Source organism: Dendrobates tinctorius, unplaced genomic scaffold, assembly GCF_039654945.1.
Source record: "Dendrobates tinctorius isolate UK_male_01 unplaced genomic scaffold, ASM3965494v1 ptg000022l, whole genome shotgun sequence".
NCBI classification, from domain to species: Eukaryota; Metazoa; Chordata; class Amphibia; order Anura; family Dendrobatidae; genus Dendrobates; species Dendrobates tinctorius.
This window is the reverse complement of record NW_027361690.1, coordinates 5913193-6201550: the sequence shown is the minus strand read 5'-3', so window position 1 is coordinate 6201550 and position 288358 is coordinate 5913193.

The following is a 288358-nucleotide window of genomic DNA, read 5'->3' as shown; positions in this document are numbered from 1 at the left end:
ATCTCCCTTATCCTGTAGTCACTTTTTTCACACCTGTGCCATCGAGCCTGTGACATAGCGCTCTGATATTCAGTGGGCCTCACACAATCCAAAAGTGTCCAGTGTCCACTAGTGTCTGCAGAAATTCAAAATCTCCCTTATCCTGTAGTCACTTTTTTCACACCTGTGCCATCGAGCCTGTGACATAGCGCTCTGATATTCAGTGGGCCTCACACAATCCAAAAGTGTCCAGTGTCCACTAGTGTGTGCAGAAATTCAAAATCTCCCTTATCCTCTAGTGACATTTTTCACACCTGCGACATCGAGCCAGTGACATAGCGCTATGATATTCAGTGGGCCTCACACAATCCAAAAGTGTCCAGTGTCCACAAGTGTCTGCAGAAATTCAAAATCTCCCCTGTCCTATAGACACCTTGTACCTTGTTTTACATTACTATATAGTTTGTTGGATTTTGTCTACATTTCTACCAAAAATGAGGAAGGCTGGTGGAAGAGGCCGTGGAATTGGGCGGGGGTTGGCAGCTGGTAATGATGGTGTTGGTGGTGGATCTGATGGTAGTGGCAAAAGCAAAATAGGACCGAATGCAGGAGGTGTTGAGCCTGCGTCATCGTCTGGCTCCACAAGGCCTCAAAGGTTTAGTTTTCTCGGAGTTGGCAAACCGCTTTTAAAGCCAGAGCTTCAGGAAAAAGTTTTGTCTTACATTGCTGACTCAGCCTCCAGCTCTATCGCCTCCTCTTCTGAAGTTGTAAAAAATAAAAGCACTGAGTCGTCATTGGAGGCTCATGTTCATGAACCACACCTTTCCTTGTGTCCTTCACCCCAACCAAGATTGAAGGATGACGCAGGCCATACTACTGATTACTCCATGGAGCTGTTTTCACATACCATGCCTGGATTATCAAGTGAAATGGTGAATTACCCAGGCCAAGATGAATCTGACATGGAGTGCACTGATGCACAGCTGCTGATAGATTATTCTGCTGGTACATTCACTCAGAGCACTACATTGTCCTCGCAGTGTACAGAGCCAGATTCTGACACTGATGAGACTCAGGTGCCCCTTCCTGCACACTATACCACCATACACGGTGACACAGAGGAAGGTGCACATGACATTGAAGAGGAGGTGATGGATGACCCAGTTGTTGACCCAGATTGGCATCCATAGGGGGAAGAGGGTGCTGCTTCCAATAGCTCAGATGAGGAGGAGGAGCATCCACAGCAGACATCGACATCGCAACAGCTGTTATCTGGCAGGCCCGGAGCACTCCAAAGACAGGTTCCAAAAATCAAAAGAGTTGCTGGACAGCTTGTCCAGAGGGTCAAAAGATCACAGCGTGCTAGGCCGCAAAATGTCTGCCAAAGTAGGAAGAGTGCAGTGTGGCACTTTTTTGAAAAAAATCCTCATGATCAGGCCAAGGTTATCTGTAAGAAGTGCGCAAAGACCTTTAGCCGAGGGAAAAATCTGAAAAATTTGAATACCAGTTGCATGCTTAGACATTTAACCAGCATGCACTTGCAAGCGTGGACACAACACCAAACCTCAAGTGCCACATGTGCAACTGATCACAAAGAAGGTAGTCAACAACGCTACATTGTTTCCCCCACTGTAAGCCCACCGGTTAGCACAGCAGCAAATGTTGAGGTGTCGTTGCAAGGCCACAGCAGTCAGGGAATCCCACTGTTATATCAACGAAATACTGAATCTAGGCCATCAGAAAGAACACCAACTCCATCACCATCATCAACCCTCTCTCAGTCCGCCCTGTCCACCGCTACTTCCACCATATGCAGCTCTCAAGTCCAGCTCACCCTCCCAGACACTATGAGTAGGTCAAGAAAGTACTCAGTCTCTCATCCGCGTACACTGGGTTTGAACGCCCACATTGCCAAACTAATCTCGTTTGAGATGATGCCCTATCGGTTGGTGGAAAGCGCAGCTTTCCGCGAACTGATGGCCTATGCAGTACCACGCTATGACCTACCCAGTCGCCACTTCTTCTCTCGCAAAGCCATCCCAGCCCTCCACCATCATGTAAAAGACCGCATTGTCCATGCACTCAAGCAGTCAGTGAGTGGAAAGGTGCACCTCACAACTGATGCATGGTCCAGTCGGCATGGCCAGGGCCGTTACGTGTCCATCACTGCACACTGGGTTAATGTGGTGGATGCAGGGTCCACAGGGGACAGCGGTGGTGGGACAGTGCTGCCTAGCCCACGGTATAGGAAACAGTTGGCTGTAGGCGTTCGACCCTCCTCCTCCTCCTCCTCCTCCTCCAGAAGCGAAAACTCGTCCACAGAGCGCAGTCGTACGAGCACTCCATCTGCAGCTGCCACTGTTGCACACGAGGTGTCCCCCTATCGAGCAGCTAGTGGAAAGCATCAGCAGGCTGTGTTGCAGATGATGTGTTTGGGTGACAGACACACCACCGAGGTGCTGGCCGAGTACTTGAAGCGACAAACTGAGTCATGGCTGGGCAGTGTACATCTTGAGGCAGGCAAGGTAGTTAGTGATAACGGCCGTAATTTTGTGGCAGCCATAGCCCTTTCAAAACTCAGCCACATACCTTACTTGGCTCACACCTTGAACCTGGTGGTGCAGTGCTTCCTCAAAAATTATCCGGAGTTAACAGCCCTGCTCCAGAAGGTGCGAAGACTGTGCGTGCACATCCGCCGGTCGCCTGTACACTCCGTTCGTATGCAGAAGCTGCAGCGATTGCTCCACCTTCCCAACCACCGCCTCATTATCGACATTGCAACAAGGTGGAACTCCACCCTGCACATGGTGGAGTGGCTGTGCGAGCAGAGGCAGGCCATAATGCATTTGTGGGAGGATACACGGCCAGGCACTTTGAGAGCAGACATGGAGTTGACAGGTGTGCAGTGGTCGAAGCTGAAAGACCTCTGTAAAGTCCTTCAGTGTTTTGAGGAATGCACACGGCTGGTAAGCGCAGACGACGCCATCCTAAGCATGAGCATCCCACTTATGCGTCTGCTCATGCAAACTTTGACGCACCTTAAGGAGCAGGCGTCTGCAGCCAATGTTGATGAGGAGGAAGAGGAGGAGGGAATCCTTGATGACATTCAGCCATTGTCTGCTCAGGGACCTCTCCTGGACGAGGTGGAGGAAGAAGAGGAGGAGGAGGATGATGATGGGGATGATTACTTAGGGGAGGAGGATGCATCTCGTGGGGCAAGTGAAAATGTTGGCGTGGCAAGGTCTGGTACAGGGTTTGTGCATGACTGGAGGGATGTGGATTTGCCAGAAAGTGCTCCTCCACCCAGCACTCACAGTGCATCATTGACACCGGGAACATTGGCCCACATGTCAGATTATGCCTTGCAGATCCTAAAAAGGGACCCCCACATTGCCAAAATGATGAACGATGACGACTACTGGTTGGCCAGCATCCTGGATCCACGCTATAAAGGCAAATTACAAAACATCATGCCACAGGAGAACCTTAACCTAATATTGGCTAATAAACAAGCAACTCTGGTAAATCGGTTGCTTGAGGCATTCCCAGCACACAGCAGCGGTGATGGTTCTCACACGAGCCGTACGGGCCGGGGGCAGCTTGGCAGAGGTGTTCATGGTGCACACAGCAGAAGTGGCGTTGGAGACAGGGGTTTCATGACAATGTTGTGGACTGATTTTTCACGGACCGCTCACACAACTGGTAATACTGCATCGATGGAAAGTGACAGGAGACAGCAGTTGTCAACTATGGTTACAAACTACTTTTCCTCCCATATCGATGTTCTCCCACACAGGTCATTCCCCTTTGACTATTGGGCCGCTAAACTGGACACCTGGCCTGAATTGGCACAATATGCCTTACAGGAGCTCGCTTGCCCAGCTGCAAGTGTGCTATCGGAAAGAGTCTTCAGTGCAGCTGGATCAATCCTGACAGAAAAAAGGACCCGTCTGTAGTGTTGAGCATTCCGATACCACAAGTATCGGGTATCGGCCGATACTTGCTGTATCGGAATTCCGATACCGACTTCCGATATTTTTTCAATATCGGAATTCGGCATCGGAATCGGAAGTTCAGTTGATTGACAGCCTGATGTCATCATGATGCGCGGTGTGTGCGCATCATGATGCGCCGTCATTTCTGGCCTTCCGGGGGTCTCTGCCGGCCTGCCGGGGGGCTGTGCCGGCCTGCCGGGGGGCTGTGTGGACTGCCCGGGGTCTGTACCGGTCTGCCGGGGGGCTGTGCCGGCCTGCCGGTGGTCTGTGCACCCTGTGGGGGTCTGTACCGGCCTGCCGGGGGGCTGTGCCGGCCTGCCGGTGGTCTGTGCACCCTGTGGGGGTCTGTACCGGCCTGCCGGGGGGCTGTGCCGGCCTGCCGGTGGTCTGTGCACCCTGTGGGGGTCTGTACCGGCCTGCCGGGGGGCTGTGCTGATGTCCGGGGGTCTGTGCAAGCATCGTCCGATGGGACTACAAGTCCCATCTGGCGATGCCTGCTACCATGACAGTGATTGACACATTAGCCAATGATGGGACAGTAGTAGTCCCATCATCCGGCTAATGTGTTAAATGTAAAAAAAAAAAAATACTACATACATACTACATGCTACATACATACTACATGCTACATACATACTACATATATACTACATACATACTACATACATGCTACATACATGCTACATACATGCTGCATGCTACATACATACTACATACATACTACATACATACTACATGCATGCTACATGCATGCTACATACATACATGCATGCTACATACATACTACATGCATGCTACATACATACTACATGCATGCTACATACATACTACATGCTACATACATACCACATACATACTACATACATACTACATACTACATATATACTACATGCATGCTACATACATACTACATGCTACATACATACCACATACATGCTACATACATACTACATATATACTACATACATACTACATACATACTACATACATACTACATGCATACTACATGCATACTACATGCATGCTACATACATACTACATGCATGCTACATACATACTACATGCTACATACATACCACATACATACTACATACATACTACATACTACATATATACTACATGCATGCTACATACATACTACATGCTACATACATACTACATGCTACATACATACCACATACATACTACATACATACTACATACATACTACATGCTACATACATACTACATATATACTACATGCATGCTACATACATACTACATGCTACATACATACCACATACATACCACATACATGCTACATACATACTACATGCATACTACATGCATACTACATACATACTACATGCATGCTAAATACATACTACATGCTACATACATACCACATACATACTACATACATACTACATACATACTACATGCTACATACATACTACATATATACTACATGCATGCTACATACATACTACATGCTACATACATACCACATACATACTACATACATGCTACATACATACTACATATATACTACATGCATGCTACATACATACTACATATATACTACATGCATGCTACATACATACTGCATGCTACATGCATGCTACATACATACTACATACATACTACATGCTACATACATACCACATATATACTACATACATACAATACATTCATACAATACATACATACATACAGTACATATAACATAGAGTAACATACTTACCAATACTTGTCACATTGTTCCCCGAAGCCATTGTCTTTTCCGGAATAAATATTAACATAACAAACCACAAAAATACTCACCCATGATCCGAAGCAGTCCATGAGTGTGTCCCATGACGATCTTGGGTAGAGAACTGCAGCATCAGATGATGCTGCCGTTCTCTACGGGCTGCAGGAATCCAATGACGGAAGGTAGGTATCCTTCCGCACTGTATTCCTCCGCCACTTAAAAAAAAAAGTCCCTAGTCTCACTTTATGCCATTGCTGCGTGGGAATTTCCCACACAGCAATGGCATAAAGTGAGACTAGGGACTTTTTTTTTCACTGTATTCCTCCGCCACTTAAAAAAAAAAAAAAGTCCCTAGTCTCACTTTATGCCATTGCTGTGTGGGAATTTCCCACACAGCAATGGCATAAAGTGAGACTAGGGACTTTTTTTTTTTTATGTGGCGGAGGAATACAGTGCAGAAGGATACCTACCTTCCGTCATTGGATTCCTGCAGCCCGTAGAGAACGGCAGCATCAGCTGATGCTGCAGTTCTCTACCCAAGATCATCGTGGGACACACTCGTGGACTGCTTCGGATCGTGGGTGAGTATTTTTGTGGTTTGTTATGTTAATATTTATTCCGGAAAAGACAATGGCTTCGGGGAACAATGTGACAAGTATTGGTAAGTATGTTACTCTATGTTATATGTACTGTATGTCTATGTATGTATTGTATGAATGTATTGTATGTATGTAGTATATATGTGGTATGTATGTAGCATGTAGTATGTATGTAGTATGTATGTAGCATGCATGTAGCATGCAGTATGTATGTAGCATGCATGTAGTATATATGTAGTATGTATGTAGCATGCATGTAGTATATATGTATGAATGTATGTAGCATGTAGTATGTATGTAGTATGTATGTGGTATGTATGTAGCATGTAGTATGTATGTAGTATGTATGTAGCATGCATGTAGTATGTATGTAGTATGTATGTAGTATATATGTAGTATGTATGTAGCATGTAGTATGTATGTAGCATGCATGTAGTATATATGTAGTATATATGTAGCATGTAGCATGTATGTAGTATGTATGTGGTATGTATGTAGCATGTAGTATGTATGTAGCATGCATGTAGTATATACGTAGTATGTATGTAGCATGTAGTATGTATGTAGCATGCATGTAGTATATATGTAGTATGTATGTAGCATGTAGTATGTATGTAGCATGCATGTAGTATATATGTAGTATGTATGTAGCATGTAGTATGTATGTAGCATGCATGTAGTATATATGTAGTATGTAGCATGTAGTATGTATGTAGCATGCATGTAGTATGTAGCATGTAGTATGTATGTAGCATGCATGTAGCATGTACTATGTATGTAGCATGCATGTAGTATATATGTGTTATGTATGTAGCATGTAGCATGCATGTAGCATGCATGTAGTATGTATGTAGTATGTATGTAGTATATATGTGGTATGTATGTAGCATGTAGTATGTATGTAGCATGTAGTATGTATGTAGCATGCAGTATGTATGTAGCATGCATGTAGTATATATGTAGTATGTATGTAGTATATATGTAGTATGTATGTTGCATGTAGTATTTATGTAGTATGAATGTAGCATGTATGTAGCATGTATGTAGTATGTAGTATGAATGTAGCATGTATGTAGTATGCATGTTGTATGTATGTAGCATGTAATTTTTTTTTTTTTTTTTTACATTCAACACATTAGCCGGATGATAGGACTATTACTGTCCCATCATTGGCTAATGTGTCAATCACTGTCATGGTAGCAGGCATCGCCCGATGGGACTTGTAGTCCCATCGGACGATGCCTGCACAGACCCCCGAAGCCTGCACAGCCCCCCGGCAGGCCGGCACAGCCCCCCGGCAGGCCGGCACAGCCCCCCGGCAGGCCGGCACAGCCCCCCGGAGCCTGCACAGACCACCGGCAGGCCGGCACAGCCCCCCGGCAGGCCGGCACAGCCCCCCGGAGCCTGCACAGCCCCCCGGCAGGCCGGCACAGCCCCCCGGCAGGCCGGCACAGCCCACCGGAGCCTGCACAGACCACCGGCAGGCCGGCACAGCCCCCCGGCAGGCCGGCACAGACCACCAGAGCCTGCACAGACCCCCTGGCAGGCCGGCACAGCCCCCCGAAAGGCCCGTACAGACCCCAGAGAGGCTGTACAAGGGCAGGAAAGGGTTTTTCTTATTCCGATACCGGAAGTCCCATAGACTTGAATGGGACTTCCGGTATCGGAATCGGCGATACCGATACTTTTTTTAAAGATCGGCCGATACCATCCGATACGATACTTTGAAGTATCGGACGGTATCGCACAACTCTACCCGTCTGTCAACCCAAAATGTGGATGATCTAACCTTCATTAAAATGAACCATGCATGGGTTCCCAAGGATTTTGTCCCACCTTCCCCTGATGACACATAGGGTGACAGAAAAATGGCTTGCTTTGGTCCACCTCTTCCTGGGACTTGACCTATTTCGCCTTTTGCATCAGCTGAATGTCCAACATCAACATATGCCACTTTCTAAAACTCCCTAACTGTGCTGCCTCCCCCCCCATGGCCGGGGTCACCACCTAGCGCACGACACCGTGCGAGTGCCGTTGCCCTGGACAGGTGGGTAGGCCGACTCTTGGGCGCGGGCACTGGCACAGGGTCCCTCATAGTGCAATCAAGTGTCTCTGACGGTGGTGGTGCACACCCGCCGTCAGACACACCGCCGTACTATGAGGGGCCCAGTGCCAGTACCGACGCCCACGAGTGGGCCCCCCTTGCTTGGGCAGGGCCCCAGCATTTGCAATCTTTACCTCTCCCTGCTCCTCCGCTGTGTAGTCTGGGCCGTCAAATCCATACTGTGCCTGACACCGTCTGAGCCTGCCTCCTGATGTATAGACATATATTTTGAATGTGTACGCTATCCATACATGTTATCCTGGGATACGGTACCCTTTCTCACCTTTGTGCAATCACTTGCAATCCATACTGGGCCTAACACCGTCTGAGCCTGCCTCCTGATGTATAGACATATATTTTGAATGTGTACACTATGCTATCCATACATGTTATCCGGGGATACGGTACCCTTTCTCACCTTTGTGCAATCACGTGTAATCCATACTGGGCGTGAGAACGGCTGGCGAGCTGTTAAGCAAGCTACAGCACCTGTGGTTTGCACACGTAAGTTTTTCATTTTTTCAGGAATGACGGTTAGGCCTAATTCCGGAACTGCGGTTGACCTGCACTTACTGGGAAATCATCGTTCGCGGGTAATAATTGTAATCAGTGATCCCCATCACTAACGTTGTTCAGCGGGTTATCTGCACCTGTAAGCGCCTGTAAGCGACAAACGCTGGCCTTTTCAGTGTAGCGCACATGCAGCCACGGACATGTAAGGGCATGACACACCAGTTATTGGCCAATCTCATGTGCCAGAGCCTCACATGTCCCTCTAGTAAGCCGGACTCGGACCGCGGGGCATGACGGAGTCTCGTTCGTTAACGGAATTAAGCTTGCAATGTGTGCATCTGTTCTGTAGCTGGCATGGTTGAGGTTTCCCAGATGGAGTCGAATTTAACCGTAGGCTCCACTCCTGGTGGTGCCCTTCTGGACATTCCTTTAAAGTTCAGCTTTGCAACCATACTGCCCACGTAAAACAAACACTTTGCCTTCATGAACGCTGTTTGGAGGGTCATGACTTGCGGGAATAATGCCGCCCAATCAGTTAACCTGCTAGAGAGATCCTTCGTTGCTCCCAAGCATGACATCACACTCCCTAGGAGGAAGGTAATGCCACTGTGGTGACCGTACTCCTGGGGGCGACACAAGTGCACTGATGCCCAGCCACTGCTCGATGAATCTGCTGGTACATTGACCCAGACCACTACATTCCCCTCGCACGCTACATGGCCTGAATCTGACCCTGATGAAACTCAGGTTACCCTTCCCATATACAGTTCCATCTTACACGGTGACAAAGAGGAAGCTGCAGATGAAAGTGCAGGTTCGGCCCACCCGCCATCAGACACACCACCGTACTATTAGGGGCCCTGTGCCAGTGCCATCGCCAACGAGTGGGCCCCCCCCTGCTTGCTCAGGATCACAGCACTTGCAAGGTTGAAATACTGTGCAGTGAGATGGAAGATGGGGACGACGAGGAGTCCAGACTAGTACAGGGATTCCCTAGCGAGGAGACTTATTTGATTGTTTTCAATGTTGGGACAGCAATTTTTGGGGAGCACTATACTCTGGAGAATGATAGATGGGGCCCACCATACACTGGAACATTCCAAAGGTGAACATCAGACACTGGAGCTGCATTTACAGGGCCCATTATACACTAGAGCATTAGAAATGGGGCCCATTATGTTTGGAGCATTATTTGGGCCCATAAGACAGTGGAGCTTCATCCATGGGGACCAACATATACTGTAGCATTATGTGGAGCTCATCATATACTGTTTCAAACATTATATGGGACCAATGATTCTGTATGGAGAAATAGATGGGCCTCGTCATGAGATGTAAAAAGTGAAGTATTTTTCATTGTACTATACCACTATTTCTCTGCCGTATCGGAGCATGATGAGTTGTGGTATGTGTTAAAGGGGCGCTCTTTGGCCCAGGGCACATGAAAACCTGGAGCCAGCCCTACCCCCCCACAACTTTAGCCAAATAACCCCCATTTTTCAGTGCGTAACTTGTATTATGAAGTTAATTAAGGTTGACAAGCTTAAGTAAGAAGAATTGATGCTTTTGGCATTCAAATGGGCACTGTAGGTGTGTTTCCTGTCCTCCTCTCACTGCCGACTTTTATTCCCCATTGACTTACATTGGGTTTCGTGTTTCGGGACGACCCCGACTTTTCCCTATAATCGGCCGATCTTGCTCGACCCGACCTTTGGAAAAGTCGGGTTTCACGAAACGAAACTCGACCCTAAAAAACCAAAAGTCGCTCAACTCTACTGACAATGCTTGTGCAAACATGATAATTGAGACAGTTGTTTGAGTAGTGGACAACTCCTTTAATGTTTATTACAATAAAGTGTATCTTTTATAGGGGTATTTCTATGTATGTAAGGCTGGTTTCACATTTGCGTTTTTTAGCGCTGGAAAAAAACGCATACGTGCGCATGCGATTTTTCCCCTATATTTAACATGGGTGCGCATACCTGCGCGCTTGTAAGCGCATGTATGCGATTTTCATGCGCTGCGTTTTTTTGGGGTGTGCGTTGGTATTTTCCAGACGCTGCATGTTGCATTTTTTGGTCCTTGAAAAAATCGCATGCGCACGTATGCGCACGTTTTGCGCTAAAAATGGCCATTATAGCCTATGGATGCGCATACGTGCGCACTGGCATGCGCAGGTATGCGATTTTTTAGCGCTGCGTTTTTTGGGTGGTGTCCACTTTTTATCCTAGTTAGAATCTTCTAAAGTCAAAAAAAAAAGTCTATATAAAGGAGGTGCCTGCCAAAACTCTGCCAATACTACACTAGACAGATTGAAGAGCAGACATTCAACCAAGAACCCATTATATCAGCGAAGAATGTGAGTATATTACATTATATGCCTGTCCTTTTAAATTATGTATGTACTAATGATTTTTATTATTTTTACATGCAGTATGTCTTCAGAATCTGAGTATTCCCCATCGCGGCAGGAATTGGCGCAAGCAGACCGTGAGGTGATTATTTTTGTGCATCTGGTAAGTATATCTGCTGCTTCTCCAAATCTCTTACGTTTTTTTCAACTTTTTTAAGACATCGTCATCATCCTCTTCTGTGGACGGGACTAGTGAGGGCGAAGAGCAGGAGCAGCGAAGCCAAGTCCCGGTGGTGATACGGAATGTAAGTATCAAATGATTTGTAATGTTCTTTATTTTTTATCTTCTATTTTTACTCTTTTTTATGTTTCTTTTTTTGTAACTTTTTATTCAATTTAAATTGGATTATTCTAATGAATGTGTTTTGTCTAGGTTCCACAACGAGATGAAGACGTGTACCTGGATAATGAGCAGCTCATCAGCCTGGTCCAGGAGCGTTCGCCGTTGTGGGACAGCCGTGAACGGCTGTACAAGGACAATGTGGTGACCCGGCGGCTATGGAATGAGGTGGCCGCAGCGTTAATGGATGGCTGGGACAGCGCCACAGCATCCGCCAAAAAGGCGTTTAGTGAGTATTTCCCTGCTCTGTATTGTGCCGCAGTGACTGTTGTCCTTGACGGCACTGTTGGGTTTCGTGCTAGGTGTATTCCAGCAGGAAACCCAACAGTGTCATCGGGGTCTACAGTGACTGCTTTGAGTATTGTATTGCTACATTGTGCCGCAGTGACTGTTGTCCTTGACGGCACTGTTGGGTTTCGTGCTAGGCGTATTCTAGCAGGAAACCCAACAGTGTCATCGGGGTCTACAGTGACTGCTTTGAGTATTGTATTGCTACATTGTGCCGCAGTGACTGTTGTCCTTGACGGCACTGTTGGGTTTCGTGCTAGGCGTATTCTAGCAGGAAACCCAACAGTGTCATCGTGGTCTACAGTGACTGCTTTGAGTATTGTATTGCTACATTGTGACGCAGTGACTGTTGTCCTTGACGGCACTGTTGGGTTTCGTGCTAGGTGTATTCTAGCAGGAAACCCAACAGTGTCATCGGGGTCTACAGTGACTGCTTTGAGTATTGTATTGCTACATTGTGCCGCAGTGACTGTTGTCCTTGACGGCACTGTTGGGTTTCGTGCTAGGTGTATTCTAGCAGGAAACCCAACAGTGTCATCGGGGTCTACAGTGACTGCTTTGAGTATTGTATTGCTACATTGTGCCGCAGTGACTGTTGTCCTTGACGGCACTGTTGGGTTTCGTGCTAGGTGTATTCTAGCAGGAAACCCAACAGTGTCATCGGGGTCTACAGTGACTGCTTTGAGTATTGTATTGCTACATTGTGCCGCAGTGACTGTTGTCCTTGACGGCACTGTTGGGTTTCGTGCTAGGTGTATTCTAGCAGGAAACCCAACAGTGTCATCGGGGTCTACAGTGACTGCTTTGAGTATTGTATTGCTACATTGTGACGCAGTGACTGTTGTCCTTGACGGCACTGTTTTTTTTTATCAACAGTGGACAAAGTCCGAACACGTTGGCGTTCGATCAAGGACCGCTTCAACAGTGATGTTCGTGCTGAGGGCCAGGTTCGCAGTGGATCTGCGTCAAGGACCAGAACTAGATACCGTCACTATCACGCGTTGCAGTTCCTAAGACCGGTCCTTGCCACAAGATCGTAAGTATTATACATTTTGGGTTTTTATTTTTATTAATCTGTGTTTTTCTAATCCACAGCTGATGCTTCTTGTAAAGGCATGGTAGTAATGATTTTCCTTTCTTCCACAGCACCTGGAGCAGCACCCTGCAACCTGGCCCTGGAGCGGTCCTTCCTCGGACGTCCTCTGACCCGTCCCAGCCATCCGACAGCCAGGAAGCACCTTGCAGGTCCCACACACACACAGCTGGTGACCAGGAAGCTGGGCCATCAGGTGTTCCCCTGTCCCAGGTCTCTGCCACTGGTTATGCGGGCACTACCCGCCAGCGGCAGAGGGCCTTGGACAGGAATGTCTTGCCCGAGTTTATGCATTTGAGCGAGACATTTAATTCCAGCCTCAAGTCACTGTCCGACAGAGTTGAAAGCGGTTTTGCACTGATGGAACGAGGTTTTAACCACTTTGAACACCGCTTCAATTCTGTAGAACAGCGCCTTGACCGTCTGGAGGCCGACCTCAACAGACCAGCACACCATTTTTTTAGTAAGATTGAAAAGGGCATGGCGGAACACCTTAGTCCTGATCAACAGCTGAATGTGCTGCAGGCCTGCAACAATGCTTTCTTGCAGGCTATGCAGCATAATCGGTACGGTCAGCAGTCAGTGGTGTCCTTTCCACCTGTGCCACCATTGACTCGCTTCACCTCACTACCGACTTGTGCTGCATACCACTGCACGGACACCTCTCTTCAAAGCCAGGACACCCACCGTTACACCACCACAAGTCTGAGTGCAGCTGGTCACTTCACCGACACCACCATGGCAAGCGCTGCTCCTGTCTGGAGCACCACCGCCAATCCCATGCATGCGTGGAGCTCAGCCACCACTAGGCAAACATGGAACAGCCCTGCCGCTACAACAACATGTAGTAGCCCTGCCACCACCACTCTGCAAACCTGGACCATCACTGCCGCCACCAGTCCTCCTGCAAGGACGAGCACTGACAACGAAGAGCAGCAGCAGCCACCTCAGCAGCAGCAGCCACCTCAGCAGCAGCCGCCACCTCAGCAGCAGCCGCCACCTCAGCAGCAGCAGCAACCACCTCAGCAGCAGCAGCCACCTCAGCAGCAGCCGCCACCTCAGCAGCAGCAGCCACCTCAGCAGCAGCCGCCACCTCAGCAGCAGCAGCCACCTCAGCAGCAGCCGCCACCTCAGCAGCAGCCGCCACCTCAGCAGCAGCAGCCATACCAGCAGACGGGGGACCTGCATTCCATATTTGCCCCTAGTTCAAGGCGAAATCAATCAAGGCGGGCATTGGGCCAAAGTCGGTCCAGGCACACAAGCCTACGGCGACATGCCATTACAACTAATGTACCTGAACAGATTTCCTCTCCTACAAGTGTTCCTACTTTAATTCCCTTAACTGGACTACCTTCCCCCACAAGTTTTGTTGCCCCTTCCCCTCAAACACCGTCTTCAACTGCAAGTGTTGCATATTCCCTGCACACCCCCAAATTGAAACCATCTGCCCCCAAACGCCGTAAAAAATAATTTTTAGTTTTATTTTTGTGATAAAAAATAAATTTACATTTGTGGTTCACCATTAATAAGTTTCATTAATGTTGTTTGCGCCGCTCACACACACTGATGGGTAAATACATGTTAAAAACAAACCCAAGGGCTAGTATAGTCATATGTGAAATAACATGGACTAGTATAGTCATTCCAAGGCCTAGTGTAATAACTCTATTTTTACCAAATAGAATCTGGTTTCATGAAAAACAAACTGTGGAAACTTGTCTAAAAAATAAGTTTCTTTCTAGTTTCACCAGTTTGTTTTTTGTGAAACAAGATGCTAGTTGTTAAAAATCGAGTTATTACAGTAGGCCTTGGTATGACTATACTAGGCCGTGGTATTTCACATATTACTATACTACTAGCCCCAAGGCCTACTATACTCATATTTGAAATACCACGGCCTAGTATAGTCATTACAAGGCCTAGTGTAATAACTCTAGTTTTACCAAATATAATCTGGTTTCATGAAAAACAAACTGTTGAAACTTGTCTAAAAAATAAGTTTATTTCTAGTTTCACCAGTTTGTTTTTTGTGAAACAAGATGCTAGTTGTTTAAAATCGAGTTATTACAGTAGGCCTTGGTATGACTATACTAGGCCGTGGTATTTCACATATTACTATACTACTAGCACCAAGGCCTACTATACTCATATTTGAAATACCACGGCCTAGTATAGTCATTCCAAGGCCTAGTGTAATAACTCTATTTTTACCAAATAGAATCTGGTTTCATGAAAAACAAACTGTTGAAACTTGTCTAAAAAATAAGTTTCTTTCTAGTTTCACCAGTTTGTTTTTTGTGAAACAAGATGCTAGTTGTTAAAAATCGAGTTATTACAGTAGGCCTTGGTATGACTATACTAGGCCGTGGTATTTCACATATTACTATACTACTAGCCCCAAGGCCTACTATACTCATATTTGAAATACCACGGCCTAGTATAGTCATTACAAGGCCTAGTGTAATAACTCTAGTTTTACCAACTAGAATCTATTTTCAAACTGTTGAAACTTGTCAAGTTTTGTGAAACAAGATACTAGTTTGCCAAAATCGAGTAGGCCTTGTGGCCTTGTTATGACTATACTAGGCCGTGGTATTTCACATATGAATATACTAGTAGGCACAAGGCCTAATATACTCATATTTGAAATACCACGGCCTAGTATAGTCATTCCAAGGCCTAGTGTAACTTACTTGTATTCCCCATGGACTTTCATTGGGGTTGGGTTTTGAGGGTTGTGTTTTGAGAAAATCACATACTTTGTTTTAAACTAGTTGCACAATTTTCTATTGAAAAAAAAATGGTTTCATGATTCATGGCCTGCAGCTTTGCTCATTCCAATATATTTCACGCAGACTAGCAATGCTGAATTTTAACTCATATGTGTATTTACCTGCCCAGGTGTGTGAACATAAAAAAATTCAGTTATACATGGGAAGTTTTTTAATTAATTGGAGTTTAAAAAATATAGTGCACTCAGTAATGGTATCAAATAAGGATTTTTATTACCATAAACAACAACATTACACCATTTCATCTTGCCAGTGCACCCGTCCTACATCAGAAATAAAGTAGGCCGCAAATTTGTCCCTCATTTGGCCAACTTCAACGGATGACCTGAGAGTGTGCTGAGTGAATTCAGGCAATGGGTTAGGAGCATCATCGTCCAGTTCAAAGGTCGGGTGCTCTTTAGCCATCACAAAGTTATGTAGAACCACACAGGCCTTCACCACCTCATCGACTGTTTCAAGTTTAAGATTAATGGCCGTGCCCAGAATTCGCCATCTGGAAACAAGAATCCCAAAAGCACACTCGACAGTTCTTCTGGCCCTGGTCAGCCTGTAATTAAATATTTTTTTGGTGTGGTCCAAGTCCCGGCTGGAGTAGGGTTTCAGTAAGTTTCCGCACATTTGAAAAGCCTCATCGCCAACCATTACAAAGGGCAGTGGCGGAGCTTCGGTGTGAGGAAGAGGCCGTGGCATAGGGAAATTAAATTGGTTGCCATACAACCTCCGGCCCATGTCTGAGTTTTTAAAAGCCTGCGAGTCATTACCACGGCCAAATGCTCCAATGTCCACTGCTACAAACATACATCCGGCATCCGCAATTGCAATGAGTACTATTGAAAAGTACTTTTTGTAATTATAGTACTCAGATCCCGTTCTTTGGGGTTTGATGATCCGTATGTGTTTCCCATCAACAGCTCCCAAACAGTTGGGAAAATTGCATACTGTCCAGAATTTGTCAGCAATTTCCATCCACTTTTCAGCGGTGGGCAGGGGCATAAATTCTGGGCAAAGAACATTCCAGAGAGCCCGGCAGGTGTCAGCAACAATTCCAGACAAGGTAGAGATTCCAATACGGTACTGGAAGTGTAGTGAGGATAGGGTTTCTCCAGTCGCCAGGAATCTGTGAACAGACAAAGAAGTAAAATTAATATTTATGTATATTATTTTTAAAAACTATAAAATAAGATATTAGTACATTCACGAAAACTAATTACCCAAGGTTTTGAATACTAAATTTCCAAAAAAAAACATCAGACCACACCCCTTTGTTTTTAAAACATACCGTAATGTCACCAGTAGCCGTTCCTCAGGAGGAATCGCACGACGGAGCTGTGTGTCCTGTCTCCGGATGGATTGTTGGACACGAGCAAGCAAATCCATGAAACTTTCGTGGGACATCCGGATATAATCATTAAATTTCTCCGGGTTTGCACGTAGCTCGCTGTAGAGGGTGTGGTATGCCCCACGGCTCTCCCGGAGTTCAACAATCGGATGTATCCACATACGCCGCCGTCTTCGCTGCCTCTCTCTCTTCCTTTGTTCATGGCAAGCAACTGCATATGCCTGAGCCATCGCGATGTCCAAATCCAAGTTGAAGTGAAAACTCTTCCAGCGCAGATCCATGGTCACGAGAAGAATCAAGCAAATGTGAAGAATACTGTAGACAAGGTCTATATATATTAACATACCACACCCACAATGAAGTCCCATTGGTCTTGTGTGTTGTTGAATGGTTGTATTTTCTTTTTTGTGGGGTTTTTCCAAAATCTGTAAAAAAACGCAAACGCACAAAAAACGCATACAAACGCGCAAAAACGCTGCGTTTTTTTCCTGCATGCGCATTAAAATGCTGGAAAAAAACGCAGCGTTTGTATGCATTTGTATGCGTTTTTTTAATGCGTTTTTTTGCGGGAAAAACGCGCTGCAAAAAAAAGCAAGTGTGAAACTAGCCTTAGACAGGTTTTCTTTAAATCTTCAGCTAATATCGTTATTTGCTAGCCAAATATTGACTGCACCAATACACAATTAGACCTGGTGTCCACTAATAACTACAAAGTGCTAGTTTTACCCTGCCAAATAAATATTAATTAATTACTCACTTGAATTGAAAACAACTGGCACTAACACAATATGCCTACCTTGATGAATCGATGGCACACTGGCAACGTTTTGGCTTTACGGATACAGGTGCAGCACTCAAGACATACAGCGTCATCAGGAATCCAAGAGAAGAAGTGAAGGTGTGGCACTCTGTTCCATTTGGCGTCTCTATGTAAAAGTAACTTATTTACCCCTTCAAGACCTTGCCCTTTTTAGTTTTTGCATTTCTGTTTTTCGCTCCCCTTCTTCGCAGAGCCATAACTTTTTTATTTCTCCATCAATATGGCCATGTTAGGGTTTGTTTTTTGCAGAACAAGCTGTACTTTTGAACAACACCATTGGTTTTACCATATCATGTACTCAAAAATGGGAAAAAAAATTTCAAGTGCGGTGAAATTGCAAAAAAAAGTGCAATTCAACAACTGTTTTTTGGATTTTTATTTTTTGGATTTTTTTACCATGTTCACCAAATGCTAAAACTGACCTGTCATTAAGATTTTGCAGGTTATAATGAGTTCCTAGACACCAAACATGTCTAGGTTCTTTTTCATTTAAGTGGTGAAAAAAAATCCAAAGTTTGTTGAAAAAAAAAAAATTGCGCCATTTTTCCGACACCTGTAGCGTCACTATTTTTAGTGATCTGGGGTTGGGTGAGGGCATATTTTTGTGTGCCCAGCTGACATTTTTTGATGCAGATATGATCCTTTGATCGCCCGTTATTGCATTTTTATATTGATATATCAGGCGAATCTAAATGCAGCGATATATATATATATATATATATATATGCGTATATTTGATTTTTTGTTTTATTTTGAATGGGGTGTGATTTGAACTTTTTAAAATTTTTTTTATATTTTTAAAACTTTTATTTTTTACTTTTTTCATGGTTCAGCAGTCTCCATGGGAGACTAGAAGCTGCAATACTTCGATCGCCTCTGCTACACACAGGTAATGATCAGATCGTCTGTGTGTAGCAGAAATATTTTCTGTATTGTCCTCTCTCCCACATTAATTACTGTACAAGAACCTGTACTGTCCTCTTTCACCCACTAATTCATTAGAAGACATTGCATTGTCCTCTCTCACCCTCACCTTAATTCATTATAAGACTCTGTAGTATTATAGTATACTCTGTAGTATACTTTGAATATTAATTATTAATGTCAGGCTACAAGACCATGCATTGTCCTCTCTCACTCTCACTGTAAAGACACACTGATTGTGTGTCTTAAATGTACGGACCAGAGGGAGAGTTGTAGAGGGGGCAGCAATCTCATGAATTAGCGTGCAGCCACCGCTGTGTGCAAATCCACACCAGAGCAGGACCTAGTGAGACATGAGACCACCGGGGGAGTGGCCTGAGATGAAGCCAACCCCCATACAAGAGAGAGAGTGAGAGTGAAAGCCAGCAGCGCCTGGAGAATAGGCAGAACAGCCAAGGTCAGTAACACAGGAGCCTAGGAACGAGACAGGAGAATAGTGCAATATGAGCAGAAGTCAGACAAGAACGCAGTAACCAGGGACACAGACGAGGGGAAGCCAGGAAACAAGCCAACAGTCAAGACCGGAGAGATATCAGTAGTACAGAATCATGATACAGTCACAAACAAGGGACAGGCCAAATCATACATGGTACAAGCACACAGAGGAACAAACAGTATACACAAGTATAACTTGGGTAAGCTGCTCAGCCAAAGAACGGAAGTATCCCTGACAAAGAGCCTGGCTCAAAGTAGGTTAAAATAGCCCTCCCCAAACCAAAGAGAGGCTATACAAAGTTAACCCCAACAAATCCAGGACGAGGAAGGAAATCCCATCCTGAACCATGACACTTACTAATTCATTATAAAACAGTATTATATTCTTTCATCCCCCAATTCATTGCAAGTCCCCGCAGAGCCCTGTGCCATGGATGATAGGCTAGATTGTTCTCAATATAATCTACTCCTGCATGGTATTTCCTCCACCTCTGGGCCCATATGCAGCGGAAGTTACTGCATCTGAGGTTTCTCACACTTGGCCACTCATATAGAATTTTATTACACACAATAATGCCAGAGTATCAGGAATAAAAAACTTTGCTACTTAAACTAAGAGAATTCAGTTGAAAGCAATACAATTTATACCCTGATTCAATGTACTGTATTTGCCTTTGCAGAACACAGGCACCACAAGTATACTGTCCTGTAAATCCATTGTTATCACATTTTAGTAAGTAGATTTATATTCATCCTAAGTTTTATCATTTGAAATATTGTGAACTATGAGGTGAACTCGGTATAGATCAGCGTTTTTGCATGTTGCCACAAGCTCTATCAAACAGGCAAAGGCGCAGACTTGAAATGTCAAACTGCAATGCCATTTATAGATTAAATCTTTACTTCTTTCAGCTTTACACTGTTCAAAAGGGGCAACACATCTCCCAACTCTAAGATCCTCCCCAGTAAACTTCACAATTGGCAAACATATCTATAAAAACACACTTGGTGCTGTTCTGCAGTGTTTGCCCTCGATAAAATGCAAGAGTCATTCAAAAAAGGGCATCATTTCCAATGAATCCAGAAAGTGTCACACTGAGTATTGATCGATCAGCCTTGCCGTCAGCATGACCAGGACCTGCACAGAGCTAACCCTGTGATCCTATTTTCATAGCTCAGACACCTTCTCTTCCAGGCAAATGGTGTCAGGGAATAGCTTCTTGGTTTGCAAAAAGGAGACGAATAGAAAAAGGAAACAGCAGAAGATGTGGGAGTCTGGGAATCGAGAGCCAGACACGTCCATCTTAAATATCCACTTTAATCTATTTAGTTTACGTTCTTTTTACTCAAGGCATTGTTGTGCTCTTACCGCTCATGAGATGGCTATACGGTAATTATAACATGAGAAAAGCCAAAGTTTAGCACTAATATCTATCTATCTATCTATCTATCTATCTATCTATCTATCTAATTGTGTTCTGCTATTTCTGCTGCAAAATCATTCATAGTTTTTCCAATATTAAATCTTTTATATGAGATTATAATCAGTAGCTCTAAAAAAAAAATACATACTTCTAGCAAAATAAGGTTACCCTGTAAGGAAACCATTGGCTTGAACAAGTGGTAAGAGCAATATATCTATGAGGGTCTGATCTCTATTTTACTGCAGCAGTCCGATGTACTCGTATGGATTCTGGTTCATACATTTGTGAACATTTTCTTTTATAGATTGTATTTTGAACTTCAAAATAAATAGTATAAAGGCAGAACAGAGAGGATAAAATACACAATTTTGATCTATTAAGAAAGAACAAGGGAATCCATCTTGCCTTAAGATGCACACCACTTTTCAAATGATTTGATATACTTTAAGGAATCAGACATGATTCCTTTTTTTGTGCTTTAGTTTTTTCTTCTGCTTGATCCAAAAGCCGTAACATTTTTTATTATTCTAGCAACATAGCTTCATGAGGGCTTATTTTTCATAGAATCATAGAATCGTAGAGTTGGAAGGGACCTCCTGGGCCATCTGGTCCAACCCCCTGCTCAAAGCAGGATTCACTAAATCATCCCAGTCAGATGTCTGTCCAGCCTCTGTTTGAAGACTTCCATTGAAGGAGAACTCACCACTTCTCGTGGCAGCTTGTTCCACTCATTGATCACTCTAACTGTCAAAAAGTTTTTTCTAATATCTAATCTGTGTCTCCTCCCATTCAGTTTCATCCCATTGCTTCTAGTCTTTCCTTGTGCAAATGAGAAGAAAGTTGATCCTTCTACAATTTGACAGCCCTTTAGATATTTGTAGACAGCTATTAAGTCTCCTCTCAGTCTTCTCTTTTGCAAACTAAATAATCCCAAATCCTGCAACCTTTCCTCATAAGACAGGGTTTGCAGACCGGTCACCATTCTGGTTGCTCTTTTCTGAACTTGCTCCAGTTTGTTGATGTCTTTTTTAAAATGTGGTGCCCAAAACTGGACACAGTATTCCAGATGAGGTCTGACCAAAGAGGAGTAGAGGGAAATAATGACTTTACGTGATCTAGACTGTATGCTTCTGTTAATACATCCTAGAATTGCATTTGCCTTTTTGCTGCTGCATCACACTGTTGACTCATATTCAGTCTGTGATCTATTAGTATACCCAAATCTTTTTCACATGTGCTGTTGCTTAGTCCTATTCCTCCCATTCTGTATATGCTTTTTTCATTTTTATAGCCCAGATGTAGTACTTTGCATTTTTCCCTGTTAAAAACCATTCTGTTAGTTGCTGCCCACTTCTCCAGTTTATTTATATCTTTTTGAATCCTCTCTCTCTTCTCTAGTATTAGGGTACCGTTACACCTAGCGATGCACCAGCGATCCCGACCAGCAATATGACGCAGTCAGGATCGCTGGTGCATCGCTAGGTGGTCGCTAGTGAGCTGCCACACAGGCAGATCTCATCAGCGACATCGCTGGGGACAGGGGATCGCTACTTACCTGTCAGACACGGCGATCCTGCGTCCTCCCGCCCGCGTCCACGCGTCGCTCGTCGGTGCCACAGGAAGCGCCGCAGGAAGTGACCGACGAGGAATGGTCCAGGAGCTTCTCGCGCGATCAGCGATAACCAGCGGGGGAGCCGGTCGGAGGTAAGTATCATATGCAGCGATATCGCTAGCAATATCGCTGCAACGTCACAAAATCGGTGACTTTACAGCAATATTGGTAGCGATATCGCAGTGTGTAACGGGGGCCTTAGGTATCCCTCCTAACTTTGTGTCATCAGCAAATTTAATCAGTTTACCCTCAATTCCTTCATCTAAATCATTGATAAAGATGTTGAACAATACAGGGCCCAGGACAGAGCCCTGTGGTACCTCACTTGAGACATTCTTCCAACTGGATATGCAGCCATTTACGACCACTCTTAGGGTCCGATCACTAAGCCAGTTATGAATCCACCTAACAGTTGCCTTGTCTATTCCATACTTAGTCATTTTTTCAATAAGGATTGTATGAGAGACTTTGTCAAATGCTTTGCTGAAGTCAAGATATACTATATCTACAGCATTTCCTTGATCCACCCAATCAGTGATTCCATCATAGAAGGAAATTAAGTTAGTCAGACATGACTTATTAGTTACAAACCCATGCTGACTCTGTTTAATCACTTCATTCTTATCCAGGTACTGACATACATGTTGTTTAATAATTTGTTCAAAGATCTTTCCTGGTATAGAAGTCAGACTCACCGGCCTATAGTTGCTTGGGTCCACCTTCTTCCCCTTTTTGAAGATAGGAACAACATTTGCTCTTCTCCAGTCTTCTGGGACTTCTCCTGTTCTCCAAGAATTTTCAAAGATTATGGAGAGGGGTTCAAAAATTTCTTCCTCTATCTCCTTCAGTACTCTGGGGTGTATTTCATCTGGACCTGGAGACTTGAATTCATTTGGGTTAGTTAAGTGTTTCCTCACTATCTTTCTGTTTATAGATATCCTGGATTCTTCTATTCCCTTAATAGGACAGTGAAGAACAGTTGATGTTACATTTCTTTTCTGAGAGAAAACAGATGCAAAATAGGAATTTAAAAGTTCAGCCTTCTCAACATCCTGTCTTACCATTTCATCATTTTCATCCTGTAAAAATCCTATAGCATCTTTGACTTTTCTTTTACTTTTGACATATCCCCAAAATCCTTTATTATTGCATTTGACATCTCTTGCAAGCCTCAATTCATTGTCAGCTTTAGATAATCTGATTTGTGCCCTGCAGGTTCAGCAAACAGCATTATATTCTTCTTTAGATATGCCTCCCTCTTTCCATTTTATAAACATTTTTTTCTTCCTTTTTAGCATGTGCTTAAGTTCTGTGTTCATCCATCCTTGCTTCCTTAAATGCTTCCTATTCTTCCCTCTTTTCGGAATTGTTAACAATTGTGCTTTGAGAATTTCATTTTTCAAGATTTCCCATCCTTCCTGGACATTTTTGTCTTTAAGGATATCCAGCCATTGGATCCCTCCAATTCTCTTCCTGAATCCCTTAAAATCTGCCTTTCTGAAATCTAACCTTGACGTCAGAGTCTTCACAGGTCTTCCTCCTCTAGTTATCCAAAATTCTAGAATAGCATGGTCGCTACCTCCTAGGGTCCCAGCCACTTTTACCTCCTCATCCATTTCCTCCCTGTTTATAAGGATTAGATCCAAGGTAGCAGTTCCCCTTGTTTTCTCCCCTACCTTTTGGAAGATAAAGTTGTCAGCAAGAGAGGATAAGAATTTCCTTGACCTGTTATTTTTGCCTGAGAGAGATTCCCCACAAATGTCTGGATAGTTGAAATCTCCCATGACAACTATGTCATATTTTTTGGAGAACTTGGCCATTTGATGCATAAAGAGTTCATCCATATCTTCAGCTTGCACAGGTGGCCTGTAGTAAATGCCTACAATGGTGTCCTTTCCATTGTTCTGTCCTTGTATTCTTACCCAAACAGTTTCCACAGAACTCCCAGTCTCTGAAGCTTCAATCTCTGTGCAGATATACGCATTTCTAACATACAATGCGACACCTCCTCCTTGTTTATCAAGTCTGTTTCTTGCAAATAAGTTGTATCCTTCTAGTCTTGTATTCCAATCATGTGTATCGTCCCACCAAGTTTCAGTGATTCCAATGACATCATATTTTTTCTCCTGCGTTAGTAGTTCCAATTCTCCTTGTTTGTTACCCATGCTTTGTGCATTAGTAAAGAAACATTTTAGTTTGTGAGTGGTTTCTCTTTCTCCAATATTTTTATTAATTAGATTCTTTTGTCTTTGTTCTTCCTTTCCACTTCTAATAGCAGAGTTCTCAATAGCATTTGTCAGGTGTATGGCTTTTTCTGGTCTTTTGCTTCCCTTCCCATGTTGTTCTAGTTTAAAGCTCTCCTTACAAGTGTTGCAAGGCGACTTCCAAATACATGTTTTCCAGTCTTCGTAAGGTGCACCCCCATCTCTAGCAAGTAGTCCATCATAAAGGTAATTCACTCCGTGATCCATAAATCCAAATCGTTGCTGACGGCACCATCGACGTAGCCAGTTGTTCACCTGCAGAATCTTATTCCACCTCCTTGTTCCATGGCCATCTACTGGGAGAATGGAAGAGAAGACCACCTGCGCTCCCAGTTTTGATGGACAGTTTTTAGTTTTGGATGACTCCATTTATTTACCATATACAGTAGTGAAAAAGGTAAAAGAAATTCCAAGTGGCATGAAATGGTGAAGAAATAAAAAAGCACAATTCTGCCATAGTTGTTTGGGTTTTGTTTTCGTTCATTGTGTGGTTAAAATGGCAAAGCAATATGATTCTCCAGGTCAGTCACAATGTTTGTGATAGCAAACTTATAAGATTTTTTTTCTATTTTAAGTGGTTTAGAAAATGTACAACTTTATAAACAAAAAACACAAAAATTGAGCTTGGTTTGAGTTGGTACACATGCAGAACATAAACGCATGTTCACATTGGCCATAAAACATATAAATCCTACAAGAGAAAAAGTGAACAAAAGCCCTGCTGTAACTAAGTAAATAAAAAGCAAAAAGTGCATTATAATAACTGAGAGTTTTTAATAATACTTTTTTTGGATCCAAAAACAGCATAAAAGCCATCCCACCACGACAAGGTAACGCTGATCGGGGTGGTCCTACACTGTCTAATATTAAATCCTTACCATGTGTCAATGTTGACGTCAGTGTGTGAACAAGGGCAGACAAAAGGACTGGGCCCATCCAGTGGAACACCAGTCTGATGAAGCCTTATATACAATTTTCAGCTCATGAGTGGAAGGCCACACCCCGGCTTGCACAGAATGCAATAATACAAAGAGAAAAAATACACAAAAAATGAACTTGGTTTGAGCTGGTAGACATGCAGAACATAACTTCATATTCACATTGGCCATAAAACATATAAAACCAACAAGAGAAAAAGTGAACAAAAACCTTGCTGTAACTAAGTAAATAAAAAGCAAAAAGTGCATTTAAATAACACAGAGTTTTTAGTAATACTTTTAATACTTTTTTTTTATCAAAAAATAGCATAAAAGCCATCCCATCACAACAAGGTAACTAATCGGGGCCATCCTACACTGTCTAATATTAAAATCTTACCATGTGTCAAAGTTGACGTCAGCATGTGAATAAGGGCAGACAAAAGGACTATGCCCAACCAGTGAAACACCAGTCTAGTGAAGCCTTATATACAATTTTTCTTTTGTAGGTTTTATATACTTTATAAATAAATAAAAATTTGTTGAATCGCCAGTCCCGGAGTTTCCTCATGGGCTGTATGAGAGCTTGTTTTCATCTTGCTAAGCTGTACTTTTTATAGATACCACTTTGGGGTACATATGACATTTAAATAGTTTTTTTATAAAAATTTTTAGGTAAGTGTCATGACCAGAAACGGCATTACTAGCTTTTTGATCTTTTTCAGCACTTAATGTATGGTTTAAATAATTTTGTATTCTATGTTTCAGAGGGAGTAACAAATAATTCAACTGATACCTGTCATGACAGCAATGTGTGTTTTCTCAGCACAACTCCATCACCATGTGGTTTCTCCTGGCAGCAGGACGTTCTGCTAAGTTTGCTTCATCTTGCACTCATTAGCACTGCTAAGCTCCCATGTGGTATCTGTCTACCCTTAGGTGGGGTTGGCTGGTCTCTGCAGGAATTTAACTCTCCTGTGTCCTGCCTGACTTCTCCACTTTTGAACTCAGCTATATCTTCTGATCCTGTGCTGTCTGCCCTGACTCACACTGTCTTACCATGCTTTTGTCTGTGCTCTCCTGTACCACGTCCCCATGCCTCTGCCCTGGAGTAATACTTGGGGACTTCATGTGGCCAAACCTATCCTCACCAACTTTCATGTGGCTCTGGCAAAAAACAGATAGTCACTTAGTCACACCCCTCCAGGGTAATCCCAGCCTGTGGCGCAGTGGGTCCACACCCACCAGCGTTACATTACCAAGAGGAGTAAGGGCCATGCTCACAAGCTTGCAATCTCTGAGGAAATAAGGGGAGACTCGAAATGTAAATGGTAAAAAGTGCTTGTATTTTATGGTACAACTATCAATATAGGGTATTCAACTAATGATGCATGAACCTTTCATCAGCCTGTATCTGTACAGGTGCAGATACAGAATACTATTAAGTGCATGGAGGCAGTATAAGCAAATGATGTAAGGGACCTGATTTAGAAAACAATTTTGTAAGGGCAAAGCTGGAATAGTTACATAAGTGAACTGAGGCAATAGGCCAATCTAAAGAAGTGCATTTTTAGAAGACTCTTAAAACTGTGGGTATTGGGAATTAATAATATTGACCTGGGTAGTGCATTCCAGAGAACTGGTGCAGCTCATGAGAAATCTTGGAGATGGGAGTGGGAGGGTTGGATTACTGATGATAGAGGACATCATGCCGGGATCCAAAGAAATTCTGGAACAAATGAGAAACAAAGTAATTGAGATATATCAGTCAGCAAAAAAGGTTATAAAGACATTTCTCAAGCTTTGAGACTCCAGCGAGCCACAGTGACAGCCTTTATCCACAAATAGCAAAAACATAGAAACTTCCCAGGAGTGGCTGGCCGACCAAAATTAGCCCAGAAGCGCAGCGACGACTCATCCAAGAGCTCACAAAAGACTCCACAACAACTTCCACAGAACTGCAGGCCTCACTTGCCATAAGAAACAGACTGGGCAAATATGGCCTGCATGGCAGAGTTCCAAGATTAAAACTACTGTTGAGCAATAAAAACATAAAAACTTGTCTCAGCTTTTCAAGAAAACATCTTAATGATCCCCAAGACATTTGGGAGAATATGCTGTGAACTGATGAGACAAAAGTTGAACTTTTTGGAAGGTGTATGTCCCATTACATTTGGCATAACAAGGCATTTCAGAAAGAGAACATCATACCAACAGTAAAATATGGTGGTGGTAGTGTGATGGTCTGGGGATGATTAGCTGCTTCAGGACCTGGAAGACATGATGTGGTAAATAGAACCATAAATTCTGCTGTCTAACAAAAAATCCTGAAGGAGAATGTCCGGCCATCTATTCGTGACCTCAAGCTGTAGCCTCACCTCTGAGTAGCTTAAGAATAACAAAATTAAGACTTTACAGTGGCCAAATCAAAGTTCTGACCTTAAGTCTTAGTCCAGACCTTAACCATTCAATGTGGCTGAATTACAACAATTCTGCAAAGACGAGTGTGCCAAAATTCTCTCAGAGTGTTGTAAAATACTCATTGCCAGTTATCGCAAATGCTTGATTGCAGTTGTTGCTGCTAAGGGTTTCCCAACCAGTTATTAGATTTGGGAGCAATCACTTTTTCTTTTAAATACTGAATTATGTTCTTACTTGTGCTATCTTCTTCTAATATTTAAATTTGTTTGATGATCTGAAACATTTAAGTGTGACAAACATGAAAAAGAATAAGTAATCAGGAAGGGTGCAAACACTTTTTCACACAACTTTATTATATCAATAAAAGAATACGGACAGCAAAGTCATCAGCATCTTCTTACCTCAGCATCCTTGGTATCTACATTATTTAAACAGGAAGACCGGGTGCCCAGCAAAGTGACCAGCTTTTTCTTACCTCAGCATCCCTGATATCTTCACTATTAGATCAGAAAGGCAGGATGGACAGCAGTGTGAGCAGTTTCTTCTTACCTCAGCAGCCCTAGTATTTTCAGTATTATATTAGAAAGAGGCTAAATAATATAATTATTTCATTATATTAGAAAGATACTGTGGACAGCAGTGTGAACATTGTCTTATTAGTCCATCATCTCTGGTATTTGTGGTATTAGATTAGGAAGACATGGTGGACAGCGGTGTGAACAGCTTCTTATTACTTCAGTTTTCCTGATATCTCCTGCATTAGATTAGAAAGAAAGGGTGGACAGCAAATTGAGCAACCTCCTCTTGCCTCAATATTTCTGATATTTTCAGTATTAGATTAGAACGGTAACATGGACAGCTGTGTGAGCTGCTTTTTCTTACCCCAGCACCCCAGGTATCTGTAGTATAAGATCAGAAAGACAGATACCTTTTCGTACCCCAGTGCCCAACTGGTCTCTCTAGTATTAGATCAGAAAGAAATGGTGGACAGTAGTGTGAGCAGCATTTTCTTACCTCAGTATCCATGATATTTCCAGTATTACTGTCAGGAACACCGCACAGCACTTGCTCACTGAGCCAGTGCGCATGTCCTGTGTAAGACACCTGTACTCTAAGATACCTGTGGAGCGGGCAGCAGCAGAGAAGATGCGTGCTTCAGACCAGCAGGACCTGAAGCACGTGACTGCTATGGGCGTGGCCTAAACTCCATAGAGCTAGGAGCTGCAGGAAAACTCCTAGAAAGGTAACTATGGGACAAAGTTACCAAGGGGCATAGACAGGGACGTAAACAGATCAGGCCGGGGTCAAAGCACGAGATAGCACGACAATACCAAAGAGCTAGACAGAACAGATAGTCAGGACATAGCCAAGAAGTCAGAAACCAGAGAAACAGATATACAGTACAGAATCAACAGGCAAACTTTCATCAGGGGACAGAACCAGGTCAGAACCATAGAAGCAAGCTAGAAGGCAGGCAAAAGGCACAGGCACACAGGGGTCACCACACTCGGCTAATGGCAAAAGTTTAACTGACAGGGATTAGAGCTTCCCAGGGCTATAAGAAGCTTTCCCCGAACCAAAGAGAGGCCACAATAATTAACCCCAGGTGTGCAGGTCAGAACCTGCACTGGGATCAAGACATTAACTCATGGTGTGCAGGTCAAAACCTGCACTGGGATCATGACAATTACATCCAAATATCCCCTTGGAAGACATCTTTTCCAACGTGCTGGATCCATTTTTGGTCAGTTTTCATAATCATTGTTTCATCTGTGTTTCTCACATGAAGAAAGTTTCTTAATGGGAACCTGTCGAGTAAAAAAAATGCTATTAACCTGCAGATATGGGGTTAATAAGCAGGTTATTTGCATTCTGAGCCTGCCCAGCATCCACAATGAGAGCCTTGCTGTCAGGAGAAAATAAATTTTATTCCTCCCGAGCCATCCGGATGTCAGTCAGTGCTGAGGGTTCAGCTCCAGCTGCCGCACTCTATGTACTCAACAGTGGCTGAAGCTGTGCCAGCCCGCCCCTATGACTGAAAGCCTATGACTGACGAAGGAATAAAGTTAACTTCCTCCAGTTGGGCTCTCAGTGCGGGTGCCAGGCAGGTTCAGAACCTGAAGATTAACCTCATATCTGCAGGCTAATAGCATTTTTACATGACAGGTTCCATTTACTTTCTTACACTCATTAAATAGCAAAACAAGGACAACATATATTTGACATCTGTGTGCTGTTTTTTTATGAGGCCATTTACTTGCATTGGTGAGTTGGATATGCAACAAGAATCAAAGTAGAACATGTCTGCATGTTTATTTGTGGACCTGTAGTCCCCAAAACAAGCGAAAAGGCTAATTGGGTCTGTGAACCTTCTGTAAAATGGAATAATAAAAAATAATGAAAAAATTTTGCAAATGTACAAAAACCTCCCAAAAAACTGATGTGCGAAAGAGCCCTTACTCAGTGAGATCGCAATGATCTTATTTATGCAGTACTAGACAGGTGTCAGATAGATAACTAAAGATTATTAAAATATTAAATCTGCCTGAATTTTTGTGTTGCCTGTTTACTGAACAAACGCAACAGTTATTACATTAAAGAGTTATTGCAATCTATGACATTTACGGCATATCCACAGACTGCACCTTTCACTCTTTTTTTGTAGATACACTTTTACCTAATCTTACCGTTTCACATGTGCCAACATTATATGTTTTATCAATTATTTTAGTTTTGTTTTTAACTGAAATGAAAAGAAATCAAGTAAAAAAAGACAGTGAAATCCAAATTTGGATTAATTTTAGAAACGTTTTACAAAAGAAACTACTTCTATTGTTTAGGGTTCTTTTACACTTGCCGTGGTTTTGTGGGCCATTTTTGTGTCCCCAATAGATTTCAACGGGGCCGCAAAAATGGGCCACAAAAAATTGTAGGAGCGCTGTTCGCCTTATGGCCATGAGGGTCATATTTATGACCATGAAAAAATATCGAGCTTGCTCAATATTTTTCACGGCTTACGGACACGGCCCCCATTGAAAATAAATGGGGCTGCAAAAACAATGGAAGCTTGCCCAGTGTGTTGATTTCACAGTACACCATGAAGATCGTAATTGTGGAATGCCATATTTTTACTAGGATACTCCCAAGTACTTCCTGTTTATCACTTTGAAGATTATCACTCCATGCCTGCAGAGACACAAGATGGACTTGGAGAGAATCGTCATTCTCATTCAGGTATGTAGGGTTGCTGAAAAGCCCCCTGGCCCCCCTTTGGTGTAGAGGAGTGTAGGGGAGGATGCAGGTTATTATGGGGGGGACCATGGGTACTGTTGTTTTTTGCTGTGATGGGGGCCATACAGAGATGGGAGGGGGCTGTTAAAAGATAGAAAAATAGCAGTGGCAGAGAGCGCAAAAGAGGGGTGGCAGAGTGCAAAAGAGGTGTTGCATAGAGTGCAAAAGAAGGGTGGCAGAGTGCAAAAGAGGGGTTGCATAGAGTGCAAAAGAAAGGTGGCAGAGTATACAAAAGAGGGGTGGCAGAGTGCAAAAGAGGGGTTACATAGAGTGCAAAAGAAGGGTTTGGCAGAGAGTGCAAAAGAGAGGTGGCAGAGTGCAAAAGAGGGGTGGTGGATTAGTCATTTAATTTCAGTGCTGTTTGTTTTTCCAAAATATGCTATTGCTGATCACCCCCCTTTTTTTGCTTCAGTATCATCCCTGCCTTTGGGATTCCAGGTGTGAGAGCTATCATGACCGTGACATGAAAGAGCGGGCATAGGAGGATGTGGCCCAATTCCTCATCCCAAACTGCTGGCAGCTCACAGATATCAAGGAGCAAGACCTGATATGGAAGTCCTCAGCACATGACATGATATACTTGTTGTTTACAATTTAAAAAGTGCAAAATTGAGTTATGTTTTTTAATACACTACAATAAGACCAAGTGGGGATCTGCAAGGGACCAATTAAAGTGTGAACTATAGGCCAAATCTGAGAGAGAGAGAGGTCTGGAGAGGCTGGTGGAAAAGAAAAGAAGCCCTACAGATTCACAAAACAGCTTCAATTTCTGCTTCCTGTCCTTGGCATGCACGAGTAAATATACATACATATACAGTATATGTATCCTCCATGTTGATGTTTGTTGTCTAGCTACTTAAATTGTCTGTTCTCATTTGCAGAACTGAAGAAAGTCTACCTGCAGAGTACACACAATCACAGCAGCAGCAGTCAAGCAGCAGTGGTGCAAGTACTTCTTTTGATTCAAGCGAAACAAGCACCATTGTGAAAGAGAGCTCCGAATGTACTCCAGAAAGGGTGGTCACTGTAGACATTACGTCACAGCCAAGCACAATTGGAGGTAGTCGTGGGAAGTGGAGAGCTGATGCTGCCCTTGAAATGATACCTTCATCGGAGACATCAGATGAAATCCTTAAGTTTTTAAGGAAAAAAATAACAGAAGGCCAGAGGAAGAGCTATTAAGGAGCTTTAGCCCATATTTTCGCAATGTGCTCCTGGGAAAGCAAGCAGAGTTGCATTAGTATGATCAATATTGTTACAGTTGTGGCCAAAAGTATTGGCACCCCTGCAATTTTGTCAGATAATACTCAGTTTCTTCCTGAAAATGATTGCAAACACAAATTCTTTGTTATTATTATCTTCATTTAATTTGTCTTAAATGAAAAAACACAAAAAGAATTGTCCTAAAGCCAAATTGGATATAATTCCACACCAAACATAAAAAAGAGGGTGGACAAAAGTATTGGCACTGTTCGAAAAATCATGTGATGCTTCTCTAATTTGTGTAATTAACAGCACCTGTAACTTACCTGTGGCACCTAACAGGTGTTGGCAATAACTAAATCACACTTGCAGCCAGTTGACATGGATTAAAGTTGACTCAACCTCTGTCCTGTGTCCTTGTGTTTACCACATTGAGCATGGAGAAAAGAAAGAAGACCAAAGAACTGTCTGAGGACTTGAGAAACCAAATTGTGAGGAAACATGAGCAATCTCAAGGCTACAAGTCAATCTCCAAAGACCTGAATGTTCCTGTGTCTACCGTGCGCAGTGTCATCAAGAAGTTTAAAACCCATGGCACTGTGGCTAACCTCCCTAGATGTGGATGGAAAAGAAAAATTGACAAGAGATGTCAACGCAAGATTGTGCGATGTTGGATAAAGAACCTCAACTAACATCCAAACAAGTTCAAGCTGCCCTGCAGTCAGAGGGTACAACAGTGTCAACCCGTACTATCCGTCGGCGTCTGAATGTAAAGGGACTGTATGGTAGGAGACCCAGGAAGACCCTACTTCTTACCCCGAGACATAAAAAAGCCAGGCTGGAGTTTGCCAAAACTTACCTGAAAAAGCCTAAAACGTTTTGGAAGAATGTTCTCTGGTCAGATGAGACAAAAGTAGAGCTTTTTGGGCAAAGGCATCAACATAGAGTTTACAGGAGAAAAAAAGAGGCATTCAAAGAAAAAAACACGGTCCCTACAGTCAAACATGGCGGAGGTTCCCTGATGTTTTGGGGTTGCTTTGCTGCCTCTGGCACTGTACTGCTTGACCGTGTGCATGGCATTATGAAGTCTGAATACTACCAACAAATTTTGCAGCATAATGTAGGGCACAGTATGAGAAAGCTGGGTCTCCCTCAGAGGTCATGGGTCTTCCAGCAGGACAATGACTCAAAACACACTTCAAAAAGCACTAGAAAATGGTTTGAGAGAAAGCACTGGAGACTTCTAAGGTGGCCAGCAATGAGTCCAGACCTGAATCCCATATAACACCTGTGGAGAGATCTAAAAATGGCAGTTTGGAGAAGGCACCCTTCTAATATCAGGGAACTTGAGCAGTTTGCCAAAGAAGAATGGTCTAAAATTCCAGCAGAGCATTGTAAGAAACTCATTGATGGTTACAGGAAGCAGTTGGTCGCAGTTATTTTGGCTAAAGGTTGTGCAACCAAGTATTAGGCTGAGGGTGCCAATACTTTTGTCTGGCCCATTTTTGAGTTTTGTGTGAAATGATCAATGTTTTGCTTTTTGATTCATTCTCTTTTCTGTTTTTTCATTTAAGACAAATTAAATGAAGATAATAATACCAAAGAATTTTTGTTTGCAATCATTTCCAGGAAGAAACTGAGTATTATCTGACAAAATTGCCGGGGTGTCAATACTTTTGGCCACAACTGTATTTATATATGTTCTTACGAACCCCATCCGATTGATTTGGAGGAGGCTATTGATGGGTTTAAGCTGTCAATGAGGCGTAGAGAACGCGATTCTTTTTTGAAGCGTCAGGCTAGTGCAAATCTGCCACAGTCTGTCATGTGCCCCGTCCTGTGTGACACGGCCAGCAGGCCAGTAACTGATGCAACAGGACGCGGCACGTGTAGCTGTCCTAATACAATAAGACAAAGGAATAGGGAAATCCTGGGTAACAATAACAATGGTGGCCCTGCAATAGGGAACGGGGAAGTGGAGACCTCCTGCACTCCCCTGAGTCAGTGTCTCTACACTCCTAACGTTCCCTAGGCCGCTTTCCGCACTGGGTGCCGATCAGGATACCTAATATCCCCAGCTCGTCCTGCACCTAAACCCTCACTAGGGAAATGGTCGGTGCGGAAACTAATCCCACCACTAAACACACATAAGGAAAATTGACAAAGCAGGGGAATACCACTTAGCTTTGCTCTGCTGCTTACGCTCCCAGAAACAGAGCCCACCACCTGCGTGCATCTTTTCCTCCACCATGTTCGACATCTGGGTGCACTGTCCAGAAATGGATCTTCTCAGCACCATAGTGCAGATTTGGAGCAAGTCCACACCTGCGTGCATCTGTCCCAAAACAGAGTCCAGCAAATGAGTCCAGCTTTTCTGACAAAGACTCCAACATTTTGAGTCCAGCTTTCAGCAACCGAGTCTAGCATCCTGAGTGCAGCTCTACACCATAGCTGCCACTCCACCAAGCAATGCCAGCCCTCCTTGCAGACACCATAGCTGACACTCCACCAATCCATGCCAGCCCTCCTTGCAGACACCATAGCTGCTACTCCAGCACTCTGACTGGGCTGCCCGTGACTCTCCTTCAGCTCCATTCTTTACCCAGGCTTGCTTGCAAATGAGGAACTTATCACCAACAGTGATTAACACACCTGATACTCTCTTATAGAGCAATCACACCTGTTACATAATTGCATGCACAAACTAAGGTAACCAGTGCGCAATGACCCTAATGGCCACCGGGGGGAAAACTACAACTGAAATCACCACAGTGCAATGACCCTAATGGCCACCGGGGGCAAAACCACCTTTGGCACACAGCCAAAGGAAAAAAAAAGGTTACTTTGTGCATTTAATCTGTCAGATCCAACCTGGATCGTGACACAGTCTTCCAGGGGCACATTGCAGTTTCAGGGCTCATCTAGTCTTTTTAGCACTCCTCAATCTTCTGAACATTCCCAGACGGGGATGCTTCACCACAACATCCCCAACTGTCTTAACATGAATTTGGAACATGGACCTGTTTTTATTACAAATGCCAAATTCATTTTTTTTTCTTTTTTTTAAGGCCATGTAGGAGATGTTTGTTGTTTGGTATTTCCAAAATGTTTCAGTACAATATGTTTTTTAAAAAAATATATATATTGTTAAATTTAATTTTGCAAACAAACTTTGTGAGGTTTTTGATTGGGATCAGTAAGTCTAGCTGTTAGTTCAGAACTTGTGTAGCAGATTGAGACTTGATTAGTACTCTAGTTTCAGTGTGCCACACATGATCAGAGTTAATGATAATTGTATAGTAGGTCAAATTGGATTAGACTAGTTTCACACTAGCATATGGAGCAGCTGCAGATGGCTGAGGGCTTCCTCCGTGAAGCTACGCCCAAGGCTGCACCTACTCCGGTCAGCTCCGCCTCTGTAGGCATGTGGCCTGCGTACCCTATCTTTAGCATTAGGTACGCAGGCCGTGCCGATGAATGCAGATGCCGCCACATGCGTCTTTTTGACAGTGCGGTGAGCGCACCAAAATGCAACATGCTGCATTTGGCGCAGGTCGCCCACACCATCAAAAAGATGCATGCGTGTTGTGAATTCTCTTGATCGGACTTCTGAGTCGGGGCTCCCTCTGGTGGTTATTGTGGGTAGTGGAGCTGGCCGGGTTGATAGAAGTCTGTCACCTGACGATGACGATTGGAAATCAGGGGTTACTGATTGGGAGGATATAAGTGGGCAGGCTTCCCTCAGTTGTTGCTTGTGATTAGTTTCTTCCTGTGCATTATGAGGTCTGCTGTCTCCTGCCTGATCCTGCATTTTTCAGTTAAGTTGTTCATTTGCTAATCCTTTGCATCTGATCTGGTTTTGCCTCTTTCTGCTTTGCTGTGAGGGTTCAGCATGCTCCCTGCTGGGGCAGTGCTGGACTCCACTCCATATGTTGCAGCTTGTGTCAGTTTGTTCAGTCCCCTATATTAGTCTCTTTTGCTTTGCTGCCAGTTCACACCAAGAATGCTGATATAGTGGGGAAGAGGTCGTGAGACCTCAGTGTTTTTTGTACATCAGACGTTTTGGACCTTTTAGGGCTTTTGCGTGATTGCAGACAGTGTCTTTCCTTTCCTATGCTATCTAGACAGTTTGGGCCCCCTTATTTGCTCAGTCTATTTTCTGTCTGTGTTTGTCACTCATCTTCTCTCACCAACAATACATGCTTGGGGGCTATTTCTTTGGGGTTCTACTCCGGGGCAGTTTAGATTTCACTTTTCTTGCTTTAGGCTTAGTTAGTTCTCTGCCTGTGCAGAGACGTCTAGGGCATCGTAGGTATGCTCCACGGCTAATGCTAGTTGTGTTGTTAGGATTAGGGATCTGCAATCTGCTAAGTTACCAACCTTTCTGGCTTCCTGGTGGCCTAGCCTATTCCTGCCATCCTCCTCGGTGACCTTTTCATAACACATGCCGAGGCATCTGCATTCATCGGCACGACCTGCATACCTAATGCTAAAGATAGGGTACACAGGCCGCATGCCGACAGAGGCCGAGCTGACCGGAGGAGGTGCGGCCAGGGCGGCGCTTCATGGAGGAAGCCCGCAGCCATCTGCAGCTCCTCCATACACTAGTGTGAAACTAGCCTTAGTGATGTGAACTGAGTGACATCAGTTTCCAAGTCTGTATGCACGTAGCTGTGTACAGGCTGGAAGCAAAAATGTCTGCAGCAAAAAACCCCACCAAATTTGCATATGGTAAAAGCACTGATTTGCTTTGTGTGTTATTCAAAACGTGCAGGGAAATCAGCCGCCATAATCCACTCTTTGGGTCTTATTAATCATTTGATGAAATGGCAGCCTGCTGCCAGGAGACGGCTCCCTGGGAAGACACAAAATAATCTGGAAAAAACTCTCGAATTGCAATTGCAGCTGCAGCAGGGTGACCAAAATTAGCTTGCTGATCTGAGATGTTGATGGTGTTGTCCGATGGAGTTTCCACAGAAAGAAAATGTTCTTAGTCAACTTCATGTTGTCGAACAAAATTGTGTAACACCACACACTCCTTAACAATATTTGCTGCACTCTCTGGTCCTACGTCCATGCAGCTCATGAGTATACGCCACTTTCCCGACAGGATCCCAAAGGCACACTCAACGTACCTGCGTGCTCTAGTAAGTCTATAATTAAAGATCCTCTTCTGTGAATCTAAAGATGGTCGGGGAAATGGCCGCATTACATTTGGGGAGAGTCCAAGACCATCATAAACAACCAGGACATATGGTGGTTGGTGTAGTCCGGTAATGCAGTAGGTTTTGGACATTTAATTGGTTGTTCTTCAAATGGTACTCAATTCGAGAGCTACTCCAGATCCTTGCATCAGATGTGCTCCCATAAGCCCCAATGCTGACCATTACAAAATTTAAATTGCTGTCAGCAAAAGCCATTAGTACAATAGAAAAATAATGTTTATAATTGAAAAATTTGGAGCCAGAGAAGGCTGTTTTTTTTACCTGGATATGCTTCCCATCCAGCGCACCAATACAGTGTGGAAACAGCATTTTTTTGGAAGTTCGCTGCTACAGCTGGCCCGTCTTCCTGCTTTGGTGGAGCTAAAACAATTTCCTTTAGGTGCTCTCACAATACCAAACAGGTATGTGCCACTATCTTGGACACTGCAGTAATCCCTAACAAGAACTCAAAATGAAGTGCTGAAAAAGTGTTGCCTGTTGCAAGGAAACTGGGGAGGTAGACATTTGTAATCTATTATAAAATATTAAAAGCCTAAATTAGTTATTTAAAATAAGGTTGTCATTACCTCAATGTCACAATGAGCCGCTGTTCCGGAGAAACACAGTGACGCATTCTGGTATCCTTGAATGTAATCCAGGGCCGCACCTCTGACAACAGCAAATCAAAAGTTGCCACGAACATACAGCAGTATGTAAAGAATTTCTTTGGGTGCTGACGCAAGTCACTGTACATCGTATAGAAATGTACCTTCCACGAATGCTGCCACAGAATTGGGTGCACCCACAGCCTCCTTGGTGCAAGTGCAGCAACTGCTGCTGCTGCTCTCTGCTCATGCTCTAAATGCTGGTTAAGCAACCAACACAGATTCACATCATCTTCAAAAAGCCTTGACATGTTCAGAAAACTGAAATCCAAAGTTTGCGACAAAGGAAAACAGAGCTCTGCACACTGTGAACACCAGAAGAAAATGGCACTGGAGAAAGGGCAGATTCTTTTTTTGAGTTTTTTTCTTTTTCTTTATTGTTCCTTGACAATTTCCTGGGTTTTTTTTCAATTTTATTGACAACTTTTTTTCTTTTTTTTCCTACTGTTCAAAAGCTATTCCAAACCAGAAAAACAGTAATCTGAGAAAATTTTTGTGGCCCGTTTTTGCGGAATACCGTGAAAATTACGGCAATACTGCTCGCAAAAACCCCCCGCAAAAATGGGCCGCAAAAACCACGGCAAGTGTAAAAGAAGCCTTAAAAACTGATAAAGCATCTGTTAAACAAGCATTATTTGTCAAGCATATTTTTGATTGTGATAATGATCTACTATGACGAGGTGTGGATTGGAGCACTGGTAGAACCGGTTGGTTTTTGCAGATATTTCAGCTATCTTTGAGGACAATTTCTTGGTACCATTTTCAGATGAATCTGGGAATAAAACTGGATCGGAAAGATTGTAAATAAATGCAAGGTTATCAACTTGGTATCCTGCATCAGACTTATTAAACTGCATGCCTAGGGAGTGGCCGGGTCCAAAAGCAATGACCAAAAGTGGTAATGTGCCATTCTTGCCACATAAACTTGTGTGATCAGCTGCTGCAGTGTCTGGTAGTGCAAACTCTGATTTTCCCTGTTTTTCTCCACGCTTATAATCAACGGCAAAGTTAATGGACAGGTCAGCCAATATACAGCTTTTCTTAGTGCTGTCATCCTTTACATCAAAGTATACACAGCTTCCAAATTGGAAAATACCGAACATGAGCGCGATCTGCAGAGCGGCCTCCCTGAGCCTCCTCATCCTGCTGCTCGTCATGGCGTCTGCACAGTCACAGCTCCTTGTCTGCCTTCTGGATTCAGCATGAGCTTCTCTGGTGGCCTGGGCTTCATGGGATTCAGCAAGCGCCGCACAGTCCGGTACGAAGAAGCGCTCATGACTGTGGTCATATGAAGTGACGTCATCACTAAGGATTTTACTTGGGAATTGAGAATGAAGGGTGAGTATGTGAAGATATAGTAGTAGATTTCTCTGATAAGATACATTACAAAGATTCTTATCTGGATTGTAAAGTGCTACAGAATATGTTGACTCTATAGAAATAAAAATTAATACTATTATTATCTTGACTTCTATTGATTTATGAAAAACAATAAATATCGGTTACTTTTACATCTCTTGTCAATTTAGTTTTTGGAATATTTTTCTGTAAAAAAATATTTAAATAGAATCTATCATGTTAAAAATGGTATCTGATCTGTGGGTAGAATGTTATGGAACAGGAGAACCTGATCAGATTGATGATATACATTTTTGTGGGAAAATTTTCAATAAACATTGCATTTTAATCACTTAAATCCCTAGTGTTTATATGAGTTCAGTGGGCAGTTCTATTCAGTGATTTACAGTTATCCAGTATGTCTATGCATGTAGAGATAGCTGTCAATCATTAGTAGGACCACCCACTGGACTCAAGCAGACAAAGGCCAGGGATTTCTGTGTATAAAATATAATTATAGTTATATTGAATCTTTTTCAACAAACAGAGATATCATTCTGCTCAGCTTCTCCTGTATATTATGCTTTCCACAGATTGGGCTGCATGTATAATGTGAAGTGATCTCTTTAAGGGGTTAATCCTTTTCACTAACCTGCAAACTTTATTAGCGCAATATCATATAAATATAATCATTTTTTGAATTTGCCAGGGATTCACGTAAAACAATTTTAGACATGTAAGACTTACAACTAATGTTTTGCCACTTTCACATATCAGTAATATTAAATTTGGCAAATTTTTGGTTTAGGTAGGTTAAACATGAGAACAATTGCTCCTTTTGTACAATGCAAAAATTCCAGTTAATATTAGCAGATGTTTGGACATGAAACTACTTCATTTTTAAATGTTATTTGCAGACAGATGGCAAAGTGTGAAAGTCATGATATCATAGCTGTTAATTATGGCTGTCACTGGACACGCTATCAATTGATAATCTATCTTGGGATTTGCCTGGATGATGCTTTCCACGGCACTTCACCTGCGGTAAAATCACTTTGAGCCTCAGATATGTGGAAATCCCAGAAGTAACAAGCTCATTGTACAGGCTGGTGGGATATAGACAATGGGCATCTTATTCAAGAAAGAAAACTGTTGTAACTTCACATAAAAGCTGTCAGCCTGTCTGGTCCCCTGAGTGTCTTCTGACATAGCATCACTGACATAAGAGATGAAAGGGTAAAAATGTTGCTAGAAACATGGTGTTATATTTCAAACATCTACCATATCATGGTCAGATCATTTGTGAGCTATTATTGTGTCCTGTAAAGATTTTCTGCTTAGCATCTTACATAAGTCCACTTCATGGTCAAGGCAAGATCAAGACATAAATCTGTAAACTTAGAACAATGTTATCTACCTTGGTGGAAATGAGAGAAACACCAAAAACATGTTCAGAAAAGTCAACTAAGTAAAAGGGTCTGGGTTCAGGTAAACTATTTTTATGAAGTAAGCACTTTATTGGTTTATCATCTGGCAATTTTATTGGCAATTTTATATTTTGGTAAGAACATTAGTATTGCTACAGCATCTTTGCGCTCAAAGCTTGCACGTTTAATATTTATGGTTAGCCTATAAAGGTATCTTTCCTAGAAAACCTTTTGTCTTTCTTTGGTATATATATATTTACTAGAGGCGAGCGAACTTGTTCGGAAAACGTTTGCCAATCTCAAATTCGGCATGAACGTAGCACAGCGGTCGGCAAAATTCGGTTACAGTTCGGTAAATCATTGCATGTCCACTAATGCTTTTGTTATTACTTTGGATATGATAGTGGTGCTGTATGATGAGCAGGGGGATGGTGGGGCATGTTTGATGAGTGTTGAGGAGAGGTTAGAGGAGCTGCGCTCTCTTCTTTTTTTTCCCTTAACTTTATGTGTGTTGATTCCAGAAGCCTATCAGGGCGCAGAATCCATCCACAACATCATGATACAAGGTCTTCTGTGACTGGTTACCAAAGTCACATGTCCTTGGCCATTTAAAAAGCGGACATCTTGTTTTGCTGGCGCCATTTTCTCAGTGTCACAGTGTAGGCAAGCCACTCCTGATAGTGCTGCAAGTGAACTTGTCAGTTAGCTAGATAGGATCCGGTCCTGTGTGAAACCAATCTTCCAGTATCGAACTAGATTGTGCATAAATAGTGTGGCAGTCTTCGGAGCCCCAATTTGCTACTCCAAATCATTTGTCATAAACCTGTGTTTCAGTGGCAAATCAGAAGGCCAGATTTCCACTTAAAAATCATTATGCTTAATATTGGGGTGCAGCTTGGTGGACCAATTAGCTAATCCAAATCGTTTGTGATAAAATTGTCTTTCAGTGGCAAATCAGAAGATCAGATTTCCACTTAAAAATTGCTAGGCATAATATTGAGGTGCAGCTATGATCCCAAATTAGCTAATCCAAATCATTTGTGATAAAACTGTGTTTCAGTGACAAATAAGAAGGCCAGATTTTCACGTAAGAATTTAGGCCTAATATTGGGGGGGCAGCTACAAGACCCAATTAGCCACTCCAAATCATTTGTGATTAAACTGTGTTTCAGTGGCAAATCAGAAGATCAGATTTCCACTTAAAAATAGTTAGGCCTAATATTGGGGTATAGCCTGGAGGGCCAATTAGGTACTCCAAATCGTTTGTCATAAAACTGTGTTTCATTGGCAAATCAGAAAGCAAGATTTCCACTTAAAAATTGTAGGTACAACAGTTATGTTCAGGCACACTATCTAAGAAAATAAATAGTGATTGTTCATTTACTGACTGGTGACTGACAGCTGTGGGCCTAAGGCTGTGAATCAGCGGGTTACAAAAGGGGAAGGCTACTTGCAACAAAAGTGGAAAAAAGCGTGGTTGTGGTGGAAGGGGGAATAGGCTTGGTTTTTGACATGTATCTGGGTTAGGTTTAAATGTTAATGAAAACTCAACTGAAAAAACAGTGTTTTGTGCTATCTAAATGCCAATGACATGTTACCGGACGGGCTACCCGACTCCCTTTCTTTAGCAGCCGCACATTGGTACGCCTTGTAGATGAGGCTCAGAAATAGCAGGTGCTACAGTGGATGGCAAGCACTGCATCAAGTGGCCTCTCCTCCTTTTCCTCCACCTTAATATCGCAAACAATACAATCCTCAGAGGTGGCACCCCACTCACCCTTGTTTCCCCATGTCAAAAATTCCCAAACGCTTAACTGACTGTGGGGATCCACAGATGGGTCATTCTGCAGAGCTGTTCACACATTCTATTCCATGGGCATCAGAGGTCTGCTGCCAAGAATCCCAGAATCCAGAGGAGAAAAGCATCTGCATCGATGCCAAAAATTTTTTTATGTTGGATCCGGGGCCGGACGAAGTAGGGTCCAAGCAGAATCCAGACCCTTGCCACCAGACTTTAACCACCAAGGGTGGAGATGATCCTGATGAGACTCATATACCAGAGGTGCATGCAATCTGTACTGTGGGATCAGGGCAGAAAGAAGAGGAGGGTGACTCTCAGGACGAGGAGTGTGAGAACAGAGAGGTTGACAATGTGGTTGTAGATCCACTTGGTGTGAACCCAAAGGTATGCAACTGAATGGCTAATCAGAGGAGTTGGATGAGGATGAAGATGAGAAGGTTACGTTGTGTCTTCACACACAGACACAAAGTGATGCAACCATGAAAAGCACTGCATCCTGAACCCCAACTCTGGCTGTGAACCTGCAGTTCGCAATGAGTGTGCAGTTTGCAGTTTGCAGGGGCGGCAAGGGTTGTTTAGCCTGGGCATTTTTTGAGACTGCAAAGGATGTCCCCAACACATGTTATCTTTCAAATTTACAAAAAAAAACCTCAGTAGAGGCAAAAATTGCTAAAATGAGGACTAGAGGGCATCGCTAACCACTGGCCATCCCATCAACATTATTTGCTGCTTCTTCCTCCTCTGTCACCATGCCAAGTCTTCTCACAAAAGTCTACAGCCGCAGTAACTCCACTTGATTACCCCCTACAGTCGGAATGAGTGAGAGCCTGTTAGCTGTTATGGAAGTGGACATCACTGCTGCTTTTGTGTCACCTAGCACAACATATGTTTCTCAATCCACCATTAGAGTTTAATCACTGCACATTCTTGCTTGATGATTTAGAAAGGTTTATTAAAGTATTTTCTGGATGCAGCAGTATCACAAATTATTAACATGGAAAAATTGCAGGAAAAAATAACAGTGGTGAAGCGGCAAGAGCATAACATTTCGACCCTCATCGGGTCTTGTTCATACTCGTATATTTGCTGTAATAGAAAAGGCAAGGTGTAAGAAACAATTCCATAATATAGAAAAGATATATAAAACTAGGATAAGGAAAATACTGTACAATAGAATACAAATAATAAATGCAAAATAATAAATGCAAATAAATAATAAAAGGATCGTATCCATAACAATTTGTAAGACACTAGAAACATTTTTGAATAAGGATAAGCGAAAGCACAAATGAAAGAATATACAAATTAATGAATATAATAGGATATATAGTTTGGGAAATTATGGCAAACCCTCAAGGAAAAGAGGCCAAGATGAATGCTAGCAGATATGCAGAGGTCAGGATGAGGTACCAAGAGTATTGGTTCAGCTACAGACCACTAACTCAATGTGTATATGCATAGGGGAAGGGAGTATAAGCTGTAACAGAGCCAAGAGAAGCTTCTGGTATTGTTGTATATGCATCTTATACCTTTCAGCAGGAGTTCACATTATCTTTGAGTAAGTAGCATGCGGACTGTACTGTGGTGTCAGGGCAGGAAGAGGAGGGTGACTCTCAGGGTGAGGAGTGTGAGAACAGAGTAGCTGACAATGAGGTTGTTGATCCCACTTGGTGTGAACCCAAAGGTATGCAGCTGAATAGCTCGTCAGAGGAAGTGAAGAAGGAGGAAAATGAGAAGGTTACGTTGCGTCTTCACACACAGACACAAAGTAATGCTACCATGACAAGCACTGCATCATCAGCCCCAACTCTGGCTGTGTACCTGCTGTTTGCAAGGAGTGTGCACTTTGCAGAGGTGGCAAGGGTTGTTTAGCCTGGGTGTTTTTTGAGACTGCAAAGGAAGACCCATGTCACGCCGTGCTCACCTGGGGGCGGGACCTCAGTCCCGACGTCATCTCTTCCGGAGCTGCGGTCACTCCGGGGGTCCCGTAGGGTGCGCACGCGCAGCTCTCGTTCCCGGGCCTCCTCCTACATGTCACGTTTGCGCTTGCGCGCTCCTGTCAGTGCTGTATAGGGCTCGGTCCTCTCTATGGTAATGGAGGACCTGACCCGGAACCTGTAGTGGTCATGTGCTTTCTGGCTAGGTCCTGACCCGGAACCAGTAGTAGTCATGTGCTATATCAGACGACCTCCCCCTAGGGGAGGTGCCTGATTATTGTTGTGCTTCCTGGCTTGGTCTGCCGTGTCCCTGCCTGGCTGTGCGCTGTACTCAGGTCCTCTGCCTTGCACTCTGTTGTGCCTCTTGGCACACGCTCTGAATCTGCACTCTGCTTTGTACTTGGTTGTGCCTCCTGGCACACGCTCTGACCCTGTGTTCTGTCTCATACTCGGTTGTGCCTCCTGGCACATGCTCTGACACTGTACTCTGTCTCATACTCGGTCGTGCCTCCTGGCACACACTCTGATTCCGTGCTCTGTCTTATACTCAGTTGTGCCTCCGGGCACACACTCTGATCCTGTACTCAGTCTCTTACTCTGTTACACCTCCTGGCACACCTGCTGCCTGACTCAGTGCTCTGACGTGCTCCTTGCACGTTTCCTGCTTCACTCACACCCGGACGAACGAAGTCTCTGTATACCACGTGTTCCCGTGTCCACACTTTACACGTTCCTGCAGACACTCTCACCCACTCGTGTCTCCTGTGAGCCGGCCGCCTGGTGCCAGCAGTCGTGGTGCCTCACCCCCTGGGGCTTGCCCCTGACACTCCCTGTATAGGGGGTGGTCTTCACTAGGTCAGCTCGCCCTGGGAGGGTTGGTGTCACGACCCAGAGGGTCCACTCCAGGAGTCGTCACAGTATAATCAGGCCATGGACCCCGCTGGTGCCACCACCTCCATCCAAAAGGAACTGGTGTTCCTACGGGAGAGTCAGACCAGGATTATGGTCTTTTTGAAATCCATGGAGTCTCGTTTGTCGGCCATACAATCCGTTTCTGCCCAGTCCTCGGCCCCGCACCCGATGCCGCGCCTCGGCAAGCCACCCCGATATAGCGGGGACCCTAAGTTTTGTCGAGGATTTCTGAACCAATGCCGGTTACATTTTGAGCTTTTGCCGCAGCACTATCCCACTGAGCGCGCCCAAATTGCCTTTATTGTTTCACACTTAGAGGGGGAGGCATTAGCATGGGTGAACCCCCTCTGGGAGCGCAATGACCCACTCGTCTCTCGGCTTTCCACCTTTTTGGACACCTTCCGCAAGGTGTTCGACGAGCCGGGTCGGCTGGCCTCTATCACCGAGTCCCTCTTTAACCTCCATCAGGGTACGCTACCGGTAGGACAGTATGCCATCCGTTTTCGTACCTTGGCCTCCGAACTCGGTTGGAACAACGAGGCTCTCGTAGGGATCTTTTGGCGTGGCCTGTCCAGTCGGATCAAAGACGTACTGGCAGGTCGGGATACTCCCACCTCTTTAGAGGATCTGATCTCACTGGCGACACGCATCGACCTGCGGTTTCAGGAACGTGCCCGTGAATTAGCCAGAGAGAGGAGCTCCTCTCACCTCCTCCGTTCCTGCTCCAAGAAGCCGGGAAACTTCTCCGCCTAGGGTTGATAGGAGAGGCCTCCCTAGGTGTACGTGATTCCTCTCCTCCCCTGCTCGTGTCCGTATTATTGAATCTCGGTGCCAAGCGTTATTCTGAGGAGGCTTTCCTGGATTCTGGCGCGGAGGGGAATTTTATCACACTCGAGGCGGTTAAAAAATACCAGATTCCTGTCAGATCCCTGGAGACTCCTCGGTCGATTGTTTCGGTCAATGGTACGTCCGTGCTGGAGTCCGTTACCCAGGCCACCGAAGAGATTGAGCTGCAGATCGGAGCCCTGCACCTGGAGAAGATCTCCTTCCTCATCTTGTCCACCATGTCTCACGCACTTCTTCTAGGCCTCCCTTGGCTACGGACTCATGAGCCAACCCTGGACTGGCGGTCGGGCGAGATACTCCGGTGGGGACCGTTCTGTCAGGAGAAGTGCCTGTTGCCCGTCCGTCTGATGAACTCTGCCGGTCCATCCCCGGCACCTACAGGTCTGCCGTCAGCTTACTGGTCCTTTGCAGATGTTTTCGACAAGAAGGAGGCCGAGACTCTGCCCCCCATCGGCCATATGACTGTCCGATTGACCTCATTCCTGGTTCTACGCCACCCAGGGGTAGGATATACCCGCTATCCCCTGCTGAGACCCAAGCTATGTCTGACTATATCCAGGAGAACCTTGCTAGAGGTTTCATCCGTAAGTCCTCCTCGCCCGCGGGAGCGGGATTTTTCTTTGTAAAAAAGAAGGACGGCTCCCTCCGTCCTTGCATAGACTACCGAGGCCTGAACAATATCACGGTCAAGAACAAGTACCCATTGCCATTGATCCCGGAGCTCTTTGACCGACTTAGAGGAGCTCGAATTTTCACCAAACTGGATCTTCGTGGGGCCTACAACTTGATCCGCATTCGTTCCGGGGATGAGTGGAAGACCGCCTTTAACACCAGAGACGGTCACTATGAGTACTTGGTCATGCCCTTCGGCCTCTGCAATGCCCCAGCGGTTTTCCAGGAGTTCGTGAATGACGTCTTCCGGGATATGCTGTACTCCTGCGTGGTAGTCTATCTGGATGACATCCTCGTTTTTTCTCCAGACCTCTCCGCCCACAGAAAGAACGTGCGTCAAGTCCTCCAGCGCCTGAGGGAGAACCGCCTTTATGCCAAGCTCGAGAAATGTGCCTTCGAGCAAACGTCCCTGCCATTCTTGGGGTACATTATCTCAGAATCAGGTCTATGCATGGATCCGGCAAAAGTGTCCGCCGTCCTCGATTGGCCACAGCCCCATGGGGTGAAGGCAATCCAACGCTTCCTTGGTTTTGCGAACTACTACCGACAGTTCGTTCCTCATTTTTCCTCGTTGATTCGCCCCATCTCGTCCCTTATCTGCAAGGGAGCTAACCCAAAGGCTTGGCCCTCTGAGGCTGAAGAGGCCTTCCAGTCGTTGAAACAAGCCTTCGCCGCTGCTCCGGCGCTTCACCGACCTGAGGTTAGTAGACCTTTCACTCTCGAGGTAGACGCATCCTCTACTGGGGCTGGCGCAGTCCTTCTGCAGAAATCCTCTTCTGGACGTTTTGTCACCTGTGGCTTCTTTTCTAAAGTATTTTCCTCCACTGAGCAGAACTACTCCATTGGCGACAAAGAGCTATTGGCCATTAAGTTGGCCTTGGAGGAGTGGAGGTACTTACTGGAGGGTGCCATACATCCATTCAAGATCTTCACAGACCATAAGAACCTGGCGTACATCCAGTCCGCACAGAGGCTCAATCCTCGGCAAGCCAGGTGGTCCCTATTCTTCGCCCGCTTTGACTTTGAGCTACATTTTCGGCCCAGCGATAAGAACGTTAGAGCGGATGCGTTGTCAAGATCATTCCTGTCGTCTGATGCAGAGGAAGAACCCTCTCATATCATTGATTTATCCAAAGTAATTACTGTGGCTCCTGTCAAGTTAACCACGTTACCTCCGGGAAGAACCTTTGTGGCTGAGAATAACCGAAAACGAGTGCTAAATTGGGGACATTCGTCCAAGATTGCCGGCCACGTTGGTGTCAAAAAGACTTTGGACTTAATCTCTCGCCATTATTGGTGGCCTTCACTCTCCCAGGATGTTAAAGACTTTGTAGCATCTTGCCCGTCCTGTGCCCAGAACAAGATACCCAGACAACCACCCTCCGGTCTTCTGTTCCCGCTTCCCATTCCGTCGGCTCCATGGCAGCACATAGCCATGGATTTCATTACTGATCTGCCTTGTTCTTCTGGTTGTACTGTGGTCTTGGTGGTTGTAGACCGATTTTCAAAGATGGCTCACTTCATTCCTCTTCCCGGACTACCCTCTGCTCCTGACTTGGCGAAGATCTTCATTTCCCATATCTTCAGGATTCACGGCTTCCCCCAGCACATTGTGTCGGATAGAGGGGTCCAATTCACCTCCCGGTTCTGGAGAGCTCTATGCGGACTCATGAAAGTGTCATTGGATTTCTCTTCCGCCTATCACCCCCAAACCAATGGGCAGGTGGAACGTACCAACCAGATCCTTACATCCTATCTCCGGCATTTTTCTAATGCTCATCAGAATGACTGGGTTGGTCTACTTCCTTGGGCTGAGTTCGCCTACAATAATCACTCCAGTGAATCGTCTACCAAGTCTCCTTTCTTCATCGTCTTTGGACAGCATCTCAATGTGCCTCTACCGGTACTTCCTGTCTCGGGGGTACCTGCTGCCGATTCTCAGTCTGTGGAGTTCTCCAGGGTATGGCAGGAGACCAAAACCGCTCTCGAGAAAGCACGGGACAGAATGAAATTACACGCTGACAAGAGGCGCCTGGACGTTCCTCCATTTCTCCCTGGTGACAAGGTGTGGCTCTCCACCAAATACGTCCGCCTTAAGGTACCATCTTACAAACTGGGTCACCGTTACATTGGTCCTTTTGAGGTCCTCAGGCGGATTAATGATGTTGCTTACAAATTGAAGCTGCCTCCTTCACTCCGTATTCCCAATTCCTTCCATGTGTCTCTCCTAAAACCTGTGGTTCTTAACCGATTTCATCCTTCTCCAGGCCACACACCCCAGCCTGTTGGCTTGGGGGATGAGTTTGAGGTGAATGACATTTTGGCCATGAAGAAGGTAAGAGGGAGAACCATGTTCCTGGTCGATTGGAAGGGTTTTGGCCCCGAGGAGAGGTCATGGGAACCCAGGGAGAATATCCACGCACCCCAGATTTTGTCTAAGTTCCTCTCCAGTTTTAGAAAGAGGGGGCGTAAAGGGGGGGGTACTGTCACGCCGTGCTCACCTGGGGGCGGGACCTCAGTCCCGACGTCATCTCTTCCGGAGCTGCGGTCACTCCGGGGGTCCCGTAGGGTGCGCACGCGCAGCTCTCGTTCCCGGGCCTCCTCCTACATGTCACGTTTGCGCTTGCGCGCTCCTGTCAGTGCTGTATAGGGCTCGGTCCTCTCTATGGTAATGGAGGACCTGACCCGGAACCTGTAGTGGTCATGTGCTTTCTGGCTAGGTCCTGACCCGGAACCAGTAGTAGTCATGTGCTATATCAGACGACCTCCCCCTAGGGGAGGTGCCTGATTATTGTTGTGCTTCCTGGCTTGGTCTGCCGTGTCCCTGCCTGGCTGTGCGCTGTACTCAGGTCCTCTGCCTTGCACTCTGTTGTGCCTCTTGGCACACGCTCTGAATCTGCACTCTGCTTTGTACTTGGTTGTGCCTCCTGGCACACGCTCTGACCCTGTGTTCTGTCTCATACTCGGTTGTGCCTCCTGGCACATGCTCTGACACTGTACTCTGTCTCATACTCGGTCGTGCCTCCTGGCACACACTCTGATTCCGTGCTCTGTCTTATACTCAGTTGTGCCTCCGGGCACACACTCTGATCCTGTACTCAGTCTCTTACTCTGTTACACCTCCTGGCACACCTGCTGCCTGACTCAGTGCTCTGACGTGCTCCTTGCACGTTTCCTGCTTCACTCACACCCGGACGAACGAAGTCTCTGTATACCACGTGTTCCCGTGTCCACACTTTACACGTTCCTGCAGACACTCTCACCCACTCGTGTCTCCTGTGAGCCGGCCGCCTGGTGCCAGCAGTCGTGGTGCCTCACCCCCTGGGGCTTGCCCCTGACACTCCCTGTATAGGGGGTGGTCTTCACTAGGTCAGCTCGCCCTGGGAGGGTTGGTGTCACGACCCAGAGGGTCCACTCCAGGAGTCGTCACAACCCAACACACGTTATCTGTCAAATTTACAAAAAAAAACTCAGTAAAGGCATAAATTGCCAAAATGAGAACTAGCAGGCATCGCTAACCACTGGCCGTCCCATCAGCAGCATCTGCTGCTTCTTCCTCCTCTGTCACCATGCCAAGTCTTCTCACTACGGCCGCAGAAACTCCACTTGAATACCATCTACAGTCGGGGTGAGTGAGAGCCAGTCAACTGTTATGAAAGTGGAGATGACTGCTGCTTTTGTGTCACCTAGCACAACACATGTTTCTCAATCCACCCTAACATCCCTGCCTGCACCTCACTCACAGTCCAGCAGTTTGTCATGTTCTCCATACTCTGCCCTCTCTCAGCACAGCAGTAAGCCCTTGGTCCCGCAGTTGTGGTCATGTAATAGAAAGTTTTCTCCTACACATGCCAAAGCTATGAGCTTAAACTAGACCAGTTCCAATCTGATGGTGCCGGCGCTACACCAGCATGTTGCAGACAACATCGCCCATTCTCTAAAAAAATATATGTCTACCAGGGTGTATTTCACCACTACTGACAACTGGAAGAGCAAACATGGGCAGGAGCATTAGGGTATGTTCCCATGGTCAGTAATTGCTCAGCTCATCACGAGAACTGCAGTGGATGCGAACTTCCGGCTGTGTCACAAGGTACACCTTTATTTAAATTAGTACACATACATAGTAAGCTGCGTTCGCGCACTTAGTACGCAAGTGACTAGGAAGATAATGCAGTTTTACTGCATCTAATGAAAATGTATGAGTAATTTACACAGTGGAGACGGAGTGTCTCCACTACATAAAATGACATGCTGCAGCCTGAAAAGATGCGCCGCATGTTCATCTCTGCGGGTGAGCCGCGGGCATCAGTGCACAAATAGTGGGCATAGGATTTCTTGAAATCCCATCCACTATGCTGTAACATCTGACAGCTGCATGTTTGACGCTGCGAATGTACGCACTGTGGGAACATACCCCAATATATCTGCAAACAGGAAATCACTTTTTTTCTTCCCAGAAGCCAACTTTCAATTAGCTTTATTTCAAGTGACAAAAAAAATCGCATGCAATGAAATAATGCATTAAAAACGCATGTGGAAAAAACGCATCAAAAGTGCATGTAAAAAAAGCATCAAAAACGCAGGTGACCTTCCAGTGACCTCAGATGCAGATTTGGTGCAGATTTCACCTGCGTCAAATCCTGAGCAAACACTGAGCCAATCTTGATCATGTGCACATACCCTTACATCACACTGGTTACAGGATGACTCTGGTGGCTGTGAGGGCAGGCAGTCATGTCTTCGAATCCCCATGGCTTGCGGGACAAACCTCTATATCTAACACTTCGTCCACTGCTTCTGGCTCTTTCACCTCCTCTAGGGCCTCCTTCTGTGCCCTCAACCTTTCCCTTAGTCCGACACACATTTCAACAGTGCAGAATCTCCTACAACTCAGTACTACGCAGCCTTGGCTCACTGCAATCAGGAAGTATTCAAATTAATATGTCTTGGAGATCGCTGTCACACAGTTCAAGAGTTGTGGACAGCTATCCAGGCTGAGTTGGAGCAATAGCAGTCTCCACTAAACCTAGAGCCATGGAAGGCCGTGTGCGATGACGGTTCAAACCTGGTGGCGGATCTACACCGGGGCAACCTCACACATGTGCACTGCATGGCTAATGTCCTCAACCTGGTGGTACTGCATTTTCTCCTCCACTATCCTGGCCTGGATGAGCTTCTGTAGAAAGCATGGTCACTGTGTGCTCACTTCCGATGATCGCACCTCACAGGTCATCGACTTGCATCAGTACAGAGATCTTCAACATGATGCCTGTATTCTTTGGGATAGAAATAGTGATGACTACTGGGTTGCCACTCTGTTAGACCCACAGTACAAGAGTAAATTTAGCCAGATGCTTCGCCCCATGGAAAGGGATGTGCGCATGCTGGAGTATCTAAACACGCTTGTAGACAATCTTAAGAGTGGCTTTCCCCAAGACAGCAGGGAGGCACATAGTATACATCCCAGTTTTAGATGTCCAACCGCAGGAACATCAAAGTGTCATCGCAATAACATTAGCAGCAGCAACAGTGTACGTGGCATAAGTAATTTCTGTAAGTCGTTTCACACTTTTTTTAGACCAGCCAGTGCACCAGCAGAAAAAAGTACAAGTCTGAATGACTGGAGAGGATGGTGCAGGAGTCTCTGAAGCTCAATATCAATGCCATCAGGGAGGTTTGGACCCTTTTGCATTTTGGTCTTCAAAAACTCGCCTGTCATGCCTTGGAGGTTTTGTCATGCCCTGCAGCCAGCATTTTCTGATGAAAACGCGTCTTCAGCGCTGAAGGTGGTGTCCTGATGGATAAACACATCTGGATGTCCCCTGAAAGTTTAGACCGCTTAACTTTCATCAAAATGAGCAAATCATGGGTCTCGGATGACTTCTGCACCCCAGTCCCAGTCGTGCATTGATCTCTCATTATTGCAGTCTGTGCCCTCTTTGTAGTGTCTTCTGTGCCTGCTGTTGCTACTGTCGTGGACATTACAATTTCATTTGGTGTGTTCCCTGTGGTGGAAGGTGTGTCAGAGGCCTATGATAATATTTCTACTCTGTAGAAATTGATGCCACTTTAGTGGTGTGTGACAATTATTTTAGAAAATGTGGAGACTCCAAGTTGGTTCTCCATCTGGTGGGTTGCCTGTAGTAGAAAGTGTGTCAGAGGCGTATTATACTGTTTCTCCTGCCTAAGAAGCATGTTTTTGCTAACTCATCTGAGAGTAGCCTGATGTAGGCAAAGAGAAGCTGAATCCAACAATGTATCAAATAGATTACTGGGTGTGGAAGTTCTGACACAATCAGAGCTTTTAGATTTAGCATTGAAGCAAAGCTAAGAAAGCTAACCCCACCCACACCAGGCTTTATATGTACAAAGTCCATAGATAGTGAGCTGCTTAAAATGGGAGGGGTGTGGGACCAGGGCTCACATGACCAGCTAGTCACAGGAATGATAAGCTACTGGTGCCACCAGCGAAAGCTGAAACATTAGAAGCAAATTAGTAGTGACTAGCATACTAGTATACTAGTTAATATCTAGTATATATCACTTTTAAGACCATGAATTTAAGTCTGATATAAAGTTTTTTGGCAGAAGAGATTTCACGTAACTGTTTACTGTTCTCTGCTAAGAACTTAATGATACAGGAATCAGCACTTGTCATCAAAACAAAGGATACAATTGATTGAATGTCAAGAATGACATGTGCATTGTCATGTCACAGACAACATTAGATTTTAAAGTTGTTATTCAGGACAAAAGTCAGCAGCTAAAGCCTGAAATTTCCTTTATAGTAGAATGATGGTTTTTGTTTTATTTTCATGGTTTGGAATGATTTGTTTTTAAGATTTTACAAAGTTTTGTGCCAGAAAACAATAACATAAAAGTAGATTATTTGTCAAGAGTGAGATTTATTCTTGTTTCAATGAAATACATTTTCATGCTGCATGTGTGCTTTGGAAACAACATTTTGTTATCATTGTTCATTATATTTTAGTAATTACAGCTGTTGATTTTGGTTGGTGTCAGTCAATTTCTATTGCTACCAAATTGGCCATTTTTACATAAGGATTTATTAAAAGCTGGCGTAAGTAATGTATCAGTGATGAATTGACTTTACTTGAAGAGCTGCACAACTAGAACAGAAATGCAGCAAAAAGTAGTAGAAAAAACCCTAATAGAGTGATTTGTTTAAAATTTACCAAAGATATGTTAATTACTGACAACTCTAAAAAATGGACCGTAGAGCTTTTGCTTTTAGTTTCAATGGGAACAGGTAAAGAGACCATAGCTTTACATTATAATCTACTACTAAATAAAGCCAAATATGCAAAGGACTTGCAATAATGGATATAAGGGTAGCAGTTGCTCCCAGTCCCTTATATCTGAGGATAGTGATGCTGAGAAGCCCCTCTCAGACATAAGAAGAGACAATCATTAGTAATAATGAAGCATAGTAAGTGGAAACCTTGTTAAATTTTCACTGGGGAGCAAACAATGAGTTTCAGTTTTGGCTATGAGTTAATAGTTATACACAAACATGCCCAAAATTGTTGGTACTCTTCTGTTACAGTGAGAGAAGCCCACAATGGTCAGTGAAATAACTTAATTTTCAGCTTAAATTTCCTGAATATCAACTGATGAAGAAAGCGTCACAGGAGTCTACGTATTTGTAATCAACCAGCCTGCCTATTTGATGGGTGAAAAGTATTCACTGTGCTGTTTGGTATTAGAGTGTGTACCACAGTGAACATGGACAAAAGAAAACAAAGGAGACAGTTGTCTCAGCAGATTAGAAAGAAAATTATAGACATGTTAAGGGTAAAGACTAAAAGACATTTCCAAACAGCTGGATGTTCTTGTTATTACAGTTGCATATCTTATTCAGAAGTTTTAGGTCTATGGGGCTGTAGCCAACCTCCCTGGATATGTGCCTTAGAGAAAAATTGATAACAAATTGAAGAGACAGAAAATACAAATAACCATAGAGCCCAGAACAACTTCTAAAGAGATTAGAGGTGAACTCCAATTCCAAGGTACATCTGTGTCAGATCGCATCGTCCTTCATTGTCTTGCCCAAAAGGGACTTCAGGGGAGTCGACCGAGGAAGAAACACCATTGAAAGCAAATCATAAAAAAGCGAGACTGAAACTTTTCCAAATGCATTTCGACAAGCCACAAAGCTTCTGGGAGAAAGTAGTTTGGACAGATGAGTCAAAACTGGAGCTTTGTGGCAAGCCACATCAGCTCTATGTTTACAGATACGGAAATGAAGAATACAAAGAAAAGAACATTGTACCTACTGTGAAACATGATGGAGGCTTGGTTACATTTAGGGACTGCTGGTTCAGGGTGCCTTAAATCTGTGCAGTGTACAATGATCTCACTACTATCAAGGAATAGTGATGAGTGAGTATACTCGTTACTCGAGTTTTCCCGAGTGATCTCTGAGTATATGGATTTGCTCAAAGAATTAGTTTCTGTTGCCGTAGCTGCATGATTTGCGGCTGTTAGACAGCCTGAATACATGTTAGGATTTTAAAAAGAAAGTATGTAGAGGGCACCACACCAAAGGGATACACACAAAGTCTGTAAAACAGCAAACTGAAATATAGAGAGAAAAAGCTACAGACTATAGCCAGGATCACCAGAATACAAAAATAATTTTATTAGATACAAGATATAATCAATTAAAAACATTTAAAAAGTCATACACATGACAATAATCAGACCCTATAAGCCCATAATAGGGCTAGAAAAACTCCCCCAAACAACAGCAAGACAAATCACATAGGCGATATAAGTATAGCTTGTATCTCATAGCACAGTGCAACCTACACAACAACAGATGTACATGTCAAAGTAGATAATGCCAAAAGGATATAAAGTGGATACGAACTAAATCAATGATATGTATTGAGAAATAGAAAAACACCTGAGGGTTGGATACCTGCTAACAGATGCAAATGTAAAAATAAGCGTTTTCTATACCTTAAATCGCCATAAATAGAGATGTGTGCAATCCACAAGGAGGGAAAGGAGCAATTCCAGAAAAATACCTAATATAAATATCTCAAATGGTAAAAATACAAAGAACCACTCCAATAAAACCAATACTTATCCCACCAAGAGAAAGCTAAATAGGATCAAATGGAGGTGTCTATTGCTGAGGAAGCTCATGGAGATGCCCTTTGACATGTACATCTGTTGTGTAGGTCTGATTATTGTCATGTGTATGACTTTTTAAATGTTTTTAATTGATTATGTCTTGTTGTATCTAATAAAATTATTTTTGTATTCTGGTGATCCTGGCTATAGTCTGTAGCTTTTTCTCTCTATATTTCACATGTGGGGATTTTCTAACAAACAGGCAATCCCCACATGTATTAAACCGCTGAGCACAGGAAGGAGCAGCCTGCGCTGGGACAGAGATGCAGGGATGAAGAAACAGCGACGGAGGGTGAGTATTAATGTCTTCTGGAAGCCCCCTCCCCCGCCGGCTTTCTGGGACAATGACTTGTGTATAAGCCGAGGGGGGGCGTTTTCAGCACAAAAAATGTGCTGAAAATCTCGGCTTATACACGAATATATACGGTAACTTTTCTAGCTTGATTTCCTGTTTACATTTCTTATTTAGATCTTTATACTCCTGAATTGCTATTTCTGTTTTCTCAGCCTTCGGGATTTTGAATGCCCTTTATTTTTGTCTATTAAACTTTGTACTGCCTTAATTATCCATAATGGTTTTTTTATTCTGTAAAAAATTATGGCATGTAAATGTCATTGAAAAAAATGAAAAATTGCTGCTAAACTTTTAACCCTTCTAACAACCTAGAAAAAAAACATTTAAAAATAATGCTAGCAGCACAATGTAGACATTTATTAGATATTATTTATGAACTAGATGTGTATTTCCTGAAGGAAATACAGATAGTGCTTTGAAATGGTGCCCGGGCTGCCCCTTTAAGAGAGATTTGCCTGCTGCCCCTGCAAGACTTTCAACTCAGGATCCGTTTTAACTGTGGGTGCCTCTCAGGGGCCACTTTGGCCTGTGGGGCCCCTTAGGGTCTGATTTGGTGGGTGGGGCCGCTCAGGATCCGATTCGGTGGCCTGGGCTCCTCAGGGCTTGAATTGGTGGATGGGATCCCTCAGGGTCTGATTTTTGTGGCCGGGGCCCCTCAGGGTCCGATTTTGTGGCCGGGGCTCCTCAGGGTCCGATTTTGTGGCCGGGGCCCCTCTGGGTCTGCTTTGGTGGGCTGGGCCACTCTGGGTCCAATTTGGTGGACTGGGCCACTGTGGGTCCGATTTGGTGGGCGAGGCCCCTCATGGCCCGATTTTGTGGCCGGGGCCCCTCAGGGTATGATTTTGTGGCCGGGGCCCCTCAGGGTCTGATTTTGTGGCCGGGGCCCCTCAGGGTACGATTTTGTGGCCAGGACCCCTCAGGGTCCGATTTTGTGGTCGGGGCCCCTCATGGTCTGATTTTGTGGCCGGGGACACTCTGTGTCTGATTTGGTGGGCGGGGCCACTCTGGGTCTGAATTGGCGAGCGGGGCCACTCTGGGTCTGATTTGGTGGGGAGGGCCAATCTGAATCCGATTTGGTGGGCGGTGCCACTCTGGGTCCAATTTGGCTGCCGGGGACCCTCAGGGTCTGATTTTGTGGGTGGGGCCCCTCAGGGTCTGATTTTGTGGGCAGGGCCACTCTGGGTCCGATCTGGTGTGTGGGGCCCCTCAGGGTCCGATTTGGTGGGCGGGGCCACTCTGGGTCTGATATGGTGAGCGGGGCCCCTCAGAGTCCGATTTGGTGGGCGGGGTCCCCTCAGGGTGTGATTTTTTTCCCCCTCCCAGTTGATAAGTCATTGCTGTTTCAATTTCAAAACATCACAGCTGTTTCTGCTCCATAAATAAAGGTGTAGTTTTTGGACGGCTTGTGAAAATTATATTAGTTTTCTATTTAAAAGAGAGCAGTGCTCTGATACTTTCCAATCAAGGATATTTTGCACAGCACCTCTTGTGAAAAAGCCAAGACTTCTTCTCTTTGCAATACCTGTGTTTATACTCACTAGCAATCCAGGCATCTGTCCTCAAAAAAGGAATAATTTTTGAACCATTTCTGAACCTAAAATGTTTTTTTTAAATAGGCTGTTGTTAACCACCAGTTATTGTACCATGTATTTTCTCCTACCCAGATATGTTGAGGTCACTTGGACATAACTATGGCTGTGTTTGCATTAAGAAGCTCAAATGAGGTTCAGTACAGTCCCAGGAGACCTCCAACTGTCATGCATGTCTTTTATGGGCAATTAGTGGTCTTTAAGTATTGAACTTCACAGTGATTTACTTTGAAAAATTAGTTCAAGATAGCGAATTTGAAATTGAAAAGATTCGCTTATCTTTACTTTAGATACATTTAATTTCTTAAAGCTATGCAGAGAGAAAGGTAAGGAAACATCAAATTTTAGATATGTCTTTAATGTGCAGATGACATGAGTGAATGAGTGATTCAATATAGGAAATAAATTAAAGATCTGAATCAAATATAACTCCAATACAAGCAAGCATGTTGCTTGAGAGCTATGGTAAAACCATGCACGGAATTAGCAATTTCAGGTGTAGTAAGGTTAGTTGAGGGGGAAACACAAATAGTTCAGTTTTCGTCAGATTCAGTTTCAGCTAGAGGGAGGACATGATGTTAAAGACAGTGGATAGATATTCACTGCTATTTTGTAGTAATGTGAGGGTGATGTCAGGACAAGAAATGTCAATTTGGGTGTCATCAGTATAGAGATGGTACCGAAAAACAAATCGTCACACAGTGCATTAGAACTGTTGGCGTTAACCTGGTCCCTCAAACTAGGGGCACCCTATTCTATCCCTGTCCTCGATGTTACTCCTGAGTGTGACGATACCGGGTTCACATGCCTTGCTATAATCCTATATTAACCCAAATTTGTTTCCTCCCCCACCCAGGGAGGTGGCAAGCCGAAGTGTATAGGATAACATTAACCAGAACAGCAAGGGTAGATGGACAGGGATAAAAAAAATAACAATCATGCAAAATACTATTACCATTCAACAGAGTGGAATACAGGAGTTAAAGCAAGGAGAAACCAAATAAGATAGGATGAGAATGAGCATGAAAACAAAACTCCAAGCAACAATCGCCTGAACAAATCTCCAAACGCCAACTCGAACCACAAACTACACCTCAAACTCCAAACCAGGCAGTAAGAACTAACAGTGGCAATTTCTACATCCCAAAGGCGAGCATAAATAGCGGAAGGGAATGGCCAACATGGAACAGCTGAGACAATCCAGATAGGAAAGCACCAGGAGCTTCAACTGAACAGATTAACCCTTGCATTGCTAGCAAGAAAAAAACTGCACTGTTTAATAGGATGGTGAAGTTTTCCTAACCAGCGCAGGAGTTCGTGAAACCAGATGTTGCACTTTTCTCGCCACTCTTTTTCGAGGTATCCCCATGACACAAATCTGCAGATGGTTTCTCCAATAGGGGCAGTGTACAGAGAAAAGAGGAAGGGACCAAAGACTGAACCCTGATGAACAACAACAGTAAGGGGAAAAGGATGGGAAGACAAACCAGCAATTAATACACTGAAGGAGCAATCAGAGAGATTGGAGGAGAACCGAGAGAGAACAGTATCCTTGAGACCAATATAGCATAGCATAGTGAAGCGTAGCTGGTGGTCCACAGCGTCAAATGTTGCAGAGAGATCATGGAGAATCAGCACGGAGTAGAAGCCATTAGAGATGAACAAACTTGTTCAGAATAAATTCGCCAGTCTCAAATTTTGCATGAACATAGCACATTCAGATTCGTGTTTGTACACCTGAGCATTTTTCCTCAAAGTCGGCAAAATTTGTTCAAAGATCGGTAAATGGTTGCATTTCCACTAATGCTTTTGCTTTGACTTTGTCCAAACGGTGGTATGCCTTGTAGATGAGGCTCAGAAAGAGCATATGCTCCAGTGGATGGCAAGCGCTCCTTTAAGTGGCCTCGCCTCCTCTTCCTTCACTTTAGCATCACACATAGTACAATCCTCAGAGGTGGCACCCCAATCACCCTTGTTTCCCCTGCATCACAAATTTCCAAATTCCCAACTGACTGCGGGGAACCACAGATGGGCCTTTCTGCACAGCTATTCACACATTCTATTCCATGGGCATCAGAGGTCTGCTCCAGAGATTCACAGAATCCAGAGAAGGAAAGCATCCGCACTGATGCCCCAAATTTTTTCATTTTGGATCCGGGGCCTGACGAAGTACGGTCCGAACAGAATCCAGACCCTCATCACCAGACGTTAAACCCATGGGGTGGAGGTGATCCTGATGACACTCAGATACCTGAGGCACACACGGACTGTACTGTGGTGTCAGGGCAGGATGAGGAGGAAGGTGTTAACACCACGCTGGGTCCCTGCTTTGATAGGCAGGGTCTCCGACATGTCAGTTCACTCACCTCCACTGCAGTTGGTTCCTCTCTTCCTCATGCTCTGCATGCTCCCAGCAGCACTTCCAGCTGGGTCTCTAGCCATGTCCTAAGGGCACGCGCGCGCACGCTCCTGCCCTCTTAAAGGGCCAGCACGTGCACTTACTATTTCCTCCCCAGCCAGTGGTTATGAGGCATTATGTATATATTGCTTCCTCTCCACTGGGGCGGTGCCTGAGCAACCTTCCTGTTTGCAGTCTATGTTGTGAAAGGTCGCATACCAGTGCAATTCCTGTTTGCTGTGCTCTAAGTACAAATCCTGCTTGCTGCACTCAGATGCAAACCTGCCTGCTGTACTGTAAGTACAAATTCTGCTTGCTGCACACAGATGCAAATCCTGCTTGCTGCATTCAGATGCAATCCTGCCTGCTGTACTCTAAGTATAAATCCTGCTTGCTGCACTCTAAGTACTAATCCTGCTAGTTGCACTCAGATACAAATCCTACTTACTTCACTAAGATGCAAGTCATGTTTGCTGCACTCTAGTGTAATTCCTGCCTGCTGCACTCAGATACGAACTTGGTCAGCTGGACTCTGATACAAGCTCTACCTGCTGCTCTGTCCAGTCTGTCCTTCTGTGTCCAGCTGCTGCGTGATCGTTGGTCTGTCCTGGAGTGGCACCTGGCGTTCATCGGGAGCCAAGTCTAACCTCACTATCAGAGGCTCTAGTGAACAGTCCGGTGCTCACCTATTCACACCCCTCCAGGCTCTCGGCACAGTGGTTCCACAAACCACATCTATGACAGAAGGTGACTCTCAGGGCGAGGAGTGGGACAACAGAGACGATGACAATGAGGTTGTAGATCCCACTTGGTGTGATGCAGCTAAATAGCTCAGCAAAGGAGGTGGAGGAGGAGGAAGACAAGGAGATTACATTGTGCATTGCCACACAGACACAGAGTGATTCAACCATGGAAAGCAGTGCATCCTCAGCCTCAACTGTGACTTTGGCAAGCACCGGTCAAGAGTGTGCAGTTTACAGGGGCGGCAAGGATTGCTTTCCCTGGGCCTTTTTTGAGACCACAAAGGATGACCCAACTCATGTTATCTGCCAAATTTGCAAATAAAGACTCAGTAGAGGCAAAAATTGCAGTAATTTGATTTCATGCAACTACATGCATGAACAGGCAAATTTGCGATCAACCTGCTTTAGTCTGGGAATCTCACTGCGCTAAAATGTGGACTAGCGGGCCTCGCCAACCAAAGGCCATCACATACACCACATCTGCTGCTTCTTCCTCCTCCGTCACTGTGCCGAGTCTTCTCACACAGGTCTCTGGCCACAAAAACTCCCTTTGTTTGCCCCCTACAGTCAGTGGTGAGTTAAAGCCCATCAGAAGTGGAGATGCTTGCTGTTTTTTTTTCACTGAGCACAATACATATTTCTCAACCCACCATAACATTTCCACCTGCACCTCACGCACAGTCCAGCATTTATCCTGTTCACCCAACTCCACCTTCTTCCAGCACAGCACCCAGCCCTCGGTCCTGCAGTTGTGGTCATGTAAAAGAATGTTTCCTCCTGCACATGCCACAGCTAAGAGATTAAACTCCACCATTTAAAATCTGTTATCCACGGAAATGATGCCTTTCCGACAGGTGAATACAGATGGTTTCTGAAAGTTAATAGCCATTGCACTCCCCCAGTACCAATAGCCCAGTCACCATTACTTCTCTAAGAAAGCTGTACCTGCGCTACACCAGCATGTCGCAGGCAACATCACCCGTTCCCTGAAAAAATCTGTCTGCCTTGGTGCATTTCACCACTGACTATTGGACGATCAAATGATCGAGGGGTGGCGAGGGGTGTTACATCTTGATGACGGGGCACTGGGTGACTCTGCTGACTGTGGGGGCAGGCTTTCAAGGGGCTGCTCCACAAGTCCTGGAATCCCCAAGGCTTGTGTCACGGTCACGTGTGTCTGGACACAGCGAGTACCGCAAGGTGAACCCATGACACACGTGACCCTGGATACACCGCCTCCAGTAGGGTGAATTTAAATAATAAAATGTGCAGCTGGATACATCGCCTCCAACTGGTGAATTTAGGTAATACACGTTATACATACAGTAGTCTGGAAACCCGGCCCCAGTAAGGCGAATTTAAATAATAAAGGGGAAACCTGGGTAACAATAACAATGGAGGGCCCTGCGATAGGGAAAGATAGGGAAACGGGGAAGTGGAGACCTCTTGCACTCCCCTGAGCCAGAGTCCCTGCACTCCTAACGTTCCCTATGCCGGTTCCGCACCGGGCGACGCACGCGTACCTTAAAACCCTGACTCGCCCTGCACTTAAACCCTCACTAGGGAATTGGTCGGTGTGGAAACTAATCCCACCACTGCACTAAACACACATAAGGGAAAATGACAAAACAGGGGGACACCACTTAGCTTTGCTCTGTTGCGAACACTCCTAGCAACAGAGCCCACCACCTGCGTGCATCTTCTCCTCCAACCGGATCCATCACCATAACCGGATCCATCACCCTAGTGCAGCCTTGGAGCAGAGTCCACCACCAGTTGCAGCTGCCCAGTAAACAGAGTCCCAAAGATGAGTCCAGCTTCTGCCAAAAAGTCCAGCATGCTCGAGTCCAACTTTTCTGCCAAGAAGTCAAGCATGCTTGAGTCCAGCTTTCAGCAACCAAGTCCAGCATGCTGAGTGAAACTCTCACCATAGTCGCCACTCCACCAAGCCATGCAAGCACTTCCTGCTGACACCATAAACTGCGACTCCACCATGCCATGCCAGCCCTTCTTGCAGACCACATCATTGAACTCCACCAATCCATGCCAGCACTCCCTACAGACTCCATAGCTGACTCAACCACTCTGGCTGGGCTGCCCAGGACTCTCATTCAGCTCCTTCATCACCCAGGCTTGCTTCCCAAATGACGAACTATCAATATCACCAATGATCATCAAACATACCTGAAATTCTTTTATAGAGCCTCACACCTGATTTGTAATATGTTCACATTAAAACTAAAGTGTAAAACCACTCACCACCATGGGGGCAACTTAGAACAAATGACACCATGTGTAATAATTCTAATGGCCTGGGGCAATCAACCCACTTTGGCACCAAGCCAAAGGAAAAAAAGTTCACTTTGTCCATTTACTTGTCAGATCCACCTTGGATCATGACAGCTTGCAGGGCAAACATTTGTATCTAACACTTCCTCCTATGCTTCTGGCTCTTCCACCTCCTCTAGGGCCTCTACCTGTGCCCTCAACATCTACCATTATGAGACACATGATACAATAGTGCAGAGTTAATTCCCCCACTTCCGTATTGTGCAACCAGGGCTCACCGCAATCAGGCAGTGTTAAATTTAATGTGATTTGTAGATCTCAGTCACATAGCTCAAGAGTTGTGGTCAGCTATCCAGACCAAATTTGAGCAATGGCTGTTTCCACTGAGGCGGGAGCAAGGTAATCCCATGTGTGATAATGGTACGAGCCAGGTGGCATCCCTACACCGGGGCACCCTCACACACGTGCCTTGCATGGCTCACTTCCTCTGCCTGGTGGTCCAGCAATTTCTCCGCCACTATCCTGGCCTGGATGCACTGCTGCAGAAGGCATGATCACTGTGTGCTCACTTTGGAGGATCGCACCATTCGCTACAGAGGTCTTTCAGCCTACTGATTAACCATTTGATTTGTGATTTTCCAACATGGTGGAATCCACTACGTATGTGTTGCAGCAACAGTGGCAGCTATGAGCCCTGGTGCAGTATGTCTTTTTGCATAACCAGGGCCAATGCAGTATTGATGAGGTGCAAATCATGCTTGCAGAGTGGGCACAGATGAAGGACCACTGCCCCCTTTAGCACAGTTTCGAAATGATTACTAAGATGGTTAGCACTGACAATGCTGTCATCAGCATCACTATTCCAGTCATCTACATGCTGGAGCACACTTTAAATAGTCTGCTTAAGGAGGTGGTGGTCCCAGAGGAAGAGAAGGAAGCAGAGGAGGATGTGGAAGGGATAACAATATCTTAAAATTCCAGACTGTTGTTGCACAGGCAGGTGCCATGGGAGGGTGTATTACGGCAACTGAGGGGTCTCATGGTACCAGACAAACTGTTAGTGAAGGTGCAGGAGTCGAGGCACAAATGGAGGAGGATGAGGAAGAGGTGATGGGCATGTAACAGTCAGGAGAAGAAGAGAATAATGATTCCTCTCTGTTGTCTGTGGTTGGCAGCAGGGGATGGAGGAAGCAATCTTGAGTATTACTCCACCAACAACACACCATGGACTTGGACCTGATGGAAGCACCCACCACATGAGTAGTAAAAGTAATTTGGTGAGTCATTTCACACATTTTTTAGACCAATTTCTGTGAGTCATTTCACATATTTTTTTATCCCAGCAGAAAAGAGTACAAGTCTGAACGTCTGGAAAGGATGGTGCAGGAGTGTCTCAAGCTCAATATCAATGACATAAGGGAGAATTTGGACCATTTTGTATTTTGATATTCAATAATGGAAGAGTGGACTGAGCTCGCCTGTCACTCCTTGGAGAATTTTTCATGCCCGGCAGCTAGTGTTCTCTCAGAATGTATTCAGCGCTGCTGGTAGTGTCCCAATGGATAAGAAAATCTGGCAGTCCCTTGAAGGTAGCGACCACCTAACTTTCATGAAAATGAACAAGTCATGGGTCTCCAATGATTTCTGCACCACAGTCACCAACTGGGCAGGCTAGGCTATGGGGTTATTTTTATTGTCATGCATTGATCTCACTTTATTGCAGTTTGTGACACCTTTCTCATGGCTTCTGTGCCTGCTGTTGCTACTGCTGCTGATGTTCCAAAATCTTTTTGAAATATGGAGACTCGAAGTTGGGTCTCCATCTGATGGGATGTCTGAAGTAGATGGTGTTTCAGAGGCCTATTATACTGCTTCTAGTTACTACACTATTAAAATTGATACCAGTTTACTGGTGTGTGACAATAATTTTTGAAATGTGAAGACTCCAAGTTGGTTCTTGAACTCGTAGTGGAAGATGTGTTAGAGGATCTATTATACTGTTTCTACTCTGTGAATATTGATGCCACTTTACTGGTGTGTGACAATAATGTATTGAATTGTGGAGACTCTAAATTGGTTTATCCATCTGGTGGGGTTCTTGTAGTGGAAGGTGTGTCAGAGGTCTATCATACCGTTTCTACTCTGTGGAAATTGATGCTACTTTACTGGTGTGTGACAGTATTTTTTTGAAATATGGAGAATCCAAGATGGGTCTCATTCATGTGTGTTGCCTGTAGCAGTAGGTCTCCCAGAGTGGCAGGCCTGCGCTTACTTTCACTCAGCTACCTGTGTTACTATCCCTACATTTTTCTTCCCAAAGTACTTTATGAAACTGATGTTTGTGCCACTGAGTGTGGCTGGAAAAAAAAATTGAGCTGTTCCCTTTAGTTATCAGGGCTCCCAACAAAGAAGGCTTACACAGCTCCCTTAACCACCAGGTCTTAATTGAAGCTTCAATTCAAAGCTTTGAATGCTGGCCCAGACCCTGATACCCCATGCATGGCAGACTTCTTTTGTGCCTGTATTAAATGTTCTACTGTGGCTGACTGCTGCTGTGTCACTATAAAATGTTCTACTGTGGGTCAATTGATCAGTCAGCTATCTGTGTTAATTTCCTTACATTTTTCTTTAATATTACGCTATGAAACTGATGTTTTGACCACTGAATGTGACTGGAAAAAAATATAATAAAGTTAAGCTGTTGTATGAGGTATCAGGGATCACAGCAAAGAAGGCTTACATTGCTCCCTTAACCACCAGATTTTATTTGTAACTTTAATTCAAAGCTCTAAATGCTGGTCAAAATCTTGATACCTCATGCATGGCTGATTTCTGTGCCTGTATTAAATGTTCTACTGTGGGTCAATTGATCAGTCAACTACCTGTATTACTTTCCTTACATTTTTCTACCAATAATACTCTATGAAACTGATGTTTGTGCCACTGAGTGTGGCTAAGAAAAAAAAAATTGAGCTGTTGCATGAGGTATCAGGGATCCCAGCAAAGAAGGCTTATACCGCTCCATTAATCACCAGATGTTAATTGAAACTTCAATTCAAAGCTCTCTAACCCAGACCCTGATACCTCATGCATGGCTGACTGCTTCTGTGCCATTATTAAATGTTCTACTGTGGGTCAAGTGATCAGTCAACTACCTGTGTTACTTTCCTTATATTTTGGAAACTTCAAATGAAAGCTCTAAATGCTGGCCCAGACCTTGATATTTCATGTATGGCCAGTGGCTGACTGCAAATTTCTGCTGTGGGTCAATTGATGCCACTTTTCATGGTGTTTGCCCCTAATTTGAGCTGACTGGGAAGCTTTATGTCACCCCTTAAGGTGTGTATACATTTGGTTTTGCCTCCCATTGAAGTTAATGGGGTTTGGGCACATTCATCAAAGTATTCGGTGACCATGTTCAGCAAACATCGAGACGTTTGGCAAACTGAACCAAACTGAGCCTAGGAAAGTTCACTTATCTCTAGTGGCCATTAGTTTTTTATTCTACCAGATGGTTTGAGACTTTAGTAAGGGCAGTTTTTGTAGAGTGTAAAGAATGGAAGCCGGATTGTAAAGGGTCATGAAGAAAGTCATCTGAAAGCTAGTAGATTAGACAAGAGTGGACCAAGCATTCCTGGACTTTAGAGATAAAGGGGTGATTAAAGACTGGTCTAGAGTTAGCAACACAGTTCTGTTCGAGGAATGATTTTTAGTAGTGGGTTTATGATGGTGTGTTTGAAGGAGGAGGGAAAATTACCGAAAGAAAGAGAGAGGCTAAATAATTTAGTTATTAGGTAGTAGCAGCCGGAGAGAGGGACTGAAAGAGGTGAGAGGGAATAAGGTCACTGTTGCAGGTAGTAGGGTGAGAAGATGTAAGGCTTTTTTTCCAGCCTTCAATTTTCTGTGTGCTTATCTTCATTGTAACCTCGGTTTTCTGGCCATAATTGGCAAGAGTGGGGCGTAGTATGGTCGCCCTTGGTCTACTTTGAAAAGTGTATTCATCCGCAGAGTTGAAACTCATTGAATGTTTGTCAATTTTCTCACAATTGTCTGCCAATTGTTGACAAATCCTGCCTGAAAAATAACCCACAAAATATTCAAAAGAATGAATATATGCATTTCTATACAGACAAACTGTGTTTATTGTTGGTCGTTTGAAGTGCTTTAGGTTTCCAAAGAAACCAATTAGTTGAAAGAAGTAACTTGACCACACTTTTGGCATTTTCTGCTATGAAGATTGCAATACAAGTCAAAAGAAGGAAAAAAAGACATTCGGAAAACTCCTGGGTATCTTTTTGAGCATTGTGCCATTGTTTTTGTTTTTGTTTGTGTTTCTTCATTGTAGAATGGTGGTAAAAAAAAGTCAAAAGAGGCCAATAGAAAAAAACCCTTCAAAATGTTGTAGAATGCTTGAAAAATGCTCAATGAAACCATCAGCAGTCATATATGTTAAAGAAGCACTCACTAAAAAGAAGGTTCTTGACACACTCGAGAGTTTTATTGAAAAAGTGAGTTGTGCGTGGCTGCACTCATCTACTCGTCATGTGTACGCATATATGAAAATTGCATACTTGCAGTCACGTGCCGTGGAGAATCCTCAAATCATGCAGTGCACTTGCTGATAGGATTCACAAATCTGCAGTCGCAGAGTGAGTCACTCATCCTTATGTTCATAGCCTTTCACTAGGCATTGCTCCTACTAGCCAGTTTCCTACTCCACACTGATGAGGGGCAATACCCCGAAACAGCTGTCTGTGGATGGATACCATGTTTTGGCATAGGTGGTTTCCTTTATTGGAGACTGCCCTTCCCGTGGTTGTTCCTTCCCGGGGAAAGACCTGGCTAGTCATTGCTTGCATTGAGAAACATGTGATGGTGTCTCCGCGGCTGTTGATTTACATGCTTTTGCATATTTCCCATAAGGGATGGGGGCATTGCTCTAGATCACTGCGTTGAGAAACATGTGATGGTGTCTCCGCAGTGTTGGATGTTGATCTCCATGAGGTCACTCATCCTTATGTTCATAGCCTTTCACTAGGCATTGCTCCTACTAGCCAGTTTCCTACTCCACACTGATGAGGGGCAATACCCCGAAACAGCTGTCTGTGGATGGATACCATGTTTTGGCATAGGTGGTTTCCTTTATTGGAGACTGCCCTTCCCGTGGTTGTTCCTTCCCGGGGAAAGACCTGGCTAGTCATTGCTTGCATTGAGAAACATGTGATGGTGTCTCCGCGGCTGTTGATTTACATGCTTTTGCATATTTCCCATAAGGGATGGGGGCATTGCTCTAGATCACTGCGTTGAGAAACATGTGATGGTGTCTCCGCAGTGTTGGATGTTGATCTCCATGAGGTCACTCATCCTTATGTTCATAGCCTTTCACTAGGCATTGCTCCTACTAGCCAGTTTCCTACTCCACACTGATGAGGGGCAATACCCCGAAACAGCTGTCTGTGGATGGATACCATGTTTTGGCATAGGTGGTTTCCTTTATTGGAGACTGCCCTTCCCGTGGTTGTTCCTTCCCGGGGAAAGACCTGGCTAGTCATTGCTTGCGTTGAGAAACATGTGATGGTGTCTCCGCGGCTGTTGATTTACATGCTTTTGCATATTTCCCATAAGGGATGGGGGCATTGCTCTAGATCACTGCGTTGAGAAACATGTGATGGTGTCTCCGCAGTGTTGGATGTTGATCTCCATGAGGTCACTCATCCTTATGTTCATAGCCTTTCACTAGGCATTGCTCCTACTAGCCAGTTTCCTACTCCACACTGATGAGGGGCAATACCCCGAAACAGCTGTCTGTGGATGGATACCATGTTTTGGCATAGGTGGTTTCCTTTATTGGAGACTGCCCTTCCCGTGGTTGTTCCTTCCCGGGGAAAGACCTGGCTAGTCATTGCTTGCGTTGAGAAACATGTGATGGTGTCTCCGCGGCTGTTGATTTACATGCTTTTGCATATTTCCCATAAGGGATGGGGGCATTGCTCTAGATCACTGCGTTGAGAAACATGTGATGGTGTCTCCGCAGTGTTGGATGTTGATCTCCATGAGGTGACTCATCCTTATGTTCATAGCCTTTCACTAGGCATTGCTCCTACTAGCCAGTTTCCTACTCCACACTTATGAGGGGCAATACCCCGAAACAGCTGTCTGTGGATGGATACCATGTTTTGGCATAGGTGGTTTCCTTTATTGGAGACTGCCCTTCCCGTGGTTGTTCCTTCCCGGGGAAAGACCTGGCTAGTCATTGCTTGCGTTGAGAAACATGTGATGGTGTCTCCGCGGCTGTTGATTTACATGCTTTTGCATATTTCCCATAAGGGAGGGGCATTGCTCTAGATCACTGCGTTGAGAAACATGTGATGGTGTCTCCGCAGTGTTGGATGTTGATCTCCATGAGGTGACTCATCCTTATGTTCATAGCCTTTCACTAGGCATTGCTCCTACTAGCCAGTTTCCTACTCCACACTGATGATGGGCAATACCCCGAAACAGCTGTCTGTGGATGGATACCATGTTTTGGCATAGGTGGTTTCCTTTATTGGAGACTGCCCTTCCCGTGGTTGTTCCTTCCCGGGGAAAGACCTGGCTAGTCATTGCTTGCGTTGAGAAACATGTGATGGTGTCTCCGCGGCTGTTGATTTACATGCTTTTGCATATTTCCCATAAGGGATGGGGGCATTGCTCTAGATCACTGCGTTGAGAAACATGTGATGGTGTCTCCGCAGTGTTGGATGTTGATCTCCATGAGGTCACTCATCCTTATGTTCATAGCAGAGTGACTGAAGACTTGTAGCCTAAGGCTTCTTTCACACATCCGGCTTTGTGTCTCTGGCACTGTGCGGCGAAAAGCCGTAGTGGCGAATCCGGGATGTGCTGGAGACACTGGATGCCTGTGTGGCCGGATACGGTGGCGCCCACATTTAAAAGAGCAGCGCGAGACTCAGAGTTCCTCTGGTCGACGATGGTGAGCAGAAGGTAAATATTCCACACACCATTTCTGTAGTACAAATGTTAACCAATTTTTTTTTCAGCAATGTAAAATGAAATATCAATATCTTAATATATATTTTTTTCTCTTTTTTTTTTAGCACCGTCTGCAGCACTCGGGAGCCTGCTTCTGAGTTGCCTCCCTCTGGAGAGATCCCTTTGGAGACCGCCACCGGTGACCACATCGAGGTATCCGACCCCTCTCTACCTTCCCTCTTGTCTCGTCCCTCTATCCCCTCCACCAGCACTAGAGCAGCAGGGCAGACTTCATCACATGAAGCTGCTGGTGACGACTTACAGCACCAACGCAATTTGGAAACTGGCAGATTTGTTCAAAGTTGTCGGCAATCTCCAGCCACCTCTTCTGTGTTGGCTGTGGGATGTATTCCTCCTGTAGACAATCCCACAATGCCCAGCAGGTCTGTTGTACAATTCCAGATATCGTTGAAATACCAAGCCCGAACTGGTAATGGAGGGTGGTGAAGGATTCTCCAGTTGCCAGGAAACTTGTAAAAAACAGGAAAAAAGTAAAATTAATACAAAATACAAGCCATAACATAACAATAAAAGTCTGCAGAATCTGAAACCTTTTTAAAAATAGATAACTTACCGAAGGGTCACCATCAAACGCTCCGCCGGTGAAATAGAAAACCGCATGTAGGTGTCCCTTCTCCGGATTTGTGCTCCAACACGCTCCACCAATATCTCGAACAAGTCCTGCCTCATGCGCACATAGTTGAAGAACTTGTCCGGGTTATCCCTCAATTCCAGGTATAGTGTAGAAAACACGCCAAGGGTAAACCTCTGCACATTTATCGGATGAATCCACTGCCATCGTCTCCTCTGACGCATGATTTGCAGTCTTCTTTTCTCACTCTGCAGAGCAATAATTGCCAACCGATTGCAGTGAAGATCAAAATTCCACACAGAAGCTGTCAATACTCGCAATAACTCCTTCCATTGCTGCCACTAGCTCTAAAACCTTTCAAAGATATTGTATTACAACACCCTAGATATAGCTTTCCCTAGTTTCCAGGATCCAATCACATTTGGGAGCATTTTCCAAGAGCCAATCATATTTGGGAGCATCCCATTTTGGAGGTGCGGAAAAACGGATCCGCAAGAAAACGGAGCCAACGGATAGAACGGATCCGCTTTTTGATGGCTCCGTACAAAAATCCGTATAGCGGATCCGTCAAAAAACGGATCCGTACCATCAGCTTGCATCCGTTTTTACACATTTTTAGCGGATCCGCCATTTTCACTTTTTGGCGGATTTTGACTGATTTGAAAAAACTGATGTGTGAAACAGGCCTAAGACTGAGCAAACACTTTAACATATAAAGATGAAGAAAAATGACAGTTTATCATGAATTGCTGAGTGATCTACTATCACTTGCACTAAATCCCCATTTTTGATGCAGGCTCAAGAGTTAAGACTTCATCTTTCCAGGCTGATGATGGTTGATCTCAGCTTGCTGATTTAGCCCCTTATATGCCACTGTCAACCTCTCACAGTTGCACTTAAAGCATGCAAGCCAGGTTGTGTGCCATTCCACACACACAACGTCCCTCTGCAAAGTGACTGCAGTGAGCCAATGGTTTGCCATGTCAGCAGAGAGTATTTCTGCCATATTTGTACTCCTGTACAGTCTTTGGCTTGCATTCATAGGAGAATATGATTTTTACTATAAGCTGCAATAAATCAATAAATGTAATAAAAACCTATCAAAATGTCATAGCTACCCCAAGATGGTATCTGTAAAAGGGACAGCTAACCACACAAAAAGACACTCCCTCACGGAACTCCATGGTCTCACATGTGAAAGCGTTTTAATAATCTCAAAAAATATGACACAGATATTTTTGATTATTATGAATTTCCAAATTTGTTTTCTCCACATGAATTAAAGAAAGGCTATACAATTTGTTATTGGTGTAGTCATATAGACCTGGAGAATCATGTTGACAAGTTATTTCTAGAATACATTGAATATTGTAAAAATAAAATCCAAAAATTGATTGCCGAATTGTTTTGTTTTTTCACAATTTCACCATTCTTGGATTTTTTTCCCATAGTCCAGTAGATTAAATGGTAAAATGAATAGTTCCCTTTAAATCTAAAGCTTGTTCCATAAAAAATTAGCCTCTATTAACAGAACAATAAAAAAGATTAAGGCTCCTGGAAGATAGGGAGTAAAAAAGCTGAAGCGTATACATGGAAAGTCAAATTGCTATGTCTTGAATGGTTCTATGTTCTATCCTTTCTTTTGAAAATATTGCCGCCATAACAATGCAGAAAAAGTATATGTTTGTGACCAAATTGTTATTTAATATTATATGCTCACTTTTTCATATTCAATTATTATTAGGTATTATCCCTCCAGCTACTCAATTTCAAAGGGAATTCAGCCATTTTCATTTTATTCTCTTTTTATTCAGATTTTCATAAATGTCTGTTTCTCATTGTTAAAGTATATCAGTAACATTTTAATAAGCTCTGCATGATGTTTAATGGGTGCTGTTTGTGTAGCAGTAATGAAATGGAAGCCTTGGTAGCAGGAGTGACGAGTATGTTTCAATTCATGGAGATGGGAGTATGAACAAACATGCCTCTCTTCCATCTGGAGCCTGGCACATTCACTGCCAACAAATTGGGCTCCCGCATGGTCTAATTTCTACTTCACCACAGACTGCAAGCACGGCTGGGATAAAAAGAAGAAATAAAAATCTATGCAAGAGCACATAGAGTCTGTTCTGAGCTCCTTCCACAGGCAGACAGAGATCAATAAATCAATAGAAAATGTTCATTGGCTGTAAAATGGGTAGAGAAGCCAATGTCAAGCTGCTTTAAGATGGATGGACAGTAGGCCTGCAGTCTGCAGAAAGGCCAGAGGTGACTATCACCTTGAGATGAGATCAGAGACCAATAGCCTTACAGTCTTTTGAACCTTGAGTTTATGAGTATGTTGAAGGTCACAGCTTAATAATCAGCACCCTTTTCTCCCTATTTTACAGACATATGTACTAACGTTGTGGTGCATTATTCCATCCTCTCCTTTTTCAGATTCACTGGTGGCTTGGACGCCAGGGCTAGGCAGCTGTCCTTCCTCTGCCTGCTGAGCTACTTCATTGAAGAGAAGGCTATAGGAGATCGAATCAAAAATGACTAGATGCCTTGTGGCAGCAAGCATCGATTGAAAGGAGTAGGGAGTTTCTGCCAGACGGTTGGAGTTTTTTATTAATACAAAAGGCTTTAACATAATACACTTAACATTTCCATTTATCAGATTTTTAGCCTTTTACTCTAGAACAGGAGGGAAGGAAACGAGTGCATCATAAGTTATGTGTAAATAAAAAAATATCTTGAAGATTACCTAATCTACTGCATTTCTATGTATGTGAGCCCTTTGTTTAGCTTCTCTGGTTCAATCACTCTTCTTCTTAATGATCTTCTGTGTAGTATAAATCCAGCAGCGAGGAGACAAGCACGGATATCTCTGTGCTTCCCTGTGGCTGTTTCCCATTGTTCATGACAAAGTTCTATCTCAGCAATAGCAAGCACATTTTATTCTTACCTTTACAATCACAGAACACTTATGTACAACTGGATCACTAGAGTCTTTGAGATAAGTAAGAATATTCTCCTTATTCTGTTACTCAAGCTATATGATTCAGTAAATTACATTCTATAGTGTTCTATAATTGGGGGGAAAAGTATAACAATCAATGTACCGTAACTGTCCACATGGTTCAGGTCTAAACACAGTCATATGTTTCCGAAATGGTCAGGGACAGACATGACATCCGTTTTTGTTAATTAATTTTTACAGAACGAATAGTTCACTCTCCTTGAAAGCTTTTAAACCTGATAACATCAACAGTATTTCAATCACAGGAGATGAATTGCTCAAAGCCAAATCATCTTTCATGAAAGAATCATATTGCAAAACACACTTAAATCATTTCATGGCCTACTTTTAGGAAATGGTGGTAATCTTTTTAATTCTGATGAAATCTGAACCAAACATGTAATGCTCACACCAAAGCTATTTTATAGTGGACATTCCAGAACATATCAAAGATGTATCAATCATTTTATGAAAGTAGATGAGAGAGATAAGATATATTAATAGATGTCTGCATGATTGCTACAATTGTATGAAGTGTAATTTGAAGCTCCAAGGCCCCAATGTAAAATCTGGAGCAGAGCTAAACCAACTGGAATGGGTTAAGCTGCTGAGGTAGATTCTATAAGCTGCAAGACATGGTGAAGAACACAGTCCGAAGGTGATGGCAAAGCGGGCCAGACTTGTCAGATAGTATATAGAACAGCAAGGACCAGAATGGCTGGATACCCTGGAGCACCCAAAGACACAGATTTCGGAGTGTAAACATGTACAGGATAGTGTTTGTAGTGCGAACAGCTCCAAACAAAAGTTTGTTTTGCTTACAGCATTAAAAGGATAAAAAGTAAGGATTAACAGATTGAGTTGCTGGAGTCTGGTCCAGCGTCCAGGTCAATGGCACGTGGCCGCTAAATAGGACTTCTGTGAATATCTTACCTTCTGGCTTCCTCAGCATGACTTTTGATCAGCCAAGACTGGAGAGATGTTATCTGTGCATGACCTCACACAGATGATGTCACACATTCCCTGATTAATCAAATGCTGCAAAAGGAACACTGGAAGGTAAAAGATTCATGGGTCTCCTACTATGCGGCCATGTACCACTGACCTGGATCCTCGACTGGAGTCCCGTGAATCGATCTGCTTTCTAGTTACAATTCTGACCCAAGAATTAAATGCACATTGTAGAGACAAACAGGAATTTACTGACATGGAGCACTGTAATTGAATTCTTAGATAACTGAACACTCAGACACACATGAGTGTCTGAGTTGGTCTTAAAAAGGTACTCTGGGGAGATAAAAAAAATACATTGTCCCTGCCTTCATAAAGATGAGATGCCCAGTGCATTTTTATTATCCTTAGAACACTTGTAATTCAGTATGACAGGAGCTGCTCCTCACTGGGCATCTCATCTTTATAGTTTATGAGGGCAGGAATAGTATAAACATTTTTATCTCTATGATATGGTCTACACTGTGACTCTAGACTCTACAGCACATGGAAGGGATGAAGGGAGCAGTGCCGAAACCTGGAGGTGGGTGATGCAGGTGAGTAAAATTTGCCATGTGTGGCTTATAAAACTGGTATATCTTTATCTGACAGTAGGATTTTTGGAACCCTTTGGACTGAGTCTTCATGACTTCGATCTAGTAATGTCATTGTGCTTTCTGTGCTGAGACTCAAATGCACAGATTAAATGGTGCAGAAATATATATATATATTTATATTTCATAGAGTTCTACATAGAAGAATAGCCGCTAAAACCCGACATGAAATGACACATGGTTTACATACAGTAAACCATTTAATTTATTTTTTTATATGTCTTTGACTAATAATTAGATTAGGGTATGTGTGTAAAAGTTAGGACATCTAGGTGTTAAATTAAAGGGTTAATTCATTTTAAAGAATGCGTGGGCTTCCCCAGTAAATTCTCAACCAGAGAGGGAAAGCCAGTGAGTGAGGGCAGATATTAATAGCCTTCAAAGGGACCATTGTTTTTGCCCCCCCTACAAAAATCTGCCCCCAGACACCCCAGAAAAGGCGCATCTACAAGATGCGCCTTTTCTGGCACTTAGCTTCTCTATTCCCATTGCCCTGTAGCTGTAGCTAATGGGTTAATAATAATGGGTTAATGTCACCTTGCTATTGGAAGGTGACATTAAGCCAGATTAATAATGGAAAGGTGTCAATAAGACACATATCCATTATTAACCCTAGAATAGTAAAGGGTTAAAAAAAGACACACAGACATTAATTAAAAATTCTTTTAATGAAATAAAGACAACAAGTCTTTGACCAAATTTATTCCTCTGCTAATCCATAAAAACCCATGGTCCTCTAACAAAAATAAAACAAAAATGCAACAATATACTTACCTCTCCGCTGGTCAGTCAGGTCCCCCGCTGCAATCCATCAGAATGGGTTAACTTTTTTACAATGGAACCAGTGCTAATGCGACCAGCCCGCTGTAAACCACTGCCAGAAAGAATTAGTTCATCTATGTGCAGCCTCCCCGGCTCACCGGAGATGAACTAATGAGCGTGGGAAAGTTTCTGAACTTTTTCCCATGCTCATCAGTTCACCTCAGGTCAGCCAGGGACACCAGTGAGGCTGCGTGGAGTCCCCTGGGTGACCTGAGCGTGGGAAAAAGTTCAGAAACTTTCCCACGCTCATTAGCTCATCTCCGGTCAGCCAGGGTGGCTGCGTAGAGATGAAATAATTCATTCTGGCAGTGGTTTACAGTATCACATTTTTCAAACCAAAACCCACTTTTCTTACCACTCTACAAAAAGTGGCAGAAGAAAAAAAAAAAAAATCACATTTCTTGCAAATATGGTGTGCATCAAAATTTTGTGATTATGACTTTTTTATTTAAGAAGCATGGCATAAATTAATCAATAAATAATTCCTTCTACTGCCAGATGTGGTATGTAAGGAGATGGTACCTATTGCAACAAATTAGTAAGTATTCCATCTGTCCTTCCAGAAGGTAAGGGTTCAAATACCTCAAAACGTGAAGTGTATTATCCCTAGCTTCATCTGCACAATGCGATTATGTAGAATGCCACAGTAGTAGACTCATCTCTATTGCCTAAAACACCTATCAATATAACTAGTTTTAAAAAACTAAACCACAACCACATAACAACATGCTGCTGTATAAGTAACCCCAAATTTGTGATTGTTCCCGGTAACTCAGTTCAGTTTACATTGATAGTAGTTACACGACTCCATAAATCAACAGAAGGAAAGGTATCAGTACATGAAGTTGTTCTGATGTATTTCATATATTCTCCTGATGGTTTATGGGTAAACAGTAAAGTTTCAGTTGTATAAGATATATAAAAAGTGTATAACGGTAATAAAAATCAGAAGAATTGTGCCTTAAGCCAGCAATGTCCTCACAAGAAGGGAATGTAGCCATTTTTAACATTTTATAGGGAAACTGATTTTCTTTACTAAAGTGAATAACCAAACTTCAAAGGCAACAACACAATCTTTCATATCTATTTTCCCTACTCTCTCTTTGCCAAATATTATACAATATAAAAAAAAGACAAAAACAACTTTAAAGCAGATTTGGCTGAAAATTTCATAATACAAACTGTATATACTATTAAAGGGGATGGCTAATGCTTTACAAATCACATTCGTGTAAACTAACAGCCATAGATAAGAATTCTACTAAATGCATATCTCCCTTCAGACTCAGCTCTCCCTTGTATTTCAATATATAGAGCAGGGTATATTTACAGTAAATGTACACACACTGCTTCATACCCTGTATAATGTACACTGACTAGCAAAAGCCTCAGCATTATCTCCTGTTATGGACACTTAACAGGAAATAGAAGTACAAATGCACAAAGCACCAGAACAGCAGCTCAGCAAAGAAAGATTATCCCCTCCTGCCCCCACTGAATGATGGATGAATGGATGAATGGGAAAAGAGATACAAATGTATTCATCATATTGAGGAAATATAGCAGTGTATTTATACACTGACGAGCACAAGAGTAGGAATGTTTGGAACTTTTGACTTTCAGGCTGCATATCTCATCATACAGCTCTGGCAAAAACTAAGAGACCACCACATCAAAACCCTGTCATGGGCAGCCCATTCTCCAGACCTGAACCCCATTAAAAACCTCTGAAATGTAATCAAGAGGATGATGGATAGTCACAAGCATCAAACAAAGAACTGCTTAAATTTTTGCGCCAGAAGCAGGGTGAAAGACTGGTGGCAAGCATGCCAAGACGCATGAAAGCTGTTTTTAAAAATCAAGGTCAAAATATTGATTTCTGAACTCTTCCTGAGTTATAACATTAGCATTGCTGTTTGTAAATGATTATGAACTTGTTTTCTTTGCATTATTTAAGGCCCGAAAGCCTCAATTTTGACCATTTCTCCTTTTCAGAAAAAAAAACCAACAAAATTTATTACTTAGAAATTCAGAGACATGTTGTCAGAAGTTTGTAGACTAAAAGAACAATTTACATTTTACTCAAAAATATACGGTACCTATAAAGAGAAAAAAATCAGACAAACTGAACATTTGGAAGTGGTCTCTTAATTTTTGCCAGAGCTGTTTACTACTGCTTCAACATGAGAATACAATCAATTTATAGACAATCATCTTGGCTTTCTTATGCATAACTGTGACTTGCAACTATTTAGCATATAATTAGTTGTGAAGATTCTTGTCATGGCTCTGCATCTTGTTGGTGGAAACATCACTTTCTTCTCGTATACTACAATTTACAACCCATTCTAACATTCCCCAATAGCTCAGTGTGTTATTAGGTTGATTCCCAAGCAAAAGGTCACTGGTTTGAATCAAGGAGCAGCCATGAAGAAGATTTCCCAAGAAAAGAGAAATAGCATCATCCAGCTCATCAATAGTGGTCTCTTGGCCAAGAAAATTGCCAAACTGAATCATATGAGTGCGTGACAGTTGGAAGAATCTGAAATGAAGTTTATTCATTGAAAAACCAAAAGACATATGCAAAATATCCAATTTAACAAGTTGGCTCATCACAATGGCTATCAGTTCTGGCATGACAAACACAGCAGTGGAGATGGCTTGCATGCTTCGTAATAGTGAGAACACAGACATCCACGCAAGCACCATGCAATGCATGTTACACAAACACGGAATGATGGACTACGGTATGATCATAAGAAGCGTAAGCTCAAGTTTGCAAAAAAGTACAAGAAGTGGACTGTAGAAGATAGGAAACGGGTGATTTGGAGCAATGAGACAAAAGTCAATACACTAGACTCTCATTGATTCAAAGGTGTCTGGAAGAAATAAAAGAAAAAGGTACTAATAGTAATGGGAGCTAATAGAGATTTATTAGCTATATAATAAATAATTTTAAAAAATGATGTGAGGATCCCTCTATTTTTGACAACCAGCCAAGCTAATGCAAACAGCCGGAGACTAATATTCTCAGACTGGTATGGGGCCAATGATATAGGCCCTCCAAGCCTAAATCTAGCAGCTCGCGGTCGCCCCAGAAAAGACTCTGTTAAATGTGTCAATTCTTGTGCTTTGCTCAGCTCTTCCCACTTGTCGTGGTGCAGTGGTAAGTGGGGTATTATTTGTGGGGTTGGTATCAGCTGTTTTAAGGCTGCTGATATCAAGCCTTCGGGTTAATAATGAAGATGTGTCTATATGATGTCCCATTAATAAACCCATATGTAGATTGTAAAAAAGACACAGCCAGAATAAATTCCTTTAATTGAAATAAATACACTGACACCTTTATTTGAAATAAAAAAGCAAAGTTATGCTCACTTTATGCCTAAACACCGATGCACATGTCCCCCGGAAATAAAAAAGTAATAAAAAACCTTATCCCTCACCTGTCCGACATGAAGATAATCCATGCTGTCCGATGATGATCCAGATGATTTGGATAGCATCCCTGATTGTAGGCTGGCTGTTTCATTAGGTATTATTGCACCTGTGCAGTTGCCATTTTACTTGGGTCCGCTGCACACTGATAGTGCATTTGTATTGAGGCCTGTCTATACAAGTAAGCATCTCTGCCTGTTTTTGTTTTTTTCTCAAATATTGGAGGATTTTTTCCTCTGTTGTGTGGTTTTCATGTTCTGGTGCTTTGTACATTACATCTGTTTCCTGTTACATTGTCCATAACATGAGATAATGCTGAGACTGTGTGTGAAGTTTGGGATATAGTTTTAGGCATAGTTTCAAAAAGTCTGATAGGAAATGTAGTCATAAAGGGAAGATAGGATTCTGAAGAGAAAACGAAGGCTGTGACAACAAAGCTTGTGCCAGGGAACAAGAAATGAAGCAAAAAGGTACAAGACAACATGAAATTGGCAGAAAAGTTATGTGGGGTTATTTAGGGGCATTATAATTAGGCATTTATGGTAATGTCAGTAACTGAGTTAGAGTATTAAACAACCTCTTTATATAGATTTTGTGAACCTGATGAGACTGGTGTATTTGCTTTTAAACTCCATGTCAGATAGGTTGTATAATCCTCATTAATCTGAGTATTTTATATGTCCAGCTATAGAAGCAATATTTCATGAGTCCAAGTGTGTTCAGTCGCCACCCACCCAGCCTGACTGATAGCTGCAGTTTGTATTGAACATTGTGAAATATCAGCTAGAGAGGAGCCATCAATCAGGCTAGGTGAGTGGAAATTGACGTAAACTTTTATAAAGGAAAAACTAAGCATATATGGCATGGCTTTACACATTACAATGAGAGGATTATACTGTGCTATGATTTTTTTGAAAAAGTACTTTTAGATATTACATTCTTTTCACATTTTTAATGTTTTTCCTAATATATAAAACAAAATATTAAAAAAAAATTTCCCTAAAAAATTATAAAAAAAAAAAATCACCTTAAGGCTATGGGCCCACGTAGCGTTTTAAAACGCACAATGAAAACCGGACTCCTTCCCAGAAATCACGCGTTTTTTTCCCCGTGATTTCACCGCGATTCTGTTCGCGATTTTGCCGCAATTTTCTCAAGCACTTTCCAAGCGATTTGAAGCATTGCTTGGAAAGTGATTGACAGGTTGGTCACACTCGTCAAACATAGTGTTTGACAAGTGTGACCAGCTTTTTACTATTGAGGCCGCCTATGCGGCCTCAATAGTAAAAGATAAAATGTTAAAAATGATAAAAAAATAAAATATCGGGGTATATTTACCTTCCGACGTCCCGCGCTGCCATCCCGGGCCTCAGCGTTCCCAGCGATGCCTTGCGAGACCTGTGATGACGTTGGTCTCGCATTACTATAGCGATCTTGCGAGACCACGTCATCACAGGACCTTGCCGCAAGGCATTACTGGGAACGTTGAGGCCCTGGAATGCAGCGCGGGACGTCGGAAGGTAAATATACCCCGATTTTTTATTTTTTATTCTTTTTTTTATAGGGATATGGTACCCAGGGCTTGGAGGATAGTCTCCTCTCCTCCACACCGTGGGTACCAACCGCACATGAGATGCTTAACTTCCCGCATGATGGGCATAGCCACATGCGGGAAGTAAGCGATTCTCATGCATTCCTATGGGTGCGGAATCGCGGCAATTCTTTGCGATTCCGCACAAAAGAATGATCATGCTGCATTTTTTTCTGCAATGCGATGCAGCCACGGAAATAAGCGCAGCATTAGCACAGCATGTGCGGAATGCCATAGGAATGCATGGGGTGCGTCATGTACAAGATTTTTAAACGTTTTCGCACCGAAAATCGAGGCAAGAACGCTTAAAAATCGCATCGTGGGCACACAGCCTTAGAATACATCATTTCAAAAGGTGTCATTTTTCTGTGAGTATACAGCCATATAACTGAGGGATATTAGATTTGTTTTTTTATACTGTTGAAGACTATATTGATGCAAAAAAAGAGGTTGACAGCGACACTTCACTAGTAAACAGCCACGGGCGGATGGTGATAACACCCGTGGCTGTTAGGGGCACATGTCAGCTGTTCAAAACAGCTGACGTGCTGGGAAAGATGTGGGCTCAGAACCAGAGCCCACATCAAAGGAGGAGACACGACATGCGCCGTACTTGTATGGTGCATGTCGTGAAGGAGTTAAAAAGTCACTTATTTTGTGAAAAGTAAATTCCCTCTGCTGACCTAGGCCTATTTATGTATCTATAAATTGAATTTATGTCTCAGCCCATTATTTGTAGATGATAAGCCGTTGTTGGTAGGACACTTTCTCCCCCTGTAAGGACTTGTTCACATGTTGCATTTTTGATGCTTTCCCCTGTGCATTCTTGCCACAAAAAGTGTTTTACAATACCAGCAAAGTGAATGAGATTACTGAAATCTCATGTACATGCCACTTATTTTTTGAAAACTGTTTCAAATTTGCAGTATGTCAATTCTTTCAGCACTTTTGCAGTGTTTTTCACCTAATTAAATGACTGGGGAAGAAAACGCATAGAAAACGTCTCCAAAACACATGCAAGACTGCAAAAAAGTGTGTATTTAAGCAGCATTTTTATTGTCAACCACATAGTATTTGCAGGAGAAAAATGTGCTGCAAATACCAAATGAGTGCTCATACCTTAAAAGTCTATTGTTTGTTTTGTCATGTTATTTATTGTATTTTTTTTATCGTACGCTATGTATTATGTTATAGTCTTATATCGGGTTCTAAAACTTTGTTTGTACTATATTTATATGTACAGTGCACTGAAGTGAATAGTGCTTTAAAATTAATATTATTAATAATAATAATAATAATAATAATAATAATACTTGGTCATATAACAATGTGGAAATCGGATGCAGTGTTGTATGGATGGATGCTAAGCGTAATAATTATCTTTTGCAAAGTAATTGATATGGTGAGTTTGTCCTGTTTATTTTATCATATACAAATGGTTAAATAGAATGAACACTGTAGCATTTATAGTGACTGTTTTCATGTCATATGGAAGTCAATATGAGACCATGTGTGGTTATATAGGGCATATATCAAAATATACATCAGTATTGATTTCAGCAGCTGGGATCAATAACGTTCTATGCTTTATGACTTATGTGTGATTTTCGCCACGTTTAGATTAGACATACCCATGCAAAATTTGCACTCAATTTCCCTCTCTAGAAGATATTACTGTTAATTACATCATATAATAGAAGACGTGGCAAATTTACATAATGCTGTTTTGTGCTTACAGACTTAGAAGTTGTAACTTTGGGTCCCTACTCCCTTGGTGATTAGGAACCATTACACTAAGCAGCATTTTGATTAGCTGTTTTTCCGTAACCAACATCATCAGAAAAATGACACTGCCCCTCAGTATATTGATGCTGGTAACAATGACTTGATTAATTGCCTTAGCTGCAATGATGACTGTGTGAAACTAAAACATTCAGACTGTCGGATCATTACAAGAGGTAGTTGAAGACCAGGGTTTATGCTTCTCTAAGAAACTCCATAGGAAAACCATATTAGAAGAGTATTAGGGAAACCGCAATTATTCTTTAAATTAAGGATTTCTAATTATTTATGATGACAGAGGAATAGCAATAATCTTTTCAACTCATTAATTTTCCATCTCAAAGGGAAGTGAAGGATAAGTTTCCTTTACCCAACTACAATAAATATGTATGTACCTAATTGATGTTAAGAAATATATTAACCTTTATCTTCATTTAGACTTCATTATTTGTCTCCCACTATTAAAAAGTTGGCCACTGTCTCTTGTTACTGCAGTTTTCCTCTCAAATTGTCAGCACTTCTTTCCACACAATGGTTGTTGATGGAGGAATTTATGATCAGACCAGTTCATCAGCTTCCTCCGATTGACATCTCACAGGGGAAAGCTGCTATTGGCTGATGATCTGGTCACATGCTCCTCCACCAACAACAACCATTGTATGGTCAGAAGTACTGGTTAGTTTGTGAGGAAAGCTGCATTAACAAGAGAAAGTGGCCAAACCTTTAACATACTAGTATCAGAGTTCTTTTGGTTGAAAAAAACAAACAAACGTCCATCAAGCTCCACTTATAGTTCTAACATATGGATCTAGAAGAAGACAAAATCCCAATGAGGTAGATACTAATTGCCTCATTTTAAGTAAAAAAAATCCTTCTCTGCCATTAGACTACTTCCCTGGATCAAAGTTCCATCACAGAATCTACTACCTGTAATATTATTTCAAGACAGGTCATCCATACATGATGTAGCATAAATCTCCATTCGATTGTACAGTAAATAATGTCCATCTGTGATGGTGATTAAACTTTCTTTCCGTTAGACACAGAATATCCCATTGTGACCATTTCAGGCCTAGGGGTAAAAAATATAATTAGAAAGATCTCTGTACGGCCCCTTCAGATATTTGAACATTATAATAAGATCACCCCTTAGACATTGTTTGCCAAAACAAAATAACCCCAAGTTTGATAAACTGTCTTGGAATTGGAGGCAGGTGGAAGTGCATTTATTATTTCCTTAAAAACCTTGTTCACTTTCCTCTGCACCCAATTAAATGCTTTTCTAATACAATGGAGCCCAAAATTGTTTACAGTATACTAAATTTGACATGACTAATGACTTGTGTAGAAACATTACATGGTTTTATTTGCCTTGGTAGAAACTGCCTGGCACTAGTCACTCAAGTTAAGATAACTGCACACCAATACAGTCTTTTAGGTGAAGACACAGAAAAACACACAGTATGACAACTGTGCATGAATACTCTGTTGTAAAACATATGTAACTGTAAGAAGCAAGTGCTAGTAAAAGATGATAACAAAAACAGGGTATTTAGTTAATACGTTTTTTGCAAAAAATGTATATGAAGCCACTCCACCACGTCACGGTATACCCTTCTTTTTGGTGAAGGTTTAATCAAGTGTTATACTATTCTTTACATAGTTCTACATTTCGTGTCCCTGGCCAAGTGCATGATATTACATTTATCTATATAAAAATTCATTTGCCCTTTCTCAGCCCAAGCGTTGCATCTCTGACCTCTTCACTGTAGGACTGGAGCCCTTGTTGTGACATTAAGAAGATAAGTTGTACATTGCTACCTTATGATGTACATCGTGACCTTACAACCCGCAGGGACAGTCTAGCTCTGATTGTGCCTGTAAATACCTCTCTAGTATGAAGAGATTCGTGATGCAGCATACGACAGTGGAAATAAGAAATGTGGAGGACCAAATGGTGGACATCAAACAGGGGGTCAAAAAATAGGTGTTGTTACAGCTTCTTATAAAAATCAATTTTATTTATCAAAATTAAAAAGGAAGATGATGACAGACATGATGTAACATGATAAATGGCTACGCGTTTCAAACATGAAGTGTCCTTTCTCAAGCTACACTGTACTAAAACCTCCATGGAATTTATACCATGGTTGACCAATTAGAAGGTATTCACTCATCACATGATGCTAAACATGATTGATTAAAATCACATGCATGTGTGAAAAAGAAAACAAAAAAGAAGACCAAAAAACCCAGCAATAATATAACCAAACCCGGGAAAACCACAATTGGCTTAATTACAGCAGACAGCTAGAAAAAAAAAAAAAATTGTAAAGAAAAAAAAAAAATAATAAGTTGCATAATAACAATGAATTCTCAATAGTGGAACACTAGTTCCTTTTGGGCATTTAGCCCTGTTGGATGGCACAATCCTTAATGAAAGATCCAGTAGGCTTCCCTGGTCATAAGCATTCGTTTGATGTCACCTCCTCTTGGTGGTTTCAACAATTGCTCAATACCGGTAACTTTAATTTTGTCAGTACTAGAGACGAGCGACTTTGCCTCTGGGAGGGTCGAGTCGGGTTTCGGACCACCCGACTTTACCAAAAGTCGAGTCGAACGAAATCGGCCGACTATCGTCAAAAGTCGGAGTTCTGACCGAAACCCAACCCCAATGCAAGTCAATTGGGAATAAAAGTCGGCAGTGAGTGGAGGACAGTAAACACACCTACAGTGTCCATTTCAATGGCAACGACATCAATTCTTATTACTTAAGCTTGTCAAACTTAATTTACTTTATAATAATAGTAATGCATTGAAAACTGGGGGTTATTTGGCTAAAGTTGTGGAGGGGGTACAGCCCAGTTAGGGAGGTGGAAAAACTGGCATATGTTGAGTTGTAGGCTGGACGTTCAGCAGCTGCAAATGGAGGAATTGGAGAAGTCGGAGGAAGAGGAGGACAAAGCGAGCCATTTTGCTGGCAACCTATGTGTCATCAGGGGAAGGTGGTACAAAATCCTTTGAAACCCAGGCGTGGTTCATTTTAATGAAGATGAGATCACCTACATTTTGGGTCGACAGATGGGTCCTTCTTTCTGTCAGGATTGATCCAGCAGCACTGAAGACTCTTTCACTACCAGCAGGGCAAGCGAGCTCCTGTAAGGCATATTGTACCAATTCAGGCCAGGTGTCCAGTTTACAGGCCCAGTAGTCAAAGAGGAATGAACTGTGAGGGAGAACATCGATAGGGGAGGAGAGGAAATTTTGAACCATAGTTGACAACTGGTGTCTCCTGTCTGTTGCAATCGATTCAGTATTAACAGTCGTGTGAGCCGTACTCGAGAAATCAGTCCACAACATGGTCATGAAACCCCTGTCTCCAACACCACTTTGGCTGTGTGCACCACGAACACCTCTTCCATGTTGCCCAGTACGGCTCGTGGTAGAACCTGCACCGCTGCTGTGTGCTGGGAATGCCTCTAACAAATGGTTTACCAGAGTTGCTTGTTTGTTCGCCAATATTAGCTCTAAGTTCTCCTGTGGCATGATGTTCTGTAATTTGCCTTTACAGCATGGATCTAGGATGCTGGCCAACCAGTAGTCGTCATCCTTCATTATTTTGGCAATGCGGGGGTCCCTTTTTAGGATCCGCAAGATATAATCACACATGTGGACCAATGTTCCAGGTGTCACTGATGCACTGCCAGTGGTGGGTCGAGGAGCATTTTCTGCCAACTCCACATCCCTCCAGTCACGCACAAACCCTGTACCTGACTTTGGCAAGCCAACATTTTCTCTTGCCCCCTGAGAAGCATTCTCCTCCCCAAAATAATCATCCCCTTCATCCTCCTCCTCCTCCTCTTCCTCTACCTTGTCCAGGACAGTTCCCTGAGCAGACAATGCCTGACTGTCATCAAGGCTTCCCTCCCTCTCCTCCTCCTCCGCTGCAGACGCCTAATCCTTAATGTGTGTCAAAATTTGCATGAGCAGAAGCATAAGTGGGATGCTCATGCTTATGATGGCGTCGTCTGCGCTTACCAGCCGTGTGCATTCCTCAAAACACTGAAGGACTTTACAGAGGTCTTTCAGCTTTGACCACTGCACACCCAACAACTCCATGTCTGCCCTCAAAGTGCCTGCCCGTGTATCCTCCCGCAAATGCATTACAGCCTGCTTCTTCCCACAGCCTCTCAACCATGTGCATGGTGGAGTTCCACCTTGTTGCAACGTCTATGATTAGGCGGTGCTTGGGGAGGTGGAGCGATCGCTGCAGCCTCTGTATACACCTGAAGCCTACGGGCGAGCGACGGATGTGCAAGCACAGTCCTTGCACCTTACGGAGCAGGGCTGGTAACTCCGGATAATTATTTATGAAGCACTGCGCCACCAGGTTCAAGGTGTGAGCCAAGCAAGGTATGTGTCTGAGTTTTGCCAGGGCTATGGCCGCTACAAAATTGCATCCATTATCACTGGCTACCTTGCCTGGCTCAAAATGTAGACTGCCCAGCCATGACTCAGTTTCTCGCTGCAAGTAGTCGGCCAGTACCTCCACGGTGTCTGTTGTCGCCCAAAGACATCATCTTTAAAACAGCCTGCTGATGCTTACCACAAGCTGGTCGACAGTGGGACACCTCGTGTGCAACACTGGCAGCTGTGGATGGAGTGCTCGTGCGACTGTGCTCTGTCGACGAGCTTTCGCTTCGGGAGGAGGAGGCGGAGGGTCGAACGCCTACAGCCAGCCGTTGCCTATATCATGGCCTAGCCAGCACTGTCCCACTGCCGCTGGACCCTGTGGAGCCTGCATCCACCACATTCACCCAGTGCACAATGATGGACACGTAACGGCCCTGGCCATGTCTACTGGCCCATGCATCTGTTGTGAGGTGCACCTTTCCACTCACTGATTGTTTGCGTGCATGGACAACGCGGTCTTTCACATGCAGGTGGAGGGCAGGGATGGCTTTTCTAGAAAAGAAGTGTCGACTGGGTAGGTCATAGCATGGGACAGCGTAGGCCATGAGCTCTCGGAATGCTGCGCTTTCAACCAAACGGTAGGGCATCATCTCTAATGAGATCAGTTTGGTAATGTAGGCGTTCAAAGCCAGTGTATGCGGATGAGAGGATGAGTACTTTCTTGTTCTACTCAGAGTCTCTGCTAGGGTGAGCTGGACTTGAGAGCTGCATATGGTGGAACTAGCGGAGGACAGGGCGGACTGAGAGGGGGTTGGTGGTGGTGGTGGTGATGGCCTAGATGCAGTCTTTCATTGGAAAAACATTGTGATTCCCTTGCGACAACACCTCAACATTTCTTGCTGGTGGTGTGCTACCCGGTGGGCTTACAGTGGGGGAGGCGATGTAGCGTTGCTGGCTACCTTCTGTCGGAGCAGGTGCACGTGTGCTACCTGAGGTTTTGTAGTCCGTCCACACTTGCAAGTGCATGGTGTTTACATGTCTAAGCATGCAACTGGTATTCAAATTTTGGAGATTTTTACCTCTGCTAAAGGTCCTTCCGCACTTCTTACAGATAACCTTTGCCTCATCAGTAGGATTTTGGTCCAAAAAGTGCCACACTGCACTCTTCCTACTATGGGAAAAACTTTCAAAGCTTGCACGCTGTGCTAATTTGACCGTCTGGCCAAGCTGTCCTGCAACTCTTTTTGTTTTTTTTAACACGTTTTTGGATTGCTACGGGCCTGCCAGATAACCACAGCTGCGATGTCGATGCGGATCCTCCTCCTCTTCTGAGCTATTGCCAGCGGCACCCTCTTCCCCCAATGGATGCCAATCTGGGGCAACAACTGGGTCATCCATCACCTCCTCTTCAATTTCATCTGTACCTTCCTCTGTGTCACCGTGTAAGGTGGTATAGTATGCAGGAAGGTGCACCTGAGTTTCATCAGGGTCAGAATCTGGCTCAGTAGACTGCGAGAGCAATGCAGTGCTCTGGGTGAATGTACCAACAGAATCATATACCACTGACTGTGCATCAGTGCACTCCATGTCATATTCATCTTGGACTAGGGAATTCAGGATTTCATTTGATAACTTAAGCATGGTATGTGAAAAGAGCTCCAGGGAGTAATCTGAAGTGTGGCCTGCTGCATCCTTCACTTTTGGTGGGGGTGAAGGACAAAAGGAAAGGTGTTGTTCATGACAAGGAAAGAGAAGAGAAGCCAGCGTTGCCAAGGTCAGAACGCATAACATAAAGTGCATATGCACATAACATCTAACTGTATTCAAAATGAGATATTTAGCAAAAAAATTGATCAATTCAATTGAGCCACCCCGCCGCGCCAAGGCAATCTCATGTGGGGGGTCCTACTCTACGTTTTTAATAAGCACTGTGCCATTACGGCCTCCTAGATACATTAAAAGCAAGACTACTTTAAGTGCAATCCGTACCCGAGCATTTCTGGATCGCTCCCATGATGCCAGAAAAGGCAAGTGTGGATGAAGGCCAACCAGGTCTGAATGCAGACGTGTCAGGTTTAGCCTCCACACATTGCCCGACCAGCAAGCATAGATGAAGGGCAATGCAGGTTCAGATACAGGTGCACAATTAAATAAAGCTTGGGGCAGGGTGGGGCTGCTGTGTATGTGTGCACAGCAGCCTAGATCCATCACAGTGAACACAGAAAAAATGGCGAACACAACCCAGCGCGCACGGCAACAGTGGTGGTCAGCCACATACCAATGTACAAAAAAAGAGAAGAGAAGCCAGCATTGCCAAGGTCAGAACGCATAACATAAAGTGCATATGCACATAACATCTAACTGTATTCAAAATGAGATATTTAGCAAAAAAATTGATCAATTCAATTGAGCCACCCCGCCGCGCCAAGGCAATCTCATGTGGGGGGTCCTACTCTACGTTTTTAATAAACACTGTGCCATTACAGCCTCCTAGATACATTAAAAGCAAGACTACTTTAAGTGCAATCCGTACCCGAGCATTTCTGGATCGCTCCCATGATGCCAGAAAAGGCAAGTGCGGATGAAGGCCAACCAGGTCTGAATGCAGACGTGTCAGGTTTAGCCTCCACACATTGCCCGACCAGCAAGCATAGATGAAGAGCAATGCAGGTTCAGATACAGGTGCACAATTAAATAAAGCTTGGGGCAGGGTGGGGCTGCTGTGTATGTGTGCACAGCAGTCTAGATCCATCACAGTGAACACAGAAAAAATGGCGAACACAACCCAGCGCGCACGGCAACAGTGGTGGTCAGACACATACCAATGTACAAAAAAAGAGAAGAGAAGCCAGCGTTGCCAAGGTCAGAACGCATAACATAAAGTGCATATGCACATAACATCTAACTGTATTCAAAATGAGATATTTAGCAAAAAAATTGATCAATTCAATTGAGCCACCCCGCCGCGCCAAGGCAATCTCATGTGGGGGGTCCTACTCTATGTTTTTAATAAACACTGTGCCATTACGGCCTCCTAGATACATTAAAAGCAAGACTACTTTAAGTGCAATCCGTACCCGAGCATTTCTGGATCGCTCCCATGATGCCAGAAAAGGCAAGTGCGGATGAAGGCCAACCAGGTCTGAATGCAGACGTGTCAGGTTTAGCCTCCACACATTGCCCGACCAGCAAGCATAGATGAAGGGCAATGCAGGTTCAGATACAGGTGCACAATTAAATAAAGCTTGGGGCAGGGTGGGGCTGCTGTGTATGTGTGCACAGCAGCCTAGATCCATCACAGTGAACACAGAAAAAATGGCGAACACAACCCAGCGCGCACGGCAACAGTGGTGGTCAGCCACATACCAATGTACAAAAAAAGAGAAGCGAAGCCAGCGTTGCCAAGGTCAGAACGCATAACATAAAGTGCATATGCACATAACATCTAACTGTATTCAAAATGAGATATTTAGCAAAAAAATTGATCAATTCAATTGAGCCACCCCGCCGAGCCAAGGCAATCTCATGTGGGGGGTCCTACTCTACGTTTTTAATAAACACTGTGCCATTACGGCCTCCTAGATACATTAAAAGCAAGACTACTTTAAGTGCAATCCGTACCCGAGCATTTCTGGATCGCTCCCATGATGCCAGAAAAGGCAAGTGCGGATGAAGGCCAACCAGGTCTGAATGCAGACGTGTCAGGTTTAGCCTCCACACATTGCCCGACCAGCAAGCATAGATGAAGGGCAATGCAGGTTCAGATACAGGTGCACAATTAAATAAAGCTTGGGGCAGGGTGGGGCTGCTGTGTATGTGTGCACAGCAGCCTAGATCCATCACAATGAACACAGAAAAAATGGCGAACACAACCCAGCACGCACGGCAACAGTGGTGGTCAGCCACATACCAATGTACAAAAAAAGAGAAGAGAAGCCAGCGTTGCCAAGGTCAGAACGCATAACATAAAGTGCATATGCACATAACATCTAACTGTATTCAAAATGAGATATTTAGCAAAAAAATTGATCAATTCAATTGAGCCACCCCGCCGCGCCAAGGCAATCTCATGTGGGGGGTCCTACTCTACGTTTTTAATAAACACTGTGCCATTACGGCCTCCTAGATACATTAAAAGCAAGACTACTTTAAGTGCAATCCGTAGCCGAGCATTTCTGGATCGCTCCCATGATGCCAGAAAAGGCAAGTGCGGATGAAGGCCAACCAGGTCTGAATGCAGACGTGTCAGGTTTAGCCTCCACACATTGCCCGACCAGCAAGCATAGATGAAGGGCAATGCAGGTTCAGATACAGGTGCACAATTAAATAAAGCTTGGGGCAGGGTGGGGCTGCTGTGTATGTGTGCACAGCAGCCTAGATCCATCACAGTGAACACAGAAAAAATGGCGAACACAACCCAGCGCGCACGGCAACAGTGGTGGTCAGCCACATACCAATGTACAAAAAAAGAGAAGAGAAGCCAGCGTTGCCAAGGTCAGAACGCATAACATAAAGTGCATAAGCACATAACATCTAACTGTATTCAAAATGAGATATTTAGCAAAAAAATTGATCAATTCAATTGAGCCACCCCGCCGCGCCAAGGCAATCTCATGTGGGGGGTCCTACCCTACGTTTTTAATAAACACTGTGCCATTACAGCCTCCTAGATACATTAAAAGCAAGACTACTTTAAGTGCAATCCGTACCCGAGCATTTCTGGATCGCTCCCATGATGCCAGAAAAGGCAAGTGCGGATGAAGGCCAACCAGGTCTGAATGCAGACGTGTCAGGTTTAGCCTCCACACATTGTCCGACCAGCAAGCATAGATGAAGGGCAATGCAGATTCAGATACAGGTGCACAATTAAATAAAGCTTAAGGCAGGGTGGGGCTGCTGTGTATGTGTGCACAGCAGCCTAGATCCATCACAGTGAACACAGAAAAAATGGCGAACACAACCCAGCGCGCACGGCAACAGTGGTGGTCAGCCACATACCAATGTACAAAAAAAGAGAAGAGAAGCCAGCGTTGCCACCGCAGCCTAGACCCATCACAGTGAACACAGAAAAAATGGCGAACACAACCCAGCACGCACGGCAACAGTGGTGGTCAGCCACATACCAATGTACAAAAAAAGAGAAGAGAAGCCAGCGTTGCCAAGGTCAGAACGCATAACATAAAGTGCATATGCACATAACATCTAACTGTATTCAAAATGAGATATTTAGCAAAAAAATTGATCAATTCAATTGAGCCACCCCGCCGCGCCAAGGCAATCTCATGTGGGGGGTCCTACTCTACGTTTTTAATAAACACTGTGCCATTACGGCCTCCTAGATACATTAAAAGCAAGACTACTTTAAGTGCAATCCATACCCGAGCATTTCTGGATCGCTCCCATGATGCCAGAAAAGGCAAGTGCGGATGAAGGCCAACCAGGTCTGAATGCAGACGTGTCAGGTTTAGCCTCCACACATTGCCCGACCAGCAAGCATAGATGAAGGAGTAGGACCCCCCACATGAGATTGCCTTGGTGCGGTGGGGTGGCTCAATTGAATTGATCAATTTTTTTGCTAAATATCTCATTTTGAATACAGTTAGATGTTATGTGCATATGCACTTTATGTTATGCGTTCTGACCTTGGCAACGCTGGCTTCTCTTCTCTTTTTTTGTTCATGACAAGGAGCCTGCACTGACGACTAGTGTTGAGCGATACCATCCGATATTGAGAAATATCGGATCGGATTGGATCGGCCGATATCCAAAAAGTATCGGGTATCGCCGATTCCGATCCCGGAAGTCCCATTCAAGTCAATGGGACAGAAATATCGGAATTAAAAAAAACCCCTTTCATTCCTTGTAGGTTAATTCTACATGAAGAAAAACAACTAATAATAATGTAGAATGTATTGTGGGAGGTGTAGGAGACATTAAAGCCATAGAGGTTTAGCCCAATCAAATGGAATAGCAGGATTTTTTTTTTTTTAAAGACATTCGGAGTTACAAAGATATTGACTATGTTAACCTCTTTTATATTTTGTCAGATATGTATGTTTCACTACTTCCATGCTCTTCACCTTCTTTTTTTACTTCTCCCACACTTTCTCCTTCATCATCCTCAGCAGCAGCATCTTTTTCATTAACTTCTTCACCTTATTCATCTTCTTCTTCTTCACCTTCTTCCTATTCTTTTTTTTTTACATTCTTCATATTCTTCTTATTCAACTATTATTCTTCTTCATATTCTACTTCATCATATTCTTATTTGTGACAGGCATTCCTGTAGTTGACATCTATAAAAGTTTGAAGATTACACCTTCCGTTCTGCCTGTCACAAAAGATTTACAACAGGATTTGTCCGCGTTCAGTTTGGCCTGCAGCAGCAGCCATTTTCCAGGGGCACCACGAGGAGGAACGGACTCACCCACATACACTGCTTAGTCTTCTGCTTATAATTTAGATAATATCATTTGCTCGGATTTTTAGTCTTATGCTTAATGTTCTTCTGCTTTTGGTTTTTCTGCTTCTTGGTCTTCTGTCTCTTGTTGTTCTGCATCTTGGTGGTTGTCTTCATGTTCTTTGTCCTCTTGGTCATCTTCTTCAGGGTCATCTTTTTGGTCTTCTTCGGCGTGGTCTTCAGGGTCGTTGTCAGGGAGTTCCAGAGTGAGAACCAAAAACCATTTCCACAAGCTCGAACTTGGAAAAGTAGCAGAAGGTACAAGAAGGCTGAGCAACTGCTGAGAACCAGCTGACGGTACTGGAACCCGGAGGGGCAGCATTAGGAACAAGATCCAATGGCACAACCGTGGACCAGCTGACGGTGCTGGAACACGGTTACTAAGCAGGAGGTACCAGTGCTACAAAGCACTACCAAGGACCAGCAGACGTTGCTGGAACTCGGATACTGAGAAGGAGGCACCTCGGCCAAAGGCACTGCCGAGAACCAGCTGACGGTGCTGGAACCCGGATGGGTAACAGAGGGTACCCATGATAAAGACAATGTTGCAAGGCCGCGAGCAGGCCGCAGTTAGTGAAACCCACAGTCCTACAGGGGGTGCTTGTCCTATTGGCATTACGGAACCAGCCTTTATTACCAGAACCCGCAACCCACATAGGAAGCACCTAAACTGCAGGCATCATAGACTCGGCTAACCCGACCGCAGCACGACAGGACAACGAGTCGTGGCAAAGTGACGTTGACACTGCCCGGAAACAGCAGGCATGCTGGAACCAGGCTGGGCAGGAGGGAGTACCCGCGCCAAAGACACTGCCGAGAACCAGCTGACGGTGCTGGAACCCGGATGGGTAGCAGAAGCTACAAGAGTCAAAGGAAATACCGAGAACCAGCTGACGGTGCTGGAACCCAGAGTGGCAGCTGAAGGAACAAGAGCCAATGGCACAACTGTGGACCAGCTGACGGTACTGGAACACGGTTTCTAAGCAGGAGGTACCCGTGCTACAAAGCACTACCAAGGACCAGCAGACATTGCTGAAACTCGGATACTGAGAAAGAGGCACCTCGGCCTAAGGCACTGCCGAGAACCAGCTGACGGTGCTGGAACCTGGATGGGCAGGAGGGAGTACCCGTGCCAAAAACACTTCTGAGCAGCAACTGGCGATGTTGGAGCCCAGGGTCAATCAGGGTGTAGGCTGAATCCTAATTTCATCAAGTTTAATATCTGTTGTAGACTACTACTGATTTTAAACGTGCTCCAACTAGGCCTCTGGCTCCACTCTGTCTCTAGTATTTCCCCTGGCCTCCAACCCCGCCAGTTGCTGCTCAGAAGTGGCGTCTGCACAATCAACACTTGTTCCTGTGTTACTGGGGTTCAGTAACGTCAGCTGTTCCCCTGATGTGTGTCCGGCAATGTCTCCTGCTCTGTCCACATTCCCACTACTAGTAATGGGAGTGTGGACAGAGCAGGAGACATTGCTGGACACACATTAGGGTATCAACTGATGTGTCTGAGCCCAAGTAACACAGGAACAAGTGTGGATTGTGCAGACGCCACTTCTGAGCAGAAACTGGCGGGGTTGGAGGCCAGGGGAAATACTAGAGACAGTGGAGCCAGAGGCCTAAGTGGAGCACGGTTAAAAATCAGTAGTAGTTTGAATGTGGAGGGAGCAGGATACTTTGCCATTCACACAGCAGGGGAGCAGCTGGCGTTACTAAACCCCACTAACACAGGAGCTAGTGTTTTTCTCTGTGTAGACGACACTTCTGAGCAACAACTGGCTGTGTTGAAGCCCAGGGATTACAGTTCAGGTGGTAGAAACTTGAACCCAACAGGAGACCTGGATACTGTTGCCAACCAATTATTTATTCTGGAAGAGGACTGGCAAATTCTGTCGAGATCCAGGCCTTGTTCATTTTCAGAGAAGTAAGCCGGTCAACGTTATAGGAGGATAGTCGCGTGCGACGGTCTGTTAGTACACCACCTGCGGCACTAAAGACGCTTTCCAATAATACACTGGCAGCAGGGCAAGCCAGCACCTCCAGTTCATACTGGCTAAGCTCTGGCCATGTATCCAGCTTAGAGACCCAAAACTTGAAGGGGTAAGAGCCACCTGGGAGTACACTGACAGGGCAAGACATGTAGTCTGTCACCATCTGACAGAAACGTTGCCTCCTGCCGTCTGTGATGGTGTAGACATTTGTGGCGGACACACAAAACTTTGCCACATTTGGGCCATACTGGTCTTGCCTTGTGCTGAGGCGCTGCCTCTGCTCCCTCTTTGTGCAGAGCTTCCTCCACTGCCTCGACGCACAGAGCTGCTTTGTAATGCACTAGCAGCACTGCTCTCGGGTGGAATGGAGAACACGATGGAATGCACCAGTGTGTCTTGATACTCCCGCATTTTACGCTCCCGGTTCAATGGTGTTACGAGGCTTTGTAAGTTGTCCCGGTAGCGAGGATCTAGGAGGATGTACACCCAATAATCAGCCGTGTTGAGAATGTGGGCGATGCGGCGGTCGCTTCTCAGGCACTGCAGCATGAAATCAACCATGTGCTGCAGACTCCCAACTGCCAAAGAAATGCTGTCCCCTGCTTGAGGTGTCATCTCTGCCTGCTCTGCATCACCCCACCCTCGCTGAACATACTGACTAGAGCATTGTGTACCTCCCTCCTCTGGAGAGATGTCTTCCTCCTCCATTGACTCCTCCTCATCCTCCTCTCAAAGTGTCCCCTGCCTAGGCCTTTGTTAGGAACCACGTAGTGCAGACTGTCCAGAAGCAGATGGCATTTGTGACTCCTCATCCTCCACCTCTTCCAAAACCACCTCCCTTAGTGCTTGCAGTGTTTTTTGAAGCAGGCAGATAAGGGGGACAGTCATGCTGACTAGTGCATCATCTGCACTCGCCATCCGCGTGGAATCATCGAAGGCACGCAAGCCGAGGCAGATGTCCTTCATAGAGGCCCACTCAGTGGTGCTGAAGTGTGACCGGCGCACAGTGCGACTTGTTTGCGTCTGATGCAGCTGGTACTCCAATACTGCTGATTGCTGCTCACACAACCGCTCCAACATATGTAACGTTGAATTCCACCTGGTGGGTAGGTCACATATGATGCGATGTTCCGGAAGGCGGAATCGGCGTTGCAGAGCTGCAAGGCGCAATCTTGCCGTGCTGGAACGCCGCAAGTGAGCGCACTCTATGCGGGCCTTGTGCAGCAGTGCATCAAGATCCGGATAGTCCCTCAGAAAGCTCTGCATGACCAAGTTCAGCACATGTGCCAGACATGAGATGTGAGTGAGGTTGCCTAGGCCCAGAGCTGCCACCAGATTTCGGCCATTGTCACACACTACCAAGCCTGGCTGGAGATTCGCTGGCAGAAACCACACGTCGCTCTCCTGCTTGATGGCATTCCAGAGCTCCTGCCCTGTGTTGCTTCAATTCCTCAAAGAAATTAATTTCAGTACGGCCTGTTGACGTTTGGCCACTGCTGTGCTCATATCGGTCGTAACAGGCTCCTGCAGCGTTGATTCTGAGGAACTTGAGTAGGAGGAGGAGTCAATGTGTAGAGACTGGATTCCTAAAATGCATGGAGTTGGCAGAACACGTACAGCGCCACTCTCCAGATCTGTACCCGGCTCCACAACATTGACCCAATGAGCAGTGAGGGAAAGGTATCGTCCCTGTCCATGGTTACTGGTCCACGCATCGGTGGTCAGGTGGACCTTACTACTGACGGCGTTTAGTAGTACATGTTTTATTTTTCCCTTTACATGCTTTTGCAGGGCAGGGACGGCTTGCCTGCTGAAATAAAAGCGGCTGGGCACGGTGTATTGTGGGACTGCCAATGCCATGAAGTTCCGGAAGGTGTCATTCTCCACCAGCCTGAATGAGAGCATTTCAAGGGCCAGTAGTTTGGCAATGCCAGCATTCAGAGCCTGTGCTCAGGGATGGTTTGCCGAGTATGGCCGCCTTTTATCCCATGCCTGTGCTACCGATGGCTGTAGAGTGGCCTGGGAGTGTGAGGATGACTGGGAACGTGGTGCTGTGGGTGGAATGTCACTGGGTCTCCAGACAACAGTGCCAGAGGTTCTTCCTTGGCGATCCTGTGATGAAGCCGAGCCAGCTGTGTGTGAGCTGGAGGAAGAGGCCCCAACATGAGCTGAAGAAGTGGTAGGTGGTGCTCTACGTTGGCCTACGTCTTCAGTGTGTCTGTGTAACTCTAGCTCGTGCTTGATCCGCACATGTTTCCACATATTTATGGTATTGAGGTTGCTGACAATTTTCCCTCTTTTGACTTTCTGATGACAGAGCTTGCATTTGACAAAGCAAATGTCATCTGCAGCTGTGTCAAAAAAGGACCACACACGGCAAGTCTTGGGAGCACCCGTTTTGGCTTTTGGAAGAGGAATGCTCCTAACGGGTGCCGAAGTGGAGGCTACAGGCAACCAAGTCTGCCCCCTCCCTCTCCCTCCTGTTTTAGCCGTTCGGGGAATCTCTTCCTCAGAGCTGCTCCCACCACCTTCCTGTTCCTCACGCCATGATGGGTCAAGGACCTCATCATCTACACTCCCCTCTTCAAACACCTGCTTCTCCTGGGTAGACTCGTCAGCACTGTACGCACCAGAAAGGGGCACCTGAGTCTCGTCATCATCTGATGCGTACTGAGGTGTGCTGACCATAGGCACAGGCCCACCCGCCTCTTCAGATTCAGAGGGACAAAGAAGTTGCGCATCACTGCATACTCCCTCTTCTTCACATTCTTGATTGCTGCTTGGCTGGCCCCCTCTTTCCAAGCCAACAGATTCAGAGAACAGAAGTAGAGACTGTGATGGCTCCTGTCCAGGGCTCTCTGACTGCCTGGGCTCTTTGGCAGGTGGTGAAGAGACAAATGGTTGCTCTTCAGTGCTCTGGCCCTGAGAGGACGTGGAAGTCATTGAAGTCGATGCGTTAGCTGCCATCCATCCGACAACGGCTTCAATTTGTTCCACCCACAGCAGTGAGGTACGGCGAGGTCCTACAAAGCTGCGCATAAAGGACTGTTGCCTGGTAAAACTGGGGGATGCTGACTCACTGATGCCCGCAGCAGGCACAGAATCTCCACGTCCTCTCCCTGCTGAATCCCCACGTCCTCTGCCTGCAGAATCCCCACATCCTCTCCCTGCTGAAACTCCACGCCCCCACACCCATGTGCCTTACTCCCTGCCTTCTTCATCTTGGTAGACTGATAAAGATAGGCAGAAAAGTACAAAGGGGGGGCTTAGTGTGCTTATTCCTGAACAGTTGCTAACAGGTATAAGAAACACTAATTTTATAAAGTGTGTGTGTGGACTACACTTTAATATGAGCTAATGTGGCCTGCACAACTGTCAAATGGAGTGTTTGGTGAACTTTATTTATTTATTTTTTTTCCAAAAAACTAAAAGGATGTGACCAAAGATTTGAAAGCGATAGTATCACAAACTTTTTGGAACTATTACAATGCAGGAAGGTAACCTACAATGCAAAAGATGAGGCTCCAAAAAATAGGGTAATACTAATCTGGCTGCAGCTGAAGGGCACAAGCCAGAAAAAAAGCTCCTGTATCTACTCCTGTATAGTGTTTGCAACCAACCAATGTAGATGGATACGGATGGATGCACACTAATAGGAGAATGAAAAATGAGCTGCAATAAAAGAAAAAAAAGTGTGAGGCAGTGACGCACGCTGAGCGGTCTACAACCAGACGTAGCTGTAGGACACACTACAGCGTGAGCTGCACTCACACACAGACCTCTCAGACAGCCGTGAACTGTGCAGATAAGTGGGCACTAGCACTGAGAGGCTGCAGAAAGGCTCCGCTGTCTACTCCTATAGTGTTTGCAACCAACGTATATGGATACGGATGGATGCACACTAATAGGAGTATAAAAAATGAGCTGCAATAAAAGAAAAATATGTGTGAGGCAGTGACGCACGCTGAGCGGCCTACAACCAGACGTAGCTGCAGGACACACTACTCAGCGTGAGCTGCACTCACACAGACCTTGCAGACAGCTGTGAACACTGCTGCAAGGCAAAAGAAAGCTACAGTGGTGGATTATGTAGCCTGGGTAAAGCACACTATGATTGTGAAAATCGCTATCTATAACTGTCCCTCACAGTCTTGAACAGCAGCCTGTCTGTAACTGAATTCACAGCAGAGTGAACCCGAAATGGCGGCGGCTTTTATAGTGCATCATGACATAATTTCAGCAGCCAATCACAGCCATGCCATTAGTTAACATGCCTACAAGCCTAACAGGATGTGCCCACACTTCTGAGGATTGTCATTGGCTGAATCAAATCAAACTGGCTCATAGCATTATGGGAACTTCCGATTCCGGTATTCGATATTTTAAAAGTATCGGAACTCGGTATCGGAATTCTGATACAGTGAATATTGGCCGATACCCGATACTTGCGGTATCGGAATGCTCAACACTACTGATGACTCAGTGCTTGCAGTTTTTGCAACTTCAGAAGAGGAGGCGATAAAGCTGGAGGCTGTTTCGGCATTGTGAGCCAAAACCTGTTCCTGATGCTCCGGCTTTAAAAGAGTTGTGGTATGTGTTAAAGGGGTGCTCTTTTGCCCAGGGCACATGAAAACCTGGAGCCAGCCCTACCCCCCCACAACTTTAGCCAAATAACCCCCATTTTTCAGTGCGTAACTAGTATTATGAAGTAAATAATGGGTGACAAGCTTCAGTAATAAGAATTTATGCTTTTTGGCATTCAAATGGGCACTGTAAGTGTGTTTCCTGTCCTCCTCTCACTGCCGACTTTTCTTCCCCATTGACTTACATTGGGTTTCGTGTTTCAGTCGGACCCCCGACTTTTCCCTATAGTCGGATGATTTCGTTCGACCCGACTTTTGCGAAAGTCGGGTTTTGCGAAACCCAACTCGACCTGAAAAAAGGCTAAGTCGCTCATCTCTAATTCTGGAGCCTCAGTCCAGATTTCACCCTACTGAGCATGTCAATGATATGGTGCCTTCCCATTGGTGCTCGGACGTCAGGTTCTCTGGTGATATGGCAGCTTCATATTGGTCCACAGGCACGGTGCTGTCTGTCTGGACTTAAGCAAGGTATGAAAAGATCTAATGGTGTAAGTCTGTGTGCTAGTATCATGTGTGTTTGGTGGCTACTTTACCACCCTGTGTGCACGTGTGCCGCTAATAGCAATGCGAGTGTGGGTGTACACAGGCAGTGTATGGTGGGAACTCCCGCTTGAACTTAGCATCTGCATCGGGGGTCCTCAGGCACACTGTGTCAGAGCAGGGTCAACCACCAGCATAATCTTCCCTTGGGGGTTAAGTTACAGGGACCCCAATTAGTATTATTCTATACACCTGTGCAGTCTAACAGGATATAGTCCTTTTTGCTTTGTTTCATAGTACCACTCTGTGGTGCAACAGAGCTTGTTACTTTGCACTCTGTGCACACTGAGTGATTTTTAACTCAGTGTGCTTTAAGTGTTTTCTCGCAGCCTTGTTCCGCCATTGTGCTAGCTGTGATTTCTCCATCACTGCACGGTGGACTCCGGGTTGGAAAGGCACCTTATTATAATTTCTTATTTGGTGCATTCTGCCAATCCTAACATATAGAAAACTATGTTCGGATCCGACAAGGCTCTTTCAGGGAAAAACATTTGAAATAATTCATGGAGGTTTTGCCTTGGGAGTTCTCACTGAAACTCAGGTGGAATTTCTCAAGATAAGCCATCCAGTTCTCCCAATAATGCACGCATTACCCAAAGTGCACAAAGGTGTTTTTCTGATACCTATGCACCCTATTATTTCTGGGATAGGATCAGTCACTGAGCAGCTCAGCCAGTGGCTAGACTATCTGCTTCAACCTTTGTGCACAAGATCACCAGGATTCCTTAGAGATACTGGTGATGTACTGGATGAATTTTCAGATGTTATATGGAAGGATAATTTCTCTTGGGTCAGTTGTAATGTGGTTGCTTTATACACATCCATTCCAATGTACAGTATGTGGCTGTGTCTGCACTGGAATTTCATATCAATAAATACAGCAACTACACAGCAGACCTACGTAATTTCATGATCCAGGTTACTCAGTTTTTCAATTATTTTTGTTTTGATCAAGGTGGTTACCTTCAGTATGTCATGTATTTTCTGGTATGGCAGATACATTGATGATACACTCATATGGGAGGGTGATGTATCTGCCATACCGGAATTTTTCTAATACCTCAATTCTAATCAATTTGACTTGTGTTTTACACATGCGGTTAATCCTTCTTCCATTTCATCTTTAGCTCTGCAATTAAAGGGAGTAGTGGGTCAGCCCATTAAGACTTCAACTTTTTGTAAACCCCTGTCAGGCAACAGCATTCTACATGCAAACAGCAGCCATCCCTTTCACACAATAAAATCGGTGCTGGTGGGTGCGTTGACACGCATAGCCAGAAATTGCAGTAATGAATTCAGATTGTTAGCGGTAAATGGGCACTGTACCTTTAAGTGGCGATCTTAAAGGTACAGTGCCCATTTACCGCTAACACACATTTTTCTTTTCTCCAGTCCTTACTTGCTGACTTTCTAGCTATCTGTATCTACTTTTGTGCATCACTGATTCATGCACAACCATTGCTAATGTTTATTGACTTGGATATGGGATCCCTTGGATGTAATACACATGACTTTTTCATATTTGGCCTAGAGATGCATTTTATTTTTTTTTGGAAGCTGTCATTCTGCTCCTTGTAAACAATGATACATTCATTTATTCATTGCACTTTGGTCTTACAGTAGTTGAACTGCCCAAGGTTTATTATGCACGTGTGTTGTGAGTTCATTTTCCCCTTCACCGTCAATGTCTGATGAACTCCCTCTTCTGGTGAAGGAAGGTAGTGAGGCTGATTACCAAACACCTGATCTGGTAGATGATGACTGGGTAACAGGAACTGCTGACTGGATATAAGGCAGCCAACGCCCTTCTGAGTCGCTGGTGATTTCTCTGCTGGATTCTTGGAGACCAGTCTGATTCCTGCTTCCCAAAGATAAGTTTTTGCTCTGCTATTGAACTTCTTAGTTTTGTTTTGTTTACCTTGTTTTTTGGAGTTCAGCCATCCCCGGTCGGGGGTGTGCTGAGTTCCATTTTTGTCTCTGATCAGTTTGTCTCGTTGCTCTGTCTTCAGAATTTACCTGAGTGCTGATATAGTCTTTTTGAAGTCCTAGCGACTTCAGGGCCTGTTTTTCCTATCAGACTGTTGGGACATTTTTTGGTAGGGTTTTTTGCGGATTGCAGACAGCAGCTTTTCAATCCTGTCCTTTTTAGTTAGCTTGGGCCCCATCATTTGCTCAACCTATCTTTCTATCTGTGTTAGTGTTTTCTTCTTGCTTCACCGTCATTATATGTTGGGGGCTGCCTATTGCTTTGGGGTCTGCTCTGGGGCAGTTTAGATTTCCCCTTTCTTTCTTTAGGCCTATTTAGTTCTCCGGCTGTGATCGAGGGGTCTAGGGCATCGTAGGAACCCTCCACGGCTACTGTTAGTTGTTGTGGATAGGATCAGGGGTCTGCAATCCGATAGCTACCAACCTCTCCGGTTTTCTGGACTTAGCTTGTATTTTTGTTTTTTCCTCCTTCGGTGACTCATTCATAACACACGTGGTATACCTTTTTGGCACAGTGTCATTTATTGTGGGTTTTTTTTTGCATTGTTGTCCCTATTGAACTATATTTTATCTTTTATCTTCATTATTTTAATTTGTATCAATAAAACTTTGAATTTTTATGGCATATAGCTTCCTGTTGTTTCCTTCTTTTTCGATACTTGAATTTTTGGAAGTGCCATTTATCTATGCAGTTCAATATTTTGATGCTTAAATAAGATAAAAAGTTTACACCAAGCGCTCACAAACTCACACAACTGAACAAAATTTGGAACACACACAAAACACTGCATTTGTGAAAAAATGTCATCCCAAACACGGTACTCAGCAAAGGAGGCATACACTTTCCTTGCCTAAAACACAGTGAGGGAGAAGTTGCCACCTTCCTTTGTTTTTCACCCTTCTGCTTCTCTTCCTCAAGTGATGCTGAATCGCCACACAGACGCACGAGGACAGAAAATGAACCAGCACCCATCATTACAGACCCTGTATGGACCTCATCCCATGAAGATTATGACCCATTGATTCCTGATTTTGTGGTGCAATCAGGAATCCAATTTGACACAAGCTGCTGCACAGAAATAAACTTTTTCAAAGTTTTTTTCTCTGAGAATTTTGTAAACCTCATGGTGGCTTAATCAAATTTGCATGCTCAGCAATTTTTGGCACAAAACCACCTTTCATCATTTTCTTACTGGACCCTGTAGACACAGTTGAAATGATGATGTTTTGGGGCCTGGTCATTCACAAGGGGATGGTGAAGAAGCAAGAAATTCAGTAAAATTGGAGTGTTGAAGTTTTGTATACCACTCGTGTTCCGCATGGCTGTAAGCCGTAAACATTTGAGGCAATCCACAAATGTTTGCGTTGCAATGACAGTGCATAATGTCTTCCCCGGAATTACCCCAACGTTGACTGACTTTTCTAAGTTTGGCCATTCATTGATCACTTTCTTTAACAAGTTTCCTATGGTGTGTGTGTCCCAAAGAGACATCTGCATGGATGAGTCCCTAATCCATTTCAAATTCATGCTCAAATTCCAGCAATACCTGCCAAGTAAGAGAGCCAGGTATGGAATTAAGCTCTACTAACTGTGTAGAGTGCCTCAGAGTACACCCACAGGTTTAGAGTTTATGAAGGAAAGGACACTTGGATTCAACCCCCTGAATCCCCCCTGTCGTGGGAGTCAGTGGGAAAATTGTGTGGGATTTGATGCACCCACCGATGTATCAAGGTTATCACCTTTATGTAGATAATGTAGATAAGTTTTATACCAGCATCCAACTCTTTAAGTCCCTCTCTGCGTGAGCTTCTGCAGTAACATCAGCAAAAATCAGAGAGGCTTCCCAAGGATACAAATTGGCTAGCTGCTCAGAAAAGGTGAGAGCAAAGCCTAATGTAGTGACAACATGATGGTTGTCAAGTACAAGGACAAGAGGGATGTCCTTTTCTTGACCACTATACATGGTGATGGCAGCACCCCCACCGATGTACGAGGTACCGCTACACAAGTCACCAAACCATACTGTGTACTAGGGTACAACAAGAACATGGGAGAGTTGATCTCTCTGACCAAGTCCTCTAGCCATACAGTGCCATGAGTAAAAAACAAGGAGTGGTACAAGAAGCTGGGCATGTACATTGTACTGATGGCTATATACAACGCTTTCATGCTATCATAATGTGCAGGCCAGACCAGTACGTACCTTCAGTTCCAAGATGCAGTAATCAAGGCCCTAATGTTTGGAGATCAGGAAGGAGCGGGACACAGTACTTCCAGAACTGAAAGTGCTGGTATTGTAACAGGTCACCACTTATCATTACAACACCTGACTTGACAAACCTGGCCCTTGTATAAAAGAATGATTCAAACTGTACCACACATCCATGGACTATTAAATTAATTTGTGACTTTCACAACTCACGTATGCCAATCTGATGTAAACTACACAACATATGCCAACCTGATACACAATACACAATTTACGTATGTCACCACATACCAGGACATATCCGATTAATTCCAAACTAGGGTCACTTGTTGGGGGTTTCCACTGGTTCTGCACATCACTGACTCTCTGATCACAATACGACTCATGCAGACCATTCAATCAAATTCTGCATTCCAAAATGTCAAATGGGGTATCAGCATTCTCAGGAAAAATTGCACAACAGATTTTGAGGTCTATTTTCTCCTGTTACCCTTGTAAAAAATAAAAAATTGGGGCTAAAATATATTTTTTGTTGAAGAAATGTAATTTTTTTATTTTTTAAACTCACATTATAATTTTTTGTAAAACATCTGTGGGTTCAAGGTGCTCACCACACATCTAGATAAATTCCTGGCGGGTACAGTTTCTAAGATAGGGTAACTTGTGGGCAATTTCCACTATTTAGGAACATCAGGGGCTCTCCAAATGCATCATGGTGTCCGCTCTCGATTCCAGCCAATTTTGTGTTCAAAAAATCAAACAATGCTGATTTCCTTCCAAGCCCTGCCATGAGCACAAACAGTTTTCCCCAAAATTTTGAATGTTGGTGTACTCAATAGAAATTGAACAACAATTGTTGAGGTCCATTTTCTCCTGTTACCCTTGTGATGATAAAAAATTTGGCCTGAAAGTTAATTTTTGTGGAAAAAAATAGATTTATTCTTTTCACAACTCTACATTATAAACTTCTGTAAAACACCTGGGGGTTCAAGGTGCTCACCATACATCTAGATAAGTTCCTTGAGGAATCTAGTTTCCAAAATGGAATAACTTGTGAGAGGTTTCCATTGTTTAGACACATCAGGGGCTCTCCTAATGTGACATGTCGTCCTCTCTCAATTACAGACAATTAAGCATTCAAAAAGTCAAACAGTGCTGCTTCCCTTCTGAGCCCTACCGTGCACCTAAATGGTGGTTTTCCCTCACATGTTGAGTACTAAGGAGAAATTACAAAAAAATTGTGTCCATTTTCTCTTGTTACTCTTGTGGAAATAAGAAAATTGGGTCTAACGTAAAATTTTTTGGTGAAAAAAAGTTAAATGTTCATTTTTCCACATTCCATTAATTCCTTTGCTGCACCTGGATTGTTACTAAACATATTGAATGTGGTTTTGAGCACATTGAGGGTTGCAATTTTTAGAATGGTGTCACTTTTGGGTATTTTCTGTCATATAGGCCTTCAAACTCACTTCAAATATGATGTGGTCCCTAAAACAAAATGTTTTGTAAATTTTGTTGGAAAAATAAGTTATAACCCTTATAACTTTCTAACCCCAAAAAATTATTTTTCAAAAAATTGTGCTGATGTAAAGTAGACATGTAGTAAATAGTATTTCTAACTATTTTGTGTGACATATTTTTTATGATTTAATGACATAAAATTAAAAGTTTAAAAATTGCATATTTTTCGAAATTTTAGGCAAATTTCCAATTTTTTCACAATTAATCACATGCCATTTTGAAGCAAATTTACCACTATTATGAAGGACAATATACTTTGAAAAAACAATCTCAGAAAAGTGCGATCCGTTGAAGCATTCCAGAGTTATTACCTCATAAAGTGACACTTGTCAGAATTGTAAAATTTGGCCTAGTCATGAAGGTGAAAACAGGCTTGGGGGCTGAAGGGGTTAAGATTCATCACAAGATTACTTTTTTGGGAAAATTGGGTGAAGATGGTGTATTTGAATGACAAAACATGCTCTAATCTCTAGTCACATAATCAAGTCACATAGTGGGAGTAAAAAGAATGTAAAGAAAATGTGGCTTTTTTGTAGCTCCTCTACTAACCATCATACTAAAAAATAAATTAAAATATTAATTGTTAGTCAGTAGTGTTGAGCATTTCGATACCGCAAGTATTGGTTATTGGCCGATATTCACTGTATCGGAATTCCGATACTGAGTTCCGATACTTTTTGCATATCGAATACCGGAATCGGAAGTTCCCATAATGCTATGAGCCAATTTGATTTGATTCAGCCAATGAGGAATCCTCAGAAGTGTGAGCACATCCTGTTAGGCATGTAGGCATGTTAACTAATGGCATGGCTGTGATTGGCTGCTGAAATGATGTCATGATGCACTATAAAAGCCGCCGCCGCCATTTAGGGTTCACTCTGCTGTGAATTCAGTTAGGGACAGGCTGCTGTTCAAGACAGTTAGAGATAGCGATTTGCTAAATAATATTGTGCGTTACCCAGGCTACATTATCAATCACTGTAGCTTTCTTTTGCCTTGCAGTGCTCTTCACAGCTGTCTGCAAGGTATGTGTGAGTGCAGCTCATGCTGTAGTGTGTCCTGCAGCCACCTCTGGTTGTAGGCCGCTCAGCGTGCGTCACTGCCTCATACATATTTTTGTTTTATTGCTGCTCATTTTTCATTAATTCTCCTATTAGTGTGCATCCATCCATATCCATATACATTGGTTCCAAACACTATAGGAGTAGACAGCAGAGACTTTCTGCAGCCTTTCAGTGCTAGTGCCCAGTTCTCTGCACTGTTCTCGGCTGTCTGTGAGGTCTGTGTGTGAGTGCAGCTCACGTTGTAGTGTGTTCTGCAGCCACCTCTGGTTGTAGTCCACTCAGCGTGCGTCACTGCCTCATACATAGTCCTTTTTTGTTTTATTGCAGCTCATTTTTCCTGATTTTTTTCTCCTATTAGTGTGCTTCCATCCGTATCCATCTACATTGATTGGTTGCAAACACTATATAGGAGTAGATAGAGGAGCCTTTATGCTGGCTTGTGCCCTGCAGATGCAGCCAGATTAGTATTAGCCTATTTTTTGGAGCCTGATCTATTGCATTGTAGGTTACATTCCTGCATTGTAATAGCTCCAAAAAGTTTTTGATGCTATCGCTTTCACATCTTTGGTCACATCCTTTTTGTTTTTTTGAAAAAAAAAAACCACGTAAATAAAGTTCACCAAACACTCCACTTGACAGTTGTGTAGGCCACATTAGCTCATATTAAAGTGTAGTCCACACACTTTATAAAATTAGTGTTTCTTATACTGTTAGCAGCTGTTCAGGAATAAGCACACTAAGCCCTCCCTTTGTACTTTTCTGCCTATCTTTATCAGTCTACCAAGATGAAGAAGGCAGGGAGTAAGGCACGTGGTCGTGGGCGTGGAGTTTCAGCAGGGAGAGGACGTGGGGATTCTGTCCCTGCTGCGGGCACCAGTGACTCAGCATCCCCCAGTTTTAACAGGCAACAGTCGTTTATGCGCAGCTTTGTAGGACCTCGCCGTACCCCACTGCTGCAGGATGAACAAATTGAAGCCGTTGTCGGATGGATGGCAGCTAACACATCGACTTCAATGACTTCCACATACTCTCAGAGCCAGAGCACTGAAGAGCAACCATGTGTCTCTTCACCACCTGCCAAATTGCCCAGGCAGTCAGAGAGCCCTGGACAGGAGCCATCTCATTCTCTACTTCTGCCAAGCAGCATTCTAGAATGTGAAGAAAAGGGAGTATGCAGTGATGCGCAACTGCTTTGTCCCTCTGAATCTGAAGAGGCGGGTGGGCCAGTGCCTATGGTCAGCACACCTCAGTATGCATCAGATGATGAGACTCAGGTGCCACTTTCTGGTGCGTACTGTGCTGGCGAGACTACCCAGGAGAAGCAGGTGTTTGAAGAGGGGAGTGTAGATGAGGTCCTTGACCCATCATTGCGTGAGGAACAGGAAGGTGGAGGGAGAAGCTCTGAAGAAGAGATTCCCTGAATGGCCAAAACAGGAGGGAGAGGGAGGGGGCAGACTTGGTTGCCTGTAGCCTCCACTTCGGCACCCGTTAGGAGCATTCCTCTTCCAAAACCCAAAACGGGTGCTCCCAGGACTTGCAGTGCGTGGTCCTTTTTTGACACAGTTGCAGATGACATTTGCTTTGTCAAATGTAAGCTGTGTAAACATAAAGTCAAAAGAGGGAAAAGTGTCAGCAACCTCAATATCACAAATATGTGGAAACATGTGCGGACCAAGCACGTGGTGGAGTTACAAAGACACACTGAAGATGTAGGTCAACCTACAGCACCACCTACCACCTCTTCATCTCGTAATGTAGCCTCTTCTTCCAGCTCACACACAGCTGGTTCAGCTTCCTCACAGGATCGCCATGGAAGAACCTCTGACACTGTTGTCCAGAGACCCAGTATCATTCCACCCACAGAACCACGTTCCCTGTCATCCTCACACTCCCAGGCCACTCTACAGCCATCGGTAGCACAGGCATGGGATAAAAGGTGGCCATACTCGGCAAACCATCCCCGAGCACAGGCTCTGAATGCTGGCATTGCCAAACTACTGGCCCTTGAAATGCTCTCATTCAGGCTGGTGGAGAATGACACCTTCCGGAACTTCATGGCATTGGCAGTCCCACAATACACCGTGCCCAGCTGCTTTTATTTCAGCAGGCAAGCCGTCCCTGCCCAGCAAAAGCATGTGGAGGGAAAAATTAAACATGCGCTACGCTACTAAACGCCGGCAGTAGCAAGGTCCACCTGACCCCCGATGCGTGGACCAGTAACCATGGACAGGGACGATACCATTCTCTTACTGCCCATTGGGTCAATGTTGTGGAGCCGGGTACAGATCTTGAGAGTTGTGCTGTATGTGTTCTGCCAACTCCAAGGATTGCAGGAATCCAGTCTGTACACATTGACTCCTCCTCATACTCCAGTTCCTCAGAATCAGCGCTGCAGGAGCCTGTTACGACCGATATGAGCACAGCCGTGGCCAAACATCAACAGGCCGAACTGAAATTAATTTATTTGGGGAATCGAAGCCACACAGCACAGGAGCTCTGGAATGCCATCAAGCAGGAGAGCGACATGTGGTTTGTGCAAGCAAATCTCCAGCCAGGCTTGGTAGTGTGTGACAATGGCCGAAATCTGGTGGCAGCTCTGGGCCTAGGCAACCTCACTCACATCTCATGTCTACCACATGTGCTCAACTTGGTCATGCAGAGCTTTCTGAGGGACTATCCGGATCTTGATGCACTGCTGCACAAGGTCCGCATAGAGTATGGACACTTGCGGCGTTCCAGCATGGCAAGATCGCGCATTGCAGCGCCGATTCCGCCTTCCGGAACATCGCATCATATGTGACCTACCCACCAGGTGGAATTCAACGTTACATATGTTGGAGCGGTTGTGGGAGCAGCAGGCAGCAGTAATGGAGTACCAGCTGCATCAGGCGCAAACAAGTTGCACTGTGCGCCGGTCACACTTCAGCACCACTGAGTGGGCCTCTATGAAGGACATCTGCCACGTTTTGCATGCCTTCGATGATTCCATGCGGATGGCGAGTGCAGATGATGCACTAGTCAGCATGACTGTCCCCCTATCTGCCTGCTTCAAAAAACACTGCAAGCACTAAGGGAGGAGGTTTTGGAAGAGGTGGAGGATGAGGAGTCACAAATGCCATCTGCTTCTGGACAGTCTGCGCAACGTGGTTCCTCACAAAGGCCTAGGCAGGGGACACTTTGTGAGGAGGATGAGGAGGAGTCAATGGAGGAGGAAGACATCTCTCCAGAGGAGGGAGGTACACAATGCTCTAGTAGTCAGTATGTACAGCGAGGTGGGGTGATGCAGAGCAGGCAGAGATGACGTCTCAAGCAGCGGACAGCGTTTCTTTGGCAGTTGGGAGTCTGCAGCACATGGTTGATTTCATGATGCAGTGCCTGAGAAACGACCACTGCATCGCCCACATTCTCAACACGGCTGATTATTGGGTGTACACCCTCCTAGATCCTCGCTACCGGGACAACTTTCAAAGCCTCGTAACACCATTGAACCGGGAGCGTAAAATGCGGGAGTATCAAGACACACTGGTGCATTCCATCATGTTCTCCATTCCACCCGAGAGCAGTGCTGCAAGTGCTTTACAAAGCAGCTCTGTGCGTCGAGGCAGTGGAGGAAGCTCTGCACAAAGAGGGAGCAGAGGCAGGGCCTCAGCACAAGGCAAGACCAGTATGGCCCAAATGTGGCAAAGTTTTGTGTGCCCGCCACAAATGTGTACACCATCACAGACGGCTCCAGTCAGCAGGAGGCAACATTTCCGTCAGATGGTGTCAGACTACATGTCTAGCCCTGTCAGTGTGCACCCAGACAGCTCTTCCCCCTTCAAGATTTGGGTCTCTAAGCTGGATACATGGCCAGAGCTTAGCCAGTATGCATTGGAGGTGCTGGCTTGCCCTGCTGCCAGTGTATTATCGGAACGCTTCTATCCTCCGATAACGTTGACCGGCTTACTTTTCTAAAAATGAACAAGGCCTAAATCTCGCCGGAATTTGCCAGTCCTCTTCCGCAATAAATAATTGGTTGGCAACAGTATCCAGGTCTCCTGTTGTGTACATGTTTCTACCACCTGAACTGTAATCCCTTGGCTCCAACACCGCCAGTTGTGGCTCAGAATTGCCGTCTGCACAGAGAAAAACACTAGCTCCTGTGTTAGTGGGGTTCAGTAACGCCAGCTGCTCCCCTGCAGTGTTTACGGCAATATCTCCTGCTCCCTCCACATTCACCCCGCATCAGGTATTAAACTTGCTCCAATTAGGCCTCAGCCTACTCCTTGATTGACCCTGGGCTCCAACACCGCCAGTTGTTGCTCAGAAATGCCGTCTGCACAGAAAAAAACACTAGCTCCTGTGTTAGTGGGGTTCAGTAACGTCAGCTGCTCCCCTGCTGTTTGTCCGGCAATGTCTCCTGCTCCCTCCACATTCAAACTACATCAGATATAAAACTTGTTCCAAGTAGGCCTCAACCTACACCATGATTGATCCTGGGCTCCAACACCACCAGTTGTTGCTCAGAATTGCTGTCTGCACAGAAAAAAACACTAGCTCCTGTGTTGGTGGGGTTCAGTAACGCCAGCTGCTCCCCTGCTGTGTGTCCGGCAAAGTCTCCTGCTGCCTCCACATTCAAACTACATCAGATATAAAACTTGGTCCAAGTAGGCCTCAGCCTACACCATGATTGACCCTGTGCTTCAACACTGCCAGGTGCTGCTCAGAAGTGCCAACTGCACAGAGAAAAACATATGCTCCAGTGTTAGTGGGGTTCAGTAACGCCAGCTGCTCCCTTGCTGTGTGTCCGGCAATGTCTACTGCTGCCTCCACATTCACACTACTACTGATTTCAAACTTGCTCCAATTAAGCCTCTGGCTCCACTCTGTCTCTAGTATTTACCCTGGCCTCCAACACCACCAGTTGCTGCTCAGAAGTGCCATCTGCACAGTCAACTAATGCTCCAGTGTTATTGGGGTTCAGAAATGTCATCTGATCCCCAGCTGTGTGTCCGGCAATTTATCCTGCTCTGTCCACATTCACACAACTACAGATTTTAAACTTGCTCCAAGTAGGCCTCTGTCTCCACTCTGTTTGTGGTATTTTCCCTGGGTTCCAGCACCGCCAGCTGTTTTCCGGCATTGTCTTTGGCACAGGTACTCCCTCCTGCCCAGCCTGGTTCCAGCACGCCTGTTTTTTCCAAGTAGTGTCAATGTCACTTTGCCACCAATACGTTGTCCTGTCGTGTTGCGGTCGGGTTAGCCGAGTCTATGGTGCCTGCAGTTTATGGGCTTCCTATGTGGGCTGTGGGATCTGGTAATAAAGGCTGGTTCCGTAGTGCCAATAGGACAAGCACCCCCTGTAGGACTGTGGGTTTCGGTAACTGCGACCGGCTTGCGGCCTTGCTACTTTGTTTTTCAAGGGTACCTTCTGCTACCCATCCAGGTTCCAGTACCATCAGCTGGCTCTCGGCAGTGCCTTTGGCTTAGGTGCCTCCTTCTCGGTATCCGAGTTCCAGCAACATCTGCTGGTCCTTGGTAGTGCTTTCTAGCACTGGTACCTCCTGCTCAGTAACCGGGTTCCAGCACCATCAGCTGGTCCTCGGTAGTGCCATTGGCTCTTGTTCCTTTTGCTGCCCCTCCGGGTTCCAGCACCGTCAGCTGGTCCTCGCTAGTTCCATTGGCTCTTGCAGCTTCTGCTACCCATCCAGGTTCCAGTACCATCAGCTGGCTCTCGGCAGTGCCTTTGGCTTAGGTGCCTCCTTCTCGGTATCCGAGTTCCAGCAACGTCTGCTGGTTCTTGGTAGTGCTTTCTAGCACAGGTACCTCCTGCTTAGTACCCGGGTTCCAGTAACGTCAGCTGGTCCTCGGTAGTGCCATTGGCTCTTGTTCCTTCTGCTGCCCCTCCGGGTTCCAGCACTGTCAGCTGTTTCAGGGAAGAGTCACCGTCACTTTGGCACCAATACATTGTCCTGTCGGGTTAGCCGACTCTATGGTGCCTGCAGTTTAGGTGCTTCCTATGTGGGCTGTGGGTTCTGGCAATAAAGGCTGGTTCCGTAGTGCCAATAAGACAAGCACCCCCTGTAGGACTGTGGGTTTCGGTATCTGCGGCCGGCTCCCGGCCTTGCAACGTTGTTTTTCATGGGTACCTTCTGCTACCCATCTGGGTTCCAGCACCGTCAGCTGGTTCTCGGCAGTGCCTTTGGCTTAGGTGCCTCCATCTCGGTATCCGAGTTCCAGCAACGTCTGCTGGTCCTTGGTAGTGCTTTCTAGCACAGGTACCTCCTGCTTAGTCACCGGGTTCCAGTACCATCAGCTGGTCCTCGGTAGTGCTATTGGCTCTTGTTCCTTCTGCTGCCCCTCCGGGTTCCAGCACCGTCAGCTGGTTCTCGGCAGTGCCTTTGGCTTAGGTGCCTCCATCTCGGTATCCGAGTTCCAGCAACGTCTGCTGGTCCTTGGTATAGCGTTCTAGCACAGGTACCCCCTGCTTAGTAACCGGGTTTCAGTAACGTCAGCTGGTCCTCAGTAGTGCCATTGGCTCTTGTTCCTTCTGCTGCCCCTCCGGGTTCCAGCACCATCAGCTGGTCCTCGCTAGTTCCATTGGCTCTTGCAGCTTCTGCCCCTCCGGGTTCCAGCACCGTCAGCTGGTTCTCGGCAGTGCCTTTGGCTTAGGTGCCTCCTTCTCTGTATCTGAGTTCCAGCAACATCTGCTGGTCCTTGGTAGTGCTTTCTAGCACTGGTACCTCCTGCTTAGTAACCAGGTTCCAGCACCGTCAGCTGGTCCTCGGTAGTGCCATTGGCTCTTGTTCCTTCTGCTGTCCCTCCGGGTTCCAGCACCGTCAGCCGGTTCTCAGCAGTGTCTTTGGCACGGGTACTCCCTCCTGCCCAGCCTGGTTCCAGCACGCCTGCTGTTTCCGGGTAGTGTCAACGTCACTTTGCCACCAATACGTTATCCTGTCATGTTGCGGTCGGGTTAGCTGAGTCTATGGTGCCTGCAGTTTATGGGCTTCCTATGTGGGCTGCGGGATCTGGCAACAAAGGCTGGTTCCGTAGTGCCAATAGGACAAGCACCCCCTGTAGGACTGTGGGTTTCGGTAACTGCGGCTGGCTCGCGGCCTTGCAACTTTGTTTTTCATGGGTACCTTCTGCTACCCATCCGGGTTCCAGCACCGTCAGCTGGTTCTCGGCAGTGCCTTTGGCTTAGGTGTCTCCTAAGTAGGAGGTACCTCCTGCTTAGTAACCAGGTTCCAGCACCGTCAGCTGGTCCTCGGTAGTGCCATTGGCTCTTGTTCCTTCTGCTGCCCCTCCGGGTTCCAGCACCGTCAGCTGGTCCTCGGTAGTGCCATTTGCTCTTGTTCCTTCTGCTACCCATCCGGGTTCCAGTACCGTCAGCTGGTTCTCGGCAGTTCCTCAGCCTTCTTGTACCTTTTGCTACATTTACAAGTTCAAGCTTTTGGAAATGGTTTTTGGTTATCACTCTGGATCTCCCTAATGAAGATCCCGAAGACGACGACCCTGAAGACCACCCCGAAGAAGACGACGACCACGAAAATGATGACCCTGAAGACGACGACCCGGGAAGACCACCCCGAAGTAGACCAAAAAGATGACCCTGAAGAAGATGACCAAGAGGCCAAAGAACATGAAGACAACCACCAAGATACAGAACAACAAGAGACAGAAGACCAGGAAGCAGAAGACCAGGAAGCAGAAGACCAGGAAGCAGAAGACCAAGAGGCAGAAGACCAAGAAGCATAAGACTAAAAATCAGAGCAAAAGATATTATCTAAATTATAAGCAGCAGAAGAAGACTAAGCAGTGTATGGGGGTGAGTCCGTTCCTCCTCGTGGTGCCCCTGGAAAATGCCTGCTGCTGCAGGCCAAACTGAACGCGGACAAATCCTGTTGTAAATCTTTTGTGACAGGCAGAACGGAAGGTGTAATCTTCAAACTTTCTATAGATAACCGCTACAGGAATGCCTGTCACAAATAAGAATATGATGAAGAAGAAGAATAGGAAGAAAATGAAGAAGTAGAATATGAAGAAGAATAATAGTTGAATAAGAAGAATAGGAAGAATGTAAAAAAAAGAATAGGAAGATGGTGAAGAAGAAGATGAATAAGGTGAAGACGAAGTTGATGAAAAAGATGCTGCTGCTGAGGATCATGAAGGAGAAAGTGTGGGAGAAGTAAAAAAGAAGGTGAAGAGCATGGAAGTAGTGAAACATACATATCTGACAACATATAAAAAAGGTTAACATAGTCAATATCTTTGTAACTCTGAACGTCTTTAAAAAAAAAAAATATTCCTGCTATTCCATTTGATTCGGCTAAACCTCTATGCCTTTAATGTCTCCTCCACCTCCCCCAATACATTCTACTTTATTATTAGTTGTTTTTCTTCATGTAGAATTAACCTACAAGGAAAGAAAGGGTTTTTTTTAATTCCGATATTTCTGTCCCATTGACTTGCATTGGTTTCCGGTATCAGAATCGGCGATACCCGATACTTTTTGGGTATCGATCCGATCCGATATTTCACGATATCGGATAGTATCGCTCAACACTATTAGTATTACCTAGGTGACCCCCAATCTGTAATCATAGTAACATATTGTGTAACTGTTAGGGCTGGCGGAATGCACCAAATTATAAAATAATAGTAGGTGTGTTCGCAGCCCGGGGTCCACCGTGCAGAGGTGGTACACTGCTGGTAGGTAATGGTGGAAGAATAGAGCAGCTTAAAAACAGCCACACGTGGGTTACGTCACCCAATGTGAACAGGAGCGGACTCTGTTAATTCACAGAGCCGCACTGTGTGAATGGAGTGGTGATCAATCAATCTTATTGGGGTGCTGAAATTCAGTCTAATGCTCTGCTCTGATATCTCTAGGAATCAATGGCGCATATGAATAAGGGATAACTTCTAAACTTGACAATACCCCTCTAAAAAGTTATTCACAAAATAACCAGCCATCCTATACACAATTAATTGAGCAGGTCTTTGGTTTAAACACCTCTGCTCTATTCATTTCCTAGCTCTTTCAGCCCCTTTCTCGAGATTCCTGAAGCTACAACTGATATCCTACGCATGTAGGATAACTTAAAGACGCACTCCCATCAAATTTGTATGCTCTTAATGTATTGCAATAATCATATTACATAGCCCCTTGTACTTACAATTGCTCATTTTGCCTTTCTACCCACATAATTCTCCTGTTTTCTCTGCTCGTTTTATAAGCAGGAAGCCTCTTTTCCCTGCATAAATCACCTTCCTCTTCAAGTCCTGACCCAGCTGCTCCATTGCTCTCCTCCACTATAGACTTGTACAATGTATCCTGATTTGTGCAAAGAAAATTTACCTCCTGTTTCTACATAGACCTTAGAAGGATTCAGCTAGTCAGTTTTTAATCATGTGATGTCATAGAAGATTTAACTGGGTAGAAAGGCAAAATGAGCAATTGTAAGTATACAATGCTATATAATATGATGATTACAATATTTTAGAGGATCCAAATTTTGATGGGAGTATTTCTTTAATATTTTGTGAATAACTATTTATTCAATGACTCAGGAGAAAAAGTTGATAGTTATTAGTACTTGTAACCCACCTCAGTAGAACCATAGTAAGGTTATAGTGCACCATGACTCAGAATTATTGACAGAGCATGCGCCTAATTGATGAATGTGGTTTGCGATAAAAAGAGACCTCTCGGTCTGATAAAATATTGATAAATAAGTCACATGAGGTTTATAAAACTCCACCTGAATATGGTAGAAAGCGTACTATAGGGAACTTATAGCTAAACCGCTTAACTGGAGCCCAACATTTATTTATTGTATATGTACCAAAAATCTAACAATAATACACTGATAAATATGCTCCACTTTCTAGTAAATCCAACTGCATGCTGTTACTCGGGAATAACTTATCTCAGGATTCCCCTAAAATAACATTTTGGATAGTCTACAAATAACTGCTTCATGGGCAAAATCTGAAGGAGAATTTCAGAGGTTTCTTTTCTTTTCCATTAATGTATTATTTATTCAGCAAAGAAAAAAGAAATAAAAGTAAATAAATGGTTTACACATTGGATCTTTTTCTTTCCAGGTAACATCTCTGCTACATTGCCTATCTTAGTAATGTGGAAGATGCTCTGTTTTATTATATTAGCGCATTGCTAGTAATAGCCTGTCACAAATCTCGGGTCATATATCTGGCTAGTTCAGGGAGCAGCAGATGTGTAAAATAATTAAGAAGCATTGATAGAAAATTAAAAAATAACGTATATTATGTAATTCTATAAACTCACTCCCATTTTATTTCCTCCAGTAAAGAATCTCCAGCAGACATGATTTGTGATCTAATAAAGCAAAATCCTAATTTTCTGCCTTTTATCTTTTTACCCTTCTTTCGTACACCTCTTTGGCCTTGTCAAAACATATCGTTTAGTTAGAGACTAAAAATATTTTTCTATCGATTGAAGCTATTGATTTTTTTTAATCTGTACTTTGGCTTAGAGAGTTTGGGTGAAAGGTGAAAGTTCGCCAGCTTAGTCCAACGTTTTATCTGGACAGCCACAGAATGTATTGGCAGAAGATTTGATTTACCTTCTCAGTCAGAGCAGCTCTGCTCCTCGCAGCCTTTGCAGCCTACGTACAAGTTAATTCCAATCATGGTTCTTGTTGACAACATCTAGATTGGTGTGTTGTCTCAATTTCCTCAATGTTTGTCTGACGACTGAATACATTTAAAACCATAAGCATGTGAAGGAAATACATACACTAAGTGAACCATGCCACCTAAATGAAATTCCTGCAGAGCTTTCATATTGTAAATGACTCCCCTGTTCAGCACTCCTATTCCTGATCTTACATAAATTAAGGACTCATCACATCACACAACCAATTCAGAGAGGATGACAGGACAGAATGTTGTAAGCTATTAGTAGGTGGTAATTTATAAAAAGAAATGCACACTATGTTGGATGAGAATAAGCTTATAAATGCACACCATATTTATAGTCAGTAATGACATAGACTTTTTTAATCTTGAAATGTAGCTTGCATTTTTCACACATAAAATTTCAGTTTATTTGAGGCATGTAATAAATATCAAGGGAATTTTCCATTGAATTGTCTATATTTGCATGCATTGTCAGGGCTGGTGGGCATGCATGGATTGACCAATTTGTGCTTTAAGTACCTCAGATTAATATGTATAGATTATATGGTAGTAACACAGTTTATTCCAAAAATTCACAAATTCATATATTTATTGTTAGCATATATCATGGCACACGCAATGTGCTTCTGTGCTCTTTGTAGATGTAAAAATAAAAAAACAAGAACTCAGCCTATTCAAACAAGAGTAGAGCTTGAACTCTATTGGATGTGTGGCGCCCCTGAGGCTCAGTCGCCACAGAGGTACTGCACCTCCTCCTGAGGTGTGGTGCCCCACCATCCAGGTAAGGTGGAAACACCTGACCACGCTCCAATACCTACACCCCACACCACAAGGTATTGTAGCAAAGCACCTTCGGCGGCTCCCTGCTTGGAGTATAGCAAAGCACCCCTTGGTGACTCCCTGCTTGGAACACAAAACGTGCTGGGAGGTGGGTGGAGTTTAGTTCGCATCAAAAGAGCGGGAAGAGTTGAGTCAGTCAGTCAGTCTTCCACTCAGTCTGTGAGTGAGGATGTAGAAGGACAGAGTGTGAGACAGGGAAGATCCCCAGGAGAGGGATGGAAGAGGGAAGTGCTGCAGCAGGCCACAGTGATCTGGGTCTGCTGGCACAGGAAAGAGACAGATAAAGGAAGCTTGACTCTCCATTGGGAAGAAGGATTCGTACGGAGCGTGAGGAGAATAAGAGAACAAGGACCAGGGTTAGAAGAGAACCCTTTTCAAGTTCTAAGCGCAAGGCCGGGGTCCAGTCCCCGACGTTGCACGGATACTAATGGTCCTGCAGCAGACACCGGAGGAATAGAAGTAGTGACCACTTTATTCCCACACAAGACTTGGGGGCACAACAGCAACATATTAGTGAGCCGGGACTTAATAGCAAGGAGTCCCCGAAGCAGGCTACAGCTGTCTGCCGTACAAGTAGAGTTCATAGGAACATCTGACAGGAGGAACTCCAGTGTAACTCAGTACTAGGAGTACTTCACTCAAAGGCGCTATAAGAGGAGATGTTCAGAAAAGGCACATATGTTGGCGGAATGTTGGAAAGGAGTATTCCATCTGGTCTGGAGGTTGACTGAGTCCCTAACCCGGAGGACACGGCACGGAAGCAGGCACCTGTTTGTACAACAGACTATGAGTAAAGCTTTGGAACTACATGCCCTGGTGTCGTCCACTTATTCCTGCGCCAATCTGCCCATCCCTGCTATATCCCTCGCGCCTGACACTACACCATCTAAGTGTCACTTCACCTACACTGCCCTGGGACTACAGCCCTGCCTGTGGAGGGCTATAACATCACTGCTGCACCACACCATCTGTCCCAGAGGATCTGTCTGCAGTGTCGGCTTACATCTCTATTGCCGAACACCACAGGTGGCGTCACGAATCACTTATAAACTTTCACTACCATAAGCACACTGAACATTCTCCTTTTACAATGGGCGCCCAGGGCCACAGGCCGGGTCCTAGCTGCCGTGACATCTCCCATTGAAGCTCATCGGGCCCGGTACTGAGTACCCCACAGCCCTGGGTGTGAGGGCGTCCCAGATGTAGCAATCCTAAAAGTCAATATTGACCCTTTAATGAGCGTTGGCACATGATTTAGGACAAGAACCCATTCCAGACACTCTATTGACAGACACTTGTTTCTGGGTTTTTACCCCTTTTCAGTGCAAATCAGGAAATCTGACTTGGCTAGAAAAAAGGCTCCTGATACAGGGGGAATATGTATCCTTGTGGAGAGTACCAATCAGGTGTAAGAAAACTTACAGGCCATTCAATGCTCCTCTGTGAATTTAAGGGAGTTTAACCCCTTAGTGAGCAAGTCAATTTTGCACTTAATTACCAGGCCAAACTTTTGAAATTTGACCAGTGTCACTTTATATGGTTATAACTTTGGAACGCTTCCACGCATACCACTGATTCTGAGATTGTTTTTTCGTGACATATTGTACTTCATATTAGTTGTAAAAATTGATTGATATGACGTGAGTTTATTTGTGAAAATATCGGAAATTTGGCAAAAGTTTAGAAAATTTCGCAATTTTCAAACTTTTAATTCTTATGCCCTTAAATCAGAAAGTTATGTTACCCAAAATCATTGATAAATAACATTTCTCACATGTTTACTTTACATCTGCATCTTTTTTTAAGCCTATGTTTGTTAGGAAGTCACATGGGTTAAAAGTTGATCAGTTATTTCTCATTTTTCAAAGAAAATTGCAAAACCATTTTTCTAAGGACCACATCACATTTCACATTTGAAGTGACTTGGAGGGGGGGCTATATGACGGAAAATACCCAAAAGTAACACCAATCTTTACAAGGGTAACAGGAAAAAATGGACCCTAACCCTAAAATTTGATGGGCAATTTCTCCTGAGTATGCCGATACCACATATTTGGGGGAAATCCAGTGTTTGGGCACATGGCAGGTCTCCAAACGGAAGTAAATCTATTTGACTTTTTAAACACAAATATCCCTGGAATCAAGAGTGAACCTCTTGTCACACTTGGAGAGCTGCTGATGTGCCTAAACAGTGAAACCCCCCCCCACAAATGACCCTAGTTTGGAAAATAGATCCCTTAAGGAACTTATCTAGATGTGTCATGAGAACCTGGAACCCCCAGGTGTTTCACGGAAGTTCATAACACTTTCTAAGTTTATCTCATCTCCTGAGATCTTGATGCTGAGATCTCTATCTGTGCATGCGCCGCCCCTGGCAGCCATTTTCCCGGAGTCCAACTGATGGGAAACAATGGAACTTCGGGGACTCTGGCCTTTCACAAAATGTTGGCAGAGCCCCCACTACCCGCCACACCAGACACCACCCGCAGCACCTGACACATGCAGCAGTGCGCCGCACATACAAACACTCCCTCATCCCAGCCTGCGGCCTGCAGCAACACCCCATTCTTGCCTCCTCCAACAGAGACCCTGGGACCCCGCTTTACTGCAGCCACCACCTCCGGTAAGCAATAAGACACATGGATTATAAGAATCACCACCTTTTTATTAAAAAAAAAAAAGTTTTTTTTCCTATTTTTCTCTTCAAAATTTGGGGTGCGTCTTATAATCTGTAGCATCTTATAATCCAAGAAATACAGTAATTTTTGTATTTGCTTCAAGTTTGTCAGGTACATAAGGGTGAATAGGTGAAACTAGACCCCTCAATTTATTGTGCAATTTCTCCAGAAAGCGGTGCTGCCCCTTATGTTGTCAGAAATTTCTGTTTGACCACACGTCAGGCCTGAGAAGGAAGAAGCGCTATTTGGCTTTTGGGGCACAGATTTTGCTACAATAATTTACGGCGACTAAGGTTCCAGAACAGCTGAAAAACAACAAAAATGACCCCGATGTAGAAATTGCACCTCTCAATGAATTCATCTACGGCTCCAATGACTGCCAGTCTAGTACCCATACAGTGTAGAGCCCTCAAATATTGTAGCACCCCAATACATTGTACCTAACTTGTGCTTCTGGCGATACACACCCATTATTGCCTTCTCTCTTTTACAATAATGCCAAACGTGTAGCCGCTTACTGTAGTTTAGGCACAGTGGGGTTCAGAAGGCAAGGGGTATTTGCTTTTGGAAGTACAGAATTCACTGGATTTTATTTGAGTGGGTGGGAGCTGAGTCATTTTTTCAGAGTCTTTGTTCTAGCAGTAATGTGCGAACCCCTTATAGTTTCAGTGACACATAGCGGACAAGAGCAGGGGCTGGTTTTGTGCGGGATAAATTGGGGGTTTTATTGGTTACATTTTGGGGTACATAATATTTTTGATCACTTCCAGAATAAGGCTGGATCATATTCTTGTGTTCTAAGCTGGGCATTTGCATGGGGGTTTCTGTGTAAATCACACAAAAATGAGATTCAGAAGCAGCCCCCAATGGAACCACCCACCATGAGGTGGTAGTTTACGTCATACTACGTTGGGCATCTGTTCAGGCTCATCCCCATCTGCGAGTAAAAAAAACAGTCCATTTTCTGGATTGAAAAAACGGATGAGTGTCATGTGAGTGTCATGCGATTTCCGTGTGATTTTTCCATATGACATGCGTATGCAATCCATATGCAATGCGATTTTAATATGAGGTTTTACATAGAGCAGTTTTCCATGTAAAAACTAATGTTAAGATAGCATTGTAAAAAAAAACTGTACACATCGTTTTAAAACAAACTAATCTTCAAAACATGCATATATATACATATATATATATATATATATATATATATATACTAGCTGAAGAGGCCGGTGTTGCCTGGGCATAGTAACCAACTGTGGTTAGTTATAAAGAATTATAATGATTATATTGCACATAAAAACCGTGCATCTAATCCTATCCTGTGTGATACTGCGGCTGAAGCGTGTATCTAATCCTATTCTGTGTGATACTGTCTGCTGAGCCGTGTATCTAATACTATTCTGTGTGATACTGTGTGCTGAGCTGCGTATCTAATCCTATCCTGTGTGATACTGCCTGCTGAACCGTGTATCTATTCCTATCCTTTGTGATACTGACTGCTGAGCTGTGAATCTAATCCTATCCTGTGTGATACTGACTGCTGAGCTTTGTATCTAATTCTCTCCTGTGTGATACTGTCTGATCAGCTGTGTATCTAACCCTATCCTTGGTGATACTGACTGCTGAACCGTATGTCTAATCCTCTCCTGTGTGATACTGTCTGCTGAGCCGTGTATCTAATCCTATCCTGTGTGATACTGACTGCTGAGCTGTGTATCTAATCCTATACTGTGTGATACTGACTGCTCAGCTGTGTATCTAATCCTATCCTGTGTGATACAGTCTGCTCAGCTGTGTATCTAATCCTATCCCGTGTGATACAGTCTGCTGAACCATTTATCTGATCCTATCCTGTGTGATACTGTCTGCTGAGCTATGTATCTAATCCTATCCTGTGTCATACTGCCTGAAGAGCCATGTGTCTAATCCTCTCCTGTGTGATACTGACTGCTGAGCTGCATATCTAATCCTATCCTGTGTGATACTGACTGCTGAGCCGTGTATCTAATCTTATCCTGTGTGATACTGGGCTCTCCTTGCAGTCTGTGTCAGAGGGTGGTCTGTGTTGGCACGGTAATAAATTGTGTTATTTCCAGCTTTACAGAAGGATGATAACACCATAGAAATGATAAGAATAATAGGCCTCAGTCACCACAACTGTCTACAAAGAAAACTGTTGCTGATAGCAACCAATCACAGCTCATTTTTCATCTTTTAAACAGCTCTGGGACAGCATGGCGAGTTTTGAGTGGCGACTTTTGTGTTTCGACTTTTATGTGGCGAGGTTGGTGTATGTGTGGTGAAATGTGTGCTGAGGGTGGTATATGTGTTGAAGCACATGGTAGTGTGGGGTGCATTTTGTGTGTGTGTTCATATCCCCGTGTGTGGTGAGTATCCCATGTCAGGGCCCCACCTTAGCAACTGTACGATATATACTCTTTGGTGCGATTGCTCTCATTCTTTAAGTCCCCCTTGTTCACATCTGGCAGCTGTCAATTTGCCTCCAACACTTTTCCTTTCACTTTTTCCCCATTATGTAGATAGGGGCAAAATTGTTTGGTGAATTGGAATGCGCAGGGTTAAAATTTCACCTCATAACATAGCCTATGACGCTCTTGGGGTCCAGATGTATGACTGTGCCAAATTTTGTGGCTGTAGTTGCGACGGTGCGGATGCCAATCCCAGACATACATACATACATACATACACACACACATTGAGCTTTATAAAATATTTGCAAAAGCTGATAAGATATGAGACATGGTTTACATAAAGTAAACCATTTTATTTCATTTTGTTTTTTATACGTCTTTGACTAATAATTAGATTAGGGTATGTGTGCAAAATTTGGGACATGTAGGTGTTAAATTAAGGGGTTAATTTGTTGAAAAAAATTGGGTTCTCGCGCAAATTTCTCCACCAGAGCGGTAAAGCCAGTGAGTGAGGGCAGATATTAATAGCCTAGAGTGGGACCATTGTTTTTGCCCCCCCCTGGCTACAAAAATCTGCCCCTAGCCACCCCAAAAAAGGCACATCTATAAGATGCTCCTTTTCTGGCACTTAGCCTCTCTATTCTCATTGCCCTGTAGCCGTGGCTAATGGGTTAAAAAGAATGGGTTAATGTCACCTTGCTATTGGAAGGTGACATTAACCCGGGACTCCGCGCAGCCTCAGTGACATCCCTGGCTGACCTGAGGTGAACTGATGAGTGTGGGAAAAAATTCAGAAACTTTCCCACGTTCATTAGTTCATCTGCAGTCAGCCGGGGAGGCTGCGCAGAGATGAACTAATTCATTTGGCAGTAGTTTACAGCGGGACTGGTCGCATTAGCACCGGTACCGTTGTAAACCAGTTAACCCCTTCTGATGGATTGCAGCGGGGGACCTGACTGAACAGCGGAGAGGTAAGCATATTGTTGCTTTTTTATTTTATTTCTTTTACAGGACCATGGTTTTTTAATTAATGCCTGTATGTTTTTTAACCCTTTACTAGTCTAGGGTTAATAATGGATAGGTGTCTTATTATAAAGATATATATACAGTGGGGAAAAAAAAGTATTTAGTCAGTCAGCAATAGTGCAAGTTCCACCACTTAAAAAGATGAGAGGCGTCTGTAATTTACATCATAGGTAGACCTCAACTATGGGAGACAAACTGAGAAAAAAAAATCCAGAAAATCACATTGTCTGTTTTTTTTTTCATTTTATTTGCATATTATGGTGGAAAATAAGTATTTGGTCAGAAACAAAATTTCATCTCAATACTTTGTGATATATCCTTTGTTGGCAATGACAGAGGTCAAACATTTTCTGTAAGTCTTCACAAGGTTGCCACACACTGTTGTTGGTATGTTGGCCCATTCCTCCATGCAGATCTCCTCTAGAGCAGTGATGTTTTTGGCTTTTCGCTTGGCAACACGGACTTTCAACTCCCTCCAAAGGTTTTCTATAGGGTTGAGATCTGGAGACTGGCTAGGCCACTCCAGGACCTTGAAATGCTTCTTACGAAGCCACTCCTTCGTTGCCCTGGCGGTGTGCTTTGGATCATTGTCATGTTGAAAGACCCAGCCACATTTCATCTTCAATGCCGTGGCTGATGGAAGGAGGTTTGCACTCAAAATCTCATGATATATGGCCCCATTCATTCTTTCATGTACCCGGATCAGTCGTCCTGGCCCCTTTGCAGAGAAACAGCCCCAAAGCATGATGTTTCCACCACCATGCTTTACAGTAGGTATGGTGTTTGATGGATGCAACTCAGTATTCTTTTTCCTCCAAACACGACAAGTTGTGTTTCTACCAAACAGTTCCAGTTTGGTTTCATCAGACCATAGGACATTCTCCCAAAACTCCTCTGGATCATCCAAATGCTCTCTAGCAAACTTCAGACGGGCCCGGACATGTACAGGCTTAAGCAGTGGGACACATCTGGAACTGCAGGATCTGAGTCCATGGTGGCGTAGTGTGTTACTTATGGTAGGCCTTGTTACATTGGTCCCAGCTCTCTGCAGTTCATTCACTAGGTCCCCCCCGCGTGGTTCTGGGATTTTTGCTCACCGTTCTTGTGATCATTCTGACCCCACGGGGTGGGATTTTGCGTGGAGCACCAGATCGAGGGAGATTATCAGTGGTCTTGTATGTCTTCCATTTTCTAATTATTGCTCCCACAGTTGATTTCTTCACTCCAAGCTGGTTGGCTATTGCAGATTCAGTCTTCCCAGCCTGGTGCAGGGCTACAATTTTGTTTCTGGTGTCCTTTGACAGCTCTTTGGTCTTCACCATAGTGGAGTTTGGAGTCAGACTGTTTGAGGGTGTGCACAGGTGTCTTTTTATACTGATAACAAGTTTAAACAGGTGCCATTACTACAGGTAATGAGTGGAGGAAAGAGGAGACTCTTAAAGAAGAAGTTACAGGTCTGTGAGAGCCAGAAATCTTGATTGCTTGTTTCTGACCAAATACTTATTTTCCACCATAATATGCAAATAAAATGAAAAAAAAACAGACAATGTGATTTTCTGGATTTTTTTTTCTCAGTTTGTCTCCCATAGTTGAGGTCTACCTATGATGTAAATTACAGACGCCTCTCATCTTTTTAAGTGGTGGAACTTGCACTATTGCTGACTGACTAAATACTTTTTTTCCCCACTGTATGTGTCACTGACATATACAGGTATACGGTGTATATATACAGTGGGGAAAAAAAGTATTTAGTCAGTCAGCAATAGTGCAATTCCACCACTTAAAAAGATGAGAGGCGTCTGTAATTTACATCATAGGTAGACCTCAACTATGGGAGACAAACTGAGAAAAAAAAAATCCAGAAAATCACATTGTCTGTTTTTTTTTTCATTTTATTAGCATATTATGGTGGAAAATAAGTATTTGGTCAGAAACAAAATTTCATCTCAATACTTTGTGATATTTCCTTTGTTGGCAATGACAGAGGTCAAACGTTTTCTGTAAGTCTTCACAAAGTTGCCACACACTGTGGTTGGTATGTTGGCCCATTCCTCCATGCAGATCTCCTCTAGAGCAGTGATGTTTTTGGCTTTTCGCTTGGCAACACGGACTTTCAACTCCCTCCAAAGGTTTTCTATAGGGTTGAGATCTGGAGACTGGCTAGGCCACTCCAGGACCTTGAAATGCTTCTTACGAAGCCACTCCTTCGTTGCCCTGGTGGTGTGCTTTGGATCATTGTCATGTTGAAAGACCCAGCCACGTTTCATCTTCAATGCCCTTGCTGATGGAAGGAGGTTTGCACTCAAAATCTCACGATACATGGCCCCATTCATTCTTTCATGTACCCGGATCAGTCGTCCTGGCCCCTTTGCAGAGAAACAGCCCCAAAGCATGATGTTTCCACCACCATGCTTTACAGTAGGTATGGTGTTTGATGGATGCAACTCAGTATTCTTTTTCCTCCAAACACGACAAGTTGTGTTTCTACCAAACAGTTCCAGTTTGGTTTCATCAGACCATAGGACATTCTCCCAAAACTCCTCTGGATCATCCAAATGCTCTCTAGCAAACTTCAGACGGGCCCGGACATGTACAGGCTTAAGCAGTGGGACACGTCTGGCACTGCAGGATCTGAGTCCATGGTGGCGTAGTGTGTTACTTATGGTAGGCCTTGTTATATTGGTCCCAGCTCTCTGCAGTTCATTCACTAGGTCCCCCCCGCGTGGTTCTGGGATTTTTGCTCACCGTTCTTGTGATCATTCTGACCCCACGGGGTGGGATTTTGCGTGGAGCACCAGATCGAGGGAGATTATCAGTGGTCTTGTATGTCTTCCATTTTCTAATTATTGCTCCCACAGTTGATTTCTTCACTCCAAGCTGGTTGGCTATTGCAGATTCAGTCTTCCCAGCCTGGTGCAGGGCTACAATTTTGTTTCTGGTGTCCTTTGACAGCTCTTTGGTCTTCACCATAGTGGAGTTTGGAGTCAGACTGTTTGAGGGTGTGCACAGGTGTCTTTTTATACTGATAACAAGTTTAAACAGGTGCCATTACTACAGGTAATGAGTGGAGGAAAGAGGAGACTCTTAAAGAAGAAGTTACAGGTCTGTGAGAGCCAGAAATCTTGATTGCTTGTTTCTGACCAAATACTTATTTTCCACCATAATATGCAAATAAAATGAAAAAAAAACAGACAATGTGATTCTCTGGATTTTTTTTTCTCAGTTTGTCTCCCATAGTTGAGGTCTAACTATGATGTAAATTACAGACGCCTCTCATCTTTTTAAGTGGTGAAACTTGCACTATTGCTGACTGACTAAATACTTTTTTCCCCACTGTATATATATATATATATATACACACCTATTCTATGTGTATACATGTATTATATCTTTTAAAGAAAAAAGAGGGGGAGAAGCCAGCGCTGCTTGTGGTCAGAACGTAATACAAGAAGTGTGAAAACACACATAGGTTTCAATCTGTATTCAAAAATGAGACATTTAGCAAAAAATTGATCAATTGTTTGAGCTACCCCGCCACGTCAAGGCAGTCTCGTATGGGGAGTCCTACTCTACGTTTTTTATATTCGCTGTGCCATTACGGCCTCCTAAATGTATAAAAGCAAGACCTCATTACATGCACACTGTACCTCAAGCATTTCAGAATCGCTCCTATGGCACCAGAGAGGACAAGCGCAGATAAAGATTAGCCAGGTCCATGCAGACATTTCAGGTCCAACCTCCACACTGCCTGTCCAGCACCACATGATAAAGGACGATCCAGGCCCAGATACAGGTGCGTAATCAAATAAAGCCCAGGGCAGGGCAGGGCTGCCGTTTAATGTGAACAGCAGCCTAGATCAATCACTGAGAAAACAGAAAGAATGGCGTACATGACCCAGCGCGCTGGGTCATGTACGCTATTCTTTCTGTTTTCTTAGTGATTGATCTAGGCTGCTGTTCACATTAACAGCGGCCCTGCCCTGCCCTAGGCTTTATTTGATTACGCACCTGTATCTGGGCCTGGATCGTCCTTTATCTGTGGTGCTGGTCAGGCAGTGTGGAGGTTGGACCTGAAATGTCTGCATGGACCTGGCTAACCTTTATCTGCGCTTGTCCTCTGGTGCCATAGGAACAATTTTGAAATGCTTGAGGTACAGTGTGCATGTAATGAGGTCTTGCTTTTATACATTTAGGAGGCCGCAATGGCACAGCGAACATAAAAAACGTAGAGTAGGACTCCCCATACGAGACTGCCTTGACGTGGCGGGGTAGCTCAAACAATTGATCAATTTTTTGCTAAATGTCTCATTTTTGAATACAGATAGAAACCAATGTGTGTTTTCACACTTTATGTATTACGTTCTGACCACAAGCAGCGCTGGCTTCTCCCCCTCTTTTTTCTTGATATTGGTTTTGTGGCTGACCACCACTGTAGCCGTGCGCGCTGGGTCATGTACGCTATTCTTTCTGTTTTCTTAGTGATTGATCTAGGCTGCTGTTCACATTAACAGCGGCCCTGCCCTGCCCTAGGCTTTATTTGATTACGCACCTGTATCTGGGCCTGGATCGTCCTTTATCTGTGGTGCTGGTCAGGCAGTGTGGAGGTTGGACCTGAAATGTCTGCATGGACCTGGCTAACCTTTATCTGCGCTTGTCCTCTGGTGCCATAGGAACGATTTTGAAATGCTTGAGGTACAGTGTGCATGTAATGAGGTCTTGCTTTTATACATTTAGGAGGCCGCAATGGCACAGCGAACATAAAAAACGTAGAGTAGGACTCCCCATACGAGACTGCCTTGACGTGGCGGGGTAGCTCAAACAATTGATCAATTTTTTGCTAAATGTCTCATTTTTGAATACAGATAGAAACCAATGTGTGTTTTCACACTTTATGTATTACGTTCTGACCACAAGCAGCGCTGGCTTCTCCCCCTCTTTTTTCTATGTATTATATCTTTTGTATTCTAACATGTCAGTGTGATTTGACTGTATAGCCGCACATGAATTACCAGCTTTTCATCTATCTATCTATCTATCTATCTATCTATCTATCTATCTAATATAAATACATATATATGTGTGTGTCACTGACATGTATATATCTATGTATTCTCTGTGTATATATGTATTCTATCCTTTTCTGAGCTGTCAGTGTGATTTTACTCTATAGCCGCATATGAATTGCCGGCTTTTCAAAGGATACCGATGCATATAAATTTTTTTATCACACCCATTGACTTCTATTGCAGGATGCAATCCGATGCAACGCGATTTGTGATCTTGATCCGATCCGAGCTGGAAAAATAAAAACGCAGTTGAGTACACCATCATAGATTAACTTTGGGACGAATTCAGTCCGATTTTTTTATCGGATTGAATTCATCCGATTTCACCGCAAGTGAACATGAGCCCTTCTGGTGATAACCATCATTTTAAGAGTGCATAGATCTGTGGTCTCCCACACCTGTGTGCTGGAACACAGACCAGTCCAAAGTGACTTCATCTGCCTCATAAGTGAGTGGTTCCATTCAGGGTTTGGTCTGAATTGCGGTTTTGGGGAATTTACACGGAAACCCTGACATGAGCGCTCAGCGGAGAGCACAGGATGAATGTGAGCCGAGTCTTATTCCGTGCAGTATCAGTGACAAGGCGGATTTATTCTTCAGGTTGGTGCGAATACATCGATACCAGATTTATATTGTTTTCTTTTTTGTTTTTGCTAATATCACACAGTAAAAATGTTTTTTTTTTATAAAAAATTGTTCTTTTTTGGTCACCATATTCTGAGAGCTGTAACTTTTTTTCTTTTTTGGTGAGCATAGTATATTTTTTTGTGGGACGAGTTGCAGATTTTTTTGGTACCATTTAGGGTACATAATATTTTTTGATTGCTTTTTATTCTGATTTTTCTGACATAGTATAATCAAAACCCAGCAATTAAGTTATTTTGTTTTATTTTTTTGCGCCGTTCACCGTATTAAAAGTGATAAGACTGATTTGTTTGTCGAGTTGGTACGATTACAGCGATACCAGATTTTTTTCGATGCTTTGCTATTTTTACACACTAAAAACAACATTTTAGCAAAATAAATATGTATTTGCATCATCATATTCTGTGAGCTGTAACTTTTTGAAAAAATTTTTCTGAATGAGCTATATTAGAGCCCGTTTTTGAGGGACGGTTTGGCATTTTCATTGCTACCATTTTATTTTAATTATGACTTTTTGATTGCTTTTTATCCACTATCATGAAAAAGCGAAATTTTTTGCTTGTTTTGTTTTTATAATTTTTTATGGTGTTCGCCAAACAGAATAAATAACGTGCTAGTTTTATAGAGCAGGTTACTCCGGATACGTCGATACCAATTATGTGTAGTTTTTTTGTTTATTTTTGTTTTATCACAAGCACTGCGTTTTGAGTGGCAAAAAGGATTTTCATGGTTTTTGTGTTTTTTTTTAAATTTTTTTACATATTTCATTTTACTTTTTTAACTTTTTTACACTTTTTCACTGTGGGAAATGCATCATTTTATTTTGACCACTGGTTTCATACACTGTACTCATGTGCAGCAGTATATGAGAACGGTCAGTGTCTCACTAAGGATAGTTTCACATTTGTGGACGGAGAGCTGCGGACTTCCTCAGTGAAGCCCCGCCCCCACCTTCTTCGGTTAGCTCCACCTATTTTAGCAACAATCAAGAAAAAACGTGGATGGCAACGCTGTTACCGTAAATTCCCAGAAGGTGTGCGGTATGCAGGAAGCAGACAGCTGGTGAACTCGGGTGCTTGACCTGAAAATAGACGATCCTCAGAAACCACAAGAAGAAATGGTCGCACTCATCGAGTTGGAAGAAATTCACGGGTTTATTGACACATACTGTCATGGTCTGACAGTTTTAAATTGGACAAAGTGAATTTTTTTACTTTGTCAAGTGCAATGTGTGACGTGATTGCCCCTGGTGGCCATTGGAATTATCACACGTGGTGTTTTTCATTCATAGTTGCCCGGTGGTGGGGAGTGGTATCGCACCTTAGTGGTAGGTTTAATTGTAATCATAAATCAGGTGTGGGGCTCTATAAATGAGTCTCAGGGTATTCAATCCTTGTTGGTGATAGTTGTTCATTTGCAACCAACCTTGGTGGTGGAAGGAGCTGGAGAGATTGCTCAGCTCAATCTGAGTTCTGATGTGGAAGGAGTCACCGAAGGGAGTTCTTTGCAGCGTTTACTGAACTTGGTGGCAGCTATTCAGGAGGAAGGCTGCAGTCGGTTGCTGGACTCTGTGCTGGAGCATTTGCACAGAGAGAGCTAAGTTTTCTATTTCCCCTGTTTGTGACTTTCCTTATGTGTGATTTAGTGCAGTGGTGGGATTAGTTTCCGCACCGGCCAATGCCCTAGCGAGGGACTAGGTTCAGGGCGAGTCAGGGCATAAGGTTCGCGTGCGGCGACAGGTGCGGAGCCTGTTTAGGGAACGTAAGGAGTGTAGGGACGCTTCCTCAGGGGAGCTTAGGAGGTCTCCACTTCCCTATTTCCTATTACAGGGCCCACCACTGTAATTGTTCCTGTGTTTCCCCTTATTATTTAAATTTGCCAGCTGGAGGCGGGGTATCCAGTTTTACGTGTACTTTTTAAATTCGCCAGCTGGAGGCGGTGTATCCGGCTGCACGTTCTGGTATTATTTAAATTCACCCCGCTGGAGGCGCTGTATCCAGGGTCACATGTGTCATAAATTCGCCCTGCTGGAGGCGCTGTGTCCAGTCACACGTTGATCATTACACATACATCACATGTCGGGCCGGGGGAGTGACATAAGGAGTGCAAAAAGGCTGGCAACGGCCGTTTTGCACTACTCGAGCGCTTCAGCGTGTCCTGCGGCACAGCCTGCATACCCAATGTTAAAGATAGGGTACGCAGGCCACAGGAAGCTGCATGCAGAAATAGGCAGAGCCAACCAGAGGAGGCGCATCGGGGGCGGGGCTTCACAGAGGATGTCTGCAGCCCTCCGTCTGCAAATGTGAAATCAGCATAACAGCCTGTGAGACTTAGCTTATTGCAGGATCTCACAGGCCACCATACCATGGAGTCATTGCATGACCTCAGGGTACCATGGTAACCATCAGGACCCGCAATTATCATTGCGGTTGTCCAATGGTTGCTAAAGGGGTTTTGTGACCCCCTTGGTAACAACTTAAATACCGCTGGAGTGATTGACAGCAGTATTTAAGGGGTTAATCAGCCCCGATCGAGCTGTTAAATACAACTGACACCCAGAGGAATTGCCGCTGTTTGGCGCCATTAAAAAGCGGCACTGAGGAATAAGCAGCACCGTTAATGACCACGATTAAAAGGTGTTTTTTTCTTTACCATGTACAAGCTCCTTACATCTCTGCTGGAATCTTCTGACTTTACAATGTATTACTTTAAGAAAACAGAGAGGAAAAATTAATTTATATAGTTTTTAAACAATGCAAAATAAGACTATATAAATATATATAAATATAGAGTGTCACTTTTCACCTTCTAATGGTATTTCTAATGGTGAAAAAGTGTTTATTTTGAAAAAAAAGTTCCATATAATGCACAATCTATTATACATATTAAATGAATTTAATTTACAGTTTATACTTCAGCATCGATATTGATACAAATTTTCATAGCCTTTCTGGACATTTTTGTTATCTTTTTTCACTTTTTTATCATTTCTTCCTAACATAAAATGTATATAAGAGGAGCTGCTCTTGAACTCTGTCATATTCTGATTCACAGGACAAAATGTATAAAAAGAAATATATCAGAAGAAAAAAATCACATTCTTGCTGTATTATAGCTTGGCTTACTTTACTATCATTTTGCCATGTTGCTTTAGATTTTTATGTTTATTTTTATTTTGCTATTTTCTTTACCTTTCTTTTCCTATGTTAAGGCAAGCGGTTTAATATACTGTAAGAGGCAACTAGAATAATCCTGTCAGCATACTAGTTATAGATGAGAGATGGGCTAAGATTTAACGATTAAACATGAGATAGAATTAATTCTGTTGATTTTTTTGCATTGCTCCCAGAGGTTTTTTTTTGCTGTCACAGCAGCTATACTAAGATCACATAAGTAATTACAGCTGTTACTTGTTTTATGGTATTTATAGAATTGCAGTTATAGCATCTTGTAAATGTTTGTCTATGGACACTTTATATGAGATAAAATGACAATCAATTAAATGTGAAATAAAAACATTTGTCGGCATTTTGTTAAATGAAGTCAAGTGAGCCTAATGGATAAAGCAGTCTCTGTTCTCAAACAGCAACAGACGAAATTTATTGTTACCAAGGAATTAGTTTAGAAGAAATATTCATTGAACAACGTCCCCTTCTCTCCTTGTACCCAAATTGTAGAATTTATAGACTTTTAAATGGAGATTAGAGGGTTTTTTAAAATTCAAATTCGTTGAATTTTCCCCCAAAATTTGATCTGCAGGGGACAAATTTACGCTAATCTCCAAACTTAAAAGCTTGAAATTGCACTGAAAATACATGTATGGGAGAGGAAAGAGAACATTGCTGACCATAAGAGCTTACAATTTAGCCACAAGAGAAAAGGACTCCTCTGACCATAAGACCTTACACTCTACAGGCAAGAGAGGACTTCACTGACCATAAGAGCTTACACACTACAGGAGAGAGAAGACTCTGCTAACCATAAGAGCTTATATTCTATAAGAGAGAAAGGACTCCTCTGACCATAAGACCTTACACTTTACAGGCAAGAGAGGACTACACTGACCATAAGAGCTTACACACTACAGGAAAGAGAGGACTCTGCTAACCATAAGAGCTTATTCTCTATAAGGCTGGTTTCATATTAGAGACAGTTTGCACAGCGTTTCATCTGCAGAAATACGTAGGCATCATGTTTCACTATCTTTAACATGGTGGACACAGGGGCATGCGTTTGCATCAGTTGGCAAGCGTTAGCGTACTCATGCATTGGTTTTCAGTGTGCGGCGGGGTCCGGCGAACGAATCATGTTGGATTTTTGGAAGCGGCAAAAAATCCGGCAAATATGCACAGTCATGCGCATGTTGATGAGTGTGTCAAATAAATGCATTACTGTCTATGGGAACGCATGCATACTCAAGGACATGCGTATGCACATGCGTTCTATACGCATGTGTTTTCTTAATGATTGGGTCCAGGTAGTGATTCATCTACCTGATAATTGAGAGCTCTATATAAGGAAATGTGGACACAGCAAGGCCATAACTCTCTGGACTCTGGATGATACCACAACACTGGCTATTGTAAGTATAGAACCTTAGAAAATGTCACCATACCTCACTGCTGTTTGTACTTTCTATTAATTTTTTTTCTGTTTTAATTTTAGACATGTCGCTTGGCCTGGTACAGTGGTTGGCTCCCGGTTGGCTCTTGGTGCAGCGGGTTTCTCCAGTTTGTCTCCTGGTGCTGCTTTCTGCCGTGGTGAGGACAACACGGTCTATGTAAGTATAGGAGCTTTGGAAATGTCTGTCTCTCTGAATGCTTTTCCTGTTCCTTGTAGACTGGCCGATTCTCTGTGGCACAGTGGGTGTCTCCTGGTGCAGCAGTTTTCTACATTTTGTCTCCTGGTGCTACTTTCAGTAGTGGTGAGGACTACACTGTCTATGTAAGTATAGAAGCTTTAAAATGTCTGTCTCTTTGAATGCTTTTTCTGTTCTTTATAGACTGGCCAATTCTCTATGGCGCAGTGGGTGTCTCCTGGTGCAGTGATTTTCCTGTGGTCATCTCCTGTTGCTGCCGTCTGTCCCTGGCCTGTGCTGACTGCTGTGGTGTTGGACTAGTGCTTGTAATGTAAGTATTGTTGTCCTTTTTTTTTTCTGCATTGTTTTTGGATCTTTACAACTTTAATTTTTCTTCTGTTCTTTTCTGTAGTGTTTCACTTGACTGCTACCTGCTCTTCAACAATGTCCTCAAGTGAAGAACAGACTTCTTCCCAGGGTGGACCAAACAAAGATTATGTAATCACATTTGCTTTAATTATTGGTATGTATTGACTGCAAAACTCCACATGTGTTAAATCATTTAATTTCTTTACAGGTACCTGGCAGTGATGAAGAGCAGGAGCAGTCCAGTGGAGAGGATTCTTCCCAGGGTCGTCAGGCTCATGTGTCTCGGGAGGAAAGACAGGGTGTCAGTTTTCCTTTCACCAGAGTTGTAATCCATTTTTTTTTTTCAGTTTTACTTAAAATTCTTTTTTTCTATTTTATCTATAGGTTTCACAATGGGAAGAAGCCACACTGGATATAGATAACGAACAACTCATCCACCTAGTGCAAGAGCGAGTACCGTTGTGGGACACCCATGACCGTCAGCACACCGACAATATGGTGAATCAACGGTTCTGGGAAGAAGTAGCATCATCGCTGCTGCCTGGTTGGGACCATGCCACGCCGCAAGCCAGAACCGATTTTGGTAAGTATTGCAATGTAGTCTGGACCGGCAGTGAACCTGTGAATGGATGTGCATTGTTTTCTAATTCTTTTTTTTTCCCCTACACAGTGAAGCGAATCAAAATCCGTTGGCACTCATTGAAGGACCGCTTCAACAAGGACATGAGAGAGTAGCTTCAGGTTCGAAGTGGTTCTGCTGCAAGGTTTCGCAAATACAAATACCACCGGGACCTTGGCTTTCTGAGGTCTGCGCTTGCTCAGCGAACGTAAGTATATAATTTTTTTTTTTTCTTTTTACTAATTTTTACTTTTTTTCCACACACAGAACCTGGAGCAGCACAACACAACCTTGATTTTTGCACTAATGTTCTTCTCTTTTCCCCACAGAACCTTGTGCAGCACCACACAACCCAGAGCCTCCTCGGTTAAAGCGGCCCCTCATCTACCAGCCACTGAATAGACACAGTCCCAGTCATCCACCAGCGATGGAATAACCTTGCAGGCTACACAGACTGGGGAAGAGGCAGCCGGTCTTTCAGGTTTTCCCCTCTCCCAGCCCTCTGCCGCTGCTTTTACTAGGTCTTCTCATCAGCAGCAGAGAGCCTGGGAGAGGTCACGCTTGCCTGAGTTTCTTCAAATAAACTCGGTCTTCCAGGATGGGGTTAGGTTGATTGCTGACAGAGTGAAGAATGGGTTCAAGGAAGTCAACAATCGCCTAGACCGCCTGGAAGCCAACCTTAATAGACTGGCACAACATTTTTTTTTTCTGCAATTCAGTGGAGCGTGTCAGAAAACCTTATGCCTCAACTCCAGCTGTCAATCATGCAGGCCTGCCAGGTTGCTTACAGCCACGCATTGCAGCAGCAGCAGCAGCAGTCCCAGCAGCAGTCACAATCCTACACTCAACAGGCCGAAGGATACTACCAGCAGCAACTCTACTATCCAGCTCCCACAGAACTGAACTATCCACCACCACCATTGCCTCCAGTTCACCGAGTGACCACGCTGCCAAGACCTTCAACCCTGCAGCCGGCAGCATCCAACATGCTCCAGAGTACAGAACCCCTGCGGCCATCAGGATTAACGATGCAGCCCAGTTCACCACCCCTGCCCAGTCCACCACCACTGCCCACTACAGCACCTCTGCCCACTAAAGCACCCCTGCACAGTCCAGCACCCCTGCCCAGTCCAGCACCCCTGCACACTACTGCAACCCTAATGCGGCCCAGTCCAGCACCATGCCAGATGACTGCTACAGAGCCCAGCACTCCCACTCGGCCAAGAAAAGCAAGGTCCAATATTGGCATTAGGACCAAAACCAGGAGCCAAAAAAATCTGCCCACATTGAACCCACCACCTGCACCCTCACCTACCAATTTGATCCAATCCTTCAATTGGTTGCCCCTTCCCCTGTAGACCCTTCCCCTGTAACCCCTTCCTCATCAACTACCACCCAATCCTCACAGCTCCACACCCCCAAGGTCCTACCCTTTTCACCCTCACGTAAACCCCGAAGAAAAACAAATCACCCCAACATTAACTGTTGTGAATTCACTTTCTGGCCTCCCTCTGGTTATTACTAAAGGTAGTGGAGCTGGTCAGATCGACAGAGGGGTTGCGAGTTCTCTTTCTGAGCTCCCTCTGGTGGTTACTAGAGGTAATGGAGCTGATCTGATTGACAGAGGCTTGCCACCTGATAATGATGATGACGATTGGAGATCTGGGGTTTCAGATTGGGATTTAAGACAGCCGACTCCCTCTATCCCTGCTGGTGATTTGCTTCCTGTTCCTCCTGAGGTCTGAATTCTCCAGCTCTGTCCCTGCATGTTCAGCTAAGTGGTTTATTTGCTATTCTGTTTGCATTTGATCTGGTTTTGTCTATCTCTTCTTGGTGCGGGTCAGCCAGCTCTGGCTGGGGCTGTGCTGAATCACCGCCCATATGTTACTGCTTGTGCCAGTTTGTTTTATCCCCTGTTAGATTGGTCTCTTTTTGCTCTGCTTTCAGAATATACCAGAGTACTGATATAGTGGGGGGCGAAGTCGTGAGACTTCAGTGTTTTTTGCATCAGACGTGTTGGACTTTTTGCAGGGTTTTTTGCTTTATTTGCAGACAGTGTCTTTCCTTTCCTGTCCTGTCTAGTCAGTGTGGGCCCCATCATTTGCTCAGTCTATTTTCTTGCCTGTGTTTGTGTTTTCCTCTTGTCTCACCGACAATATATGTTTGGGGGTTGTCTATTCCTTTGGGGTCTGCTCTGGGGCAGTTTAGATTTCCCCTTTCTTGCTTTAGGCTTAGCTAGCTCTCCGGCTGTGCCGAGGTGTCTAGGAACATCGTAGGTACGCTTCACGGCTACTGCTAGTTGTGTGGATAGGATCAGGGGTCTGCAATCCGCTTAGGTACCAACCTCTCTGGTTTTCTGTGGCTTAGCCTGGACCTGCTCTCCTCCTTGGTGACCCATTCATAACAATTAACCCTTTTTTTTATAAAAATGTTGAAAATAAAATTTGTTGTATTTTGTTACCACTATACCTTTTTTTAATCTTTATGTGCCGCCGCCGACACAAACACACTTTTTTTTGGAGGGAAGGTAGTTTATATTTAAATCAGTAAACATTAGGAGTAAATTATTACATGTAAATGTTAACAACATAGGTACATTTAAACATAACAGGTATGTAATATTTGACCTTACAGATACAAAAGAGGTACATTTAACTTAGCGGCTTAAATCATTTCATCTTGCCAGGCCACACGTCCATTATCTGAAATAAAGTAAGCGGCAAACTTATTCCTCATCTGGACAACTTCCGTAGTGGTTCTCAGAGGGTGAAATTGGTAATCATTAGAGTTGAGCGACTTTTGGTTTTTTAGAGTCGCGTTTCGTTTCGTGAAACCCGACTTTTCCAAAAGTCGGGTCGAGCAAGATCGTCCGATTATAGGGAAAAGTCGGGGTCGTACCGAAACACGAAACCCAATGTAAGTCAATGGGGAATAAAAGTCGGCAGTGAGAGGAGGACAGGAAACACACCAACAGTGCCCATTTGAATGCCAAAAGCATCAATTCTTCTTACTTAAGCTTGTCAACCTTAATTAACTTCATAATACAAGTTACGCACTGAAAAATGGGGGTTATTTGGCTACAGTTGTGGGGGGGAGGGCTGGCTCCAGGTTTTCATGTGCCCTGGGCGAAAGCGCGCCCCTTTAACACATACCACAACTCATCATGCTCCGATACGGCAGAGAAATAGCGGTATAGTACAATGAAAAATACTTCACTTTTTACATCTCATGACGAGGCCCATCTATTTCTCCATACAGAATCATTGGTCCCATATAATGTTTGAAACAGTATATGATGAGCTCCACATAATGCTACAGTATATGTTGGTCCCCATGGATGAAGCTCCACTGTCTTATGGGCCCAAATAATGCTCCAAACATAATGGACCCCATTTCTAATGCTCTAGTGTATAATGGGCCCTGTAAATGCTGCTCCAGTGTCTGATGTCCACCTTTGGAATGTTCCAGTGTATGGTGGGCCCCATCTATCATTCTCCAGAGTATAGTGCTCCCCAAAAATTGCTGTCCCAACATTGAAAACAATCAAATAAGTCTCCTCGCTAGGAAATCCCTGTACTTGTCTGGACTCCTCGTCGTCCCCATCTTCCATCTCACTGCACAGTATTTCAACTTTGCAAGTGCTGTGATCCTGAGCAAGCAGGGGGGGCCCACTCGTTGGCGACGGCTCTGGCACAGGGCCCCTGATAGTACGGTGGTGTGTCTGATGGCGGGTGGGCCGAACCTGCACTTTCATCTGCAGCTTCCTCTTTGTCATCGTGTAAGATGGAACTGTATATGGGAAGGGTAACCTGAGTTTCATCAGGGTCAGATTCAGGCCGTGTAGCGTGCGAGGGGAATGTAGTGGTCTGGGTCAATGTACCAGCAGATTCATCGAGCAGTGGCTGGGCATCAGTGCACTTGTATCGCCCCCAGGATTACGGTCGCCACAGTGGCATTACCTTCTTCCTAGGGAGTGTGATGTCATGCTTGGGAGCAACGAACGATCTCTCTAGCAGGTTAACTGATTGGGCGGCGTTATTCCCACGAGTCATGACCCTCCAAACAGCGTTCATGAAGGCAAAGTGTTTGTTTTACGTGGGCAGTATGGTTGCAAAGCTGAACCTTAAAGGAATGTCCAGAAGGGCACCACCAGGAGTGGAGCCTACGGTTAAATTCGACTCCACCTGGGAAACCTCAACCATGCCAGCAACAGAACAGATGCACACATTGCAAGCTTAATTCCGTTAACGAACGAGACTCCGTCATGCCCCGCGGTCCGAGTCCGGCTTACTAGAGGGACACGTGAGGCTCTGGCACATGAGATTGGCCAATAACTGGTGTGTCATGCCCTTACATGTCCGTGGCTGCATGTGCGCTACACTGAAAAGGCCAGCGTTTGTCGCTTACAGGTGCAGATAACCCGCTGAACAACGCTAGTGATGGGGATCACTGATTACAATTATTACCCGCGAACAATGATTTCCCAGTAAGTGCAGGTCAACCGCAGTTCCGGAATTAGGCCTAACCGTCATTCCTGAAAAAAAGAAAAACTTACGTATGCAAACCACAGGTGCTGTAGCTTGCTTAACAGCTCGCCAGCCGTTCTCACGCCCAGTATGGATTACACGTGATTGCACAAAGGTGAGAAAGGGTACCGTATCCCCAGATAACATGTATGGATAGCGTACACATTCAAAATATATGTCTATACATCAGGAGGCAGGCTCAAACGGTGTCAGGCACAGTATGGATTGCACGTGATTGCACAAAGGTTAGAAAGGGTACCGTATCCCCAGATAACATGTATGGATAGCGTACACATTCAAAATATATGTCTATACATAAGGAGGCAGGCTCAGATGGTGTTAGACCCAGTATGGATTGCACGTGATTGCACAAAGGTTAGAAAGGGTAACGTATCCTCAGATAACATGTATGGATAGCGTACACATTCAAAATATATGTCTATACATCAGGAGGCAGGCTCAGACGGTGTTAGGCCAAGTATGGATTGCACGTGATTGCACAAAGGTTAGAAAGGGTACCGTATCCCCAGATAACATGTATGGATAGCGTACACATTCAAAATATATGTCTATACATCAGGAGGCAGGCTCAGACGGTGTTAGGCCCAGTATGGATTGCACGTGATTGCACAAAGGTTAGAAAGGGTACCGTATCCCCAGATAACATGTATGGATAGCGTACACATTCAAAATATATGTCTATACTTCAGGAGGCAGGCTCAGACGGTGTTAGGCCCAGTATGGATTGCACGTGATTGCACAAAGGCTAGAAAGGGTACCGTATCCCCAGATAACATGAATGGATAGCGTACACATTCAAAATATATGTCTATACATCAGGAGGCAGGCTCAGACGGTGTTAGGCCCAGTATGGATTGCACATGATTGCACAAAGGTTAGAAAGGGTACTGTATCCCCAGATAACATGTATGGATAGCGTACACATTCAAAATATATGTCTCAGGAGGCAGGCTCAGACGGTGTCAGGCCCAGTATGGATTGCACGTGATTGCACAAAGGTTAGAAAGGGTACCGTATCCCCGGATAACATGTATGGATAGTGTACACATTCAAAATATATGTCTCAGGAGGCAGGCTCAGACGGTGTTAGGCCCAGTATGGATTGCACGTGATTGCACAAAGGTTAGAAAGGGTACCGTATCCCCAGATAACATGTATGGATAGCGTACACATTCAAAATATATGTCTATACATCAGGAGGCAGGCTCAGACGGTGTTAGGCCCAGTATGGATTGCACGTGATTGCACAAAGGTTAGAAAGGGTACCGTATCCCCAGATAACATGTATGGATAGCGTACACATTCAAAATATATGTCTATACATCAGGAGATAGGCTCAGACGGTGTTAGGCCCAGTATGGATTGCACGTGATTGCACAAAGGTGAGAAAGGGTACCGTATCCCCAGATAACATGTATGGATAGTGTACACATTCAAAATATATGTCTATACATCAGGAGGCAGGCTCAGACGGTGTTAGGCCCAGTATGGATTGCACGTGATTGCACAAAGGTGAGAAAGGGTACCGTATCCCCAGATAACATGTATGGATAGCGTACACATTCAAAATATATGTCTATACATCAGGAGGCAGGCTCAGACGGTGTTAGGCCCAGTATGGATTGCACGTGATTGCACAAAGGTGAGAAAGGGTACCGTATCCCCAGATAACATGTATGGATAGTGTACACATTCAAAATATATGTCTATACATCAGGAGGCAGGCTCAGACGGTGTTAGGCCCAGTATGGATTGCACGTGATTGCACAAAGGTGAGAAAGGGTACTGTATCCCCAGATAATATGTATGGATAGCGTACACATTCAAAATATATGTCTATACATCAGGAGGCAGGCTCAAATGGTGTCAGGCACAGTATGGATTTGACGGCCCAGACTACACAGCGGAGTAGCAGGGATAGGTAAAGATTGCAAATGCTGGGGCCCTGCCCAAGCAAGGAGGGCCCACTCGTGGGTGTCGGTACTGGCACTGGGCCCCTCATAGTACGGCGGTGTGTCTGACGGCGGGTGTGCACCACCACCGTCAGAGACACTTGATTGCACTATGAGGGACCCTGTGCCAGTGCCCGCGCCCAAGAGTCGGCCTACCCACCTGTCCAGGGCAACGGCACTCGCACGGTGTCGTGCGCTAGGTGGTGACCCCGGCCATGGGGGGGGAGGCAGCACAGTTAGGGAGTTTTAGAAAGTGGAATATGTTGATGTTGGACATTCAGCTGATGCAAAAGGTGAAATAGGTCAAGTCCCAGGAAGAGGTGGACCAAAGCAAGCCATTTTTCTGTCACTCTATGTGTCATCAGGGGAAGGTGGGACAAAATCCTTGGAAACCCATGAGTGGTTCATTTTAATGAAGGTTAGATCATCCACATTTTGGGTTGACAGACGGGTCCTTTTTTCTGTCAGGATTGATCCAGCTGCACTGAAGACTCTTTCCGATAGCACACTTGCAGCTGGGCAAGCGAGCTCCTGTAAGGCATATTGTGCCAATTCAGGCCAGATGTCCAGTTTAGCGGCCCAATAGTCAAAGGGGAATGACCTGTGTGGGAGAACATCAATATGGGAGGAAAAGTAGTTTTTAACCATAGTTGACAACTGCTTTCTCCTGTCACTTTCCATCGATGCAGTATTACCAGTTGTGTGAGCGGTACTTGAAAAACCAGTCCACAACATTGTCATGAAACCCCTGTCTCCAACACCACTATTGCTGTGTGCACCACGAACACCTCTGCCAAGCTGACCCCGGCCCGTACGGCTCGTGTGAGAACCATCACCGCTGCTGTGTGCTGGGAATGCCTCAAGCAACCGATTTACCAGAGTTGCTTGTTTATTAGCCAATATTAGGTCAAGGTTCTCCTGTGGCATGATGTTTTGTAATTTGCCTTTATAGCGTGGATCCAGGATGCTGGCCAACCAGTAGTCGTCATCGTTCATCATTTTGGCAATGCGGGGGTCCCTTTTTAGGATCTGCAAGGCATAATCTGACATGTGGGCCAATGTTCCCGGTGTCAATGATGCACTGCGAGTGCTGGTTGGAGGAGCACTTTCTGGCAAATCCACATCCCTCCAGTCACGCACAAACCCTGTACCAGACCTTGCCACGCCAACATTTTCACTTGCCCCACGAGATGCATCCTCCTCCCCTAAGTAATCATCCCCATCATCCTCCTCCTCCTCTTCTTCCTCCACCTCATCCAGGAGAGGTCCCTGAGCAGACAATGGCTGAATGTCATCAATGATTCCCTCCTCCTCTTCCTCCTCATCAACATTGGCTGCAGAAGCCTGCTCCTTAAGGTGCATCAAAGTTTGCATGAGCAGACGCATAAGTGGGATGCTCATGCTTAGGATGGCGTCGTCTGCGCTTACCAGCCGTGTGCATTCCTCAAAACACTGAAGGACTTTACAGAGGTCTTTCAGCTTCGACCACTGCACACCTGTCAACTCCATGTCTGCTCTCAAAGTGCCTGGCCGTGTATCCTCCCACAAATGCATTATGGCCTGCCTCTGCTCGCACAGCCGCTCCACCATGTGCAGGGTGGAGTTCTACCTTGTTGCAATATCGATAATGAGGCGGTGGTTGGGAAGGTGGAGCAATCGCTGCAGCTTCTGCATACGAACGGAGTGTACAGGCGACCGGTGGATGTGCGCGCACAGTCTTCGCACCTTCTGGAGCAGGGCTGTTAACTCCGGATAATTTTTGAGGAAGCACTGCACCACCAGGTTCAAGGTGTGAGCCAAGCAAGGTATGTGGCTGAGTTTTGAAAGGGCTATGGCTGCCACAAAATTACGGACGTTATCACTAACTACCTTGCCTGCCTCAAGATGTACACTGCCCAGCCATGACTCAGTTTGTCACTTCAAGTACTCGGCCAGCACCTCGGCGGTGTGTCTGTCGCCCAAACACATCATCTGCAACACAGCCTGCTGACGCTTTCCACTAGCTGCTCGATAGGGGGACACCTCGTGTGCAACAGTGGCAGCTGCAGATGGAGTGCTCGTACGACTGTGCTCTGTGGACGAGCTTTCACTTCTGGAGGAGGAGGAGGAGGAGGAGGGTCGAACGCCTACAGCCAACTGTTTCCTATACCATGGGCTAGGCAGCACTGTCCCACCACCACTGTCCTCTGTGGACCCTGCATCCACCACATTAACCCAGTGCGCAGTGATGGACACGTAACGGCCCTGGCCATGCCGACTGGACCATGCATCAGTTGTGAGGTGCACCTTTCCGCTCACTGACTGCTTGAGTGCATGGACAATGCGGTCTTTCACATGATGGTGGAGGGCTGGGATGGCTTTGCGAGAGAAGAAGTGGCGACTGGGTAGGTCATAGCGTGGTACTGCATAGGCCATGAGTTCGCGGAAAGCTGCGCTTTCCACCAACCGAAAGGGCATCATCTCAAACGAGATTAGTTTGGCAATGTGGGCGTTCAAACCCAGTGTACGCGGATGAGAGACTGAGTACTTTCTTGACCTACTCATAGTGTCTGGGAGGGTGAGCTGGACTTGAGAGCTGCATATGGTGGAAGTAGCGGTGGACAGGGCGGACTGAGAGAGGGTTGATGATGGTGATGGAGTTGGTGTTCTTTCTGATGGCCTAGAATCAGTCTTTCGTTGATATAACAGTGGGATTCCCTGACTGCTGTGGCCTTGCAACGACACCTCAACATTTGCTGCTGTGCTAACCGGTGGGCTTACAGTGGGGGAAACAATGTAGCGTTGCTGACTACCTTCGTTGTGATCAGTTGCACATGTGGCACTTGAGGTTTGGTGTTGTGTCCACGCTTGCAAGTGCATTGTGTTTAAATGTCTAAGCATGCAACTGGTATTCAAATTTTTCAGATTTTTCCCTCAGCTAAAGGTCTTTGCACACTTCTTACAGATAACCTTGGCCTGATCATAAGGATTTTGTTCAAAAAAGTGCCACACTGCACTCTTCCTACTTTGGCAGACATTTTGCGGCCTAGCACGCTGTGATCTTTTGACCCTCTGGACAAGCTGACCAGCAACTCTTTTGATTTTTGGAACCTGTCTTTGGAGTGCTCCGGGCCTGCCAGATAACAGCTGTTGCGATGTCGAGGTCTGCTGTGGATGCTCCTCATCTGAGCTATTGGAAGCAGCACCCTCTTCCCCCAATGGATGCCAATCAGGGTCAACAACTGGGTCATCCATCACCTCCTCTTCAATGTCATGTGCACCTTCCTCTGTGTCACCGTGTATGGTGGTATAGTGTGCGGGAAGGGGCACCTGAGTCTCATCAGGGTCAGAATCTGGCTCTGTACACTGCGAGGACAATGTAGTGCTCTGAGTGAATGTACCAGCAGAATCATCCATCAGTGGCTGTGCATCAGTGCACTCCATGTCAGATTCATCTTGGCCTGGGTAATTCACCATTTGACTTGATAATCCAGGCATGGTATGTGAAAACAGCTCCATGGAGTAATCAGTAGTATGGCCTGCGTCATCCTTCAATCTTGGTTGGGGTGAAGGACACAAGGAAAGGTGTGGTTCATGAACATGAGCCTCCAATGACGACTCAGTGCTTTTACTTTTTACAACTGAAAAAGAGGAGGCGATAGAGCTGGAGGCTGAGTCAGCAATGTAAGACAAAACTTTTTCCTGATGCTCTGGCTTTAAAAGCGGTTTTTCCAACTCCTAGAAAACTAAGCGTTCGAAGCCTTATGGAGCCAGACGATGACGCAGGCTCAACACCTCCTGCATTCGGTCCTATTTTGCTCTTGCCACTACCATCAGATCCACCACCAGCACCATCATTACCAGCTGCCAACCCCCGCCCAATTCCACGGCCTCTTCCACCAGCCTTCCTCATTTTTGGTAGAAATGTAGACAAAATCGAACAAACTATATAGTAATGTAAAACAAGGTACCAAGTGTCTATAGGACAGGGGAGATTTTGAATTTCTGCTCACACTAGTGGACACTGGACACTTTTGGATTGTGTGAGGCCCACTGAATATCTGAGCGCTATGTCACAGGCTCGATGGCACAGCTGTGACCAAAGTGACTAGAGGATAAGTGAGATTTTGAATTTCTGCTCACACTAGTGGACACTGGACACTTTTGGATTGTGTGAGGCCCACTGAATATCTGAGCGCTATGTCACAGGCTCGATGGCACAGCTGTGACCAAAGTGACTAGAGGATAAGTGAGATTTTCAATTTCTGCAGACACTTGTGGACACTGGACACTTTTGGATTGTGTGAGGCCCACTGAATATCTGAGCGCTATGTCACAGGCTCGATGGCACAGCTGTGACCAAAGTGACTAGAGGATAAGTGAGATTTTGAATTTCTGCTCACACTAGTGGACACTGGACACTTTTGGATTGTGTGAGGCCCACTGAATATCTGAGCGCTATGTCACAGGCTCGATGGCACAGCTGTGACCAAAGTGACTAGAGGATAAGTGAGATTTTGAATTTCTGCAGACACTTGTGGACACTGGACACTTTTGGATTGTGTGAGGCCCACTGAATATCTGAGCGCTATGTCACAGGCTCGATGGCACAGCTGTGACCAAAGTGACTAGAGGATAAGTGAGATTTTGAATTTCTGCTCACACTAGTGGACACTGGACACTTTTGGATTGTGTGAGGCCCACTGAATATCTGAGCGCTATGTCACAGGCTCGATGGCACAGCTGTGACCAAAGTGACTAGAGGATAAGTGAGATTTTGAATTTCTGCAGACACTTGTGGACACTGGACACTTTTGGATTGTGTGAGGCCCACTGAATATCTGAGCGCTATGTCACAGGCTCGATGGCACAGCTGTGACCAAAGTGACTAGAGGATAAGTGAGATTTTGAATTTCTGCAGACACTTGTGGACACTGGACACTTTTGGATTGTGTGAGGCCCACTGAATATCTGAGCGCTATGTCACAGGCTCGATGGCACAGCTGTGACCAAAGTGACTAGAGGATAAGTGAGATTTTGAATTTCTGCTCACACTAGTGGACACTGGACACTTTTGGATTGTGTGAGGCCCACTGAATATCTGAGCGCTATGTCACAGGTTCGATGGCACAGCTGTGACCAAAGTGACTAGAGGATAAGTGAGATTTTGAATTTCTGCAGACACTTGTGGACACTGGACACTTTTGGATTGTGTGAGGCCCACTGAATATCTGAGCGCTATGTCACAGGCTCGATGGCACAGCTGTGACCAAAGTGACTAGAGGATAAGTGAGATTTTGAATTTCTGCAGACACTTGTGGACACTGGACACTTTTGGATTGTGTGAGGCCCACTGAATATCTGAGCGCTATGTCACAGGCTCGATGGCACAGCTGTGACCAAAGTGACTAGAGGATAAGTGAGATTTTGAATTTCTGCAGACACTTGTGGACACTGGACACTTTTGGATTGTGTGAGGCCCACTGAATATCTGAGCGCTATGTCACAGGCTCGATGGCACAGCTGTGACCAAAGTGACTAGAGGATAAGTGAGATTTTGAATTTCTGAAGACACATGTGGACACTGGACACTTTTGGATTGTGTGAGGCCCACTGAATATCTGAGCGCTATGTCACAGGCTCGATGGCACAGCTGTGACCAAAGTGACTAGAGGATAAGTGAGATTTTGAATTTCTGCAGACACTGGACACTTTTGGATTGTGTGAGGCCCACTGAATATCTGAGCGCTATGTCACAGGCTCGATGGCACAGCTGTGACCAAAGTGACTAGAGGATAAGTGAGATTTTGAATTTCTGCAGACACTTGTGGACACTGGACACTTTTGGATTGTGTGAGGCCCACTGAATATCTGAGCGCTATGTCACAGGCTCGATGGCACAGCTGTGACCAAAGTGACTAGAGGATAAGTGAGATTTTGAATTTCTGCTCACACTAGTGGACACTGGACACTTTTGGATTGTGTGAGGCCCACTGAATATCTGAGCGCTATGTCACAGGTTCGATGGCACAGCTGTGACCAAAGTGACTAGAGGATAAGTGAGATTTTGAATTTCTGCAGACACTTGTGGACACTGGACACTTTTGGATTGTGTGAGGCCCACTGAATATCTGAGCGCTATGTCACAGGCTCGATGGCACAGCTGTGACCAAAGTGACTAGAGGATAAGTGAGATTTTGAATTTCTGCAGACACTTGTGGACACTGGACACTTTTGGATTGTGTGAGGCCCACTGAATATCTGAGCGCTATGTCACAGGCTCGATGGCACAGCTGTGACCAAAGTGACTAGAGGATAAGTGAGATTTTGAATTTCTGCAGACACTTGTGGACACTGGACACTTTTGGATTGTGTGAGGCCCACTGAATATCTGAGCGCTATGTCACAGGCTCGATGGCACAACTGTGACCAAAGTGACTAGAGGATAAGTGAGATTTTGAATTTCTGAAGACACATGTGGACACTGGACACTTTTGGATTGTGTGAGGCCCACTGAATATCTGAGCGCTATGTCACAGGCTCGATGGCACAGCTGTGACCAAAGTGACTAGAGGATAAGTGAGATTTTGAATTTCTGCAGACACTGGACACTTTTGGATTGTGTGAGGCCCACTGAATATCTGAGCGCTATGTCACAGGCTCGATGGCACAGCTGTGACCAAAGTGACTAGAGGATAAGGGAGATTTTGAATTTCTGCAGACACTTGTGGACACTGGACACTTTTGGATTGTGTGAGGCCCACTAAATATCACAGCGCTATGTCACAGGCAGAAATTGGTAGTGTATCACAAACTACAAGGTGTATGTAGAATTGGGCAGAGTAGGAATCTCCCTAGAGTGCAGGTCTGTAAGAACGGAACATGTCCTCGACTTATTCTCACAGAGTGACACAGATAGCTTCACTGTGGCTGTGATAACAGCCGTTACACGGTACTGTGTGAGGAGCGTACACCGCTGTATGGTGTGAAAAAATGCACGCTCAGTACCTCAGCAGGACAAAAAAAAAATTGGGATTGCTTTTAAAAAAGCAGTTTGCAGAGCAGTGGGTAAACAGCAATGCAGCTGTCAGGAAGCCTTAGAAGGCAGCCCAACAACCAACACCACTGATACACCACAATATAGCCTCCCCTTGCACTGCACACACAGTGACTGGTGTGTTGTACAGGCACAATCGCTAGCAGCAGAAGCAGTTTTTTTTTCTTCTTCCCTGCCTAACACTCTCCCTACAGAATCAGCAGCAACCTCTCCCTATGCTAAGATCGGCAGAAGTAAGATGGCGGTCGGCGTGCACGCCCTTTTATACCCCCTGTGACGCCCACCAAAGCAAGCCAATCACTTGCATGCCCTTCTGAAAGATGGTGGTGACCCGTGCCTATGTCATCACGTTGCCCACAGTGTCCGTGGATCCTGATTGGCTGAAAAAGAGCGCAAAACAAACTTTTGAAACGCGACTTTGGCGCGTAAGTCGCCGACCTCGTGGCCGACCTCATCCTAGGGTCGGGTTTCGTTTCATGAAACCCGACTTTGCCAAAAGTCGGCGACTTTTGAAATTTTTCGACCCGCTTCGCTCAACTCTAGTAATCATGCAATGTAACTGGTTCTTCAGGTTGTAAGCTTGGTTGCTCTTTTACCATTATGTAGTAGTGCAGAAGAACACATGCTTTCACAACCTCATCAATAGTGTCAATTTTTAGGTTAATGTATGTGCACAAAATGTGCCATTTCGATACCAGCAATCGAAATGCACACTCCACGGTTCTTCGTGCCCTTGTTAATCTGTAGTTGAAAATTTTTTTTGTGTGATTTAAGTTTCTACTAGAGTATGGTTTAATGAGGTTGGCACACATTTGAAATGTCTCATGTTGTGAGCTCATTTTCGGGTTTGCCTCTGGCTTCTGGTGAGGGTTATGGAGCTGGCTGTGCTGACAGAGGAGAAGTGAGTTCTCTATCTGGACTCCCTCTGTTGGTGAAGGGAGGTAATGAAGCTGATCTAAATGGCAGAGACCGGCCACCTGAGGAAGAAGCCTGTGATTGGACATCAGGAATTTCTGATTGGATTTAAGGCAGTCTACTCCCTAGTTTCTTGCTGGTGATTTCTCTTGACTGTGGCTTCTGGTTTCCAGTTTGGTTCCTGCCTTCTTAAAGCTAAGTTTTCTCTGCTATTGTTTATATGAGTTTTCGTCTGGTTTACTTAGTTTTTGTGTTCAGCCAGCCCTGGCTGGGACTGGGCTGAATTCCCATTTTGTCTCTGATCAGTTGATCTCTTTTGCTCTGTCTTCAGAATATACCTGAGTGCTGATATAGGGAATTGAAGTCTAGCGACTTCAGGGCCTTTTTCTATCAGACGTGTTGAACATTTTTTGGCAGGGTTTTTTGCGTGATTGCAGACAGCAGTTTTTCTTTCCTGTCCTTTCTAGTTAGTGAGGGCCCCATCATTTGCTCAGCCTATCTTTCTATCTGTGTTTGTGTTTTCATCTTGTTTCACCGACAATACATGTTGGGGGCTGTCTATTGCTTTGGGGTCTGCTCTGGGGCAGTTTAGATTTTCCCTTTCTTTCTTTAGGCTTATTTAGTTCTCCGGCCGTGACGAGGCGTCTAGGACCACCGTAGGCACGCTCCATGACTACTGCTAGTCATGGATCAGGGGTCTGCAATCCGCTAGTTACCAACCTCTCCGGTTTTCTGGGTGTTACACCGCTCCGCCATACTCACCCGGCCTCCGCTCCCACGCCGCAGTCGCCCTCCGCTCCCACGCCGCAGCCTCTCTCCACCCGACGGCCGCGGCGGTCACCTGAGACAGGCCCGCGACCGATGCCTTCCCTGCATGCTATGCGCATGCGCCATAGGCCGCGGCCGCGCCTCCTTCCTGCTTCTTATGCTCCGGCTGTGCCCTGACCCGGAAGCACCTTTGGACCAATGGCTGACCAGACGGGGCCATATCAGGCCGCTTCCCCCTGAGGGAGGCGCCTGATCGTTGTGTTTCCTGACACTCTGGCCTCGCTCCATCGTGCACACTCTGCTCCTGCAGTGTTCCTGTCGTCCTACTCCAGTCCTGCCTTGTGTTCCTGCCGTCCTACTCCAGTCCTGCCTTCAGAGTTCCTGCCGTCCTACTCCAGTCCTGCCTTGTGTTCCTGCCGTCCTACTCCAGTCCTGCCTTCAGTGTTCCTGCCGTCCTACTCCAGTCCTGCCTTCAGTGTTCCTGTCGTCCTACTCCAGTCCTGTCTTCAGTGCTCCTGCCGTCCTACTCCAGTCTCAGTCTTACTCCGGTCCATCCTGAGCCGCCCCTCTCGGTACCGGCTACCGTGGTACTCGAACCCCTGGGCCTGCTCCTAACGGTCCCTGTATAGGGGTCGGTTCCACCTGGCAGCTCGCCCGGGGTCCCTCGGTGCCACGGTCCAGAGGGTCCACTCTCGGAGCTCCCGCTCCTGACCACCCGCGCTAACAGTACGATCAGGCCATGGACTCTGCCGGTACTACGGCTGCTACCCAGAAAGAGTTGCTATTCCTACGGGAGAATCAGGGGCGCATTATGTCAATCATGAAGTCGATGGACACCCGTTTGTCGGCCTTACAGGTGGCCGATCCTGGAAATGCCACTCAGCTGGCCAGTCTCCAACAGGAGCTGGGTCAGCAGCAAGATACTCAAACCCACATTTTGTCCTACATGGCCTCCTTTGATAGTCGCTTGTCGGCCCTCCAGGCTGCTGCTGCAGTGCCGACTCCTCCCCCTGCGTCTGCTGCTCCTCCGACTCCCCGCCTCGCCAAGCCGCCTCGTTTCACCGGGGATCCCAAGCTCTGTAGGGGGTTCTTAAATCAGTGTAGTCTCCACTTTGAATGGCTGCCGCAGCAATATCCCTCGGACCGGGCCAAAGTGGCCTTCATCATGTCCCATCTGGAGGGAGAGGCCCTTTCTTGGGTAAACCCGCTCTGGGAACGTGACGACCCGGTCGTTTCGAGTTTCCCGGTTTTCCTGGATACGTTTCGTAAGGTTTTCGATGAGCCGGGCCGGTTATCCTCTCTCACTGAGTCACTCTTTAACTTACACCAGGGCTCTCTCACGGTCGGACAGTACGCTATTCGCTTTCGCACTATTTCCTCTGAGCTCGGCTGGAATAACGCAGCTTTGGTGAGGGCATTCTGGCGCGGTCTTTCTAGTAAAATAAAGGATGAACTCGCAGGTCGAGATACCCCGTCCACCTTAGAGGACCTTATCTCGCTGGCTACCCGCATTGACCTGCGCTTCCTGGAGCGCGTTTGGGAGTCAGTGAGAGACAGGCGCTCCTCCAGGTCAGTTTCTCCTTTCACTCAGTCGGCCAGCTCACGTTCAGTCGGATCTTCTTCCCTCTCTTCGGGTGAGCCCATGCAGATAGATCATCTCAGGTTGGCCGAGTTACGTCAGAGAGAGAGACGGGCACAAGGTCTGTGCCTCTATTGCGGTCATTCGTCACACTATATCCGCACCTGTCCTAAGAGACAGGGAAACGACTCCACCTAGGTCAGGTAAGAGAGGCCTTCCTAGGTGATGATGATGATTCCTCTCAACCCCTTACGATTTCTGTGCTTTTGGTTTCAGGAGGGAGGCGTGGTTCCGAGGTGGCCTACGTGGATTCGGGCTCAGCGGGTAACTTCATTCGGCCGGAAGAGGTAGACAAATACCAAATTCCTGTAGTCACTCTATCTAACCCAATTCAGATTGCCACCGTGGATGGCAAACCGCTACAGGTGACCATCACCTTGGTCACTGAAGAGGTGGAATTGCAAATCGGAGCCTTACATCGAGAGAAGATAGCCTTTTTCGTTTTACCTAAGCTCTCTCACGCCATTCTACTCGGTCTTCCATGGTTAAGGACTCATCAGCCTGTTCTCGACTGGTCTTCTGGGGAGATACTCCGCTGGGGGCACCCGTGCCAAGCTCGCTGTCTGACTCCTGTCCGCCTGGCGGCCGCTCCACGGTCACCTCCAGACCTCCCGGGTCTTCCTCCAGCTTACAGCTCCTACGCCGATGTTTTTGATAAGAAGGAAGCGGAGGTCCTCCCTCCACACCGGCCGTTGACTGCCCAATTGAACTTGTTTCTGGTTCAACCCCCCCAAGGGGCAGAATCTACCCTCTGTCTCCCGCGGAGACCACCGCCATGTCCGAGTACGTCCAAGAGAACCTCGCCAAAGGCTTTATACGGAAATCCTCTTCGCCCGCGGGAGCCGGGTTCTTCTTCGTCAAAAAGAAGGACGGGACTCTACGGCCATGCATTGACTATAGGGGCTTGAATGAGATTACCATCAAGAACAGGTACCCTCTAACACTCATTCCGGAACTGTTTGACCGTCTCAGAGGGGCTCGGGTCTTTACCAAGCTGGACCTCAGAGGAGCCTACAATCTGGTCCGTATCCGTGCAGGTGACGAGTGGAAGACCGCTTTCAACACTCGAGATGGCCATTACGAGTACCTGGTCATGCCCTTCGGTCTTTGCAATGCTCCTGCAGTCTTTCAAGAGTTCGTCAACGAGATCTTCCGGGATCTCTTGTACTCCTGTGTGGTCGTGTACTTAGACGACATCCTCGTCTTCTCGCCGGACCTCTCGTCCCACAGAAAGAGTGTCCGCCTGGTGCTTCAGCGTCTTCGGGAGAACTGTCTGTATGCAAAGATCGAGAAATGTCTCTTCGAACAGACCTCTCTGCCATTTCTGGGATACATTATCTCCGACGCTGGTCTAAGGATGGATCCCGAGAAGTTGTCTGCCATCCTCAAATGGCCTCGCCCCGTCGGATTAAAGGCGATACAACGATTCCTCGGGTTCGCCAACTATTACCGGCAATTTGTCTCCCACTTCTCCGCGATCACAAGACCCATTTCTGTGCTCACCCGTAAAGGGTCTACTTCCAAGGATTGGTCTCCTGAGGCAGAGGAGGCCTTTCTGTCCCTAAAACGGGCTTTCTCCACGGCTCCGGTCCTGCATCGCCCTGAGAGCGATCGACCTTTTGTACTCGAGGTGGACGCTTCCTCGACTGGTGCTGGGGCGGTGCTGTCCCAGAGAACCGCCTCCGGTCGCCTGCACCCTTGTGGCTTCTTCTCGAAGGCCTTTTCTCCATCCGAGTGTAACTACTCGATCGGTGACCGGGAACTTTTGGCCATCAAGTTGGCCTTGGAGGAATGGCGCCACCTCCTGGAAGGAGCTGTCCATCCTTTTGTCATCTTCTCGGACCACAAGAATCTGGCCTATCTCCAGTCTGCCCAGACACTAAACCCTCCCCAGGCCAGATGGTCTTTATTTTTTGCCCGATTTGATTTCGAGCTCCGATTCCGTCCCGGCAACAAGAATTCCAAAGCCGACGCCCTGTCCAGGGTCTTCCAACCACACGAATCCACGGAGGAACCATCACATATCATTGATCCCACTAGGATCATCACCGTGGCTCCAGTGAACTGGCTTACTCCTCCGCCTGGCATGACGCTTGTGCCAGAGAATCTCAAGCAAAAGGTTCTTCTATGGGGGCACTCCTCCAAACTGGCCGGCCATGCCGGAACTAAGAAGACCCTTGACCTTATCAAACGTCACTACTGGTGGCCCTCACTTCGCCAAGATGTACTCGACTTTGTGGCTTCTTGTCCATCCTGTGCAAAGAACAAGGTGCCACGGAGATCTCCGTCCGGCTTGTTGCTTCCGTTGCCTGTCCCTACGGTTCCTTGGGAGAACATCGCCATGGATTTCATCACCGACCTACCCTGCTCTGCGGGCTGCTCAGTCATTCTGGTGGTGGTGGATCGTTTTTCCAAGATGGCTCACTTCATCCCTCTGCCTGGTCTTCCCTCAGCGCCAGAGCTGGCCGAGATCTTCATTCATCAAGTTTTCAGGCTTCATGGACTACCTCGACGCATTGTGTCTGACCGAGGGGTTCAGTTTACCTCCAAGTTCTGGCGTTCGCTTTGTAAGCTTATGAACGTTTCCCTCGACTTCTCCTCGGCCTACCATCCACAGTCCAACGGACAAGTAGAGCGTACCAACCAGACGCTTACGGGATACTTACGCCACTTCTCTAACGCCCACCAGAACGATTGGGTCAACTTACTCCCCTGGGCAGAGTTCGCTTATAACAACCATGCTGGTGAGTCTTCGGCCAAGTCTCCGTTTTTCATTGTTTTTGGCAGACATCCTGGTGTCCCTCTTCCGATAACCCCTGCCTCTGAGGTACCCGCGGCCAATGCCTTGTCCTCGGAATTTTCTAAGATTTGGGCTGAGACCAACACATCACTCAAGAGATCCGCTGATCAGATGAAGAACTATGCAGACAAAAAGAGGTTGGATTCTCCTCCGTATCGTGTTGGCGACAAGGTCTGGCTCTCCTCCAAATTCGTCCGACTAAAACTGCCCTCCTACAAGTTGGGTCCACACTACATCGGTCCGTTTGAAATTCTGGGACGTATTAACGAAGTTGCCTACAAATTGAGGTTGCCTGCTTCGCTCCGGATCCCGAACACCTTTCACGTCTCTCTCCTGAAGCCTGTGGTGCTGAATCGTTTCCATTCCTCGCTTGATCTTGGTCCTCAGCCGGTGGGTGCCGACAACGTTTTTGAAGTGCAGGACATCCTCGCTGTGAAAAGGGTTAGAGGTAGGACTTTCTTTCTCGTTGATTGGAAGGGCTTTGGTCCTGAGGAGAGATCCTGGGAGCCTCGGGAGAATATTAATGCTCCCCGTATCCTCAAGAGGTTTCTTGTTAATCTCCGGGGGGGCGGCTTAGGGGAGGGGGTACTGTTACACCGCTCCGCCATACTCACCCGGCCTCCGCTCCCACGCCGCAGTCGCCCTCCGCTCCCACGCTGCAGCCTCTCTCCACCCGACGGCCGCGGCGGTCACCTGAGACAGGCCCGCGACCGATGCCTTCCCTGCATGCTATGCGCATGCGCCATAGGCCGCGGCCGCGCCTCCTTCATGCTTCTTATGCTCTGGCTGTGCCCTGACCCGGAAGCACCTTTGGACCAATGGCTGACCAGACGGGGCCATATCAGGCCGCTTCCCCCTGAGGGAGGCGCCTGATCGTTGTGTTTCCTGACACTCTGGCCTCGCTCCATCGTGCACACTCTGCTCCTGCAGTGTTCCTGTCGTCCTACTCCAGTCCTGCCTTGTGTTCCTGCCGTCCTACTCCAGTCCTGCCTTCAGAGTTCCTGCCGTCCTACTCCAGTCCTGCCTTGTGTTCCTGCCGTCCTACTCCAGTCCTGCCTTCAGTGTTCCTGCCATCCTACTCCAGTCCTGCCTTCAGTGTTCCTGTCGTCCTACTCCAGTCCTGTCTTCAGTGCTCCTGCCGTCCTACTCCAGTCTCAGTCTTACTCCGGTCCATCCTGAGCCGCCCCTCTCGGTACCGGCTACCGTGGTACTCGAACCCCTGGGCCTGCTCCTAACGGTCCCTGTATAGGGGTCGGTTCCACCTGGCAGCTCGCCCGGGGTCCCTCGGTGCCACGGTCCAGAGGGTCCACTCTCGGAGCTCCCGCTCCTGACCACCCGCGCTAACACTGGGCTTAGCTTGCTTTTTGTTTTTTCCTCCTCGGTGACTCTTTCATAACAGTCTCATCACCAACAACAACAAAAGGCATTGACGGTCCATTAGTGTTGGGCAGAGGTCGTGGCGGTGGAAAATTAAAATCATTGCCTTACAGACATTGGCCCATGTCTGAGTTTTTGAACGTCTGGCTCGTCCGAAAGAGCCAATGTCCATGGCAACGGATTTACAATCGGCATCCGCAATAGCCAATAGAACTATGGAAAAGTATTTTCTATAATTGAAGTACTCTGTTCCACTTCCAGCTGGTTTCATAATCCTAATGTGTTTGCCATCCACAACCCCCACACAATTAGGAAAATTGCAAATTTTCTGGAATTTGGAAGCATTTTCATTGCAGAGTTGGGGGTTGACCCGTAGAAGCGCCACAGTACGAAACTGCAGTTGTCACCTGCACATTCCTTTTCCTACTCTCCCAGTGAAGATGTTTTAATCATTACTAATAAAGTGTGAAATTTCAAGATTGGTGAGTGCTACCCATTCTCTCTTCTTAGCTTGGATCTGCGATGCTATTTTTTTCTGGGTGAGCATCCGATGTCTCGGAGTATATGCCTGCAGTATTCTATAACACCATACATATATATTGGTAGCGGTATTGGCGGTGCTGTCCTCTTTTTCTATTGAAAGTGTAAACATGCATTTGCATGCGTTTTTGCATGCGTTTGAGAATGTGGATGATACGCTGCGGATTCAAACACAAATGTGAACCTAGCCTAAGAGAGAAAGGACTCCTCTGACCATAAGAGCTTATACTCTACAGGAGATAGAGAACTCCACAGACCTAAAAAACTTACACTCTACAGGAGAATGAAAAAGAGTACTCCATTACCCATAAGTGCTTACACTGTACAGCAGAGAGAGAGACTTAGCCAGTGACTCTGGAGATTGAAAACGACTCTTCTTTACAAACTGTGGTAGCTGTGGGGAATTATGGGGAGACTTGTGCTGCAATGTAAAATGATATTAGTCCGCACTTTCTGATGCTTCAGCAGTGTGAGAAATGGTGCTGGTCAAGCTTTTTTTGCGAACTGCGAATTGAATCTCAAAATGTTTGAATTTGCGTGAAATTGCGCTTTTTAGGAAATTCATCAATACAATCATCTCTACTTCTCACCTAGTTTTTCATAGATTATAAGCTCTTATGAGTAGGCCCTCATTGCTCTTGCTTGACTTTTTAATAATTTTGCTACTATGTTATTTCTGATTTTTCTCTACCTGTACCCTCACAATTGTAATATGCTTGGAATTGTCCTGGTTAGGACATGGTTAATGTCCTGGTTTCTCAGGGTTAATTTTGCTGGCCTCCCTTTGGATCTGGGAGGGGTATTTATACTCACTCCAGACTAGGATTCCCTGTCAGCTATACTGTTATTCTGGCTGTGTGTCTGACCCCCCTGGTATGCTGGTAAACTGCATTGCTTGTTTGATTCCCGTGTATGACCCGGTCTGTCCCCTCACTCTGTTCTCTGTCTCACGTTTTGGTACTATTGTCTTCTCTGGCTCTGACCTCCTGGCTTGGCTATTGTTACTTCATTACCATTTGCCCCTTTTGTACCGTCTATTGCCCGTTCTGGTTTTCTGATCTATTGCTACGTCCTGACTTTCCGCTCTGTCTAACCCTTTGGTACTGTCCTGCTATCTCGTGCATTGACCCCGGCTTGATCTGGTTTCCGCCCCTCTCTATGCCCTTTGGTAACTTGTCCCGTAGTTACCTTTCTAGGAGTCTCCCTGCAGCTCCTAGCTCTGTGGAGTTTAGGCCATGCCCCCAGCAGTCATGTGCTTCAGGTCCTGATAGTCTGAAGCACGCATCGTCACCGCTACTGCTTTGCTCCACAGGTATCTTTGAGCACTGTTTTTGTACTCAGGACACGCGCACTGGCTCAGTGAGCAAGTGCAGTGCGGTTTTCCTGAGAGGAATATGTTGGATCTATATAAATAAAGATCGTACAGTATCTTATTTATTCCTAATGCTAGTTATTTATATTATAGAGTTGTGTTGTGAATTCTAATGACTCCCACAAGTTCTTAATTTTATGACAAGTTTGTTCTGTTTTTATATTTTTTTTTTTACAGATATTATTTATTTTACGCTGTTTTCTAACTCATATTACAGGAGTAAAAATATCTTTCTTTACAAATAAGAGTATATTTAAAAAGGATGACAATGCCACACCTTTCATTTCATTTTTGCAATATGGGTTTCCATATTTTGTGTGAATTGTAGCCTGTAAAAAGCAAAATCGATGTACTATTGACTGCAGCGGATGATCACAATCATTTTGCCCTTTGTGGTTGGTGAAATCCATGCTGCAATTACAGAGACAGGCTGGTAGGAAAAGAGCCTCAATTGGGCTTTCAGCTCCACATTAATCCAAAACTCACCATTTTAATGCAGATATAGATTGCCGCAAGTCAATAACTGACTACTTGAATTGTGAAGTAGCTGTTCCATGGAATATTGGCAGAACTGGCTGTTACAATAACAAGTATTTTGATATTTTAAAGAGCTACTACTTGTTGAGTGTCATTGATAGCAGAGAGTGGAAATCATTTGCATTCTGACCGTGGTCTATGTTCCATGTTCCACATGAGTTTAGGTTGTTTGATAAATGATGATGCTCACATTGTGTTTGCAAGTCATCAGTCAGAAGTATCTTTATCTCAGGCTTTGCAGTATGATGCTTACTAGTTAACAAATGACTTGAAGGGTAAACTGTGTAACTAGAGGAGGAAGGAGATTATTACATGCATTGAACATTTATAACTTTACTTTATGACAATTATTTAATGCTTTTTTAAAGTTAGTGGATAATTTACAATTTTTTTATGCTCTAAAATATAGAAACAAAATATTAATGACAGTTACATAATTTGGCAATGACATAGAGAACATGCTATTCACTTTGTGATATATATGTATATACTGTATATATTGTAGGGATTGTACTCACTCAGGTGCAATGGGAAGCAATCAGGGTGCACGTTCCTTTTAAAGCTCATGGGGTTTATTGCTTCACAAACCCTCAAAACCGAACAGAAAAAATAGCCTTTAGCTCAGCTCAGTGTCCAGTACTTCAGGCTTGGTCCTGGAGCCTCAACACACACAGGAGGCTTCCCCCTCCTCACATACAGCCCCTGTGTTAAGCAGTAGCCTACATTATATAGGTATAACCACACCTAGGAACCTATCACATGACTAGTCACGTGACGGTTACATCCCTGCAGGTCCTCAAACACATATAGAGGTACAGTGATGCCCCTACCCATGGGTCAGGCATATAGGTAGCCAGACTCTCCCATCCCTCAGAGCTACCTCTAACCTGGACCCAAGTGTGCTAAATGACCCCTTAGTGCTTACGTGCACTAAAGAAAACACTCCGGGCTACAACACAGAGACAAGCCATCTCTGTGACATATACCTCTTATCGACTATACGACCCTTAGCCACGCTACAATATATATACCTATATAGGAGGCATAAGTCCTAAAATTAGTTGTGAAAGCAGCCACTGTCAGTGTAACTGCAGCACAAAATAACAAAAATTGTTCAAACCAAGCATCAATATATGGTGCATCCTTAACATGACATAGCTATGAAATTTACTCTTATGAGTTCTGTTTATCAGATGAATTCACTAAGTGATAGAACCAAAGGTGATAGCAGACAATACATGGATTAGCTAAGACCCGGACAGCAGGCAGATGGGAGTGGAAAAGAAAACAACAGTAGACACAGAGCCAGGAGTGTGGGTATACACATTAACTGTAGATGAATAATTACTGCACTTGCAGCAAACAAATGGTTAATGGCACAGTTGTCAGTTGTTGCTATAAGCAAACAGATGGGAACTTGCAGAAATGTAGGCAATTAATAAGCAAATGGTTAACCACAGACAGCAGAGATGAGCAGGTAAATGGGATACCAGCTTACAGAAAATTATACACACTAGAGAACTAGAGATGAGTAAATTTAGTTGAGTGGAATTGAATTCTTAAGAATACATTTTTTTAGCAAATTCAATAAAATGTTGGTAAGCTATGGCAGTTAATTAAAAAATAAACAATATTGAACACATCATTCAACTCTCCCACTGTCGCTTGATTCCTCCAAATGGTCATCTACATATCTTCTTTTCCCATTCTGCCACATCCTTTTCACACCAGGCCATGGCTTCAGGCTCAATCAGGCCTCAGTTACCACTGTGAACTGTGTTATCATGATGCATGTAAAGATGTTACAACATACATTGCTAAGTGATAACATGATGACCAGTGACATCAGAACCTGTTTAAATAGTGTGAAGAGGATGCATGCAACACGCAAGGGGAGCATAAGATGCATGAGAAGTGGACAGGGGACTGCAAGAACAATAGGACAGGTGATTGGTGAGTTATTTTTCTTACATAGTGAGCATGTAAGCATTGCACTGAGAATATCTGGAATCTATAGATCACACCGTGAGCTCTTGATCCCAGCCAGATTCCTTTCAACTGTTCTTCTGATCGTGCAAACCTGCCTAATAAGTAAAGAATCTGCTGCTCTGACCAGTTATTCAAAAGGGCGTGCTCCACAAGAATCCGAAAACTAGGTGGTTGAGGAATATTGTGTTACTGAAGACACAAGTTAGAATTAACTACTTAGGGTTAGTAAAAAAATTGCAAAGTAGAACAAAAAAAAGAAAAGGCACAAAAAGATAGAAATCAAATACAGATATCTAAAAAAATAGCACTTAGTAAAAGGGATAAGAAGAGGAAAGTTTGCATAAGGTAATAAAAATGTATCTTTTGAAATCAGGAGTACTGTCCTATCAATGAAATAATGTACACTTTGTTGATTAAAAACCGAATGTTCAAATTTTAATTAAATTGTGTAAACATATTTGATGGGAAAGGTTCCCAAAATCAAAATCTGTTTTCTTTATGAAAGTATGCAGATTGAATATGTTTAAATCCATCTTGTACAAAATTGTATATGATCAGCACATGTAGGAACAGCAATAAAGCAGTAATGGCTGCAATATGACACAGCACGCCTAAAGATTTAGAAAAGGATAGGATTATTTTTGTTTCATCCCAGTGACACAATTGTGAAGTTGTTATGCTTGCTTGTAAGAAGACAATATTAAGCCATTATTAGATGTAAGAGTCTATTGTGCCCTAAAAAGTAACTCAGAGGACAGGGGAAAGACTAAGAACCGATAAGGGAGAAAAAGGATGCTCTAAATGTAAAATAGTGTCTAAAAAGTATTGGTTTTTATTTAACAATTATTTTAAAACCGAACATAAGTAAAAAAAGAGACGGCAACGCATACAAACAGAAAACGAAAAATACACTGTGCGGAGGGTATATTAAGAATCACTCCATTTATAGGGGTTTATTTATATAGTGTCTGTAAACTAGTAAGGACCTAATATTGATGATGGAAATATATGCTGCATTCCCAATCATAATTACAATGCAATATACATCATAATGAACATGCAAGACAGTAAGGGTTAATATGCAATAGACAAAGTGCTGAGTGCTTAACACATATACTGTATTTTTCGAACTATAAGACGCACCGGACCATAAGTTGCACCTCACATTTCACAGTAAAATAGGGAAAAAAATTAATGTGTCAAATGGGGGCCCAACTTAAAGTCCGAATTCAGCTTCCCCAGGGGGGATAAGCAGCGCTGGTGGAGCAAGGTCACAGGGTGTGTTCGGTGGTCCGGCGATATGTCAGGCTTGTGCTGCAAGTGCGGTGGCCTCCGGGAAATCCCATCCCAGGCTGGTGCAGCGGGTTTGGCAGTGGTGCTCTCTGATGCAGGGAGCAGAGATGAGCGACTTTGCCTTTTTTAGGGTGGAGTGGGGTTTCATGAAACCCGACTTTCTCAAAAGTCGGGTCAAACGAAATCGGCTGACTATAGGGAAAAGTCGGAGGCCGACTGAAACACGAAAACCAATGCAAGTCAATGGGGAAGCAAAGTCGGCATGGAGTGGAGGACAGTAAACACACCTACAGTGCCCATTTCAATACCAAGAACATAAAATCTTATTACTGAAGCTTGTCATCCTTAATTTACTTCATAATAATAGTTACGCATTGAAAACAGGGGGTTATTTGACTAAAGTTGTGGGGGTTAGGGCTGGCTCCAGGTTTTCGTGTGCCCTGGGCCAAAGAGTGTCAGTGCACCCCGTTAACACATACCACAACTAATGATGCTCCGATACGGCAAAGAAATATAGGTATAGTACAATGACAAATACTTCACTTCTTACATGACATGACAGATCTATTTTAAATTGTACAATAGCTCAAAAAAAGGACAGTATATTACTCCATACAGTGTTATGGCCACCACATTGTGCGCCATACAGAATAATGAGCCCCATATATTTCTCCATACAGAATAATTGGCCACATATAATGTTCCATACAGTATATGATGAGTTCCACATAATGCTGCAGTATATGATGGTCCCCATGGATGATGCTCCAGTGTGTTATGGGCCCAAATAATGCTCCACATATAATGGGCTCCATTTCTAATGCTCCAGTGTATAATGGGCCCCGTAAATGCTGCTCCAGTGTCTGGTGTCCACAATCTGGAATGCTCCAGTATATGATGGGCCTCATGGATGATGCTCCAGTGTCTTATGGGCTCTAATAATGCTCCATATATAATGGGCCCCATTTCTAATGCTCTAGTGTATCATGTGCCCCATAGATGCTGCTCCAGCATCTGATCTGCCCCATTTGGAATGCTCCAGTATATGATGAGCCTCATGGATGATGCTCCAGTGTATGATCGGCCTCATGGATGATGCTCCAGTGTCTTATGGGCCCTAATAATGCTCCATATATAATGGGCCCCATTTCTAATGCTCCAGTGTATCATGTGCCCTATAGATGCTGCTCCAGTGTCTGATCTGCCCCACTTAGAATGCTCCAGTATATGATGGGCCTCATGGATGATGATCCAGTGTCAGATGTCCCCCATTTTGAATGCTCCAGTATATGATGGGCCCCATTTTTAATTAACCCAGGCATGGTATGTGGAAAGAGCTCCATGGAGTAATCTGAAGTGTGTGCTGCCGCATCCTTCACTTTTGGTGTGGGTGAAGGACACAAGGAAAGTGGTTGCTCCTGACCAGAAGCCTGCACTTACGACTCAGTGTTTGCATTTTGTTAAACTTCAGAAGAAGAAGCGATAGAGCTGGAGGCTGTTTCAGCAATGTAAGCCAAAAACAGTTCCTGATGCTCCAGCTTTAAAAGCAGTCTACCTACTCCCAGAAAACGGAGCCTTACAGGCCTTCCAGAGCTACACCATGATGCAGGCTCAACACCTCCTGCCTTAGCTGCTATTGTGTTTTTGGCACTACCAGCAGATGCACAGCCACCACATCAGTACCAGGTGGCCCCCCATGCCCAAGTCCACGTCCTCTTCCACCATACTTCCTCATGTTTTAGAAAATTGACCCAAAATACCAGCAGATATATGGTACTGTATCAGAAGCGTACAGCTCTATACAGTCTAGGGATAACAGTAAATCTCTGTAGATATTTCATGAGTCATACACAGACGCTCACAGGCTCAGTATGGATTACCCAATAGAATAAAAAGGTGAAAAAGGGTACAGTATCACCAGATACAAGGTATATATACAGTTGTGGCCAAAAGTATTGACACCCCCTGCAATTCTGTCAGATAATACTCAGTTTCTTCCTGAAAATGATTGCAAACACAAATTCTTTGGTATTATTATCTTCATTTAATTTGTCTTAAATTAAAAAACACAAAAGAGAATGAAGCAAAAAGCAAAACATTGATCATTTCACACAAAACTCCAAAAATGGGCCAGACAAAAGTATTGGCACCCTCAGCCTAATACTTGGTTGCACAACCTTTAGCCAAAATAACTGCGACCAACCGCTTCCGGTAACCATCGATGAGTTTCTTACAATGCTCTGCTGGAATTTTAGACCATTCTTCTTTGGCAAACTGATCCAGGTCCTGATATTAGAAGGGTGCCTTCTCCAAACTGCCATTTTTAGATCTCTCCACAGGTGTTCTATGGGATTCAGGTCTGGACTCATTGCTGGCCACCTTAGAAGTCTCCAGTGCTTTCTCTCAAACCATTTTCTAGTGCTTTTTAAAGTGTGTTTTGGGTCATTGTCCTACTGGAAGACCCTGAGGGAGACCCAGCTTTCTCACACTGGGCCCTACATTATGCTGCAAAATTTGTTGGTAGTATTCAGACTTCATAATGCCATGCACATGGTCAAGCAGTCCAGTGCCAGAGGCAGCAAAGCATACCCAAAACATCAGGGAACCTCCGCCATGTTTGACTCTAGGGACCGTGTTTTTTCTTTGAATGCCTCTTTTTTTCTCCTGTAAACTCTATGTTGATGCCTTTGCCCTAAAAGCTCTACTTTAGTCTCATCTGACCAGAGAACATTCTTCCAAAATGTTTTAGACTTTTTCAGGTAAGTTTTGGCAAACTCCAGCCTGGCTTTTTTATGTCTCGGGGTAAGAAGTGGGGTCTTCCTGGGTCTCATACCACACAGTCCCTTTTCATTCAGATGCCGATGGATAGTACGGGTTGACACTGTTGTACCCTTGGACTGCAGGGCAGCTTGAACTTGTTTGGATGTTAGTCGAGGTTCTTTATCCAACATCTGCACAATCTTGCGTTGAAATCTCTTGTCAAATTTTCTTTTCCATCCACATCTAAGGAGGTTAGCCACAGTGGAATGGGCTTTAAACTTCTTGATGACACAGCGCACGGTAGACACAGGAACATTCAGGTCTTTGGAGATATACTTGTAGTCTTGAGATTGCTCATGCTTCCTCACAATTTGGTTTCTCAAGTCCTCAGACAGTTCTTTGGTCTTCTTTCTTTTCTCCATGCTCAATGTGGTACACACAAGGACACAGGACAGAGGTTGAGTCAACTTTAATACATGTCAACTGGCTGCAAGTGTGATTTAGTTATTGCCAACACCTGTTAGGTGCCACAGGTAAGTTACAGGTGCTGTTAATTACACAAATTAGAGAAGCATCACATGATATTTCGAACAGTGACAATACTTTTGTCCACCCTCTTTTTTGTGTTTGGTGTGGAATTATATCCAATTTCGCTTTAGGACAATTCTTTTTGTGTTTTTCATTTAAGACAAATTAAATGAAGATAATAATACCAAAGAATTTGTGTTTGCAATCATTTTCAAGAAGAAACTGAGTATTATCTGACAAAATTGCAGGGGTGTCAATACCTTTGGCCACAACTGTAGCATAGTGTAAACATTCTGAATCTCCATATACATTTCAGGAGGCAGACACAAACAATCTCCGGCCCAGTATGGATTACACAAGAATATGAAAAGCTGTAAATGGGTAATGTAACACAAGCGTACAGCTGTAGACAGTGTTGGCCAAATTTGGAATCTCAGTACATATTTTCGGAGTCACCCTTAGATGCTCACTCAATCTGAGTATCACCATAATAAAAAATGTTGTAAAAGAGGTCCTGGATAACAAGAAAGCAAGTATATATATTATAGGGTACAATTGAAATCTTCCTATACATAGTCCCGTAGTCAGTCTCTGACGCTCACTCGGTATGGATTTGACCGTAATACTAAATGTTGAACAAAGGTACTGTATAACAAGATACAAGCTGTATCGAGTATACAGTAGGGTAAAAATTGGTATCTCCGATTCACTGTATATACAGTATAAGGAGTAAACCACACATGTTCACTCACTATGGATGATACCGTAATACAAAATTTGGAACGCCAACATTTTCTCTTGCCCCCTGAGAAGCATCCTCCTGCCCAAAATAATCATCCCCCTCATCCTCCTCCTCCTCTTCTTCCTCCACCTTGTCCAGGACAGTTCCCTGATCAGACAATGGTTGACTGTCATCAAGGCTTCCCTCCTCCTCCTCTGCTGCAGACGCCTGATCCTTAATGTGCATCAAACATTGCATGAGCAGTCGCATAAGTGGGATGCTCATGCTTATGATGGTGCCATCTGTGCTTACAAGCCGTGTGCATTCCTCAAAACACTGAAGGACTTTACAGAGGTCTTTCAGCTTTGACCACTGCACACCCGACAATTCCATGTCTTCCCTCTGTCATGATCCAGGTTGGATATGACAGACAAAATGCACAAGTAACCTTTTTTTTCTGTGAGCTGTTTTGCTCAGGGTTGATTTTGCCCCCGGTGGCCATTAAGGGTTATTACACAGTGGTGTCTTTTTCTTAGTTTCCCCCCAGTGACCATTAGGGTCATTGCACTTTGGTTACTTTAGTTTTGTGCACGTAATAATAAAACAGGTGTGATTGCTCTATAAAAGAGTGTTAGGTGTGGTAATCACGGTTGATGATAGTCCTCAGTTACAAGCAAGCCTGGGTGAAGGATGGAGCTGAAGAAAAGTCCCGGGCAGCTCAGTTAGAGTCCTGGAGTGGCAGCTATGGTGTCTGCAAGGAGGGCTGGCATGACTTGGTGTAGTTGCAGCTGTGGTGTCAGCATGGAGTTCTTGCATGGCTTGGTGGAGTGGCAGCTATGGTGTAGAGCTGCACTCATGATGCTGGACTCAGTTGCTGGAAAGCTGGACTCAAGATGCTGGACTCTTTTGCTGGAAAGCTGGACTCATATTCTGGACTCTATTTCTGGACAGCTGGATGCAGGTGGTGGACTCTGTTTGCTCCAAGGCTGCACTATGGTGTTGGCACCGGTCGGAGGAAAAGATGCACGCAGGTGGTGGGCTCTGTTGCTGGGAGCGGAAGCAACAGAGAAAAGCTAAGTGGTGTTTCCCTGTTTTGTCCGTTGTGAGCTCATTTTCTCATTCACCTTTGATGTCGATGAACTCCCTCTGCTGGTGAAAGGAGGTGGTGAAACTGATTTGGATGGGAGAAACCTGTCACCTGAACAGGTGGATTGCGATTGGACATCCGGAATCTCTGAGTGGATATAAGGCAGCCGACGCCCTGTAGGGTTGCTGGTGATTTCTCTGCTCTGAGCTCTGGCCTCCACTTCAGTTCCTGTCTTCTAAAGCTAAGTTTTGCTCTGTTATTGTTCCATGAGATTTTGTCTGATTTGCTTAGTTTTGTGTTCTGCCAGCCCCGGCTGGGGCTCTGCTGAATTTCCATTTTTGTCCCTGATCGGTTAAATCTCTTTTGCTCTGTCTTCAGAAGTTATCAGAGTGCTGGGGGGCGTGGCCTGGACGCCTGTAGGGAAGACGCGCTTTGCTGCAGCTCCCGCTGCCAGCCATGAAATATACCCTCTGCTGACCCCAATGAAAGCGCCTATATGCCCCCCAGAGAGAGCGGGGCTTAGAGAAGGTGGTGAAGGACAGCGAGGAAAGAACCGCAGCTCTCTGTGAGGAGAACAGTCATGGGGAGCGGGCCTTGGCACCAGAGGCGGTCAGGCGCCATCTTTACTGCCTCTTCCTGAGGTGGTCCAGAAAGCAGTCTGCAGAGAGCCGTTGGAGGTGGTGGAGGGCCCGTGGCCTCTGCCAGAAGAGAGATCGCTGACTAACAAGGAAGGGAAGGAGCGGATCAGCTTACCGGAGGAGAGGGAGGTGAGCCGGTCGCACGTGCCTGGCTGATGAACAGAGGGTGACCGCGGTGCTGGGTGCTCCTGGGGCATTGCCCGGGGAATCTGAGGCGGTCGTTCCTGCTGCAGACGGGGAACTGGGGCGACCTGGGGTCTGAGGGTACCGCTCCCCCCTTTCAGAGGCGCCAAGACCGGCCTAATTTTATGCCACGGCAGTGTGAGACTTTCTATATAGTGCACCGCATTAGAGCGCTGATACCACCCTATTCACTCATGTCAGCGCATCACCTTTCAAGACGCATGGGGTTATCTTCATCTATGAACATGCATTAGTAGACTTTCCCTGACTGCACGAGGGGTGATTCAAATGCACGCTTTAATTAAGCATTATGGTTAAATCTAATAAAGAGCGTGCAAAACCGCTGGCTACTAGTGTACATCAGGGCAGACAAAGTGAAATGGAGAAATTTCTGAAAAATAAACCTGGGTTGGCTAGGTCCACACCAAAAAAGCTGCATGCAAATGCTGAGGTGGAGGAACAGGTCGAGGACTCGGACTCAAGTGATGATGTCTCAGGCAGTGATAATACCCACTCAGACTCTGGGAAGTTATCTAGATCAGTCTTCAAAAAACTTCTGGCACAAGGTTTAAAGCCTTTGGTTACAGAGATATCTGGTATGAGAGCAGATTTGTCACATATTGGTAATAGGGTGGCGTCCCTTGAATCATCTCAATCCTCTCTCATTAGCCACTCCAACGCCATGAGAGATCATTTGGACTACCACAGAACACAGCTTAATACCTCTTCTGGCCTTAGAAGATCAAGAAAATAGGAGTCGCAGAAAAAATATAAGGATTAAAGGCTTGCCTGAAAGTGTCTCTACAGAAATATTAGAAAAATCCACGAAAGAGATCTTTGCCCTCCTAATCCCGCAAGAAAAATGCAACCAAATGGTAATAGAGAGGGTCCATAGATCGCTCAGACCCAAGCCTAAGCCTTCTGAACCCCCGAGGGATGTGATCTGCGGCTTGTTGAGCTATGTGGACACCAATATTATTTTGTCTGCCTCAAGAGACGTTAAAAATCTCACCTACGAAGGATCTGCTATACAACTTTATCAGGACATTGCGCCGTCGACTCTTGCAAAAAGAAGGATTCTAAGACCCTTATTGGAAGTGCTACGTTCGCGTAAAATCCTTTATAAATGGCTATTTCCGTTTGGAATATCGGTAAATGGAGACGGCAAACAAATAACAGTGAGAAGTCCCGAAGATTTAACCAAAATATGGGACACATTCGACATTGCTCCTATTGATATTCCTTCATGGTTACCTTTGGATATGGATCTTCGCACGCCTCCTCCTATCAATGTTTATACAGGAGGTCAGGGGGACTGGGCCTCAGTGAAGAGACGCATGCTTCCTAAACAAGGGAAATCTGGGGCGAGAAAAGAGATGCCCCCTGAGATCTATTGTGCTCTGTCTAGCTGTATTTTCTCACACATAGACCCGGAAATTTTTTGTATAACTCTGTAATGTTTTAGATCACTTTAGTTTGCCTTGATTGGCATCTGCTAATTTGTTGCTGCTTTCATTTAACTGCCTTATAAGCTAACATGTACCACTCGTGTATTGGTGATGTAATTCCCTGCTCTGCTATTGGGGGTATGTTTGACCCCCTATCCCTGCCACAGGCAGGCAGTTGGTTATTGTTAACTATCTGTTACTTTATTTTGTTTTTTGTATTTTTTGTGGCTCGTCAGCATGGGACATTCATTCTTTTGTTTGCTCCATCTATTTTACTATGGGTGATAAGGTCAATTTCGCCACTATGGTAGTGGCTTCATACAATGTAAAAGGCTTACGTTCCCCGTGTAAAAGGAGTCAGGTATTAAACCTTCTATATGCAAAAATGGCTAGTGTGGTCTTCCTACAGGAGACACATTTTAAAGTGGGGAGAGTCCCGGATATGTCTAGATCCCGTTAATCGACCTGGTATCATAGTACGGGTGGGTCGGCGTCTAGAGGAGTGAGTATTGCTATTAAAAAGAATGTTCCTTTTGTCCTGCACGATTGCCTATCAGATTCCGAAGGAAGATATATTATGCTAAAGGGCCTTATAGCCAATACTAAAGTTACTCTGTGTAACCTTTACGCCCCAAATAGGAATCAGATTGGATGGCTGTGCAAAACACTGAATACCTTAAAACTATTTACTGAAGGTTTGTTGTTGATGGGGGGTGACTTTAACGTATCACTCAACACATCCCTAGATACTTCAACGGGTAGGTCGACCCTTTCTCAAAGGGCACTAAGAAAATTACACCTTTCTTTACAAGAATTGCAATTGATATATCCCTGGAGGACACTCTTTCCTTCGGGCAGGGAGTACACTTTTTATTCCCACCCGTGTGGTAGCTATCACAGAATTGATTATCTATTGACACAAACAACTAATCTCCCACTAGTTAAAAATGCGACTATAGACATTATCTCTCTCTCGGACCATGCTCCTATTTTTCTCGACATAGGCATAGTAACCCTTCCGCGGCCAGCCAAGTCATGGTCACTTAACGAGACATTATTAGATTCTGATTCCCACATTACAAAACTGACTGGCACTCTTGAATTCTTTTTCCAGACAAACTTACACTCTGGCCCGCCCCTACCTGTGGTGTGGGAATCACATAAAGCGGTAATGAGGGGAGAATTTATAGCTTTGAGTTCCCATCTCAAAAAAGAAAGAACAAAACAGGTTGTGTCTATTTTGCACCAAATTAATTCCTTGGAAAGATTGCACAAGAGATCTCAAGTAAATAAAATACAAACTGAACTGTCGGACCTAAGGAATTCCCTAAAAAATCTTCTAAATATTCAATCGGCCAAAACCTATATGAGAAGTAAACAGAGGTTCTATCTCCACGGCAATAAAAGTAGTAAGCTTATGTCTTCACTGCTTAAAAAGCAGCAGGACAAGACGTTCATTAGACAACTCAAAGCTCTGGATGGTTCTTCAATTTTCGAGACCGCAGACATTGCAGAGGAGTTCAGATCCTTTTATGACAGTTTATACAATTTAAGCATACCAGATAGCATGCAAGACCCAATAATAGCTATAGAAAAAATCAAAGAGTTCCTGATTCCATTAAATCTTCCTAAAATAACCCCTGAAGGTCAATCTTTACTAACTGCTCCGGTTACCCCTAAAGAAATTTTAGACACCCTCTCCACCATTCCAAATGGAAAGGCCCCAGGCCCGGATGGTCTCCCCATTATATACTATAAAAAGTTCGTAAAATCATTATTACCCCATCTGGTGACCTTGTTCAATTCCTATTTGGAGGGCCAGCTTCCCCCTAAGCAATCCCTGGAGGCATACATTACGGTTCTCCCGAAGGAGGGTAAGGATCCCAACTTGTGCACCAGCTACAGACCAATCTCATTGCTTAATGCTGACATCAAAATGTGGGCTAAAATTCTAGCGGGCAGAGTAAGCAACTTTTTACCCAAATTAATTCATGTGGATCAAGCGGGCTTTGTGAGGGGTAGGGAAGAGAAGGATAACTCCACTAGGGCCATACAGTCTATAATGTTTGCCAAGACTCGGCAGGTCCCCTTAGTACTCCTGTCAACGGATGCCGAAAAGGCTTTTGACAGAGTGTGCTGGAGATTTATGGAACAGGTATTGATTAAATTTGGCTTCCCTCCTCAATATATAACAGCAGTTCTCTCTCTCTACTCTCAACCGACGGCCAAGGTCAGGATCAATGGCACCCTGTCAAACAATTTTGAGATTCACAACGGGACTAGGCAGGCATGCCCTCTGTCTCCATCCTTGTTCATTTTAGTCATATAAACTTTGATACAAAGCATCAGACAAGAACAACGCATAGAGGGGTTGTCGGTGGGTCCAGGGACACTCAAAATGCTAGCTTTCGCAGACGATCTGCTTTTTCTCATATCCAACCCGTCTCAAGCATTTCCGACCATCCTCCAATTTTTTCAACAGTTTGGCTTCCTTTCCAATTTTAAAATTAATTTAACCAAATCCGAAGCGTTAAATATTACTCTCCCTCATTCTCAACTCTCCACTGTTCGTACACAGACTCCCTTCTCTTGGGCCAATAGCTCTATTAAATATTTAGGAATATTCATAACTAGAGACCCCACTAACTTATTTCAAAGTAATTTCATTCCCTTAATTAAAAAAGTTACAAACCTGATGCATAAATATAACCTACCCACTTTATCCTGGAAGGGTCGCATCAATGTGTTTAAGGCGTATATCATGCCTATCATATTGTATGCCATGAATATGGTTCCGATTCAGATACCCCTGACCTTTTTCGGGTCGCTAAAGTCATTAATAGGAAAATTTATTTGGAAATCTAAACCGGCTAGGTTGCCTTATAGGCTTCTTACTTATCCAGTCTCCTCTGGTGGATTGGGAGTCCCAGACCCCTTTTCATATTATAAAGCAATCCATTTTAGCAGATGGTTAAAGGTGGTGTCTTGCGCTGAAGGTGGGGAACGAACTTGTGTTGATCTGGCTCTATTGGGCCCGAGGGGTTTGCCTTATCTCTGGACTAAAGCTAAACCACCGGTCGCTTTTAGACTAGACGAGATAACTTCTACTACATTACGTATCAAAAGATTGATGTTGAGAGAACTACCGGAGGACACTTTTCCCTCGACGTTAACGCCGATTGGCTCAATACCCTATCTAATAGATCTGGATTTTCAAGATCCATACAATCTATGGTCTACCCTCCCTAGAGAAACACTAAATAGCTTTTATGGTAATAAAATATTACAGAGAGGAGTTTGGCCACCAAGCGCAACGATTCAACCAACTAATTTTCTTCAGAGCCAGCACATTCGACGTATGCTTCTACAGTTTGGGAAGAAATTCCCGACCAAATCCAGTTGGTCCTGGTTAGATATTATGGTCAAACTTCCGCCTCCACGGCTAAAAATTTTATCTCGTATTTACTCACACCTTATCTCTCCGAAAGCACATTTTAAACCCTCATTTATTTACTCTTGGGAAATGGAACTCAACACTACATTCACAGAGAAACAAATATCTAGAATGCTATCTGGTGCACAGGGATTCTCTAGGTGTGTACTTTTGCAGGAAAATTCTTATAAAATATTGACCAGGTGGCATTGGACTCCCGCGAAGCTCTTTCAGATGGGTCTTGCTGATAATGATGCTTGTTGGAGATGCCTCATCTCTACGCATATATTCTGGGATTGTCCCAAACTGAGACATTTTTGGGATGGTGTTGAGCTAGTTCTCAAAAAACTACAACTAATAAAGACTAATCTCAAGGCTACGGAAGTTCTTCTTTCGTGCCTGTCAAAAGATTTCTTACCAAAAAAGCATGGTCTACTACCACTGATGCTAAGTGCTGCAAAACAGCTGATAGCTGTACACTGGAAAGATGTTGCCCCCCCACTTTGGAGGAGTGGCACGTTAAGATAAATCAGGTTTCTCGTCTGGAGGAGCTGTCTAGCTGGGAGATATTTAACCATAAATCTTATGTGGCGACCTGGGCCCCGTGGACTAGATATCTTGGGGGTAATCCTCTCGGTGAGAAATCTAATATCACGTAAAGTCTTACTTGACCTGATGACCTTTATGCTGGGGTAGCTGATCCCACGGTGGCTTACATAACAGTCCACCTACTCTATTTTTTTTTAAATACACCCATCAAATGCTAGTGTTCATGCCAACGGCTACTTTTTGTTGTTGTTGTGGATATAGTTCATTATTATGTATCCCTCTTTACCCTTCTCTTCCTTCTTTTTTATTTTTATTTCCCACCCACATTTTCCTCCCCTTTTTTCTTCCCTTCCACCGTGGACCGACTTCTAAGCAATACTTCGCTAACTGTACTTGTAAAATGGTGTTGTGTCTTATGGTGTGGTTTAAATTTGAAAATAAAGAATTTAAAAAAAAAAAAAGAATTTATCAGAGTGCTGATATAGGGATTTTGAAGTCTAGTGACTTCAGGGCCGTTTTTCCTATCAGACGTGTTGGGACATTTTTGGTAGGGTTTTTGCGGATTGCAGCCAGCATCTTTTCTGTTCTTTCCTATCTAGTTAGTTGGGCCACATCGTTTGCTCTGCCTGTCTTTCTGTCTGTGTTTGTGTTTTCATCTGTTTTCACCGACAATACATGTTGGGGGCTGTCTATTGCTTTGGGGTCTGCTCTGGGGCAGTTTAGATTTCCCCTTTCTTTCTTTAGACTTATTTAGTTCTCTGGCTGTGAAGAGGCATCTAGGACCACCGTAGGAACGCTCCACGGCTACTGTTAGTTGTTGTGCATAGGATCAGGGGTCTGCAATCCGCCAGCTACCAACCTCTCTGGTTTTCTGGACTTAGCTTGCATTTTTGTTTTTTCTTCCTCCGGTGACTCATTCATAACAGAATCACCAGCCATACCGCAGATTCTAGGGTACTCAATAGCTGGAAAGAATTGTAGAAAAAAAAAAAAATTGTCAGAATTTTTTTTTTAATGTATATTTTTTCCTCTTTTTCTCTGGGGCCGTAGGAGGAATTTTTTCTTAATGGAGATTAAGCAATTGTCTGATCGTGTGGAGCAGCTCGCTGCTGAAGTGCTGGGAATTTCCACCTATCTTGCTCATTCACATGCTGCTGAACCAAAGATCCCTACTCCTGATGTGTTTTTTGGGGATCGGTCTAAATTTTTGAATTTTAAGAATAATTGTAAATTATTTCTTGCCTTGAAGCCTAGCTCATCGGGGAGCTTTGCGCAGAAGGTTAAAATTGTCATCTCTTTGCTGCGCGGCGATCCCCAGGATTGGGCGTTTTCTTTGACACCTGATGATCCTATTCTAACTAATGTGGATGCATTTTTTCAAGCCTTGGGGTAGTTGTATGATGAACCTAATGCTATTGATCAAGCTGAAAAAGCCCTGTTGGCATTGAGCCAGGGTCAGGATTCTGCAGAGTTGTACTGTCAAAAATTCCGAAAGTGGGCGGTCCTTACTACCTGGAATGATGGTGCCTTGGCAGCTCTCTTTCGGAAGAGTTTGTCAGAAACCGTAAAAAATACTATGGTGGGATTTCCTGTTCCCTCTGGTCTTGACGATCCTATGTCATTAGCCATTCAGGTTGATCGGCGTTTACGTGTACGTAAAATTACACGAGAAATGTTGCCACCTGTTGAACAAATGTCTGAACCTATGCAATGTGATAGAGTTTTGTCTAGGGCACAACGTCAGGAGTTCAGAAGGCGTAATAAGCTGTGTTTTTTCTGTGGAGATGCCTCTCATAATATTTCTGTCTGCCCTAAACGAGAGAAACGTTTTGCACACACATTTGCTGTGGGTGGTGTACAACCTAAGTTTCTTCTGGCAATTACTTTGATCTGCTCCCTGTCCACATTTTCCGCTAAGGCTTTTGTGGATTCAGGAGTGGCTCTGAACCTGATGGACTTGGATTTTGCTAAACGTTGTGGGTTTCCTATGACACCTCTGCAGACGCCTATCCCTTTGAGGGGTATTGATGCTACTCCTTTGGCGAAGAATAAACCTCAGTTTTGGACCCAGGTGGTAATGCGGGTCGCCCCAGACAATCAAGAATATTGCAGATCTTTGGTGTTGCATAATTTGCATGATACCATTGTTCTGGGGTTTCCCTGGTTGCAAATCCATAATCCAGTTTTGGATTGGAAATCTGTGTCTGTGGTGAGTTGGGGTTGTCAGTGTGCTCTTAGTGACACTCCTGTTTTCTCCACCTCTCCCCAGTCCCATGATGTTCCTGACTATTTGGCTGTTTTTTATGATGTATTTAGTGAGAATAAGTCTGTGTCTTTGCCTCCTCATAGGAGTTATGACTGTGCAATTGAGCTGAGCCCTGGGTGTAAATTTCCCAAGGGTCGACTTTTCAATTTATCTATACCCGAGCATGAGGCTATGCGATCTTATATTAAGGAGTCGTTGGAGAAGGGTGCTGGTTTTTTTTTTGTGGCCAAGAAAGATGGTTCATTAAGGCCTTGTATTGACTATCGTTCCCTCAACAAAATTACTGTTAAATATCAGTATCCGTTACACCTGATTTCTGATCTATTTTCCAGAGTTAAAGGTGCTTGCTGGTTTACCAAGCTTGACCTCAGGGGGGCGTATAGTCTTATTCGCATTAAGCATGGGGATGAATGGAAGACGGCATTTAATACTCCGGAGGGACATTTTGAGTACCTGGTGATGCCTTTTGGGCTCACTAATGCCCCTTCTGTCTTCCAGTGCTTCATGAATGATATTTTCTGGGACTTTGTGGATGCATTTTTGATCATCTATCTGGATGATATTTTGATCTTTTCCAGGGATTGGGACTCTCATGTGGAACATGTTCGGACTGTGTTCCGGATTTTGAGGGAGAATTTCCTGTATGTTAAGGGGTCGAAATGCCTTTTTGGTGTACAGAGGATTTCATTTTTGGGATTTATTTTGTCTCTGTCAACTATTGAAATGGACCTGGCCAAGGTACAGGCCATTTATGATTGGGTTCAGCCCACTTCTTTGAAGGCCCTCCAGAAGTTTTTGGGTTTTGTTAATTTTTATCGGAAATTTATAGCTAATTTTTCTGGTATTGCCAAACCATTGACTGATTTGACTAAGAAGGGTGCTGATGTGCTGAATTGGTCTCCAGAGGCTGTTTCTTCCTTTCAGGAGCTGAAGCGGAGGTTCACTTCTGCTCCGGTTTTGTGGCAACCTGATGTCTCACTCCCGCTTCAGGTAGAGGTGGACGCTTCTGAGATTGGTGCAGGAGCTGTTTTGTCCCAAAAAGATCCGGTAACATCTAAAATGAATCTCTGTGCTTTCTTTTCCCGAAAGTTCTCCCCATCTGAATGCAACTATGATGTGGGGAATCGGGAACTGTTAGCCATGAAATGGGCATTTGAGGAGTAGAGACATTGGTTGGAGGGAGCTAGACATCAAGTCGTGGTCCTCACTGACCACAAGAATTTGATTTACCTTGAGTCGGCAAAACGCTTGAATCCTAGACAGGCTAGGTGGGCCTTGTTTTTCACATGTTTTGATTTTGTGGTCTCTTTTCTTCCGGGCACTAACAATGTCAAGGCAGACGCCCTCTCTAGGAGTTTCTTTGCTGATTCTCCTATTGTGACCAAGCCTGCTACCATCTTAGGTGAGGGGGTAGTTCTTTCTGCCATCTCGCCCGATTTGAGATGTGCTCTGGAAGAGTTTCAGGAGGACAAACCTGAGCGTTGTCCCATTGGAAAATTGTATGTTCCTGACCAGTGGAGGAAAAGAGTAATGTCTGAAGTTCATTGCTCCGCATTGACTGGTCATCCAGGTATTTTTGGCACTAGAGATTTGGTGAGTCGGTCTTTTTGGTGGCCCGCCTTATCTCGTGATGTCAGGAATTTTGTGCAGTCCTGTGGGATTTGCTCCCGGTCTAAACCTTGTTCTCGCTCTAGTGGGTTGTTGATGCCTTTGCCGGTGCCCAGGAGGCCATGGACCCATATTTCAATGGATTTTATTTCTGATCTGCCTGTCTCTCAGAGAATGACTGTTATCTGGGTGATTTGTGATAGATTCTCTAAGATGGTCAATCTTGTACCACTCCCTAAGTTGCCATCTTCCTCAGAGTTGGTGCCCTCGTTTTTGCAACAGGTGGTTCGCTTGCATGGGATTCCTGAGAACATTGTATCTGACAGAGGAGTCCAGTTTGTCTCTAGATTTTGGAGGACTTTTTGTTCCAAGCTGGGAATTCAGTTGTCCTTCTCCTCTGCGTTTCACCCTCAGACCAATGGGCAGACGAAGAGAACAAACCAGACTTTGGAGTCTTATTTGAGATGTTTTATCTCTGCTGATCATGATGATTGGGTCTCATTTTTGCCCTTGGACGAATTTGCTTTAAATAATAGAGCTAGTTCTGCCACTTTGATGTAACCTTTTTTTGTAACTTTGGGTTTCATCCTCGATTCTCTTCAGGGCAGGTGGAGTCTTCTGCCTGCCCTGGTGTTGACACTGTGGTGGAGAGAATGCACCAGATTTGGAACCAAGTGGTGGATGAGTTGTCTCTCTCCCAGGAAAAAGCCCAGCGGTTTTCCAACCAGCATAGCACCTTTGGTCCCCGGTTTAAGGTGGGTGATATGGTTTGGTTGTCAAAGAATATCTCTATGAAGGTGGCTTCTCCAAAGTTTAAACCTAGATTTATTGGACCTTACAAGATTTTGGAGATTCTTAATCCGGTCTCTTTTCGATTGGCTCTTCCTGTTACATTTAAGATCCATAACGTGTTTCATAAGTCTCTGTTGAAGAGGTTTGTTGAGCCAGCATTTGCTGTGGTGGCACCTCCTGACCCTGTATTGGTTGAAGGTAATGTGGAATATGAGGTTGAGAAGATACTGGATTCTCATCTGGCTAGACGGAGACTCCAGTATTTGGTTAAGTGGAAGGGTTATGGCCAGGAGGATAATTCTTGGGTCTCTGCATCTGATATTCATGCCGATAGATTGGTTTGTGCTTTTCATCGGGCCCATCCTGCTCGGCCTGGTTTCGTGGATGAGGGTTCGGTGACCCCTCCTCAAGGGGGAGGTACTGTTGTGAGCTCATTTTCTCGTTCACCTTTGATGTCCGATGAACTCCCTCTACTGGTGAAAGGAGGTGGTGAAACTGATTTGGATGGGAGAAACCTGTTACCTGAACAGGTGGAATGCGATTGGACATCCGGAATCTCTGAGTGGATATAAGGCAGCCGATGACCTGTAGGGTTGCTGGTGATTTCTCTGCTCTGAGCTCTGGCCTCCACTTCAGTTCCTGTCTTTTAAAGCTAAGTTTTGCTCTGTTATTGTTCCATGAAATTTTGTCTGATTTGCTTAGTTTTGTGTTCTGCCAGCCCCAGCTGGGGCTCTGCTGAATTTCCATTTTTGTCCCTGATCAGTTAAATCTCTTTTGCTCTGTCTTCAGAATATATCGGATTGCTGATATAGGGATTTTGAAGTCTAGTAACTTCAGGGCCGTTTTTCCTATCAGACGTGTTGGGAAATTTTTGGTAGGGTTTTTGCGGATTGCAGCCACCATCTTTTCTGTCCTTTCCTATCTAGTTAGTTGGGCCCCATCATTTGCTCTGCCTGTCTTTCTGTCTGTGTTTGTGTTTTCATCTGTTTTCACCGACAATATATGTTGGGGCTGTCTATTGCTTTGGGGTCTGCTCTCGGGCAGTTTAGACTTCCCCTTTCTTTCTTTACACTTATTTAGTTCTCCGGCTGTGAAGAGGTGTCTAGGACCACCGTAGGAATGCTCCACGGCTACTGTTAGTTGTTGTGAATAGGATCAGGGGTCTGCAATCCGCTAGCTACCAACCTCTCCGGTTTTCTGGACTTAGCTTGCATTTTTGTTTTTTCTTCCTCCGGTGACTCATTCATAACATTTGTCTCTTTTCCTTATGTGTGTTTTAGTGCAGTGGTGGATTAGTTTCTGCACCGGCCATTACACTAGAAAGGGGTAGGTGGAGGGCGAGCTAGGGTTTAAAGGTATCCTGAGCGGTGCCCGGTGCAGAACCGGCCTAGGGAACATTAGGAGTGTAGAGACACTGACTCAGGGGAGTGCAGGAGGTCTCCACTTCCCCGTTCCCTATCGCAGGGCCACCATTGTTATTGTAACCCAGGTTTTCCCTTTTATTGTTTAAATTCGCCTTACTGGAGGTGGGGTTTCCAGACATACGTGTATTTGTGAAATTCGCCTGCTGAAGGCGGCGTATCCAGCTGCACGTTTTATTATTTAAATTCGCCCAACTGGAGGCGGTGTATCCAGGGTGACGCGTGTCCTCTAAATCTGCCTTGCTGGAGGCGCTGTGACCAGTCTCGCATGACCGTGACACCCTCAAACTGCCTGCCCATGTATCCTCCCACAAATGCATTACAGCCTGCCTCTGTTCACACAGCCTCTCAACCATGTGCAGGATGGAGTTCCACCTTGTTGCAACGTCTATGATTAGGCAGTGCTTGGAGAGGTGGAGCAATCGCTGCAGCTTCTACATACGAGTGAAGTGGACGTTTGAGCGACGGATGGGCGAGCACAGTCTTCGCACCTTATAGAGTAGGGATGTTAACTCCGGATAATTATTAAGGAAGCACTGCACCACCAGGTTCAAAGTGTGAGCCAGGCAAGGTATGTGTGTGAGTTTTGCAAGGGCTATGGCTGCCAAAAAATTACGGCCATTATCACTGACTACCTTGCCTGCCTCAAGATGTAGACTGCCCAGCCATGACTCTGTTTGTCGCTGCAAGTAGTCGGCCAGTACCTCCGCGGTGTGTCTGTTGTCGCCCAAAGGCATCATCTTTAACACAGCCATTCTGATGCTTACCACTAGCTGTTCGATAGTGGGACACCTCGTGTGCAACACTGCCAGCTGCGGATGGAGTGCTCGTGCGACTGTGCTCTGTGGACGAGCTTTTGCTGATAGAGGAGGATCGAAAGCCTACAGCCAACTGTTTCCTATACAGTGGGCTAGGCAGCACTGTTCCACTGCCGCTGTCCCCAGTGGAGCCTGCATCCACCACATTGACCCAGTGCGCAGTGATGGACATATAACGGCCCTGGCCATGCCTACTCGTCCATGCATCTATGGTGAGGTGCACCTTTCCACTCACTGACTGTTTTAGTGCATGGACAATGCTGTATTTCACGTGCCGGTGGAGGGCAGGGATGGCTTTTCGAGAAAAGATATGCCGACTGGGTAGGTCATAGCGTGGGACAGCGTAGGCCATGAGGTCGTGGAAAGCTTCGCTTTCAACCAAATGGTAGGGCATCATCTCTAATGAGACTAGTGTGGCAATATAGGAGTTCAAACAAAGTGTACGCGGCAGAGAGGATGAGTACTTTTTTGTCCTACTCAGAGTGTCTGGTAGGGTGGGCTGGACTGGAGAGCTGCATATGGGGGAAGTAGCGGTGGACCAGACGGAGTGAGAGGGGGTTGGTGATGGTATTGGTGGTGACAACCTAGATTCAGTGTTGTGTTGCAAAACCATTGTGATTTCCTGAATGCTTTGGCCTTGCGACGACACCTCCACATTTAGTGCTGGTGGTGTGCTTAACGGTGGCGGTAGTCTTACAGTGGAGGAAGCGATGGAGCGTTGCTGGCTACCTTCAGTTGGAGCAGGTGCACATGTGCTACCTGAGGTTTTGTAGTCCGTCCACGCTTGCAAGTGCATGTTGATTAAATGTCTAATCATGCAACTGGAGTTCAAATTTCTGAGTTGTTTACCTCAGCTAAAGGTCCTTCCGCACTTCTTACAGGTAACCTTTGCCTCATCAGTAGGATTTTGGACAACGAAGTGCCACACTGCACTTTTCCTTCTATGGTATACATTTTCTGGCCTTGCACACTGTGCTCAGTTGACCGTCTGGCCAAGCTGTCCTGCAACTCTTTTAGTTTTTGTTCCACGTTTTTGGACAGCTACGGGCCTGGCAGATAACCGCTGATGCGATGTCAATGCCTGCTGCGGATCCTTCTCCTTATCTGAACTATTGCTAGCGCCACCCTCCTCCCCCAATGGATGCCAATCCGGGTCAAGAACTGGGTCATCCATCATCTCCTCTTCAAAGTCATCTGCACCTTCCTCTTTACCTTCCTCTGTGTCACCGTGTAAGGTGGTATAGTATGCGGGAAGGGGCACCTGAGTTTCATCAGGGTCTGATTCGGGCTCAGTAGACTGTGAGGGCAAAGTAGTGCTGTGGGTGAATGTACCAGCAGAATCATCTAGCAGTGGCTGTGCATCAGTGCACTCCATGTCAGATTCATCTTGGACTGGGGAATTCTGGATTTGACTGGATAACCCAGGCATGGTATGTGAAAAGAGCTCCATAGAGTAATCTGAAGTGTGGGCTGCTGCCTCTGTAACTTTTGGTGGGGGTGAAGGACATAAGGAAAGGGGTTTTTTATGACCAGAACCCTGCACTGACGACTCCATGCTTGCAGGTTTCGAACGTTCAGAAGAGGAGGCAATAGAGCTGGTGGCTGTCTCGGCAATGTACGCCAAAACTTGTTCCTGATGCTCCGGCTTTAAAAGCGGTTTTCCTACTCCAAGAAAAGGCAACCTTACAGGCCTTCTTAGGCCAGACGATGACGCAGGCTCAATACCTACTGCCTTAGCTGCTATTGTGCTTTTGCCAGAAGCAGCAGATGCACCACCATCAGTACCAGCTGCGCCCCCTGCCCACGTCCACGGCCTCTTCCATCATACTTCCTCATGTTTGGGAAAATGTACCAAAAATACCAGCAGAGAGATGGTACTGTATGAGGAGCGACCAGCTGTGTAAGGTGTATTAAAAAAATTAAATCTACGTATATATTCTGTTAGTGTCGTAGCCGCTTTTTGTTCTGACTAAGCATCAGCTATGCCAGATCACCAGTGAGTCTGAATTATGAGGTTTCGCCTTTCTGTTCACAAGCGCTTGGAGACAAAGAGACTCAACACACACGAGCTGTGGTCAAATCACTTTATCTGACGTAATTAAATATAAGGCAATATTTTATACCATTTACAACAAATGTAATTCTATGGAGCTCATGTAGCCCCCCCATCACCTTCAGAATTATATCATGTTTACAATGTGCAGAACATGTTTTAATTGACTATGGAAAACAAATATGATAACAAGTATAGTTTCCTTGAGAACAGAGACTAATAGTCTACATGAGAATAGTTCTAGCAATAATAAGGCAGAAGGCATTAGAAGTCTTAAAGGCAATTAAAGGGATATAAAAGCAAACCATTAACTCTTCTATATCAATTTCCCCCTTTTGTAAATGGTATAACCTTTGCCACAGGGTCAGCTGATGTTCACAAAGGAGCTACTGTCTCATTGGTCTAGTACCCATAAGGGGGCTTCCTACCTGCTTTGCCCATGCACCCTCAGTGTGGACACTCACTTTCCCCATCAGCAATGGCTACCTGGGGTCTATGATACACTACAGAAGGTTCAGCCTTAAATTATTTTTTTATGCATACATTATTCAATAGTTTAAGTAATACATATATTAGCGCTTTTACGGCTACATAAAGCAATAAGCAAAACAACAAGTCTGTATAATGCCAAAAATCCATCCTGCAAGGCCATTAAACCAATTTGCTGGATTTAGAAAAGAGAAAGTGTTACCCCACCAGGAGTCTCTGTTTGCACTGTGTTGTTTTAACCATTGCTCTCTAAGTTCACCTATTTTGGCTATACTGGGCCTGATCTGGAGATTGCCAGCAGGGTCGATATAATTACAACAGGTGGGACCAATTATCTGACACATTCCGCCTTCTTCTCTGTATTGTATTAGTTTCATTAAGATCTTCAAGAATCTGGAAAATCTGATCGTCCAGGTAGTCGGTAGCTTCCACTAATTTATCCCACATATGTGTTATGAAGGGGTATATTAGCATATTACTGAATATTTTATTTGTTATCCCCATTTCTACTAGATGCGGCCTACCATTTGGCTGAGGCATATTGTCTGCAGCCCTTCTATACAAAGTATGAATTGGAACTGCTGCTGTGTCTATTTTACTATGAGGAACTATGAAAGTGGCTGGTGTTAGTTTGGCAAGAGTGCAAACCCCTCTTATGTCTGGGATCACCCACCTGTAGGCACGATGTCCGCAAACCAAGAATACTACTTCGGGGAGAACACAAACATGACCTGGGGTCTGTATACATTGGTATAAACTCAAAAGTCCTGACTTAGGCTTATGGGCACACCAAGTATTATTCATTTGTTTTCCGTTTATACCAAATGTACATTTACCCCTTTCTTTCCTTATTATTTTACCCGTAGATGCTTTACAGCCTTCAACAACATCCTGTTACACCGTCTCATTAACCTGTGTTTGATCGCGAGTGTATATGCGGAAGCAATTATTGTCCTCACCACAGGTGTCTGCTCCAGTGTGTTGAAGACTGAACCACAGTCCATCACTGTGAATGGGGTCTGAGTGAGGGATTTCAGTCCTCCTCCTGGCGACCATATTTCCGACATCTGAATCATATTCCCGCCACCACATTTGTACCTAAGGCCGCGTTATATTAAACTGAAACCAGGGATTAGCGGCCCATCCGATTATAGCCAATGAGGCAGATATATCATGGGGCACATCTTTTCCCCAAAACCTAGATTGAGTCCAAGTCTCATTATGTATGCAGTGTGGGGTTAATACCTCCCATGGCTCCAGAGGTAAGGCTAAGTACGGCATAGTCCTCGCAGATACTGGGCTGTGTGTACAGATCCAACAGTCTTTCGGTTTCTGTCCTTCCATGTCCTTTATAAGTAGAGCATGATGCCGAATAAGTTTGTTGTCCCAGTCAGCATTTAAGAGTTTGTCCTGTGTCTCTGTAGAGTGCAGTAACCCTGTCACTGCCAGCAAAGTGATGAGGAGTACAGTCATTCTACTGTTGACAGGACTTTCTTGCAGTGACTGGTGTGGATCCAGGTGGGTTTTCTCTCAAGTTTTACTGAGGTGGATGTGGTCAGCTGGACTTGGAAGGGGCCGTCAAATCGTGGGTCCAGGCTCCTTCTCACGTGTCTGCGTATAACCATCCAATCACCTGGATTCAGCTGATGCACATCTGCACTGGCATTAGGATCTGGAATGGATGAGAACACATGTTTATGCACCACATTAAGTCTTTCCTGCAAGGCCTGGACATAGGCTGTCATAGAACCGTGTTGCCTTTGTAGCACCGGTGGGAAGTACAGACCAGTCTTTGGTGCACTACCAAACAGGACTTCAAAGGGAGACAAGCCTGTTTTTCTATTTGGAGTGTGTCTGAAAAGAGTTCAAGAGGCAAGCACTCTACCCAGCTCTTTCCTGTGTCTGCCATGGCCTTTTGAATTTTCAGTTCGTGTCCCATTTAGTCTTTCCACTTTCCCACTACTTTGTATGAAGTATGGTGTATGAAATGCTTGCTGTACACCCAGGGCCTGCATGACTTCCCTCATTATTTCTCCTGTGAAGTGTGTACCCCTATCGCTTTCTATGGTTTCTGGGACACCATACCTGCAGATCAGTTCTTTCATCAGTTTGTCTGCAGTCGTTTTAGCATTTTCACATTTTACCAGATAGGCTTTCGGCCAACCAGAGAAGAGATCTACACATACTAGGACATATTCATACACTCCTACCTTGGTAGCTGTATGTAGCCAGTCTGCAGTCTCTGAAATGGGTAGAGAGGCCTAGGTGTCGCTTTTTTAGGCTGGTTTCACATTTGCTTTTTTTGCGCTTGAAAAAAACGCATACGTGCGCATGCGTTTTTTTCCCCTATATTTAACATGGTCGCGCATACGTGCGCGCTGGCATGCGCACGTATGCGTTTTTCATGCGCTGCGTTTTTTTGGGGTGTGCGTTTGTATTTTACAGACGCTACATGTTGCATTTTTTGGTCCGCCCAAGCACTGCAAAAAAGCGCATGCGCACGTATGCGCACGTTTTGCGCTAAAAATGGCCATTATGGCCTATGGATGCGCATACGTGCGCACTGGCATGCGCATGTATGCGTTTTTTTAGCGCTGCGTTTTTTTGGTGGTGTCCACTAGTTGCACTAGTTAGAAAATTCTAAAGTAAAAAAAAAAAAGTCTATATAAAGGAGGTGCCTGCCAAAACTCTGCCACTACTACACTGACAGATTGGAGAGCAGACAGTCACCAAGGAACCCATCTTCTATCAGCGTCAAGAATGTGAGTATTACATCATATGCCTGTCCTTTTAAATTATGTATGTACTAATGATTTTTATTATTTTTACATGCAGTATGTCTTCAGAATCAGAATATTCCCCATCGCGGCAGGAATTGGCGCAAGCAGACTGTGAGGTGATTATTTTCGTGCATCTGGTAAGTATATCTGCTGCTACTCCAAATCTCTTACGTTTTTTTCAACTTTTTTAAGACATCATCATCATCTTCTGCAGACGGGACTACTGAGGGCGAAGAGCAGGAGCAGCGAAGCCAAGTCCCGGTGGTGATACGGAATGTATGTATCAAATGATTTGTAATGTTCTTTATTTTTTATCTTCTATTTTTACTCTTTTTTATGTTTCTTTTTTTTGTAACTTTTTATTCAATTTAAATTTGATTATTCTAATGAATGTGTTTTGTCTAGGTTCCACAACAGGATGAAGACGTCTACCTGGATAATGAGCAGCTCATCAGCCTGGTCCAGGAGCGTGCGCCGTTGTGGGACAGCCGTGACCGGCTGTACAAGGACAATGTGGTGACCCGGCGGCTATGAAATGAGGTGGCCGCAGCGTTGATGGATGGCTGGGACAGCGCCACAGCATCCTCCAAAAAGGCGTTTAGTGAGTATTTCCCTGCTCTGTATTGTGCCGCAGTGACTGTTGTCCTTGACGGCACTGTTGGGTTTCGTGCTAGGTATATTCTAGCAGGAAACCCAACAGTGTCATCGGGCTCTACAGTGACTGCTTTGAGTATTGTATTGCTGTAATGTGCCGCAGTGACTGTTGTCCTTGATGGCACTGTTGGGTTTCGTGCTAGGTATATTCTAGCAGGAAACCCAACAGTGTCATCGGGCTCTACAGTGACTGCTTTGAGTATTGTATTGCTGTATTGTGCCGCAGTGACTGTTGTCCTTGACGGCACTGTTGGGTTTCGTGCTAGGTATATTCTAGCAGGAAACCCAACAGTGTCATCGGGCTCTACAGTGACTGCTTTGAGTATTGTATTGCTGTATTGTGCCGCAGTGACTGTTGTCCTTGACGGCACTGTTGGGTTTCGTGCTAGGTATATTCTAGCAGGAAACCCATCAGTGTCATCGGGCTCTACAGTGACTGCTTTGAGTATTGTATTGCTGTATTGTGCCGCAGTGACTGTTGTCCTTGACGGCACTGTTGGGTTTCGTGCTAGGTATATTCTAGCAGGAAACCCAACAGTGTCATCGGGCTCTACAGTGACTGCTTTGAGTATTGTATTGCTGTATTGTGCCGCAGTGACTGTTGTCCTTGATGGCACTGTTTTTTTTTTCCCAACAGTGGACAAAGTCTGAACACGTTGGCGTTCGATCAAGGACCGCTTCAACAGTGATGTTCGTGCTGAGGGCCAGGTTCGCAGTGGATCTGCGTCAAGGACCAGAACTAGATACCGTCACTATCACGCGTTGCAGTTCCTAAGACCGGTCCTTGCCACGAGATCGTAAGTATTATAAATTTTGGGTTTTTAGTTTTATTAATCTGTGTTTTTCTAATCCACAGCTGATGCTTCTTGTAAAGGCATGGTAGTAATGATTTTCCTTTCTTCCACAGCACCTGTAGCAGCACCCTGCAACCTGGCCCTAGAGCGGTCCTTCCTCGGACGTCCTCTGACCCGTCCCAGCCATCCGACAGTCAGGAAGCACCTTGCAGGTCAGCCACACACACAGCTGGTGACCAGGAAGCTGGGCCATCAGGTGTTCCCCTGTCCCAGGTCTCTGCCACTGGTTATGCGGGCACTACCCGCCAGCGGCAGAAGGCCTTGGACAGGAATGTCTTGCCCGAGTTTATGCATTTGAGCGAGGCCTTTAATTCCAGCCTCAAGTCGCTGTCCGACAGAGTTAAAAGCGGTTTTGCACTCATGGAACGTGGTTTTAACCACTTTGAACACCGCTTCAATTCTGTAGAACAGCGCCTTGACCGTCTGGAGGCCGACCTCAACAGACCAGCACACCATTTTTTTAGTAAGATTGAAAAGGGCATGGCGGAACACCTTAGTCCTGAGCAACAGCTGAATGTGCTGCAGGCCTGCAACAATGCTTTCTTGCAGGCTATGCAGCATAATCGGTACGGTCAGCAGTCAGTGGTGTCATTTCCACCTGTGCCACCATTGACTCGCTTCACCTCACTACCGACTTGTGCTGCATACCACTGCACGGACACCTCTATTCAAAGCCAGGACACCCACCGTTACACCACCACAAGTCTGAGTGCAGCTGGTCACTTCACCAACACCACCATGGCAAGCGCTGCTCCTGTCTGGAGCACCACCACCACTCCCATGCATGCGTGGAGCTCAGCCACCACTAGGCAAACATGGAACAGCCCTGCCGCTACAACAACATGTAGTAGCCCTGCCACCACCACTCCGCAAACCTGGACCATCACTGCCGCCACCAGTCCTCCTGCAAGGATGAGCACTGCCAACCAAGAGCAGCAGCAGCAGCCACCTCAGCAGCAGCAGCCACCTCAGCAGCAGCCACCTCAGCAGCAGCAGCAGCAGCCACCTCAGCAGCAGCAGCAGCCACCTCAGCAGCAGCAGCAGCCACCTCAGCTGCAGCAGCAGCCACCTCAGCAGCAGCAGCAGCCACCTCAGCAGCAGCAGCAGCCACCCCAGCAGACGGGGGACCTACACTCAATATTTGCCCCAAGTTCAAGGCGAAATCAATCAAGGCGGGCATTGGGCCAAAGTTGGTCCAGGCACACAAGCCTACGGCGACATGCCATTACAACAAATGTACCTGAACAGATTTCCTCTCCTCCAAGTGTTCCTAGTTTAATTCCCTTAACTGGACTACCTTCCCCCACAAGTTTTGTTGCCCCTTCCTCTCAAACACCGTCTTCAACTGCAAGTGTTGCATATAACCCTGCACACCCCCAAATTGAAACCATCTGCCCCCAAACGCCGAAAAAAATAATTTTTTTGTTTATTTTTGTGGTTAAAAATAAATTTACATTTGTGGTTCACCATTACAAAGTTTGATTAATGTTGTTTGCGCCGCTCACACACACTGATGGGTAAATACTAGTGTTGAGCATTCCGATACCGCAAGTATCGGGTATCGGCCGATACTTGCTGTATCGGAATTCCGATACCGACTTCCGATATTTTTTCAATATCGGAATTCGGCATCGGAATCGGAAGTTCAGTTGATTGACGGCCTGACGTCATCATGATGCGCGGTGCGTGCGCATCATGATGCGCCGTCATTTCGGGCCTTCCGGGGGTCTCTGCCGGCCTGCCGGGGGGCTGTGTGAACTGCCCGGGGTCTGTACCGGCCTGCCGGGGGGCTGTGCCGGCCTGCCGGTGGTCTGTGCACCCTGTGGGGGTCTGTACCGGCCTGCCGGGGGGCTGTGCCGGCCTGCCGGGGGGCTGTGCTGATGTCCGGGGGTCTGTGCAAGCATCGTCCGATGGGACTACAAGTCCCATCTGGCGATGCCTGCTACCATGACAGTGATTGACACATTAGCCAATGATGGGACAGTAGTAGTCCCATCATCCGGCTAATGTGTTAAATGTTAAAAAAAAAAAAAAAAAAAAAAATACTACATACATACTACATGCATGCTACATACATACTACATGCTACATACATACTACATATATACTACATACATACTACATACATACTACATGCATGCTACATACATACTACATACATACTACATATATACTACATGCATGCTACATACATACTACATGCTACATACATACCACATACATACTACATACATGCTACATGCTACATACATACTACATATATACTACATGCATGCTACATACATACTGCATGCTACATACATACCACATACATACTACATACATACTACATGCTACATACATACCACATACATGCTACATATATACTACATGCATGCTACATACATACTACATATATACTACATGCATGCTACATACATACTGCATGCTACATGCATGCTACATACATACTACATACATACTACATGCTACATACATACCACATATATACTACATACATACAATACATTCATACAATACATACATAGACATACAGTACATATAACATAGAGTAACATACTTACCAATACTTGTCACATTGTTCCCCGAAGCCATTGTCGTCTACGGAATAAATATTAACATAACAAACCACAAAAATACTCACCCACGATCCGAAGCAGTCCACGAGTGTGTCCCACGACGATCTTGGGTAGAGAACTGCAGCATCAGATGATGCTGCCGTTCTCTACGGGCTGCAGGAATCCAATGACGGAAGGTAGGTATCCTTCCGCACTGTATTCCTCCGCCACTTAAAAAAAAAAGTCCCTAGTCTCACTTTATGCCATTGCTGCGTGGGAATTTCCCACACAGCAATGGCATAAAGTGAGACTAGGGACTTTTTTTTTTTAAGTGGCGGAGGAATACAGTGCGGAAGGATACCTACCTTCCGTCATTGGATTCCTGCAGCCCGTAGAGAACGGCAGCAACAGCTGATGCTGCAGTTCTCTACCCAAGATCGTCGTGGGACACACTCGTGGACTGCTTCGGATCGTGGGTGAGTATTTTTGTGGTTTGTTATGTTAATATTTATTCCGTAGACGACAATGGCTTCGGGGAACAATGTGACAAGTATTGGTAAGTATGTTACTCTATGTTATATGTACTGTATGTCTATGTATGTATTGTATGAATGTATTGTATGTATGTAGTATATATGTGGTATGTATGTAGCATGTAGTATGTATGTAGTATGTATGTAGCATGCATGTAGCATGCAGTATGTATGTAGCATGCATGTAGTATATATGTAGTATGTATGTAGCATGCATGTAGTATATATGTAGCATGTATGTGGTATGTATGTAGCATGTAGTATGTATGTAGTATGTATGTGGTATGTATGTAGCATGCAGTATGTATGTAGCATGCATGTAGTATATATGTAGTATGTATGTAGCATGTATGTAGTATGTAGTATGAATGTAGCATGTATGTAGTATGCATGTTGTATGTATGTAGCATGTAATTTTTTTTTTTTTTTTACATTTAACACATTAGCCGGATGATGGGACTACTACTGTCCCATCATTGGCTAATGTGTCAATCACTGTCATGGTAGCAGGCATCGCCCGATGGGACTTGTAGTCCCATCGGACGATGCCTGCACAGACCCCCGGAGCCTGCACAGACCACCGGCAGGCCGGCACAGCCCCCCGGCAGGCCGGCACAGCCCCCCGGAGCCTGCACAGCCCCCCGGCAGGCCGGCACAGCCCCCCGGAGCCTGCACAGACCACCGGCAGGCCGGCACAGACCACCGGAGCCTGCACAGACCCCCTGGCAGGCCGGCACAGCCCCCCGAAAGGCCCGTACAGACCCCAGAGAGGCTGTACAAGGGCAGGAAAGGGTTTTTCTTATTCCGATACCGGAAGTCCCATAGACTTGAATGGGACTTCCGGTATCGGAATCGGCGATACCGATACTTTTTTTAAAGATCGGCCGATACCATCCGATACGATACTTTGAAGTATCGGACGGTATCGCTCAACTCTAGTAAATACATGTTAAAAACCAACCCAAGGCCTAGTATAGTCATATGTGAAATAACACGGACTAGTATAGTCATACCAAGGCCTAGTGTAATAACTCGAGTTTTACCAACTAGGATCTGGTTTCATGAAAAACAAACTGTTGAAACTTGTCTAAAAAAATAAGTTTCTTTCTTAAAAAATGTTTCAATTTTTTTAGTCAAGTTTCACCAGTTTGTTTTTCGTGAAACAAGATCCTAGTTAGTAAAAATCGAGTTATTACAGTAGGCCTTGGTATGACTATACTAGGCCGTGTTATTTCACATATGACTATACTAGTAGGCCCAAGGCCTAGTATACTCATATGTGAAATACCACGACCTAGTATAGTCATACCAAGGCCTAGTGTAATAACTCGAGTTTTACCAACTAGAATCTGGTTTCATGAAAAACAAACTGTTGAAACTTGTCTAAAAAAATAAGTTTCTTTCTTAAAAAATGTTTCAATTTTTTTAGTCAAGTTTCACCAGTTTGTTTTTCGTGAAACAAGATCCTAGTTGGTAAAAATTGAGTTATTACAGTAGGCCTTGGTATGACTATACTAGGCCGTGGTATTTCACATATGACTATACTAGTAGGCCCAAGGCCTATATACTCATATGTGAAATACCACGGCCTAGTATAGTCATACCAAGGCCTAGTGTAAGAACTCGAGTTTTACCAACTAGAATCTGGTTTCATGAAAAACAAACTGTTGAAACTTGTCTCAAAAAATAAGTTTCTTTCTTAAAAAATGTTTCAATTTTTTTAGTCAAGTTTCACCAGTTTGTTTTTCGTGAAACAAGATCCTAGTTGGTAAAAATCGAGTTATTAAAGTAGGCCTTGGTATGACTATACTAGGCCGTGGTATTTCACATATGACTATACTAGTAGGCCCAAGGCCTAGTATACTCATATGTGAAATACCACGGCCTAGTATAGTCATACCACGGCCTAGTATAGTCATACCAAGGCCTAGTGTAATAACTCGAGTTTTACCAACTAGAATCTGGTTTCATGAAAAACAAACTGTTGAAACTTGTCTAAAAAAATAAGTTTCTTTCTTAAAAAATGTTTATTTCTACACTACCACAATTTTAAATAAAAGTTGGAATTGAGCTGATTACATTCATCCACTCAATGCTGACTTGTATTCCCCATTGACTTTCATTGGGGTTGGGTTTTGAAAAAATCACATACTTTTTTTTCAACTAGTTGGACAATTTTCTCTTGAAAAAAATTGGTTTCCTGATTCATGGCCTGGTTAATACGCATCAGATTTAACATGCAGCTTTGCTTACGTTCCAATATATTTCACGCAGACTAGCAATGCTGCATTTTAACTCATATGTGTATTTACCTGCCCAGGTGTGTGAACATCAAAAACTTCACAGTTATACATGGGAAGTTTTTTATTTAATTGGAGTTTAAAAAATATAGTGCACTCAGTAATGGTATCAAATAAGGTTTTTTATTACCATAAACAAACAAAAACATTCTTACACCATTTCATCTTGCCAGTGCACCCGTCCTACATCAGAAATAAAGTAGGCCGCAAATTGGTCCCTCATTTGGCCAACTTCAACGGATGACCTGAGAGGGTGCTGAGTGAATTCAGGCAATGGGTTAGGAGCATCAGCGTCCAGTTCAAAGGTCGGGTGCTCTTTAGCCATCACAAAGTTATGTAGAACCACACAGGCCTTCACCACCTCATCGACTGTTTCAAGTTTAAGATTAATGGCCGTGCCGAGAATTCGCCATCTGGAGACAAGAATCCCAAAAGCACACTCGACAGTTCTTCTGGCCCTGGTCAGCCTGTAATTAAATATTTTTTTGGTGTGGTCCAAGTCCCGGCTGGAGTAGGGTTTCAGTAAGTTTCCGCACATTTGAAAAGCCTCATCGCCAACCATTACAAAGGGCAGTGGCGGAGCTTCGGTGTGAGGAAGAGGCCGTGGCATAGGGAAATTAAATTGGTTGCCATACAACCTCCGGCCCATGTCTGAGTTTTTAAAAGCCTGTGAGTCATTAGCACGGCCAAATGCTCCAATGTCCACTGCTACAAACATACATCCGGCATCCGCAATGGCCATGAGTACTATTGAAAAGTACTTTTTGTAATTATAGTACTCAGATCCCGTTCTTTTTGGTTTGATGATCCGTATGTGTTTACCATCAACAGCTCCCAAACAGTTGGGGAAATTGCATACTGTCCAGAATTTGTCAGCAATGTCCATCCACTTTTCAGCGGTGGGCAGGGGCATAAATTCTGGACAAAGAACATTCCAGAGAGCCCGGCAGGTCTCCGCAACAATTCCAGACAAGGTAGAGATTCCAATACGGTACTGGAAGTGTAGTGAAGATAGGGTTTCTCCAGTTGCCAGGAATCTGTGAACAGAGAAAGAAGTTAAATTAATATTTATGTATATTATTTTAAAAAACTATAAAATAAAATATTAGTACATTCACGAAAACTAATTACCCAAGGTTTTGAATATTAAATTTTAAAAAAAAGCAATCAGACCGCACCCCTTGGTTTTTAAATATTACGTACCGTAATGTCACCAGTAGCCGTTCCTCAGGAGGAATCGCACGACGGAGCTGTGTGTCCTGTCTCTGGATGGATTGTTGGACACGAGCAAGCAAATCCCTGAAACTTTCTTGGGACATCCGGATATAATCTGTAAATTTCTCCAGGTTTGCCTGGAGCTCGCTGTAGAGGGTGTGGTATGCCCCACGGCTCTCCCGGTGTTCAACAATTGGATGTATCCACATACGCCGCCGCTGCCGTCTTCGCTGCCTCTCTCTCTTCCTTTGTTCTTGGCAAGCAACTGCATACGCCTGAGCCATCGCGATGTCCAAATCCAAGTTGAAGTGAAAACTCTTCCAGCGCAGATCCATGGTCACGAGAAGAATCAAGCAAATGGGAAGAATACTGTAGACAGGGTCTATATATTAACATACCACACCCACAATGAAGTCCCATTGGTCTTGTGTGTTGTTGAATGTTTTTTTTTTCTTTTTTGGGGGGTTGTCCAAAAATCTGTAAAAAAACGCAAATGCACAAAAAACGCATACAAACGCACAAAAACGCTGCGTTTTTTTCCTGCATGCGCATAAAAATGCTTGAAAAAAACGCAGCGTTTGTATGCATTTGTATGCGTTTTTTCTATGCGTTTTTTTGCGCTAAAAACGCGCTGGAAAAAAAAGCAAGTGTGAAATTAGCCTTAGGGACTTTTACTGTTTTACCTGGGTTGTGCTGTGCACAGATGAGGCATGATAGTACAAGTTTCGCGGCTGCGTAACTGAAACCAGGAGCGATCCAGAAGGCATCTACCAAGGCACACATGTGACTTTTTGAGGTGTGAATGGGGCCATGTGCTGCTTGTGCCATGATTGGGAACAGGGACTTTGGTGGGCACAATTTATCCTTATTCTCCCACACTCCATTTGAGTTCAGCTCAGCTCCCAGTCTCCCCCGGTGTACCTTCTGTGTTTGGGCAGCCTTTTGCCGGAGGGATTTCAGGACATCCAGGCTCAATGTGGCTGGAATACGCTGACTCCCCACCATCGTCCACTGCTCTCTCTAGGCCGCCTTGCTGCTACTTTAGCAGCCTCATCCGCCCTTCTGTTGCCCTCTACCTCCATGGAGTCACCTTTTGTGTGTGCTTTTACCTTGACTATGCCAACCTAGACTGATAACATCAGTTCCTCCATCAATTGTTTCACCAGCTCTTCATTTTTAATGGGCTTCAAATCTGTGAAAATATTAGCGACTTTACCTGCAGCGGCTCTACATGCCTCAGTGAGTGCCTTCAACTCAGCCTCCTGTGCTGATATTTGAGGAGGGAGTGGTGCAGCTTGGATTACCTCATGTGAAGATACTACTGCATATCCAGTGTAGAATCGTCCATCCTGGTGGTATCTGGAGCCATCTACAAAAAAAAACTCAATCTGCATTAGGAACAGGTTTTTTTTTTTCATGAACGTGTGCAAAACCCACTGTCTCCTGACTCAGCAGTTCTATGCAGTCATGTTCATGCATCATGTCAAAGTATTCTTCCTCACTTGCTAATATGGTCACCAATTCCCCCTTTTCTGAATCCACAGGCAGGAGGGTCGCTGGATTCAGAACGTTACATCTTTTGAGGGTGACATACTCAGGAATTAGTAGAGCACATGCAAGTCGGAACTGTCTGGCCATAGACAGATGTTTTGGCTGAACTTGTACGAATATGGAATGGATGTCATGTGGGGAATAAATTGTCAAAGGAGTGAGATCATAGGGGTCTGGTGACAAACAGTCATAAAGTGGTTGCAACATTTGTGAAGCAGGCCTTATCCTAGGCCTACAGTAGGTCACTAAGCCTAGGAAAGTGTGTAGATGCTGATGTGACCTGTGTAGAGGGAGATTTTGAATTGCCTGTTTCCTGTCTTCAGTCAGGTGTCTGGTACCTTCGGCAATACAATGTCCCAAAAATGTCACCTTTTGTTTGCAATACTGTAATTTGTCACGTGAGACCTTGCAACCCTTTTCTGCTAAAAAAAAAAAACATAGCAAGGAAACTGTGGCTTCCCTGCAGGACCTCTGGTCCAGGCAGAACAGCAAAAGTTCATTCACGTACTGTAATAGTACAATCAGCGGATGAGGTGATTGCCACTACTCAAGGACCCCTGCCATCGCTGCTGAATAGTCGGCAGGGGATTTCTTTCCCCCTTTGTGGGAGGACTGTCCAACAATATTGTTCATCTTTATGAGTAAAGGAAAAAGATACTGACAGTCAGGGTGCAGGGGTACAGAGAAAAATGCACCTGCTAAATCAATGACTGTGAAACATTTTGACATTACTGGGATCTGTGACAGTATTGTGTGTGTGTTAGGGACAATTGAGGTCACACTCACTGTATCATCATTAATAGCCCTTAAGTCATGAACCTTTCTGTAAGTGTCAGCAAACCCTTGAATCCTTTTTTCCTAATGGGATACAAAGTGGTGTCGCAGGGGGAAGATCTTTGCACTAGAACCCCTGCCTTAACATACTCTCTAATATCTCTGCTCGGGGCCATTGATTTGGCTAGGCTCAAGGGGTATTGCTTTAAACAAGGAGGAGTGGTTCCTTTTTCCAATTTAATCATGACAGGGGGAATGGGAAGCCGACCCACATCAGTTTTTCCCCTTGCCAAAACAGTGTCGGGCACCTGTTCAATTTCCTCATCCTCAGGCATTTTGGTGTCAGGTGTTAGTTTCACCGCTTTTGTCATATACACTATTGCCGCAATCTTACACAAATGTTTATCTGAGAGAAGACTTGTGACTGTAATACCCTCAGGAGAGTACTGTCTGGTGGCCTGGATCGCACTCAGCACATCTGCTCCCAGTAAATTCATAGGGGTATTGTCACTAACAATAAGTTTTATAAGTACCACAATTCCAGCACCTCACTGTTTCTAGGTCCCTTGGTACCTTACTACGTCTCCACTGTTTTCCTTGTGCTCCAGCATACATGACAGGTTGTCTTATCGTCCTTGTTTGTTCTACTACTTTAGCCACCTTAAGTAGGTCTTTCGGAACTACATATCTCCATTCAGGTCTGGCTGTCTGTACTGCGTCTCGTAAGTCTTTGTTCATACCGTCAATGAATGCATTCACCAGTATTCTAACATCAAGTGGGTTTATGCAAATGTACCCCATGTCTGCCCATTTCAGCTGTAACCGTCCAAAGTACATCTCTACACTCTCTCCTCTTTGTTGTGTTACGTTAATCAGGAGTACAGACTGCTCTGATTGTTCCACTGTAGCCCATTGTCTTAGTGACTCACAGTACATCTCCCCAGAGCGTGCTGATTTATCATCCATTCCCCAAGCCTGATTCTTTGCCACATCTGTATGTGTCTCAATTATATGTCCTAGTGCGTCACCTGCCTTTAAACTCCCCAACCTCTCTAGGTCTGCCCAGGTACACTTACATGTCTGCTATATTTCCTTTGTGTCTGTAAAACGGGAATGGTTGGTCTTCAGGGTCAGGCAACTGCTTCAACAAAGCTAGCTTGTCAGAGGGGCTCCAGGGACAATACACCTGCATCTTTCTTATTCTAGTCGCCCCTCTACATCCTGATGTGGTTGGTCGTCTGATGTCTACTGTCACCTCACTCCTCAAAGGTCAATGTCCCCACTACCCACTATCCACTCTATTATGTCACTACATATGATCTTGTCTGGACAGGATTTTGCGCAACTCGCTTAGGTCAGAAGCACAGGTCACACAAGTAGCTATTCAGTCTGGGTTTGTCTGAGTCTGATCACAGTGTTTACAAGTCCATCTGTTTTGTCTGGGTCTCTGGTTAAATTTTGTCAGCCAAAACATTCATAATACACCTTCCATACTGCTGCACATTCTCAAACATCATTTATTCACTTGCTATTTTCTTCCCTTGTCTGTGCCTTTTTGTACGTCCAAACATTCACACTCTGGTATTTTTGCCTTTTTCAATATTGGTCCCACTTGTTTTACTGCTTCCTTTCTTCTCTGTCTTTTTCAATTTGCATAGCTGTCTTGGATCCCATTGGGGGCACCAACTATACACAGAAAAAGTTGCCCATGGCTTCAACCTTTTTCTCCCGACAGCACACCTTTATTCTGAAATGCCCCTCTAGTGTGCCTAACCTTATCTATGGGCGGCCACACGTAGCAAGTCAGAGCGAGCCTGCCAAGGTGTAGCGGGAAGGCTCCTTGCCTCTCAACTGGTAGACCTACAGGATGTAACAAGAAGGCTCTCTGCCTCTCACCCATTAGATCAGCTGGCTAGAATAGGAATAGGCCTTTTTTCTTCCAGCCCAGCTCCATTGATTGTGGAAAGGCTACTTCAACTTAGACAGCTCATCTTGCTTCTGAAATGCCCTTCTGTGTGTCTGGACCTCTGTCTTACAGCCCACACATAGCAAGTCAGTGAGCCTGCCAAGGTATATCCAGAGGGCTCCTTGCCCTCGCCTCTCACCCACAGCAAAAAAAAACGCTGACTAAAGTAAGAAGGCCCAGGTGTGATAGGCCTCTGACCTACTTTATCAGCCATACCGTCGGCTACATCCTTTGTTGATCCACAATTTGCCATACAAACTAATCACACAACTAGAAGCAGGTTCAAACACATTAATGACCAAACAATCACTTACAATTTCCTTCTAAATTAGGCACCATATTTTACTTTCAACTTCAACTTAAAAAATTTCATTCCACTTCAATTAAGTACTGTTGCTTTAAAATGCACTAATAGCGAGCATTTCAGAACCACAGAGAATCTTGAGTGCAGCAGAGATAAGACAAGAGGAAACTGCGCAGTGGCATCACTCCCCCTCCCATCAGAATGTAGTGTCCTTCACAAAATAACAGAATGCAGTAGTTCTTTAGACTTAATCAGAATCAATTTCTACAAGGAAAACTCAAAATCACGGGATTTCACTGTAAGAGCAGATAACTGTATTATGTGATTAACTGAGTCTTGCCCTTTTTCTGGCCAAATGCATTCAGGAAACTTTACAATGTAATGTCACATATAACAGGAGCTATATCATTACTCAATTCATTCAGTCTCAGATGTAGATTTGAAATATCTATAATGCATCTGTCCGGGATCTCCCACAAACCTAGAAAGGTAACAATGTCGACACAAAATGATGTGTGATGATTCATTCATACATGCTCATTCAGGGATTTTTTTTTCCTCTCACTTTTCAGCGGTCATTTGATTTTACAAAGAGAAGATAACATAAATCCCTTATCTCAATTACTCATCTCTCATTTCATTCAGAGGTTCTCATAGACATATATACAAGGATTCACACAGCCTGCCTATCTTGCACTTTGGATATTTGACACCTTAACCTACAGCCGTGTTGTTTCCACTGACACTCTGAGAACACCAAAGCCAACTTCTTAAACAACAAGAATCAATGAAAACCAGAGCAACCAAAAACCACAGCCCTATACAAAATACAGCCTCATATGATTTACTGTCAATCCAAAATCACACTGCACAGAGTCTATCCCAGGCTCTGTGCTACACAGTACACCAGCACACAACCAGTTAGTATATTAGTATATTACCAGAACAGATTGACAGATAATACAGATGACAATTATTATCTTATTACTCTTTTATTCAACTCTCATACGGACATACTCACCGCTCACTGGTGATGTGGGTTCTTTTGAACCGTGTTTGTACAGCCTTACCCAGAGATATGTAGAAATCCTTAGAAAGGTTGCAAATGCAAAATCAGTATAAGAATAAATGTTCTCACCTGCTGCAGCCTGGATTTTGAATTTTCAACCTCCCAGGAAACTCCCACACACAGATTCCGAATAGGCTGGTTTCCACGGCCCCACGTTGGGCCCCAAACTGTCGTAGCTACTTTTTGTTCTGACTAAGCATCAGCTATGCCAGATCACCATTGAGTCCGAATTATGAGGTTTCGTCCTTCTGTTCACAAGCGCTTGGAGACAAAGAGACTCAACACACACGAGCTGTGGTCAAATCACTTTATCTGACGTAATGAAATATAAGGCAATATTTTATACCATTTACAACAAATGTAATTCTATGGAGCTCATGTAGCCCCCCATCACCTTTAGAATTATATCATGTTTACAATGTGTCCAGAACATGTTGTAATTGACTATGGAGAACAAATATGATAACAAGTATAGTTTCCTTGAGAACAGAGACTAATAGTCTACATGAGAATAGTTCTAGCAATAATAAGGCAGAAGGCATTAGAAGTCTTAAAGGCAATTAAAGGGATATAAAAGCAAACCATTAACTCTTCTATATCATTAGTCACAGATGCTCTCACAGTATGTATTGGACCGTAATCCAACAAGCAGATATACGGAACTGTATCAGAAGTGTACAGCTGTATACGTTTTTTGTGTAACTAACAATCTTCGTATATGTATTTACGGAGAGTCACACACACACGCTGACTCTGTATAGATGTGACTGTAATGCGAACAGCAGATATACAATACTGTTTGAGAATCGGACATCTCTATACGGTGTGTTTATGGAAAATTGTCAATCTCCATCTATTTGTATAGGGACTGACACACGCTGTCTCTGTCTAGTTTTGACTGTCATCAAACAGCAGATATGCGAAACTGTTTGAAAAGCGGACAGCACTCTAAGGTGTAGGTCTGGAAAAATGGAAAAACTCCTGGGCTTTTTTTTCCAGAGTCATAAACATATAGCTTCTACTTGTCCGTGATACAAGGCGGTACACAGTAGTGTGTGAGGAGCATACACTGCTATACAGTGTCTGTATGGAAAATTGTCAATCTCTGTCTATTTGTATAGGGACTTACACATGCTGTCTCTGTCTAGTTTTGACCGTAATCAAACAGCAGAAATGCGAAACTGTTTGAAAAGCGGACAGCACTCTAAGGTGTAGGTGTCACGGTCCTGTTAAGGTCGGCGTGCAGCCACTGCTGAGCAAGGACTCACCCACACTGCAGAGGGGCCCGGGGTCAGACACGGCCGGAGAGTTCAAGGAAACAGGACATGGAGAAGCTAAAGTCAGTGAGCAGTGTGGGACCTACGGTCATGTGACCACAAGGGGCGGGGCTTAGCATCCTACTATTAGAGATAGGCAGAACACTAATACAGGAATTCTCAAAGTCAGACAAACCCGGTCATACACAGAGATAACAGTAAAGTACCAGGGATGAGACAGAACGGAGAGTCGGGGCCAAGCAGAGATCAAAACTAAACAGACATAGAAGGTACCAAGCAGAATCCAACAAGCAGTAACCAGAGAACAGACTGAGTCATACAGACAGTATCAGATAAACAAGAACACAGCACAAACACACTCAGGGGTCACCACACTATGCCAAGGGTGAAAGTATAACTGACGGGGATGGGAGCGTCCTGAGGCTATAAGAAGCTATCCCAGAACGAGAGAGAGGCCACAATCATAAGCCCCAGGTGTGCAGGTAAGCCTGCACTGGGATCACAACCTTTAACCCCAGAAATGCCAGTCATCAGCACTGGTTCCAGACATTAACCCCACATGTGCAAGTCAAACCCGCACTGAGATCATAACAGTAGGTCTGGAAAAATGGAAAAACTCTGCTTTTTTTTCCAGAGTCACACACAGATAGCTTCTATTTGTCTGTGATACAAGGTGGTACACGGTAGTGTGTGAGGAGCGTACACCGCTATACGGAGTCTGTATGGAAAATTGTCAATCTCCGTCTATTTGTATAGGGACTGACACACGCTGTCTCTGTCTAGTTTTGACCGTTATCAAACAGCAGATATACGAAACTGTTTGAAAAATGGACAGCTCTCTAAGGTGTAGGTCTGGAAAAATGGAAAAACTCCTCGGCTTGTTCTTCCAGAGTCACACCCAGATAGCTTCTATTTGTCCGTGATATCAGCCGGTACATGGTAGTGTGTGAGGAGCGTACACCGCTATACAGTTTGTGAAGAAATGAATGCTCAGTAACTCACCAGGACAAAATAATAAAAGTTGGAGTGCTTTGAAAAAAGCAGTTTGAACAGCAGTGTGCACACAGCAATGCAGCTAGCAGGTAGCCTTAAAAGGCAGCCTAATCACCACCAGCGCTGATGCACACAACAAAAATCCTCCCCTTTCACTGCACACTAACTGTACAGTGAAAAGCGCTATCAGCAGAAGCAGTTTTATTCTTTTCCCTGCCTAACGCTCTCCCTATTCAGAATCAGCAGCAGCACCTCTCCCTATTCTAAGATCGGCAGAAGTAATATGGCGGTCGGCGGTCACAGCCTTTTATACCCACTATGACACCACACAAAGCCAGCCAATCACTTCAATGCCCTTCTCTAAGATGGTGGTGGCCGCTGCCCATGTCATCGCGTTGCCCACAGTGTGCGTCCTCCATCATTGGCTGAGAAAAGGCGCTGGAAGCATTATTTGAAACGCTACTTTGGCACTCTGATCGGCAACCTCATGGCCGACCTCACGCTATGGTCGGGTTTCGATCGGCGAAACCCGACTTTAGCTAAAGTCGGCTATTTTTGAATTTGACCGACCTGTTTCGCTCAACTCTAGCGGGGAGGCTTCATCAGCATCTTGTGAAAGCCTGGAGGCCCCGAATATCCAAAAATTTTTGGGAAAAAGTGCATCTTATAGTCCGAAAAATATGGTACCTAATCCTAGAAGATGCCGGAGACTGTCCCAGGTGTGTGGAGCAGAGGAGACAGCTTGGATATTAGAAATAGGGCTGTAATAGCATGATACCAAACCATCTGTTAGCAGACAGACCAGAGGCAGTGAAACAAATATGGCTTACTAAGCAGATATCTAAGCAACACTCAGTGTAGGCATACAGGCATATTTACCAGAGCTCCAACCTGCAACAGTGGATCCCCTTACACACCTTGGACAGTCTCCAGCATCTTCCAGCATCATGTATATGTATTAAGCACTCAGCACTTTGTTTATTGCTCATAAACCCTTACTGTCTTGCATGTTCATTATGATGTATATTGCATTGTTAGAGTGATTAGGACTGCAGCATATATTTCCATCATCAATATTAGGTACTTAATAGTTCACAAGCTCTCTATGTATAAACCCCTATAAATGGAGTGATTATTAATATAACCTCTGCACAGTGTATTTTTTGCTTTCTGTTTGTATGTGTTGCCATCTCTTTTTTTAATTATGTCCGGTTTTAAAATAGTTGCTAAATAAAAACCAATACTTTTTAGACTTCATTATTAGATGTATTCTAATACAGTATTATTTAGAATGTTCAGAAATGTTTATATAAAATTTTTTATAAGTAAAACAATGTTGTTTTGTTAATAATAATCACCAAATGTATGGAAATATTATTCATATTTGTTAGAGATGAGTGAAATTTATTTTACTGGAATTTAATTTTACTCAGATATGCTAAAAAATCTGTATTTCCAGGATGTCCTTCCTGCAAGCACAATGGAGGTTGTCCCTCTATCCTAACAGGGACAGGAAACACATGAGAGGTTAAAAGACCCTTCCCACCCACATCCACCAATGTATTTTCCAAGTACATCACCAGGATGGATGCAATTCTATTTTATTGAAATTCTGTACAAGTTAATCATCACAAATACAAAAAATCAAGGGAGGGAAGTACCAGTGCTGTCAGGATGGATCCTGGAAACAATATTACCAGTAGGTCTAATCCCCATTTTCCAGGACGTCCCTCCTTGACAGCACCATGGAGAATACCAAAGCAAGACATCTTACGGTCGGACTACTGCCTGGAGAACCTTCCAACCAAACGTCATCTGGCTTCCGCCGCCATTGTATCTAGCTTACAATGTCTACAGAACATATTTAAGGTAGACCTTATAGCTGCCTGGCAAATCTGCGCTACTGATGCCCCAGCCCTTTCGGCTCATAATGTTACTACCGCTCTGGTGGAATGGTGGGCCCTGAGACCTACAGGTATAGGCAACTTTTTGGACTCATATGCTAGAGAGATGGTGGTTGTTATCCGTCTAGTTAATGAAGGAAAAACACAAAAATTGAGCTTGATTTGAGTTGGCATACATGCAGCACACAAAGGCATGTTCACATTGGCTATAAAACATACAAAACCTACAAGAGACAAAATGACCAAAATCCCTGCTGTAACTAATTTAAGTAAAAAGCAAAAGTGCATTGAAATAACAGAGTTCTTAGTAATACTGTTTTTGATCAAAAATAGCATAAAAGCTATCCCACCATTGACAAGATGACTCTGATCATGACGGTCCTACACTGTCTAATATTAAAAACCTTACCATGTGTCAGAGTTGATCCCAATGAGTGAATAAGGGCAAACAAAAGTACTGGGTCCCAACCAGTCTGGGGAAGCCTTTAAATACAATTTGCAACTCAGGAGAGGGAGGCTACACCCCAGCTTGCACAGAATGCAAAAATACAACGAAAAAACACAAAAATTGAGCTTGGTTTGAGTTGTTATACATGCAGCACATACAAACATACAAAACCAACAAGAGACAAAATGAGCAAAAACCCTATTGTAACTAAATAAGTAAAAAGCAAAAGTGTATTTAAATAACAGAGTTCTTAGTAATACTGTTTTTGATAAAAAATAGCATAAAAGCAATCCCACTGTCGACAAGGTGACTCTAATGGGGACGGTCCTATACTGTCTAATATTAAAAATCTTACCATGTATCATGGTTGACCTCAATGTGTGAATTATGGCAGACAAAAGGACTGGGTCCCAAACAGTGAACACCAGTCTGGGGAAGCCTTTAAATCCAATTTCCAGCTCAGTAGAGGAAAGCCACACCCCGGCTTGCACAGAATGCAAAAATACAAAGAAAAAACACAAAAACTGAGCTTGTTTTGAGTTGGTATACATGCAGCACAAAGACATGCTCACATTGGCCATAAAACAGCTAATGAAGGTTTTGACTCTTTTTTTTTCCCTTATTTTGCCACCATATTGGATAAATAGATTGGTGTCCTGTTTCCAGTCACAAGTGGCTTCTAAGTAATGAATAACTGCCTGACTAACGTCCAAAGAGTGGAAGAATCTCTCCGGTTTTTGGAGTGTTGGCAGAAGGAGTGAAGTATTATTTCTTGATTTAAATTCTGAGAAGACACTACTTTAGGCAGAAAGTGGGGTTAAGTTTTAGAACTATATGGTCATCAAAGATCTGAATGTAAGGGTTCTGGACTGAAAGAGCCTGAATTTCTCCTAGTCTTTTGGCTGAGGTGATGGCCACGAAAAAGACTGTTTTGAGCGGGAGTTTAGCAATGTTAATGTTTTCTACCGGCTCATAAGGGGGCTTGCACAGGGTGTTGAGGACTAGATTTAAGTCTCATTGTGGGACTGATTTCCTTATTGTGGGCCTCAACCTCTGGATAGCTCTAGAAAATATTGCTACCCACAGGTGTGTGTTGTCTGGGGAGAGTCTAAGAAGATACTTAAGGCCACTATTTGTACTTTTAGTGTGCTTGGTCTCAACTCTTTATTAAACCCTGCCTGGAGGAAATCTAAGATTCTCGGAATGTCAAGGTGGGAAGTGTCAATGTAAGAGCTACCACATTCCAAGCAAAACCTTTTCCAAATCTTGTTATAAATTGCACAAGTAACTGGCTTACTGCTGGCCTGGATCGTGGCAATTACCTGGTTGGACAGACCCTTAGCTCTTAAGATCCTCCTTTCAGGATCCACGCAGATAACTGTAGCCTCTCTGAGTTTTGATGAAGAAGAGGCCCATGAGAAAATAGGTCTTTCCTCAATGGTAGCAGGACTGGATCTCTCACAGACATTTTCATCAGCAGGGGAAAGCAGCTTCTTCTTGGCCAAAATGAGACTACCAGAATCACAATTGCTGTTTCTTCTTGGATCTTTCTGAGGACCCTTGGGATCAGGCTATGGGAGGGAAGGCATATAGAAGATATTCTTTCCATACCTGGTTTAAGGAATCAATCCTCTCCGGGTTGTCTGCTGAATTGAGAGAATAGAATCTTTGAACCTTGGCATTCCTCCAGGTTGCGAAGAGATCCAGCTGGGGGGTTCCCCACTGATAACAAAGGAACCTGAACCACCTCATTCAGCTGCCACTCCATAGGCTGGTTCCTTCATCTGCTCAAGTAATCGGCTACCATGTTCTTGGACCCTTTGAGTTGTACTGCTGATATTGACCGGAAAATTTTCGCTGTCCAAGCAAATATTGCTGGATCTTGGGCCTCCTTGGTGATAAAGGAATGACATTGCTGTCATGTTGTCAGACATAATTTTTATATGAAATTTTTTAAACAGGTCTGATTTAGCTTCAGGGTTTCCCAAGCTGCACATAATTCTCTGAAATTTGAGGACTGGGACCAGATATCTGGAGATCAGTTTCCCTGGAAATATCTTCCTTCCAGATGAGCTCCCCATTCTTCCTTGCTTACCTAGGTGATAATCGTGACTAGAGATGAGCGACTTTGCCTTTTTTCGGGTCGAGTCGGGTTTCATGAAACCCGACTTTCTCAAAAGTCAGGTCGAACGAAATTGGCCGATTATCGTGAAAAGTCGAAGGCCGACTGAAACACGAAACCTAATGCAAGTCAATGGGGAAGCAAAGTCGGCAAGGAGTGGAGGACATTAAACACACCTACAGTGCCCATTTGAATGGCAAAAACATCAATTTTTATTACTGAAGCTTGTCAACCTTAATTTACTTCTTAATAATAGTTACGCACTGAAAACTGGGGGTTATTTGGCTAAAGTTGTGGAGGGGTAGGGCTGGCTACAGGTTTTCATGTGCCCTGGACCAAAGAGCGCCCCTTTAACACATACCACAACTCATGATGCTCCGATACGGTAGAGAAATAGCGGTATAGTACAATGAAAAATACTTCACTTTTTACATCTCATGACTGTTATCGATTTTAAATTCTCCAATAGCTCCAAAAACAGACAGTATATTACTCCATACAGTATTATGGGCACCGCATAGTGCGCTATACAGAGTAATGAGGCCCATATATTTCTCCAGACAGAATCATTGGTCCCATATAATGTTTGAAACAGTATATGATGAGCTCCACATAATGCTACAGTATATGTTGGTCCCCATGGATGAAGCTCCACTGTCTTATGGGCCCAAATAATGCTCCATATATAATGGGCCCCATTTCTAATGCTCCAGTGTATAATGGGCCCTGTAAATGCTGCTCCAGTGTCTGATGTCCACCTTTGGAATGCTCCAGTGTATGGTGAGCCCCATATATCATTCTCCAGAGTATAGTGCTCCCCAAAATTGCTGTCCCAACATTGAAAACAACTAAATAAGTCTCCTCGCTAGGGAATCCCTGTACTAGTCTGGACTCCTCGTTGTCCCCATCTTCCATCTCACTGCACTTGGCTGTTTAGGCAGAGGACGTACAGACGTGATGTCATTGCGGTCTCTGATCAGAATATCACTGTCATGACACGCGGAAGACGTCATGGAGGTGGAGCAGGGAGAGGTAAGTATTTCAACTTTGCAAGTGCTGTGATCCGGAGCAAGCAGGGGGGGCCACTCGCTGGCGATGGCACTGGCACAGGGCCCCTCATAGTACGGCGGTGTGTGGCGGTGTGTCTGATGGTGGGTGGGCCCTCGGTGGGCCCTCCCACCGGCAGAGACACTTTTGCGTGCTATGAGGGGCCCTGTGCCAGTGCCATCGCCCATGAGTATGCCCCCCACCTGCTCAAGGAACCTGCACTTTCATCTGCACCTTCCTCTTTGTCACCTTGTAAGGTGGTATAGTATGCGTGAAGGGGAACCTGAGTTTCCTCAGGGTCACATTCTGGCTGTGTAGCGAGTGAGGGGAATGTAGTGGTCTGGGTCAATGTACCAGCAGAATCATCTAGCAGTGGCTGGGCATCAGTGCACTTGTGGCGTCCCCAGGAGTACGGTCGCCACAGTGGCATTACCTTCCTCCTAGGGAGTGTGATGTCATGCTTGGGAGCAACGAAGGATCTCTCTAGCAGTTCAACCAACACACAACACATTTCCCTCTCCAGGCCAGCAGGGAGACCTCTGAACCCGACTGCTGAGGAGCTGCTCTCTGTTGTCAGGAGGAGGAACGTTAGGGCACTCTGTGCAGGGAAGGGGAAGTGTGTGGATGTGAGAAGGGGAGCTGGAGGATGAGCAGAGTTAAGGCTCACTCCTAGCTGGAGCGCATGGTCCGGATTCCGGTCTCCGAGTTTGTAGGGACACTGACGTTCCTGCAGCCGTAACCGGAGGAAGTAGCAGTTGTAAATGCTCTGTACCCAAATAAGGCTCAGAGGCCCCAGCATCGACGTGTGGGAGCCAGAAGGAAAAGTCTATGGCTGCCTGCCATACGAGAAAGTTCCAAAAGAGAGTCAACAGGGGGAACTTCATTGAACTCAGCACTGCAAATACCTCAGATAAGCGCTAGAACGGAGGCCACACTACCTATCTGCAGAGAGAGAGAATTCCAAATTGGCTTCCAGGCTGACCAACTCCTTCTCCATCTGTACTCTGGGTCCTGGACGGCACTTACCAAGTACAGGTAAAGGAACTGCATGACTGTGTATGTCATCTTTCTCCTGCGCCTGGCGCACGGCTCTGCTACATCCTGCACTGCACACCATCTACCAACTCTTTCATCTGCCCTGCGACTACAGCCCTACCTGTGCAGGGCTTCTACATCTTAGTTGCACCACAACATCTGTCCCAGAGAAGCGACACTGCAGCGCTGGTTAATCTAATCAGAAACGACAGGTGGCATCATGTATTATTCACCTATAAACGTAATTCACCCCTTTGCACGGACGCCCAGGGCCATGGAACGGGTCACCACCACCGTGACACTCCATGTCTGATTCAACTTGGACTTGGGAATTCACGATTCGACTTGATAAACCAGGCATGGTATGATAGAAAGAGCTACATGGACTAATGTGAAGTGTGGCCTGCTGCATCATTCACTTTTGGTGGGGGTGAAGGACACAAGGAAAGGGGTTCTTCCTGATCAGGAGCCAGCACTTGACGACTCAGTGCTTGCATTTTTTGAAACTTCAGAAGAGGAGGGCATATTTGCTGGAGTCTGTTTTGGCAATGTAAGCCAAAACCTGTTCCTCATGCTCCGCCTTTAAAAGCGGTTAACCTACTCCCAGAAAAGGTAGCCTTCCAGGTGTTCCAGAGCCAGACTATGACGCAGGCTCAACACCTCCTGCCTTAGCTGCTATTGTGCTTTTGCCACTATCAGCAGATGCACCACCACCATCAGCATCAGCTGGCCCCCCCACGCCCACGTCCGCGGCCTCTTCCACCAAACTTCAAAATTTTGCAGAAAATAGACCCAAAATAACATCAGATATATGGCACTGTATTAGTCACACAGAGACGCTCACAGGCTCAGTATGGATTAGACAAGAATATAAAAATTAGACAAAGTGTACAGTATCATCAGATAGCAGGTATATATAGTATAGTTTAAACATGCTAAAGCGCCGTAGATATTTGAGGAGGCACACACAGACACTCTCAGGCTCAGTATTGGATTATAACACAATCTAAAAAGCTGTAAAACGGTAATGGATCTCAAGAGTACAACTGTACACAGTGTAGGTGTCATTGTTGTCAATTTCAGTATTTATTTCCACAGTCAGAAAATAACTCTCACTTGGTCAGTTTGGATTAGACCAGAATATAACAAGCAGTAAATGGGTAATGTATCACAAGCGTAGAGCTGTATACAGTGTTGGTGTAATTTTTAAATGTACATCTAAATTGCAGGAGTAACCCATAGACACTCACACGCTCAGGATGGATCACACCACAATATAGCAAGAAGATCCGCAAGAAATAATCACACATGTGGGACAATGTTCCAGGTGTCAATGATACACTTAGAGTGTTGGTTGGAGGAGGACTTCCTGGCAGAAAGGGTACAGTATCACCAGATACCAGGTATATATAGCATAGTTTAAACATTAACAATGTACTTTGATATATCAGGAGTAGTGTTGAGCCACCCCGCTAGTGTTTTGGTTCGTCGCACAGGAGGCAAGTTCGTCGAATGTTCATCGAACGTTCGAAGAACACCGTCGAACCCCATTCAAAACAATGGCAGGCAAACACAAACACATAGAAAACAATTACAAAACACCTTTAAAGGTGTCCCAAAGCAGACAAAATGCACAGAAGACAAAAATAACATATGGAAAAGGGCAACTACATTTAGAAAAGAGGTGGAGGAGGTGGAGGAGACACAGATATAGGCTTGTCATGCTCTTATGAAGTCAAGAAAGGCTGGAATAAAAATGTAAAATACAAACCAAAAAAAAAAAAAAGTTCTGAAATCGAACACGATCATATACCGTCGGACTGCCCACCAATAAATTATGGCAACTGCCGATGGGGCGGCGTTATTCCCACGAACCTCCAAACTGCGTCCATGAAGGCAAAGTGTTTGGTTTCCGGGGGCTGTATGATTGCAAAGCTGAACCTTAAAGAGAGTCCAAAAAGGCACCACCAGGAGTGGAGCTTGTGGCTTAATTGGACTCCACCCAGGAAACCACAACCATACAAGCTACAGAAAAGATGGACAGATTGCAAGCTTTGTCGTTTCTGTGTGTGGTGTGGTATGTCCATCTGTAGTTGTGATAGCGATTTCTCAGCTTTATTCCATTAACGACCGAGACTCCTGCATGCCCCCGCGGTACGTGTCAAGTTTACATGAGGTATACGCGAGGCTCTGGCACGCGAGATCGAGCAATAACAGGTCTATCATGCCCTTACATGTCCGGGGCTGCATGCGCACTACACTGAAAGGACCAGCTTTTGTCACTTACAGGTGCTGATAACCCGCTGAACACCGTTAGTGATGGGGATCTGGGATTCCAATTATTTTCCACGAACGATGATTTCCCAGTAAGTGCAGGAATTAGACCTAACCGACATTCCTGACAAAATGAAAAAATTAAGTGTCCAAACCACAGGTGCTGTAGCTTGCTTAACAGCTCGGCAGCCGTTCTCAGGCCCAGTATGGATTCGACAACATTGTAGAAAGTTGATAAAGGGTACAGTTTCACCGGATAACATATATAGATGTAGCATAGTTTACACATTAAAAACCTATGTCTATAGATCAGGAGGCAGGCTCAGACGGTCTCAGGCCCAGTTATGGATTAGACGTGATCGGACAAAGGTGAGAAAGGGTAACATACCACCGGATTACAGGTATGTATAGCATAGTTTACACATTAAAACCTATGTCTATAGATCAGGAGGCAGGCTCAGGCGGTCTCAGGCCCAGTATGGATTAGACATGATTGGACAAAGGTGAGAAAGGGTAACGTATCACCGGATTACAGGTATGTATAGCATAGTTTACACATTAAATACCTATGAATAAACAGGGGAAAAAAATTTCAAACACACAATATAATAATATATAATGTAATAATAATACTAATATATAGAGGTATAAATAAATATCAAAAAGTGTGATTGAACCAATCTCCCAAGAAAAGGATGGCAGACCATCCGGTATAGATGAAAAAGATTTACTCAAAGGTGGATGGAAGATCCCACAGGATCAAAAAGATATACAACATGAATGATGATGCACTGATAAAATAATAAAAATAAATGGCAAAGTCTTTATAGAAGTAAAAATGCCTTTATTAAAATATTGGCACAACAATTAAGTGCATTATAATGTGTATATATATATATATAATAGAAAAGAAAATTAATAAAATATACAACCACATTAGCGATATATTTATGGATAATGGATCAACCATACCATAAAAAAGGGCTTAATTAATAATACAGGTAAAAAAGTGTATACTTGTAATAACACAAAAATTGCATAAACGAATAATTGTGCCAAAAAGTGCAAAAGTGCAACTGTGCAAAATTACAAATCGCCCTAAGGCATGTGCAATGAAACAAAAAATATATATATACCTGTAAGCCAATAACCGCTATGTGAGTGGTATAATAACGCGCCCCGACGCGCGTTTCGGAAATAAAATCTCCTTCGTCAGGGGGATAGATGCAGTCTCAGGCCCAGTATGGATTAGACATGATTGGACAAAGGTGAGAAAGGGTAATGTACCACCGGATTATAGGTATGTATAGCAAAGTTTACACATTAAAAACCTATGTCTATAGATCAGGAGGCAGGCTCAGATGGTCTCAGGCCCAGTATGGATTAGACGTGATTGGTCAAAGGCGAGAAATGGTACATTATCACTGGATAGCAGGTATATATAGCATAGTTTAAACATTTAAAATCTCTGTGTTCTCAGTATGGATTAGACAACAATCTAAAAAGTAGAAAAAGGGAAATGTTTTTGAAGCGTACACTAGTATACACTTTTGGTGGTATTTTAAAATCTTCATACAGTGGGGAAAAAAAGTATTTAGTCAGTCAGCAATAGTGCAAGTTCCACCACTTAAAAAGATGAGAGGCGTCTGTAATTTACATCATAGGTAGACCTCAACTATGGGAGACAAACTGAGAAAAAAAATCCAGAAAATCACATTGTCTGTTTTTTTTTCATTTTATTTGCATATTATGGTGGAAAATAAGTATTTGGTCAGAAACAAAATTTCATCTCAATACTTTGTGATATATCCTTTGTTGGCAATGACAGAGGTCAAACGTTTTCTGTAAGTCTTCACAAGGTTGCCACACACTGTTGTTGGTATGTTGGCCCATTCCTCCATGCAGATCTCCTCTAGAGCAGTGATGTTTTTGGCTTTTCGCTTGGCAACACGGACTTTCAACTCCCTCCAAAGGTTTTCTATAGGGTTGAGATCTGGAGACTGGCTAGGCCACTCCAGGACCTTGAAATGCTTCTTACGAAGCCACTCCTTCGTTGCCCTGGTGGTGTGCTTTGGATCATTGTCATGTTGAAAGACCCAGCCACGTTTCATCTTCAATGCCTTTGCTGATGGAAGGAGATTTGCACTCAAAATCTCATGATACATGGCCCCATTCATTCTTTCATGTACCCGGATCAGTCGTCCTGGCCCCTTTGCAGAGAAACAGCCCCAAAGCATGATGTTTCCACCACCATGCTTTACAGTAGGTATGGTGTTTGATGGATGCAACTCAGTATTCTTTTTCCTCCAAACACGACAAGTTGTGTTTCTACCAAACAGTTCCAGTTTGGTTTCATCAGACCATAGGACATTCTCACAAAACTCATCTGGATCATCCAAATGCTCTCTAGCAAACTTCAGATGGGCCCGGACATGTACAGGCTTAAGCAGTGGGACACGTCTGGCACTGCAGGATCTGAGTCCAAGGTATCGTAGTGTGTTACTTATGGTAGGCCTTGTTACATTGGTCCCAGCTCTCTGCAGTTCATTCACTAGGTCCCCCCGCGTGGTTCTGGGATTTTTGCTCACCGTTCTTGTGATCATTCTGACCCCACGGGGTGGGATTTTGCGTGGAGCACCAGATCGAGGGAGATTATCAGTGGTCTTGTATGTCTTCCATTTTCTAATTATTGCTCCCACAGTTGATTTCTTCACTCCAAGCTGGTTGGCTATTGCAGATTCAGTCTTACCAGCCTGGTGCAGGGCTACAATTTTGTTTCTGGTGTCCTTTGACAGCTCTTTGGTCTTCACCATAGTGGAGTTTGGAGTCAGACTGTTTGAGGGTGTGCACAGGTGTCTTTTTATACTGATAACAAGTTTAAACAGGTGCCATTACTACAGGTAATGAGTGGAGGAAAGAGGAGACTCTTAAAGAAGAAGTTACAGGTCTGTGAGAACCAGAAATCTTGATTGCTTGTTTCTGACCAAATACTTATTTTCCACCATAATATGCAAATAAAATGAAAAAAAAACAGACAATGTGATTTTCTGGATTTTTTTTTCTCAGTTTGTCTCCCATAGTTGAGGTCTACCTATGATGTAAATTACAGACGCCTCTCATCTTTTTAAGTGGTGGAACTTGCACTATTGCTGACTGACTAAATACTTTTTTTCCCCACTGTATATATTTCTGTCTCAGTAAGACAGTCCAGCCTCTCCGACATAGGAAATGAGATGCATACAATTACTGACTTAAAGTCTAGTGATTGCAGAAATCTAGGAATTAACAATCACGGGAAAACTGCCATCACAATTCTCAGAGGCGATGCTGACCCTCAATTAATTTGTGTGTGGAGACAGCGAAAACATAACTTTGTGAAGAAAGTGTTGCTGTATCGCAGTACCGTTGCTCCCATCACCATTACTCATGTCCATCAAATTTTAATCACAGGGAGAGATGTAAACATGTTGCTCACTGCCTATCATGATCTGTCACGTAACTTTGGAGTGCAAAAGACAGAAGCCACAGGCCGTAGGCGATTCTATGGGATTGGCATGAGAGGGCACATTTAAAAATGTGCGCCGGAATGTCACGTGTCTGTGAGTAGGAAAACTGTGAAAGCTGATGATAAACCACCACTGCATGTCATTGTGAGTCGACGTCCATAAGAAATGGAAGCCATTGATCATCTGAAGCTAGAGCCCGGCCAACGGGACAGGGCATAGCTACGTCTTAACCATCATCTATCAGTTCAACAAATTTGTAGTGGCAGTCCCAGTGAAGGATTTGACAGCCCAGACTACACAGCGGAGGAGCAGGGAGAGGTAAACATTGCAAATGCTGTTGCCCTGCCCAAGCAAGGGGGGCACATTTATGGGTGTCGGTACTGGCACAGGGCCCCTCATAGTACGGCGGTGTGTCTGATGGCGGGTGTGCACCCCCACCGTCAGAGACACTTGATTGCACTATGAGGGACCCTGTGCCAGTGCCTGCGCCCAAGAGTCAGCCCACCCACCTGTCCAGGGCAACGGCACTCGCACGGTTGGGTGCGCTAGGTGGTGACCCCGGCCATGGGGCGGGAGGCAGCCCAGTTAGGGAGGTTTACAAAATGGCATATGTTGATGTTGGACATTCAGCTGCTGCAAAAGGCGAAATTGGGCAAGTGCGAGGAAGAGGAGGACCAAAGCAAGTCATTTTTCTGGCAGCCTAGGTGTCTTCAGGGGAAGGTGGGACAAAATCCTTGGAAACCCATGCATGGTTCATTTTAATGAAGGTTAGATCATCCACATTTGGGTCAACAGACGGGTCCTTTTTTTTGTCAGGATTGATCCAGCTGCACTGAAGACTCTTTCTGATAGCACACTTGCAGCTGGGCAAGCGAGCTCCTGTAAGGCATATTGTGCCAATTCAGGCCAGGTGTCCAGTTTAGCGGCCAATAGTCAAATGGGAATGACCTGTGCGGGAGAACATTGATATGGGACGAGAAGTAGTTTGTAACCATAGTTGACAACTGCTGTCTCCTGTCACTTTCAATCGATGCAGTATTACCAGTCGTGTGAGCGGGACTTGAAAAATCAGTCCACAACATGGTCACGAAACCCCTGTCTCCAACGCCACTTCTGATGTGTGCACCACGAACACCTCTTCCAAGCTGCCCCCGGCATCTACGGCTTGTGTGAGAACCATAACCGCTGCTGTGTGCTGGGAATGCCTCAACCAACCAGTTTACCAGAGTTGCTTGTTTGTTAGCCAATATTAGGTCAAGGTTCTCCTGTGGCATTATGTTTTGGAATTTGCCTTTATAGCGTGGATCCAGGATGCTGGCCAACCAGTAGTCGTCATCGTTCATCATTTTGGCAATGCGGGGGTCCCTTTTTAGGATCTGCAAAGCATAATCTGACATGTGGGCCAATGTTCCCGGTGTCAATGATGCACTGCGAGTGCTGGGTGGAGGAGCACTTTCTGGCAAATCCACATCCCTCCAGTCACGCACAAACCCTGTACCAGACCATGCCACGCCAACATTTTTTATTGCCCCACGAGAAGCATCCTCCTCCCCTAAATAATCATCCCCATCATCATCCTCCTCTTCCTCTTCTTCCTCCACCTCGTCCAGGAGAGGTCCCGGAGCAGACAATGACTGACTGTCATCAAGGCTTCCCTCCTCCTCTTCCTCCTCATCTACCTCGGCTGCAGATGCCTGCTCCTTAATGTGCGTCAAAGTTTGCATGAGCAGACGCATAAGTGGGATGCTCATGGTTATGATGGCATTGTCTGCGCTTACCAGCCGTGTGCATTCCTCAAAACACTGAAGGACTTTACAGAGGTCTTTCAGCTTCGACCACTGCACACCTGTCAACTCCATGTCTGCCCTCAAAGTGCCGGCCCGTGTATCCTCTCACAAATGCATTATGGCCTGCGTCTGTTCGCACAGTCGCTCAACCATGTGCAGGGTGGAGTTCCACCTTGTTGCAACATCGATAATTAGGAGGTGCTTGGGAAGGTGGAGCGATCGCTGCAGCTTCTGCATACGACTGGAATGTACCGGTGACCGGCGGATGTGCGAGCACAGTCTTCGAACCTTATAGAGCAGGCCTGTTAACTCTGGATAATTATTGAGGAAGCACTGCACCACCAGGTTCAAGGTGTGAGCCAAGCAAAGTATGTGTCTGAGTTTTGAAAGGGCTATGGCTGCCACAAAATTACGGCCGTTGTCACTAACTACCTTGCCTGCCTCAAGATGTAGACTGCCCAGCCATGACTCTGTTTGTCGCTGAAAGTAGTATGTCAGTACCTCCGCGGTGTGTCTGTCGCCCAAACACAGCCTGCTGACGCTTTCCACTAGCTGATCGATAGGGGGACACCTCGTGTGCAACACTGGCAGCTGCGGATGGAGTGCTCGTGTGACTGCGCTCTGTGGATGAGCTTTCGCTTCTGGAGGAAGAGGGTCGAACCCCTACAGCCAACTGTTTCCTATACTGTGGGCTAGGCAGCACTGTCCCACCACCGCTTTCCCCTGTGGACCCTGCATCCACCACATTAACCCAGTGCACAGTGATGGACACGTAAGGGCCCTGGCCATGCCTTCTGGACCATGCATCAGTTGTGAGGTGCACCTTTCCACTCACTGGGTGCTTGAGTGCATGGACAATGTGGTCTTTCACATGAAGGTGGAGGGCTGGAATAGCTTTGCAAGAAAAGAAGTGGTGACTGGGTAGGTCATAGCGTGGGACTGCGTAGGCCATGAGTTCGTGGAAAGCTGCGCTTTCAACCAACTGGTAGGTCATCATCTCTAACGAGATTAGTTTGGCAATGTGGGCGTTCAAACCCAGTGTACGTGGATGAGAGGATGAGTACTTTCTTGTCCTACTCATAGTCTCTGGAAAGGAGAGCTGGACTTGAGAGCTGCATATGGTGGAACTAGCGGTGGACATGGCGGACTGATAGAGGGTTGATGATGGTGATGGAGTTGGTGTTCTTTCTGATGGCCTAGATTCAGTCTTTCGTTGATATAACATTGTGATTCCCTGACTGCTTTGGCCTTGCGACGACACCTCAACATTTGCTGCTGGTGGTGTGCTAACCGGTGGGCTTACAGTGGGGGAAACAATGTAGCATTGCTGACTACCTTCTTTGGGAGCAGTTGCACATGTGGTACGTGAGGTTTGGTAGTCCGTCCACGCTTGCAAGTGCATGGTGGTTAAATGTCTATGCATGCAACTGGTAGTCAAATTTCTCAGATTTTTCCCTCGGCTAAAGGTCTTTGCGCACTTCTTACAGATTACCTTTGCCTGATCATTAGGATTTTGTTCAAAAAAGTGCCACACTGCACTCTTCCTACTATGGAAGACATTTTGAGGCCTTGCACGCTGTGCTATTTTGACCATCTGGCCAAGCTGTCCTGCAACTCTTTTGCTTTTTGTAACCCGTTTTTGGACTGCTCCGGGCCTGTCAGATAACAGCTGTTGCGATGTCGATGCCTGTTGTGGATGCTCCTCCTCCTCTTCTCTGCTGTTGGCAGCGGCACCCTCTTCCCCAATGGATGCCAATCTGGGTCAACAACTGGGTCATCCATCACCTCCTCTTCAATGTCATGTGCACCTTCCTCTGTGTCACCGTGTATGGTGGTATAGTATGCGGGAAGGGGCACCTGAGTTTCATCAGGGTCAGATTCTGTCTCAGTACACTGCGAGGACAATGTAGTGCTCTGAGTGAATGTACCAGCAGATAAATCAAGCAGTGGCTGTGCATCAGTGCACTCCATGTCAGATTCATCTTGGACTGGGGAATTCACGATTTGACTTGATAACCCAGGCATGGTATGAGAAAAGAGCTCCATGGAGTAATCTGTAGTGTGGCCTGCCACATCCTTCACTTTTGGTAGGGGTGAAAGACACAAGGAAAGGTGTTGTTGGGCAGAATTGGAATCTCCCTAGAGTGTAGGTCTGTAAGAACAGACAAACTCCTCGGCTTTTTCTTACAGAGTCACACACAGCTTCAATTTGGCCGCTGAACTATTGTGTCTTGCCCAGGATAGATTACACCGCAATGTGACAGGCAGAAATTGCCTAGTGTATGACTAAATACAAGGTGTATATAGAATTGGGCATAATTGGAATCTCCCTAGAGTGTAAGTCTGTAAGAATGGACAAACTCTTCGGCTTTTTCTTACAGAGTCACACACAGCTTCAATTTGGCCATGATAACAGCCGGTACATGGTACTGTGTGAGGAGCGTACACCGCTGTACGGTGTGTGAAAAAATGAACGCTCAGTAACTCACCAGGACAAAACAATAAAATTTGGATTGCTTTGAAAAAAGCAGTTTGCTCAGCAGTGTGAAAACAGCAATGCAGCTATCAGGGAGCCTTAAAAGGCGGCCTAATAGCCAACAGAGCTGATGCACTGAAATATAGCCTCCCCTTGCACTGCACAGTAACTGGTGTGTTGTACAGGCAAAATCGCTAGCAGCAGAAGTAGTTTTTGGTATCTTCTTCCCTGCCTAACGGTCTCTCCCTACAGAATCAGCAGCAGCAGCTCTCCCTATTCTGAGATCAGCATAAGTAAAATGGCGGTCGGCGTGCACGCCCTTTTATACCCCCTGTGACGCCACACAAAGCAAGCCAATCACTTGCATGCCCTTCTCCAAGATGATGGTGACCGCTGCCTATGTCATCACGTTGCCCACAGTGTCCGTTCTTCCTGATTGGCTGAAAAAGGATGCAAAAGCATCTTTTGAAATGCGACTTTGGCACGATGGTCGCCAACCTCGTGGCCGACCTCACGCTAAGGTCGGGTTTCGTTTCATGAAACCCGACTTTGGCGAAAGTCGGCGACTTTTGAATTTTTTTGACCCGTTTCGCTCAACTCTAATCGTGATGCAAAGGCAGGGGCATGGCCGACGACGTCATCTGTTGTGAAGGGTTTAAACAACCAAAAAGCCAGCACCTGCAAAAGGGAACTGAATTAATGTGGCATGTACTGTTGCAAAATGTGACTAGTACAACATACAGTGGGGAAAAAAGTATTTAGTCAGTCAGCAATAGTGCAAGTTCCACCACTTAAAAAGATGAGAGGCATCTGTAATTTACATCACAGGTAGACCTCAACTATGGGAGACAAACTGAGAAAAAAAAATCCAGAAAATCACATTGTCTGTTTTTTTTTTCATTTTATTTGCATATTATGGTGGAAAATAAGTATTTGGTCAGAAAGAAAATTTCATCTCAATACTTTGTGATATATCCTTTGTTGGCAATGACAGAGGTCAAACGTTTTCTGTAAGTCTTCACAAGGTTGCCACACACTGTTGTTGGTATGTTGGCCCATTCCTCCATGCAGATCTCCTCTAGAGCAGTGATGTTTTTGGCTTTTCGCTTGGCAACACGGACTTTCAACTCCCTCCAAAGGTTTTCTATAGGGTTGAGATCTGGAGACTGGCTAGGCCACTCCAGGACCTTGAAATGCTTCTTACGAAGCCACTCCTTCGTTGCCCTGGCGGTGTGCTTTGGATCATTGTCATGTTGAAAGACCCAGCCACGTTTCATCTTCAATGCCCTTGCTGATGGAAGGAGGTTTGCACTCAAAATCTCACGATACATGGCCCCATTCATTCTTTCATGTACCCGGATCAATCGTCCTGGCCCCTTTGCAGAGAAACAGCCCCAAAGCATGATGTTTCCATCACCATGCTTTACAGTAGGTATGGTGTTTGATGGATGCAACTCAGTATTCTTTTTCCTCCAAACACGACAAGTTGTGTTTCTACCAAACAGTTCCAGTTTGGTTTCATCAGACCATAGGACATTCTCCCAAAACTCCTCTGGATCATCCAAATGCTCTCTAGCAAACTTCAGACGGGCCCGGACATGTACAGGCTTAAGCAGTGGGACACGTCTGGCACTGCAGGATCTGAGTCCATGGTGGCATAGTGTGTTACTTATGGTAGGCCTTGTTACATTGGTCCCAGCTCTCTGCAGTTCATTCACTAGGTCCCCCCGCGTGGTTCTGGGATTTTTGCTCACCGTTCTTGTGATCATTCTGACCCCACGGGGTGGGATTTTGCGTGGAGCACCAGATCGAGGGAGATTATCAGTGGTCTTGTATGTCTTCCATTTTCTAATTATTGCTCCCACAGTTGATTTCTTCACTCCAAGCTGGTTGGCTATTGCAGATTCAGTCTTCCCAGTCTGGTGCAGGGCTACAATTTTGTTTCTGGTGTCCCTTGACAGCTCTTTGGTCTTCACCATAGTGGAGTTTGGAGTCAGACTGTTTGAGGGTGTGCACAGGTGTCTTTTTATACTGATAACAAGTTTAAACAGGTGCCATTACTACAGGTAATGAGTGGAGGAAAGAGGAGACTCTTAAAGAAGAAGGTACAGGTCTGTGAGAGTCAGAAATCTTGATTGCTTGTTTCTGACCAAATACTTATTTTCCACCATAATATGCAAATAAAATGAAAAAAAAACAGACAATGTGATTTTCTGGATTTTTTTTTCTCAGTTTGTCTCCCATAGTTGAGGTCTACCTATGATGTAAATTACAGACGCCTCTCATCTTTTTAAGTGGTGGAACTTGCACTATTGCTGACTGACTAAATACTTTTTTTCCCCACTGTATATGAAAAAAATAGTTGCTTGCAACACACACATTGGGATAGACAGTCACAGTTAAATGTCTGAATTTTGAATTTTTTTTCAAAAACAAATACGGTATTCTCCCTTGAGAAAAAAAATTCACAAGAAATGAAAACTCTGTAAAGTTGCTTGTGACAAGCATGCACACCTTCTGCACTGATTTCAGATTTTTTTATTCTGTAAGATCTATTTTCCTGTTTTTCTTTTGATTTCTAGTACATTAAGAATGAAAAAAACAGGGATTGTAATTCAATTATAGTATGACAGATGCCAGCCACACAGTGTCACTGATCAATCACACTGGCACTGGTTATGGCACATTCACTATATCTCTTTCTCCCTCTATCAATTGAATATTTGCATTAGGCTGGAGTCACACTAGCGAGTAAAACGGACGAGTGCAGTGCGCTAAAAAATCACATTGCACTTGTCCCAATGTTAATCTATGGGGCAGCTCCCATCATCTGATTTTTTTTCTCTCCCATTTTAGGCTAGTTTCACACTAGCGTTCTCGGGCGCAGCACAGGGCCGCCGCTAAGCCCCGCCCCTGGCCGCGCCCCCTCCAGTCAGTTCCTCCTCTGATCACATGATGCTGCATGCAATCAGTGTACCCTATATTTAGCGTTGTGTGCGCTGACTGTGCACTGGTCGTGCGCTGGTATGATTTTGCTGGCGCTGCGCCCAGTGCACAAAAACACACTGTGTTGCATCATACCAGCTCACGACCAGCGCAGGATCAGTGTAAACAACGCTAAATATAGGGTACACTGATCGCATGCTGTGTCATGCGATCAGAGGAGGAACTGACTGGAGGGGGCGCGGCCAGGGGCGGGGCTTAGCGGCGGCCCTGCGCTGCACCCGAGAACGCTAGTGTGAAACTAGCTTTAATCGGGCTAAGAAAATCACAGCATGCTGCAATTGAGCATCAAATACCGGGCACACCTGTAGTGTCTCCTTTTATCTACATATACTGTTTTTAATATATTCAATAAGCTTTATACTTTTTAATCATTAATACTTTGGCCTGTTGTAAAGTTTTTTCTTTTGGTGTTCTCATGCATGTTTTTTTTACTTTATGGCTACCTAGACAGGATAACTAGTTGGTGTGCTCAGTATTTGTAGTCAAAACCAGGTGAGGCACAATCAGAGAGAAAGTATAATAGAAACACATCGAAACTTCTGTATTTATCACCCACTCCTGGTTTTGGCTTACAATTACTGAGGTAAGATTTGATAAGGCTCGAAACTTCCAATTTCAAAATATTCAGTGACCTCTAATTTGTACAAACTTGGCTACAATATACAAGGTAGATAAGAGAAATTGAGTCATAAGTGGGATCTTTCGGGACTCTTTTGTCCAAAGGACAGTGTATGTCTGGTCCTGGCCACGATACAGGCTGTCAGTCAGTAATTGGTATACAATAAATGTAGTGTATTTACAAAGCTACTCAATTTTATGTAGATTAATGCTATGTAGATATGTCAACCGTGAAATGGTGTTTAACGCTAGACATCCACTTTACGTAGTGGCTTTAAGATCTCTGCAATTTTAGAGCCAGAGACAGCAGCTCTGTTTCTTTCGTAAGAAGAGCAGCAGATAATACAGCTGTCATTACAGTAGAGATTTACCGCAGATATATATATTTAGGCAACAAGCCAGTTTGTAAATATTACAAGTGGCCAGCAAATGCACTGGATCAATCTGCTGGCATGCAGTAGAAGATGTTAAGTAAGCAGCTACTAAGTGTTTTAGGCTGCAAATGATAATAAGTGAGGCCACACTATTTTAAACTTCAATTAACAATACAAAATAACAATCACAGTCACTAGAATACTCAACAGTCTTTCTGTGTACCTTGCCTCTCTATTGCTTCTTCTCCCCATCTCCTTATATTTCTAAATGTAGCAGCTGTAATTTGATCCATGACTGAAGACAGAATTGTAGACAGATCTGAGAAGCTTTTGAGAGATATTGATCAGTGCAGGAGAGAAAAAGTGGCAGCCAGAGGTGCTTTTCTACAAGATATGGTGGTGCTCAGGTTGGCAGTGTTCTTGCTTCCTAATAGCTTGGCTTGGCAGATGCTGCAAATTACAGTTGTTTTAGAAATACAGGTGAACAATGCATTCTTGGTCTGTTATAAAGCCAAGTCGGTGCTCTGTGGAACAGTTGACCGAGTTCTCCATCTGGTCAAACCACTACCTCTTCTTGCCTGTTTGCATGCTATGGAACCATGCCTCTCTGCACTGCTGTGCTCCCTAGACGTGCCATCATGCCAGGTTTGATCAGTGGCCTCATCATCAACCACGTTGTCTTCTAATTCATCAATCTGACCCTCCTTCTGAGTTGCAATTTTAGGTTGACCTGATGGCAACTGTGCATCATGGTCATCCTCCACCTTTTCAGACATGAATTGAAATTCCCCAACATGGAATTCTCTTAGTCGTGGGTTCTCAAAAGTTTGGGCATCATTGCACTCCACCTCCTCATGACCCTCTTTAATGGTGCACATTGAGAGGTCAGAAAAATTACAAGGAAACGTAAACAGTTCCTCAGAGTGGCCAGCATTGGGGTCATATGTCTCCTGGGACTCTTGATGGTGGGATAAAGGAGGTACAGGTTGAAGATTCAGAGGTCCTGCACAGCCTCTTGACTGCTGAGACTGAACCATGTGGAAGACTTTGTGATGCTGCTTGTCAACACAAAGGAGCCTTTGTCTGCCATCCATCCCACAACATCTTCGCACTTGTTTGGGTTCATCAGTGGTGAAACATGCTGACCAAATTTTGACAGAAAGCTAGATCAAGATATAGTCACCTTCTGATCTGTCACACTGCCTTGGCGGGTTCCACCACATCCACATCCCTTAATGTCACCCCTGTTCTTATTGAAATTGTTATGCTTATGAAAAAAAATTCTGGCTTTATTTTTCACAAGTACACTTATAGTAATCGCAGGTATGCGGGATGCAGGGATGAGATGGGAGCCGGAGTGAACTTAGAATGTAACATATATATATATATATATATATATATATAGATATATGTAGGGGCTATCTCGAGTAACCAGCAAGCTACCAACAGTTATCCTTACAGGGATCAGAACAATAATACACAGGTAACATGATAATAACTACCTGGTCGGAACCGGTAACTATGAGGCCGCGGTATGGCCGACTACGGGTCCAGGAACTACGATTGATCAACTACAACGTGTCACTTATCCTCCTCTGACGTCCGGCAGAGTGGTGGTCGGTATCTATTCAGTGTCTCAGCCGCTGGGCCCAGCCAATGAGGAGTTGACATTAGCTTTGGGCGTTCCTACGCCCAGGTGGAGCGTGGGCACAACAAGCCCCTGAAGAGTTCCTCTGTGTTGCGCCTCCCGGCAGAGGCAGGATGACGATGGCTGGGGCCCTGGACGTGTAGGCCGCAGCCGCAGGCTGGGGCTGGGCAGCGGTGGCCGTGGGTGGCAGCGGGCAGGCCGCAACTGCTAGCTGGAGTCGGGCACTGGCGGCTGCGGGTGGCGGTGGGCAGTCCGCAACCGTGGACTGGAGTCGGACGGCGGCGGCCACGGGCGGCAGCAGGCAGGCCACAACAGCGGGCTGGAGTCGGGATGTGGCGACCATGGGTGGTGGCAGGCAGGCCGCAACTGCGGACTGGAGTCGGGCAGTGGCGGACGCAGGTGGCGCAGGCAGGCAGCAACCATGGGCTGGAGTGATGGGAGCGGGAGTGCGGTCGTCCAGTCGGCATCCCTCTGCTGGGCTGCTTGGTGCTGTCTCCTCCCTGACAGTGGTGAGTCCCCCGGCTGGCGTTCTCAGCTTCTTTTATACCTGCTCTGCCCCCACTCCTTCTAGAACTGTCTCTGGTCTGTCCTCTAATTATGTACCCCAGAAACAGTCTCCCTAGGAACTTTGATGACAGTCTCCTTGATTCTGGTCCGGCTACAAAGTGGGGACACTCCCTCCTACACTCTCCCATCCTGTATGCTCACCAGTCCTCGGGCGAGGGTTTGCCTCTCAATGTAAAAGTCTTTTCTGCCACATGAACTGGTCCTGTTCATAGCATTCATGGGTTTGCCAGCTGTGGACCGCTCGGAGCATCATGGTTCGACTGTGGTGGAGTCTTCTGGGGTGGTGGAAGATGGTGGACTGACTAGGGTTGTTGGGGTTTTGGTTTTTGAACTGTTCGTTTGTATTGCCAGAAGGTCTTCCTCATCGTCCTCATTCCATATTGCTAGTGGAGGTTCTGGGGCCTGAGGAGGGGCCTCGAGTCATTCAGGGTCTGTGGAAGTACAGGGTTGCAACATATTGCGATGTACTGTTCGGGTGGGGTGATCCCTCTCTTTTTCAGATTGTATTTCGTACACTGGCCCATCTGGGCTTACTCGTCGCAGTACTCGATAGGGACTTTCTTCCCAGTGGTGTCCCAATTTGTTTTGGGGGTGCTGATCTCGTACGAGTACACAATCTCCTGCCTGGAATTCAGTGGATTGGGACGGGGTCTTCCCCGGAAGTTCCAGGTCCTGAAGTTTTGTATGGACGATCCGGTGCCAGGTTTGTAGCTGATACCGGTGATTCCATACCCACGAGGAGACTCCCGTCCATGTTTGTTCCTCCTCTGGATTCAACTACACCTCGGTGATCCCTTTGCCTTCCTGGCCGAACAGTAGCAAATATGGGGTATAGCCGGTGACTCGGTGTACCCGGTTGATATATACCCAAACTAGTTCGGGGATGTATTCGGGCCAGCGGGCTTTCCGGTCGTCCTCCAGGGTATGTAGCATTTGGATTCATGTCTGGATAAATCGCTCACAGGCCCCATTTCCTTGAGGATGGTATGGTGTGGTTCGGGATTTATCGATGCCGTATAAGCGATGTAGTTCTTCCATTACTTTTCCCAGGAAGCACCCCCCTTGGTCTGAATGGATCCACTGGGGGCAGCCGTATATTCGGATAAAGTTCTTACAGATCGCAAAGGCGGCATATTCTGCTGTTTCCCGAGTAGAGGTCACCACGGCGAATTTGGTAAAATGGTCCACCATGACTAGACAATGCTTGCACCCCTAGTGAGCGGGGCGATAGTTAAATAGTCTATCATCAGGAGTTCGAGGGGTGCCGCTGTCACTATTGTTTGTATGAGATCCTGTTGCTCAGGTGGTTTAGTTCGCTCACACAGGTGACATTCCACTTTAGCTTGTAAACGGGGATGGTAGACTATTTGCTGTAACCACTGAAAAGTCTTTTGTGCCCCAAAATGAGCCCCTTTTTCGTGAGCTTTACGAGCAAGTTCAGTGAGCCGGGCCCCCGGTATTACCAACTGCCAAGCTGTCGTTGGTGCTGTGCGCAGCACTGCCTTTTGGTACAACAGTCCTCCTTTGATTACTAGTTTCTCCCACTGACATAGCATTAGCAGAGTGTCTCGAGTCAATGTCTTCATTTGGGCATCATTGGGTAGCTGTTTTGTAGCCACCCATTGACGCAGGGGGCCAATCTCTCCATCTTCTTGCTGCTGTTGGATCCATTCATCCCAGGTTTGTTCTAACATGCCCCTAGCGTGTCCTGTATGGGATTGCTCTCTGGTTACGGCTGTGATTCCGGCGGGGGACAGAGAATGGCGTTTCTTCTCCTTTCAGTTCTTCTTCCCGGCTTTGCCCAGGGTCCATACGTCGAATCCTAGAGAGGGCATCAGCATGTACATTCTCAGCTCCCCATTTGTAGATGATTTTATATTTGAATTTGGCCATCCGGGCCACCCACCGTTGTTCTAGGGCCCCCAATTTGGTATTGTTGAGGTGGACCAGTGGGTTGTTGTTAGTCTGTACCACTACCTCAGAGCCTGCCAGGTACTCCGCGAACTGCTCCGTCATGGCCCACACTACCGCGAGAAGCTCGAGCTTAAATGAGCTGTAATTGTTGGGCTTGCGTTTGGAGTCGAGGAACAATCGGCTACCGCAAGCGATCACTCTTTCCCGGCCGTCTTGGACTTGTGACAATACAGCTCCCAGCCCGTGCAAGCTCCCATCGGTGTGCAGTATGAACGGCTGCGAGAAATCCGCAGAGCGCGGTTTTGAGATCTTGGAAGATCTCTTCCTGTGGTCCCCGCCACTGGATCTGCCAACTATTGGCCCCGGCAAGGGCCCCCTTCAGCAGGTCCTGCAGGGCTCGGGCTCGGCAGGCGACGTTTTTTACGAAGCGACGATAATATCAGGTCAACCCCAGAAAGGCTCGCACATCTTTTACCGTCTCGGGAGTAGGTCACCACTGTATTGTGGTGAGCTTCTCCATAGACAGTCTAATGCCCTAGGCGGAGACGGTATGCCCTAGGTATTCGATCTGTGTACAGAAAAAGTGGCATTTCTGGGGTTTTACCTTCAACCCGTACTTTTGCAGCCGACCGAGCACCTGCCCAAACCGCTGCAAGTGGTCTTCAAACGTGGCAGCGTAGAGGATGATGTCATCCAGGTATATCAAAGTGGCCTCAAAGTTGAGATCTCCCAGACATCGCTCTATTAGCCGTTGGAAGGCCCCAGGGGCATTTGCTAGCTCAAACGGCATGCAATTAAATTCAAACAGTCCCATGGGCAAGATGAACGCAGCCTTGGCACGGTCTTCTTCCGACATTGACATCTGCCAGTACCGGCTGGCCAGATCCAGGGTAGAAAAGTGTGTCGTCTTCCCCAGTGCTGATAGAGACTCCTCTATACTGGGAAGTGGGTATGAGTCTTTGATGGTACAGGCGTTCAACTTTCAGTAATCCACGCAGAACTGCAAGGTGCCATCTTTATTTCGAACCAACACAATGAGGGCGCCCAAGGACTCTGACTTTCCCGGATAACCCCTTTCCACAGCATTTGGCCTAGTAGTGTTTTTACCTCTTGGTATAGCTGCGGAGGAATCTGTCGGTATTGCTCCCTCATAGGGGCCGTTCCCTTGGTGGGAATGCCGTGCGTGATGGCCGTGGTGCACCCAAAGTCATCTTCATGATTGGCAAATACCTCTTGGTACTGGCCCAGGAGTGCTTCTACTTGGTGTATTTGTGCTGGGATTAGGCCAGAGAGTTCTGCTCGCATTTTCTCTAGGATGGCTTGGCCCTTCTCTTTGAGCGACGACCCGGCGGTTTGGATGGAACGTGCTGGGGGCGGAAGCACTTCCTCCAGAGGTTTCACCAGTTTCACCATTTAGGCGAGTGGTTTTAGGATGACATCTTGATCTTCCAGGTTGACACAGCGCATGATGACTGGCCCCTTCCTCACGGTGGTCAGGGTGTGGGCCACTAGAATTCCAGGAGGTAGGTTCTCTGAGAAGCACAGCTCCACCTGCACCTCTACTCTCTTCAGAGGTACATGGGCCCATACGGGCAGGGCTACCACCGTCCGCCCTGGTGGCAGCACGAGCGGAGGGGCCGCCAGCGCGATCACTCTTCCCAGCACCTCTCCCTCTTGGCAGTCCTGTAGGACCCATGCCCCCCGCACCAGCTGTTGAAAGACCTGCCTTTGGGGAGTGCGGGAGCCCCATTGTTTCAAGGTCTCTTGTGTAGGCTCGCTAATGAGTAGACTGCCAAACTCCCTCAATATGTTCATACCTAGGGTGACAGTATGTCTTTCGCTTGCTTCTCTGTTATGAATGGGTCACCGAGGAGAAAAAAGCAAAACAAGCTAAGTCACAGAAAACCAGAGAGGTTGGTAACTATGCAGATTGCAGATCCCTGATCTTACCACACAACTAGCAGTAGCCGTGGAGCGTGCCTACGATGTTCCTAGACGCCTCGTCACGGCCGGAGGACTAAATAAGCCTAAAGCAAGAAAAGGGAAAACTAACTGCCCCAGAGCAGACCCCAAAGGAATAGATAGCCCCCACACATGTATTGATGATGAAACAAGATGAAGGCACAAACGCAGGCAGGAAAATAGGCTGAGCAAATGATGGGGCCCAAACTAATTAGACAGGAAAGGAAAGGAAGGACACTGTCTGCAACCTGCAAAAAACCCTACAAAAATCAAGTCCAACACTTCTGGTAGCAAAATTAACCCTGAAGTCACTAGACTTCTCCCACTATATCAGCACTCTGAAATATTCTGAGACAGAGCAAAAAGAGACCGAACTAGTAAGGGACAAAAAGCCAATTGGCAAAATACTGATAAATAAGAGTGGAAATTCAGCACAGCCCCCAGCAGGGGCTGGCTGACCACACATAAAACTGAATAGACCAACAAAATCAAGTGTGAACATTAGCAGAAAAACTTAGCTTTAGATGACTGGAATAGAGCTGAAAACCAAGAGCTGACAAGCAAGAAGGAATCACCAGCAACTGAAAAGGGCATCGGCTGTCTTAAATCCAATCTGAGACTCCTGAGATCCAATCGTCATCCTCATTCTCAGGTGGCAGATCTCCACCGATCAAATCAGCCTCTCTACCTCCTGTTACCACCAGAGGGAGTCTGGAAGGAGAACTCACAACTGGTGAACCAGAGAATGAACTCACAACAGTACCCCCCCTTGAGGAGGGGTCACCGAACCCTCATCCACGCCACCAGGCCGATCAGGATGGGCCCGGTGAAAAGCACGAACCAATCTATTTGCATGAATATCGGAGGCAGAGACCAAAGAATTATCCTCCTGACCATAACCCTTCCATTTGACCAAATACTGGAGTCTCCGTCTAACCAAACGAGAATCCAATATTTTCTCTACCTCATATTCCACATTGCCTTCAACCAACACAGGATCAGGAGGTGCTGCCATAGGAACCACTGGCTCAACAAACCTATTCAACAGAGATTTGTGAAATACGTTATGGATCTTAAACGTAACTGGCAGAGCCAATCGAAACGAAACAGGATTAAGAATTTGCAAAATCTTATAAGGACCAATAAATCTTCGCTTAAATTTAGGAGATGCAACCTTCATAGGAATATTCTTAGACGACAACCAAACCATATCACCCACTTTAAACCGTGGACCAATGGTCCTATGCCGGTTGTAAAATTGCTGGGCCTTTTCCTGAGAGAGTGACAACTTATCCACCACTTTTTTTTTTTTTAACAACTTTTTCCTGCTTTTGAGTACCCTAGAATCTGCGGTATGGCTGGTGATTCTGTTATGAATGGGTCACAGAGGAGAAAAAAGCAAAACAAGCTAAGTCACAGAAAACCAGAGAGGTCGGTAACTATGCAGATTGCAGATCCCTGATCTTACCACACAATTAGCAGTAGCCGTGGAGCGTGCCTACGATGTTCCTAGATGCCTCGTCACGGCCGGAGGACTAAATAAGCCTAAAGCAAGAAAAGGGAAAACTAACTGCCCCAGAGCAGACCCCAAAGGAATAGATAGCCCCCACACATGTATTGACGGTGAAACAAGATGAAGGCACAAACACAGGCAGGAAAAGAGGCTGAGCAAATGATGGGGCCCAAACGAACTAGACAGGAAAGGAAAGGAAGAACACTGTCTGCAACCTGCAAAAAACCCTACAAAAATCAAGTCCAACACTTCTGATAGCAAAATTAACCCTGAAGTCACTAGACTTCTGCCACTATATCAGCACTCTGAAATATTCTGAGACAGAGCAAAAAGAGACCGATCTAGTAAGGGACAAAAAGTCAATTGGCAAAATACTGATAAATAAGAGTGGAAATTCAGCACAGCCCCCAGCAGGGGCTGGCTGACCACACCATAAAACTGAATAGACCAACAAAATCAAGTGTGAACATTAGCAGAAAAACTTAGCTTTAGATGACTGGAATAGAGCTGAAAACCAAGAGCTGACAAGCCACAAGGAATCACCAGCAACTGAAAAGGGCGTCGGCTGTCTTAAATCCAGTCTGAGACTCCTGAGATCCAATCATCATCCTCATTCTCAGGTGGCAGATCTCCACCGATCAAATCAGCCTCTCTACCTCCTATTACCACCAGAGGGAGTCTGGAAGGAGAGCTCACAACTGGTGAACCAGAGAATGAACTCACAACACTTCTCCCTGGGTCAGAATTACTCCTCGGCCGCTGAGTTGTTTGCCGCACAATGAAATTTGCATCCAGGCTACTCCAACAACAGGGACTGGTAGCTGGTTAGCGTCTAGTAGCTTTATCATGGACCCCAACTGGGGCCTCACAGCCTCAGGAAAGTGCTGCCGAAAATAGGCCTCCGGCATGGTCGTAACTTGCGACCCCGTATCCACCAGACAGCGCACTGCACGTCCTTCGAACTATGCCCATATCAATGGACACTTTGCAATCAGATTTTTGGGACTTCCACCACCCCGCGTTTTTGGTTCTGGCTTCGAGCGGCGTCCCCCCAACTCAAAGCCCTTTAGTTTAATGGCCGCCGGGGTGGGTATCTCCCATGCAGAGGGCACTCTCAGGCAAAGTGGCCCAGTTCGCCACATTCAAAGCATTTCTGGGGCCACAGGGACCGACCGCCCCTGGGATTACGAGGGCCCCAGGGTGCCGGGCCTGGCCCAGGATGACCACTCATGGTCTCGGCCCTTCTTTTCACCTCTGCCAATTTGCCCCTAATGCTCCTCAGCTCTTGTTTAATTTCTTCCACCCATTGGGGCTCTCCAATGGCGTCCATGGAGTCTTCAGGACCGGACCTTTCCCATGGAGACTGTCAGCCCTTGTTCTTGTTCTCGGATGCGCGCCCGACTCCCTTCCTCGGAGAAAGCCATATGCGGGTATACTCGGACCTGCTCCCGCAATGCTTGTTTAGTCAGGGGGTCCCGGAGCCCGGTCACTAAGAGGTCGCGTAGGGTTATGTCAATGGGTCCTACACCTACACCGTCCTTTTGCTCAATGGCCGTGTATAGTCTTGAAGGACGTTCATGTATTGGGTGACCGTCTCCCCTTCCCCTTGCATACGACTGAATAACCGGGTTCTCAATTCTCTTAAGTCTGTCGGGTCCCCATGAATCTCCTCCAAGATCTGTAAGACCCTGATAAAGGTGTTTCGCTGTCCTGGGGGCCTCAACATCACGGAATCCCGGGCCTCCCCATCCAATGCCATTAGGGCCACTTCTGCCTCTAGGTCAGGGGTCACCAGATGCATCCTAAATAGCCCTCGCATCCGTTCCGTCCAACTCCACAGCATAGTATTGCTGCCGGAGAACCTGGGCAGGTTACTTGGCATAGCCCCCATAGATAAACTGGCCCGGGGGCTGCCGTTGCCCCCTTGGTCCACAGCATCTCCGCTTGTGCTTGGAGACTGCATCCTGCTGACTACACCAAATGTAGTAATCGCAGGTACGCGGGATGCAGAGATGAGACGGGAGCCGGAGTGAACTTAGAATGTAACCTTTATATATATATGTATAGATATATGTAAGGGCTATCTCGAGTAACCAGCAAGCTAACAACAGTTATCCTCGCAGGGATCAGAACAATGATACACAGGTAACACGATAATAACTACCCGGTCAGAACCGGTAACTATGAGGCCTCGGTATGGCCGACTACGGGTCCAGGAACTATGACTGATCAACTACAACATGTCACTTATCCTCCTCTGACATCCGGCAGAGTGGTGATCAGTATCTATTCAGCATCTCAGCCGCTGGGCCCAGCCAATGAGGAGTTGATGTAGGCTTTGGGTGTTGCTACACCCAGGTGGAGCGTGGGCACAACAAGCCCCGTGTTGCGCCTCCCGGCTGAGGTGGGATGATGATGGCCAGGGCCCTGGACGCGTAGGCCACAGCTGCAGGCTGGGGATGGGCAGCGGCGCTGTGGGTAGCAGCAGTCAGGCTGCAACCGTGGGCTGGAGTCGGGTAGCGGCGGCCGTGGGTGGTGGCAGGCAGGCCACAACCGCAGGCTGGAGTCGGGCAGTGGCAGCTGCGAGAGGTGGTAGGCAGGCTGCAACCGTGGACTGGAGTCGGACGGTGGCGGCTGCGAGAGGTGGCAGGCAGGTCGCTACCGTGGACTGGAGTCGGGCAGCAGCGGCCATGGGTGACGGCAGGCAGGCCGCAAACGCAGGCTAGAGTCGGACAGCGGCGGCTGCGAGAGGTGGCAGGCAGGCCGCCACCGTGGGCTGGAGTTGGGCAGAGGCGGCCACGGGTGGCGGCAGGCGGGCGCTGGAGTGACAAGAGCGGGTACACGGTCGTCTGGTCGGCGTCCCTCTGCTGGGCTGCTCGGTGCTGCCTCCTCCCTGACCGTGGTGAATCCCACTCCAATCTCTCTGGTCGTCGCTCACTCCTTCTGGCTCTGGGTCTCTGGTGCCTCCTAGGTTTCCTGCTCCTTCTCTCCTGCTCTGTCGAGTGCCCCATGGTGGCATTCTCAGCTCCTTTTATACCTGCTCTGCCCCCACTCCTTCTAGAACTGTCTCTGATCTGTCTTCTAATTATGTCCCCCCGGAAACAGGCTCCCTAGGAACCTTGGTGGCAGTCTCCTTGGTTCTGGTCCGGTTACACAGTGGGGACTCTCCCTCCCACACTCTCACAGAGGCGTTATATACAAGTTCACTGTATCTAGCAATGTGTTGCTATTTTTTTCAGATATCATCTTTTTCATATCACCATGCTTACACACTGCAACAGCAGACAAATGAAAATTATTGCCACTGGTAAATTGTGACATTTGCTTATCTCTGCCCAAATTGTGCCAGTTGCACAACTGCTAGATAAAGAAACGCTATTTATTAAACGAATAGAAAATTTGTATTTTTTATTATATCGCCTTGCTGATACATTGCAATAGCGGACTAATGATAATTAGTGCCTCTGGTAAATTGTGACGCTTGCTTATCTTATTTTGGGCACCACATTTTAAAAAAGACATCAACAAACTGGAGCAAGTTCAGAAAAGAGCGACCAGAATGGTGACCGGTCTGCAAACCCTGTCTTATGAGGAAAGGTTGCAGGATTTGGGAATGTTTAGTTTGCAAAAGAGAAGACTGAGAGGAGACTTAATAGCTGTCTACAAATATCTCCAGGGCTGTCACATTGTAGAAGGATCATCTTTATTCTCATTTGCACAAGGAAAGACTAGAAGCAATGGGATGAAACTGAATGGGAGGAGACACAGATTAGATATTAGAAAAAACTTTTTGACAGTTAGTGTGATCAATGAGTGGAACAGGCTGCCACGAGAGGTGGTGAGTTCTCCTTCAATAGAAGTCTTCAAACAAAGGCTGGACAGACATCTGACTGGGATGATTTAGCGAATCCTGCTTTGAGCAGGGGGTTGGACCAGATGGCCCAGGAGGTCCCTTCCAACTCTACGATTCTATGATTCTATCTCTACTAGATAAAGATACGCTATTTATTTAACAAATAGAATTTTTTGGGATTTTTGAGATTGCCTTTATGAGACACGCCAACAATAGTCTCAGGGAAATTACTGGTAAATAGTGTTGTTTCCATAGCTCAGCGGGTTTTGTGCCACTTGCACAACTGCTAGATAAATATCAGCTATTTGAGCAATAGATGAGGAATATTATTTAGCAATTAGCTTTTAAAAAGGATTTTACTGTATGCTGTCACTGAGGAATGCTATTTAACTTTTTTTTTTTTTTTTTTTTAATACGCTGCAACACAGGAATAATATGTAGCTCCAAAAAATTGGTTTTGTATATGCTGGTACTACCTAATATTATTTGCCTCTAAAAAGAGCTGATTTGTGTATTATGGTAGTGGATGAAAGCCTTCCTATCTGTCCCTAACTTCACATTCTGTTCCTAATCTTAAACTATACAACACACAATGCAAAATAGCAGAGATCTGCAGCATGTACTTGCAATGATGATGTGAAGTGATAACGTGGTATCCCACAAAGTGACCATTTCTATAGGATACATAGTGTGTTCATGTAAATGCAGTGAATTTTTATGTGGACTGTGCATTTTAAATACAATGTGAGACCTGCTGACAGGCAGCACAAAAAGGGTTAATCTTCCCCTCCCAGGCTGGATCAGGTGACCCAGCTCTGTGTTAATAAGCAGAAGGTTCAGGAAAAATGCCTCCGGGCAGTCAGCCAATGACTGCAGCTTTGCAGTCGCATAGAAGGGGGAGGAGTCGAGTCCTGGGGGATAGTTTTAAATTTGAAGTGGCAGTTGGTGGTCGGACATCTTAAGAGGAGGAAACCATTTTGTAGGAAGAAGAATTACCTCAGGGAAGAAACAGAGCACAGTGCTCCAGAGATAATCAGACTTAATAAAACAAGAGGTTACTAAGATCTGCCTGTCTGTAGGTACACAGCAATCATCAACCATGAGTGTAATCCTATACCTTCGTTTAAGACTGTTTATAAATAATTTTCCCCATTACCTTCACTAAATTACTTCTGTTTTCAAGTTTTTATGGCTGCTTCATGACTGGGACTCAAATGCATTAATTACTACCACCATCATCATCTTCTGCCTAGAGGCAGTTACTGTGTATACATTGTATTGTGCAGTTTCCTGTGTGCATGTAATCTGAGAAGGAAAGATTCTTCTCCTGACAGAAAGCTTGGCCACCGTAAGATACATCATACCCTGTCAGGAGTACAACCCTCATTCCTACACCACATGAGAACGCCACAATAACACCCATGTGCCTGCCTTTCACTTTCCCTATGTATTAAATCTCTCCCTACACTATCTCCACCTATCAAAAAGCTAATCTTCACCCACATGGGCTCTTAAAAGAGCTTTTTGGAATGAAAATATCTCCCTATACACTCCTTTCACTCTCCCTACGCTCACATTACGCTCTCCCTATGCTGTTTCTGGATGCAATGTGCACAAGATGGCGCTGACAGGGATTAAATATCCCCTATGACGCTGTAAGGCCAGCCAATCACAGTAATGCCACACCAATGATGGCACTGGCATTACTGTGATGGGCAAGCCAGACCAGCATGTTCATTGACTGCATATAAAGTGCCAAACATGTTGGGCGGGTCACTCGAATATACCGAGGCAAATACCAAATTACTCGCTGAGTTTCGAAAAGCACGAATAGCGTACTATTGGTGTGAGTAACGAATAGTGGTGAATGTATTCGCTCATCATTATTAAGTAAATAAGCATAGAACCAAAGCCCATGTAGATGTGGCATCAATGAAAAAACATTGATGGTCCATCAGGCGAGTAGAGCAAATGATACCACAGTAGGTAGTAGATCCAAGAACAGGGGTCTGGGGAGAGCCCCTAGCGCATTGCTGCAAGAGCAGCTTTATCAGGGGAAGTGTGCTAGATGATGTCAGCCACATATATAAGTAGACATGAGGATTAATGATTCAGTTACCCATCTGTCTTGCTGCGTGCAGCCATGATAGGAGCAAAAAGAGGAAGTGGGAGGCACCCAGGGGAGCTAAACAGCTGATCAAGAGTGATGTGCATTAAAAGTCAGCCCATGCACTGAGGAGCCCAAGCTACCACTGGACAGTTAGTTCCAGGTGACGTGTATCCAAGGATGCGCTGAAAAGCCAAAGGAACAGCCATAGAGCTTATACCAGATAGCGTGTGACAGGGAGATGCACATACATAGTGAATGGAGTTACCGAAGCCCTAGTATAACCAAGCCAACATGGTCCTGTTGCTTGGTATCACATATACAGTGGGGCAAAAAAGTATTTAGTCAGTCAGCAATAGTGCAAGTTCCACCACTTAAAAAGATGAGAGGCGTCTGTAATTTACATCATAGGTAGACCTCAACTATGGGAGACAAACTGAGAAAAAAAAATCCAGAAAATCACATTGTCTGTTTTTTTTCATTTTATTTGCATATTATGGTGGAAAATAAGTATTTGGTCAGAAACAAGCAATCAAGATTTCTGGCTCTCACAGACCTGTAACTTCTTCTTTAAGAGTCTCCTCTTTCCTCCACTCATTACCTGTAGTAATGGCACCTGTTTAAACTTGTTATCAGTATAAAAAGACACCTGTGCACACCCTCAAACAGTCTGACTCCAAACTCCACTATGGTGAAGACCAAAGAGCTGTCAAAGGACACCAGAAACAAAATTGTAGCCCTGCACCAGGCTGGGAAGACTGAATCTGCAATAGCCAACCAGCTTGGAGTGAAGAAATCAACTGTGGGAGCAATAATTAGAAAATGGAAGACATACAAGACCACTGATAATCTCCCTCGATCTGGTGCTCCACGCAAAATCCCACCCCGTGGGGTCAGAATGATAACAAGAACGGTGAGCAAAAATCCCAGAACCACGCGGGGGGACCTAGTGAATGAACTGCAGAGAGCTGGGACCAATGTAACAAGGCCTACCATAAGTAACACACTACGCCACCATGGACTCAGATCCTGCAGTGCCAGACGTGTCCCACTGCTTAAGCCTGTACATGTCCGGGCCCGTCTGAAGTTTGCTAGAGAGCTTTTGGATGATCCAGAGGAGTTTTGGGAGAATGTCCTATGGTCTGATGAAACCAAACTGGAACTGTTTGGTAGAAACACAACTTGTCGTGTTTGGAGGAAAAAGAATACTGAGTTGCATCCATCAAACACCATACCTACTGTAAAGCATGGTGGTGGAAACATCATGCTTTGGGGCTGTTTCTCTGCAAAGGGGCCAGGACGACTGATCCGGGTACATGAAAGAATGAATGGGGCCATGTATCGTGAGATTTTGAGTGCAAACCTCCTTCCATCAGCAAGGGCATTGATGATGAAACGTGGCTGGGTCTTTCAACATGACAATGATCCAAAGCACACCGCCAGGGCAACGAAGGAGTGGCTTCGTAAGAAGCATTTCAAGGTCCTGGAGTGGCCTAGCCAGTCTCCAGATCTCAACCCTATAGAAAACCTTTGGAGGGAGTTGAAAGTCCGTGTTGCCAAGCGAAAAGCCAAAAACATCACTGCTCTAGAGGAGATCTGCATGGAGGAATGGGCCAACATACCAACAACAGTGTGTGGCAACCTTGTGAAGACTTACAGAAAACGTTTGACCTCTGTCATTGCCAACAAAGGATATATCACAAAGTATTGAGATGAATTTTTTTTTCTGACCAAATACTTATTTTCCACCATAATATGCAAATAAAATGAAAAAAAAAACAGACAATGTGATTTTCTGGATTTTTTTTTCTCAGTTTGTCTCCCATAGTTGAGGTCTACCTATGATGTAAATTACAGACGCCTCTCATCTTTTTAAGTGGTGGAACTTGCACTATTGCTGACTGACTAAATACTTTTTTGCCCCACTGTAGATGTATGTGCACTAGAAACATGTATTTCCAAGGTCGCTTATAATATAAGGGGTCCCGCATTAGAAAATATGCAATGTGAATAGAATCACTTAGACAAAAGGGTAAAGTCCTGTCTCTCAAGTAAATATAAATATAATCCCCTGTGTTGGGTGATGTGCAGCCAGTGTGTGGGCATGGATAATATGACAAATCAGCCAATGGGTGCAGAGGTCCAAAGGAGGACCTGCGAGCCGACCGGGCGCATATCACACTTATAGTACAGCAAGTGTGAATGACAGGTTTGTAGAGGGACCAGGTATGGACAGTAACACAGAGAAATGCTACTCACTGTCTGCTCTGGCAGGAGCGTGGCTATAGCGATGGAAACCTTGCTCTAGGACCTGTAGGAGGGGAGGGGCGACAGCAAAGCACTTTGATGCCCGCAGGACCTTACGGTCATGTGACCGCACGTCAGAAGGTGGGCGGGGCTTACAGTCAGCCTTCAACAGCACTGATGACAGTGTTTAGAGACACCGCAGGGAGAGGAGAATAAACCGTTGTCAGACAAGCCAGGGGTCATGCACAGGAGATGCAAGTAGAAACAGAGACAGATATCAGTGCAGGGTCAGACAGAGCATAAGGTCATACACAGGATGTCAGTAATAGTACAGAAGGGCGATCACAGGGAGGTCAAGACAAAGCCAGGGGTCATACACAGGAGGTCACGCAGGAACAGAATCACAATCCAGGAGACGTTACGGTAGTCAAAACCGAGTCATATACCAATCAAGCACACAGGGACAGGAGAGAGCACAAACGAAGCAGGGTCGGCAACACTCAAGCAAGGAGTATAAACGACAGGGAGGGGTGCTCACCTGAAGCTATAAAAACCCTCCCTGGCATCAAAGAGAGGCTCTCCCTATTAACCCCTGCACCATTTGTCCAAGATCCTGAATAACCATGACAGTACCCCTCCTTCAACGGGGGGCCTCCGGACCCCCAGGCCTCCCCGGATATCGCGCATGGTAGGCCCTGACCAGACGATCTGCGTGCACCGATCTAGCCGGTACCCATGATCGATCCTCCGGACCATACCCCTTCCAATGGATGAGATACTGCAGAGAACCGCGAACCCAACGAGAATGCACAATGTTTTGTACCTCGAATTCCAGATGGCCATCCACCGATACCGGAGGCGGTAATGGTGTGGTTTCCTCCCTCACTGAACCTGCAGGTTTGAGTAAGGATTTATGAAAAACGTTATGCAATTTTAAAGAAGATGGAAGGGCAAGCGATAAGCCACTGGGTTAATCACCTCTGTTATCACATATGGACCAATGAATTTAGGGCCCAACTTTGCGGTTGGCAATTTTAAGGTTATGTTTCGTGTTGAGAGCCATACTTTGTCCCCACAATGTAGGGTCTTACCTGGATCCCTCTTATTATCTACAAAGTGTTTGTACTTTTCCTGCGCCTTCCCAATACTTGCTCGAACCTTAGCCCACAGATCACCAATCTGCCTGACCGAATCTTCGGCCCCCGGACAGTTTGAATCCAAACGTGAAAACTCACCAAAATGCGGGTTTAATCCTAGATTAATGAAAAAAGGTGACCTACCCGTGGATTGCTTAATCCGGTTATTAAAAGCGAACTCTGCCAAGGACAGTGCGTCGCACCCGTCATCTAGCAATGTTGAGGTCAAACACTGGAGGATTTGTTCCAATGACTGATTGGTGCGCTTCGTTTGTCCATTGCTCTCCGGATGGTATGCTGAGGAGAAAGACAGAGAAATCCCCAACTTCCTACAAAAATCTTGCCAAAATTTTGCTATAAATTGTGTCCCCCTATCGGATACAATATTAGTAGGTACCCCATGGAGACGGATGATTTGTGAAAGGAAATACTTTGAAAGAACCTCGGCTGAGGGTAGTTTGGCTATGGGTACGAAATGTGACATCTTTGAGAATCTATCCACAACTACCCAGACCACCGTGTTACCTCGGGATGGAGGGAGATTGGTGATGAAGTCCATGGACAGATGCGTCCATGGCCTTCTCGGAATTGGTAAAGGTACCCATTCCCCGGCCGGCTGGAAATGAGAGCTCTTAGAACGGGCGCAAACCCCACATGCAATGACATGATCCTTAATTTCTGTAGACATAGATGGCCACCAAAACACTCTTTTTACTGCCTCACATGTGGCCGCAATACCTGGGTGAGCACCGAACTTAGAGTCATGAAACTCCCATAACAACTCGGAACGTAGATGCTGTGGTACAAACAATCTATGAGGAGGCTTGGCCCTTGGAGCTAAAGATTGAGCCCCCACAATCTCTCACTCCAATTCTGATGATAGCTCTGCTATAACCACCCCGGGTTGAAGAATGGATGACGGTGGCTCGGGGGCAGACAATGGTTCAAAACTTCGTGACAAAGCATCCGCCTTCACGTTCTTGGATCCAGGCCGGAAAGTAATAGAGAATTGAAACCAAGAAAAAAAAAGTGACCACCGGGCCTGTCTGGGAGTCAATCTTTTCGCTGTTTTAATGTACTCCAGATTTTTGTGGTCCGTGATGACCGTAATTGGATGTTCTGCCCCCTCCAAAAAATGTCTCCATTCTTCAAACGCCAGCTTTATCACCAGGAGCTCCCTATTTCCCACATCATAATTTCTCTCCGCCGGAGAGAATTTTTTGGAAAAAAATGCACAGGGTCTGAGACTGGTCAGAGTAGCTGGTCCCTGAGACAAAACAGCCCCCACCCCCACCTCGGAAGCATCGACCTCCACAACAAAAGGCAGGGATGGGTCAGGTTGTACCAGTATCGGAGCAGAAATAAAACAATTTTTCAGAATTAAAAAGGATTGGCAGGGAGGGACCAATTTTTGATATCAGCCCCTTTACATGTGAGGTCGATGAGGGGTTTCACTATTTTTGAAAAGCCCCTAATAAATCTCCGATAATAATTTGCGAACCCCAAAAAGCACTGCAGACCCTTTAAGTCCTGGGGCTGAACCCACTCTGCAATGGCCTGCACTTTTTTTGGATCTATCCGAAACCCCTGTGGAGAAATGATAAGCCCTAAAAAGGTTAGCACCTGCACAAAGAATGTACATTTTTCCAATTTGACAAACAATTGGTTCTCCCTGAGTCTCTGAAGAATGATTTTCACATGTGACAAATGAGAGTGCTCGTCAGTTGAATAAATCAAAATTATCGTCTAAATAAATGACGACAAAGCAGCCAATTAGGTCCGCAAATATTACATTAATAAAGTTTTGAAAAACTGCTGGAGGATTAGCAAGGCCAAATGGCATCACAAGGTTTTCAAATAACCCCTCAGTGGTGAGAAAAGCAGTTTTCCATTCATCTCCCTCTTTTATTCTTATCAAATTATACGCCCCCCTAAGATCTAACTTGGAGAACCACTTTGCCCCTGAGAGTTGGTTGCACAGATCTGGAATCAGAGGTAAGGGATACGCATTCTTGATGGTGATTTTGTTGAGTTCCCAAAAGTCGAGGCAAGGACACAGGCCACCATCTTTTTTTTTTTGACAAAGAAGAACCCCGCTGCTATGGGGAAACTGAAGGTCTAATATGACCTTTACGGAGACTTTCCGCTATATAATCTTTCATTGCAGACGCTCGGGTCCTGACAAATTAAATAGACGGGCTATGGGTAATTTGGCCCCAGGAATCAGGTCAATGGTGCAGTCATATGGCCTGTGTGGGGGTAATGCCTCGGCCTCGCTTTCGGAGAACACATCCTCAAACTCCTTCAGGTATTCCGGAATACCCTCCAGACAAGCAGAAGACTCATAGACAGGTTTTGCAGAAGAAACACAACACACAGATTTATAGGAACAGTCAATACAATTTGGGCCCCATTTGACAATTATTCTTTTCTCCCAATCAATTACCAGGTTGTGCCATTGAAGCCACGGCATGCCCAACACCAGCCCTTCTGGCAGGTTGTCCATCAAAAAAGATCTCATGTCCTCAACATGGGAGGAACCAACCTGTAAAATGAAATTATTGGTAACATAACAGATACCCGAACGGGTGAGTGGGGGGGAGTCAATGGCTACGATTTTCAGGGGGGTCTCCAACCTGACTGTCCCTATCTTGACCCTGGAGACGGTGCTGGAACTGATCAAGTTCAGGGATGAACCACAGTCCACCAAGGCTGTAGAAATAAAATGATTATTGTCTAGCACCAGTTCGATACTAAGTAGAAATTTAGGGCATGAGAAAAAAGTACCTCAGGGTCTGGGCAGCCTCCTCGATCACCACCCAGACCTAGTAGTTTCCCGACGGCTTGGCAGACGTCGGACAAGACGGGCAGTCTCTCCTCCAGTGTCCTGATTCCCCGCAATAGAAACACAGTTGTTTAACACGCCGACGTATCCTCTCCATTTCTCTGATCGAGTTGGTGCCAAATTCCATGGGCATAGAACTGGCCTCCACCTCCTTGCTTCCAGAGAACAGAGATGTTTCAGAGTGCATCACTCCTCTGGCTCTCAGCCGGCGATCCATCCGTACCGCCTGGGTCATGGCCTCGTCCAGAGTGTCGGGAGGCGGGTGCAGGGCCAGGGCGTCCTGAAGGCGTTCTGACAGACCTCTATGAAACAGTCCCCGAAGTGCAGCATCATCCCAGGTGACATCGGCTGACCACCGCCGAAACTCCGAGCAAAACCACTCCGCAGAGTGCCGACCCTGACGTGCACTCATCACCATGTCCTCTGCCAGGCGTACTCTGTCAGGCTCATCGTAAATACGTCCCAAGGCCTCAAAGAATGCATCTACAGTCATACATTCGGGTGCTGTATGTGTCAGCGAGAATGCCCAAGCATGAGGGGCACCCCGCAGCAAGGAGATAACTACCCCCACCCTTTGAAATTCTCCCTCGGATGAACGGGGCCTCAGGGAGAAAAATAATTTGCATCCCTCCCGAAAAGCCCTGAACTCCTTTTTGTCTCCGGAAAAGAAATCGGGCAATTTGACCGGAGACTCAGGAGACGTGAGAGCTACATCCCTATTCTCAGGAGCCATAGCCCCTTGCACAGTGGTAACCAGCTGTTGCTGGGTGTGGGCCAGACTGCGTTGTTCCACATTCATCTTTTGGAACATCTGTGAAAGCTGTTTAACTTGCTCGGACAATGCCTGCATCGGATCCATGACAGTGGCAGAAGCCCCCACACACACACACCCATCCGGTCAGAGAGAAGCAAGAGGAGAGGAGACAGAAAATGGTCTGGTCGTTTATAAAGTCACACTTATAGTAGAGCAAGTGTGAGTGACAGGTTTGTAGAGGGACCAGGTATGGACAGTAACACAGAGAAACAGTATTCACTGTCTGCTCGGGCAGGAGCGTGGCTATAGCGATAGAAACCTTGCTCTAAGACCTGCAGGAGGGGAGGAGCGACAGCAAAGCATTCTGATGCCCGCAGGACCTTACGGTCATGTGACCGCGTGTCAGAAGGTGGGCGGGGCTTACAGTCAGCCTCCAACAGCACTGATGACAGTGTTTAGAGACACCGCAGGGAGAGGAGAATAAACCGTCAGACAAGCCAGGGGTCATGCACAGGAGACACAAGTAGAAAAAGAGACAGATATCAGTGCAGGGTCAGACAGAGCATAAAGTCATACACAGGACGTCCGTAAGAGTACAGAAGGGCGATCACAGGGAGGTCAAGACAAAGCCAGGGGTCATACACAGGAGGTCACGCAGGAACAGAATCACAATCCAAGAGACGTTACGGTAGTCAAAACCGAGTCATATACCAATCAAGCACACAGGGACAGGAGAGAGCACAAGCGAAGCAGGGTCGGCAACACTCAAGCAAGGAGTATAAACGACAGGGAGGGGTGCTCACCTGAAGCTATAAAAACCCTCCCTGGCGTCAAAGAGAGGCTCTCCCTATTAACCCCTGCATCATTTGTTCAAGATCCTGAATAACCATGACAGCGCAGTGGTGCAGTGGGTAAGTCTGAATAGTCAAACGGACCCATATGCAGGGGAAGAATAATTAGAAGGGCCCATGTTTAATAGGTCAAGTACAGCAAACAGAGTACTGCCAAAAATCAATCAAGTAATCATAAACATGTTGTCTTACATTTAAATTGTAGGGCTTCCTAATTGATTGTACGAGGCAGACCTATAGTAAAGCAATCAGGATAAAGAGTAGAGCCAAATATGGATATCCTAGAATGGACAGCATACTTGATTCAATAGAGTCAGGGATCCCTCCATAAAGATCACTCTTACATGGAAGGAATAGAAACAAAAGTCTGATAAAGGCAGATGACTAGTGGTGAGTGATCGTGTTCGCCACTACTTGGTACTCTCCCGAGTATCACTGTACTCGGTGTACTCGGCGAGCACCGGGCATTTCCGGGATTTCTCTGTGGGAACTTGGGTCTCCACCCAGCTGTTTTTGTGAACTTTACAGACCCAATCACGATGCGGGGATTGTCTGCAAGCCAATGAAACACCTCAGCCATCTTTGTTGTGGTCGCGCAGTGATTGGCTGGCCGCACAGCATCATCAGGGGTGTAAGAGCCCAGACGCCGCCATGCTCACCACATTCAGCTCCAGATTGAGATAGTGTAAGGAGAGCTGCTGCTGAGAGAGGGTCAGAATTGGGGATTTATTAGTGAGTGTGGGTTCTACCATCCTAAACAACTCAAATCCAGCTAAACCAACAGTCCTTCTAAGGACTAATTTCGGAGTATATACTGTAGGTTACAGGGTTAGGCAGGCAGGGTAGTGTACGTCGCTGTATATACATCAGTGCAAGGCCTGCAGTCACTGTATGTGTATATGTACATATCGTTGCATAAATCAAGAGGGTCCTGTGTTCTGGTGCTGCTGCTTCTGCTGCTGCTACCTGTGGGACATATTGGCAGTATATACCTAGCCCCAGTTGTAATTGGCTTTGAAAATTTTTTGGGCAAGGGCTAATAGAGCTTTTTTTATTGCAAAGCAATCCAGAGCCCTTTTTTTCCTCCATTTGCTTTTTGACAGTGTACAATACAGCGAGATCCTTTTCCTAGCACAGCATGAAAATCCAGCAATTTTAAAGGGTTCCCAAACAACCCTTTTGAGTGTGCAGAGAAATATTTATTTTTTTATGTGGTATGGTTGAGTAGTTTTTTTTGTTGAGTGTCTTGCACAATTTCTTGACACTATTTTGCTGAAACCCCCCCCCAAAAAAAAATACAGACAGGCCACATATTTTACCATGTGGTATATCTGTGACATGCCTCATCCATCAGTCTGCTAAAAATTTTGTTCTTTTTAGCCCTAAATTCATTTTTCTTTTGCTATCTGGCACTGTACTTATATACAGCACTATTTAACCCAAAAATAAAAAAAAAACAGGCCACACATTTTCCGGTGTGGTATCTGCGTGCCAGCTCATATCTGTGTGTGCTCAAAGTTTGGCCAATTTACGGCTGTTTTCTTTTTTGGTCTGGGGTGTCACTGGGCTTAGATACAGCACTATGTTGCATTATTTTAGAAAACAGCCCACATTTTACAGTGAGGTATATCTGTGACATGCCTCATACATCCGTGTCTCCAAAATCGAGGCATTTTTGGCCTAAATTCCCTTTTTTTTGCCAGTCTGTCATTCTCGTTATATCCAGCACTATTTTGCATCCAATAAAAAAAAATATATTTTACAGCGTGGTATATTTGGGACATGCCTCATACGTCCATGTGATTAAAATTTGGGGATTTTAGGCCGGTATTCCAGTGTTTTCCTATCTGTTACTCAAGTTATATACAGCACTCTGTTGCCTTTTTTAAAAAAACAGGCCACATTTTACAGTGGGGGATGTCGGTAAAAAGAATTCGGCTTAAAGTTGTTATGGCAGCTTCATGACTGTGTTGAATGCTCCAACTACTACCACCATCATGATCTTCCACCTAGAGGCAGTCACTGTGCAGATAGAAAGTCTGAGTAGCAGAGGGCGAATGCTTAGGCACTGTTGTACTCTGTCTAGTACTAGTGTCTCTGTATTACGAAGGCTAAATCTTCGTGATGAAATCATGCCTGGAAGAGCCAGAGCAAGATTACGTGGAAGTTCACGGGAACAGGACTCACAACAACTGAAGGCTGGTGTTCCTGGGCAGGATTCTGACAAGCTCTCACCTACTAATACTTAACTGTTTGGCTGCTGACAATTAAAAGGAGCCCATAGCATTGTCTAGAACTGAAGATAGAGATTTTGATGTTTTGGCTGCATTTCAAGAGATGTCAATTGGAGAGCGTGGTGGTCCACCACCACATGAGCTGCCGCTTCTCCACCACCCAAGGTGCCGCACCCCCTACCTTCTGTCTCTTTCCCATTCTCCTGCAGAATGAAAGTCCGCAAGGACAATGTCCTCTCCCCTCTGTACCAGTCTGTCATTGCCTTTTTTTGTTTAAACGATATTTATTCCTTTGTATGTAACCCCTTGTCATGTACAGCACCATGAAATTAATGGTGTTATATAAATAACTAAATAATAATACTAATAATAATGCTATAAGAGTGTTTCCTAGAGACGATCCATCAAACATGTTATTGAAGGATTTTTTTAAGACAACTCTGTTCAGCTGGGCACAAACTGTCAAATTTGTAGCTATACCCCAATGGGTGCTGGCAGTGTCATGTTGACTACGGTCCCCAGATGTTTTGTAGGTCCCTAACCTCACCTCTACTTCAGCAGCATAATGAATTAATTGGAAAAGCACGTGGTATTGGTGTAGCTGTTGTTTTCTTGCCAAAGAAACTCAATAACATCAAATAGGTGGTTAGCCGCTCAAGGAATGGAGAAATAGTAAAGATGACAATTGACAAGTAGTTTCACATTTGAGGTAAAACACAATTCAACAGTTTCCTTTAACTCTTACAACACAATATATTCAAAAGCTTTAAAGAAAAAGATTAATATATTGTGAAGCTAATTGGTATGAATAATTAATCACACCAATAATGTTACATAATTCTAAACATACACAACCTATCAGTGGTGAAATTATTTTCCACTGAAAATTTAAAGTATCACACTAGTGTCATCTTTTGGAATGATATGAGCCACAAAGCCCTTCAAATTGAAACTGTTGTGGATGTACTGTAGAATTTTCTCTTGAAATTTGGAAGTACATGCCCTCTATGCTGCTTGCATGAAAAAACTGATTTGCCAGATATGTACGGAGTCATGATGACTGGTCCATGAGTACCTGTGCTGCGCTGGTTTTGGACCTGTTTTGGCTGCGTCCCCTGTTTACCGGAGGAAGGAATAGAGGAATGGACAGGCCCCATTACACAGAATGAGGGGTTGTGTTTAGACAGGGAACAAGATCGGAAGCTGAGGGAAAAAAAGAGAAGGAGTGAGTCCTTCAGCTGTGACCATGTGAGCAGCAAGGGGGGCAGTGCAATATGCACCTGAAGCGCCGACGATGCGGCAAAATGCAGCAGACAGACAGACCTGATGACCTAGAGGCAGGGGGCCAGCTTAAGAGAAAGCGGGCAAGACAGCAATAATTTTTGGCGAGGACAAGCAGCGCATATGAGGCTGAGTAGCGTGCTCCGTCCCTAGAGCAGTGTCGCTGCAAAGGACTGTTCCCACAGTTTTCTGCCACTAAAAGTGGTACTGCCATTTACCAAGGTGCTGTTTGCACAGTAAAGGCCAGAGAGCGAGGTGCCATGCGCTGCTTCCCCATAAGTACAGTGAACGTGCACAGTAGAGAGAGCCAGTTCATGCCACATGTCCAGCTTGAATAACCAATATTTATAATGCACATAGGAATGACAGAGGAAGTTGTTACGGTCAGCAAGGTACTCCCTCAGCATCTTCCAAAACATTGCATTCCTTGTGACAGTACCCAGCGCCTCTGTGTCAGGGTGATGAGAGGGTCTGTTAAAACTCTACAAGAACGTTGCTATTGTTCCATTGCCTCTGCTGTATTGGAGTTGTGTCTCTCTCACCTGTACTCCTTGGTAGGCCAACGAACTGTATCCTCTGTCACCAGTGTTTGAGATATTAATTTTATTAATAATTCTGCTATAAGGGCCCTCTGGTACTGCAACATTTTAGTACATCTGTCTGCCTCAGGACTAAGAGATATAAAGTTCTCTGATTACCGTGGGTGTAGAAGTGTCACAAATCAGTATTGCCCGTCTTTCATCCAAAATTTTGAGAGCGCGAGGGTCACGGGAAAGGCAGCGTAACATAAAGTGAGCCCAATGCATCCCAGACTGCTGACAGGCAAGACTTCCATGTTGTCACCAAGGGGGACGACTGACCATGCTGTCCTCCACCTCCTTGTCCTCAGGCCTACAACTCTTACAACAAACCTCAGTTAGATCATAGTACAAACATCATTATAAACACTTTCTTGTAAATACACCCCTGTATTTTTTATCTCCCCCACCTCATTTTAGATTGTAAGTTGTCACGAGCAGGATTGTTTTGTTTGGGTTTAATTATTGTTATCGCTGTTACTTAATGTAGATTGTAAGCTGTCATGAGCAGAGTAGTTTTATTTGGGTTTAATTATTGGATTATTGTTATCGTTGTTATTTAGGACTGTTGTGTTTGAAACTGTTAAACTGTAAATATGTTTTTGCTCTACAATAACTCTCAATATTCAAATTAGAACACAGATAAGCAGGATGGAGATGTTAATCATGGTGTCATTGACGTTCACCCTCTTTTTGGATTCCTCAAAGTTTTGGAGGATGGTACACATGTCAGACATCCATGTCCACACCTCAGATGTTATGTGTGAAGACAGAACTGAATATTTACAACCTTGTTGATGCTGGTAGATTAGTCACCAACTGCCCGCTTCTGCTCAGAAATCCTTTCCTACATCTGCAGTGTAGTGTGATGCCCCCAGGCCTTGGAACTCACCAGTCGGTGAGCCAGAAGCAACAAGTGCTGCTAAATCACGGCAAGGGCGGATAAAGCTTTAGCTGAGTTTCTAAAATGGGTATTTAGAGCATTGTAATTTTACCAGTAGATCTGCCAGCTCCGTGTCGCTTTTCAAAAAACGTTTACCAATTAGGTTAAGAGCATGGGCCAGGTATTGCACGTGTGTGAGCCCGCCTCGTCAAAGAGCAGCCACCAGGTTCCACCCATTGTCACACACAAACATGCCTTGCAGTGGGTTCAGTGGTCTCATCCACCGATGTGCCTGCTGTTTCAGAGCTGTACACAACTCTTCAGCATTGTGGCGTTTGTCACAGAAGCATATTAGCTTCAGCACAGCCTGTTCCTGCTTTGATTAGGCAGTGCTTCCAGCTTGTGACTGATGTGCTACTTTTTGGAGCTGGAGGCTGAAAAGGAGACAAAGGAGGAGGAGGTTTAGGAGCTGTACACTGTGGGGCAACCCAGATTGACATAGGGCACCCAGCACTCTGTGTTTGTGAGGTTGGCCACCATACCAAGGTCTCAGTGTGTCCCCGATTCCACTATATTAACCCTGTGTACCCTCAGTGAGTTGTATCGTCCATGACCACAAGCACTTGTCCACGTATTTGTGGTTAGGTGGACTTTCCAAGTACTAGCATTGTGGAGGGCACGGGTAATATTGTGGGACACGTGCCTGTGTAATGCCGGGACGGCACAACAGGACAAATATTCCCACATGTTTGTGGCCTCGGAGTGATCCTCGACTCTGCCCTCTTTTTCAATCTACATAAATAAGTTCCCTGAGGGTCTAGTTTCCAAATTAGTGTCCCTTGTGGGCGGTTTCCACTGTTTAAGCACATCAGGGGCTCTCCAAATGCAACATGGCATTTGCTAATTATTCCAGCAAATTTTACATTCAAACTTTCAAACGGCACTCCATCCCTTCTGAGCCCCGACATGTGCCTAAACAGTGTTTTTTTCCCCACTTATGAAGTATCAGCATGCTCAGTAGAAATTGTGTAACAAAGTTTGGTGTCCATTTTTTTCCTGTTAGTTTCGTGAAAATAAAAAAAAAATTGGGTCTAAATTAAAATATTTGTGACAAAAAGTAAAATGTTCATTTTTTCCTTCCACATTGCAAAACTTCCTGTGAAGCTCCTGAATGGTTAATAAACTTCTGTGGGTTTTGAGCACCTTGAGAGGTGAAGTTTTTAGACTGGTGTCACTTTTGGGTATTTTCTGTCATATAAGCCCATCAAAGTTACTTTAAATGTGATGTGGTCCCTAAAAAAATGTTTTTCATAGAATATTAGAGTTGGAAGAGACCTCAAGGGTCATCATGTACAAGGACTCTTCAGACCTACTGATGACTACCCATTCCTGCTAATACATGTGGGGACAAATGACACAGCAAGAAACGACCTGGAAACCATCTGCAGTGACTTTGAAAACTTAGGTAAGAAAGTGAAGGAACTGGGAGCGCAGATGGTCTTCTCTTCCATCCTCCCAGTGGATGGCCATGGAACAAGGAGGTGGAATAAGATTCTGCAGGTGAACAACTGTCTATGTCGATGTTGCCGTCAGCAATGATTTGGATTTCTGGATCATGGAGTGAATAACCTATACGATGGACTACTTGCTAGAGATGGGGTGCACCTTACAAAGACTGGAAAACATGTATTTGGAAATCGCCTTGCTACACTTATAAGGAGAGCTTTAAACTAGAACAGTGCGGGAAGGGAAGCAAAAGGCCAGAAAAAGCCATACACCTGACAAATGCTATTGAGAACTCTGCTATTAGAAGTGGAAAGGAAGAACAAAGACAAAAGAATCTAAATAATAAAAATATTGGAGAAAGAGAAAGCAATCACAAACTAAAATGTTTCTATACTAATGCACAAAGCATGGGCAACAAACAAGTAGAACTGGAACTACTAACGCAGGAAAAGAAATATGATGTCATTGGAATTACTGAAACTTGGTGGGACAATACACATGATTGGAATACAAGGCTAGAAAGATACAACTTATTTGCAAGAAACAGACTTGATAAATGAGGAGGAGGTATCGCATTGTATGTTAGAAACGCGTATATCTGCACAGAGATTGAAGCTTCAGAGACTGGGAGTTCTGTGGAAACTGTTTGGGTAAGAATACAAGGACAGAACAAAGGAAAGGACACCATTGTAGGCATTTACTACAGGCCGCCTGTGCAAGCTGAAGATATGGATGAACTCTTTATGCATCAAATGGCCAAGTTCTCCAAAAAATATGACATAGTTGTCATGGGAGATTTCAACTAGCCAGACATTTGTTGGGAATCTCTCTCAGGCAAACTAACAAGTCAAGGAAACTCTTATCCTCTCTTGCTGACAACTTTATCTTCCAAAAGGTAGGGGAGAAAACAAGGGGAACTGCTACCTTGGATCTAATCCTTATAAACAGGGAGGAAATGGTTGAGGAGGTAAAAGTGGCTGGGACCCTAGGAGGTAGTGACCATGCTATTTTAGAATTTTGGATAACTAGAGGAGGAAGACCTGTGAAGACTCAGACGTCAAGGTTAGATTTCAGAAAGGCAGCTTTTAAGGGATTCAGAAAGAGAATTGGAGGGATCCAATGGCTGGATATCCTTAAAGACAAAAATGTCCAGGAAGGATGGGAAATCTTGAAAAATGAAATTCTCAAAGCACAATCGTTAACAATTCTGAAAAGAGGGAGGAATAGGAAGCATTTAAGGAAACCAGGATGGACGAACACAGAAAGAAATGTTTTTCAAATGGAAAGAGGGAGGCATATTTAAAGAAGAATATAATGCTGTCTGCAGAACCTGCAGGGCATGATTCAGATTATCTAAAGCTGACAATGAATTGAGGCTTGCAAGAGATGTCAAAAGCAATAATAAATGATGAAATGGTAAGACAGGATGTTGAGAAGGCCGAACTTTTAAATACCTATTTTGCATCTGATTTCTCTAAGAAAGGAAATGTAACATCAACTATTCTTCACTGTCCTATAAAGGGAATAGAAGAATCCAGGATATCTATAAACAGAAATATAGTGAGGAAACACTTAGCTAACCTAAATGAATTCAAGTCTCCAGGTCCAGATGAATTACACCCCAGAGTATTGAAGGAGATAGCAGAAGAAATATTTGACCCGCTCTCCATAATCCTTGAAAATTTCTGGAGAACATTATACATTATTAAACAACATGTATGTCAGTGCCTGGATAAGAATGAAGTGATTAAACAGAGTCAGCATGGGTTTGTAACTAATAAGTCATGTCAGACTAACTTAATTTCCTTCTATGACAGAATCACTGATTGGGTGGATCAGGGAAATGCTGTAGATATAGTATATCTTGACTTCAGCAAAGCATTTGACAAAGTTTCTCACACAATACTTATTGAAAAAATGACTAAGCATGGAATGGACAAGGCAACTGTTAGGTGGATTCATAACTGGCTTAGTGATCGGACCCAAAGAGTGGTCGTAAATGGCTGCAAATCCAGTTGGAAGAATGTCTCAAGTGGGGTACCACAGGGCTCTGTCCTGGGCCCTGTATTGTTCAACATCTTTATCAACAATTTAGATGAAGGAATTGAGGGTAAACTGATTAAATTTGCTGATGACACACAGATAGGAGAGATAGCTAATACTAGAGAAGAGAGAGAGAAGATTCAAAAAGATATAAATAAACTGGAGCAGTGGGCAGCAACTAACAAAATGGTTTTTAACAGGGAAAAATGCAAAGTACTACATCTGGGCAATAAAAATGAAAAAAGCATATACAGAATGGGAGGAATAGGGCTAAGCAACAGCACATGTGAAAAAGACTTGTGTATTGTCATGTGCCCCGTCCTGTGTGACACGGCCAGCAGGCCGGTAACTAATACAACAGGATGCGGCACGTGTAATTGTCCAGTGTGACGCGGCCCACAGGCCGGTAACTAATACAACAAGACAAAAGGGGAAAGGGAAACATTAACAATGGAGGGCCCTGCAATAGGGAACGTGGAACATGTAGACCTTTCTTTACTCCCCTGAGTCAGTGTCCCTAACGTTCCTAACGTTCCCTATGCCGGTTCCGCACGGGGCGCCGCTCAGGAACCTGTAGCCCTGGCACACCCTACACCTATCCCTCGCTAGGGAGCTGGGTGGCGCAGGCACTGGCCCCACCGCTGCACTAACACCAACATGAGGAAAAGTGACAAACATGGAAACACTTAGCTTTGCTCTGATGCACTTGCTCCTGGCATCAGAGACCAACACCTGAGTGCATCTTCCTCCACCGTGTCCTATACCTGGGTGCAGCTTTACAGCAACAGCGTCCAGCACTGAGTGCTGCCTTAGAGCAACAGAGTCCAGCACCTGAGTGCAGCTGTCCAGCAACCGAGTCCAGCAAACTGAGTGCAGCTCTCAGTAACAGAGTCCAGCAAGCTGAGTGCAGCTCTACACACCATAGCTGCCACTCCACCAAGCTTTGCAGGAATTCTTCACTGACACCATAGCTGCCACTCCACCATGCTTTACACGAACTCCTTGCTGACACCATGGCTGCCACTCCAGGACTCTGAATGAGCCGCCCTTGACTCTCCTCCAGCTCCCCATCCAGCTCCTTTCTTCACCCAGGATGGTTGGAAAGCCCAACACTAATAATATCACCACCATGAGTCAGCACTACTGACACACCTTTATAGAGCAAACACACCTGTTAGTGATACCTGTGCAATTACTCTAACCACCACCGGGGACAAACTATCTCTAAAAACACCAGTGCAATGACCATACTGGCCACTGGGGTAAAACTATCTCTAAGCACAAGTGCAATGACCATACTGGCCACCGGGGACAAAACCAACCGTGAGCAAAACAGCTCACAGGAAAAAAAAAGGTTACTTGTGCATTTAATCTGTCAGATCCACCCTGGATCAAGACAATACCCTCCCCTTAATGAGGGGCCTCTGGACCCTCAAGACCACTCCTCATCAGGGAACCACCTACAGCGGGGACACCCAGATCCAGAGTTCACCCCAATCACTACCTGACACGTCAGGTGAATGACAAACGCACCGCTGGTATAATCAATGTATGTTCTGGAGGCACCACACATCTCCAAAGCGCAGACCTGGGGAACGAGTTATGTAAGTGTATGTTTGGTATGAGCTGGTAAGACTCCGCAACACAGGATGTTTTTTGGTGGCCACCCATACATGCTCGTTCACACACAGGTCCGGACCTGAACGTTTATTGCCACACGTTCGTTTGTTATAATTTGGTGAACTCATTCTGGGATAGACAGCAGAGGCGTCCCCCTGTGTCACCACACTCACACCCCCGCTATTCACCAAGGGAACACCACCCTCCAACCCTTTACACCACGAGGTCTGCGCCTACCAGGGTTGGCAAATGGCGAGGGTTGAGATTTGCCCCTACTCCCCCGCAGCACACCTGCTGCTCACACCGGAGAGGGAGGGGGCCTGGGATATGGAGGAAAAATACACTCCCTGGTCACCTTCCTCCACACGACCAGGAGGGGGCGGCTTCTTCGGTGGTATGGAAGATTTGGCATGAGCCCCACGGACTATAACACCAGTCTGCTCACTATCGGGACGTACCCCTTCACCTCGGGGAACCCCAGACAGCACCATGGGGACACCAACTCCACCCAGCTGTCTGGGTGCGTCCACCAATATGAGCAAGTCCCGCTCCCCAGCAGCGACTCTAGGGGGCTCCATTGCCAGCCGCAATTTGGTTTTCCGGTTGAGTCAGAGGGAAGGCCCCAGACCCTGATTACTGCTGCTGGAACTACTTACACACCATGCCGCTCCTCACTCACCTCAGTGAGGCCCAGCAGCAAATGCTCACAAGTCTGAACATGGCCCGAGGCTCACCAGAAAAAAAATGTATGTTTGGTGATAATGTCACGTGCCCCGACCTGTGTGACACGGCCAGCAGGCCAGTAACTAATACAACAGGACGCGGCACGTGTAATTGTCCAGTGTGACGCGGCCCGCAGGCCGGTAACTAATACAACAAGACAAAAGGGGATAGGGAAACATTTACAACAGAGGGCCGTTGTGAGCTCATCTGTTCATTCACCTTTTGTGTCCGAGGATCTCCCTCTTCTGGTGAAGGAAGGTAGTGAGGCTGATTTGGATGAAAGAAACCAAAAACCTGATCAGGTGGATTGTGACTGGGTAACGGGAACTTCAGACTGGATATAAGGCAGCCAACGCCCTTCTGAGTGGCTGGTGATTTCTCTGCTGTATTCTTGGAGACCAGTCTGATTCCTGCTTCCCAAAGATAAGTTTTTGCTCTGCTATCGAACTTATTAGTTTTGGTTTTGTTTTCCTTGTTTTCTGAGTTCAGCCATCCCCGGCTGGCGGTGTGCTGGATTCTTTTTCCTTGATCAGTGTTCTCTTTTGCTCTGCTTTCAGAATATTCTGAGTGCTGATATAGGGTTTGAAGTCTAGTGACTTCAGGGTCCTTTTTGCTTATCAGTTCTGTTGGTAATATTTTTTAGCAGGGTTTTCTTGGATTGCAGACAGCAGCTTTTCTGTCCTGTCCTTTTTAGTTAGCTTGGGCCCCATCGTTTGCTAAACCTATCTTTCTATCTGTGTTAGTGTTTTCATCTTGCTTCATCGTCATTATATGTTGGGGGCTGCCTATTGCTTTGGGGTCTGCTCTGGGGCAGTCAGTTTTTCCGTTTTCTCTCTTTAGGCTTATGTAGATCTCCGGCTGTGACGAGGTGTCTAGGATCACCGTAGGAACACTCCACTGCTACTGCTAGTTGTGTGATAGGATTAGGGGTCTGCAATCCGCTAGTTTCCAACCTCTCTGATTTTCTGGGCTGAGCTTGTGTTTTGTTTTTTCCTCCTCGGTGACTCAATCATAACAGAATCACCAGCCATACCGCAGATTCTAGGGTACTCAAAAGCAGGAAGGAATTGTTAAAAGGGAAAAAAAAAAGAAAAGAAAAAAAAGTGTTTATTTTTTTTGTGTGTATATTTTTTCCTCTATTTCTCTGAGGCCGTAGGAGGAATATTTTTTCTGATGGAGTTTAAGCAATCGTGTGGAGCAGCTTGCTGCTGACGTGCAAGGAATTTCCGCCTATCTTGCTCATTCACACGCTGCTGAACCAAAAATCCCCACTCCTGATGTGTTTTTTGTGGATCGGTCTAAATTTTTGAATTTTAAGAATAATTGTAAATTATTTCTTGCCTTGAAGCCTAACTCATCGGGGAACTCTGTGCAGCAGGTTAAAATTGTCATCTTGCTGCGCGGCGATCCCCAGGATTGGGCGTTTTCTTTAGTACCAGATGATCCTATTCTAACAAATGTGGATGCATTTTTTCAGGCCTTGGGGTTGTTGTATGATGAACCTAATGCGATTGATCAAGCTGAAAAGACCCTGTTGGCATTGAGCCAGGGTCAAGATTCTGCAGAACTATACTGTCAAAAATTCCGAAAGTGGGCGGTCCTCACCACTTGGAATGATGGTGCCTTGGCAGCTCTCTTTCGGAAGGGTTTGTCAGAAACCATAAAAGATACTATGGTGGGATTTCCTGTTCCCTCTGGTCTTGACGATTCTATGTCATTAGCCATTCAGGTTGATCGGCGTTTACGTGAACGTAAAATTACACGGGAAATGCTGCCACCTGTTGAACAAATGTCTGAACCTATGCAATGTGATAGAGTTTTGTCTAGGGCGCAATGTCAGGTGTTTAGAAGACATAATAAGCTGTGTTTTTTCTGTGTAGATGCCTCTCATATTATTTCTGTCTGCCCTAAATGAGAGAAACGTTTTGCACACACATTTGCTGTAGGTGGTGTACAACCTAAGTTTCTTCTGGCAATTACTCTGATCTGCTCCCTGTCTACATTTTCCGCTAAAGCCTTTGTGGACTCAGGAGCGGTCTTGAACCTAATGGATTTGGATTTTGCTAAACCTTGTGGTTTCCCTATGACACCCCTGCGGACGCCTATTCCTTTGAGGGGTATTGATGCTACTCCGTTGGCGAAGAATAAACCTCAGTTTTGGACCCAGGTGGTAATGCGGGTCGCCCCAGACCATCAAGAAATTGGCAGATTTTTGGTGTTGCATAATTTGCATGATACCATCGTTCTGGGGTTCCCCTGGTTGCAAATCCATAATCCAGTTTTGGATTGGAAATCTGTGTCTGTGGTGAGTTGGGGTTGTCGGTGTGCTCTTAGTGACAATCCTGTTTTCTCCACCTCTCCCCAGTCGCATGAGGTTCCTGACTATTTGGCTGATTTTTATGATGTGTTTAATGAGAGTAAGTCTGCATCTTTGCCTCTCATAGGAGTTATGACTGTGCAATTGAGCTGAGTCCGGGGTGTAAATTTCCCAAGGGTCGACTTTTTAATTTATCTGTACTTGAACATGAGGCTATGCGTTCTTATATTAAGGAGTCGTTGGAGAAGGGTCATATTAGACCATCCTCTTCACCCTTGGGTGCTGGGTTTTTTTTTTGTGGCCAAGAAGGATGGTTCATTAAGGCCCTGTATTGACTATCGCTCCCTTAACAAAATTACTGTTAAATATCAGTATCCGTTACCCCTGATTTCTGACCTATTTTCTAGAGTTGAAGGTGCTTGCTGGTTTTCCAAGCTTGACCTCAGGGGGCGTATAATCTTATTCGCATTAAGCATGGGGATGAATGGAAGACAGCGTTTAATACTCCGGAGGACCATTTTGAGTACCTGGTGATGCCTTTTGGGCTCACTAACGCCCCTTCTGTCTTCCAGTGCTTCATGAATGATATTTTCCCGGACTTTGTGGATAAGTTTCTGATCATCTATTTGGATGATATTTTGATCTTTTCCAGGGATTGGGACGCTCATGTGGAACATGTTCGGCCTGTGTTCCGGATTTTGAGGGAAAACTCCCTGGATGTTAAGGGATCGAAATGTCTTTTTGGGGTACAGAGGATTTCATTTTTGGTATTTATTTTGTCTTTGTCAACTATTGAAATGGACCCGGCCAAGGCAAAGGCCATTCATGATTGGGTTCAGCCCACTTCTTTGAAGGCTCTCCAGAAGTTTTTGGGGTTTGCTAATTTTTATCGTAAGTTTATAGCCAATTTTTCTGTTATTGCCAAACCATTGACTGATTTGACTAAGAAGGGCGCTGATTTGCTCAATTGGTCTCCAGAGGCTGTTTCTTCTTTTCAGGAGCTGAAGCGGAAGTTCACTTCTTCTCCGGTTTTGCGAAAACCCGATGTCTCACTTCCATTTCAGGTGGAGGTGGATGCTTCAGCGACTGGTGCAGGAGCTGTTTTGTCCCAAAAGGATCCTGTAACATCTAAAATGAACCCCTGTGCCTTCTTTTCCCGAAAGTTCTCTCCTTCGGAACGCAACTATGATGTGGGGAATCGAGAACTGTTGGCCATGAAGTGGGCATTTGAGGAGTGGAGACATTGGTTGGAGGGAGCTAGACATCAAGTTGTGGTCCTCACTGACCACAAGAATTTGATCTACCTTGAGTCGGCTAAACGCTTGAATCCGAGAGAGGCCAGGTGGGCCTTGTTTTTCACACGTTTTGATATTGTGGTCTCCTTTCTTCCGGGCACTAAGAACGTTAAGGCTGATGTCCTCTCTAGGAGTTTTTTGGCTGATTCTCCTATTGTGACCAAGCCTGCTGCCATCTTAGGTGAGGGGGTGGTTCTTTCTGCCATCTCACCTGACTTGAGACGTGCTCTGGAGAAGTTTCAGGAGGATAAGCCTAAGCGTTGTCCCAGTGGTAGGTTGTATGTTCCTGACCAGTGGAGGAGGAAAGTGATGTCTGAGGTTCATTGCTCCGCGTTGACTGGTAATCCAGGTATTTTTGGTACTAGAGATTTGGTGAGTCGGTCTTTTTGGTGGCCTGCCTTGTCTCGTGATGTCAGAAATTTTGTGCAGTCCTGTGGGACTTGCTCCCGATCTAAGCCTTGTTCTCGTTCTAGTGGGTTGTTGATGCCCTTGCCGGTGCCCAGGAGGCCATGGATCCATATTTCAATGAATTTTATTTCTGATCTGCCTATCTCTCAGAGGATGACTGTTATCTGGGTGATTTGTGATAGATTCTCTAAGATGGTCCATCTTGTACCACTCCCTAAGTTGCCATCTTCCTCAGAGTTGGTGCCCTTGTTTTTGCAACAGGTGGTTCGCTTGCACAGGATTCCTGAGAACATTGTATCGGACAGAGGAGTTCAGTTTGTCTCTAGATTCTGGAGGACCTTTTGTTCCAAGTTGGGAATTCAGTTGTCCTTCTCCTCTGTATTTCACCCTCAGACCAATGGGCAGACGGAGAGAACAAACCAGACTTTGGAGGCTTATTTGAGATGTTTTATATCTGCTGATCAGGATGATTGGGTCTCATTTTTACCCTTGGCCGAATTTGCTTTAAATAATAGAGCTAGTTCTGCCACTTTGATGTCACCCTTTTTCTGTAACTTTGGGTTTCATCCTCGACTTTCTTCAGGGCAGGAGGAGTCTTCTGCCTGTCCAGGGGTTGACAATGTTGTGGAAAGAATGCAGCAGATTTGGGAACAAGTGGTGGATAAGTTGTCTCTTTCCCAGGAAAAGGCCCAGCGGTTTTCTAACCGGCATAGGACCATTGGTCCCCGGTTTAAGGTGGGTGATATGGTGTGGTTGTCATCAAAGAATATCTCTATGAAAGTGGCTTCTCCAAAGTTTAAACCTAGATTTATTGGACCTTACAAGATTTTGGAGATTATTAATCCAGTCTCTTTTCGGTTGGCTCTTCCTGTCACATTTAAGATTCATAATGTGTTTCATAAGTCCTTGTTGAAGAGGTTTGTTGAACCAGTGGTTCCTATGGCGGCACCTCCTGACCCTGTGTTGGTTGAAGGTAACATGGAATATGAGGTAGAGAAGATACTGGATTCCCGTCTGGCTAGACGGAGACTCCAGTATTTGGTTAAGTGGAAGGGTTATGGTCAGGAGGATAATTCCTGGGTCTCTGCCTCTGATATTCATGCCAAAAGATAGGTGCGTGCTTATCATCGGGCTCATCCTGATCGGCCTGGTGGCTTGGATGAGGGTTCGGTGGCCCCTCCTCAAGGGGGAGGTACTGTTGTAAGCTCATCTGTTCATTCACCTTTTGTGTCCGAGGATCTCCCTCTTCTGGTGAAGGAAGGTAGTGAGGCTGATTTGGATGAAAGAAACCAAACACCTGATCAGGTGGATTGTGACTGGGTAACGGGAACTTCAGACTGGATATAAGGCAGCCAATGCCCTTCTGAGTGGCTGGTGATTTCTCTGCTGGATTCTTGGAGACCAGTCTGATTCCTGCTTCCCAAAGATAAGTTTTTGCTCTGCTATTGAACTTATTAGTTTTGGTTTTGTTTTCCTTGTTTTCTGAGTTCAGCCATCCCCGGCTGGGGGTGTGCTGGATTTTTTTTCCTTGATCAGTGTTCTCTTTTGCTCTGCTTTCAGAATATTCTGAGTGCTGATATAGGGTTTGAGGTCTAGTGACTTCAGGGTCCTTTTTGCTTATCAGTTCTGTTGGTAATATTTTTTAGCAGGGTTTTCTTGGATTGCAGACAGCAGCTTTTCTGTCCTGTCCTTTTTAGTTAGCTTGGGCCCCATCATTTGCTCAACCTATCTTTCTATCTGTGTTAGTGTTTTCATCTTGCTTCACCGTCATTATATGTTGGGGGCTGCCTATTGCTTTGGGGTCTGCTCTGGGGCAGTCAGTTTTTCCGTTTTCTCTCTTTAGGCTTATGTAGATCTCTGGCTGTGACGAGGTGTCTAGGATCACCGTAGGAACACTCCACGGCTACTGCTAGTTGTGTGATAGGATTAGGGGTCTGCAATCCGCTAGTTTCCAACCTCTCTGATTTTCTGGGCTGAGCTTGTGTTTTGTTTTTTCCTCCTCGGTGACTCAATCATAACAAAGGGCCCTGCAATAGGGAATGAGGAATGTGGAGACCTCCTGCATTCCCCTGAGTCAGTGTCACTAATGCTCCTAACGTTCCCTATGCCAGTTCCACACCAGGCGCCGCTCAGGAACCTGTAGTCCTTGCACACCCTACATCTATCCCTTGCTAGGGAGCTGGGTGGCGCAGGCACTGGCCCCTCCACTGCACTAGCACCAACATGAAGAAAAGTGACAAACAGGGAAACACTTAGCTTTGCTCTGAAGCATTTGCTCCTGGCAACAGAGACCGACACCTGAGTGCATCTTCCTCCACCGTGTCCAACACCTGGGTGCAGCTTTACAGCAACAGTGTCCAGCACTGAGTGCCGCCTTGGAGCATCAGAGTCCAGCACCTGAGTGCAGCTGTCCAGCAACCAAGTCCAGCAAACTGAGTACAGCTCTCAGTAATAGAGTCCAGCAAACTGAGTGCAGCTCTACGCCATAGCTGCCACTCCACCAAGCTTTGCAGGAATTCTTCACTGACACCATAGCTGCCACTCCATCATGCTTTACACAAACTCCTCGCTGACACCATGGCTGCCATTCCAGGACTCTGAATGAGCCGCCCTGGACTCTCCTCCAGCTCCCCATCCAGCTCCTTCCTTCACCCAGGATGGTTGGAAAGCCCAACACTAATAATATCACCAACGTGAGTGAGCACTACTGACACACCTTTATAGAGCATACACACCTGTTAGTGATTCCCGTGCAATTACTCTAACCACCACCGGGGGCAAACTATCTCTAAAAACACCAGTGCAATGACATACTGGCCACCAGGGTAAAACTATCTCTAAGCACAAGTGCAATGACCATACTGGCCATCAGGGACAAAACCAACCCTGAGCAAAACAGCTCACAGGAAAAAAAAGGTTACTTGTGCATTTAATCTGTCAGATCCACCCTGGATCATGACATGTATACTAATAGACGACAGACTGAATATGAGTCAACAGTGTGATGCAGCAGCAAAAAAGGCAAATGCAATTCTAGGATGTATTAACAGACGCATACAGTCTAGATCACGTGAAGTCATTATTGCCCTCTACTCCTCTTTGGTCAGACCTCATCTGGAATACGGTGTCCAGTTTTGGGCACCACATTTTAAAAAAGACATCAATAAACTGGAGCAAGTTCAGACAAGAGCGACCAGAATGGTGATCGGTCTGCATACTCTGTCTTATGAGGAAAGGTTGCTGGATTTGGGAATGTTTAGCCTGCAAAAGAGAAGACTGAGAGGAGACTTAATAACTGTCTACAAATATCTCAAGGGCTGTCACATTGCAGAAGGATCATCTTTATTCTCATTTGCACAAGGAAAGACTAGAAGCAATGGAATGAAACTGAATGGGAGGAGACACAGATTAGATATTAGAAAAAACTTTTTGACAGTTAAGGGGGTTTTACACTAAGCGATATCGCTAGCAATATCGCTAAAACGTCACTGGTTTTGTGACGTTATAGCGATATTGCTAGCGATATCGCTATGTGTGATACTTACCAGCGACCGGCTCCCCCGCTGTCCATCGCTGATCGCGCGAGAATGTCCGGCTCCATTTCTCGTCGGGCGCTTCCTGCTGAGACTTCCTGCTGTGACGATGAGCGACGCGTGGACGCGGGCGGGAGGACGTCAGGATCGCTGTGTGTGAATGGTAAGTATCGTGCGCTGCATCGCTGCTGCATCGCTGTGAGGTCTTTCTGTATGAAAGCTCACTAGCGATCATTTAGCGATGCACCAGCGATCCTGACCGGGTCGGATCGCTGGTCGGATCGCTGGTGCATCGCTAAATGTAAAAGGGCCTTTAGAGTGATCAATGAGTGGAATAGGCTCCCACGAGAGGTGGTGAGTTCTCCTTCAATAGAAGTCTTCAAACAGAGGCTGGACAGATATCTGTCTGGGATGATTTAGCGAATCCTGCTTTGAGCAGGGGGCTGGACCAGATGGCCCAGGTCCCTTCCAACTCTACGATTCTATGATTCTATATGCAAATCATTATACAAGAAAACATGTTTCTTAACATTTTTTTCCTGCAAACTTCAATTTCTCATCTATTTTGAATGTTTTACTGTCAATCTTTAAAGTAGTAGTAAAAGTGTGACACCACTGTTCAGCACTTTTTCTATCCATTTCAGCATTTTCACTGCCCCCAGACCTCCTTGTAGGGTTTTCCGGGAAAATGCTTGAATTTCCCATTGACTGCCATTATACTTGTTACTCGAAATGAGCACCAGAGTATTACTAATTGCTTGGTTTGAGTAACAAGCATCCAAGCATTATAGTGCGTGCTCATCTCTACTGAACAATAGTAAAAGCACTGAAGGGTTAGAGTACAGTGTCAAGAGCCAAGTAAGGCCATAAACTGTTGTCCAGAATATGGTAGAGGTTTGTCAGGGCGTCTAGTATAAAGATGATAATATGGAAAGAAGACAGAGCGCATAGTATAGTGCACACAAGGCAAATAATGAACAAATAAAGGCTTTATTGAACACAAAAGGCCAGACAATGTACATTAAAAACAGTTAAAATCGTGACTCTCCTGATGAAGCTGCTTTAGTGCAGCGACACGTGTTGGGCAGAGCAGGTATGGTGATTTGATACATACAGTACATGTTACATTTTTGAGCAGTCTGTAAAGCACTTTTTAGGTGCCAGTTCATATTATTTAGTAGGATGCATTGGACACCAATATGTTACACTCTGGTTAGGATGCCTTACATTTCCAAAGTGCTAGCATTGAGCTTGATGCTTTGCATCTTTAGGTGTTAGCTTATCCTGCTAGCCTATACATGTGTGCAAACTTTTATTGGCCATTTATTGCCCTATATCTTTGGTATAATTTATTTATTTGCATACTTGTTCTGGCTACTGGTATTTTGCTTCCACCTTTTGTTCAAAATATATTTTATATATTTTTCTGGCACCTATATTGGCATTTTTCATATATTTATAGTGACTAGAGAGTTTATTCATTATTATTAGTGCTATTTTTTCTTGGCACATTTTCATGTGAGCCCTCCATTATGTGTTATCACTAGTGTTGAGCGATACCGTTCGATACCCCAAAATATCGTATCGGATGGTATCGCCCGATACGAAAAAAATATCGGGTATCGCCGATTCCGATACCGGAAGTCCCATTCAAGTCAATGGGACTTCCGGTATCGAAATTTAAAAAAGTCCTTTATTTCCTTGTTGGCTAATTCTACATAATTGAAAACAAATAAGAATCATGTAGAATGTATTGTGGGAGGTGGAGGAGACATTAAAGGCATAGTGGTTTATTCAAATCACATGGCATAGCATTAATTCCAATTTTTTTTTCAAGACGTTCGTAGTTAAAAAGATATTGACTATGTTAACCTTTTTTATATTTTGTCAGATATGTATGTTTCACAACTTCCATGCTCTTCACCTTCTTTTGTACTTCTCCCACACTTTCTCCTTCATGATCCGCAGCAGTAGCATTTTTTTCATCAACTTTTTCTTCACCTTATTCATCTTCTTCTTCTTCATCTTCTTCCCATTCATTTTTTTTTTCCATTCTTCATATTCTTCTTATTCAGCTATTATTAATTTTCATATGCTATTTCTTCAACTTCTTCCTATTCTTCTTTTTCTTCATTTTCTTATGGTGACATGCATTCCTGTAGTACTTATCTATAAAAGTTATAAGATTACACCTTACGTTCTGCCTGTCACAAAAGATTTACAACAGGATTTGTCCGCGTTCAGTTTGGCCTGCAGCAGCAGGCATTTTCCAGGGGCACCACGAGGAGGAACGGACTCACCCCCATTTACTGCTTAGTCTTCTTCTGCTTATAATTTTGATTTCTTCTATGATGATTTTTAGTCTTATGCTTTCTGTTCTTCTGCTTTTGCTTCTTCTGCTTCTTGTTCTTCTGTCTTTTGTTCTGTATCTTGGTGGTTGTCTTCATGTTCTTTGTCCTCTTGGTCATATTATTTAGGGTCATATTTCTGGTCTTCTTTGGTGTGGTCTTCAGGGTTGTCGTCATCAGGGTCGTCGTCATGGAGATCAATAAGGATTACCAAAGACAATTTCAAAAAGCTTGATCTTGCAAATGTAGCAGAAGGTACAAGAAGGCTGAGAAACTGGCGAGAACCAGCTGACAGTACTGGAACCCCTATTGGCAGCAGAAGGAACAATAGCCAATGGCACTACTGAGGAACAGCTGACGGTGCTGGACCCCGGTTACTATGCAGGAGGTACCTGTGCTAGAAACCACTACCAAGGACCAGCTGACCTTGCTGGACCTCGGATACCGAGATGGAGGCACCTAGGCAAAAGGCTCTGGCGAGAACCAGCTGACAGTGCTGGCACCCGGATGGGTAGCAGAAGGAACAAGAGCCAATGGCACTACCGAGGACCAACTGACGGTGCTGGACCACGGTTACTAAGCAGAAGGTACCTGTGCTAAAAAGCACTACCAAGAACCAGGTGATGGTGCTGGACCTCGACCTCGGATACCGAGATGGAGGCACCTAGGCCAAAGGCTCTGGCGAGAACCAGCTGACAGTGCTGGAACCCGGATGGGTAGCAGAAGGAACAAGAGCCAATGGCACTACCGAGGACCAACTGACGGTGCTGGACCACGGTTACTAAGCAGAAGGTACCTGTGCTAAAAAGCACTACCAAGGACCAGCTGACGGTGCTGGACTTCGGATACCGAGATGGAGGCACCTAGGCCAAAGGCTCTGGCGAGAACCAGCTGACAGTGCTGGCACCCAGATGGGTAGCAGAAGGAACAAGAGCCAATGGCACTACCGAGGACCAACTGACGGTACTGGACCACGGTTACTAGGCAGGAGGTACCTGTGCTAAAAAGCACTACCAAAGATCAGCTGACGGTGCTGGACCTCGGATACCGAGATGGAGGCACCTAGGCCAAAGGCTCTGGCGAGAACCAGCTGACAGTGCTGGAACCCAGGTGGGTAGCAGAAGGTACCCATCCAAAGCAAAGTAGCCAGGCCGCAAGCCGGCCGCAGTTACCGAAACCCACAGTCCTACAGGGGGTCCATATCCCATTGGCACTACGGATCCAGCCTTCAGTGCCAGTTCCCGCAGCCCACATAGGAGTCACCTAAACTGCAGGCACCGTAGAGTCGGATAACCCGGCCGCAAGACGACAGGACAACGGATTGTTGGCATAGTGACCTTGACACTACCCGGAAACAGCTGGCATGCTGGAACCAGACTGGGCAACAGGGAGTACCCGTGACAAAGACACTGCCGAGAACCAGCTGACGGTGCTGGAACCCAGATGGGTAGCAAAAGCTACAAGAGCCAATGGCACTACCGAGGAACAGCTGACGGTGCTGGACCACGGTTACTAGGCAGGAGGTACCTGTGCTAAAAAGCACTACCAAGGACCAGCTGACGGTGCTGGACCTCGGATACCGAGATGGAGGCACCTAGGCGAAAGGCTCTGGTGAGAACCAGCTGACAGTGCTGGAACCCGGGTGGGTAGCAGAAGGTACCTATCCAAAGCAAAGTAGCCAGGCCGCAAGCCGGACACAGTTACCGAAACCCACAGTCCGACAGGGGGTCCATGTCCCATTGGCACTACGGATCCAGCCTTCAGTGCCAGTTCCCGCAGCCCACATAGGAGTCACCTAAACTGCAGGCACCGTAGAGTCGGCTAACCCGGCCGCAAGACGACAGGACAACGGATTGTTGGCATAGTGACCTTGACACTACCCGGAAACAGCTGGCATGCTGGAACCAGGCTGGGCAACAGGGAGTATCCGTGACAAAGACACTGCCGAGAACCAGCTGACGGTGCAGGAACCCAGATGGGTAGCAAAAGCTACAAAAGCCAATGGCACTACGGATCCAGCCTTCAGTGCCAGTTCCCGCAGCCCACATAGGAGTCACCTAAACTGCAGGCACCGTAGAGTCGGCTAACCCGGCCGCAAGACGACAGGACAACGGATTGTTGGCATAGTGACCTTGACACTACCCGGAAACAGCTGGCGTGCTGGAACCAGGCTGGGCAACAGGGAGTACCCGTGACAAAGACACTGCCGAGCACCAACTGGCGATGTTGGAACCCAGGGACAATCATGGTGAAGGCCGAGGCGTACTTGGTGGTAGTTTTAGATTGTTTGTAGGCTACAATAGACTGTCAACGTGCTCCAATTAGGCATCTGTCTCCACTCTGTTTCCAGGATTTCCACACAGAAACAAACACTCGTTCATGTGTAAGTGGGGTTCGGTAATGTCAGCTGATCCCCTGCTGTGTGGAGGGCAAACTGCTGCTGCCTCCAAATTGTAACTACTTCAGATTTAAACATTCTCTGATTTGGCCTCTGTCTCCACACTGTCTCTAGTATTTCCCCTGACCACCAACACCTCCAGTTTATGCGTACAGCAGCCGTCTGCCCAATCCACATGTGTTCCTGTGTTACTGGGGTTCTGTAATGTCAGCAGATCCCGTGATGTGTGTCTGCCACTGTCTCCTGCTCTGTCCACATTCCCACCACTTGCAGTGGGAAGGTGGACAGCGCAGGAGACAGTGCCGGACACACATTGGGGGAATCTGCTCACGTAACAGAACACCAGGAACACAGGGACAAGTGTGGAATGCATGGACGGCAACTGTGAGCAGGAACTGGCGGTGTTGGAGGTCAGGGGAAATACTAGAGACAGTGTGGAGACAGAGGCCAAATCAGAGAATGTGGACAGCACTTCCGAGCAACAACTGATGATGTTGGAGCCCAGGGATAGTCATTTTGTAGGCTGAGGTCTACTTGGAGGCAGTTTAAGATAAGACGTTGTTTGAATTTGGAGTCAGCAGGAGAGTTTGCCGTACACACAGCAGGGGATCAGCTGACGTTACCGAACCCCACTTACACATGAGCGAGTGTTTTGTCTGTGCGGACAGCACTTCTGAGCACCAACTGACGGTGTCGGAGCCCAGGGAAAATCAGGTAGTAGGCTGAGGCCTACTTGGTGGCAGTTTTCGATTGTTTCTACACTACTACTAACTGTCAACGTACTCCAATTAGGCCTCTGGCTTCACTCTGTTTCGAGTATTTCCTCTGTCTTCCAACCACGCCAGTTGCTGCTCTGAAATGCCGTCTGCACAACCCACACTTGTTCCTGTGTTACTGGGGTTATGTAACAGCAGCTTCTCCCTAGAGGTGAGTCAGGCAATGTCTCCTGCTTTGTCCACTTTTCCACTACAAGTAGTGGGAATGTAGACAAAGCAGGAGACATTGCCGGACTCACCTCTGGAGATGAGCAGATGTTACAGGACCCAGGTAACACAGGAACAAGTGTTGATTGTGCAGACGGCACTTGAGAGCAGAAACAGGCGGTGTTGTAGGCCGGAGGAAATACTCAAAACAGAGTGGAGACAGAGGGCAAATCAGAGAACATATTAAATCAGAGGTAGTCAGAAGTTGTAGGCAGCAGGAGAGTTTGCCGTACACACAGCAGGGGATCAGCTGACGTTACCGAACCCCACTTACACATGAGCGAGTGTTTTGTCTGTGTGGACAGCACTTCTGAGCAACAATGGGCGTTGCTGTAGCCCAGGAAATAAAGTTCAGGTCATAGAAACATGAACACAACAGGAGACCTGGATCCTGTTGCCAGCCAATTATTTATTCTGGAAGAGGACTGGCAAATTCAGGTGAGATCTAGGCCTTGTTCATTTTCAGAAAAGTAAGCCGGTCAACATTATCGGCGGATAGTCGCGTGCGACGGTCTGTTACCACACCACCTGCAGCACTAAAGACACGTTCCGATAATACACTGGCAGCAGGGCAAGCCAGCACCTCCAATGCATACTGGCTAAGCTCTGGCCATGTATCCAGCTTAGAGACCCAATACTTGAATGGGGAAGAGCCGTCTGGGAGTACACTAACAGGGCAAGACAAGTAGTCTGTCACCATCTGACGGAAACGTTGCCTCCTGCTGACTGGAGCCGTTTGTGATGGTGTAGCCGTTTGTGGCGGTCCCACAAAACTTTTCCACATTTGGGCCATACTGGCCTTGCCTTGTCCTGCGGCACTGCCTCTGCTACCTCTTTGTGCAGAGCTTCCTCCACTGCCTCTGCCCACATGGCTGCTTTGAAAAGCACTACCAGCAACACTTGCGGGGGGAATGGAGAACATGATGGCCTGCACAAGTGTTTCTTGGTACTCCCGCATTTTACGCTCCTGGTTCAACTGTGGTATGAGGCTTTGTAAGTTGTCCCGGTAGCAAGGATCTAGGAGGGTGTACACCCAATAATCAGCCGTGTCGAGAATGTTGGCGATGCGGCGGTCATTTAACAAGCACTGCAGCATGAAATCAACCATGTGCTGCAGACTGCCAACTGGACCGGAAACGCTGTCCCCAGCTTGAGGCAGCATCTCTGCCTGCTCAGCATCACCCCACCCTCGCTGTACACACTGACTACTAGAGCCTTGTGTACCTCCCTTTTCTGGAGAGATGTGTTCCTCCTCCTCCATTGACTCCTCGTCATCCTCCTCACTAAGTGTCCCCTGCCTGGGCCTTTGTGTGGAAGAACGTTGCGCAGACTTGCCAGAAGCAGATGGCATTTCTGACTCCTCATCTTCGACCTCTTCAAAAACCTCCTCACTTAGTGCTTGTAAGGTTTTTTGAAGCAGACAGATAAGGGGGACAGTCATGCTGACTAGTGCATCATCTGCACTGGCCATCCGCGTGGAGTCATCGAAGGCACGCAAAACTTGGCAGATGTCCCTCATAGTGGCCCACTCAGTGGTGGTGAAGTGTGTCCGGCGCACAGTGCGACTTGTTTGCGCCTGATGCAGCTGGTACTCCATTACTGCTGCCTGCTGCTCACACAACCGCTCCAACATATGTAACATTGAATTCCACCTGGTGGGGAAGTCACATATGATGCGATGTTCTGGCAGGCGGAATCGGCGTTGCAGAGATGCAATGCGCGATCATGCCATGCTGGAACGCCGCACTCTAGGCGAACCTTGTGCAGCAGTGCATCAAGATCCGGATAGTCCCTCAGAAAGCTCTGCACGACCAGATTGAGCACGTGTGCCAGACATGGTATGTGAGTGAGGTTGCCTAGGCCCAGAGCTGCCACTAGATTTCGGCCATTGTCACTCACTACCAAACCTGGCTGGAGATTCGCTGGCACAAACCACACATTGCTCTCCTGCTTGATGGCATTCCAGAGCTCCTGTGCTGTGTGGCTCTGATTCCCCAAAGAAATTAATTTAAGGACGGCCTGTTGACGTTTGGCCACACCTGTGCTCATATCTGGCCTAACAGGCTCATGCAGTGCTGATTCCAAGGAACTAGAGTAGGAGGAGGACTCAATATGTACAGACTGCATTCCTGCAATCCTTGGAGTTGGCAGAATACGTACAGAGCCACTCTCAAGATCTGTACCCGGCTCCACAACATTGAACCAATGGGCAGTGAGGGAAAGGTATCGTCCCTGTCCATGGCTACTGGTCCACGCATCGGTGGTCAGGTGGACCTTACTACTGACGGCGTGTAGTAGCGCATTTTTAATTTTTCCCTCCACATGCTTTTGCATGGCAGGGACGGCTTGCCTGCTGAAATAAAAGCGGCTGGGCACATTGTATTGTGGAACTGCCAATGAAATCAAGTTCCGGAAGGTGTCAGTCTCCACCAGCCTGAATGACAGCATCTCAAGGGCCAGTAGTTTGGCAATGCCGGCATTCAGAGCCAGTGCTCGGGGATGGTTTGCCGAGTATGGCCGCTTTTTCTCCCATGCCTGTGCTACCGATTGCTGGTGAGTGGCCTGGGAGTGTGCTGATGACTAAGAACGTGGTTCAGTGGGTGGAATTTCACTGTGTCTCTGGACAACAGTGGCAGTGGTTCTTCCATGGCGTTCCAGTGAGGAAGCCGAACCAGCTGTGTGTGAGCTGGAGGAAGAGGCCCCAACATGAGCTGAAGAGGTGGTAGGTGCTGCTGAAGGTTGGCCTACATCTTCAGTGTGTCTGTGTAACTCCACCTCGTGCTTGGTACGCACATGTTTCCTCATATTTGTGGTATTGAGGTTGCTCACATTTTTCCCTCGTTTAACTTTCTGATGACACAGCTTGCATTTGACAAAGCAAATGTCATCTGCAACTGTGTCAAAAAAAGACCACGCACTGCAAGTCCTGGGAGCACCCGTTTTCTGTTTTGGAAGAGGATTGCTCCTCACGGGTGCCAAAGTGGAGGCTACAGGCAACCAAGTCTGCCCCCGCCCTCTCCCTCCTCTTTTGGCCGTTCGGGGAATCTCTTCCTCAGAGCTGCTCCCACCACCTTCCTGTGGCTGACGCCATGATGGGTCAAGGACCTCATCATCTCCACTTCCCTCTTCAAGCACCGGCTGGTCCTGGGTTGTCTCGCCAGCACCGTACGCACGAGAAATTGGCAACTGAGTCTCATCATCATCAGATGAGCACTGAGGTGTGCTGACAATAGGCACTGACCCACCCGCCTCTTCAGATTCAGAGGGACAAAGCAGTTGCGCATCACTGCATACTCCCTCTTCTTCACGCTCTAGAATGCTGCTTGGCTGGCCACCTCTTTCCAAGCCAACAGATTCTGAAAACAGAAGTAAATATTGAGATGGCTCCTGTCCAGGGCTCTCAGACTGCCTGGGAAATTTGGCAGGTGGTGAAGAGACAGATGGTTGCTCTTCAGTGCTCTGGCCCTGGGAGGATGCGGAAGTCATTGAAGTGGATGCGTTAGCTGCCATCCATCCGACAACGGCTTCAATTTGTTCGTCACGCAGCAGTGGGGTACAGCGAGGTCCTACAAAGCTGCGCATGAAGGACTGTTGCCTGGTAAAAGTGGGGGATGCCGGGTCACTGGTGGCCGCAGCAGACACCGAATCCCCACATCCTCTCCCTGCTGAATCCCCCCGTCCTCTCCCTGCTGAATCTCCTCGGCCACGACCACGTGCCTTACTCCCTGCCTTCTTCATCTTGGTAGACTGATAAAGATAGGCAGAAAAGTAAAAAAGGGGGGGCTTAGTGTTCTTATTCCTGAACACCTGCTAACCAGTATAAGAAACACTAATTTGGCTAAGAGTGTGTGTACTACACTTTAATATGATCTAATGTGGCCTACATAACTCTAAAGTGGAGTGTTTGGTGAACTTTATTTCCTTTTTTTTTGGGGGGGGGGGGGAATAAAAGGATGTGACCAAAGTTTGAAAGCTATAGTATCACAAACTTTTTGGAGCGATTACAATGTAGGAAGCTAACCTACAATGCAATTGATGAGGCTCCAAAAAATAGGGTGATACTAGTCTGGCTGGCCCTGAAGGGCACAAGCCAGCAAAAAGGCTCCTCTATCTAATCCTACATAGTGTTTGCAACCAACCAATGACAATGGATGCAGATGGAAGCACACTAATATAGGAGCAAAAATCTGGACAAATTAGCTGCAAAAAAAGGACTATGTATGAGGCAGTGACGCAGGCTGAGCAGACTACAACCAGTGGTGGCTGCAGAACACACTACAACGTGAGCTGCACTCACACACAGAGAGACCTATCAGACAGCCAAAAACAGTGCAGAGAAATGGGCTATAGCACTGAAAGGCTGCTGAAAGGCTCCGCTGTCCACTCCTTTATAATTTGCAACCAACGTATATGGATACGTATGGAAGCACACTATACAGGAGAAAAAAAAAGCAGCAATAAAAGAAAAATGTGTATGAGGCAGAGACACACGCTGGGCGGCCTACAAGCAGACATGCCTGCAGGACACACTACACAGCGTGGGTCTGCACTCACACAGCCCTTGCAGACAGCTATTAAAACAGCGCTGCTGGGCTAAAAAAATGCTACAGTGGTGGATTATGTAGCCTGGGTAGAGCAATAGATATGTTTGATGATCGCTATTTCTAACTGTCCCTCACAGTCTTCAACAGCAGCCTGTCCCTAACTGAATTCACAGCAGAGTGAACCCGAAATGGCGGCTGCTGCGGTTTTTATAGTGCATCATGACATCATTTCAGCAGCCAATCACAGCCATGCCAGTAGTTAACATGCCTACATGCCTAACAGGATGTGCCCACACTTCTGAGGATCCCCATTGGCTGAATCAAATCGAGCGGGCTCCTAGCATTATGGGAACTTCCGATTCCGGTATTCGATATGAAAAAAGTATCGGAACTAAGTATCGGAATTCTGATACAGCGAATATCGGCCGATACCCGATACTTGCGGTATCGGAATGCTCAACACTAGTTATCACATGTTTCATATTGGTCTCTTTTGTTAATCCATTCATCATTTATTCATTTATTATTGGAATTGTCTGTAATATTATTTTTTTATTATTTTTTTTTCTGCTTTTTTTGTATTTGGTATATATTGTTTTTTTCACTCACCTGCCTTTCTCATTATTGGGCAGAGCAGGTATGGTGATTTGACACATACATGTTACATTTTTTAGCAGTCTGTATAGCACTTTATAGGTGCCAGTTCATATTATCTAGTAGGATGCATTGGACACTAATATGTTATACTCTGGTTAGGATGCATTACATTTCCAAAGTGCTAGCATTGAGATTGATGCAATGCATCTTTAGGTGTTAGCTTATCCTGCTAGCCTATACATGTGTGCAAACTTTTATTGGCCATTTATTGCTCTATATCTTTGGTATAATTTATTTACTTGTTCTGGCTACTGGTGTTTTGCTTCCACCTTTTGTTCAAAATATATTTTATATATTTATCGGGCACCTATATTGGCATTTTTCATTTATTTTTAGTGACTAGGGAGATTATTCATTATTATTAGTGAGATTTTTTTTTGGCACATTTTCATGTGAGTCTTCCATTATGTATTATCACATGTTTCATATTGCTCTCTTTTGTTATTCCATTCATCATTTATTCATTTATTATTGGCATTGTCTGTAATTTTATTTTGCTGCTTTTTTGTATTTGGTACATATTGTTTTTTCACTCACCTGTCTTTCTCATTATTTTGCATGTCGCTTCATCACGATTTTAACTGTTTTTAATGTACATTGTCTGTCTGTCTGGCCTTTTGTGTTCAATAAAGCCTTTATTTATTCATTATTTGCCTTGTGTGCACTATACTTTGCGCTCTGTCTTCTTTCCATATTATCTACTATGTGGTGTAATGACCACTGTGTCCACTAGGAGGCGCTGTGTGGATGTCCCAAGAGAGAGGATGAGTGGCAGAATACGGAGTGCCCCGTGGTGTGTCTCAAAGTGGGTGGCTTTGAGATGAAGGCTTAGTTATGTGCTGATCAGCAGAGCTGATCTTTCGTGCCTATGTGTTAGGGAGAAGCCTTCAGGCAGCTGGAGAGATGGGCGGGTTCTAGCTGCCCACAAACCCACCCAGGGGTGTGTCTGATAACACCTATAGTAAAAGGCTATGTGAGTAGGTGAAGGACCTGTGATGAGATCATAACCATGTGACCCAGTGGGCGTGGCTACGGACCATATAACGTAGCCAGGATAGGTCACAAGGGGGTGAATGCTGGGACCAGGTTGGTCCAGTTTGGAAGGTCCCATGAGGAGAAGGATCTCCTCACTAACAGCCTGTGGAGCGGCTGGGCGCGTGCAAGGGCGATGTGTGCCTGAGAGCTCCCTGGAGGGACCTAACATAAAACATCCTGATAAGCCGCATAAGGAACCCTGACGGGTGAGATAACACTGGGGCTGTATAGCCTGTTTAATGGACGCTATGCTGGTGATATGAAGCTTTTGTACATTGCTGCTGTGGTTTATGAGGGTGAATAAACCACATGGACTGCTATGTTTTTATGGAAAACCTGGTGCCGGATATGTTTTGTTCGCTGCCAAGCGAGTGATCCCCTACTAGATGACAGCGCTACCTCACATACGTTAGTGCAATTAGCACTGGGCTTTTCTGGTTTATTTCTTATCATATTAAGTTGTGCCCACTATATTTCTTACTAGTTTAAAGATGATATTGAACAGTAAAAAGGACCAATTTAAGAATCACTTTGCTGACCACAATTGTTGAAAGCCTACAAAAAGTGGTTGCTGACGCATTTGGAGAAAAATATTGTACTAGAGATGCGTTCTGCTTGACACCGCAGGAGTCAAACATAAGCTGAGAAATGTCAGGAGACCTAGGAGCTAGACAGCATTTCTTGCCAAATTTTAAATTTTTGTTCCTAGAGATAAGTATTAAACCGCTCTGCAACTAATTTGAGTGTGTGATTTTTCCTGTCTAGGGCCTACAGATGAAGTCGCTTGAAAACTTTAGTATGGTTCAGCAATAGGTGGAAGATGGTAGTAGACTGATCAAAAGCCCAGGATCACCATTTACATAGAGGCCAATATGGATGGAAGCTCCAGAAAAAAAACATATACCTTATTTTTTAGATTTTTAGATTATAAACCGCACTTTTTTCCCCCAGATTCGAGGTGAAAATGGTGGTGTGTCTTATGATGATATATCTTACTGGCATCAGTGGAGCAGGGTCACAGGGTCGTGGCTGGAGGGGGAAAGAATGGAGCGTTGCTGCAGGCCGCAGGCTGGGATAAAGGGGTGTTCGGATGTGCAGTGCACCGCTGCGGGTGTTTGGTGTTGCAGGTGTCCAATGCTGCTGTGGGTGTCTGGTGCTGCTGCGGGTGTCCGGTGCTGCTTCGGGGGCTCTGCTGACAGTTTGTGAAAGGCCAGAGCCCCCACAGTTCCATGGTTTCCTATGATCTCCATCTGCGCATGCGCCTCCCCCGGCAGCCATTTTCCTGGAGTCCACTGGCCTGCAGCAACGCTCCACTCTTGCCTCCTCCAGCAGTGACCCTGGGACCCCGCTTCACAGCAGCCACTACCCCCGGTAAGCAATAAGTCACATGGACTATAAGAAGCACTACTATTTTATAAAAAAAAGGTTTTTTTCCTATTTTTCTCCTCAAAATTTGGGGTGCATCTTATAATCCAGAGTGTCTTATAATCCGCAAAATACAGTATATTGTATAGTGGTATTTTAGAAATTGAGTAACAAAACAATGCAGTAATCATATAGGCTTTTATTTAGATTTTTAATATGTTCATATTGTTTGGCCAGTATAAGAATGTAAAATATATGTATTAAGTGGTGTATATTTCGCAGCATTATCTGGCACTGACTTTATTATATGTGCTTGAAATATAAAAAATAGCAAGTACTTTGCTTTTTTTTCCAAGGACTAATTTTCCTGATTGTCAAGCAATATTTTCAAAAACCTAAAACATGCTTAATACTCTAGGGAAGTGGTTCCCAAACGCCAGTCCTCGCGGACCACAACAGGTCATGTTTTTAGGATTTCCATAGTGTTACACATGTGAGAGAATTCCTGATGCCTTGATGATACTTCCATCACCTGTGAAATACTAGGGAAATCCTGAAAATATGACCTGTTGGGGTCCGCGAGGACTGGAGTTTGGGAAACACTGCTCTAGAGGAATAGTAATAATAATATAATAATAAGTTTTATTTCTATAGTGCCGACATATTCCGCAGAACTTTACATTTCGGAGGGGATTTTACAGACAATAGACATTACAGTATAACAATAATCACATAGATTATAACAAATACCAAGAGGAATGAGGGCCCTGCTAGCAAGCTTACAGTCTATGAGGAAAGAGGTAGACACGAAAGGTGGGTGGTAACAGTTGCCCTGATTGTATGGACCAGCCATAATGTTAAGTGTGTAACAGTACAGACAAAGAGGGCTAATGGATGCATAAAACACGTGGGAACATGATGCGGGGAACTTGATTATGGTAAAACTTTTGGCTGTGCCACACAGGGATAGATTAGGTTAATGTGTTGAGGCGATAGGCCAGTCTGAATAAATGCGTTTTCAGGGCACGCTTAAAATTTTGGGGATTGGGGACTAATCGTATTGACCTGGGAAGTACATTCCAAAGAATTGGCACAGCACGTGAAAAGTCTTGGAGACGGGAGTGGGAGGTTCTGATTATTGAGGATGCTAACCTCAGGTCATCAGCAGAGTGGAAGGCGCGGGTAGGGTGGTATACTGAAACAAGAGAGGAGATGTAGGGTGGTGCTGAGCCATGGAGGGCTTTGTGGGTGAGGGTAATAAGTTTATACTGAATTCTGGAGTGGATGGGTAGCCAGTGTAATGACTGGCACAAGGTAGAGGCATCGGTGTACAGATTGGTGAGAAATATGTTCCTGGCTGCAGCATTCAAGACAGATTGGAGAGGGGAGAGTTTGGTAAGAGGGAGACCGATTAGAAGAGAGTTACAATAGTCGAGACGAGAATGAATAAGAGAAACAGTAAGCATTTTTGCAGAGTCAAAAGTAAGAAAAGGTCGAATTCTAGAGATGTTTTTGAGGTGCAGATGACAAGAGCGAGCCAGTGATCGAATGTGGGGGGCGAAGGAAAGCTCAGAGTCAAGTATGACCCCAAGACAGCGGGTATATTGCTGGGGAGTAATAGTGGAACCACACACAGAAATGGCAATGTCGGGTATAGGTACATTAGTAGAGGGAGGAAACACAAGGAGTTCAGTCTTTGACAGGTTCAGTTTCAGATATAGTGAGAACATGATGTTAGACACAGCGTTTAGACAATCGCCGGTGTTTTCTAGAAAGGCTGGCGTGATGTCAGGAGAAGAAGCGTATAATTGGGTGTCATCAGCATAGAGATGGTACTGGAAACTAAATCTACTGATTGTTTGACCAATAGGGGCAGTGTACAAGGAGAAGAGGAGGGGGCCTAGAACCGATCCTTGAGGTACCCCAACAGTAAGGGGAAGGTGAGAGGAGGAGGAGCCAGCAAAAGATGCAGTAATGGAGCGGTCAGAGAGATAGGAGGAGAACCAGGAGAGAACGGTGTCCTTGAGGCCAATGGAACAGAGCATAGTGAGGAGGGCTGATGATCCACAGTGTCGAATGCTGCAGAGAGATCCAAGAGAATTAGCATGGAGTAATGACCATTAGATTTAGCTGTTAGTAGATCATTAAAGACTTTAGTGAGGGCAGTTTCAGTAGAGTGTAAAGAGCGGAAACCGGATTGGAGAGTTATCAGAGAGATAGCGGATCAGACGGGAGTGGACCAGGCATTCCAGGAGTTTAGAGATGAAGGGAAGATTAGAGACAGGTCTATAGTTAGCGGCACAGTTTTGGTCAAGGGATGGTTTTTTAAGTAGTGGATGTATGATGGAATGCTTAAATGAGGAGGGAAAGATACCAGAAGAGAGAGAGGTTAAATATTTTAGTTAGGTGAGGGGTGACAGCAGGGGAAAGGGACTGGAGGAGATGTGACGGAAATGGGTCACTGGTGCAAGTGGTTGGGCGAGAAGATGCAAGGAGCCTGATTACTTCTTCTTCTGTGACTGGTTCAAAATCAGAGAGTGAGCTAGATGCAGTGGGGGAGGGAGGACAGTGCATGGTATGAGGTGATTGAGAGATAATTTCGAATCTGGTCAATTTTTTCTTTGAAGTAATTGGCCAGATCGTCAGCTCGGAGCTCCGTGGTTGGGGCCTGTACTCTTGGGTTGAGTAGAGAATGAAAAGTGTCAAAAAGACGTTTCGGGTTATTGGACAGTGAGGTGATGAGGGTGTTGAAATAGGTTTGTTTGGAGAGGTGAAGGACAGTGTTGCATGTTCGAAGCATAATCTTAAAATGGATGAAATCTTCGTGTAGATTGGATTTTCTCCACAGATGTTCGGCGCACCTGGAGCACCGCTGCAGGAAACGTGTTTGCAGGGTGTGCCAGGGTTGTCACCGTCTGTGTTGTGGTGTTCTATTTATAGGGGGTGCAAATTCATCCGGGGCACTTTGAAGAGTTTCATTGTAATGCTTCAATGCAGAATCAGGATATGAGAGGGAGGAGATAGGGGCTAATGAAGACTGCATGTTCTTCATAAGTTTCTGGGTGTTAATGGCCTGCATGTTTCTATAAATATGGACAGTGGGGGTGACCTGAGCAGCCTGGCAGCTCTGGATAGAGAATGAAAGAAGATTGTGGTCAGAGAGCGGGAGAGGGGAGTTTGCAAAATCATCCACTGCACAAAGCCGAGAGAAGACCAATTCGAGGGAGTTTCCATCTTCATGCGTTAGAGAATTAGTAAGCTGCGAAAGGCCAAACGAGGAGGTTAGAGATAAAAGGTGAGAAGCAGATGGGGAGAGGGGAAGAGCAATGGGGATGTTGAAATCTCCCATGATGAGGGTAGGGATGTCACAGGAGAGAAAATGTAGAAGCCAAGTGGCAAAATGATCCAGGATAGTCATAAAAGGCATCAGTCTTGGATAGTTTGCTTTGAGGCAATATTTCATTTCACTTCAAGTCAACATATTTGTAATTGTATTTTTAGCTCAGGCAGATCTCTATTCATTCCATGTATTTATTCTTTTATCTTCTGCATGGTTATAGCTTTAAGTTGTCACAGAAGCAGAAATATTAGTTGAACCATGTGATTACAATGTATTTATCTGTGTGCTTAAAGGAGCCATGGGAGCTGCTCCTTGTCTTTGCCTTAGGCACCAAAACACCTTGTACCATCATTTTGATTACTTATTAGAGAAATTATTGTAAAATGCATGTGCCCTGTAGATACTCATAAGTAATTAAAAAGAGATGCTGGAAAGGAGGTAAATTTCAAATCCTCATCTGATTGATAAAAATAATTTATACAATGATCTAGATGAATTTGGTTTGTAATATCAGTTAAATTTGATCAGAAAATGCCTAAAACATGCCAGGGACCATTTATATTCTGCTATAACAAGTTGAGACATTAAATGGCCATTCAACTTCCATTATCTAAATTTGGCAAATACGCAACTATTTAAAGGCATTGTCAATAACTATTGTGCAATTAAGTATGTGTACTAAAACCTTATTAAACTGCCCTTTTCAATGCAGCATAATAAACTGGAAGCTCTCTTGCAGATTTAATGTCAAAAAAATTAAATGATGAAGACATTTGTTTGTAATAAAACTAATTTACAGCAATTTAGAAAGATCTTTCCTGCCAAAAAATGAGGCATTTTGTAAAATATCTCTCTAAACTTAACAACTATAATTACTCTGAACAGTCACATCCCTACTGAAATGTTAAAGATTAATGTTCTTTTACATTTATCTCTATAGAACCATGTTTCGTGAATGCCTCTTTTTAAGAAGAGGCCAACTGGTGGTCAGCTGATCGATGTAGATGCGGGTCCTCTAATCCCCAGTGATCAGTTGATATCTCTGAGATCTACGTTCAAAGACCCATAACATTTCTATTTTTTTATTGATCATACTGTGTAAGGACTTGATTTTCATAGGACAATACCCAGAGAGATTAGCAAAATTATGATTATTTAGTCTAGAAAAAAGACGACTGAGGGGCGATCTCATAACCATGTATAAGTGTATAAGGGGACAATACAAATATCTCTCCGAGGATCTGTTTATACCAAGGAAGGTGACGGTCACAAGGGGGCATTCTCTGCGTCTGGAGGAGAAAAGGTTTTTCCACCAACATAGAAGAGGATTCTTTACTGTTAGGGCAGTGAGAATCTGGAATTCCCTGCCTGAGGAGGTGGTGATGGTGAACTCAGTCGAAGTGTTCAAGAGAGGCCTGGATGTCTTCCTGGAGCGTAACAATATTGTAATCTTACAGTTATTGTTAGGTTCTTTAGAAGGACGTAGATCTGAGGATTTATTCTGACAGAATTTCATAGGCTGAACTGCATGGACTAATGTCTTTTTTTGGCCTTACTAACTTTGTTACTATGTTACTATGTACTATTCTCCATGGAGTAATTTTTGGGGTACATATGACTTTTGTATTACAATTCATTGTGTTTTATTTTGAGGTGGAAAAAACAAAAAATAGCAATTTTGGCATTCTCAAATAAAAAGAATACCTGCGCTGGCTAACTATATCCAAAAAACTACCAATAAAAGTGAATGTGGATTGATATACCACTTATGTCATAAGTGACGTCATCTGATCCCTCCTCCCTGCCCCAGCTGCTGCACGCCGGCGGCGCGTCTCGGCCGGAGTGCGCCGCCATTGTCCATCACGCCCAGCGGCTGCCAGTTCCAGAGACACTACTGCACCACCACTTATAGGAGGACGCCTCATTGGTGCTGCGACTCTGTTCTTCACCACCGCGGCACGGTTATCTCCACACGTGGTGCACGCTGGATCCATTTGCAGTTCTGCAACTTTTATGACGTAAGTGGTATAACAATCCACATTCACTTTTATTGGTAGTTTTTTGGATATAGTTAGCCAGAGCAGGTATTCTTTTATTTGTATATGTTTTTTTCTTTGGGTGTGCACAGACCCAGTATATATACCAGCAGCGGCTGCATTGCACATATCCATTCCTATCTGCACCAGGAAGCGCCAGTGTGTATTTGTTATTATATATCAATTTTGGCATTCTATTTTTTTACAGTCCTCACTTTGGTATGCAAAAAAGTGTTTGTGATAAAACAAACAAACAAAAAAATGTGCACATAATTGGTATTGCCACATCCGAAATTACCTGCTCTATAAAACTAGCATTTTATTTACTCTATATGGTAAATACCATTAACAAATATAAATACACACCAAAAATGTTCCTTTTTCATTATACTGACACACAAAAAAGTGAATTAAAAGCAGCCAAAAAATTATGCATAAAAAAAGGTATAAATTAAAATCGTCCCGCAAACAGCAAGCCCTAATATGGCTCTTTTGGAAAAAATTAAAAAAAGTTATAGCTCTCAAAATTTAGTGATGCAAAAACAAATTCAGTTTTGTAAAATATTGTTTTAAGTCTGTAAAAGAAGCAGAGCATAAAATACTACTGTATATAAATCTGGTATCGTTGTAATCGTACTGACCCGATGAATAAATCAGTCTTATTACGTTTACTGCACGGTGACTGATGCAAAATAAAATGGATAAAAACTGTTATTAAACAAAATAAGCCCTCATACAGCTCTGTTCACCAAAACTGGCGCCATTCGGACAAAACACTGACGGAACCATTCACTTATGAGATGGAGTCACTTTGGATCATGTCTGGTTTTTGATATGGCAATGACCCATCATCTTAGGTGTCTTAATAGCACACAATTGTGTGAACACCTAAAAAGATGGATACCACCAGAAAAAAACGACAAATAGATTCCGAAGTGTCTCCATCTGCTTCAAAATGGTAGGTGGTTCCATCGAGGATTTTATCTGAATCACATTTTTATGGGATTTACATGGAAAACCAGATGTAAGTGCTCTCTATTAGTGATGAGCGAGTATACTCGTTGCTCGGGTGTCCTCTGAGTATTTTGGCACACTTGGTTATTTAGTTTTTGTCAACACAGCTGCAAGATTTGCGGCTGCTAGACAGCCTGAATACATGTGAGGATTCCCTAACAAACATTCAAAATTCTGATAATTTCACAAATAAATGCAAAACATAGCTACCTAACTTTACCACTATAATATATCATGAAAAAAACAGTCCCAGAATCACTATGCTATGTTGAAGCGTTCAAGAGATATTACCATATGAAGTGAGGCTGGTAAGATTTCAATAATTTGGCATGGTCATTAAGGTTAAAATTGGCTTTTTCACTATGGGGTTAAACCCTCAAATCCCACATTTTGAATGCTTAACCCCTTTCCGACATGTGGCGTAATAGTGCTCCCGTGTCCAACTCACCCTTCACTGTCCTCACCTTTCCAGGCACGTGACAGCTGATCTATACAGCTGACATGTGCCTGCACAGCTGCAGGTGGAATTGTGATCCAAATGCGGCTGTTAATTAGTTAAATGCCGCTGTCAATCTCTGACAGCAGCATTTACCTCGCGCTTACAGGAAATGCATCACTAATCTCATCCATTGATGACCCAATCACATGATCGCAGGTCACCTATGGGTTGGCTGACCTCTATGGTTGTCATTGCCAGATTGCTATAAGCGCCACCTCATGGTCGGCACTCATAGCAAGTGAACATTTCTGCTACACACAGTCGATCTGATCATTGCCTGTGTGTAGCAGAGGAAATCAAAATACTGCAGTTTCTAGTCTCCCACGGAAACTATTGACACATATTTGGTATTACTGTGTTCAGAATCGTCCGATCTATCAAAATAAAAAATGAATTAACCGAATCGCTAAACGGCATAACGAGAAAAAAATAAAATTGCCAGAATTAAGTTTTTTTTTATCACCATTAGATTGCAATGAAATGCAATAACGGGAGATCAAAAGATCATATTTACACCAAAATGGTATCAATAAAAACGTCAGCTCAGTGTTCAAAAAATAAGCCCTCACTCAGCCCCAGATCATGAAAACTGGAGAAGCTACAGGTCTCAGAATATGGCGCCATTTTTTTTTAAACAAATTTGGGATTTTTTTTCACCATGTTAATAAAAAAGAAACTAGACATGTGTGGTGTCTGTGAACTTGTAATGCCAGAGAATCATAATCGCAGGTCAGTTTTAGCATTTGAACACGGTAAAAGAAAACATTTAAAACCAGGTCATTTACATAAAGTGATAAAAGATGATTTCTCAACAGCAAGGCATCTGATATGAGGCATACACTACAGAGATGACTTTATTCAGCAGTTTATAACCTGCATGCTCATATTGATAGTATAGATTGGTCAAATGTGGTGACAGATTCACTTTAAAAGCAGGTATTTATTCTTCTAGTAAAATACTGTAACCTTATAGGAGCACCTTTGCCCTTCTTATGCTGGTTGATTTTTTGGAAGAAACTATATTTTACTCCTTTACCTCTGCTGTATAATAAAAAGGCACATTTTATAACATGGCTTATATGCAGAATAACAATATTATCTAATAAACAAAGCTCAGGCAGTGGAAATGCCATGAATGCATATTTGAATTCATTTACTACATTTGTACTTTGCTTTTGGCACAATTTATGAGAAAAACAGATGATTCAATTTTCCCATTACAATCCATGGACTAGTGATTTGTCAAAACAGCGAATCGGGCTAATTGCTTTATTCATCCTAAATCCTGCCCAGATTTGAGCACGAAGCACGGCTTACCATCCAGATGCTGTACAGAATCAGCTTTCTTCCATTGCAGATGGAGCAGAGAATTGGATCTCACTCGATTTTGTGCTCATTCTAGTAAAATGAAAGTAAAAACTGCATCAATGTAGTACTGGGGGAAATCTCATTTATAAATGACTTGACTTTGAAAAAAATCTTTCATCTTCTTTCATTTGCTGTCACATTTTGTGTTTTTCCCATGATAAAAAAAAGCATTACTATTTTGAAAGCAAAATCAAATTACTTTAACACGAACATACTTACTTGGACAGTCAAGTACAATCTCAGACTGTGCTGCAATTTTTCAATTGCATGCATATGATATACTGTATTGCTACTCAAGCAGTTAACACTTTTATACTTATTATTAAGCTTTTCATTTGCAAATGTTGTGCCACTTAAGGGGATATTCAACACAGATCCAACAATATTATGAGTACATGGAAATCTGTATGGAGACAGTCCGAACTAAAAGCGTATGAACCCATAAAACTGTCTATATGCTGCTTGTTGCATGGCAACAGGAATTGATCTAGCAGAAAAAAATGCGTGATGATTTAGTGATTGCTGGTGGCGGTTTACAAAACCTCATTCATTTTCTTTTCTTTGCAGTGCAGCCACCGAAATTAGGTAGGCAGCAGCTAATTGTTGTTTCATCAGAATAACATAGTTTTTATAAAACTTTAAATCATTTATTTCACTTTAAAATACCGTAATAATTTACAAATCCTGTTCCTCTATGCTTTGAAAAGCACATTAAAGCCACATTCACAATAACATTCACCTTATGTTTGTGTTGTTAAAAAGGTTTTATTAAAGGATCTCAATAGCTGATTCATGCTGCCCGAACTTTTTGCATCATAAATCAGAGACCGCTTTGGCAATTTGTGACATACAGGTGCTTCTCACAAAATTACAATATCATCAAAAAATTAATTTATTTCAGTTATTCAATGCAAAAAGTGAAACTAATATATTATATAACACTTTTTCCTTCCACTCAACTTTCCTTTAATATTCTTGGATACAGCACTCTGTGAACATCCAGCTTCTTTAGCAATGACCTTTTGTGGCTTACCCTCCTTGTGGAGTGTGTCAATGACTGCCTTCTGGACATCTGTCAAGTCAGCAGTCTTCCCCATGATTGTGGAACCTACTGAAACAGACTAAGCGACTTTTTTAAATGCTTTGGAAGCCTTTGCAGGTTTTTTTTGTTAATTATTCTAATTTACTGAGATAATGACTTTTGGGTTTTCATTGGCTGTAAGCCATAATCAACAACATAAACAGAAATAAACACTTGAAATAGATCACTCTGTTTGTAATGACTCTATATAATATGCGAGTTTCACTTTTTGTATTGAAGAAAAAATTTGAATTTTGTGAGAAGCATCTGTATGTTCTCACAGCTACAGTCTTCAGAGAAGACATATTTGTAAACATTGGACTTTTCCCCCTGGATTTTTCCCATCCCCATAACCTTTAATGACAAATCTCAGCCTATGTGTAATTAGGGATAGAACTGTCAGTTAAGAGGAGTAACGCATGGCGGACCAATTGGACTACATACATGTCTGCAATAACAGAATCGGTGTTTGTTTCATTGTGCTAATGGTTCAGGCAGCGTGAAATAGTTCTCAGGGTCCCATTATGTAAAAGGTTGTTTCTGATACCTTTATTTTGTGATATATGCAAGGATGGATGTCATGGTTGCACTGTTCATGGAAGCCTGGCAGCTGTGAAAATAGCTTCAATGGACAGGCTTAGCGCAAGTCATCCTGTTTACCCGATCCCAGGTGTGTCTCAGGAATTCACCCTTTAACTCCTATACAGGGATCTGGATTTACTCAGGGACATCTTGGCTGGAGAAGAGTAGCGCAAGCAAAGGGCAAAAAGGTTTTCCACGCAGTTCAATGGCAAGGGTATATATCAGGGACAAAAGTGGAAAGTAAGCAGATGGTCAATTAAAGCCAAGGTTAAAAAAACTAGAAAAATCAGGAAGACAACACAAGAGAAGGGCTAGAGTTACAAGCCAGGGTTGTAGAAGTCATTGACTGGCAGGGGAAGTAAGAGACTCAAAGGTTTTAAATAGTAGACAGCCCCAAAGGAGTAATCAAAACAAAACAATTATCCCCATAACTCTGTGATAAGGCAGCATAAAAAATTCCAGGAATAAAGCAAGACTGATGCTCTCATGCATCTTCCGCAATAAAGGTGCAGGGTAACCTAGTGGCTAAAACAGTAACAGAGGGGACAGGAATCAAGACAGATTTTACAAAGG